The sequence below is a fragment of the Saccopteryx bilineata genome, chromosome 12 (assembly GCF_036850765.1).
Source record: "Saccopteryx bilineata isolate mSacBil1 chromosome 12, mSacBil1_pri_phased_curated, whole genome shotgun sequence".
Taxonomy (NCBI): Eukaryota; Metazoa; Chordata; class Mammalia; order Chiroptera; family Emballonuridae; genus Saccopteryx; species Saccopteryx bilineata.
Genome location: NC_089501.1, coordinates 27234446 through 27520968, shown reverse-complemented (window position 1 = coordinate 27520968; position 286523 = coordinate 27234446). Strand labels below are relative to the sequence as shown.

Below are 286523 nucleotides of genomic sequence, written 5' to 3'. Positions count from 1 at the left end.
TCCTTCCACACAGCAAATCTGAATCTGCATTACCCCAGTGAACTCCACTAACTCCACCCTGATAACACTTTGAGACCCCACACCACCATAGATGTTTGCAGGCCCCAGGCCAGTGGTGGTTGACCTTGATGTACCCCGAGACTTTTGCGGAGTGGCCTCAGACCCAGCACTGGTACCAAATCTGAATCTGTATAGCCTGATTAACACCACTCACCCCACCATAGAGACTTCCTGAGACCCTGCTTCACCCAACTCACATGGTGTTCACAGCTCTTCCAGAGGCTGAGCCTTATGGGTAGATGGCAGGCAGTGCCTGGTCTTGGTGTGCCTTACACCTTTTGTTGGCCTGCCCCTGTCCCAGTGTTGGTAGTGGCAGACCTTGGTTCACAGCGCGGTTCCTCTCACACATATCCAGGCCATAGACCACATGTGAGGATACACACAAAAAAAAATCTCAATAAATTTAAGAATATTAAAATTATATCAAGTCTTCCTTGACCACAGTATTATGAAACAAGAAATCAATTATAAAAAAAAAACACCTGAAAAACATAAATCACATGGAAGCTAAAAAACATGTTAATAAATAACAAATGAGTCAACAGTGAGATCAAGGAAGAAATCAAAAGATACCTTGAGACAAATACAAATAAAAACACAATGACCCGAAAATCTGTTAAACACAACAAAAGGGAAATTTATAGTAATTCAACCCTACCTCAGGAAACAAGACAAATATAAAAAGAAAAACAAAACCCTAATCTTACATCTAAAGGAATTTTTAAAAAAAATAACAAACAAAGCCCAAAGTAGGTAGAAGAAAGCAAATAATAAAGATCAGAGCAGAAATAAATAGGAGTTTAAAAAACAATACTAAAGATCAATAAAACCATGAGCTGGTTCTTTGAAAAGATAAATAAGATCAATAAACTTTTAACCAGACTCATTTAGGAAAGAGAGAGAGAGAGAGAGAGAAAGAGAAGCCATATAAATAAAATCATAAATAAAAGAGGAAAGTTGACAATTGACACCACAGGGATACAAAGGACTATAAGAAAATAATATAATTATATGCCAACAAATTGGACAATCTGGAATAAATAGATAAATTTTTAGAAATATACAATTTTCTAAGACTGGATCAAGAAGAAAAAGAAATTCTGAACAAACCAATTAATAATAATGAAATAAAAGTAGTATTTCATCCAGTCCCAACAAACAAAAGTCTTGGACTGGATGGCTTCACAAGTGACTTTTTACCAAACATTCTAAGAAGAATTAACTCTTATCTGTCTCAAATTATTTCAAAAAATTCAAGAGGAAAAAAGACTCTCAATTCTATTTTGCAAGGCTAGTGTTATTCAGATTCTAAATGCAGACAAAGAAGTTAGAAAAATAAATTATAGGCCAATATGCTTGATGAACTTAGATGCTAAAATTCTCAACAAAATATTAGCAAACAGAATTCAGCAATGCATTACAAAGATTATATCCTATGATCAAGTGGGATTTATTCCTGAGATGCAAATCAATTAATGTTTTACAGCACATAAACAAAATGAAGGATGAAAATATAGGATCATATCAATAGATGTAGAAAAAGCATTTGACAAAATCCAGGACCCATTTATAATAAAAACTATCAACAAAGTTGGAACAGAGGGACCATACCTTAACATAATAAAGGTCATATATGACAAACCCACAATTAACATCATACTCAATGTGGAAAAGCTAAAAGCATTTTTCTTAAGATCAAGAACAAGATAGGGTTGTCCACTTTCATCACTTTTACTCAACATAATATTGAGAGTCCTAGCCACAGAAATTACACAAGAAAAAGAAATAAAAGGCTTCCAAATTGCAAAGAAGTGAAACTGCCATTATTTGCAGTTGATATAATACTATATAGAGGAAACCCTGAAGATTCCACCAAAATACTACTAGACCTGATACATGAATCAAGTAAATAGCAGAATACAAAATAAATATACAGAACTTGGTTGCATCTTTTAAACACCAATAATGAATTATCACAGACTGAAATTTAAAAACCAATTCCAGTTACAATTGCCTCAGAAAGATAAAATACCCATGAATAAGATTAACAAGGAACTTGGAGTGGTGAACACACAGTGCAGTGTACACAGATGATGTGTTATGAAGCTGTACACCTGAAACTGTTTGCACTGGCCAGTTGGTTCAGCAGTAAAGCATTATCCTGGCATGTGGAAGTCCTGGATTCAATTTCCGGTCAGGGCACACAGGAGAAGTGACCATCTGCTTCTTTACCCTTTCCCATTCTCTCTCTCTCTCTCTCTCTCTTTCTCTCTCTCTCTCTTTCTCTCTGTCTCTCTCCTTCCTTCCTGCAGCTGTGGCTCAAATGGTTCTAGCAATTTGGCCCCAGGTGTTGAGGATGGCTCCATGGCCTCACTTCAGGCACTGAAATAGCTCTGTTGCAGAGCAACAGAGCGAGGCCCCAGATGGGCAGAACATCACCTGATAGGGGGCTTGCCAGGTGGATACTGGTCAGAGCACATGTGGGAATCTGTCTCTGCCTCCCTGCCTCCCCACCTCTCACTTAATTAAAAAAGAAAGAAAGAAAGAAAGAAAGAAAGAAAGAAAGAAAGAAAGAAAGAAAGAAACCTGTTTGATTTTATTAACCACTGTCATCTTAATAAATTCAATAAAAAGTTTTAAAAATTAGCCAGGTAGGTAAAAGACTTATATTCAGAAAATTAAAGACATTGAAAAATAAATTGGGCCTGACTTGTGGTGGCGCAGTGGATAAAGTGTCAACCTGGAAACACTGAGGTTGCCGGTTCGAAACCCTGGGCTAGCCTGGTCAAGGCGCATATGGGAGTTGATGCTTCCTGCTCCTCCCCCCTTCTCTCTCTCTCTCTCTCTCCTCTCTATAATGAATAAATAAAATCTAAATAAATAAATAAATAAATAAATAAATAAATAAATAAATTGAAGAAGATACAAATAAATGAAAGTATATGCCATGCTCATGGATAGGAAGAATTAACATTATTAAAATGTCCATAGTACCTAAAGCAATCTATAGATTAAATATAATTTTCATCAAAATACCAAAGGCATGTTTTACAAAATTAAAACAAATAATCCAAAATTTTATATGGAACCACAAAAGGCCCCAAATAGCCTCAGCAATCTTGAGAAAGAAGAATGAAGTTGGAGGTATTGCACTATCTGAAATCAAACTATACTACACGTCTATAGTAATCAGAAGAACATGGCATTGGCTTAAGGACAGACATATAAATCAATGGAACAGAATAGAGAGCCCAGAAATAAATTCATGTCTATATGATCAATTAATATATGACAAAGTAGGCAAGAACATACAATAGAGTAAAGACAGTCTGTTCAATAAATGATCCTGAGAAAATTGATCAGATACATGCAAAACAAAAATGAAACTAGGCCACCTTCTTACCCCATATACAATAATAAACTCAAACTGGATTAGAGACTTAAATATAAGACCTAAAACCATAAAACTTTTAGAAGAAAATATAGGTAGTAAAATATTAGACATTCCTCTTAGAAATATTTTTTTTCTGATATAACACCTTGTGCAAATGAAATAAAAAATAAACAAATGGGATTATATCTAACTTAAAAATTTTTTGCACAGCAAGGGAAACTACCATTAAATGAAAAGACAACTTACAGAATGGAAAAGGATATTCACTATGATACATCTAATGAGGGGCTAATATTCAAAATTTATAAAGAACTCACACAACTCAACACCAGAAAAATCAAACAACCCAATTAAAATGTGGGCAGAAGACCTGAATAGATACTACTGCAAAGAAGACATACAGATGGCCAACAAATATATGAGTAGTTGTTCAAAATCATTAATTATCAGAGAAATGCAAATCAAAACTACAATGATATACTGCCTTACACCTGTCAAAATAGCCATCATTAATGAATCAACAAACAAGAAGTGTTGGAGAAGATGTAGAGAAAAGGAAACCCTAGTGTACTGTTAGTGGGACTGAAAATTGGTGCAGCCTCTATTGTAAACATTATGAAGGTTCCTCAATAAGTTAAAAATAGAACTACCTATGACCCAGCAATTCCACTTCCGAATACACAGAGTGGGCAAAAGTAGGTTTACAGTTGTGAGTACACAAAAAAGTTTGTTTTCATATTATGATTTATTAATTAATGTATTATTTATCTGTATTATAAACCTACCTTTGTCCACCCCTGTATATCAAAGAAATTCAAGCACTAATTAGTAAAGATATCCATGCCTATGTTCATTTCAGCTTAATTTATAATAGCCAAACTATGGAAGCAACCCAAGCTCGCATCAATAGATGAATGGATAAGGAAGGTGTGGTACATCTAAAACAATGGAATATTACTCAGCTATACTAAGGGAATGAAATCTTACCATTTGTGACAGTATGAATGGACCTAGAGGGTATTGTGCTAAGTAAAACAAGTCAGAAAGAGCCCTGGCAGGTTGGCTCAGTGGTAGAGCATCAGCCTGGCATGCAGAAGTCCCAGGTTCGATTCCCGGCCAGGGCACACAGGAGAAGCGCCCATCTGCTTCTCCACCCCTCCCCCTCTCCTTCCTCTCTCTCTCTCTCTTCCCCTCCCGCAGCGAGGCTCCATTGGAGCAAAGATGGCCCCGGCGCTGGGGATGGCTCCATGGCCTCTGCCTCAGGCGCTAGAGTGGCTCTGGATGCAACAGAGCGAGGCCCTGGATGGGCAGAGCATCCCCCCTGGTGGGCGTGCCAGGCGGATCCCGGTCGGGCACATGCGGGAGTCTGTCTGACTGCCTCCCCGTTTCCAGCTTCAGAAAAATACAAAAAAAATAAATAAAAATAAAAAAACAAGTCAGAAAGAGAAAGACAAATACCATATATAATTTCACTTATATCTGTAATCTAAAGAACAAAGTAAATGACAAAATAAAATTGAAACAGGCTCATAGATACAGAGAACAAACTGAGCATTGCCAGATGGAAGGGCATGGTGGGGGGGGGTAAAAATGGTGAAAAGATTAAGAAATATAAATTGGTACAGAATAGCCACAGGATGTACAGTACAGCATAGGGAACACAGTCTGTGATATTGTAATAACTATGTAGGGTCCCAGGTAGCTACTATAATTATCAGAGAATCATTTCGCAAATTATATAACTTTCTAACCACTCTGTTATACACGTGAAACTAAAATAAAATAATATTAAGTGTCAACTATAATGGAAAAATAAAATTTTTTTAAATGAAACAAAAGAAAATGGTGATTTCCCCTGTACAAGAGTTCCTCCTCATCCATAGTTTCATTTTCCACAGTTTCAGTTATTTGTGGTCGACCATGGCCCAAAAAATATTAAATGAAAAATCCCATAAAAATTTATAAATTTTAAATGTTGTGATGTCTGAGTAGGGTGATAAAGTCTCATGCCTTCTCACTCCCTCCTGCTGGGGCATGAATCATCCTTTGTACAGCTCCTCCCCCTTAGTCACTGAGCTGTCAGATTATCGGGATCAGCTGTTTCAGTACTGAAGTTCATGTAACCCTTATTTACTTAATAATGGTCCCAAAGCCATTCACAAAACTTTTATTAAAGTATATTGTTATGACTATTCTATTTTACTATTATTGTCGTTAATCTCTTATTATGCCTAACTTAAAAATTAAATTTTATTCTAGGTACATAGATGGGAAGAAAAAAAAAACATGGTATGTATATATATGTCAGAATGGCTATCATCAAAAATTCAACAAACAAGGCCCTGGCCTATTGGCTCAGCGGTAGAGCGTCGGCCTGGCCTGCGGGGGACCCGGGTTCGATTCCCAGCCAGGGCACATAGGAGAAGCGCCCATTTGCTTCTCCACCCCCACCCCCTCCTTCCTCTCTGTCTCTCTCTTCCCCTCCCGCAGCCAAGGCTCCATTGGAGCAAAGATGGCCCGGGCGCTGGCCCGGGCGCTGGCTCCTTGGCCTTTGCCCCAGGCGCTAGAGTGGCTCTGGTCGCGGCAGAGTGACCCCCCGGAGGGGCAGAGCATCGCCCCCTGGTGGGCGTGCCGGGTGGATCCCGGTCGGGCGCATGCGGAGTCTGTCTCTTTCCGTTTCCAGCTTCAGAAAAAGAAAAAAAAAATTCAACAAACAAGAAGTATTGGCTGGAATGTAGAGAAAAGGGAACCCTAGTGTATTTTTGATGGGATTACAAATTTGTGCAGCCACTATGGTAAACACTATGAAGAATTCGCAATAAGTCAAAGCTAGAACTACCTTTGATCCAGCAATTTCACTTTTGGATATACAGATTGGGCAAAAGTAGGCTTACAGTTGTGGGTACACAAGAGTTTATGCTTGTATCATTATTTATTAATTATTGTATTACTTATTTGTATTATAACTATAAACAGATATTTAGATAGATGGTGATGATAGATGATAGATAGATAGATAGATAGATAGATGATAGATGATTCATAGATTCACACATATATACATATATGCTCTATCTGTGGTTTTAGGCATCCATGGGGAGTCTGGAATGCATTCCCATGAAGAAGGAGACTACTGTAAATGTTAAGTATCCCTTACAAAAGGGCAGCTCTACTTGGTTTTTAGAGCTTCTCCTGAATCTGCTGTTTCTTAAAAATAGCCAACTCAAGATAATCCTTACATCAAAGAGATATATTTTGGAGTAGCATACTCTGAACCCATTCAGAGGAAATTAGAAAACACATTTTTCACTGAGTTATTTTCTTGATAGAATACTTAATTGCATTATATTACAATGTTGCTATATCTCTGTATTTTTAATTGGTCAGTCTAAACCTTAAGTCTCTGTTGGCTGTGTGACTTCAAGCAGCAGTTATAACCACTGTGCCACTGATGGCAAATGTGGGGTTATTAGCTTGCTTGGGGGCTTAAATAACAAAAATGTACTCTTTCACAGTTCTGGAGGCCAGAAGCCCAAGATGAGTCACCCAGACTGGTTCTTTCTGAGAACTGTGGGAAATCAGTTCCAGGCCGGTCCCCTGGCTTCTGATGCTTTATCAGCAACCTTTGGTGTGCCTTAGCCTATGGAAGCATCACTCCAACCTCTGCCTTTATCTTTACAGATTTCCTCTTTTTATAAGGACACCAGTCATGTTGGATGAAAGCCTACCCTGATTACCTTATTTTTGCCTGATTATCTCTGTAAAGATCCTTTCTCCATTCTGAGGCACTGGTGGATTAGGACTATGACATATGAATTTGAGGATGGGAGGAGAGAGGACACAATTCAACCCTCAACAGTGGAGGAAGAGCAAAGTCTATAGATAGTGTTAACCCATGGTCTTAAGAAGCCTAAGGGTTCACAGGCAACAGGTTACAAGCCTAAATGTCTGCCCAGAGGAAGGACCAGTGAACAAGGTACCTCTTTTCCTACCTTTGTGCTACTTCTGATTTTTCACAAGAGGTTTTCTAAAAAAGGAAAAAAAATGTCAGGAAGGAGGAAGGGAGAGTTGTTTGGTGGGTATAGGGTTTCAGTTTTTCAAGATAAGAAAGTTCTAGAGATCTGTTGCACATATGTGCACATAGTTAACACTCTGTACACTTAAAGATGGCTATGAATGCAAATTTTACATTATGTGCTTTTTAGCACATTAAAAAAATTATCGGAAAATGATACTTTGTATGAAGCACTAACAGTGCCTTTAGTCTGTGCCAGCCCCACGTGGAGACTCCAGCACCGATACAGGAGAAAGAAGTGCCAACCACATTCCGCTCACATAAGCTAGCCATATCTTCTTCATGCCATAGAATTTCAAGAATCTGTGAGAATTAATTGTTCTGTTTTACAAAGTTGTTTTTTTTCCTTTTCTTCCTGAGAATAAATTTGATTTTCTTAAGAAATGTTGGCCTGACCTGTGGTAGCGCAGTGGATAAAGCGTCGACCTGGAAATGCTGAGGTCGCCTGTTCGAAACCCTGGGCTTGCCTGGTCAAGGCACATATGGGAGTTGATGCTTCCTGCTCCTCCCTCCTTCTCTCTCTCTCTTTCCTTTCTAAAATGAATAAAAAATAAAAAAACAAAAAAACAAATAACTCTATTATTAAAAAAAAGGAAATGTCCTATATCTTCATTTTTATAGTTTTTATTACATATGCTTTTGTAAATGGCATAAAAGCCCCACAAAAAGATAAAATAATGTCACTATCCACTGACTATATTCCTTTAGAATTAGAAACCAAACCATAGTATACATGTACAGACTTCTGAACTTTGGTATTAAAAACTATTACACAAGGGGGCGCTAGATTAACATGTGATAGGTCCTCCACCAAAGCTAAACATTTAGGATAGCATTTGCACATAATTTAACCAAAGATAAATTTTAGCCATTGTTTGTTTCAGAGCTGACATGGCAACTCACTAAAAAATCTTTTCCCATTACACATGGAATCTAAGATCTCTTTATAGTTAAAATTTCTTTGAATAAATCCCAACACACACACACACACACACACACACACACACACGGAGACACACAAATGCCTGCCAAATACATAAACACGCCTCTCACTTGATCTGAAATAGCAATGGGGTCTTATATTATTAAGCATTTTTCTTACCCACGTAATGTGTTATGTTTGGTAATTAGAAGCAGTTGTCAAAATATACAGTTAACTCTATTGATGATGCCACACATCCTTACAAAGCTTACTCATTTGCATGGTTGTTTGCCTCCGACCTCCAAAGGAATCACATGTCGTCACAAATGCACAGTTCATTCTGGTAGGCTTGTTCCTCCTGGCTTTGTGCTCCCCCATCCCACAGAGTTATTTATAGGAACTACCAAGCCAAATCAGCACAATTTTCAGGAGTGAGAAGGAAACATCTGGAAACATTCATGTCCTCATTTCAACTATATCCAGTGAGTGTCCAAAGTATATAATTTTAAATTTATATAGCAGGGAAAAAAATAAAAAACCTCTAATTAAAGTCCATGGTTGGAAAAATATTCACAACTCTAAATCTCATTCTATAGATTGGGGTATTCAACTCATAACTTTGCAAAGATAATGATAAATTTCACTAAATCTCTCCCCACTCTCATCACACTAGACTGAGTTAAAAAGAACTGTGTAGGGTTTAAGGATAGATGCATGTGGTGTTAAATAGCAGACACTAATCTTTGATTTTCTCACCTCTAAAATGGATCAATATTCTCAACATATTTGGTATATTGTAATGACTTTTTATTTATTTTTGTAAGATTTTATTTATTGATTTTAGAGAGAGGAGAGAAAATGGGGGAAACATCAACTCAATGCTTCTCATGTGTGCCCTGACCGGCAAGCCTAGGGTTTTAAACCTGCGACCTCAGCATTTCAAGACAATGCTTAATCTACTGTGCCCCTATAGGTCAGGCAGTAATGACTTTTAAAATAAGATAATGTTTGTACACCATGCAGGTCAAATATTATAATGAAGTATCAGATATTCCTCCTCTTATTTTTTCCTTCTTTCCTGTCTCCTTTCCTCTCTCTTCCTATATTATCTGATTTCAAATAGTGTGAGGCTTCCAAGAATGGCAAATTTTACATGTTGTTCTTGCACTGTGTTTAACATTGGGCTGTCAACCTCTCTTTGCCCCTGGCCTGGTCATCATGTTCCCTATACTCTTGTTAACAAAATCACACAGGGAATTTCTTGGGGGCTGCACTCTAAGCCCTTTGCACACTATCCAGTGCAAACTAAGTAAATCAACCATACTTAAATGTGTGTTCCAAAGGTCATATTCTTTCCCTGTTATTGTACATTTTAGCTCTACTGAGAATGCAGTGATATACTATTATATTTAACTACTTTAGGTAGGGTTTTTCTGTAGACAACAGCACCCATTCCACTAATGCCAGACAGAGACATTTTAAAGGACAGAGGCAGCTCACGGAATTGTTGGGATGGTTACAGAAAAGGGGTTGAGTTTTCAGGAGCCGCTGCTTTTTCCACAATAGAAGCTGTCAAATCAGAAAGTCGGTATCTAAGTTGCTGAGACAAGAATGCCACCTCTGCCATGATCTCTACTGGCAAAGTAGGTATCCTAAATTCCACCTTTCCCTTCGCATAACTCGTTACAACTGAGAGGTTGGCTGAATGGTGGAACCTGAGTAACACCTGGAACTCCACCTTTAAGAGAGACTAGGGCAGGGGTCAGGAACCTTTTTTGGCTGAGAGAGCCATGAACGCCACATATTTTAAAACGTAATTCCATGAGAGCCATACAACGGCCCGTGTACATTACACATTATCCAATAAAAATTTGGTGTTGTCCCGGAGGACAGCTGTGATTGACTCCAGCCACGCACATCCATGAACATGAGCAGTAGGAAATGAATGGATTGTAGTACATGAGAATGTTTTATATTTTTAACATTATTATTTTTTTTATTAAAGATTTGTCTGCGAGCCAGATGCAGCCATCAAAAGAGCCACATCTGGCTCATGAGCCATAGGTTCCCGACCCCTGGACTAGGGAACGTAATAAATGTGATTCCTACTTTTATAGCATGGGAAGGCTATAATGGTATTGGGGAATAGTACATACAGCAGAATGGATTTGGGCAGGATTTTAAGTGAGCCAATCCAGGGAATCTTTACATTTTTCTTCTATTTGGTTTATTTTCATATAATAATTATTAAAGTTTCTATAAACTTTGTTAAACACAAGTCAGTGTCTTTAACATTACTGGTGAGGAGGACTATACAGAGATTCAATAATGTAAAACTATATTTAGGACTGTCTGTTTTGAAACTATGTATTTTGAATATTTTTTACAAGTAGCCAAGTTCAGTAATATCATATTACCTGTTCTTTAGACGGGACTTTATATTATACCTGTATGGATGAAATACAGGATGTTAAACACTGAGGAAGAGCTGGGTCAGTGTATTATTGTTGTCAATTATCCTTTTCCAGAGGTATTTGCTTAACCTCTGAAAAAGAGCTAGAAAATAATATAGCCTCTAACACCTTGGATTTTAAAATGCACCTGAAATTTCTTTTTATACTGGGATAATTCAAAATATATTACATGCAGGAACATCATCAAATGAAGAATGGCTACAGTTTTCTCACTGGGATGATTATTGAACAGTTTTTCAGTTTGTACTTAATCTCTGTTGGGCCCATTATGTTGGTCTATTATCTTTTACAAAACTATGGAAGACATTCTAAAGCAAGAAAGGCTGTCAGCACACCCAACAGGGAAATTAAAGTAAATGTCATTCCATTTGGTATGTGAAATAATTTCCCACATCTTTGCTTTTCAGATATGACTTAAGGTCTATAATTTTCATTAGAATATCATAAATTGGTGGTAATTTTGTGTTTTCAGAGCACAGTGAACTTGAAAATCATTAAAATAATTTAAAATTTTTACTCCTTAAACCCTTTCCTAACACCTCCCACCTTTTTTTCCTTTTAAATGAAGCAAATGTTACAGAATCTTTATAACACTCCAAAACTTTGTTCTAGGCTCTACTTGAAAGCTACAAGTAGTCCAAACCCATGGCAAAAGATAAAAACAGTTTTGATACCATCTGAGATCATAATCATTAATCTAATCATTTAGATTACTCAGGACAAGGAATACATGTTCCCCTGAACAGAAATACTTGATTTCCAAGCCATCCATGTCCATCTCTGAGCAGAATCTGGACCTGGCGATAGGAACTGAGCTCTTCAGTGGAAGGATGCAGACAGTCTGGCATGGCTCGCCAAGGAGATGGCTGGGAAAATCAACATTCCAACTTCATCCTGTCCATTTCTTCAGTAGCTTGCTGCTGCCTCCTATTGGCTGATCAGTAGGATTCAGGAGTACTAGGATACCTGACTATTCATACAAAAAAAATATGAAATTGAATCCCTACCTCATACTGTACACTAAAATTATCTCTATGTGCAATAAAGACCTATATTTAAAAATAAAAGTTTAAGCATATAGTAAGAAAATATCTCTGTGGTTTTTGGTAAAGGGGATTTCTTTAAATGAGATGTAAAATATATGCACCATAAAGGAAAGAATGATATATTTATCAGCATTAAAGTTGGCAACCTTTGCTTGACAGAAGACTATACAAACACAGGGAGAAGATAGGCTATGAACTGGGTACGTTTTTTGCACCATATCTCACTGACAAATCAGTAAGAAAAAGGGCAAACTAACAACAAAAGACATGAAGAAGGAAATAAAAGAAAACTGTTCTATATGTTCATTGTTTTTATTCAATGGTTCAAAGATGAAAACTATTTGTGTCAGCTTGTCTCTGACTGACCTAACCAAGTTGGTCTTATTCTATTAATTTATCTGTTGTTCCCTTCTTCTCCTATGCTCTCTCTTTGTGTCCCCGGGAAAACAAAACAAAACTCTACATCTTTTGTAGTTGTTATGGTGCAATTTGCCATCAGATAATTCAGATAATGGTAATTTCGTGTATATGTGATTTTCAAATATGTAAACATTAACCTCTGCTTTGTATAAATTTTTAAGTGGCAGACTGTCTATTTTACCCTTGCTTTGTAAGTATTTACATGGGACACTTGACAATGTTTGGAGACATTTTTTATTGCAATGATCGAGGGAAGGCACGTAGTGGGCAGATGTCAGGGATGTTGCCAAACATCCCACAATGCACCGAACAGTGCTCACAACACTTACCTGGTCCAAAATGTCATCAGTGCTGAGGTTTGAGAAACCCTGGTCTAGGCCATCTAATCATGTGTCTTGAAATTAGGACCATATTTTAATCAACCCTGGAAGACAGAATCTCACAGATCAACCTCCTTTTTTCTCCAGTTACCATGGGTTTGGATAATTAGACTACTCTCTAGTGAAGTGTCCGACTCGCGATGCTTAGCTAAGCTGCTCTCAAGTAGCCAGCACTTTGACGGTTTACCATTAAGTCTGAAATCCTCAGGCGCTCTGCTTTTTCGTTTTCTTCTTTATTTTAAACTCTAATTTTTCTTCTAAAAGCCATTTATAGGACTCTGGGTGAAACCTATTTTGTTCTATTAACTTTCAGGTTTTTGTTTCCATGTTTTTCTTTCTGTTTTCAACACTAAGAAATAATATCCGGGTTTTTCTTTCTGTTTTCAACACTAAGAAATAATACTTCTCAGTCATGGAAAGATGAGAATAAAATATTTTAATGAGCCTTTTACACTATGGGGTCTCTTAGGGAATAATAATCGTGCCTTTCACAGTTATATTCCCAGTTCTGTCTGTTGCTTTAGTGTACAGCGTGCATTTTGATTTTATCTCAAACAGAGTTGTTTCCTCTCCCACCAACAGCCCTGCCCACTGCTAATGGGCTTATTAACTAGGCTGGTTGCCTCACTGCCACCTGGAGTCATTAGCATGGGCTGTGAGTCAGGAATATAGAACAGGGCTCTGGAAGATGATGGTTGGAATAGAAACACCAACATCACAGTGACCTCAGGGGTAGTATTCTGGGTTCCAGAATCTGGCTGGAGAGATTTTGGTATTAAAGAGTGACAGGAAGTAACAAGGGAGAAGTTAGTAAGATAGATGGCAAAGTACTAGAAATGTCTTCACTTAATATAATATTCCCTCGTAGTAAAAATTCTGCTACTATAGTCTATGTGACAGTTACCTTGAAGACAAATGAAAATGGACCTTTTACTGACAAAGATGGGTACCAATGAGATCCAGAATGTTCCCCACTTTGCCTACACTATTCAGGAACTGACAAAGTTACTTAAGCTCTTTACATACCAGATTCCTCATCTTTAAAATGGGGCTAATGCCCTGGCCGGGTATCTCGGTTGGTTTCGTCCCCATGAGCTAAGGTTCTAAGTTCTATCACCTGTCAGGACATGGATAAGAATCTACCAATGAATGCGTAAACAAGTGAAACAAGGACTCAATCTCTCTCTTTCTTTAACTCTCTCTTAAATCTATAAATAAAAATTTTAAAAAAATAAAATGGGGCTGATATTAGTACATACCTTAGTAGATTATTGTCAAGGTCAAATGAGGTAACAAATGTAAATGGATGGGCCTATAACCACGCCTAACACATACTAAGTGCTCAATAATATTAATATCATCATCATTATTGTTAATCTTTGTCAGTTCTGTACACCCTTTCAATCCTCAGGAAAATCTGAAAGATGATCATTAAGACTAAATATAAAATATAATTAAATAAAGTAGTTTTTTTTTTTTTTAATTTTCTAAAAACTTTCCTGAAGGACATCTTATTGCCTGGGGTAAAGGAAAAAAATGCCTTCTTCCCAAATGTATTTTGAAATGTAACAGGAAGACAACCCATTGATTGGAATTAATGTGCTGTCTCATTTTTTCCTAATTTAGCTACCTTGTCATCTGACAAATTCTAAACCTTTTGGTGTTATGACAAGCTGAGACTCTCAGAGTAAAATCTAAAACTACGATATAAGAAGACATTGATAATTGGCTGTGCTTGTGTTAGAAGTGAAGGTAATACCACCTGATTATGTTATCTCTAATTTTAAGTTTACAGAGTTATGCGTCATACACTTGAACATATTAGGTATAGCATTGTTAGTGTCCCGAGGGGAAGAAAGGTGTTTTTGCTTTTTGGTGTGTTTCTGGCACCTAATTTTACACCTACCAGCTAGAAGGTTATCTGCTACTTGTTAAGGGAACTAAATAGTTTCTGAATGTTAAATACTCATGACAGGTCTCACATGATTGTATGAACTATTAAATAAAAACCTCATGAGCACACCATATTCCGAGTTAAAAAAAAATAAACAAAACTTAACGTTTACTATCTCTGATTTATTACCAAAAAGAATAGACAACATTAAATAACATACAACTGAATATTTAACATGTAGACATATTCAACAGTATGGTGATGTCCAGAGGAAAAGGAGGTGGGGGGGGGGTTTGGAGGCAGACAGAGGTGGGGAAAATGTGGACAGAAAGAGAGGTAGCTAGGAGCAGAGGGTGCACCATGTGGTGTGCAGATGGTGATTTGTTGAGTTGTGAACTTAAAATCTGTACGGTTTTGTGAACCAATGTCATCCCAATACACTCAAGAAAATTAAAAATTAAAAAATAAGATAACTGCATATTCTATTTGTAAAGAATCTTTTTAAAATCTAATTTTATTTTAATTTTTTATCACAACTGACATACAATACTATATTAAATTCAGGTGTACACCTCAGTGATTAGATATTATATAACTTACTAAGTGGCTGTACCGATAAATCTCATACCCATCTGACACCATACATAGCTGTTAGAATATTATTAACTATCTTCTCTATGCTGTACATTATATTACCTTGACTATTTTGTAATAATCAATTGTACATTTTTCTTTTTCTTTTCCTTTTCTTTTCTTTTCTTTTCTTTTTTTTTTTTTAGGTGAGAGAAGGGGAGATAATGAGACAGACTCCTGCATGCACCCTGACCAGGATTCACTTGGCAACCTGCTGCCTGTCTGGCACCGATGCTGGAATATGGAGCTATTTTTAGTACCTGAGGCTGATATGCTTGGACCAATTGAGATATCCTCAGCACCTGAGCCACAATTGAGCAAATCAAGGCACTGGCTGAAGGAGGGGAAGGGGAAGAGAAAGGGGAGGAAAAGGGGGAGAGAAGCAGATGGTTGCTTCTCTTGTGTGCCCTGGCCAAGAATCAAACTCAGGACATCTACACCCTGGGCCAATGCTCTATCCACTGAGCCACTGGCCAAGGCCAAATTGTACTTCTTAATCCTTTTACCTTTTTCAACCATCCCCTCAACCCCCCTGCCATCTGACAACTGTCAAAATGTTCTCTGTATCTACAAGTCTGTTTCTGTTCTGCTTGTTTATTTACATTTTATTGTTTATATTTTTTAATCTTCTTTTTAAAAAAGACTCTTTGACATTTCACACAGTACTGGTTTGGAGGTGTTGAACTCCTTTAGCTTTTTCTTGTTTGGGAAGCTCTTTATCTATTCTTGGTTCTAAATGATAGCTTTGCTGGGTAGAGTAATCTTGGTTGTCTTTGCTTTTCATCACTTTGAATATTTTTTGCCAATCCTTTCTGGCCTGCAAAGTTTCTGTTGAGAAATCAGCTGACAGTCTATGAGGGTTTCCTTATATGTAACTAATTGCATTTCTTCTGCTGCTTTTAAGATTCTCTCTGTCTTTAACCTTTTATGTTTTAATTATAATGTGTCTTGGTGTGGGCTTCTTTGGAATTATCTTGTTTGGGATTTTCTGTGTTTCCTGGACTTGTATGTCTATTTCCTTCACCAGGTTAGGGAAGTTTTCAGTCATTATCACATAAGTTTTCAATTCCTTACTCTCTCTCTTCTCCCTCTGGCACCCATATGATGGGAATGCTGGTACACTTGAAGTCCCAGAGGCAGCTTACATTATCTTCATTTATTTTTATTCTTTTTTCTTTTTGCTGTTCCAATTGGGTGTTTTTGTTTCCTTACATTTTAAACTGCTGATTTGATTTCAGCTTCATCTTCTTTACCGTTGATTCCCTGTAAATTATTCTTAATTTCAGTTAGTGTATCCTTCATTTCTGACTGGTTCTTTTTTATGGTTTCTATATCCTTTTTTATACTTTTCAAGTTCTCACTAAGTTCCTTGGGCATCCTTATAATTACTGTTCTGAACATTTCATTTAGTTCTTTTTCTTGTTCTTTCACCGGGAGCCTGTTTATTTTTCTCTTCATTTAGGCTGCTTCCCTGTGTTTGTTTCTATGTATCAGGTAAAGCTGCTATGTCTCCCAGGCTTGGTAGAGTGGCTTAATATAGTAGACATTTCATAGGGTTCAGTGGCACTGCCTCCCCATTCACCTGAGCTGAGCACTCTAGGTAAGTCTCCTCCCCTGTTCTCCCTTTATGCAGACTGTGTTCACCTTTCTGTTGCAGTTGAGCTTTGATTGCTATTTTCATGTCAATGGATGGGATTTACTCCCCCAGGCTGACCAGCTCCAAGGATTGGCTGGGACCACCATGGAGGATCAGCTGTGCAGGGGCCCATCTCACAGAGCAGGACTTACTTTATTGGGGCTCTGAGGCCCACGAAGTTCATCACTTCAGTGAGTCATTTGTGGAGGTGGTTGAGTGGTGCTTCAACATGGTCTGAAGCTGCTCACTGGATGTGGTGGCTCTAGGGTATCCCAAAAATTTCAAGCCAAGGTTAGCAACTGTCTATACTTTGCCCTGGGTCCTCCTGGCATGAGCTACAAGGTGATTTGCAAATTGCTGCTTCTTATGCTGGACTTGGAGTTGCCCAGTACAAGCCAAGCTGCTACCTAAGGTAAGCTGCCACTAATGCTAAGCCTGGGGCCATTTAGTGAGAGGGATTGGACACACAGAGACCACATTTTGCTTGTTTTAGAGATTTTAGGAGAGACTTATAAAGTATTTCTAATGCCCTGCGTGGGACTAATAAGGACAGTGTGTTGTCATGGTGACAGTATGTGGGGTTATTTTGCACAAAGACAGTATCAGTTATAAAAGGAGATTATTTGGAGAAATAGTTAATTGTTGTTTTCTTATTCAAAGCTCCTAACAACCATCATCTATGGATGATGGCATTGTAGTGAAGTGGCCTGGGATTTAAATTTGAGACTATGCACTATGCATTCCCAATATAACAAAGTAAACTGAGTCATTCCCTCCATAGGCATTTAATAAGTTCCTCTGTGTGCCAGGCACTATCTAGGTTTAAGACTAAATAGCTAGGATTTGCTATTAATACAAACTTACCAGTATTAGTAAGAAGGTATCTTAGTTCATCTGGGCTGCAGACCGAGTGGCTTATTATCAGCAGAAACGTGTTGCACACAGTTCTTGAGGCTGGAAGCCAGAGGTCAGGATTCCCACATGGTTGGGTGAGGGACCTCTTCCAATGGCAGACCTCTTGTTGTATCTTCCAATAGCAGAAGAATGAGCAAAGAAGGTCTCCAGAGCCTTTTTATAAGGTCATACATCCCATTTATGAGGCTCCACACTTATGATCCAATTACTTCCCAAAGTCCTCACCTAATACCATCACTTTAGGAGTTAGGATATGAACTTATGGATTTCGGGGATTCACAAACACTTAGATCTTAGTAAAGGGTCACATTGGGTAGTTACTAGGCTTCTTTGATCTGTTACCTCATTTATTATATCATTATCTTAGAGGAGAAGATATTATAAGAATTAAACAAGATATGTATTATAACTACTTCATGCAGCACTTGTTTCATGATTATGATACTGATTATTATAATATACAAGGCCACAGGTAACACGTGTCTAGTGAATGGCATGGATGGTAAAGACAATTGGTGTTCAGGGAGAGAGTGAGTCTGATAGTGCCTGTACTGATGAGACAATCATTTTCTTTTACTTTTTTCCACTCTTGAGTCTTTATTATCTATTTCATTTAGAAACATTTTCTCTCCACTTCTTATCCCTTGTTCATTATATTATAGTGTTAACGTATAAACATCTTTTATGGAGTTTTATTTCTCTTGAAATAAACCTAATCCAATGATATTTGAATTATAATCTGAAGTCAAACAGAAATCACCTATCTCTCAGGCTACCTTTTATGAATGATGCAATTATTCCAACTTTAGCTTGTAACATTCATGTGTAATCTTTAAAAAGCTAGAGACAATTCATTTTATAATACACACATAATGCATTCATTAGGATACCTTTGGTTGCAAGTAACAGGAAAAACAACTGAAATTAGCTTGAGAAATAAGGCTATCTATTAGCTCACATAATAGTAGAATAGATTTCTATGTCGCTTATTTCACAGCTCAATGATGTGAACAAGGCCTCAATATCTCCTGGGCCATCTACAGTGTCAGTGTGAATTTTTTTTTGTCACACTCAGTGGGAAAGACAGAAAACTTAGTTTCCCTTTCCATAGTTTTCTCTTAAGAGTCTAACTTCATTTTCAGATGATCCTGGTAAACCTCTCCTTGCTTGTCATTGACTGAAATTGTCCAGGCCCTGGCTACTATTGACACTTTATTAACAGGGGGATGGGACTATTCTGCTCAGTTTTGGTTAATTGTTAGTAGTAGATTGGATATTGGTGAGTACGCAACAATGTCCAATATATAGAAAGGATTTGGGATTTTATTTTCATCTTTAAGTTATTCTTCACTCATTTCTATTTTATTTCATTTTATGATTTGACTAGGTCTTCGACTATTTTCAACATTAAATAAAGATCTTTTTTTTTTTTTTTACAGAGACAGAGAGAGAGTCAGAGAGAGGGATAGACAGGGACAGACAGACAGGAACGGAGAGATGAGAAGCATCAATCATTAGTTTTTCGTTGTGCATTGCGACACCTTAGTTGTTCATTGATTGCTTTCTCATATGTGCCTTGACTGCGGGCCTTCAGCAGACTGAATAACCCTTTGCTGGAGCCAGCGACCTTGGATCCAAGCTGGTGAGCTTTTTGCTCAAGCCAGATGAGCCTGCACTCAAACTGGCAAACTCGGGGTCTCGAACCTGGGTCTTCTGCATCCCAGTCTGACGCTCTATCCACTGTGCCACCGCCTGGTCAGGCTAAATAAAGATCTTAACAAACTATACCTGTGAGACAATAAGAGCCTTAAATAAGTTCTAATATAGTGACCTCAACATTTTTTCACCCCAGACACATCTTAAATAATAATAATTCAACAATATAAGAGATCATGAGGCCTCTCTTCTATCTATACTCTTTGATGATCTCATCCAACCTCATGACAGATACAGCAACTAAATATTTACTGATGATGCCTAAATTTTTATCTAAAGCTTATATCTTTTCTGACACCAGAATCTTATCAAAGATCTTAATAACATCTTCACTTAAGTGACTGATATTGCAAATTTTTAACATTCATAACTGAATTCCTGTTTATCTCCTCAAGTTCCCATCCAAAATCTTTCCTATCACATCAACTGTCAACTCTATTCTTCTAGGACAAATTCAGAGGATCTGCTCTTATCTCAGACCTCATCAGAATACTGCCTTGGGACAGTAAGCACCTGTGCAGGCATTAATTAAGAGGGGCCCTAGCTCACAAGTTATTATTGACCTTTGATTGTTTAATCCCTTGGGAATTCTGGGAGAGTAAGAATTCCTGGCAAAACAAGATTTATGCTTTGTAGGCATGTTATAAAAACAACAAAATTCAACTTCACCTAATTCTCCCTAAATTCTGAAAATTGCAAGATTATAGTTTACTTTCAATATTATAAAAATCTGTCCTTGTTTTAAAAAAAGAGATTTCACATCATAATGTGGGAAGTTTATAGCATTGATGGAAAAAAAATGTACCACTGAATAACAAGATATTTCATAAATTTGAATTTAGCAATATAACCTTCTGGATGTCATGAAGCTCTTAATCGCTTTAGAACAATTTGACAGCAGCCATAGCAGGGTAGATCTACCTCAGACCATTAAATGTGCTCTTCTAATTTTCTTTCTATCACTTATGCTCTACTTACTCTAGACATCTTTAAATTATTCATTATACTACACGGAAACCACTCAAAAGTACTATCTTTGCATATTTACTCATAAAAAGCAAAAGTAGTCCCACCACTCCCAACTTTCTCCATTGACCCTTCAGAAACTCCCATCACATCTAACAACAGCCTTCCTCTCTACCATGTGCCACCTACTAATTTAGGTAATTCTTAAATCCATGTTGAAAATTTACTATGCAGACATCTCAATTCCTGAAACTTATCTATAAATTGAGAGTCCTCACCAAGTCAAATGAATTAATAAAGTTAACGAATTAGAAAGCGAACAGAAAAAGAAAATTAATAAATAAAAAGTAAATGAAAGAAAAAATAGCGAAGATTAATAAAGGAAAAGAAATAAAACAAAAATGTAGAACTTTATGAAAGTTGGCAATGAAAAGGCAGTAAAATCACAAATAAGCATACATTCAGAAGATCATAATAAAGTACCGTGTATAGCTTTTTGCAAAAAAAAAAGTGAAGATCTAGATAAAAATGTTGATTTTATACAAATATAAATTTTAAAAATTGACTCAAGGATAAATAGAAAAACTGAATCGATCAATTATCACTGAAAATTTTGAAAAACTTATCAAAGATCTACTTCTAAAATGTGTGCTCTGCCCAATGAACAGGTGACTCCTGTGTTATTTAAATTATTGCTGAGCATACAAAGATAGAGACCTTTCTGGTTTATTTTTTAAAAAAACTCGTATGCCCTTATAAATCTAGTATAGCTAACACAAAACTAAAACATAGATCAATTTCATTTATGAAGATGATGTTCCTGTAAACAATAAAATTTTTGGTAGGATTTTTATGCTAAAATAATTCCAGGTTTCTTCCTCTGCTCCCATGCTAGGCTATGAAGGAAGGTTAAAGAAGCAGCAAGTAGGATTTGGAACTTCAGAAAAGGGGGTCAAACAACCTTAAAAATATAGGAGTAGCCTGACCTGCGGTGGCGCAGTGGATAAAACGTTGACCTGGAATGCTGAGGTCACTGGTTCAGAACACTGGGCTTGCCTGGTCAAGGCACTTATAGGAATTGATGCTTCCTGCTCCTCCCCCCTTATCTCTCTCTCTCTCGTTCTCTCTCTCTCTTCCTCCCTCTCTCTAAAAAATGAATAAATAAAATCTAAAAAAAAATGTAGGTGTAAATAAACTCTGAGGGGTTTATAAATGACTTAGAAATTATTTTAAAATAAGGGTGTTTTGCGACTTATTAGTTCACAAAGGAAATACTATGATTAGCAGTTCATCTAGATTCTAGAGAGTGCGACCTAGGGACCCAGGCCTTTGAGGAAAACACTCTTTATTTTAACTTTACAGTTTGCACATGATGGATTTAAATATCTGATTCGCAGTCTCAGGGTCAGCCCATCATAGTAGTTGTGTCAGTGACTGTCTCTTAGTTTTATTTAGGACGATTTATTTTTTCTAGATCATGCTCAAAAAATTTGATCCAAAGGGTAATGGAGAGCAATATAAACACAAGTACTTCCTAACAGCTGATTCACAAGTGAAAGGGGAAGATTGTTAAAGTCAAGTGGGAAAGCATTAGCAATCAGACACCCTTACCCCAACACATACACTTCAAATCATACCACTGCCAAGATGTCCTGAACAGATTTTACAATAGAAGCCCACTAGGGCATTGCAAACCTCTCCCATCCTACGTGCTCTCTTGCAACACAACTTTATCACTCCTCCACCAACAGGTGGAATTTATTTTCTCTCCCCTTAAATCTGGGCAGACCCTCTGGCTTATTATTTCATGATTTTTTTATTTTAAAATATTAAGCTATAGAAGAGTTGCAAACATAATACAATGGGTTCCTATATACCCATCACCTAGTTTTTCATAATGTTAATATAACCAGGGTACATTTCTCTGATCGGTTTTGATCAACAGAATTCAATGGTGGGACGCAATTTCTTAGACCACATTTGAAATGCTCTTCCTTAGAGTCCAACATCTACAGAGTAAAAGGCTCAGACAACCACATAAGAGATGCAGTAGAGAAAAACCAAGGCCCCCAGGTGACAGTCTCAGCTGAGCTCCCCACAGCAGCTAGCACCAATGACCAGCAATGCCAGCGAGGTCATGCTGGCCCTTTTAGCCCTCCCAGTACCCCAGCTGACACCCCATAATGCAGAACCACCACCTGGTCAACCCAAAAAATTGTGAGAAATAACAAATTGTTATTGCTTCAAGCCACTAAGTTTTGAGGTGGTTTGCTATGCACCAAAACATAACCAGAACACCAACTCTAACTAGTTTGACACTTGTACTGTGTACTAAACTAAGTTAACCCAAAACAACAAAGAAAAGGAAAGGATTTTTTAATAAGTTCAGGTAAGCAGCATTCTATCCCTCTCATTTAAGCATGCCAATCTCTTTTGCTATCAGACTAAATACGAAGCAAATGTGTTTTTATGTGATAAACTTCAGCTTTTGCAAAAGGGACTTCAAAGATCTACCTGACTAGTCGAAAAAGGCTGATAAGGAGCCTTTGAAATTCCGATTTGAATTAAATAAAATGTACATGATTGCCTATTCAAAAATATTTTAAAAGGAATCTGCAGATACCTGAACTACTTCAGTTAGTATAAGCTCTGAAAGAGTTTATTTTTTTCCTTTTTCTTTTGTAATTCAAGTGCCTGACATAAGCTTTGACTGCCCAGGCACCCGCTTCAAGGACGGCTAGCTCAAACTCACTGCCAGCAGCAGAACCAGAGAGAGAGCCAGGTCAGCTCCCACCTGGGGCTCCTTTGTTTTAGAGATTGTGGTTGATTTTAATAACTGACCGTTTGGGCCACTTGTTTTTCTTTTCCTGTGCTTTAAATTCCCACTCCTACGGTTTTATATTCACAAATAAAGAGTGAGCCTTCGAAACCTTAGGCTTCTACACTCTATTCCAATAAAGACAGAACCCCAAGCCCATTACTTCTTCCTTGCACCCCCATGGCCTCCCTGTGTGGCCCCAAAGTGTGCTATGCAATTTCCAGGGCCTATAAGTAATAATAGACCTGTATCTTGCCTAAGTTTCCTGATGGTTATTGCTAAAGGACATCTTGCACTCATAATAAGAACCACATGGGCCAGGCCAGCCACAATACTGGTTATTGATAGACCGAAATCAGCACAAAACAGTAACACATTTCCTCTAAGTTTAGCTCTGAAATCAAATGGCAAATAAACAGGACCCTTTGTGAACTTACTCTAAATTACTTAGCATAGGAGCCAGCAAACATTTTTCTGTCAAGAGTCAAATAGTTTCAAGGGTTTGCAGGCCAAGAGGTAAAATCAAGGCTATTATAAAAGAACTAATATAACAAGAGAGATGTGTTTTTTAACTGATAAAATTCAAAGTTTTTAAATAATAATTGAGTACACAGTTTTTGTAATGTAGGTCTACTAATGAGAAGAATAAAATTCTCCTTTGTCGGGCATAATAATTTTCTTAACTGTGGTTCAAATGCAAAAAGCATTCTTAGCTCATGAGTCATACAAAAACAGCTGGCAATCTATGGTTTCCAATCTCTGACTTATTGGGAGAAGTAACTTTGCCATGGGCCCTGAGCATTCCTGCACATCCTTGGGTAGAATGCCCAGAAGGCAAGGCCTTGACTGCTGTTTCCCAGGCCATTCTCAGGATTGTATTTGCAAGAAACAACCTAAAAGGATGAAGTATATCTTCACCAGACCAAGAGTGTACTTCTGTGAAAGTGTAGACTCCCCATGACCAGTGTTCCTTTTCTGCAATGGAACTCAATGTGTCTGCCAGCATCCATCATGGGCTTTTTGCATTGCGCCAGTGGAACTTGGGATGCATGGGAAACTGACACAAATGAACAATAAGATCTGCCTACTGCTTTGCTGTGTGTGATAATATTCTTCATCGCTGCTTCAGGAGTTTTATGTCTTCTGCCATCATCCATAATGACTTGTTAGTTTGCAAGTAGGATAAGATCTCAGAGCCTTTGCAGTTCTTGCCATGAATCTATAAAGTAAGAGTTAAAGTTATTAGAAGACAATCAGCTCTACATTGTATGCAGTTAGAATACAGGGAAGAGACTGGCAATATGCCATGTTCTGGTTAGAAAGGAGAGCCATGGAAGTGACATTTGGTGAATGGGGAGGACATAGGTTGATGCATTATCACTGAGCTAATATTGCCTATACTTCAGGCAACGGAAGTAGTGGAGCTCTAATGGTCAAAAGTTTGCCAGTCTTGTTTGAGAGTTTATTGCTTTTAACTGTGTTCTAGTAAAAGTTATAAAGCATCCCTACCAGTAACCCTTGAGCAAGAGAATCCTAGAATAAAGACTTTGAAGTCAAATTTTATTTATGTATCTATTTAGCGATAGTTCACAAAAAGCTGAGCAAACACATGTATTGCAAAAATATATTTATGTAAACCTAATTGCATAGAAATACCAACACACAATTTTCTCCCTTTTATCTAATGGTTGCACATTATATACACTACTCTGTACCTAGTTTTTTCAGTAAACTGTATACTTTGGATCTCATTTTAAGTCTCTTTATAGTTCCACCATTTTTACATGACTTTCATAGTATTCCCTTGTATAGATACACCATAATTTTATTTAACTAGTTCCTGATACATTGACATTTAGGTTGTTTTCAATCATTAATTTATGGTCAGCTCTCATTGATTTACTGGTGAGGTGAGCTTTTTAATCTTAGACTTACCTTGAAAATTAAAAATTAATTTTTCTATTTAGATATCTCTTCTTGGCTTTTCAATAGACACAGTACCATACTTTCCCCAATGTTTCACAAAAGAACTAACTAGCATGTACTGAAGGAGAGCAGAAGGTTGAATAACGACAAGAGGAAGAGGAAGCCCAGATCTGCATCACTTACAAAGCATTTCCCCTACTGTGATGGATAGGCAGGTCTTTATGAATGTTTTCTCTTCCAGGCTAAGCTTTGTTTGACGTTCTAATGTATTTGTACTACTGTCCCTCAATCACACACATACACACACACACACACACACACACATACACACACATATATATATATAGAGAGAGAGAGACAAGTCAGTTCTAATTATAATAACCAAAAACAGAGAGGAGAAAAAAAATAGCACCACATGAGACATATGTGACAATATTAAATGATCTAAAAAACAAATAAATAAAGTTCCAGACAGAGAGGTGGATATGGCAGAACAAATATTTTTTATGTATAATGACTGAGAATTTTTTTAAAACGAGAGACATAGACTTACATATTGAAGACGTTTAACTAATCTCAAGCAGTAAAAGTACAAAGAAACACATTTAAACATATCATCATCAAACCACTGAAAACCAAGGACAAAAGCTGAGAAAATTTGAAGCCAGCAGAAGTAGACAATATGAGATATGAACAGCAGTTCTTCCGGGTGAAGGGAAATGAGCACAGATGGAGGCATGGACCTATACGAAAGAATTAAAAGCACAGGAAAGAAAAATATGTGCATAAATTTAAAAATATTATTTATATTAAAAATTAAAAGAGACTACTTATGACCTAAAGCCAAAATAAGGGATATACTGTGGGATTTATATACAAATAAAATATGTGACAATAATAATACAAAGGGCTAGGTAAATGGAAATAAATTGTTTTACTTCTTACGCTAGTATAGTAAGTATAATCTATTTTATATAAGCAAGCCATTCTGTGAAGGCAGGGGCAAAACTGGAAAGATGACCAAGGTGTCATAGACTATGAACTTAAGGTAGACAGAAATAATTTAGAGATATATATTTTAATCTATAGAGCAGAGCCATGCAATAGAATTTTCTGAAATGATGAAAATTTTCTCTCATATGTCAAATATGGTAGTCACTAGCCACATGTGGCTACTAAGTACTTGAAATGTGATTAGTACAATTGAGAAACTGAATTTTTAATTTTATTTCATTTTAATTAACTTAAATTCAAATAGTCACATATATCTAGTGGCTACAATACTGACTAGAACTCAAGAGTAACCTCTAAGAAAATAGAAAAGGGTGTAGCTGAACAGTCAATAGAGGAGATAAAAAGAATAATAAACTATATGGTTCTTGTCCTTTTCTATCTGACTTATCTTGCTTAGCATAATAGTCTCAAGATCTATTCATGTTGTCACAAATGGCAGTATTTCATCTTTCTTTATGGCTATGTAGTATTTTGTTATATATATGCACATCTTTTTTATCCAATCATTTATCAAAAGACAGTTGGTTTGTTTGCATGTCTTGGCTACCATGAATAATGTTGCAATGAACAAAAGTGGTACATACATCTTTATAAATAATGTTTTCAAAAATTTCAGGCAGATACTCAGAAGAGGGATTGCCTGGTCATATGGTAGCTCATATGATTTCACTCATCTGTGAGATATAAAACAGAAAGCAACAAATGAGCAAACAAACAAAAACTCCTTGACATATATAATAGTATGGTGGTTAGCAGAAGAGACATGGGATGGGGGGAGTTGAAGAGTGTAAAGGGGGTCAACTATATGGTGAAAGAAGGAGACTAAACTTTAGGTGATGAGAAATATAATATATAAATGATGTATTATAGAATTGTACACTTAAAACATATCATCTTATTAACCAAGGTCACCCCAATAAATTTAATTACAAAGAGAATAATAAAAATAACTGGTTAATGGAACAAAGAATACATGGAATAAATAGAAAAAATAGAAAATAAATGTCAAAATGGTACACTAACATTCTAAGTATTAGTATTTACTTTAAATATAAATAGACAAAAATCTTCAATTAAAAGACAGATTATTATTTGTTGAATAAAATTTTAAAAAACAAAACCAACTATATTCTGTTTACAAGAGACACACTTTTTCTTTTTAAAAATTTCAAACTTATAGAAAAGTTGCAAAACTACATAAAGAACCTCTTTTATCCAGAATCATAAATGTTACATTTTAGCACATTTGTTATCTCTCTGATTTTTCTGAACCATTTGAGAGTAAGCTCCATATATCATGACCTTTTCCCGTTAATACTTTAGTGGATGTTTTCTAAGAACAAGGTTATTTTCTTATATATTCTCAGTATAGTTATCAACATTAATACAATATTTGCATTTAATATGTAACTCATATTTTTAGCAGTTATCTCAATTAAGTCCTTTACAGAAATTTTCCCAGTACAGAATCTAGTCCAAGATTATATATTGTATCTAGTTGTTATGTTTCTTCAGACTTATAATTTGAAACAGTTCCTAAACCTTTCTTTGTCTTCAGTGGCATTTTCAAAGAAAGCAGGCCTATTTATTATTTTATGGCATTTCCTTAAATTGGTATTTTTCTAATGTGTCCTTATGATTAGATTCAGGTTATGCATTTTTGGTGAAATATTACATAAACTGTGTGATCTTCTCAAAGTAACATACTTGGAAGTATATAATGTCTGTTTTCCCTTATTGATAATGTTAATTTTGAGAGTTTGAAGACTGTTGTTTCTTTTCTCTACTGCAAAGTTATTATTTTTGCCTGTTATAGTTAATAAATAACTTCTGAGGAAATTCTTTCAATAATAGAATATCATTTTCCCACCAAATTGTCCTCCTATTATGCTCAGTGCTACCATTGATGATTTTAATTACTATTATATATTATATAATGTTTCAAATGATGATTATTTAAAACTCCATCATTTGTTCTAAATTGATCAATTAATATTCTACTACAAAGAAGAGCCCCCAGACACACCTACAACCTTTCTCTCTCCCTCTTTCTTTCTTCCTTCTCTCCTTTTCCCCTTCCTTCCTTCCTTCCTTCCTTCCTTCCTTCCTTCCTTCCTTCCTTCCTCCCTCCCTCCCTCCCTCCCTCCCTCTCTCCTTCTCTTTCTTTCTTTCTTTCTTTCTTTCTTTCTTTCTTTCTTTCTTTCTTTCTTGGCATTATGGACTCATGGATTCTTATTTTACTCACTGAATTATAACTCATTGTCCCTTCCCTAGTCTGATGTTCAAACAGTCCCAGATGTGGCTGGTGGGAGACCCTAAGAGCGGGCTCCTGCATCATTTTGACATTTCTCAATTTTATTTTTAGGTGTTTTCTTAATTTATGGCACAAAAATAGTCCAGTCTCTTTTTTCTTTTTCTTTTTTGGTTCAATTATGAATTCAACCATTCTCTAAGGATATATGCTTCCTTTTAGTGAGGAAAAAATTTAGAAACCAATATCTGGGCAAAGAGTCATGCATCAAATATACAGACACAGGTAGGATGAAAGCAAAAGGTTGAAAAGTTTATAATTCAAACAGTAATAATTAAAAAGCTGGTATGGTTAGAAAAAGATCAGATAAAGTAGACTTCTAAGATAAAAGATATTACCAGAGATAAAGTGAGATACCTCATCATAATAGGTGGGCCAAATCATTAGAAATACATACCAATCTTAATTATGTATGCATCCAATAATGTTGCTTCAAAATAAATAAAACAAGAAAAAATAGACAAGAATAAAAATAAATAAAGAATTATCAGTTTCTAGCATTCATCTCTCAATAATTGATAGAACAGGTAAACAAAAATCAGTGAGAATATAGAAATATTGAACAATATTAAACTAATTAACTTAATTGATGTTGTAGAACACTACAACAAATAGCTACAGAATACACATTGTTTTCAACTTCAAGATACATATACCAATACAGAACATGTATAGGGACATAAAGAAAGGTAATAATTGAAAAAGTATATTTTCTGACCTCAATAAACCTGTGAATCAATAAGAAAAACAAAAAATCTTTAAATAATCTTTTGTCTGGTCAGTAAGCAAATATTTTTAAATAATCAAGGGTCAGAAAATAATAATAAAATTTAGAAAATGTTTTTGGCTAAATAATAATGAAAATATATCATATCATAGTTTTTTAGATGTAGCTAAAATAATGCTTAAAGGGAATATTTTTTAGATTGTATTTATTCATTTTTAGAGAGAGAAGAGAGAGAGAGGAAAGAGAGAGAGAGAGAACAGGGGGAGGAGCAGGAGGCATCAACTCTCATATGTGCCTTGACCAGGCAAGCCTGGGTTTTCAAACCAGTGACCTTAGCATTCCAGGTTGACACTTTATCCACTGCACCACCACAGGTTAGGCAAAGAAAATTTTTATAGAAAAGTTCATATCAATCATGTGGACTTCTATCTTCAGAATCTAGAAAAGAAAAAAAATTAAACCTAAAGAGAGTAGAAAATTAGAGAAATCAATAGAAGAAATCTGTAAAATAAACAATAGAGAAAACAAAGTAAAAAATTGGTTCTTTAAAGACAGATCAAAATGTAAAAGAAAAAGGGAAATTACCAATATGAAGATAAAGAGAGGGAACACTTTTACATACCTACAGATATTAATATGATAAAAATTAGATATTTTATAACAATATACTTTACAGCTTAAAAGAAATGGAACAATTTCTTGAAGAAAATAACTTGCCAAAGCTGACACAAGATGATATAAAAAATCTGAAGAGCTATATATTGTTTTTAAAAAGTGAATGTGCAACTGCAAACCTTCACACAATGAAAAATCTAGGTGCAGATGTTCCTTTGGAGAACTCTACCAAACATTTAAGGAAGGAATACTCCCAGTCCTATACAAACTCTTACAGAAAATCAAGAAAGAGAATACTTCATAAAGTATTGACTTGTGAGATTAGCATAACCTTATGACTAAAACCTGAAGAGTGTGTTATTAGGAAAAAACATTAGATGCTTATCTGTCATAAACAAAGATAAAGAATAAATCCTAAACTAAATAACTGCAAATGAAATTCAGTGATATGTAAAAAGAATATTATATCTTGACCAACTGGCAGCATTTACCCCAGGAATTCAAAGTTGGTTTAACTTTAGAAGATCAATTGGTAGAACTCACCATATTAACAAAATTAAGGGGTGAAATATATGATTATTTCAGTAGAAGTAAAAAAAAAATTGATAAAAATTTAACAACTGTAAAAGTAAAAAAATAAAACTCTCATCAAATTAGAAAGAGAACTTCCCCAAGGTGATAAAAGATATTTACACCTCACTCCTCCAAAAATCTTTGCAGCTAATATTTCACTGTAAAATATTGGATTGTTTTCCCCTAAGATCAAGAGGGACAAGATGTCTACTCTTACTAATTTCATTCAACACTACAATAAAAGTCTGAGCTTGTGTAATAAAAATAAATAAGTCATAAATATTGAAAAAGTATAAACATTATTATATCTTTATACTATAAACTGATTTTAACATATATAGGGAGAAAAGGACCTGAAATAATCAAGATAATCTTGACAATGAAAGACAAAGTTGGAGGAGATATACTAAAAGATTTCAAGACATCAAAAAACTACACTAATTAAACAAAATTTTCTATTTGGCATAAGGATAAGCTCACAGATTAATGGATCAGAATCCATATACTTGCATTCAACAGAAACATCACTAAAATTTAATATGAGAAAGAAAGGTTTCTTCAATAAATGGTGCTAAAGCATCTAGATTTTTACAGAGGAAAATATAATTGAACTTAACTCCTTCCTCACACCATAGACAAAAATTAATTCAAAAAGAATCATTGACCTTAATGTCAAAGCTAAAACTACAAAGTTTTAGAAGAAAATACAGGAATATCATTTTGACTCTGGAAGAAGCAAAAAAATTTTTAGATAAGTCACAAGAAGAACCAGCTATTAAAGGATCCAATTACAAACTGGATTTCAGCAAAATACCTTTCTATAAAAATTTCTAACAATACTTTAATTTTTTTCAGGTCTTAACAAGAGATGTTACAGATCCCATTTTTTATGTGTCTTTGTTCTGCCTTCATAGATTCAGTGAGAAACAGTGTCATTTTCCCATCTGCATTGTTTGAACTCAATTCTTTCAATTCTACTTAAACATTGGCCAGTATTTTTCCCCTGAGGTCATATTTTTTCTTACAACAACTTGCTTGTGCTAACAACATTCTGCCTTGAAATATCTTTCTGCATTACAGCATTACCAGAGTACAAAATATGTAGCAAAATTAGCTGAATCAGACAAATTCATATTCCACAGAAAAGAGGCCAGATCAGCATTAAAATCTTTGTACATAAGAACTTATTTTTTAAACAATCTTAGGTACATTAGCTCAGCAAGCTTCCTTTCTCAAACTTAATTTTTCAAGGGGAAAAAAAAGTCTCCTTTTCCCTCCCCAAAACTACTTAAAATTTTATGAATCAATTTGGAAAAAACCCCTAAGGTTCATAATTAGGCATTCGTACAAAATACAATGCAAAATGATGAAATATTAGGAAATAGAAGACAGCAGAGACCTTGGTGTTTCTTAAATTGTCATGCCTAGTTTGCCTTAGTGCTGAAAATAATGCTATTTATTCATATGAATGAATCATCATTGTGGAACTCCTGCTATTATCTGCCTATTTTTATTTCTTTTTCTTGTTTGTAACTTCTAATGTCTCAAAACTAGGTAATAAATCAAAAATAGCTAGAGGCCCTCCTGCCAGGAACCCTTTTTTTTGTTTTTAAATGATAGTGAAACATTGACACTCCAGTTGCTTAGCTGCAATTGCATATAACGCATCCACCGGCCCATGGGCCTCCCCCTGAATTGCTTCCCACCACGAGACAACTCAGCCTGCCAAGGTACTGAGCTATGAAACTCACTTCACATTTCATTCCTCCCCGCTGTTCAGAACTCCCTTCGGATTCTTAAAAGCAAAAAACCTGCCACAACCAATCCTGTTCGAACACATATTTTTAAAGCAACTAGACTCTATATTTAGAAAGCATTTGAGATTTTAAACTGTCGCCTTAAATCATGGGTATAGCTTTTCCTCTTGGGCCCCCTTAACTAGAGTAGGTCATTTTCAAAAGCTGCACAAGCCATGTAAGACAAAGCACAGAGAACATGGTATTTGGAGAGCAAAGAGGAGATTAATATGAAGTAGAACCAGCCAACGAAATAAGCAAGTGGGACAATCCTGCAACTTTACAGAAATCAGTGTTAGATCGAGCAAATCTCTCTCCAGACCCACATTTAGGACACACTTTAGCGAGAACAAAACCAACTGAATTCACAGGATGGCAATTTTGCAATCTAAGCTTGCCTTTAGCACACATCAAACCTTGCGCTCTCCACAGTGTATTTCATGTGGACCAGACTTGGCTTTATTCTTGATGATGTTTTATTTCTACTTGACGACAGTAGCCTCTGAGAAGAACTGGTGATGATCTGTGTATTAGTGAGCTGACTCTGAATTCTTGAAATCCTGATTTCCTATCGTCTTATTTACATAGGAATCCCAATTGGAGAGAAATACAGTACATACTTCTTTATGTGGAATCAAAATACTCAGAAAAGCAGAATAAGTTGACTGGGAAAAACAATGATGATATTATTTAGGATGATGACCATGGAGTACTACTACAGGGCCTAAAATTCCTTTGCCCTGGAGAAATAATTTACAAGCACTTTAATTTTAATGTGAAGAACTGATTTAAATGTTCAAATTATTTAAAAATTGGTTATTTGTTTATTTTGGCAACAAATATTTATTCTTGCTTCAATAAGGGGCAATGGGAAAAAGTACCTAAAAAGTAGAATCAAGATCAAGATCCTAATAGGAGTTAAGCAGGTAGAATAAGACACAAAAGGAACCTGGACCATGACCTGACTGAAGTAGGTTGCAGACTTGCTCGCATCTTCTCTCAGCATAGTCATGCCATTTCCTACTTCAGTTGCTCATCTGATTCCATTCATCTTGAATGACTTCCTAACCATCAACCCCTAATAAAATCCAAACCTTCCTTTAATACACACTTCATTATAGAAGATACCCACTTTGTATTTGTTGAATTGAGTATATGAGAACATGAAGTAGTTTTCATAGCACATATTTCAGTTCAGAAAATTCAAAAAATCATCAATGTAAAACCAGGATTTTCAGACTCTCACATTTCAAGAGATAGCACCTGTGGCTCAGTGTATAAAGTACAGAGGTTTTCTTATAAATAATTTCATCAGCTAGAACAGGGTTTGGGAACCTATGGCTCGTGAGCCAGATGTGGCTCTTTTGATGGCTGCATCTGGCTCACAGACAAATCTTTAATAAAAATAATAATAATAATGTTAAAAATACAAAACATTCTCATGTATTAAAATCCATTCATTTCCTACCGCTCATGTTCATGGTTGTGGGTGGCAGGAGCCAATCACAGCCGTCCTCTGGGACAAAACCAAATTTTTATTGGATAATGCATAAGTGCACGGGTTGTTGTGAGGGTCAGGAAGTAAACTTCCCTCCTTTTAATCAAGTAGTCAGCTAGCTAATTGCAGAAACCCTTTTGACAAAGAAGATGGCTAAAAGAAAAAAAAGGATGAGGAGTATCGTACTTTTCAGCAGGAATGGACAGAGGAATTCGCCTTTGTGGAGAGAGCAGGTTCTGCAGTGTGTCTAAAATGCAATGATAAAATTGCATCAATGAAACGGTCAAATATAAAGCGGCACTTTGACACACACCATACTACATTTTCCTCAAAATATCCAGTGGGGGACAGCAGGAAGAAAGCATGTCAAGAGCTACTGTGCAGAGTACAAGTTAGTCAGCAGCAACTCCGTGTTTGGACCCAACAAGCTGACTGGAATTCAGCTGGCTTTGCTGGTGCTTAAGCAATTGTGAGAAATGAAAAGCCATTCACAGATGGGGAGTATGCCAAAACATTCATGCTTGATGTTGCCAATGAACTTTATGATGACTTTTTGGATAAAGACAAGATAATCAAATGAATAAAAGACATGCCTCTGTCGGCAAGAACTGTTCACAATCATACCATCATGATGGCAAATCAAATTGAAGCAACACAAGTGAAGGACATAAATGCAGCACCATCCTTGTCTCTCGCTTTGGATGAGTCAACAGACATAAGCCACTTATCCCAGTTCAGCGTGATTGCAAGGTATGCTGCCGGTGACACACTATGTGAGGAAAGTCTTGCTGTTTTGCCTATGAAAGAGACAACAAGAGGGGAGGATTTATTCAAGCCTTTCACTGAGTTCACTAAAAAAAAAAATCTACTGATAAATAAACTTATTTTGGTGTGTACTGATGGTGCTCTGTGCATGGCGGGGGAAAACAGAGGATTCGTAGCGTTTCTTCATGAACATGAAAAGAGACCCATCCTAAGTTTTCACTGCATCTTACATCAGGAGGCACTTTGTGCTCAGATGTGTGGCGAGCAGTTTAGTGAGGTAATGTCGCTGGTCATTTGGGTGGTCAACTTTATTATTGCCCGAGCTTTCAATGATCGCCAGTTTAAAACACTGCTGGATGAAGTTGGGAATAATTATCCTGGTCTGCTTCTGCACAGCAATGTGCATTGGTTGTCAAGAGGAAAGGTGCTCAGCCATTTAGCGGCTTTTCTGAGCAAAATCTGGACTTTTCTTGAAATGAAAAACATCGAGCATCCTGAGTTAGCATCCTGAGTGGCTCCTGAAGTTCTACTTTGTCGTGGACGGGACTGAACATCTGAACCAGCTAAATGTGAAAATGCAAGGCGCAGGAAATACAGTCTTATCCCTTCAACAAGCAGTGTTTGCATTTGAAAACAAGCTGGAACTCTTCATCACCGGCATTGAAACAGGTCATTTACCACACTTTGGAAAACTGGGAGAGTTTAAAGATGCATGCACAGCAAGTGACCCTGCTCAACATCTTGATCTCCAGCAGCTAGCAGGTTTCACATCTAATCTCCTGCAGTCATTCAAAGCACGCTTTAGAGAATTTCATCAGCACACTCATCTTTTTAAGTTCATTACCCATCCACATGAGTGTGCAGTGGACAGTGCTGACCTGAGTTACATCCCCCGTGTCTCCATCAGAGATTTTGAGCTACAAGCTGCTGACCTGAAGACCTCAGACATGTGGATGAATAAGTTCAAGTCACTGAATGAAGATTTGGAAAGACTTGCACGACAGCAAGCAGAGTTGGCGAGCAAACACAAGTGGGGAGAAATGAAAAAACTTCAACCCGGGGACCAGCTGATTGTCAAAACTTGGAATGTGCTTCCCATCACATACCACACACTGCAGCATGTGAGTATTGCTGTACTGACAATGTTTGGCTCTACGTATGCATATGAGCAGTTTTTCTCACATCTAAAAAACATTAAGACCAACCTACGATCACGTTTAACAGATGGAAGTCTCAACACCTGCATGAAGCTTAACCTCACCATGTATCAACCAGACTACAAAGCCATCAGCAAAACCATGCAGCACCAGAATCACATTAATGGTAAGAAGTACTTTATTCATCATTGGTTAGCAACAGCATAACAATGTTATTAAAAAGAATTCAGAGACTTATTGTACTTTAAAAGTGTTGGTCTTACATAAAATGCACACATTTACTTGTATTTAGTGTTAAACATATTATATGGCTCTCACAGAATTACATTAAAAATATGTGGCGTTCATGGCTCTCTCAGTCAAAAATGTTCCCGACCCCTGAGCTAGAATGACCTTTAAAGCTCATTTTATCAAGTAAAATGACATTTCTTTTTTTTATTTATTTTTTTTTTTTCAGAGACAGAGCAAAAGTCAGAGAGAGGGATAGATAGGGACAGACAGACCGGAACCCAGATAGATGAGAAGCATCAATCATCAGTTTTTCTTTGTGGCACTTAGTTGTTTATTGATTGCTTTCTCATATGTTCCTTGACCTTGGGACTACAGCAGACTGAGTAACCCCTTGCTCTACCTTGGGTCCAAGCTGGTGAGCCTTGCTCAAACCAGATGAGCCTCATGAGCTCAAGCTGGTGACCTCAGGGTCTCAAACCTGGGTCCTCCACATCCCAGTCCAATGCTCTATCCACTGCGCCAGTGATTGGTCAGGATAGAATGACATTTCAAAGTCATGACCAGGTTATCAGACAATGCCCTGTATTATATCTAGAATCTAATCAGATGTTTAATGTCTCTAAGAGTTATGTATTTATAAAATACAGCAAGTATATGATAAGAATACACATAAAAGTCAAATACATCTTGAATTAAATGGAAACAATGTTTAAATATCTTAAGAACTTATGGCAGTTTTAAAACAAAGTCACCTATTTGTTGATAGTCCTGCCATAGAAAGGAGGGGTCTCCATTCCCTCCTCCTGAATATAGATGGGGCTGGAGACTCTTCAACCAGTTAAACAGCAGTGAACCCTTGTGACTTCCAAGCTTAGATCACAAAAGGCCACACAGCTTCCACCTTGCTTCCAGAAACACTTGGCTGTTAGTGCTCTGTGAGGCTGTGTAAATCTGATGACCCTAAAGTCACATTGCCAGAGAGGCAACATGTAGGCATGCCCGTTGATGGTCCCTGCTCTAAGTTCAGGCGTCCAGCCATTCCCCTAAAATATGAAACATGGGAGGGAAACCACCTTGACCATTTTATTCTGTTTCACAGTTTTGTGGGTGAGGAATGCTACAGGGTTCGGTCCCTGTTCCACGTTGTATCAGTGCTGGCCACTTGGTAGAACAGAAGAATGGACCAGCTAATTCTTAATTCCTGCTCAAATTCATAACCCACAAAATTGTGATATATATATATATATATTTTTTTTTTTTTAATTTAAGACACTGAGTTTTGGAGTACTTCATTATGTAGTGATGTATAACTGGAAAAGACTCTTCTACCAACACCCCTGAAAGAAGAAAAGAAAACATAAGAGAATAATTTGTAGAGCTGCTGAACCAAGGTCTCATACTTTGTGAATAGGTATAAGAATTGGGTAATATGTAACCTAAACACAGAAATATAGGCCATATATGCCATAATATAGGTTAAAACATTCCTCATCTGTCATCAGCAAGAACCCAATCCATGTTCCAGCCTAAATCCTCCACTCTTAAAAATTTCAAATAACAGAGATTTCTTTTTGTTCACAAAATGATTATTTCCATGATAGGTAAGCATCTTTCAATTTTGTAATAATTTAGAATTAAATATGGGAACATATAAGTAATCAAAACCACAGTACTAACATATTTTTACTTTTTATTTTTTTTAAGTGAGAGAAGGGGAGGCAGTAAGACAGACTCCCATATGTGCCCTGCCCAGGATCCACTCAGTAACCCTCATCTGGGGCTGATACTTGAGTACAGAGCTATTTTTAACACCTGAGGCTGATACACTAAGACCAACCAAGCTATCCTCAGTGCCAGGAGGCTGACACTCAGACCAATGGAGCCACTGGCTGAAGGAGAGAAAGAAGAAGTGAAGGGGTAGGAGTTAGGGGGGAGAAATAGATGGTCACTTCTGTATGTCCTGACTGAGAATGGAACTTGGTATGTCCATACGCCAGGCCAACGCTCTATCCACTGAGCCACTGGCCATGGCATTACTAATATTTCTTAATGAATCTTTACATTTTTTATATATTATGTACTTGTAATGTTCATAAAAACTTGACTAATTAAAGTGACAGATCAGCCTTGTAATTCTAAATTAAAATGTATACTTAACATCGAGAGCAGGCTGACAGCTATTGAGGCAGAGGTTAGATGAGGCAGATGGAGGGATTGAGCAAAAAAGAACAACAATGAAAAAGAATAACTCACAGTCACAGACAGACAGCAGTGTGGTGACTGTGGGGTGGGGTCGATGGAGGAGGGTCTAGGGAGGATAAATGAAGATGCACAAAGACTTGACTTGAAGGGTGAACACATAATACCGTGTACAGAGACGTGCTGTAGAACTGGCCTGAAACCTGTACAACTGTTAACCAGCGTCACCCCAATAAATTCAATTTTTAAAAAAGAAGAAAAAAACTTAAATGTTCTTAACAGTCACAAAAAAAAAAGTATAAATGCACTATAAAAAATCATGATTTTGTTTTCTGGGAAAAAAAGAAAATGTATAATTGACTAATTAGTTTGTGCTTGTGAGTTCAAAATAAAATTCTATTAAGTTTATGTACAGTATGAACACATTTAAGAGAATTCAGATCTCTCCAATATTGTAAGTTTTATATTTTCATATATTTTTGAGTACTCAGGAAGACTTCTTTTAGTTAAGTCACATAATTCATGTGCCAGATGAATTTAAATGAATGTATAATGTTTGAAGACATTTCACTAAGTTTTCAAAAGGGGACAAACATTGTTTAAAGACAATGTATTTTCTAATTTAAACTTCTTTCAAGAGAATTTCCTCTTGCCATAAATTGGCTAACAGCTATTCTTATTCTTTCTCCCTGGGGATTTAACTGAGCTGTCTAAGAGGTATGACCCGTCACCGCCAACGGCAAGGAAAAAAGGAGATTCTCCCCAAACAAGGGTGAAGAAGAGCCCGCTAATTATCAGCAACAGAGACGAGCTCAGCAGTTCCTGCACAAAAGACAAGTCTGCCTTGAAAACCGCCCATCAGCTGTCAGTGCCGAGCTGTTCACAGTGCTTTCTCTGCCGCTGCATCCCAGTCAGTGGCTGAGCACCATTAAATGAGGGACCCTGAAAACAACATTCAGGAAGGTTACCTGTTATCTATTGCCAGGCCTTCCCCTTTAAGTGACAATAACAATATAAACCCTTGATCCTAGAATACAAAGGTCCTTTCCATTTCACCTCCATAGATAAAAAAGGAAGGAAATGAAATATATATAGAAGAACAAGAATAAGGAAATAAAGAGATTCTTTTTTTTTTCTTTTTTTTTTTTTTTTTCTGAAGCTGGAAACGGGGAGAGACAGTCAGACAGTCTCCCGCGTGCGCCCGACCGGGATCCACCTAACATGCCCACCAGGGGCGATGCTCTGCCCACCAGGGGGCGTCGCTCTGTTGAGACCAGAGCCACTCTAGCGCCTGGGGCAGAGGCCAAGGAGCCATCCCCAGCGCCCGGGCCATCTTTGCTCCAATGGAGCCTCGGCTGCGGGAGGGGAAGAAAGAGACAGAGAGGAAGGAGAGGGGGAGGGGTGGAGAAGCAGATGAGCGCTTCTCCTGAGTGCCCTGGCCGGGAATCGAACCCGGGACTTCTGCACGCCAGGCCGATGCTCTACCACTGAGCCAACCGGCCAGGGTAATAAAGACATTCTTAAAATCACCAGGTCTTGCTATTGAACCTAGCCTACCCTTTCCATGTGGTTCTAGAAATGTGTGCATATACTCTTGTGGGCAACAACCCAATCCCTGGTATTTATATTAAGGTGTGCCTCTTTCCATCTCTTATCTTTTGTAAGTTCTTCGACCATTTTCCTCTGTACTGTGGTTCTCAATGTTTAGTTTAGGAGACACTGTTCTAATGATACCTTTGGATACGCTTCTATTCTCTTTGCTTAGAAAGGCAGAGACATGCACTTTCAGTTGTATTTCTAGATGCAGAGATTCACGTTGCCTGGACAGCCAAGCTCCAAGCTTCCCTCACTCAGCAGGGCAACAGTTGACCCTATCTCACATGTGTATTGTAAATATTAATTTTCTTAGAATTCCTTTGACCTTATATGAACACTGTCAGTGTGGTGATCTGTATATTGTCTGTATATTCTTGCTCTTAGGGAATCACCTGGATCCCACTGTGTGCCTACAGCAGGATTAGTCATTTTGTTACCCCAATTCATTACGTTGGCCTTAGTTCACTGGCCCAAAGCAGTAGCTAATTACCACTTGGGCTCATGAAGTCATTCTTCAGATTACTTTCTACTGGAATTGAGAAAAAAATAATAGTTCTTCTTGTTATGAGTTGAATTGTGTTAACAATATGTTTTCTAATTTCCTCAAATTTGTGTAATATTTTAGTTCTCTTCTGTTAGTGATTTCCAGTTTTATTACATTACAGTGAGAAAAGATACTTTGTATGATTTCAAACTTCAGAGAAATTGTTGAGACTTGTTTTGTATTCTCCCATATTGTCTATTCTGAATAATGTTTCATTTGCATTTAAAAAATATGTATTCTGCTGGTCTATGGTGGAATGTTTTGTATATGTTTATTAAGTCTAGTTTGTTGATACTATTATTTAACTTCTAAGTTCCCTTCTTGATCTTCTGTTTAGTTCTCTGTCCATTATAGAAAGTAGAGAATGGAACTATCTATTATTGTAGAGTGGTCTACCTGTCCCTTTAATTTTTTCAGTTTTTTTCTTCATTTATTTTGGGGCTCTGCTGTCAGGTGTATATATGTTTATAATTGCTATATCTGCTTAATAATGAAGGCCCTCTATATCCATTCAGAAACTTAAAGGAACCACAACTTTTCCCAAGATGCCCAGGTAATCTAATAATAGAGTGGGTAGCCTTATGTTTTATAGTTTAAGCTAGCGTAATATTTGGGATATATGCAGAAGTTGGTATAATACAGGATCTAGAAGTTTTTGCATAGTTAATTTATGTAAAGAAATATGAAATTTTTTTTTTATTCATTTTTAGAGAGGAGAGAGAGAGACCGAGAGAGAGGAAAGACAGAGAGAGAGAGAAGGGGGGGAGGAGCCAGAAGCACCAACTCCCATATGTGCCTTGACCAGGCAAGCCCAGGGTTTTGAACCAGCGACCTCAGCATTTCCAGGTCGATGCTTTATCCACTGCGCCACCACAGGTCAGGCAAATATGAAATTTTTAAAAACAAGAAAAAAGAATGATTGAGACAATGAAACAGACTTCTAATCAAATTTGAAATGAAAATCAATTCTAGAAACTACTCAGAACCTCTTCCTTAGTGAAAATGTTGCAATATAACACACACACACACATACACACACACATACACACACACGCGATTCTTTATAAGAGACACCACTTGCAGTAAATGAATTTTATTTGTGTAAATGCTTGTCATGGTGTTCTTAGTAATTTTGTAATCCAAAAGGTGAATGTTCCATGAAGCATTTAAAGTACATTTTCTACTTCTCCATCATGAAAAAGTAATTTGATCTAGTTCCAGGCAGCAAATGAAAAACAGCTGTGCTTTCTTCCTTTGCTGCCTCTTTATAGTGTCCTCTGGGTAACTGATTTCCAGACCAGAGAGCTGCTATTTCTTCAGAACTTTAAGGAATATGGAAGATTACATCCCAGTGCTTCTAATGCCTGTCAGAAAATGTCAACAGACAAGTAAAGAAGCCTGAATAGGTCGGAGAATTTTTAAGTAATAAGACAAACAAAGTTCAAAGGTGTAAAACAGCTTTAAAAAAGCAAATATAAAAATAAAAAGTCCTATTTAATATTAAAGTATGGATAATCTTCTGGTGCTGCAAAGAGGTGGAAATAATCTTCAGGTTCACAAAGGGAATAGATGATCCATAAATATGCATTGGTTTGACTTGCTTTTACTTACTACACCTGCTTAGTTCATAATCCCTCCCTTTGGAAATGCACACTCTCTCCTTGGAATAGTGAGGGAATGAGGCCAGATATAGTGAGTAGCTTAATTCTTCCCTTATTTATTACCATCTCTCCCAACACACGCACACACACAAACACACACCATTTGTAATTAGCCCTTTGGCAGTGATTAATTGCTCAAGAGTCAGGGTGGAGGAGCGTGGTTGGGACTTTCATTACCAGACCTGGGGCTGGGCAGGGCAGTGTGAGTGGGCCACATTGGCAGTGGAACAAGTGGGTTGATCTGAGGAGGACGCAGGTGGCCTGAATCCTCCAGGGTTCTGCTGAGCTGTGGCTGACCTGCACTGCCAAAAGATAGAATGATGTAGAGAGCTCCGCTGAGACAGACTGAGGGGGGATGGGAGGATTGGGGAGGCCAAACATGTGTAGGCAATGTGGACATCCATATAACACTTTACAGTTCATGAATGGTTTTCATCTTCACTACACCGTTTATGTTTAAGAAAGAAATTATCCAGTGGGCAGATATTATTCTTCCCAGCTAACATAATTATCCCATTTATTTTCATAAATGAAGAAATTGAGGCTTGCCTAAGATCACAGTTTTCGTAAGCCTGGAGCTATAACTCTAAACCTACATCACTTTGTGCCTCTTACGCTTGAATAATTTAGAATATCGGCACCAAACAGCTCTACCTAGTCAGCGGTGGGTGAGAATACATTGCAGTAATGTGAGTCCTTCAAAAGACTAGAGCTGAGTTTGTGACAGAAGTGGCTGGTGAGAGGTTTGGCTGGGCTTGTACGACTGTTCTCAAGAATTTTTAATTTATCCTAAAGGAAATAGGAAGAACACGTTCAAGTTTATGTTTTAAAACAGAGGTCAGCAAACCATGGCTCACAGGCCAAATCTGGCTCACTGCTATTCTCTAATTAGTTTCACTGAATTATACTGCACCCAGTAATTCCCATATTGGCCGGGGCTGAATTTAGGCTATAACATTAGATCTGAATAGTTGCAACAGAAACCACAGGGCTCGCAAAGCCTCAGATAATTATTACCTGGCCCTTTACAGAAAAGTTGGCTAACCTCTCTTTTGAAAACATCTCTCTGGCTGTGCTGTTGCTTAGAGGCTACCATGATGAGAGGCATGAGGCCTGACCAGAAGGCTCCCTCCAAAGCCGTAGTGAGAGACTACGAGAGTCTAAAGGTAGTTTGGGCAATGGCAGTGAGGGGAATTGCACGGGTCTACAATGCCGAGGTAAAGACTTGGAAAGATGTGGAGACTGGATATGTGAGTTGAGGAGGTGGAAAAAAAAGAATGCTTCTAATTACTGTATTAGATTTATTTCAGTGGTAATTGAAAGCAGAGGGTTAGATGCATCACTTAGGGAGAGAGTGAAGAGTGAGAGAAGGGGCCCCAGGGAAGACCCTTTTAAAGTGTTGAAGGATAAAGGCTGGGCAAACAGGGAGAAGAAGCTCCCAGATAGGTGAGAAGACCACCAAAGGGCAGCCGTGTCAAAGGCACCACTGGATGGAGGTGAGGACTCTAAATTTGCCATTGCTGGATAGCTCAGCTGGTTAGAGCATCTGCTAGAAGCACAGAGGTTGCTGGTTCAATCCCCTGTCAGGGCACATACAGGAGCAGATTGATGTTTCTGTCTCTCTCTCTTTTCCTTTCTGCTAAAATCAATTTTTTAAAAAAGTTATTTAAAGATGTAAAAAAAAAAAAAAAACTTAGCACTGGATTTGTGAAGAGGGAGCAGTTCCTGCCAAAGGCAGCAAGCACACACCAGACTCTGGTGGGCTGAGCGTGACAGCAGCGAGGAAGTGCGCAGAGAAATAGGCACAACACTTTCAAAATGCTGGATTCTGAAGGGAAAGGTCAAGAAGGAAGACCAGGGACTGAGTGACAGTTTCATCTTTTTATTCTTTGTTGTTGTTTTTGTTTTTCTCCTTTTTTTAATAAAGGAAGTCTATGATCAAGCTTAAACCATGAGGAGTTGAAACCTAAAGGGAGAAGCTGAAAATACAGGTGTCTGTGAGACTAACCAGTGGAGGACAGCTGCCACGGAGGCGGGGGAAGACTCTAGAGCAAGGAGAGAAAGGTCATCTCCTCAGAGCCGTAGCACGGGATAACGGGAAAGAGTTGGGGAAAGTCACAATTAGCGGGCAGAATGTCCAGCTGAAGATCTGTGAGTTGTGTGATTTTCTGTACCCATGAGAAGGTTTTGAATAGAAATAAAACACAAAATTTCAAGAGTAGGAGTTACAACAACTAAGAAGTCCAACCAAGGGAAAGGCTATGTAAAGATTTTAGTATACATAAGGGACACGTATTCTGCCACCTCTCTGAGTATTCAACCTTTTGGCTTTGAACCAAATTAGAGTCCCTAAAGCCCACACGTGTGGACCACAGAGACTGAGGTGCTCATAGAAGCATCTTCACTAAGTTTCAATTGCTATTTCTGGCCTTTGCAAGCTACCCACCAGAGAGAGGTTCACAGGGTGTTGTTCCAGATTCCCATTGCAACGTACCGGGCACCTTTCAGTGTCCAGAGTCCTCAGTGTCTCACAGAAAAAGGAGGAGCATGGCCTCGGATTCCTTGCAGCAAGAACTCACTTAAGTGGCACCAACTTTTTCTTCCAAGTGGAATAGTACGTCTACAAAAGGAAAAATGATGGCGTCTACATTATAAATCCAAAGAGCACCTGGGAGAAACTTCTGCAGGTAGCTCCTGCCATTATTGCCCGTTAAAATCCAGGCTGATGTAAAGAGCACTGGCCAGCGGGTTGTGGTGGAGTCAGCTACTGGCATTGGAGTCACTCCTACCGCTGACTGCTTACATCCTGGAAACTTCACTCACTAGATCCAGACAGCCTCCCAGGAACCAAGGCTTCTGGATGTTACTGACCCTGGGCTGACCACCGTCACTCTGCATATCAGAGTTTCCTCTGCACTGCGCGGATGTTGTCATCTTGCACAACAACAAGGGAGCTTGCTCAGTCCACCCGATGTGGTAGACGCTGGCCTGGGATGTTCCAGGTGCACATGGCACCGTCTCCCATGAGAACCCATGCAGGTCATGCCTGATCTTCACTTCTACAGACATCCTGAAGAAACTGCAATGAAGAGTAGGCCACTGCTGAAAAGGCTGTGACCAAAGAAGAATGTCAGGGTCAAGGGACTGCTCTACCACTCCCTTCAATTTTTCCGCTACTCAACCTGAGATCACAGCCTCGTCGGAAGGCATGCGGGGGCCCTCCGTGCCTCTTCGGCAGTGTCTCACTGAAGGCTGGAGCACCCAGCCTACCACTGAAAACGCCTGCAGCCCCCGCTGCTCTGGCCACTGAATGTTAGGAACAACCATAAATGGTCTTAGTTGTTCTTCCACAAACTTCTAAATAGCAAATGGATTATAAGGTTGATGGAAAATAAAGTTTCTTAAAAAAAATTTTTTTCTGGTTCTGGTCTACATATTTAAGTAAGTCTTTATATGTGATTGAAAGGGAAACACATCTTAAGGGACAAGATAATCAACGCATTCACATCTTCAATATAGACACAATGAAAGTTCACCAGCTGACCAGCTATCTTTTCATCAGTGAAGAAATGAGCACAAGGTGTTAGGATGATTGATGCCAAAAATTATAATTTGACTGCTTACTTATTAGGAATCAAGCGTTGTTCCAGGTCCTTGAACTATATTTTCTCATTTAATACAGTCATATCCTTCTGAGGGGATGTTACTATTGTTCCTCTTGAATGGATATAGAAACCGAGACTTGAAATGCTGGGTGATTTTCCTGAGATCACACAGCTGGTTATTAGTAACACCGAGATTCACACTGGTGAAGTCAAAACTATCCCAAACACCTTTCTGATGGTAAGAATATCATCAGCTCACAAAGGCAGATATACATGAAAATTTCAAGAACTCAGCTTAATCTCTATTTTAATTTTTATCCTGAAATTTCTATGAGTAGTTAATGTGGGTCATTTCAAGGTTTTACCCTTCCTATTTATCTCTGAGTTAACAGCAATGTTTGGGGACTTAGGTGGCTCCAAGGTACTGGATGCACCCTGGACCTTATTAATCAGCCCAACAGTAGTTCCTACGGAGATCATCATTGTCCCACTCAATGTGTTCTTTGGACCATGGCCCAACACTTGTCAAGTTCAACAGATCGGCTTCTTTTGCCATCACAGTAGTTTTAAATGTCGACATAGATGGCCTTCGGGCAGGGTGCATGCTAGGGTTTGCACCAGCTCCACCAGTTCCCCTGTCAGACCACTCCAAGCTTCACATTCATGTTATCTACTAGGAAACTGGACACACTGGGTATATGATCCTGGTTAGAGAACCTAGGAAGTTGTCGTCTCCATGGTCTCGGTGGGCTCAGTTCCTTCTACTTTTGGGACCCAGGGTCCTCATAGGTCTTGCTGCCTCCTGGTGGCACCACCAGCAAGCAAAGCACGAGTTCTCCCATCTTTTTCTCCACAGCTTTGGACCCTAGGCAACATTTCTCATCTTGTGAAATCCTTTACCCATCATGCTTATTAAGGTCACTTTCCCTGGGCCCACACATTTCTCTCCTTTCTCCAGGGCTTATGACTTGGAAAATATAAGCCAGGATTTCCAAATTTATTCTGTCTCTTCCTTTTGGAAGCTAAGAGGGCCAGATGTATGAAGTGTTTCAACAAAGCAAATACAGGAAGGGAAAAATAGGATGATACAAGATAACACCAAAATAGCATCTTGCCACTTTGGTTTCTGTAGAATAAAAATGCCAGTGAACTATAAAAAACAAAGTATAGAATAAAGGGCCTTGGATGAGTTGGGTGAGAGCTGCACCAACTTCTGGCACCAACCCAATAGCATGCAGAAGGGTAAAGTATGCAAAATACAGCACAGTGCAACTAATATCCAAGAAAGAAGCAGAAAAATCTGTGCATTTACAGCATCCTCACACGAGAGCAATTACACCCCCCCCCATTTTCAGCACACATTTGGTAGCATTCTGAGAGCCTGCCCATTTGCCCGGTGAAGCACTTTCGGTGGCTTGAGGTCACAGAGCGCTGACTCTATTTTATTCATTTTTCCAATTCTGATATGTACTGTGTCAACCCATCATGGCTCTCATAAATAGTCATTTTCTTTTAAATTATAGGTCAATTTTCTACATCCTCTCTGATTTTCTCTTTCTCTCAATATGGCAGCTGAGAAAAAAAAAAGGATATTAAAAATGATGAAGGACCAAATAGATGGAGAGGGTAATATGGCATTTGTGAGTTTCGTCTATTTTTATCAAAGTGTGGCTCTGTAAGGTGGAATCTCATGAGTCCATCTATTATCAACTGCTTTATATAAGATGTTTTCTCTTGAAAAACAGTAAGAATTGCTATTTCTCCTGCAATCTGGCACTCTCTAAAAACCCAGATTAGCTTTCACCCTAAGACCATGCTGCTTGTACTAAGTTTTACATGGAAACATATTTCAGGCTTGTAGACTAGGTTCAGAAGTGTGGAATGTGGAAATCAAAGAGGTCCCCTAAGCAGGCTGAGTGTGAAGGACGGAGCCCTCAGAAGGCATGGTGGGTAAAAGGTGAGGCATTGAGACAGTGAGGGTCTAGGTGGGCAGGTAGAGTTCAGCATCCTGGACGTACAGTGTCAGGGGCCTGAGAGGATACGGAAGAATTGAACATGGATAACTGAGGCCATGGGCAACAAATGGTAGATGATGCTGGAGTCAGGAGCCTCACCCTGCATAATGGAAGGCCTAGCCCTAGACATTAGTTATGAGGTTGAGGTGCCTGAGCAATGGTGAGAGCTACTGGGCAATCAGATCTCACAAATGTTCTATTTAACCTTGCACAACCACTCTAGGTAAATCTTTTCCCTGTGTGCCAAGAGGAGAGAAGTAAATGTCAGGGAAGTTCAGTGAATTGCCTGGTCATGAATTTAAGAAAGTGACTTAGCCCTGGCCAGTTGGCTCAGTGGTAGAGCGTCGGCCTGGCGTTCAGGAGTACCAGGTTTGATTCCTGACCAGGGCACACAGGAGAAGCACCCATCTGCTTCTCCACCCCTCCCCCTCTCCGTCCTCTCTGTCTCTCTCTTCCCCTCCTGCAACCAAGGCTCCATTGGAGCAAAAAGATGGCCCAGGCACTGGGGATGGCTCCATGGCCTCTGCCCCAGGCGCTAGAGTGGCTCTGGTTGCAACAGAGCTATGCCCCGGATGGGCAGAGCATCGCCCCCTGGTGGGCATGCCGGGTGGATCCTGGTTGGGCGCATGTGGGAGTCTGTGTGACTGCCTCCCCGTTTCCAGCTTCAGAAAAAAAAAAAAAAAAAAAAGAAAGTGACTTAGACCAGACATCATCCAAGTCCATTCAAAGATACTCAACAGCCTGACTGTTTTTCCAGCTTCATCAAGACTGACAGGGTATAGCATTGAGGTCTTCTTGGGCAGCATCTGGTCCAAGCCAGATCTACAGCCTGCAGGGTTCATCAAAATGTGATCTGTGAACCTTCTTCAATAAGAACCACTCTAGCAGCTTATAAAAGAAATATTAACTTCTAGAACTTTTTTTGAATATTATCTAATTTAGAAAGTCTGGAGTGAATTTCGAGAATTTTAGTTTTTCTTAGAACTCTTGATCCAGATTGACCAAAGAGAGTGCTCCATTAGTTTGGCCACCGCAACTGAATTATGGTTGAACATAAGATGTAGGCAAAGCTAATAGATATCTTCTCTGGGTTGATATATGTACACTTTGAAGAACACAATATTCTTTCCATGGATAGTGCTAAGCTTTGAAGTTGTGAGCTGTGTTGGCTGGGGTTCATCTTGTCCACCATATAGAAGGAGTTTCCCTAAAGAAAGCTGCAAGTAAGAAATAAGTTTTTCAGCCCTTGGATAAACTTACAGCTAAAATCTTCCTTGAATCTTCTCATTCTTTGTACCTGTGCTCCATTTTTACTTCTTTTCTTAAACTAGTTTTAGTTGGGTAGCTGCCACTTGCAACTAGGTGACCTAGCTAGAGTTTAGAGGTTTACATTAATGCAGTCAGATTTAAAGTGTGTGGGGCATCTAACTTCCCTAAGCTCATTCTTGGGCTTCAGAGCAGAGGGTCTAAATTGCATGTTGTTTTCTTGTACTTCTTGATCCTTAAACTTTCCTCAGCTAATTTTGTCCACTTGCATGATTTCTTCCTTCACATCTCTCTTTCCCCAGTAAACTCCTGTTCATTTTATAAGACTCAAACGAGCCGTTGATTTCGGAAAGACTTGCTTGTAATCCTGAGTATGGCTGAGGTTCCAGTATTACAAGTTCTCACAGTACCCCAACAATTCCCAGTAGTAATATTTTGTATATTTAGCTTACGATTCAATTTATTATTCTTTTAATTTTTTTTAATTTTATTTTTTAAGTGAGAAGAGGGGAGATAGAGAGACAGACTCCCGCATGTGCCCCAACCAGGATCTACCTGGCAACCTCTATGGGGCTGATGCTCAAATCAACCAAGCTATACTCAGTGCCCCGGGCTGACGCTCAAACTGATCAAGCCACTGGCTGCAAGAGGGAAGGAGAGAGAGAAGGGGGAGAAAGAGAGGAAGAAAAGCAGACGGTCGCTTCTCATGTATGCCTTGACGGGGGATCGAACCGGAATGTCCCTACATGGGGCCGACACTCTATCCACTGAGCAAACCAGCCAGGGCCCTATTCAATTTATTGAGAGAGAGAAAATAAATATAGGTGAAGAAAATATGTCAAGGATAGAAATTTAAGTCACTTCTTGAATTAATTTTTAGGCTTAACTCAACGCAATGCATCTTCTAAGTGATAAAATTATTCTAAAATTCATTTAGAAGAATAATTGAGCAAAAAGTAGCTTAAAATTTTCAACAATAAAAAGAAATAAGGGAAGATTAACTTCATAAAATATGTAAAAATATTAAAGCTATAAATGTTAGAATACTGCTAAAAAAATTTTAGTGCCTTTTCAGTACGTTTATTATACAATTCTTCAACAAGGACTCACCTGAGTTGTATTTATTTGGTGCAACCTAATTCTCATGCAGAATCCTATCTGAAAGGCAGTCTGAAAAGGGTTGTGTTGGCTTTCCAGGCTATGCAGAAAAGAAAGGCAAACTGGAAGGAAAGAAGAATAATGCTGAGCACCAACCAACCATACCTTCTACCACAACACATATCTAGACTTAGAATTATTTTTATTGACTTTGTAATTATTTTTATTATTTTATTAACTTTCTCTTGGGCCTGACCTGTGGTGGCGCAGTGGATAAAGCGTCGACCTGGAAATGCTGAGGTCGCTGGTTCGAAACCCTGGGCTTGCCTGGTCAAGGCACATATGGGAGTTAATGCTTCCAGATCCTCCTCCCGTCTCTCTCTCCTCTCTCTGTCTCTCTCTCTCTCTCTCTATCCTCTCTAAAATGAATAAATAAAGTAAAATTTAAAAAAAAATTTCTCTTGTGAAGGGCAACTCCTCTCTGCACCACTACCATTTCCAAACATAGTAAAAATGAGAATCATATCTCTTGTTCATTATTATATACATAGTGCCAAACTCAATAAACGTCTCTTAGATGAAAATTCAAGGGTACCCATTGTGCTTTAAATTATTACTTCTTATAGTAGTGACCCAACATTTTAAGAGAAACAAGAACAAGCTAGACTGGATTACAAGAAGATGGCCTTGATGATGAGTAACTATCAGTACCATGTCACGTAACAAATCAAATGGCAAGTATTTTAGCTGAAAATAAGAACTCAAGAAAAATAAGAGTTCTGACTTCAAAAATTTGACAGTCTGTCACATGGAAGAATAGACTGGTTTTGTTGCTTCAGAGAGTAGAGCTAGAGCCGATATACAGATGTGATTGGGAGTCGGAATTCAAATCAGTCTCAGGAAGAATTGCTGCCTCACACAGCCATGGGCAGTGGTGAGTGTCTTCCCGTGGGGAAATGGCCCTTTCCAGAGATGTGGTTCCTAGACCACTGGGGCGGGGGAATGATGCACTGAATGACTTCTTAGGGCTCTAGGACCTTAGACTAAACTAGAAGTAGACACATTTCTTCCAAATTCTTGTTGAAATGCCCAATTATGCAAATGTTAGTGTTTCATTTGTTTAGGACTAAAACGAGTTATTCATGCCCTTATGACCATGACCAAATCTTCAAACAATTTCCCAGCTATAGCGTAGCTGAACTGTAGACATAAAAATACAGCAGGCAACCTGACCAGGTGGTGGCACAGTGGATAGAGCCTCGGACTGGGATGCGGAGGACCCAGGTTCGAGACCCCCGAGGTAGCCAGCCTGAGCGCGAGCTCATCTGGTTTGAGCAAAGCTCACCAGCTTGAGCCCAAGGTCACTGGCTCCAACAAGAGGTCACTCCATCTGCTGTAGCCCCCCAGTCAAGGCACATATGAGAAAGCAACCAATGAACAACTAAGGTGTCATAATGAAGAATTGATGCTTCTCATCTCTCTCCCTTCCTGTCTGTCTGTCCCTCTCTCTGACTCTCTCTGTCTCTGTCTCACACACACACACACACAAAAGAAATACAGCAGCCTATTCATCATCACACCTTCCAGTCACCCTGACTAAGTAGGGTTGTCATTTGAGGCTCCACTGCGGCTCTCCACATAGTATTAGCAACGCATTTGCAATTATGTCACCCCCACACTTCCCTAGTAGGAGGCTAATATTCTCCTGACCTTAAAAGCAAGCAGAAACACAGACACATAAAGTAATTTTCACAAGGTCACTGCAAAATAGATAAAGCCTCTGGGACTGAGCACATGCTGAATTCCCCAGCCACAAGCCCCCACCATGGCCCTGCCCGAGCCTGGGCTAAGAGTATTGATGCTTTTAAACGGGTAAAGCAGTAAGTGTAATTTTCTCAAAAATTCTTTTTTAAGTAAAGAAACTCAGAAGCACAATTCTTTGACAGGATGTTTATTTTGTAGTACAATGCCTGGGTTCTAATGACTCTGTCCTTGTTTTATAAGCTATCAGAAGCGAAGTGCTTTGCGAGGAAGTTCCTAATAAATCCGCGTAAGTGTGGTATTTTAGTGGAGAAGCTGATCGTGCCGATTCCTCCCATGGAGTGCTTCACCCGTGATGGGACCGAATAGGGAACGTTTCACAGAAGGATGCTTATACGAAGGGACACTCAGTTTGTAGCTATATGTGCACTTCCATCTGCCGGTTCATGAATTATTCAACCAACATGAAACAGCACTGCTTGAGGGTGGGTTTCTTTTTAAAAATAATAAAATTTAAATGAGCTCAATTCCCTGAAATAACTAAAAAAAGGAAATACATCAGTGCCTCCAACACAGGCAAAGCTGGCCAAAGGCTGCATTTATCATCACCAGCTTTGCAGGGTTAAAAAAAAAACAAAACTGAAGGGAGATGGTTTTCAAAGGAAAAAAAAGTATTTTGCTTTAAGAAGGAGAGGTCAGGGGCCCTGTCATCAGGTGTTGACCAGAGAAAATAGTAAATTACCCTGGCAGCACGGAGCTTTCTAACGTGGTGGGGGGCTAGGGCCATCCTAGGACCTAGCCTTCTGCGCTGGAGGTCATGCTGAAGTTGGGTTGAATGTCTTAGCGCAGGGGTTTGGAGGGGTGGTGATGGGCCAGCTGCTTCTCCCTTCACACTGCCTGTAATCCCATCTGCCTCGCACAACTTCAAACCACCAGTGCTCCTGCCCTGATTTCCGCTGCCCCCTCTGTCCGTGTTCTGCCTTCTCCCTGCTTCCGCCTCTCTCCGATGTCATCCCTCACTGCCTCTGTTCCTGGGGCCAGGCTTTCCTAAAGAAGGGACTTCACACTGGACTCTGTTTAACCCCCTTTGCCACTCCCTCCCCACTTCTCCAGCTTTCCCTCTGTGTCCATCTCCTCCCCATTCTCCTTTCTTATTTTTCCTCACTTTTATTTTATTCTCAGAAAAACATTCACCAGATTTACCCTCTGAACAAATTTGTGAGTGTGTAATACAGTACTGTTAGCCGCAGATACAATGTTGTACAGCTGATCTTTACAACTTAGTGTATGTGGTGATTAACTGAAACTTTATGCCCACTGATTAGTAACCCCCACGCCCCACCCTCACCCTCCAGCTCCTGACAACCAACATCACAGTCTTTGATTCTGTGAATTTGACCATGTAAGATGCCTCACGGTAAGTAAAAACATGCCTTATTTGTCTTTCTATGACTGGCTTTTTTCACTTAGCATAATGTCCTCAAGGCTCATCCACGTTGTTGCGTAATACGGAATCCCTCCCTGCAGCCCGTGACTCTTAGCCTTCCCCCTACCCACACATATCATTATGCCCTCCCCCTTGCTTATATTCACCCTGGTCCTCCATCTGCCTATTTTTGGCCTTTATCCAACCATACCTTGACTTTTATCTCTGCACCCAGCTTTCTTTCCTATTGGCTCTGCTCCTGTTGTAAGTCAATCACCTCGTCTCTCTCAACCCAATAGGATCTTTCCTCTATCTAGTGTTCTGTCTGCTCGGATTCCCTACTAACTCCACATCTGCTGCCATTGCCCCTTTGCTCTCTGTCCCTAGCCTATGTCCACATAAACTACCAACTCCCAGTTGTCTGCTCTATCTGAACTCCATTCCTATCTCCTCTACTGAACTCCAGCCCAAAACCTGTCTCCTTTAATGCACTGACTCCTCACCGACTTCTCTTTCCTCTCCCTTTATCATTTCAAGTCTGTCTGCTTTACCAGCTGCACTTCCCTCACCCCACCCACCATACAGAAATTTTGGATCGGTGTTAAAATTCCTGAGAATTAGAATCTCTGTTGTCAGCACACTGACTGAAGCTGACCACCACCACCATGGAATACACTTATATAAGAGAACAAATAGTAAAGTCTACCAGGTAACTTAGTGTAAATACATTATAATTATGATGATGATGATTAGTGAGTCATTTTTAAAGTTTGAATTCACTGGGCAGATCAGTAGTTCTTCTAGACAGCTGCCCAGGGACCCCTTTCCTTGGGTCACCACATTGCTTAGGAAATGGATCCTCTCAATAGATTCATTGAATGAGATTACTGATTGCATTTCCAGGGCAGTAAAATCCAGAACATAGTTTTTGGTAACATATTCTCAAGAAGGAATTTTACCCAAGATTTACTAATGATGGGTAGATTTCAAATATACATATCATATCTTAAGTGAGAGGAAGGAAGACAGAGAGACAGACTCTCGCATCTTCCCCAACCAGTATCCACCTGGCAAACCCCCTACTGGGTATGCTCTGCTCATCTAAAGCCATTGCTTGGCAACCAAGCTGTTTTTAGCACCTGAGGCAGAGGTTCCATAGCACCCTGGGCCAACATGTTCAAATCAATTGAGCCATAGCTGAGGAGGGGGAGAGAGAGAAGAGAGAGAGAGAAAAGGAGGGGGAGGGTGGAGAAGCAGATGGTCGCTTCTCCTGTGTGCCCTGACCAGGAATCGAACCCTGGACATCCACAGGCTGGGCCAACACTCTACCACTGAACCAAACAGCCAAGTCCTCAAATATATTTTGGTTTCAGTAACTGAAGTACTTGCATCAATAGCAACAATTGCAGCATAATTGTTGCTTGTATAGCATTGTAGCCTGAAGACATCATGACTTACTGGAAAAATGCACCTACAGCTCTCTCATGATGTGCATTGTTCTGTTTTCTAGGTGACCTAGGACAAAGTACATTACAGGTTCCTCATTTTTTTAACTTTTTCCATCATGTTCTGAATATACCCTGATTCATTTTTTCTCAAATGACTCAGGGTCCAAGTAGAAATTGAAAAACTGAAAAAAATAAGTTCTTAAAGGTTATATTCTTCATTATGAATTTTATTATTTGTTATCAAAGCTAGGAAAATGAGAGAAAGGCATTTGGTTTTTAGAACTTAACAAAGGCCTTTGAATGCTTTTGTATCTGTGTGAATGGATGACACAGAGTTTCTTAAAATAATTCCTATGCTTACTACACCAGATGGACACAGTATAGCTCTGTCTCTTCTCTGTTCTACTTTAGTTATTTTTAAACAATGCTGAGACTCACATAACCTTGCTCATTGGTCCACACGCTCATTCCTACTCCCACTAATGTTTTGGGTCCCAGTGTGTCACACTCTTTAGGTGCCTCTTCAGTCCCCAGAGGCTGTGGAGGAGCCATGGACTTTGTGCAGCTCCACGGAATGGCTCAAGTGTGGGTCCCGGACAAGATGGTGAATGAGTGAAGGGCCCTGGGCTTCCACCTCCTCCTTTGTCCCATGTGATTAGCTCTGACCACTCAGAGCTGCTCTGAGGGTTAAGGAGGGTTAAGGTAATCCTTGTGAAGAGATGGGGTGCTTCAGGTGCAGGGTCACCTCATCCCCACACTTGTTCAGACCCACACTCACTCACTGCTCCACCAGCTGCAACTGGTAAAATGTCTGATATTCCGTTTAAAAAAGAAAAGAAAAGGAAAAAGGCATTGTAAACATTTATTCAAATCTGAAATATATTATTTAACATTGGTAGCTTTATCCTGAAATGATTTTCCTTGGAGGAGAATAAATAATAGATTTTTTTTCTCATGGATATTTAAATCTCTCTGATATGTTAATGACCTCAGAAAGCAGCACCCCATGGAGAGGAGAGCAAGGAAGAGTTAGTCCTGGGTCTGTCCCTTTCCTGTCCCTTTCTGTGGGGGGCAGCACACTGCCACTGGGCCGGTGAACGTTGTCTCTTACCTCAAAAATTATTTCCAAACATTTTGAAGTTGATTGTGCATATTACACAAAGGTGAAGTCTTTCAGGAATAATTACAATTTGAAAAATCAGAATGATATATATCTTTAAAGTCACAAAATACAATCTACACAGTATCAACTATCAGCCTTTGAAAGACACAAGCTCAGAGTATGCAAAACACCTTACAAGAATAAGAAACTTAGACTGGAATCACAAATACACATCTATCAAGGGGCAGTTCATTAAAATATTAATTCTGTGCGTTTTTTTGTCTGTTTTCTTTGCTATGTTTGCTTTCGCTTGTTTTCTATTTTTTTTTTTTTTTTGCCTAAGTAAGAATCAGAGAGAATGAGAAGTATCTACCTTTCTCCTACAATCCTGACCTTGGTGAGAAACAAGGATATAAGTCCAGAAGATCTGTGACTTCCTTTATGCCTAGCAACGAATTAAAATATTTTTGAATGTCTGCTTTCTAGAGGTGGTGGGTGAGGAATGGAGGTCTATGTGGTTTGGGGTGGGGGTGAAGAATGACCCAAACTGAGCTTCCTCTGACCAGAAAGGCAGATAAGGTCTGCTGGAGGAGCAGGGACCCTTCCTACCTGGGCAGGTGGCCTTGAGTGGAGGGAGAACAGGAAGAGGACCATTCCCTCAGCATTCTGGGGAGAGGGCAGGACTCCTGGAAAGGGAATATTCATCTGGTAAACCTAGGCAGGCTAGGCCCTGGGCAGGGACCCTCAAACTTTGGCAGAAACCTCTCTGCCCCTCTGTTGATAAGACCAGCAGAACCATCTGGCTTCTATCTGCTGCCATTAGAATCAGCAGTGACCAGGATGACCAAGGACAAGGGCACTCATCATTTAAGACCAGGCCTGAATTACCCTGCATGGACCTCTGAATGTCGCTGGTGAAACTGGGGACAGGGGAAGGAATCTAGAAATGAGTGAGATTGAATTTCCCACCATTACAGCAAGATGGAAATTTGGAAAATACTACATTTTATTTAAAGGCTGAAAGAAAATATCACATTTTGTATCCTAATATTGAAATAAAATACTTATCTGTGTGTGTGTGTGTCTGTGTGTGTTCCATTACAAATTAGCAGGAGATTACAAACCAAAAGTCCAATTCTAATAACTCAATAGTTTGAAGCTATGAACACATTCCCTTATAGAATATTGTGCATAGAAAGTAGATATTCAGAATGGTCTTCAAAGATTTAATTTAATCTAACATTAAAATTATCATAAACCTATAATATTATATATTGGCAATGGAAAATATTATAACAATATGATAAGTAAAAGAGAAAAAAGTTGGAGTGAACCTTACTTTTTTTTTCTATTGTGAATGCTGGCACTTGACGAGAAGCAGATAATTAGGAGTTGGGTTTGTTACATCTAATTTGCTCAAGAAGGTAGTGAACAACTTTCAGGTTAGATGTTCTGCAGCTAAGTCATCATTGGCCTGATGCTGTTTGGCTGCTACATCATGAAAGTCACAGCAGCGACGTCTGTGATAGGTATGACGGAGCGCTTGTCTCGGGGGCGAGAAGCAGTGCCCATCCTGTGTCCTGCACAGGATTTGTCATGCCCTCCTCTTGGGAACTTTGTATGACCTATTTTAGTCACAGGAGCTGAGATGCCACGTACTGTTTCACCACTGGAGACTGTACCCAGCGCTGAACTTCCACCTGGTTGAGCTTTCAGGGTAAGTTTTATGCAAAGACAGAGTGGGCAACCAGCTGGCTAAGAGACACTTTAGGTAAGTCCCCTGCCAAAAACAAAAAAACCCACCCTCACCAGTTATACAGAGTATAAGAGATACAAGTATTAATGTCTTAGGATCAAGGTCCGTGGCAGAATGCATATATTTTTAGGGACGGGTAATTCCTTTTTAAGGATATGAATTATTATCTTATTTTCACATAGAATGAAAATCAGAAAATATGCATAAGTTTTATGACCAAATACCAACGTGTTACAGAGGGAGAATTTTCTTCCTGTAGTTAAAAATACTATAAAACTGCCAATTACATTCCATACGGAAAACATCTCTTTCCCATCTAAACAATACTAAAACGGTGAGGAGATCTCATGGCAGTACCACCCACTAAAAGACACTATTCTCAGCTAGAGACACAGGAAGCCTCCCAACCTCTAAGATGGGGCGCAGTTTACCACAGCAATGGGGATTACAATGGTTCCTCTGTCTCTGTCCCTGGAGATGAAACGTAACACGCCTGCAGGAGCAAAGTAAAGGAGCCATTTTGGGAAACTGGGTGCACACGAATGGAGAGGGAAGAAGATAAAGAAGATGGGCAAAGTTACATGAGGCTCTTACTTCAGACTTCGCCCCATGTCCAATTATTCTCCAGTCAGGACTCCTGTCTTCATAAATCATCTTAAATCTTAATGTTTACATAAATAACCGTACAGCTTCTTGATGCGGATTAACATATTGCCTTGCCAAATTTGAGATTCTACAAATAAGCCCTTATCTTGAGCTATATTATTCATGCCTTCACTCAAATTTTGGAGCGATTCTCCTAAAGGTTTCTTTGGAGCTTCAAACAAATATGAGCCTCTTGTCGCATTATTCTAAGACTCACCAAAGTCCTGATGCTGGAGTCCAGATAACAAGGAGGGCAGAGGCACGATGAGAGTGAAGTCTGTGGGCTAACGGAAAGGAGATGGTTTAGTTTAGGGCTTGTATTTGTTTGCTAAGTTTGTATAACTACAAACTGAGGGCTTAAAACAACAGATATGTGTTGTCTCACAGTTCTGGGGGCTAGAAGTCTGAGATCAAGGCGTCAGCAGGGCCATGCTTCCCCTGAAACCTGCAGGGTAGGATCCTCCCTTGCCTCGTCCCAGTTTATGGTGGTTGTCAGAAATCCTGGTTTGCTTTGGAAGGATTGTTTAGCATGCATAGTGGAAAGTCAGTTTAAGTTTATCCCCAGCTGGTCAAATACCAAATTATATTTGTGCCATGTCTTTTAGATTAAGGCACTTTATGTTTCCTTTTGAAAGTAAATTTTTGAAATGTTGACATCTAAATGGAAGTCACAGACTTAGTACGTTTAACTAGAAATCAGAAACACAGCACTCAAATTTTAGCTTTATTATTGGTAGTGGGCCTCTAAAAAGATATGCCCGGGTCTTACTCCCCTGAACCTGTGAATGTTACCTTATTGGAAAAAGACTCTTTGCAGTTGTCATTAAATTTGGGGTTTTGAGATGAGGTGATCATCCTAGGGCTTGGATTTCTTGGCTCCAAAACTGTGTGGGAATAAATTTCTGTTACATAACCCACGTAGTTTATGGTGATTTATTGTGACAGCCACAGGAAACTAATACACAGTCATTTCCTTGTGTGGTTTTGAAAGAAGCAGAGGTTCAAATTTTGTAGTGTCAGTTCTGATGGCCCAAGATTAGGTTTAAAGACTTTCCCACAATTCAGCTTTTTTAAATCGCATAATCAGACTCCTGTGCATATGAGATATGTTACCTGTTGCAAACAAACACAAATTAAAGGCTAATACAATAAGACTCATTCATTCTAGAAATATTTATGGAACACCTACTAACTGTTCAAGGTGCTGGGGACAGCCACGAATACAGTCTCTGTCTTCATGAAGCTTAGTCTCAAGTTGGGGGACCCAGAAAATAAGCAAATAGACATGCAAAAACATATACATCGGCAGAGATAGATGCATTGGAAGAGCGGGATAAGGGAATAGAGTGATGGGGGTAGGATGCTATGAGCTACTTTAAGTTGGATGGTCACAGAAGGCCATGAACAATGCTAGAGGAAGTCGTTGCCAGGTAAAGAGAACAGCAAGTGAGAAGGCAGAGGCAGATATGAATGATCTCATGTGAGTAACACCAAGGCTCCTGTGGCTAGAGTGGCCCAAGCCAAGGAGAGGGGTCAGAGGTGACAGTGATAGGATTTTAAGCACAATAAGGGCTTTGGATCTATTCTCAGTGTGGTGGGGTGGGGAGTCAGTCTCTGTCTCTGCAGCACGAGTCATTCACAGATAATTATTCCTTCTTGCCCAGAAGCTCGCCTCCCTCCACCTAACTGTGGAGACAGCGGTGAGTTACCAGTTCCCAAGTCTGTGCGTCTGCCGCACCTGGACGTGACGTGGTGCCCTTGGGTCCCATGTCTCAGAAACCTTTCAAGAGGCTCATTTATTTTCAGCAGGGGTTTGAAGAAGCCCGATTGTTAAGTGCAATTCCTTTTTACCTACTGATTGGAGGGTTATTTAGCAGCTGGGAGCCAGAACAAAACTGACGAGTCAGGCTTTGAATCCATTTTCTTAGAACCTAAAATGCCCTAAATGAATGCCTTATGGAACTCAAGAGAGAGTAAGATAAAACAGATTACATCTGGAACATGAAGCTTTGATGTTTTTCACAAGTTCAGCACTGTTAGTTCTAGAGGTATAAGAGTGGAAAGGCTGCAGCAGGCAATGCTAGTCTCCACTACTGGTCTCACGGCGGGTAGTCCAAACCCCTTCTGACATGGCAACTTAACCCAATCCGAAAGGTCTCAGAGGAAAAACTTCCCATCTTTCCTCTAACCCTTTAATCAAATTATGTCTACAAATAGAAAACTTGCATTAGCGCATTTATTCAGCATTCAGTCAATGTTTAGTAAGCACTTAACACACTCAGACACAAATCAATCAATTAGGTAGGCTCCTGTTGCAATTCCAGTTGTACAAAAACTTCCTGGAGGGGAAAAAATTATTTATGTTGTCTCATTTGGGTTAAAAGATAAATTAATTTTTTAAAGATACATTACTTTTGATTGTTCAGTTTATGGTTAAATCAGTGGTCAACTTTCGAACAATCTTCTAATTTTCTATGACTATTTCTATTCAGAGCAGAAAATGAGTTTAAATATTGTTAATCTGTTTAATCTAAATACATTTCCAATTATTTCTACGAATCCCTTTAATTTCAGGATGGCCAGAGTAGGGCCATTTTGGGGAGAGGCCAAGTTTTCACCTAAGTCAGCAAATTATTGAGCAGTAGAATTTAAAGAAAGAATCCTCATGAAATGCAGCTATTTCTGTTTAAGGGCTTGAATCTGAAGTCTGGCTCTTTTTTTGTATTAATGATTAATAATAATAGCTACTATTTAGTCTGTTTCTGAAGCCATTTAGATATATCACTGAATTTGTTTCTTTTCCTACTTTGGTTCTCAGAACAACTCCATGGCGATCCAATCATCAGACTGGTTCTATCATGCACATATCTGTGTGTGGGTGATACACCCTTCTCAATGTGTGCACACAGAAAGGTGTTCCTCAACGACCTCCTTATTCATGTGCAGTCTAGTTTTCTTCTCTACTTACTCACCCTTACTGAGGAAGCATTCAACTTTTCTCTCTCTTAATATGGAGTGCTTCATGAATTTGCATGTCATCCTCGCGCAGGGATCATGCAAATCTTCTCCGTATCCTTCCAATTTTAGTATATGTGCTGCCGGAGCGAGCACAGGAAGCAGTCAACTTTTCATAGAAACAGTTGCTTTTTGCACTCAAATATCATCAGTTTAACATATTTATCTAAATCTTTTTATAGAGACAAGTACAATAATTTTAGTTTCAGGCTTAGTGGCAAGCACAATAGACTCTTACGATCAGACACACAGCCTAACAAATGGAGTGACTATGCGAACTTCCTGGTTGGGTGTCGGGCACTCTGTGGATATCTATCAGAAGGCTGACTGGGGCGGCATGGGGGGGGAGGTTACTGTCAGTTAATCCAGCAAGCCAGTTCAGAGAAGTCATTTATGAGTCTCACATAAATGTTACCTATTTTTTTCTTTGTTTGCTCCACCTGCAGGGGTTTGGCTTCTTGAAACACCACATCCCTCCCAGAATTTCAGAGTCTCTATGGGGTATTTCATGTTTTAATGAAGAAGTTTCATCAGTTAACACACATACACAACAAAAACACAAATCATGTATCTATAGCTTGAGAGTTTATTATGGAGTAAACACATCCATGTAACCAGATAAAAGGAACGAAATATCACTGACACCCTAGAAGTTTCCCTGTACCTTACATCAACACCCCCTCCCTAGTTCCCGGAGGTAGGCACTATCCCTTTTAGTTTACCTATTATTCATCTATATATGGAGTTCTTAATTTGTTACTAAAATTTTCAGTTTATCAAATTTCCTCTTTTTTTTTTTTTTTTTTTTTGTATTTTTCTGAAGTTAGAAGCCAGGAGGCAGTCAGACAGACTACCGCATATGCCTGACTAGAGGGGATCCACTCGGTATGCCCACTAGGGGGCGATGCTCTTCCCATCGGGGGCGTTGCTCCATTTCCACAGGAGCCATTCTGGTGCCTGAGGCAGAGGCCATAGAGCCATCCTCAGTGCCCGGGCCATCTTTGCTCCAATGGAGCCTCGGCTGCAGGAGGGGAAGAGAGAGGCAGAGAGGAAGGAGTGGAGAAGCAGATGGGCACCTCTCCTGTGTGCCCTGGCTGGGAATCAAATCTGGGATTTGCACACGTCTGGCTGACACTCTACCGCTAAGCCAACCAGCCAGGGCCTCTTTCTATTTTTTAAATATAGTCTTCTACGCCTCTACTGAAATCTTTGAACTCATTAATCATAGATATTTTAAATTCTGTATGGGAAGGACTCCAAAACCTAGATCTTCTAGGAGTCAGTTTGTATTTTTTGTTTTTTTTCTCTTGATGTTTAGCCATTTCATCTTTCTTGTTACTGAATGTCAGATATTGGGCTTTAAAAAAAAAAAATCTGAATAAAATGCAAGATTCTCCATGGTGCTTTTCCTTTCGGCAACCAATTAAGGTGAGGACAAATCGCCTTCATCTCTCCGCAGATGGAACTAGTTCAAAGCTGAGTTCCATTGTCAGGGCGTCGCCACCTCCAGTTTCTCCTGCTCCTTGAGTCTGTGTTTCTTAGCTCCCTGCTGGTCATTTGGGTCTGTCTTCCCTTGTAGATTCTGAATCCATTGTTTTTTAAAACATCAGTGTCCTAAGACTAGTAGAAGTTCTGTCCCACAGCTCACCAGCGCTGCCTTGAATTGACCAACACTGTGAGCGGCAGAGCTGGCTCAATGTTGGGCTCACATTATCTCTGTTGGCTCAACGTTGGGCTCACATATTTTCTCTGTCTGGGATTTTGGCTCCCAAGCCATACCTACCTTGGTAAGTCTCGGCTGCTTTCAAGTAGATATCTTGTAATCTTTTATCTAATATTTCTAATTGCTCTTGGCAGGAGCGTACATCAACAAAAAGATGACAAAGGGCCCTGGCCGGTTGGCTCAGTGGTAGAGCGTCGGCCTAGCGTGCGGAGGACCCGGGTTCGATTCCCGGCCAGGGCACACAGGAGAAGCGCCCATTTGCTTCTCCACCCCTCCGCCGCGCTTTCCTCTCTGTCTCTCTCGTCCCCTCCCGCAGCCAAGGCTCCATTGGAGCAAAGATGGCCCGGGCGCTGGGGATGGCTCTGTGGCCTCTGCCCCAGGCGCTAGAGTGGCTCTGGTCGCAACATGGCGACGCCCAGGATGGGCAGAGCATCGCCCCCTGGTGGGCAGAGCATCGCCCCTAGTGGGCGTGCCGGGTGGATCCCGGTCGGGCGCATGTGGGAGTCTGTCTGACTGTCTCTCCCTGTTTCCAGCTTCAGAAAAATGAAAGAAAAAAAAAAAAAAAAAGATGACAAAGGTATGTTGTTTAAATGCTTGTGGCTGTTTGTGGAATCTCAAGATTTTCCTAAAATTAAAGGTGTCTACTGTTTGAAACAGTTTTTCCACATTAAATGTACTTAAATTGAACCTGACCCATCATGTCAAGGCTCTGTCCTCAGTGGAGATGGAAAAATAAAAAGGAAAATTATGTAACCGAGAGAAGAAACACTTATTTGGGAATTTCTTTTTATTTCTCATCAGAGAGTTCATTTCCAACTTACTTGCTTCAGTGCAATGACTGCAAATGATTAGGCTTCCGTGTTCAAGGCACGTCGGGGCTAAGGAGCTAGTCAGTCTCGCAACAGGCAGGCGAGATGTCCTTCCTTGTGCTGCTTGTGCCACTGTCATTACTGAAGCAAGTCGCTGCTTGTTCCATTCTTGATCGGTGGCTTGACTAGCATCCTCTCTGGTGTGCGCCTTCAGGCACTCTCCTAGCTACGCACTAGAAATGGCCTTGTATTTATCAAGTTCAAAGCAAAAACAGGACTTCATTCGAAACAAAAGTGCCAAGAAAGCACCTCACTGATATTTTTTTCTGTGCTTTGCTTTCTTCTTTTTCTGTACTTTTTTATCTCTGTCAACCAACTTTCTTTTAATTATTTGTTCTCACCAATGTGACAGAATTGGGTCATTCCAAATTCTATGCAGCAGATAAAACAGCTCTTGTACAAGCCAGAGAAGGGAAAGCCTTTGAATTCCAGGTGCTCTCAAATAGAACAAAATTAACATTCAAGGCTGCACTTGGCTAGATAGTGTGCCTCTTTCAGTGAGCAGGAAAATTAGGGTGCTTATTTATAGCTCTTTGAAAAGGGCAGTGTCCATTTTTGACCAACAAAAGGGGGTTCTCTTTCCAACTTCACATATTTTTCTTGGACACCAGTTCTTTCCTAAGTTAATATTGATTGCCAATTAAGGCACGTGCGTAAATTCAAATGTCAAGTGACATGACAAAATTGTTTAACATGGCAATAAAGTACAAGGATAATCAGGGTTATTGAATTTACATACTTTTATTGAGTACTTATAATGTTCAAATCATTTTTCTAGAGGGTATGAAGATACAAAGATAAAATAATTCTTAATCACAAGGGATTTATAATAACCTGAGGCCTAATGTAATTGAAATAATATGAGGAAACAAAAGGTTACAACACAGAATGGAAACAGATTATTTTTGTTCAATAACAGAAAGGAAAGATGTAGAAAGTGGAACTTGAACAGAATATTAAAAGGTGGGTAGGATTTTACCAAACTCATCTTCAGAGTCACTTTCCTATGAAACAGTTCTTGATTCTTTCCCAAGGTACAACTGACCTCTCCACACACACACACAAACACAAACACACACATACACACACACACACACACATCCTTTATGCCCTGCTCTTCTCTGAACATATCTACTCTATTAATGATAGCTTTTTTTTAATTTATTTTTTTACAAAGACAGAGAGTCATAGAGAAGGATAGACAGGGACAGACAGGAATGGAGAGAGAGGAGAAGCATCAATCATCAGTTTTTCGTGTGACACCTTAGTTGTTCATTGATTGCATTCTCATATGTGCCTTGACCGTGGGCCTTCAGCAAACTGAGTAACACCTTGCTCGAGCCAGCGACCTTGGGTCCAAGCTGGTGAACTTTTGCTCAAACCAGATGAGCCCACGCTCAAGCTGGCAACCTCGGGATCTCGAACCTGGGTCTTCCGCATCCCAGTCCAACACTCTATTCACTGTACCACCACCTGGTCAGGCTTAATGATAGTTTATTTGTTTATAATTATGTCTCATCTAATTATACTTAAGCCTCTTAAGGAGTCTCCAGAACCTGACATGGGCTTGAACTATTCCAGCCCAGAATAACATTTGTAAACATTTGTTTAATGAATTACATAGCTAATTAATTAATTAATGGAAAGAATAAAAAGAAGGCAGAGTAAAGATTCTAGTTTTAGAATGCCTACTATTATGAGGTTGGGAACCCTAGGGAGCAGATTCTGATTATATATTTACCTGGGAAGCTTTTGTGAAAATACATTTTGTTATGGAAAATTTCAAACATTTACAAAGTACATGGCAGAACTAGCCAGGCCTCATCGATACCTTCATATAATCCCTCCTTCTCCTCCACATTATGTTAGAATTTGAAAGTAAATTGGAGAGCTCTTTAGAAAATCCTGGTGCCTAGAGAGGTGGTTGGGGGTGGGAATTAGGCACCTTCGGTGTTTCTAAAGTGTACCAAGGATTGAGGCTATTTGGTCTAGACCTGCATGAACACCTGAGGTTCGAGTAGCAGAGTTAGCAAAATTCAGGGTGAACTCAAGAATTGGTGCATTTCCTTGCCTGGGCAAAGCCTATCTATGTCTGAGATCATGTAAGGGTGGAGGGACCAAGGCCAGGTGAGGTGGGAGGTGAGGGGGGGGAGGAAGGGCAATGTTACCTGCTGTGCAGAGCTGGATTTAATTCTGAAGTTTATCATCATCACCACCATCATCATCATCACTTTGGACTGAGCTGTGGTCTATTATTAACTTTGGAAATGAGAAAGCAGGATTTTGAGCAATTAAATGACTTAGCTAAGCATCCATATTAAATTCACATTGAAAGTCAAAGACTTAAACTAAGGGTCCCCAATTCCAAGAAATCGTGCTAATTTTTCACGGTTTTCACAATTATTTCTAGTAAAGAAACTATTTCACTAAGGAAGTAAAAGGGTGTGAGGTAAGTATATATAAGTGTAAACGTGCCACTGACTGAAAATCCAGAGGCTCAAGAGAGACCAAAGGGAAAATCACAAAGGCTCTAAAGACAGTGCCTCATTCTGAAAAACAAAAGAAAACAATCACATTTCTTTTCAGTTCTCATTTAACCTCTTTGACTAGCCAAGTTCCTTTAAATTATGGAACATTTTGCTTTCTTCCCCATTCAGAGTTCTTAGTCAAAATTTTTAAATATTTTAATACCATTTTATTCATGTCATACTTTAGTATGGGCTATCATATATCGATTCAATGTTTGTTTGAAAAAAATGGTAAATTAGAGTTAATGATGGGTTGATAATCTTAAAACTTTTAACTTTAAGAGATTTCAACCTGATAATGGGGATCAAATGAATAAATTTTCATAGCACTAAATATTGCTAAATCAAGATAACTTTTGAGATATTGTTAATTCCAAAGTAGCCAAAAAAGAATGTTTCCTTCCTACTTGCTTCTATATATAACCTCACTTCAAAAATACTGGAAAAGCATTTAGAATACAAATCAACAAATATTTATTGAGCATGTATTATGTGCAAATTTAAATTAAGGTGTCTGTTTTCTTTTCAATATTTTTCAACGTCGTTAAAATTTCTTGTGAGTTTTGCATGACTGATTGCGTGAGCAACAGTATGGTTTTGGGTTCTTGTCAGATTCAAGGATGAAAGCATTCAGTTTTCATACTGCCATTTCACGCATGCTTCACACAGCAAAAAGGAAAATGCAGTGCAAGACGATGAGCAAAGCAAAAAGATAGATCGCTGAACCGCCACAGCTGCATCTTAGACTTGCAGAAAGCTTTTCTCTCTTTAGTTTTAATCAGTAGGATGTTCTCAGAAATGTAAAATGTCCTTTAAAATGACATATTTTCAGCCTACACATCATTTCATAATTCATGTTCCAAGTGTTTCGAAACTTTTAGATGAAAATAGTGTGATGACAGGTATTTCATTAGTATGTGAAGCATTTTGGTGCATATGCTTCCATTTGGAAATGCTTCCAATAATACTATTATCTACTTCACATGAGGGTGGTTTTTAGATCCAAGAAAACAATTTGGAGGGTGGCAGTGGAGGGTGCAGAGTAATAGATGCACTACCTTTATCTCCTTTTTCCAAATGTGAATCAGATGAAAATATCACTTAAAAGTCTTACTCCTTTAGAGTCTACTGATAATGAGGGCAAATGATGGCTTGAAATGAGAATCAGCAATCCTTATGTCACCATCAACTACAGAGTGCAATTCTGTATGAAGAAGTCTGCCTTAGATTGCATTGTAGAAGCTTGGTCAGTCAAGTATCGGTTCTTTGCATTAGAAGAAATGATACTGCCTTGGTGCAGAGATGGAGTCACTGGGAAGCTATGACGCTTGAAGAGCTACAGCATCCCTCACTTACACCCACTCTTCCCAAGTTCCTGGGGGAAGCCATCCCAATGTATTCGATGCATATGTTTCATAACATTGACAAAATTAAGCCATTTAAACTGTAATTGCTTAAGATCACTCTCTCTTTCCAGGCTGACATCCCCTCCCTTCTTGTCACATGGCATTGGAGTGACCACTGGAATTTTGAAGATCCAGCTGATTGGAAATTGACCTGGAATGACATTTGGTTTAGAACAGGTAAGATATGCTTATGTGGTTCACAGTCCCTTCCAGTTATGGTGACATTGTTGCTAGTTGTCCTGGGCATAAATAGCTCCTTGGAATATCTTTTCTGTCCACCGTGTTGACTCATTGACAACAGACACATGAAAATTCAGGGCCCGAGACTGTAATCCCATTATGAGTGTGACCTACAACACAGCCCGGAAAGTTGTAGGAAGTGAAGGAACAATAAAGTTTGAAATGTTTCAAACCAGAAACTAGTCTGTGGAAACTTTTCTAAACTATCAATAATGAAAAATAAATTTCAATTATCTACCATGCTAGAGAAGAGTCTGAAATATTTTTCTACTTTCTCTACTAAAACGATATTACAAAATCATTGTCTTATGAAGACACATTGTATTATGGTCAAAGGCAACACAGCCAAGGAAACGTAGAAAACTGCATTTTGAAGTTTGTCAGACAATGAAGATATATTATTTTTCTTAATCTTGTTATGTCTGTGCTGTTTATTAGCTTTCAAATTTTGTATTTTGTGGTAGTTTCTTTTCTAAAAAATGTTGAAAGAAATTCTAAAATTCTTTTAAATACTCACTTTTGCACATATTTTTAAATTGGTAATTTTGCGTTCCTTTTCTTAAAGAGAGATTCCCAAATTGCTGTATACAGATGTCAGGCTCCACAGACCTGGGCCCACACCTCCGTGGGCCATCTTGAGAACACTGCATATTCCAGTGTAGACTTCAGGCCCCTACAGGAGACTGGCCTACATGTACCCTCATGATTGTTGCCCTTGTCTGCCAATGACTGTGTTGGGCAGTAAGATCTGAACTTCTTTTGTGCCCTTCATCTATTCACAGGCCTTAGGGTGCCCGACTTGGGTGAGACTCCCCAGTGAATGTGCTCCCAGGAACAGGTCCCATGTGTTACGCTCTGGCTCTAACACCAACAAGACTAACCCCTCTCCCTTAGCTCCTTTCCCCACAGGTGAGATGAGAACAACGCAACTTCTACAGGAATTTACTGAAGGTTTAGAACCTTAGGATGCACAACCCCGAGAGGGGAATACAGAGAGAAGAGACGGGCTGCTCTTGGAGCTCACAAACCTCTTGGAGCTCACAGACCTCTTGGAGCTCACAAACCTCTTGGAGCTCACAAACTCAGATCCAGCTCATTTCCGAGTTTCCTGACTGGCCTTCTTTAAGATTTACTCTTAGCAACTTTCCAATATGCAATACAGTATTTTTAACTCTAGCCACCATGCTGCACATTACATCTCCATGACTTATTTATTTTGTAACTAGAACTTGGTATCTTTGACCCCCTTCGCCTATCTCGCCCACCCCCAGCCCCCACCTCTGGCAGTCACCAATCTGTTCTCTGTTTCTATGTGCTTGGTTTCCAGGGGGTGCCTGCTAATTTCATTGATAGAAGTGAATCCCTTCATTTAATTTGTACTTATTGAGAGCCTTCCACAAAATATATATATATATATATATATATTTCCTGAGTTATATACTATATGCCACGATCTATGATTCACTGGTTTACCTCTGTAATGAATTTAATTCTCACAGTCATGTTATAATATTGCTATTATTATGATTACTTTCTTCATTTTGTAAATGGGTTTTGAGAGTTATAAAGTTGCCCAAAGTTTAGCCAGAAAGCATCTCAGAGTTAAATGTAATCAAGCCTTAGATCTTGCATTCTTAACCACAGAACTATGTGTCCAACACTGTGCTGGTTGCAGATGGGGGTGGGAACAATGGAGAACAAAAACTTAACACCTCAGTTCCCCTTTGGCATAAATATAAGTAAAAATAATGAGTGATCATGATCCTGTAGCCACTCGGGGGTGCTAGACAATGTCATGAACAGTCTACTGTCATTCCCACCCTAAAATCTGCATCATCTGTTTATTCTACCTAGAATGCTCTCTCCCTTAATCCTCTTATGACTGGACCTTTTTTACTCCTTAGATCTCGGTTCAAATTTAACATTCTCAGCAGGCTATTCAAGATTATTCAATAGTTTCAATTTCTAATGAAAATTATTCCAGAAGTCCTCAACACTATGTAACATTTTTCTGTGGTTTTAAAAAATTTATTGTTTGGTTTTTTTCACATAGTTTATGCTCAAATGTGTGTGTGGTGTGTACAAAAAAACAGGATGATGGCAAGGAAGAGGATAAAAATAAAAGAATGCAAAAAGAGGAGCAAGAGACAAAATGGGGGAAGGAGAGAGGTGTGAAAGTAGGTAGTCAAGAAGGAAAGGGGGAAAGGCAGTCAATCGCTGATAATGGCACATTTTTTAAAGCATTTGACCTTCCCATATACATTAGTTTACTATGTCTTCTGCAACAAATTTGCCCACACTTGGTGACTTCAAACAACAATTCTATTCTTTCACAGTTCTGGAGGCCAGAAGGTCAACATCAAAGTGTCAGTAGAGCTATACTCCCTCCAGACACATTAGCAAAAATTCCGTTCCTTGCATCTTCCAGGTTCCAGTTGTGTCTCCGTCTTCATATGCCCTTCTCTCTCCTCTGTGTGTATCCCTTGGTCTCTTCCTGTAAGGACATTCATAAAAGCTCGTTTATAAGAACACTTATAAAGGCAACACATGACTCTAAATCATGTGAGGCAGGGAGGAATATTGAGTACCTGTGAGGTATGTCCTGTTCCTACAAGGTGACTGACTCATTCAGAGACCCTACTTTGTCTCTGGTCTCTGGCCTCCATTTTGTGACTCTAGAAACTCTTTGCCTAATGTGAAGTTCCAACTCATCTCAAGAAAAAGCTCTCTAATTGCTGTGGCACTATATTTGCTATAACACCTGTCAAGAGAATGAGGATTCCAAGCCATGCACTGTCCTTTCTAGTGATAATCATGGGATTTAATTACCAGAATCAAATGTAAAACAGACAAGCATGTATACATATGTTTTATTTGTTTGTATGTTTGTGATGGTGCATTTGTTTATAAAACTTTTGTTCAGTTTTCACTGAATGAAGGATGCAATTTACAAAACCTTTCAATAGCCAAAATGGTTGGCTGTGTATTTATGATGGGTTAAAAAATCATATCGACAGATGGCTAATATAATATTACAGCTACGTTTAAGTCTATCCTAGAAAAATGTTAGGCATTGCCCATATTTATACAAAGTTATTACAGTTCAAATTTGTATACACTTCAAAAGTGTCCTTTAAGTATCTGTGTACAACCACTATTGAATATTTACTGTACTTTGTATAGTTCCTGGGGAGATTTTTTTTTAATCCAGCCCATTTCCTTTGGCATAAGATGTCACCAAATCATCTCCACCAAGATAAAAATGCTAAAGATAATTTTGATATTAGTCTAAGAAAGCATACTTTAGATGTAAATCATTTAGATGAAAATAGACTATAAAACAGTCTTTCAGTGCTTTAGAGTTTAACATAAATCAGTTGAAAGCAATAATGATATATTCATGCAAAATATCCCAAAGAGTGTTTCTTAAAAGACAAGTTTTATGGTTGGTAATAAGTAGATCGTGAACACAGAGTCCCATAATCAAGTACAAATGGGAAACATTAAATTAAACAACTTTCTTAGTGAGGGTTTCATCCTCAGTCTTAACATAAAAATGTATGTTTTGAGTCTCTAAGAAGGTCATGAATGCACACTGCACTGAACTAAGGTGTCACAGAACACACTGGGAAATGCTAGCAAAGGGGACAGCACTTTTACCCCTCAACAGATCAAGAGTCACCCACTGAGGCTGGACCCCATTCCTGGGGCCTACTTCCCTGTGATCCTGCAGCAAGGAGGAAGGGGAAGTGAACTGCTCCTTCGCCACCAACACAGATGAGGAACTGAGGTTTCACACAAGTCTACCCAGCTCACAAGTGGCAAGTCCATTTCACAGGGCAGTCTGGCTTTGGAACTCTCATTTATACTACATTCTACACTCTTTGATGTGGTAAAATGGCACCATTATTGTTCCCTGTGCTGAAAGACTTCTGGGAGTCTTTAGGGGAGATGTGAAGTGAGCTCTTCAAACTGAAGACCCAAGAAAGGAGGTTTTGCCATACTAACGGTCTTCGATTGCTTGAATAGGGAACAGCTTTTTTTGGATGCTTCAGCTTTCCTTAGTTGTATTAAAACTCAGAAGTAGATATTTTTGGAAATCAATTTTATTTTCTTTCCTTCCCCTTCTTTAAGTTACATTATGTCAGTCATTCTCAGTGACCAAACCAAATGCCACTGGACAAGTGGCAAAGAGTAGGATACTTTAGTGGAAATAAAAGCCCACTTGTTTAAAACAAGAAGAATGAGGAAAACAAAACTACAGCATTATACACACAATCATAACTTTCTAAGGAGCTGAGAACACCCAGTTCCTTAGAAAATCCATCTCCTCAAAGCTAATTATTAATGTTTACTAGCATAGTGGGAATTGATATCATAGGCTACAAACTGAAGTGTTAAAAAATGCAACTGTCTGTAATTCTCCATCATTGGACTTAACCTCTTCTTGCTGTTCACTTCTGCTAGATAGTGAAAAACTTAATATGGTTTGTTGCACATCAGTCAGTTTCAGAGATTTCATAGAGGGGTGGTGTTTTCCTTATTCCTTTCTTTTACAGCTGATGGACATGATCCCATCTAAAAACATTCAAAATTAACATTTAAAAAAGCTCTAAGCTGGCCAATCAGACACACCTCAAGTGGCATTCAGCCTCCCAGGAAGCACTTTGCCACCCTGGTCATCATGTTAGAGGCTTTGAAACAGAATCACACCTTACCCCACAGGACCACAAAACCAGAAATCCAGGAGAGGTGTGTCCGCCTCCAGATTCTAAGCTCTTTTCTGCTACTCTTATCAACCAGATCTCTCTACCTCTCCTTCTCCCATTAAAATGTATCTGCCCTATGCTTCATTCTTTCCCCAGAGCTCCATGCATTGTCAGTGGCATGTATGAGCATGCTCTTTGTCACAAGCAAAACATCTGGATCCATAAGAAATGAGCTTATTTTGAGTCCCTCCATGAAAAGTTCTGTAAGAATTAGTATATGACATGGTTTCTGCTTTTAAATAAAACAGCAATTGTGAAAAGTCTTGGCAAATTATAAAGCAGAAAAAAATTACTTTTTGTCTTGTTTCCACTGATACTTGGCTATGTTTTTAAGGAACGAGTAGTCTATTCGAATGTGTGTCAGAATTAAGTTACATGCAGCCAGCTTCTTCCAACTACGCCTCTCATCCCTCAGCCAGGGAGAGGCAAGCCCAGCCTCCCTCACCACTCGTCCTCTTAATCCCGCTGCCTCCTCTAGCTCAGGGTTTCTTCTGCTAGATTTTTTATCTGATAAACTCTCTTTCCTCCTTTTGGGAGGGAATAGAATTTTCACTCTCTGCACTTCCCTGCCTCAAGTAAACCCTCATCACCACCATCCATCAATTTTTCATTTGTCATAAGTCATTTACCTTGTCTACTTCCTGTAATATATTTTTTAAAGATCTTCACCACTTTTTTTAGTTCCTTGTTCTTACTCTCAGCATATGACAATTGAGGCCACTAGGCACGAACTGTTTTAAGTTCTTGTTCTCTTTACCTACAAGCTTATCTACACCCATCCCTATCCTATATTATTTTCTCTAGTCTCAGAGAATATCCTTTTCTCAAGATCACTCCCTCTGTTAAGTATTTAATTGTGTCCCACAAAAAAAAAAAGTTAATGTTCTAACTTCTGGTACCTGTGAATGTGACCTTATTTGAAACTAGGGTCTTGGCAGTTGGAATCAAGTTAAGGTGAGATCATTAGAGTGAGTCCTTAATCCAATATGGCTGGTATTCTTATAAAAAGAAGGAAATCTAGACACACACACACACACAAGAATACCATATGAAGACACAAACATACAGCCAGTAAATAGTAAGGACTAACAGCGAGAGGGTTCTTACTCAGAGCCTGAGATACCATGGCACCTCCTGACACCTTGATTTCAAATTTCTAGCCTCCAGAAGAGTGAGAGAATAGATTTCTGTTGTTTGATGGCTCCCATTTTGTGGTTCGTTGTTACAGTAGCCTTAGGAAATTTATACACTCTCCCTCTCTGCTTTTATTCCCGTCACTTCCTGCCACTCCTCTCTGTCTACTGGTTCCTTCCCCTCAGCCTATGAATATACCAAGCATTGCCCATCATAAAAGTATCCTGTTCTGACCCAGTGTGCTTCTGGAGGTACCATCAGTTTTCACTTTCTGCTTACTTCAACTTCTCAAAAGAGTAGCAAAAACTCTAGCTTAGTCAAGCATCTTTCATTAGCAGTCTGCTGAAACTACTTTAGTCACAGTCATAAATAATCTCCTAATTATCAAATCCTCTGGGTATTTTCCAGTTATTTTGTATTGAATTAGCACACTATTTTGGCAATATTGATGGTCCGCCCCCCTCCCCTTTTGAAGGTCTCTACCTTTTTGGCTCACTTACGTTGGTCTTTTCTCTCTCCTATATTTAGTTTCTTGCCTGCTTACTCTTTGGGCTTATTATCCTCTGCCTACCCTTCAACCTGTGCCTTTCCTAGGCTTCCATTCTTTTTGTTGTTATTGTTTTGTGACAGACACAAGGAGAGACAGAGAGAGGGACAGATAAGGACAGACAGACAGGAAGGGAGAGATGAGAAGTATCAATTCTTTGTTGCGGCACCTTAATTGTTCATGGATTGCCTTCCCATACGTGCCCTGACTGGGGGGGGGGGGGCTACCACAGACCCAGTGACTCCTTCCTCAAGGCTGAGACCTTGGACTCAAGCTGGTGAGCCTTGCTTAAACCAGATGAGCCCGCGCTCAAGCTGGCGTCCTCGGGGTTTCAAACATGGGTCCTCCACGTCCCAATCCAACACTCCATCCACTGCGCCACCTCCCGGTCAGGCAGGATTCCATTCTTGTTCACTGCTTTTATTCTACCTAGCAATTTTAAGAGGGTAATCTCATCTACTTTCATGATTCCGAAGCACCAGTGGGTTAACAACTTCTGAATCATTACCTGTAGTGAGGAAAGATTCTTCTCTTGTACTTTTCCTGGCTATACATCTATCTACTTATCATTGTCACAGTCTTACCATACAAACCCATTCAGTCCCAAACTATATGATCAACTTTGTCCCCAAACCTTCCTATATTCCCTATCTCTTAGTACCACTTTAGCTCATAAAGTCATCAAAGCTGACATTTGGAGACCCGATGTCTCTTTGGCCCTTCCAGCATCTTAACGTCACTCACAAGTCCTATCAATTCTACAGATCTGCTCTTTCCTGTCTGTCCCCACTGCTACCCTCTTAGTTCAGATTCTCATCATTGCTCCTAAATAATCATTCTGTTTTACATGCTTTATTCTTCAAGTCCACCTTTCAAACGGCAGCCAGATCAATACATCTAAAAGAAATATGGCATCATCTCTTTTAACATAAAATACAAATTTTTTTCTTCCCACCTTTCTAACCACATCTTTTTTTCTTTCTCTCTTTCTTTTTTTTTTTTTTTGCCTTAGGAACATGATCATAATTATACACCCTGAAATGATTAGTGCCCCTGTGACCTTTTTATGTAGCTCCATCTCCTTGAGACATTATTACTGACTTGTAACCTAATTAACTTTCAATTTTCTTTTATGTTTAAGCACAGAATCACTCCTGGGAAGAATTCTATGAACCTCCAAACTGCGTTGGGTACCCCTTCTGGTTCTATCCTCCCCTGTGTATATAGGCCTCTGTTATTGCTTCTCCCTGTTATGTTAAAGTTACTAATTTACTACCTGATTTACTCACTAAAGAAGTAACACCACAGGATAGGAACCGTATCTCTTTCATTTTTGTTTCCATCGATTACCCAGCAAGCTGCTGGAGAATGAATAGAGAAGTAATTGGAATGTTGGAAATCTTTTATCTATAATAGGCTGGTGACTAAACTCTCCTGGGGTAGAAAGGCTTTTTGGTAATTTTTTAATAATACTATATAACCTAGTCTTTGATCCTAAGAGCAGATAATGCAAAATCCAATTACATTTTAGGTTATCTCGGTGGCAGCGTGTGCAGATGAACACACCATAATAAACTTCTTTGTGCTGAACATTCCTTTTCTTCGGTGAGCACAGCAACATGAAACACCTCTCCTCTTCTAAATTATAATATGCTTCTCCTTTCAGAAATGCTGTTCTCTTTTAATGGAACAGCTTTATTACCAGAGCCACCAGTTTCACAAGGTCATCCACAACCCAATGGGCAGATTTAAAGCATAAATTTACAGGAGGGCAGTCTTTGTCATGCCTGCAGATTTGGTGAATGGGGTTTATACAGGCACTCGAATTTGTATTAAACACACACACACACACACACACACAGAGTTTTAATATTCAGAAGATGCCAAAAATAAGCTCAGGTAAAGTATCCTAAAATATTCTGTATTGTAACATTCTTAAGAAGAAAAAATAGTGCTAAGATGAATTGCCTTGCCTCCTATATGCCTTATCCTTTATGCTCTTCTGAGAAATGAATGTTATTAGCCTGTGTGAAGAGTCTGAAAGGCTGGCTCAGAATTGTACTTTTGGCTAGCATGATATGCTGATTTGTTTAACCTTTAAAAGTTGTGAAATGCAACATAAAAATTATAAAATTGTTTAATACATAAGTATATAATTTAATAAATAATTGTAAATGAAATACCTGTGCAACCATCTTCCAGTTGAAGAAACAGAACATCAACCCCTGTTATGAGCTGCACTGTGTTCCCCCCAAATTCCTATGGTGAAACCCTAACCTTCTGTACCCTCAGTTCATGACTGTTTTGGGATTTAGAGCTTTCAAAGGGGTGATTAAGGTTAAAATATATCATTAGGGTGAAACCTAATTCAGTATGACCCGGTGTCCTTACAGGAAGAGAACATTTGGATGTGCAGAGGAAGATATCAGACATGTGCAAGCATGGAGGAATGACCATGTGAGGACATAGTGAGAAACTGCCATCTGCAGCCAAGGAGAGAGGACTAGAAGAAGTCAAACTTGCCAACACCTTGATCTTGAACCTCTAGCCTTCAGAACTGTAAGAAAATTAATTCCTGTTGTTTATACCACCCAATCTGTGAGATTATGTTATGGCAGCCCTAGCAAAGTAATTTAGCACCCTAGAAGGACCCTTGTGTCCTGTCTTGATGACAACGCCCTCCCTCTCTTTACTTCAGACATACTCACTTACTAAACTTAACAATCATTGGTCAACGTGCCATCACTGCAATTGTGCTTGCATCCAAAAAATATTACACCAGCACTTGCATCCAAAAAATTACAGCTTAGTTTTTCTATTTATTAATTTGAATTTGACTGCCTTTAGGCAAAGCATACACTCTGTAATTCACAATTTCCAATATTTCCTACTTTTTCCCCCTGTCTCATCCTTGGACATATGTGTTTGACACTCTTGGCCTTATGCCCAGCTTCCTGGAATGGACCTCTTTTAATGGCCAATTATCAACTCAAGACTGACTGAGCCAATGATTCCAACAATCGAACTCCTTCGCTCACACCTGTTACAAGGACTAAATGTCAAGTTTTAGGTTTAAATTACAGTTGAAACCATTTTGAGAATTTCATGACACCTATTGAAATAAATAGTGTCACCCAGAACTGTCACAACCCAAGAGAGAAAATTGTTAGTTTAGCCATGTTGAATTTTATTTAAAGAGGCAGTAATACCAAAATCTTCTTCTTGCCTCTATCCTCCAAGGTCCCAACAAAAAACTGATAGACAGTCACATTAAATGAATTGAAGAATTTATTTACAAAGAAACTCATTACAAAAGTAAAAGAACCACAAAGAATTGTGAAGGAACCTAGGTCTAGTAGCAGAGAGAGAGAGAGAGAAAGAGAGAGAGAGAGAGAGAGAAAGAGAGAGAAACTAGAAGACAGAAAGAAAGAGGAAAGAGAATTGTCTGGAATAGAATTCCTTGAGAGTGACTTTTCGATGACGTTTCCAGCCAGCCTGAGGCAAGTGCTCAACAAGAGAGCAAGAGAAATAAATCACTCTTCTGATTTCCTTGTTGTGTCTCCACTGACCTAACCTATCCAGTAGCTGGAGGATTTGGGGCCCTGTTTATAGGGCAGAGAGAAGAGGAGGAGGGGAAATCTGAAGGGGAAATGGAAGATTTTTGGCACTCTGCTTTTGAAATGGTAGTGTGAGAAAATGTGAATGTTGATTTTTCCTGGCAAATTCACGTTTGAAATGTGACAATTCTCCATGAGGCCAGCTCATGAGCAACAGGCAGCTTTCCTAGTATCTCCTGGAAGTTCATAAAAACAGGATGACTAGAGAGTAGTAACCAAGAAAATCAAGAGCAGATATCTTCAGTACTTAAAGATAGCTTCCTTCTTAGACATCTTGTTACCAATTCGATTGTATGACACTTGTGTTTTGTAATTTTAAAACTTGAGACACTCCACTGCCACATACCAAGGACAATTAGGAGCAAAATAAAAAGTTACCACTTGGGGCCCTGGCCAGTTTGCTCAGTGGTAGAGCATCGGCCCAACGTGTGGATGTCCCAGGTTCAATTCCCAGTCAGGGCCCACAAGAGAGGCTCCCATCTGTTTCTCCACCCTTCATCCTCTTGCTTCTCTCTCTCTCTCTCTTTCTGTCCCCCTTCTACAGCCATGGCTCAAAGGAGTGAAGTGACTCTGGGTGCTGAGGATGGCTCCATGGCCTCCATCTCAGGAGCCAGGAAGAGCTGGTTTGCTGAGCAATGGAGCCACACCCCAGATGGGCAGAGTATCACTCCCTAGTGAGCTTGCTGGGTGGATCCCAGTTGGGGCACATGTGAGAGTCTGTTTCTACCTCCTCTCCTCTCACTGGATTAAAAAAAAAAAAAGAAAGTTGCCGACTGGAAGGATTTAATGTGCTTTTTAAGAACATGGGTGTGACCTCTACTCCTATTTGGAATCAAAGTAAGTCTTAAAGCATAATCTCTCCTTTAAAAAATATATATATGATATATATATGATAAAAGTAAAAATTTCTTTTCTAGGTTATTTCTCCCCAAAATGTTATAACTATCTCATTATATATAATATAAAAGTCACCTTTATTTCTAGGTGATTTTTATTATAATGGAATGTAATAAAAGAATAATTATATTGCATTTAATATAATCATATAATATATACTATATTTAACATATCATTATATAATAAATAATTTAGCTTATTGTATAATATGTAATTTATCATAATACACAATGAAATTATTTATATTATGTACTTATCATAAAATATTATATATGTCATACCTTTATATTCATCTTTATAAATTTGGAACTGGACATTGAAAAGGTCCATCTTGAAATCCAGCCAAGAGATTTTAGCTATTGAAACACTAGATTAAGCCTGACTTGTGGTGGCGCAGTGGGATAAAGTGTCTACCTGGAACATTGAGGTTGCCGATTCGAAACCTTGGGCTTGCCTGGTCAAGGCACATATGGGAGTTGATGCTTCCTGCTCCTCCCTCTTCTCTCTCTCTCTCTCTAAAAATCAATAAATAAAGTATTTAAAAAAAGAAATACTAGATTAATTATTCAAGGGTAATCTACAAGCATAGATGCCAAGGCAAGTGATTAATTAATCTCATTTGTCCTCAGAGACAGTTGACATTTATAATTTAATAGGAAAAAAAGAAAAAACAATAAATTAAAGAATGAGATATGCCACAAAGAATTACATTTATTTTGGCCCTGGCCGGTTGGCTCAGTGGTAGAGCATCGGCTTGGCGTGCAGGAGTCCCGGGTTTGATTCCCGGCCAGGGAACACAGGAGAAATGCCCATCTGCTTCTCCACCCCTCCCCCTCTCCTTCCTCTCTGTCTCTCTCTTCCCCTCCCGCAGCCAAGGCTCCATTGGAGCAAAGTTGGCCCGGATGCTGAGGATGGCTCCATGGTCTCTGCCTCAGGTGCTAGAATGGCTCTGGTTGCAACAGAGCAACACCCCTGATGGGCAGAGCATTGCCCCCTGGTGGGGATGCCAGCTGGATCCCGGTTGGGCGCATGCAGGAGTCTGTCTAACTGCCTCCCCATTTCCAACTTCAGAAAAATAAAAAAATAAAAAATAAATGAAAAAAAAAAAGAATTACATTTATTAAACAATATACCAAATCCTTAGAAGAATTGAGATTAGAAATTAGGTCCCGGCATTGACTGGTCTGCTCAGTGGTAGTGCATCGGCCCAGAGTGTGGATGTCCTAAGTTCAATTCCTGGTCAGGGCACACAAGAGAGGTGCCCATCTGCTTCTCTGCCCCTGCCCCTCTCGTTCCTCTTTCTCTTTCTTCCCCTCCTGCAGCTATTGCTCAATTGGAGCAAGTTGGCCCAGGCACTGAGGATGGCTCCATGGTCTCCACCTCAGGCACTAAGAAGAGCTTGGTTGCTGAGTAACAGAGCAATGTCCTAGATAGACAGAGCATTGCCCCCTACAGGGCTTGCCAGTAGACCCCAGTTGGGGCACATGTGGTAGTCTGTCTCTCTGCCTGCCTCCCCTCTTCCCATTGAATAAAAAAAAAGAAATCAGGTCCCAAATTTACCTTAATTCCTTAATTGGAACCCTTATAAACTGGTGATAGGATGTAAAATGGTGCATCCACTGTGAAAAACAGTAGGGCAGTTCCTCAAAAAGGTAAATGTAGAATTATCATATAACTCCAGAATTCTACTCTTAGAAATACTTCCAAAAGAACTGAATGCAAAGATTCAAACAGAGATTTGTATGCTAATGTTCACAGCAGCATTTTTAGCAATAGCCAAAAAGCGGAAAGAACCTCAAGTATCTACCAACAGGAATAGATAAACAAAATGAAGTATTTATACAGAATGAAATATTATTCGTTGATGAAAAGGAATGAAGCAGTGATACATGTTGCAACATGAATAAGCCAGACATTAAAAAGACAAAGATGAATACTGCCCTTACATGAAATATCTAGAATAGGCAAATTCACAGAAACAGCAGGTAGATTATAATTTACCAAATTTTAGGAAGAAGGAAATGGGGAGATATTTTTCAATAAGTACAAAGTTTGGGATGCTCAACAGGTGTTGTAAATACATAATCACAATGGTTGTACAATAATGTAAATGTAATAAATGCCACCAAATTGTACATTTAAATGATTAAAATGGAAAATTTTATGTGCTGTATATTTTACCACAATTTTTTTTCCTTTATCTCCTTCCCCTGTGTACAATTTCATTTTAACTGAGGATGTCAAGTGAGCCTCAGAAACACTGCACAGTGCTCAAGCTCATCTTGAAGGAAGCCACGTCATGAATGAGACAGTAAAACTTCTGTAATGTTCATTTCTGGTGTGAGTTCAAAGCACCAGAATGACCTCTCTTAGGCCTCAGTTATCAAACTGGGGATGTTCTTAAGTCATTAGAACACCACGGACAGTAGAAGGAAGAGCAAATTATATTTCATTATTCCTAAATCAAAGGCTTCCAGCCCGTTCTTGCTAAGGCCCTAAAATAAACTGTGCTTCCAGAAGGCAGAAACATAATCATAGCTTCTGGGTCACAGAGCCCACAGGCAAATGAGGACAAGGCCAAACTCCCTTGTCAGAGGGGACAGAGACTCCTCCCACCATCTGATTGGGAGAAGCGCCACTCCTTTCTCCCTCCCCTGGCCAGACCCTGAATTTGTTTGTCTCCTCACACTGCAATATAATCATCAAGAAACACAGATTTCATCTTTTTAATAAGCCGAATTTTTGTCAAAGGTATTTAAATAGTAACTACGAGCATTTCTGATTTTAAAAAGTAACATATTTTTAGTATAATGATTCTAGGGAGGAAAAAAGCAGAAAAGCTCAAGGAAAGAAGAATACATCACCCATAATTTTACCGTCCAGATATAATTATGGGTACTATTGTGCTGTGTTGGTGTAATGTGAGGCTTATATGATGAATTTCAGTCAAAAATTATAGTGCCTAACCTTTCTACTTTATGAAAAGAACAGTTTTTCACTGAGAAACATTAGGAAAAGTACAATATACATAGGACAATTCTATCACATGAAGATAGTACCCATTACCATTTCGATGTGTTCTATCCCAATCAGCCATGAGCAAGAAAAGCTGTCATCTGAAAAATCACGTTTATTGACATTTTTACAATAAAGGGGACCACAAACCAGAGCCACCATGGGGTTTCTCACAGAAAAAAGAAAGAAATAGGGTTATAGGAATTAAAAGAAGCATTGCTTTGATGGGCTCAGAGCAAAAGCAGGGCTGTGGATGAAAGAGCCAACATGAAGTCGGGACTACAAAGTCAAACCAGAGTTCTTTTCCCTTGGAAACCACAGAGTTAAGATAGAGGTGAAATGATGCATCTAGAAATCCCTTATCTGAAGCCTTGCACATGGGTCGGAAATCAAGGCTGTTTCTCTGCGTCAAAGGACTGAAATCCTCCCGGCAGGAAGAGTGATATGCTGTATTCTTAACCTTATGATTTCAAAGAGCAAACTTTTTGACAGTCTAGATAATAGAAAAGATTTTTCAGTGAGTAAGGGAGCAAGAGCCCCTCAAGGAAGGGGACCATGATGGAACTTTATAGCTGCAATTTGGCCTTGGGAGAAATGATGTTTCCTGTTAACTCAGCGGCTGGCTTCATCTTGATCTATGCCCGTTATCCTCACCTGGCAAACGGCAGGGCAGAGATGTTACCTTTTCATTGAGATCATACCTTTTTCCTGATGTTTCCTTCTATTGTTATTTCTATGCCTAAGGTTTTTAGGTCTTTATTTATTTCTTTTTCTCTAAGTTGTTGCAATTTTGTATATCCAAGTGTGGATCTGATTTGTGTACTTAATATTATTTTATTATGATTTTTATTTCATTACCTAGTCTTCAATACATATCATCTTAGTGGCTAACTAGTAGGCCATCTTATAAGTGTAGCAAAGATCACTTAACAAATCTAAATTGATTATTACCAATGTCTATTTGTTATAAATTCCTAATTTTATCATAACATGTTACGATAAACATCTGCATGAATCAAGCTCTATGCAAACTAATTACTGGGCCTAAAGTTACGAGTATTTTTGATGCTCTTAATATTTATTTGCCAAATTGCTATCCAAAAGTTTCAAGTAGTCTATGAAAATGGTCATTTTGTGTCATTCGCCTAAGCACAGGGAATTATCGTTTAACCTTTTTAAATTGTTAATTCCAAGGCTGCAAATCGGTAGCTCCTTGTTATTTTAATCTGCATTTTTGTACTATCAGCAAGGTTAAAGTTTTCCTATATTGTTTACTAATTATAATACAACTATGTCTTCTCAAAAATTTTTCCTCAACTGTGCATCAAGAAGCTTAGGGTATTTCTCATCAAACCATCTCAGCTCTTTGTGCTGTAAAAGTATTATGTAATAAAAGCCTGATTCTTTGTCATTTTGGCAGCAGTATTTTCTTTCTAGGATGTAGTTTAGAACAAGTCTTTGTAAGGTTCTTTTTTGGCTCTTAAAATTATTTTAATTATTTCAAAACCTGAAATTGGTATCCAGAAATCTAAATCCTCAGGTTTCATTCATCTCCTATGGATGAAAACTTATTTGCCATGATCAGTTTTGATGCATCACACCAATAATGTATTACAAATTATAAAATATCAGCTTTGGGTAGTATTGTTACACACATTCCAGTGTTCATTCTTAAGAGCAATGAGCATAGTGACAGCTAGCTTCCTAGGGATGCAGCCAGGAAAATCCAAGCCATCAATACCAATGGGTGAGGCAACTGCAAAATACTGTAGTGTTTTTCATATGAGATTCATGTTTTGCATGTATCCCCAACAGGTAATGGGGGAAATGATGAATTAAATCATAATGTATCCCAAGACTGGGCCAATGAGTAACTCACGGAAGGAAGGCTCAAACGCAGAAAACATGACTACATTAAATATCTGAATCACAAACATCCGACTTACGTACAACTCATATTTACAAATGGAGTGCCACAAGGGCTACTGATAATCAACTGCAGTTGGACATCAGTGAAAATGATATCATAGAGTTAGTCAACTCCCATGGCAAAGAACTAACAAGCAAAGACCTTCTGGAACTAAAGCATTTCGGGATGAAAACAGGGACCCAAAATCTCTAGAACCAAAGTTTTCTACAAAAGAATTAGCTGGTGCTTTCTTTCTCATTGAAGCAGGAACAGCAGGGTTAGAGGAACAAGATCCTGATACAGAGAGGTTCACCAAAGTTTACTGTACAGTTACTGAAGGCCTGAGATGCTACAGGGCCATTTATGATGAGAAAAAGAGAAGCCCTGTATAAACCTACCTTCCTTGATACCTACCTATTTCAACGAACAGACTCCAGCAGCAGAATCAAACCTGACTCTCTAACACCAGTCCCATCCTTTCCAGCAAGTCCATCATCTTCTGTATCACCCAAGATTGTTTAAGGTTGTATTTGAAAAAGTTTAAGTATTTATGTGCAGAGAAAAGTAACAATAAATACTATGTTAAGACAAACATCTAAGTTGCATTTAATAGATAAATGTATCTGTTCTAACTTACATACAAATTCAACTTAAGAACAAACCTACACCCTATCTCATTCATACCCCAGGGACTGACTATACAATTGTAAATATTCATTATGGTCCTTTTTCATCTGCTTTCTTCTAAGTCTGGGATAATTGCCTTTGGCCCAGGTTAATTTGAATTGTTACTGCACTGATTTCTGTGAAGTCTAGGAGCCTGTGTCATTGTAGTTGTCACATTGATTTTAGTTTGTTCTTTCCCCAAATTCTTATCACTGCTAACTGAAGGTAGAATGTTCAAAAACTGGAAATGTCTTAAAACATTTATCTTTCTCTCTTAATGCTCTTTCCTTGATTCACTTAATAATTGATTAGGTAAAAGACAACTTTGGTTTAAAATTGATTTTGGGAAACCACATGAACTTCTAAGTATGATGACTGACCTGGTAAAAGCTTAGCCTCAATATTTTAATTTTAATGTCAAATTTCAGAGTTACACTGTTCAAACACTGCTGACATTGTTTGTAGAATGCATGACAACCTTGCAAACTAGGGATCACACAACAGGACCAGACAATAACTAGAAGGCTTGTTTAACTGGGGCAGGCAGAGTGGGTGGTGGTGCTTCCCAGTCTATATCCAGGGATGTGTGAAATGACAAGCAAGGCCAATCCTGGGCCATTCCTTCCAACTTCAACGTTTTTATACAATTGGGATTGGCTTAGCAAGAACATCCAAAGTGGTCTTGGGAGAGAAAGAGTAAGGAGAGACATCAAAAAGAAAAACAAAGTAAGCTGTTGTAACTAAAAGATGTATGGGGAAGGGATGACCCTCTTCAGTGTCGACACGTGGGACAGACCAGTACTCCCACCTTCGTCTACGCCTTTCCTCTTGTACTTCCTTCCTGACAATCAAAGAGTAGGAAACCTTCAAAATTAATTTTGAAAATTGCTTTTACAGATTAATTGCGTAAATGCTGGGTTCAATTTCATTGTTTTTCTTTAATTTCCTAAATCTGTTTGAAGTCACAGCAATGATGACTGTTAAGTATGAGTCAAGAATAATGATAATCTTTAATAAAGTTAAAAATACAGCCAAGTACAGATAGAAGAACTGTTAACATTTGCTCATATTTGCTTGTCTTTCTTTTCAAAGGAATGAAACATAACAATATAGTTGAAATCTCCTCGGTCCTCATTTTGAGTCTCAGTCTCCTTTCCCCCTTCTTCCCAGAGACGATCATTTATGTTATTGCTTCATGTGTATGTATATTAACAGGCCGTTTTGGATATACATATATAGTACATATGTATTTGTGTGTGTGTGTGTGTGTATATATATGCACATATATTATTGTTTTGTGTGAAAGAGTATTTCTAATTTACATAAATAATGATGGATTTATATAACTAGACAATAAGAGCCTTTAAAATTTATTTGTATCAGAATGTATTATTTTAAAGTTATGATATATATAAAATTTCATTCATTCCTTCTAATTGCTATGATAGATTCAGTATATAAATATTTATCTTTTCTCTTTGACATATTTTTAGTTTCACATTTTTATTATGAGAATTACTTAAGTAAATATCCTTGTGCATGTCTCCTTCTGCTCATACGTAAAAGATAGTTCTAGAATACACATAAAGTAGAATTATTAGATTATAAAGTAAATACATATTTAAATTTACTCAATGCATGTAGACAAATTTACCTTCTCAAGAATTACATTAATGAAACTCTCTTTAACAGTGATTGTAAATTGCTATCTATCTGACCAATATTTAATATTGTCACACTTCAAAATCTTTGCTACTCTGAACAAATCTTATTGATTAATGTACATTTTTCTATTTATTAGTGCAATCGGTTATTGTTTCACATGATTACTTACCATGCAGGTGATGTTTTGTTTTGTTTTCCTGAAAACTGTATATTCACTTCCAGTGATCCTGCCAGAAAGAGGAGGGTTAGTGTTTGCACTTAGGACACTGAAGCACAGAGAGGCCAATTGAGTGACCTGCCAAAACTCATTGAATTAATGAGAATCCAACCTCAGCATCTCAATTTAAGCCATGTCTTTTTTTCCCAACACTTCCGTTTCTCAAGACACTGACCAATCCACTTTAACCCTTTCTCTCTCGTTGTACTTGACCTCCTGGTCTGGGCAGCTTATCTAAAACACTCACGAAGAAAGAAGGGAAGTGGAGAGCTCCTACAAGCTCCAGTTCGAAGTGCCAGCAAGAAGCCCTGCCTTGGAACACTTACCTAGTGGTACCAAAGTCCTTCGGGGTTTTGAAGGTTTTTCTATTTCTGGCCTAACCTTCACTACAACCCTTTGAAGAATGCACTGTTATAATCATCATCTTACATATGAGGGGCCTCGTGTGACAGGACCAGGAAAAGAAATCAAGAAAAGCATTTAAAGTTCTTCTGAGTTAAAGGAAGTTTGATCAGATTTGTTCAGGAAAAACTTTGTGGAGAAGATGAAAGCACATGTCAAGAGACAATTTCCTCTTTCCTCCAATTTCCCCCCAGATTTAGCCTTTGTACAATCCCAGGGCAACGGAACTGTAAAAAGTCTTTTGGAACATCTCTCTGAATCTTTTGTCTCTCTTCAGTGAAAATGCTGAGGTCACTATCTAATTTACAGGGGCCAAGTAATTGCAAAACACCAGCAGAAACCCTAGCCAGGACTAATGTGTAAGGGAGAATAAATGCACATTTCAAAACATACAGAAGCTTCACCATATGGTCTTTTTAGTTGAACTTTCTATAGCAAAAACTTTCAATTAACAAGGAGCACATAGCCACACTTTAATTCTAAATAAGGCAGAGATAATGGGCTAACGAGCCTTTGAGTATGTGTGTGTGTATGCATGTATGTGTATGTGTGTGTGCATGTATGTGTATGTGTGTATGCATGTATGTGTGTATGCATGTATGTGTGTGTGCATTTATGTGTATGTGTGTATGCATGTATGTGTATGTGTGTGTATTTGCAAACCTAGATTAATCTTTTGCATACAGTTGTGTATCCTCATGTCTTTTGTCTTTTGGTTTGGTTACCAGACAGGGACTGGGCCCAGAGCAAGTCTGCCTCAGCCTGGCCTGTAGTGTGTGGGTTCTTGACTTCATGTAAGAAATATTTCACAACATGAGTCCAGGTGATTTTGAGAGTATATTTATTAAAGCTAAAGGCAGTGAATCAAGAAAGGGCTTAAAGGTAATAAATAAATAAATAAATAAATAAATAAATAAATAAATAAATAAAAACAGGCGAGGCTGCTCTGGCTCTCTAGAAATGTTCTAGGAAAGATACAAGCCTAGGATGGGCTGCTGGTAACTCAATGAAAAGTCAGAGCAAGAGGGGGTCTTGGAGACAATTTCAGGGCATAAGCAAGTCCAGAGCGATCAGCCACTGCCCACTGCTCCTCTGGTTACAAGTCTCACAGGGACCATTAGAGTTTAGGAGGAAGTAAAAAGTTCATGCCCAAGAAGGGACAGGGGTGCACTCTAGAGTGAGCTGACCCCAGCTCTTTGTTTTGAAGGTTTTTATCTCTCTTTTGCAGGTGAGAGTCTAGGGAAGGCTTGTAGCGAATACTCAGACTACTAGGCAGCTTTCCAGGTGCATTTTTAATATGCTGATGCATCAAAATGAACACATAGGGGAGTTTGGGATTATTCCTTGGTCGGCTTTACTGTTTTATCTTGTATCTGCCTGGCTCTAATCAGGATGTTTGTTTGTTTGTTTGTTTGTTCCCTTGACTTCAACCATCCTTGTGTTTGGCTGGCACAAATGGTATTAGTTGGGTCTCTGTCTTCTATCTCCCTTAAATGACCAGGCTGATTTATGTTACTTATTCTGTGGTCAGAGTGGAGAAGTATAAACCTCTTGTCCTCAAGTGTCCTTGGTTGGGGAAGGTAAGTCTTGAGATTCATTAGCTGCCCTTAAATTGGTCAGATTGTTTGGTTTTGTTTATCTTTTCTCAGTTTCCCCATTCCACTTGGCCAGGAATTTTCACAACTCCTTATTATCTTGCCTCAGTTTCATAGCAAAAAGAATTCATTTTGTTCATTTTGATATATAGCTTTCAATCTTAAAGCCTCCTTTTTCAGGAGTCTGATTTCCACTCCACCCCTCATCACCCCCACTTCATCAGCTGCCATAACCCCAGGGAAAGGAACAGGTTGAATACGAGCACTAGAAAGTGGAGTATATGATGTCGGAGGATGTTAAGGAGGACGAAGAGGACAAAGCCCACCATTTCTGGTGCTGATGGCTCAGAAGAAGGGAAAGGAAGGAAAAGAGAAGCAAGTCCATGAGGAGGCACAATGCTGTGGCTCCTCTCTGCCTGAGTCTAGGGAGAAGCAGGGAAGGGGACATGAAGGGCAGAGGCCATGGCTCACTTTCCATTTGGAAGTGTAAGAGAGGTCACCTCTCCTACGGGTGGTCCGTATCACCTACTGAAAGGGACACACAGTGGGCCTGAACTGAGCTCTCCCAAGCCACCCTCAGTTTCTGTGTGGCATGGATGGGATCTCAGAATCTCCTGAATGTCCCTAAAGGTATTCAGAAATGAGTCAGCATTTGACTAGATGTTTGTTGGAGAAGATCACCATCTTTAGGACAAACAGACACTGAAACTGAGGACTGTACCACCAGAATAGAATATACGGCCAAATTCAGGGAGCCACAGCAAGAGCAAGGTTGGGGAATGAATGGGTCAGTAGGCAGGGGTCATCAGGCTAGCTCTGCCTCCAGATGTGCTGGCGGCATGTTTCATCAATGAACGCCAGAAGAACAGGGAATTAATGTAAGCCCTCTAAATTCCCAGACACCCTTTCGGAGAAAAGCAGTTAGAAGGGAAGCTAATAAAAAAATATATAAAATACTAAGTCATCCATAGTACATGAGTGATCTGCCGAGACTCATGAAATCATTTGGATTATACTGCATTTGAGGGATATATCTAAAACAAAGTTTTCCCACTATCCAGGGAACTCATAAGAAAGATTAGATCTATTTTTAAGATAAAAAGCATTTATATTTTATTTGTTTATCTAATTGTGAGTAATTTTTTAATGCCATGACGGCAGTGTATGCAGAAAGGGAAATAATTGATGTGGTACTACCAAGGACCGGGATACAGCCCTTGGAGCTATTGGGAATTCAGACATCTATTATCCACACACCCCCCCCCCAATCTATCTCTATATCCTTCTCCATGTGCACATGGCTCTACGTGCAGCCAGCAAAGAGTATCTTTCAATCTCAATCCTAATCCTAAATTTATTGGGCAGGAGTCACAGTCACAGAAAAGAAATACGGCTTATGGATGGCGTCCCCTGTGGGTGGGAGCATAATTATGACACAGTTGAGATCATGATCATAATTGTCTGTTAGTCTTTATCTTTTCCTTTAACTTAACATTATCATTAACTATTTCATGAGAACATTTTGTATGTCTGCATAATAGTCCATTTTCCTCTTGACTATTTCATTTTATCCCAATTTTTTTTCTTATTATATAAATAATACTATGTTGAAAAAGCTTATACTTAAATTTATGTGTCTCTGTTTGAGCATTTCTTCAGGACAGTTTTGTAGATATTGAAATGCTGACTCCTAAAAAACTGGAATTTCTGATTAATAGTGAAAATTCTTCAATTCATCTTATTTCTCAAATATCACATAAATAAGTTTATAGTCATTCTTGAGACAAAAATGTACAAAATAGCCACTATCTCACAAATTCAGCAAAATTATTAGATTGGCTGGGATTTGTAAAATATAGTGTAAATTGATGTTGTTTTCTGTTTTAAATGTAGTATTTTAGATCTGTGCTTGTCTTTCGGTAACATAGTGTTCTTTTAAGTATTGCAGTGTCAACAGCTGATACTTTTTTAAACCTTGAGGTAACTTCTTTTCATTTCTAGGCTTTGCTATAAATATCCACAAATAAAATGCCACATTAGTCAGGCTTGTGAAAAGCTTAGCTTTGAAGAAGCATCTCCCGGAGTAAAGCCTCACTTTGTTCACAGCATCTGAGACACTACAAGATGCACACACTTGAAAACATACACACTTCAAGAGCTATCCCAAGGCGTATATGAGCCCCAAATGAGCACTAAGCATGTGCAGAGGAAGAAAACACTGTACCATCAGTAGCTTACACTTGAATGCATCAGTTACCTGGCATCTTCTTTGCCAACTAGACAGGCATTCTGCCTTGTTTATCTAATTATCCCTCATTTGAGTGGGAATTCAGGGTGTGTTTGTTGAATCATTTGGTAAACCAATGGCAAGAATGACAAAGGGATGGGAACATGAGTGACTGATGAGAACATGAGTAGTCCACCATAGGGAACTGGGTGGCAAGTGGCTGCTCATGGTGAGAGGGGGAGAGGAAACCTTGAAGAGAAAAAGAAGAGTGCCAGTTCTTCCAATCCATTTCTTGATCTTTGATCTCCTTGCAAGGAGTCAACTATGCTACTGATAGGACTGATGGAAGATAGACATTTTGTATTTGTTTGCTTATAGAAGTTGTGGAGGGACCAAGCTCTGACTAAGCAGTGTAAACTTTAACTTCCAAGGCTCCAAATTTCATCTGTCAAATGGGGATGCTAATAGCGTGGACCTCATAGTGCTTGCTCTGTGATTGATCGAGAGGAGCACTCGAGGGGCTCAGCCCAGCGCCAGGTCCTCAGAGAGTGACCAGTCACCAGGGAGCGGCAGCCTTCACGAGGCTGGGAATGAGGCTGGTTCTTGCTCTGCCTCTGTTCACACATTCAAGTGTGTAAAATATTTTCAGCTTCTCTAAAGGTCAAAACCCCATGCTGACTAACCGAGGGAGGTTGGTTTAAAATGGAAATGGCATTTGATAAATGTATTTATTGTCTTAAATTTATGAAATGTTAAAAAGTATTTTTTAGAAATCTAAGATTTCCTTCTGACTAGACTCAGAAATTTCCCCCAAGCTGAATGAAGACCTCTAGAAAACTAAAGCACCCAGGAAGTGTTTCCTGCCTCCATACATTTTCAAGAACAAGAATCTACTCTAACAGTGTTATTTTGCTTGAACACATAGTATAATCTATCCTTTTATAAAATGTATAAAAGGTGAACCTTTACCGTCTCTGTATTTTAACCAATAACATATTGGACAGTCCAGGTAAAGTCTACACCAATTTTCTTCTTAATAAGCTATAAATTTGGGTTTCTTGTTTCTTAAACTAATAGCTGTGGCTATTCTCCTTTTAGTAGCACATCATGGGGAAAATCCACTAAGGGAGGAAGATTGTTTAGTTTTCTTCATCTTTACTCAGCCTTTGATGCTGTGGGCTGGTATCAGTATGAACTAAGCTCTTTGAATTCAACATAGAAGCTACCCATTAATTTTAATAGAGAGCTAGCTTCTTATCGGTACAAGTGTCAGAGCCTATGGCAGTGGTTCTCAAACTTTTTGAAGTCCGGGTGCATTTAAAAATCCTACAAATAATTGTAGGCGCACTATAAACAAATTTCTGAGAAATATCTTATATAATATTATTAAGTCAAATGTTAAAGAAAAAAGATATAAAGTCCAAGCATGTTTTATGGTAATTAAATGAAATAAATACAACAAAATTAAATTTATTCTGACATTAAAAAACATTTTTATGTTACATTTTTTGAGTTATGCTTTTTAAAATTCATAAAAAAGGGTTAAAACATAAAAAAACTACAAAAATTTATCTTTTTATATATAGAGATACATTCTTAATAAGATTTAGTAAATTCGGCAGATCCAGGCATGAATGGTTTAAGTTTTTTCATTCTTGTGTTTATGAAACATGAGCTTGATGTGTCCTAGCAATTTCTTCAATGTTTGGGCATATATTTGAAAGGCAAATTCTCATTTCCTTATCAATACATTGAAGAATTCCTCTCTTTTTACTCTTAATTGTGTTGAGGGTAGAAAATACTAATTCACATAAATAGGATGTTGAAAACTGTAGTAAAATGTTCAAAGCTTTTTTAGATATTGCCACATATTCTTCTTTTATAGAAATCCAAAAGGCTTCAAGAGACAATTCCTTATGTTTAATCACCAATCCAAAAACCCCACCATACATATCATCTTAGCTTTACACCAAACAAAGGATAGAAGACACTTGCCTCTACTCTTTCTAGGGAACATGGGGAGGGGGTAGTGTAAACAATCCAGCACCACAGCTTAACAGCCTTTTGCAACCTAATCAGGCAAGTGAGGTGGGGGTTTGGACAGACTGTCATCTTACAGCCAATTCCCCATACCTCTGAAACCCAAAAATCTAAACTCCAAAAACCCTGTAGTTTTTTGGTCCCTAACAGGCATATATTTCTCTGGAATACTATAGGGTATACCTGGAAATCTTCTAAGGTGCACACTTTGAGAACCACTGGCCTATGGGAACATTCTTCACATGGGTCTGATAACAATGTTTACCGGGATTATGAGGGGTGTGCCCTGGTCCCCTGGACTCAGACGATTTGAGATCACTTTCCAATGAGCTGAGTGCATAAAGAGTAAAACAATAAGCGTTCTTCCATGTACAGGCAACATTATTCATTGTCATACAACAGTAATTCTCTTAAGCAGCACCTGATCCTGCTATTTATAGTACTGTTAGAAGTAACAGCTAAAGCTCAATGTTTCCAAAGTAAAAGCTATAATTTTTGGAAAAATGACTTTTAACATTAACTAAGGTTGTATTCACTTAACAAAGCACCAAAAGTATCTACTAAGAAATTATCCTAATTTTTAGCCTTCTGAGAGTACTTTTTCTTATGGCATGAGAGAAATTGCTTTGAACTTTTTTAAAGATAAAAATCATAGTTGTTCTCTGGGACAATGTTTCACAAATTTAGATTATGTGTGGACCTCTTTTTTAATGTAAGTTACGTTATATTTGATATTTACAAGATAATGTATGCAATTTATAAGAACTAAAGTATAATTTTGAATAAATAAAATCACCACCTCACTAAGAACTAGAACGCGGCCACACACTAATGATGCTCTCCTTCACGCTCCTCCCCCTTCTACCCCAGGTCCTCAAACAATCCACTGGCCAGTTTTTAATTCAGTTTTTCCTTGGTTTCCAAAAGATTTTTTTAATCACATATGAATCCATGCCTGAACAACATATTGTTCACATCTGCTTTATAGAAATTGTCTCACGAACTATGTACTTGTCTACAGCTTGTTTTTATGACTCAACGTTTTTTTCCATGAGTCATCCCTGTTGTTTCTTATAACAATAACTCATTTGTTTAAACTGCTCTATGAGATTACATTGTGTGAATACACTTAATATATTGAGCTATTCTGCAGATGGACATTTTGGTTATTTCCAGGTTTTTGTTTTATTTTTGCTATTACAATGTTGCAATGAGCATTCTTTAACAATGCAAGTTGTTTTTTCTGGGACACTATCATTAGTATTTCTGGATTTTTACCCATTCTAATAGATACATAGTATTATTTCATTTTTTTTCTTTCTTTTAAAAAAATTTTCTATATTTTTACTGGGTTTACATAAAACATACATTTAGGAAAATGGTATTTTATGTTGTTTCTTTTTTTTTTTTAGTTGTTATTCCATTTTTTATAATTGAACTTTATTGGAGTGACACTGGTTAATATAATTATGCAGTTTTCAGGTGCGCAATTCTACAACATATCTCTGTACATCGCATTTTGTGTTCATCCTCTCCTCCAATCGAGTCTTCATCTTCTCACTATTTATCCCCCTATACACTCCTCCACTTCCCATCACTCCGCCAATCACCACACTGTTGTCTACATCTAGGAGTTTGTTGTTGTTTTTGTTGTTGTTTGGCTCTATCTTTTCACATCCTTCACCCATTTAACTCTCCCCACCCCTCGACAGCTGTTAGCCTGCTCTCCATGTGTGAGTCTCTTTCTGTTTTGATAGTTCATTTTGTTCATCAGATTCCACAAAGAGTGAAATCATATAATACTTTTGTTTCTCTGACAGGCTTGTTTCACTTAGCATAATAATCCCAGGTCCCTCCATACTGTTGCAAAGGGTAAGATTTTCTTCTTCTTCTTTAGGACTGTGCAGTATTCCATTGTGTAAATGTACCATAGCTTCATAGCTTTTTATCCACTCATCTTGGATAAAGTGCCAATTGATGGGCACTTGGGCTGTTTTCCAGATCTTGGCTAATGTAAATAATGCTGCAATGAATATAGGGATACACACATTCTTTCAAATTAATGTTTTAGGATTCCTAGGACATATTCTCAGAAGTGTAGCCTATATACCAGTCAGGATAGTTTGCAGTATGCTGAAGTAACAAACAACCCTGAAAGCTTAATAGCTTAATGCAACAAAGGTTTATTTTTCACTCAAGCTACAGGTTCAACACAGATCAATAGAGCAGCTCAGCTTATGTGGTCACTCAGGGATTTAACTTAATGGAGGTCTTCACCTAAACATGTTCTTTATTGAGCACAAAAGAGAGAAAAAACTTGGCAAATTGTTCTGTCTCTTAAAGTTACCAGCTTGAAGTCAGCTACATTAATCCAGTCACAGTATAAATCATACAGTATTGCTTAATTCAAAGAGAATTAAGAATGGGCAAACCTCTTGTGTTCCCAGAAGAAATAGAAAATCGGAATATTTGTGTCTAGTCCTGATGACTATCTCAGTATTTGTCTTAATATTTCTTTTTTTAATTTTTTTTTAGATTTTATTTATTCACTTTAGAGAGAGGAGACAGAGACAGAGACAGAGAGATGGGGGGAGGAAAGGAGGGAGGAGCAGGAAGCATCCACTCCCATATGTGCCTTGACCAGGTAAGCTCAGGGTTTTGAACTGAAGACCTCAGCGTTCCAGGTCGATACCTTACCCACTGCGCCACCATGGATCAGCCCTGTCTTAATATTTCTTAACTTATATACACCCAAAGAGGTAACCTCTGTTTTTCTTGCTCAAATGGTCATAAGATTTTTCTTTATTTAAAAATTTATATTTCAGGCCCTGGCCGGTTGGCTCAGCGGTAGAGCATCGGCCTAGCGTGCGGAGGACCCGGGTTCGATTCCCAGCCAGGGCACACAGGAGAAGCGCCCATTTGCTTCTCCACCCCTCTGCCGCGCTTTCCCTCTCTGTCTCTCTCTTCCCCTCCCGCAGCCAAGGCTCCATTGGAGCAAAAATGGCCCGGGCGCTGGGGATGGCTCTGTGGCCTCTGCCCCAGGCGCTAGAGTGGCTCTGGTCGCAACATGGCAACGCCCAGGATGGGCAGAGCATCGCCCCCTGATGGGCAGAGCATCGCCCCTGGTGGGCGTGCCGGGTGGATCCCGGTCGGGCGCATGCGGGAGTCTGTCTGACTGTCTCTCCCTGTTTCCAGCTTCAGAAAAATGAAAAAAAAAAATAAAAATAAAAATAAAAAAATATATATATATAAAAATTTATATTTCAAAAATCACATGAGACTATACCATACCTTATCATTAATTCTTCCTACAATCCTTACCTTTTGGAATTCTAAAGTAACTATTTCCTTTGCATGATTCCAAATAATACATCTAAATATCTGAACTCATCAAAGTTCCAGTGCTGGATCTCCAACTGCTCGCTCTCTGTCAAACTTGACAAGCTAAAAATAATGGAATGCATTGTTTTATTCACCCTTAAATTTGATTCTTTTACTAAATTAACATTCTTTTTTGTTTGCTTGTTTCCTTTGTTTATCTTAGAATAGTGTCTGGCATGAGAAAGGGCACCGTATATACTCAATGAATGAATGAATGAATGAATGAAAATTATTAGGATTTGACAATGGCTTCCAAACCTGGAATCTTTTCTGACCCCAATCCCCTCCTTACTAGTCTGAATCATGGCCCTTCTACCTGCCACGTCGAGCTATTCAGGTGCCCACAACCTATCAACTAGATTCTGACAATAGCTTTATTACAGGTATCTCTAACACTAATTTTTCAATTCTTTCATCCATTTTATGGGCACTCTCATGTTAATTTACTTGAGTACATGGCTCTGTCACTTATTTTGCAATCTTATAAGGAGCATGTATCATATGCAAGCACTGCATAATGTTTTGAAGTTAAACACAAATAAAGCATGATCTCAACATTTAAGCATCATGATCCAGTAAGAGAGACAGAGATGTGTCTAGACGTACGTACCCAGTAGGGAGAGCAGCACCAAAATAGAGGAACAAGAAGGTGACAGACATGACCGATGCTGAATCAGTCAAAGAGTCACAGAAAGAGGAATATGTACCCCGTGTTTAAGAGACAATTAGACATTTTCCAAGATCTACATGAGATGGAAATTATTCATCTTTTAAGTCAGAAGAAAAACTGGGGGGGGGGGGGATGGGTGCTGACTGAGATTAGTTTAGAGGTGGTAGTGGGGAAAAATTGATGGCAACCTGAGGACCTCTGTTTTCTCTCTGACACGTGGGAAGGACAAAGGAGGAGTGACTGTGCTGTGTAGTGTCCCAGAGCAGGCTGGAGGGGCTGCTGCCTGTGAGGGTGACTTCTGCTTTCCTGCACCTGCTGGAAACCTTTAGCTGTGTCCGTGGCATTCCACTTAATTCAACAAACAGGTACTAATGTGGTAGGGGTAGTGTTTGGCTACTGAGGAAGCTGCTGTGCCCTCTTCTTCCTTGCACATTTTCACCATTAAAGCTACAGTTTGGGCCCTGGCCAGTTGGCTCAGTGGTAGAGCGTCGGCCTGGCGTGCAGAAGTCCCGGGTTCGATTCCCGGCCAGGGCACACAGGAGAAGCGCCCATCTGCTTCTCCACCCCTCCCCCTCTCCTTCCTCTCTGTCTCTCTCTTCCCCTCCCGCAGTGAGGCTCCATTGGAGCAGAGATGGCCGGGCGCTGGGGATGGCTCCTTGGCCTCTGCCCCAGGCGCTAGAGTGGCTCTGGTCAAGGCAGAGCGACGCCCGGAGGGGCAGAGCATCGCCCCCTGGTGGGTGTGCCGGGTGGATCCCGGTCGGGCGCATGCGGGAGTCTGTCTGACTTCTCTCCCCGTTTCCAGCTTCAGAAAAATACAAAAAAAAAAAAAAAAAACAAGCTGCAGTTTGGTTTTCATGCAAACACTTAGATATATACTGCTTTCTAGGGCAGGGAGGCTGAAGCCATATGAACTGCTGCATGGATTTTGTAAATTTACAGCCAACCCAATTGCTTGGAAGCCAAAACACTTGTTTTTTACATAAACCTGGTATTTTTTGAGAGAAAAAATAAGAATTTTTTTTATTCTTTAAGGGGATATTATTCTTGGAGCTCTAAGGGCTTAAATTTGAATATAAAGTCAAAGCCTGGAAAATTTGTAAATCAGCCCCAGAGAAGGGAAACATGACAGAATAGCAGGTTTTCCACATGCCATCATTCCTGACCTCCCTCTTGCATACACACTCCATCCAAAGTAATACAGTCTGACTGGCGGGCAGGAGGATGTGGACTTGTATCATTTACTTGAAGTGCCTCTTGGTACAAAGCTCATGACGAATAAAAGAAAATTTTATTTAAAAAAAAAAGAATTGTATAATCTGATGAGGGTGAAGGGCAAACTCTCTCAACAGAACCATGTGAGGGGTGTCGTCTGTCTTCATACTGACCTAGACTCCGCTATGATTCCTGGCTCTGTACTGGGCTTCCACACAGCATACAGCCTCAGACAAGTTCTTCTAGAAATGTTCACAGCACTTTCCTTGATGAATTTCCAGGACTGGAAATGTAACTATAAAATATACAGGATGCAGAGATTGCCTAAATAAGCTTGCCAAATACCAGGAGAAATAGAGGAATAGATTAAGCAGAATTCACTTTCATTGTTTGATACTTAAAAACAGGAACTGAAGGCTTTTGAAAGAAAGCTTAAGCCCTAACAGTTTCCAAAGCACACTTTTTAAAATTCTACAGAGTAAAATAATAATTAGGCAAATTAATTAAGTTACCTTTACAATAAAAAACACACTACTCTTCCTTTACACTAGGAACTGCAAAAGACAACCTCAAAATCTCCTTGAAATAAGTCTATAATTGCTTTAGGTAAAGAATATCTGAAAGGCAGAGGCTTTCTTTCTTTCTTTCTTTCCTTTTTTGTTGGCAGATTTGTGAGAAAAATGAATGCCATCAAATCAGCTTTTTCAAAATATAAATGCTCCCTCCCCTTTTTTGTCAAGATGGAACTTCAGTATCACTCAAGAGGACATGAGAATACCAAGTGACCTTTTAAAAGTCCTTTTGATAGAAAAATAATCTAGACAGATGGAAAAACATCAACATTCCTTTAGAGCTTAGAATATTGTTAAAGTTCCCCAAGGAAATGTCAGATTCGCACCAGAGAAGGCTTTTAATCAACATCTAGGATTCCAAGAGAAGGAAGAGCATGAGAAATTTCTCAAGATACTACTTCAAATTTTGTTAGGGAAAACCAAGCCAATTCTGCGTATATGCACTGCGGGTGCAGAACTGCTGTCCCAGCAGAATCCCTGTCATCTGGCTGCAGCGACCATGTCCCAGCTGCTGTGAGCACTGTCCCCTGATAGTTCACACCTGCTTCCTTCCCTAGCACAGAGTCCTCAGCTAAATGAGGTTTCCCCCCACCGCGGAATGGAGGATGGGACAGCTAGCAACCAATGACTGCCTGACACAGAGGTACAAATGGCCAGCCTCTGCCTCAGGGTGAGACAAACTGTGGGATAGCTGTGACCCACAGCTCCGCGGTAGGGCCCAGCTAAGGCCACGTTGCAGCCAAGCTCACCCTTGCTGAGTTCTCCTCGCCTGTCCCATCTTGCTGTCCCAACCCCCTTTCCTGCAGAGAATTCCTTTCCACAGACTTCTCCCACAGAATCCCTGCCTCAGGTTTTGCTTCCAAGGAAGCCAAACTAAAACAACACAGCCCAATCAAATCTGAGACTCCAGTGCCATTTCTACAACTCCCTTCCCTCTCTGCTGACGGATATTCACATCGATTACATTTCTGCTCTTGTTTTTCTTAATCAAAGACATCTCTCAGAGGATCTTACATCTTCAGCTTCATACACATTTAAACATATTAGGTTTAAAGGCCTCTCTCTCCTGGGGTATTTGCATTTTAACATAACACAAAGAACATGACTGGAATGAAGAGATTTACTGTTAGTGGCTAAAGAATTTTGGGGAGGGGAAATTAACTTTCCAGAACCTAAACCAACACATTCAGGTCAGTACGTATTCTGCCTAAACAAAAGCTTCACCTTAATTCAAGTACTGATGTTGTTTCTTTTGCAAAATGATAACCCCTAAGTTTGTCACGAATAGTCCAAGGGGCCTTTCCAGCTTCCTCTGTTTTCGGGAAAAGGGTTCTAGAAGCAAGAGCCAAATATGTCTCTGGTGCTCCATTCCTGTACCTCATGGCTCCATTCTCTTCCTGGAATCATGGCGAAGGAGGCCTTCAGCACTTCCCACAGGTTCCAGGAGTGTCCAAGCACCTTTGGAATCATCATTTACCTCATTTTTATTTGGGGTCAGGGGAGTCATAATATCATTAATATATATATTAAACCTAAGAAACATCGAAGGAAAGAATCCTATTTGCTTATTAAACTCGGATTTTTCTAAACTTACCCACAGAATCCTATATTTTGTAGTTTAGGAACCGCCCAGCTGGTCTAACGCCCTCATTTTCCACAGGGGGACTTGAAGCCTTCGGAATTTAGGTCTGGCTTGCTAACTCCGCGGGGGAAAGGCAACCTGGCTCCATGACGACTCTCTGCCTCGCAGAGGCGGTGCCGCCCTGCACCCACGCGGACGAGCGGGGCGCCATCGCTGGATTGTATTGCTTTGGCAGCTGGCATAGGCGGGCTGCCCATTCCAACCTCGTGGGTGCCTTGACATGGTTAAGGAGTCAGTGTTTGAAATGTGAGCCTCAGACCTCCTGTTATATCAGTATAAACAGACAAAACTGTCCCAGACCCAAGTTGACTAAACAAGCGACTGTTTGTTTGTATTGAGGGCAGGGCTGCACCCTCGGAGGTCCTGGCTTGTGGAATTTCACCTGTTCTGAGTCATGGTAATCCTCCGTGCCAGCAAACCTCAATGACTTGGATGATTCCAGGTCTCTGTTTCTATTCGTGATTTTTTTTGGAAAAGAGATTCACTTTTTTTTTTTTAAATATAGATACTTTTTCCCTGTAAAAAATAGTTTGGCTTTTATTTTATTTTATTTTTTTTACAGAGACAGAGAGAGTCAGAGAGAGGGATAGACAGGAACGGAGAGAGATGAGAAGCATCAATCATCAGTTTTTCATTGCGCGTTGCAACACCTTAGTTGTTCATTGATTGCTTTCTCATATGTGCCTTGACCGTGGGCCTACAGCAGACTGAGTAACCCCTTGCTCGAGCCAGTGACCTTGGGTTCAAGCTGGTGAGCTTTTGCTCAAACCAGGTGAGCCCGCGCTCAAGCTGGTGACCTTGGGGTCTCGAACCTGGGTCCTCTGCATCCCAATTGGACGCTCTATCCACTGCGCCACCACCTGGTCAGGCTAGTTTGGCTTTTTGATCAATGCAGTCAAATTGAAAGCGTATTATTCTATGAAAAACCAAAGTGTTTACATTAAAAACAACAGGCTTGTCTTTCAGTTCTAAGCACGAGAAAAAGACTCAGGTTTCTTCAGAGATGTCATGATGTCTATATGTTTATAAATAAATTAGATCTGTGTGTGTGTTGGGGGGGGTGTTATTTAGAAATAAACCCTCCGGTCTCATGCTTCCTTTCTGCTCAACTGAGGAAACCGTAGCAGAAACTTTCTGGGGCTGGAAAGAAAATCAACAGTTTTACACCTGGTTTAGTACTCAGCATTTTATCTGGGTCTAAATATGTTATAGAGAAACCATTAGGGCTGCTTCCTTTTTCAGCACTCAGATTGCCCCAGCAGCCCGAGTGGACAGAAGCAGAGAATCCTAACAAAGCCAGTCTGTTGCAGCCTCCCTCCCACCCCATTCACGAAGAAAAGCCTCTTCCACCAGTCCTCAAGTTCAAGAAGAGCAGCCAAGTTTGCATTTCCGCATGGGCAGGCTTTATCCTCAGTGTATGGCCTGTAAATCCCTTCGGGGAAATTAGTAACCCCTTCCCCTTCCAACAACACAAACCAGAAGGTCTCCAGTTCCCTAACCTGACATCCTCCTAACTCATTCTCCCTGCAGACCGGAAGAGGATAGAAACAGAGCAGAGTGAATCTTTCCACAATTATTTGCAGAAACATAATATTTTAAAGTTAAAGAGGGTCTTAAACATGCTCTCACTTCTGTGCTTTATATTTCAGCCAGAAAGACCCTGCAGTTCCGGGAAGTACACCATTTCCCTCCCCGTGCTCCTGGAGCAGGCGTGTTCTGAACCCGTAAGTATGCAGCCTCTCTCCTTGCTCAATGTCAGGAGTGAAATAAGCACACACACACACACACACAAGCACTGGCTTGGAGGGTGTGAGTGGGAGACAGCATGAACTAGATGGGAAAATAAAGAATGGTGATGAATCAAGCCCACAGTCGGCTGCATAACACTTTAGGTCCCTTGGAGCAGTGGTCCCCAACCCCCGGGCCGTGGACCGGTACCGGTCCGTGGGCCATTTGGTACCAGTCCGCAGAGAAAGAATAAATAACTTACATTATTTCCGTTTTATTTATCTTTAAGTCTGAACGATGTTTTATTTTTAAACAATGACCAGATTCCCTCTGTTACATCCGTCTAAGACTCACTCTTGACGCTTGTCTCAATCACGTGATACATTTATCTGTCCCACCCTAAAGGCCGGTCCGTGAAAATATTTTCTGACATTAAACTGGTCCGTGGCCCAAAAAAAGGTTGGGGACCACTGCCTTGGAGGATTCCAGAAACACTGTGTCTATGGGCTTGAGAGGCCACTGCCCAGGCCCGGGCCCCACAGGCCGGAAGTGCAGGTAGGAGCCCCTCCTCCCTCGGTGTGCTGCAGTTTCCTTCCGGTTCCAACACACACTCCACCCCTTCAGTTACACAGACTTCAAGCAAGTGCACATGGGTCTTTAAGAAAATTGTTAAACAACCAGAAGAACAGATGTTGTAGCCTGGAAGGAAGTATTTGTTTGCTAAAGTAAATCTGTGTATGTGTGGCCAGAGCTAATTCTCAGCAGATTTTGGTTTGCGCTTCTCCAGGAAAATATTTGTTTTCTTTTAGTGGAATTGTTGTTCATTCCTGGGGAGATTCAAATGTTTGCTAGGGCTGTCATAACATAATATCACAGACTGGGCGGTTTAAACAAGAGAAACTGGTTTTCTTACAATTCTGGAGGCTAAAGACCTGAAATCAAGGTCAACACGGGCTTGGACTCTTCCGAGGCTTCTTGCCTTGGCCTACAGGTGGCCGTTTCCTTTCTGTTTTCGTATGGTCGTCCTTCCGTGTGTGTCTGTCTCCTACTTTCCTCTTCTTATGAGGACACCAGTCATATTGGAATTGGGGCCCACCCTCATGACTTCATTTTAAATTACTTCTTTTAAAACTCACCTCAAATACAGTCACATGCTAAGGTACTGGGGGTTAGGACTTCAAAACATGAATTTTAGGAGGATACAATTCAGTCCATAATATCACCTGATATAAGTAAGAAGAAACAAAATGAATTGGAGCAGGCTCATGGCAACTCAAGCTAAATGGCCAGGAAGAGAATTGATAGTCCCATCCTATGAATGATGGTGTTATTCATGACCAAAATGTACTGACATTAGAGTGTTGTATTCTGCAGTAATTTTTCTGTTGAGCAGGAAGATCTTGCTATGTGTAAAGGATGGGGACTCACCTGAAGGGACTGGACATTTTTTTTTTACTGTCATTCATCTTAGGCAGTGATTTCTTATAGAACAGGGAATAAAATCCAGGGAAGCAAATCATAGTACAGGAGACCCTCAGGAGACCTGGATTCTAAGACATGGACACAGATTTGCCACCCTCCCAGGAGTGAGATGAGTTGGACCTTGTCATAACGATCAAGTCCTGTGCACTTTTGCTAGGTTAGCTACCAATAAAGAGAGTTTAGCTGCTGTTTCAGTTTAACCAGTGAGATAAATAGTCACTCCAGTTGCTAGTGTGGGGTGGGCAGGGATAAGGGATGGAGGTAGGGCACTGGACCCCAGCAATGCCAACTCCTTACACTTCATCATTGGTTTTCTTTTGGCCTGACCTTCGTTTCAATCTGCTCCTTAGCAGAGTATATCTACACTTTCAATTGAAAGATGATGTTAGGGACACAATTCAGTCAGGGGTAGCTGTTAAGCTAATTATCCTCTCTACACTGCTCAACACACCCAAGCTTTCTGGCAGAGAACACTGCTTGCAACTTTAACTCTTAAATTTCTTTATGTTTTGTTTTATATTGTTTTATTACTCAGAATGAGTCCCTTAAAAAGCCATAGCAAAGCAAATTGAGAAATCTATGTGTGATACACTTGGTAAGTATTATTGACTCTCCCTACCTCTGCAGAGGCAGAGGTACCTGAGCTAGTGAAGCCTCTTTCCACAGCCCTGTAGGGAAAGGAAAGTTTCCCTTTTCCTTTCTCTGGTTCTTTTGATTGATTGAATAGTCAAATCAACAGAAGACAGATTTATGAGAGAAAATCAAATTTAACTTAATGCACACAGGAACCCCACGTACATGAGAGAGACAGAGATCCCACATACATGAGGGTTCCCAAGACAAAAAGGGAAACTGAGGTATATATGGCATTCTGAGCTAAGGCTCCTCTTGGGGCTTCAGAGGGAAGGATAATAAGAACAGGATGATTTTGCTCTACAGTATTGGATATGTACAAATCACATTTCTTTTTCAACTAAACTAAATTGAGCACTGAATCTAGAGGATGAGGCCTGATATGCATCATTGTTACAAGACGCCTCTTCACTGAATGCTTAAGAATGCTTGAAAAAGACCTTCTGGTCTCCAGGCTGCCTTGGCCATATGGCATGTTTTCTGCGCTCACCCATTGGTTCATTTACAAGAATCAGCCCTGCTCCCCAGGGCCATAGCCATAGAGATCTTGTTCAAGTACACGGACTGGCTCAGACTTAGTGGTCAGGACCCACACCACCCTCACCCGTGCTTCTCCCTGAACAGGGAACCTGAGTCTCCTCACTTATATAAATAATTTTATAATATTTTAGTGCAAGAAAATTTAATGAAAAAATAATTTAATAATTACAATGTAACCTTGGGGTTGGGAACCTTGTTTGTACCCATGTTTTAGTTTCATAAGGCTGTCATAACCCACAAACTTAATGACTTAAGACAACAGCCTGACCTGTGGTGGTGCAGTGGATAAAGCGTCGACCTGGAAATGCTGAGGTCGCCGGTTCGAAACCCTGGGCTTGCCTGGTCAAGGCACATATGGGAGTTGATGCTTCCAGCTCCTCCTCCCCCCTTCTCTCTCTCTGTATCTCCTCTCTCTCTCTCCCTCTGTCTCTCCCTTTCCTCTCTAAAATGAATAATAAAAGAAAATAAAAAAAAAAAAAGACAACAGAAATTTATTACCTCACAGTTCTGGAAGCCTGAAATCAAGCCTGAATCATAAGTTTGAAATCAAGGTGTTCAAAGGTGTAGGGGAAATTTTTGCTTGCTTCTTCCAGTTTCCGGTTCCTTCTTGCATTCCTTGGCTTGCGGCAGCATAACTCTGCCTGTGTCTTCACACTGTCTTTTGCTCTGTCTCTCAGTGTCCAAGTCTCCCTCTTCTTTTCTCTTAAAAGACAGCCATCTTTGAATCTACAAACTACCCTAAATCTAGGATAATTTCATCTGGAGATCCTGAACTATTATATTTGCAAAGATCCTATTTCCAATAAAGTCACTTTCTGAGTTTCTGGGTGAACATGAATTTTGGGAGGTCACTGGCATGAGAGTATAAATTACATAAACCAAGACCTAAATAATTACTTGAATCTGAGTTAATTTGATTTTATCTGCTGAGGTCAACAAGAGAATTCACCACATTAGCTGCCAGTATTGCTAATGTTTATTTTTGTCATTTAGAAATTAAATGTAATGGGGTGACACTGATCAATAAGAGTACATAGGCTTCAGGTGAACATCTCTATAACATCTCTATAGCATTTGATCTGTTGATTGCGTTGTGTGCCCATCACCCAAAGTCATTCATTTTCTATCTTCATATATTTGTCTCACTTTATTCCCTCCCCCAAACACCTTTCCCCAACCCCCCTTCCCCTGTTAACCATTTCACTTTTATCTATATGTCCATGAATCTCTCTTATTTATTTATTTATTTATTTATTTTGGTCTTTTTTTATTGATTTTAATTTATTATGTTTACATAGATTCTAGTGTTGCCCCGAATGTATCCCCCCTCCCCCATATTCCCCTCAACGTCTCCCTTGCCCTCTCCCCATAGTGCCCTCCCCCCTTCCCTTCAGGTTTACCCCATCCTGTCATCCCCTTTCCCTCTGTCTGCTTTTCCTCTGGTCCCTTTGATCTCTCCTCTGTCTCAATTCCGTTTCTCAGTTCACATTGTTCACTGGATTCCTCAAATGAGTGAGGGCATATAATATTTTTCTTTCTCTGCCTGGCTTATTTCACTTAACATAATAGTTTCCAGGTCCATCCATGTTGTCGCAAAAGGTAAGATATCCTTCTTTTTCATGGCCCCATAGTATTCCATTGTATATATGTACCACTACTTTTTAATCCACTCGTCCATTGACTGACACTTGGGCTGTTTCCAGATCTTTGCTATTGTGAACAATGCTGCCATAAACATGGAGGTGAATTACTCCTTTTGAAACAGTGCTATGGTGTTCTTGAGGTATATTCCTAAAACTGGGATAGCTGGGTCAAAAGGCAGTTCGATTTTTAATTTTTTGAGGAATCTCCATACTGTTTTCCACAGAGGCTGCACCAGTGCATTCCCACCAGCAGTGCAAGAGGGTTTCCTTTTCTCCACATCCTCGTCAGCACTTATTCTGTGTTGTTTTGTTGATGAGTGCCATTCTGACTGGTGTGAAGTGATATCTCATTGTGGCTTTAATTTGCATTTCTCTAATAATTAGTGATATTGACCATTTTTTCATATGCATATTGGCCATCTGTATGTCCTCTTTGGAGAAGTGCCTATTCATTTCTTTCGCCCATTTCTTGATTGGATTGTTTATCTTTCTGGTGTTGAGTTTTACAAGTTCTTTGTAAATTTTGGTTATTAACCCCTTATCAGACATATTGTCAAATATGTTCTCCCATTGTGTAGTTTGTCTTTTTATTCTGTTCTTATTGTCCTTAACTGTGCAAAAGCTTTTTAGTTTGATATAGTCCCATTTGTTTATCCTGTCTTTTATTTCCCTTGCCTGTGGAGATAAATCAGCAAATACATTGCTGCGAGAGATGTCGGAGAACTTACTGCCTATGTTTTGTTCTAAGATGCTTATAGTTTCACAGCTTACATTTAAGTCTTTTATCCATTTTGAGTTTATTTTTGTGAATGGTGTAAGTTGGTGGTCTAGTTTCATTATTTTGCAGGTAGCAGTCCAATTTTCCCAACACCATTTGTTAAAGAGGCTATCTTTGTTCCATTGTATGCTCTTACCTCCTTTGTCAAATATCAGTTGTCCATAAAGGTGTGGGTTTATTTCTGGGTTCTCTGTTTTGTTCCATTAATCTATATGCCTGTTCTTATGCTAGTACCAAGCTGTTTTGAGTACAATGGCCTTTAATATAACTTGATATCAGGAAGAGTGATATCTCCCACTTTATTCTTCCTTTTCAAGATTGCTTAGACTATTCATGTTCTTTTTTGGTTCCATATAAATTTTTGGAATATGTGTTCTATATTTTGAAGTATGTCATTGGTATTTTAATTGTTATTGCATTGAATTTATAAATTGCTTTGGGTAATATAGAGATTTTAATGATGTTTATTCTTTCTAACCATAAGCATGGTATACGCTTCCACTTGTTTGCATCTTCCTTGATTTCTATTATCAACGTTTTATAATTTTCCAAGTACAAGTCTTTAATCTCCTTGGTTAAATTTATTCCTAGGTACTTTATTTTTTTGGTTGCAATAGTGAAAGGAATTGTCTCCTTAATTTCTCTTTCTGACAGTTCATTGTTGGTGTATAAAAATGCCTCTGATTTCTGAGTATTAATTTTATATCCTGCCACCTTGCTGAATTCATTTATCAGGTCCAGTAGTTTTTTGACTGAGACTTTAGGGTTTTCTATATACAATATCATATCATCTGCAAATAATGATAGTTTTACTTCTTCTTTTCCAATTTGGATGCCTTTTATTTCTTCTTCTTGTCTGATTACTGTGGCTAGGACTTCCAGAACTATGTTGAATAAGAGTGGTGAAAGGGGGCACCCCTGCCTTGTTCCTGATCTTAAGGGGATTGCTTTTAATTTTTGTGTATTGAGTATGATGTTGGCTGTGGGTTTGTCATAGATGGCTTTTATCATGCTGGGGTATGTTCCCTGTATTCCCACTTTGCTGAGAGTTTTGATCATGAATGGGTGCTGGATTTTATCAAATGCTTTTTCTGCATCTATTAAAATTATCATGTGGTTTTTCTCCTTCCTTTTGTCTATGTGATGAATCACACTGATTGATTTACAAATATTGTACCAGCCTTGCCTCCCCAGAATAAATCCCACTTGATCATGGTGTATGATTTTTTTCATATATTGCTGAATCCAGTTTGCTAATATTTTGTTGAGGCTTTTAGCATCTAAATTCATCAGGGATATTGGCCTATAATTTTCTTTCTTTATGTTGTCTTTGCCTGGTTTTGGAATCAGAATTATGCTCGCCTCATAAAAGGAGCTTGGAAGTCTTCCTTCCTCTTGAATTTTTTGAAATAGCTTCAGAAGGATAGGAGTTAGTTCTTTTTTGAATATTTGGTAGAATTCACTTGTGAAGCAATCGGACCCAGGGCTTTTGTTTGTTTGGAGTTTTTTGATAACTGTTTTGATCTCATTTGTTGTAATCGGTCTGTTTAGGTTTTCTGATACTTCCAGATTGAGTTTTTTAAATATTATATGTTTCAAGGAATTTGTCCATTTTATCTAGGTTGTCTAATTTTTGGCATACAGTTAGTTCTTCATAGTTTTTTCTTACAATCCTTTGTATTTCTGTTGTGTCAGTTGTTGTTTTTCCACTCTCATTTCTAATTTTATTTATTTGAGTCCTCTCTCTTTTTTTCTTGGTGAGTCTGGTTAAAAGTTCATCGATCTTATTTACCTTTTTAAATAACTAGTTCCTGGTTTCATTGATCTTCTGTATTGTTTTTTTAGCCTCTATGTCATTTATTTCCACTCTGATCTTTATTATTTCCTTTCCTCTTCTACCTCTGGGCTTTAATTGCTATTATTTTTCTATATAGTATTTCTGTTGATCTCGCCCTTTATATCCATCAAAGTTTGCTTTATATATTTAGGTGCTCCTATATTAGGTGCATAGATATTTATAATGGTTATATTTATATCTTACTGTTGGATTGCTCCCTTTATCATTATGTAGTGACCTTCTTTATCTCTTACTCTAGCTTTTGTTTTAAAGTACATTTTGTCTGATATAAGTATTGCTACCCCAGGGGTTTTTTTCATTTGCATTTGCATGAAATTTTTTTTCATGTTTTTACCTTCAGTCTATGTGCATCTTTTGTTTTAAGGTGTGTCTCTTGTAGACAGCATATGTATGGGTCCTGTTTTCTTATCCACGCAGCTACCCTATGTCTTTTGATTGAATCATTTAATCAATTTACATTTAAGGTTATTATTGATATGCAGTTGTTTCTTGCCATTTTATTCTTTAAAGCTGTATTCCTCTTTTGCTATATTCTTTTCCCTCTTTGATCTGTTTACAACAGGCCCCTTAAAATTTCTTGCAGCATTGATTTGGTTGTAATAAATTCCTTGAGTTTTCTTTTTGTCTGGGAAGCTTTTTATTTCTCCTTCAATTTTAAATGATAGCCTTGCTGGATAAAGTAGTCTTGGTTGTAGGCTCTTGTTCTGCATTACTTTGAATATTTCTTGCCATTCCCTTCTGGCCTCAAGTGTTTCTGTTGAGAAGTCAGATGTCATCCTTATGGGGGCTCCTTTGTAGGTGATAGCTTTATTTTCTCTAGCAGCTTTTAATATTTTCTCTTTATCACTTAGCTTTGGTATTTTAATTATGATGTGTCTTGGTGTAGTTTTTTTGGGGTTTCTCTTTAATTGAATTCTCTGTGCCTCTTGAATTTGTGTGACTTTTTCCTGCATCAATTTAGGGAAGTTTTTAGCTATGATTTTATTGAACAAAGTTTCTATTCCTTGTTCTCTCTCTTCATTAAGAACCCCTATGATGCAAATGTTATTTCTCTTCATGTTGTCACAGAGCTCTCTTAGAGTTTCCTCAGACTTTTTGAGTCTCTTCTTTTTTCTGCTCTGCTTCCATGCCTTTATTTATCTTGTCCTCTAGAACTCGCTGTTTCAATCCTCTGCTTCATCCATCCTGCTTTTAATTCTTTCTCTTGTGGTCTTCATTTCTGATATTGTATTTGTCATTTCTGACTGATTTTTTTTTATTATTTCAATATCCTTTTTTATATAATACTTGCTATCTCTTTATTTAGGTGTTCGTAATGACCATCTATTGTTTTTCTAAGATCTTTGAGCATCCTAACAATCATTATTTTAAACTTTGCATCTGGTAATTTGGTTATATCTGACTCATTCAAGTCCTTTTCTGGAAATTTCTCTTGAGTCATTTGGGTTGCATTTCTTTGCCTTCCTATTTTGTCTGTATATAAGAAGTATGTGGCCACTGGAGTCCAATGGGTGTGGCCTCTGTGTTCCCTAGGTGTGGTCTGCCCATAGACCCACCACCTCCTCTATTTTGGTATTTTTCTGAAGTGAGAAACAGGAAGGCAGAGAGACAGACTCCTGCATGCACCTGACTGGGATCCACCTGGCATGCCCACTAGGGAGCAATGCTCTGCCCATCTGGGGCATTGCTCTGTTGCAACTGGAGCCATCCTCAGCACCACAGCCAACTTTGCTCCAATGGAGCCTTGGCTGTGGGAAGGGAAGAGAGAGAGAGAAAGGAGAGGGTAAAGGGTGGAGAAGCAGATGGGCACCTCTCCTGTGTGCCCTGGCTGAGAATTACACTCAGGACATCCACACACCAGGCCAACACTCTACAACTGAGCCAACCTGCTAGGGCCCATAAGTCTCATTTTTATATCCCACCTATGTTGTAAAATCATACAGTTTTTAGTTTTTTATTATTTACTAGTTACACTTAGTATAATGTTCTCAAGCTCCATCTATGTTGTCATAGTGGCAATATGTCATCATTTCTTATGGCTGAGTAGTATTCCATTGTATATATGTACTACATCTTTTTTAATATATTTATTTTTAAAAGGACATTTTTATCCCAGTTTCTCCAAGTCTAGCCCACCAATAAATTATAGCACTAACAAGTATATCTTCTGCATTCAAGCATGTGTCAAATAGCATGCCATGGATTCTACCTGGGTTTTCAGTTCATAAGCACAGAATGAATTTAAACAATTTGTTTATATCACACCCCTGGTGAACTCATCAACAATATGCTCATTGCTCATAGGCGAAGGCCTAACACTAAATATGAGCTTTTGTGATCTGGGTTCTGGTTCTAGCCAAATCTTCAACAAGGTCTCCCACAGATCCACGCACCCCTCTTTCATGGCCCTTCTCACATTTGTGCTTTGTCATCTATTTGAATGTTTATCTGAATAATGTCAATGAGACCAATGAAAATGGAGACCCAGTCTGTTTTCCATTGTGTTTACAACATCCCAGGCAGAATATGGCACATAATCAATTCTCAACAAGTATATCTGTTGAGTAAGTTAAATGAAATGATCATCTGGCCTATCTGTACTTTCTCATCTGACTCTGTTGGGTGGTATCCATAGATACAATACCTGGCATACCTGGATTGGATTCAGGGTAAAAATATTTTGCTAGTCTAGACAGCCTTGTTCCCACTGAGAAAATGATAAAAATGGACAGAAAGCCAAAGCCTCAGAAATGAAGACAAATACTGCTTTTACACAATCAACAGAGATTTTCACAGCATGCCTTCACTTTTATACCACTTCAGAAAATTAGCAATCTGTTATTGCCCAAGTGGGAGGTATACAATGGAGAGAGAGAACACAGGGCTGGGCAAGGGGCCATGGTAAGAAATAGGAAATTATCACAGTTGACAACTTGTGAACCCTTCCTCAGAGCCCCCCTGCCAGGTAATATTTGAATTGGTCACATGTTCCCAGAGAACAGGTGTTGCCACTCTGTCCATGATGCTAATAGAGTCAGGGCTTCACAGCTGCCTGCCAAATCCCGATGACGCCCTTTGTTGGCTCGAGTACCAGGAAGTCTTGGTTTCCTAAAGACAAGAAACCCACTATTTAAATTTACATGGGCCTTCAACTACCACAAAGGCAAACTGCTGAAAAGTTTATTTCAAATTGAAATGAAAAGGAAACATCTTAAATGACACCAGCTGTTTATTTCAGTTCTTATTTTTTAACCAGTTGAGCCAAGCACATTAATTTTCAGAAGAAAAAAGCTGCAGATGTATAGAGCTCAGGATATTAACTTGGGGTGGGGGTATTTGGCCAAATAAAAAAAATGCCATTTCTGGATTAAAAATCCTCATCTTTTTGGATTTTAACTGAGCAATAATGAAGTCTTCCAGCTGACTGAGGAGGGAATAGGAAACAGTTTTTCTTCTTATGAGCATATGGCCCATTAGAAACTGGATGGAGAAACTCCCCCACCCCCCACCCCAGGGAACCTCTGTGTCTCTAAGGCCATTCTTCTAAAGAGCTATCACAACACTTCCCAAAACTGCTGTCACATCACACATTAAAATTCAATCTTTGGCCCTGGCAGGTTGGCTCAGTGGTAGAGCGTCGGCCTGGCGTGCAGGAGTCCTGGGTTTGATTCCCGGCCAGGACACACAGGAGAAGCGCCCATCTGCTTCTCCACCCCTCCCCCTCTCCTTCCTCTCTGTCTCTCCCTTCCCCTCCCTCAGCCAAGGCTCCATTGGAGCAAAGTTGGCCCTGGTATTGAGGATGGCTCCATGGCCTCTGCCTCAGGCGCTAGAATGGCTCTGGTCGCAACAGAGCAATGCCCCAGATGGGCAGAGCATCGCCCCCTGGTGGGCATGCCGGGTGGATCCGGTCGGGCGCATGCAGGAGTCTGTCTGACTGCCTCCCCATTTCCAACTTCAGAAAAATACAAAAAATAATAATAATAATAATAATAATTCAATCTTTGTACAGCACACTGGAATAAACGGATGGGGTTGTTTTTTAAGGGTTTACTAGATAAACTGAAAAATACAGTCTCTGATTATCATGGTAATTGTGCTGATAATTAACTGAGTTTGGCAGAGAAAGAAGCAAATATGGACTTTGCCAGAGGTTAGGACTCTAGCCTCTTCCCCGCCGACCTCTTTGTAGGCATTTACACCCACAACCACCCATCAGTAGGCTCTCCTGAATTACCAGCTGAATCTGCACAAGGGCCCAGGCTGGGCCAAGGGTGGGCTGGGGCTGGGGCTGGGGCTGGGGCTGCCCCCACCCCAGCACAGATAGAGCCAATGAACCGAATGTAGACCAAGAGCACCTAGGTGTCACTTACAGTGATTCTCAGCAGGGAGTGATTTTGTCCCCCTACCCTTCAAGCCAAGGGACATTTGGCAATGTCTGAAGACATTCTGATTGGTACCAGTAGGTATTTAGTGGGTAAAGACCAGAGAGACTACTAAACATCCTACAACATATAGACCAGCTCCCCATAAGGAAGAATTATTCAGTCCAAGTAGCCATCGTGAAAGGTTGAGAAACTCTACCCTCCTTGAATATATAGTGAGGGGAAAGAGTATTTTCAAAAGAAGGAGAATATTTTATTTCCGTGAATGATATTATCTGGCCAAAGAGGCCATTCTCTGTTAAGGTCCAGTCTGGAAACAAATACAGATTTAATATATTTTCTGTGAGCCCACGTTTACATAGATGTTTACATAGTATTATATATTGAGTTAGCGTTGCTGGTAATCAAACCTCTGAATCAGTGACCCTGACTGTCTAATTGCAGTGACCCTGATTGTGCCCCACAAGGACCTGGGCACATCAGCACTGAGAGGAAAGCACAGAGCCATAGTATGATATATAGCAGTCCAGAAGGACTTTCACTGGAAATAAGCACTAAAGCTGGTTGTAAAAAGCATATATTCTTTTTTCCCAGTTTTAATGAGATATACTTGGCATATAACATTGTATTAAAGATGTAGAACATAATCATTTGATATATGCATATGTATATCAAAAATATATATAAATATATTAAAACGCTTACCACAATATATTTATTTAACATCAATCATACACAGGTGCATATTTTTTTCTTGTGATGAAAACTTTTAGGATCTACTCTTTCAGCAACCTTTCAAATATTTAATACAAAATTTTTAACTATAATCACCATGTTGTACATTATATCTCCAGAACTTATTTATCTTATCACTGGAAGTTCGTAAACCTTTACTTGTTTCCCCCGCCATTCTCCACCCTCCCAGCTCTGGACACCACCAATCTTTGCTCTGTTTCTGTGATTTGACTTTTTAGATTCCGTGTATAAGTATAATCATATAGTACTTATTTAAGAACATGTATTCTTTACCCTGGCTTATAGCTAGTATTAATATTTATTCCTGCTAGTTAATGCTTCTGAAGGACACTTACGGAATGCCTCACTTTCAGAGTAGAAAGGGTGGCTACAGAATGAATTTGTCAAAGAAACCCTAGTTGTTAAATATATTAATAAAAACAGAAATGGATTTTCAGAGGAAAAGCAAAAGCATTCAAGTAGATTTATAATTTCCAAATCTAATTCTCCGACTCTGACCCCTGCGTGTCTTCTGGGCACTTCTGTCCGTCTGGAGTCCTCAGTTCTAGGAACCTTAGCAAGTTCGCAGGCAGGCCTCACCCCGCAATGGGCAACCAGGCACTCGGGATTGCTGGATTGGCTCTCTTCCTCTGCCCAGATCACATGCACACCAAGCTTTTTTGATAGAACTACTCAAGACAGGTGGAACCAGAATGGAGGAGGTGGGTTCTTCTGTCTGAACACAAATGGAGGCAGAAGACCTTCTTTCTGTTGTTGGGCTCACCCCCATTCCTTGTCTTTGAATTCATGCGGTGGGGGGAGGTGAAAGGAAAAAACTAAAACTTTGCTTCTGCCCTTTTCCTCCACTTCCATTTCCTGTTTTTACCCCTCCAGCCAGAAGGTACAGGCTCTGCTTTCACTTCTCTTTCCTATCAGTGGATCTGCCTCTACTAGGCTCGCACCAGGAGGACAGGATGTGGCCCTTCCTTCTCCACTTCAGCCTCCAGGCTAAATTTAATGACATGGAGGTCATGAGAGAGAACTCGTAAGAAGACTTAAAATGAGAGACAGTTTTTAGTATTATACACATTACATGATGCATGTTTATCACTTTTTACCTTTGAGAAGGAGGATCAAAAGGCCATAGTGACCCAGTTAGTAGGTGATGAAGACAGGATTCAAAGTCAGTTCTCTCTCACCAAACTTGTGTCTTGTTACATGTATAAAAAACCACCAGCGGGAGAATTCAAGTCGACCTCTTGAAGTCACTTTAGCTGTGTGGCCTCTCTATGTTTGCGTTCTTATCTATAACATGTAGATGATTATAATAATGTCTGCTTCCTGGGAATGCTATAAAGATTAAGAAAGTTAATAAATGACAGTGTAAACCAGGAGACAAATGTCAGGAGGAATTATTGTGATACTCTGTACCTTACCATATTGGTGATAAGAGAACACGCTCCCAGAAACTGGTGACACTGGCGTTCTTCTATTGTTTTCAGAAGTTACACTGCCTAATTGAAATCTCCATATCTGTAGTTTTTGAAAAGGTTTGTACAGCAAATGCAGAAATAGTTTCTAGACTAATTTTTTGTAAAGCCACTAAAGTCAAATGTGCAGTTTAGTTAAGTCAGTTTTGAGAGAAGCACCAATGAAGTATTTTTTGTCATGTACCTGCAGAATCTGCTGGAAATATCTTAAGGGTTAGCTCTCAAAATGCTATGGATGCTCAAGAGTGTGCTGTCTGCTCAATATTTACTCACACAACAGTTTCACCATCTGAGTTTACTATCGTGTGACGTTAGTAAATGCTTCATATCTCCATTTTGCTGTATAATTTACCCGGCACGGTCATATGCACTATTTGATTCCAACAACAAATGTCATAGCAGGAACATTTTATCTTATTTCTAGGTGAAGCAACTGAGATTCAGCATTATCTTTCAGAAAAATAAATCTGTTAAATCCTGTCCTCTCTGTTTGAACGTTCTCTGTGGTGGAACATCATATTACATGTATTTTTATTTTCATGGTTAAGCCCTCCATGGTAAAGCACTGCTCAGCATGTGGCCTATGATGCTTCCCAAGTGGGCCCCAAGCTCCTGTCCACCTATCAGCTTCTTCTTGTCTCCTGACCCACCATGCTCTGCACGCCTCCAGGTGGTTCCTCCCATGCCTTGAGTCCTCTTCATCCCTTGCCTGGTAAACTACTCCCGCCCTCTTTGATTATTTCAAAGTGTACTTTTGCAAAAGGCACTCTAGAAAGCGCAAGTTTTTCATTTAGAGTCTAAGGTCCTCTAGTCGTTGTTCTACCATTATAGTGTTTACTATCTCTGCAGTATATCTGATTACACGTGATTTTTTATCCAACTAAACAGCACATTTGGGGTAAAATCATTTCTTATTTATCTGTTATCCTAGTAGCTGTTATCCATGCTGCCTGGCGCACAGCGGCTGCTTTGTTGAATGGATGAGTTTGGGGACAGGGCCTCAGATCCCCAGTGTCTGCTGATGTCATCTAGGGGTGCAAGGGAAGCTCCAGAATTGTTGCAGAATAAACATGTTTGGAGAAGAGCAGTGACGTGCAAACACAGCCAGCCAGTTCTGTTTGTGTTCCTGCCCTCCGCCAAAGGTTTAGTTAAGTCAGTTTTGAGAGAAGCACCAATGAAGTATTCGTTGTCATGTACCCACAGAATCTGCTGAAAATATCTTAAGGGTTAGCTCTCAAAATGCTATGGATGCCCAAGAGTGTGCTCAATATTTATTCACACAACGGTTTCACCATCTGAGTTTATTATCGTGTGACGTTAGTAAATGCTTCATATCTCTATTTTGCTGTATAATAGTCTGAAGCAAATCTGCATTTTTATCAAGGTATTTCTTAAAGTAGTAAAGAAAAAAGCTAAAAATATTGAAGGATAACTTCACATGGAATGTGGTAGAAAGAGTACTGGTCTGGAAGCCAAAATGCTCAGTTTTGTCTTGGTTTGGCAATTATTAAGTTTGCTAGCTAATTAATGTCTAGCAATTAATGAATTAACTGGCAAATACAACACTTTTCTAGGCTTGGCTTCATTATCTAAGAACAAAGGAACTGGGCTAGGTGACTCTAACCCCCTTCCAACTTTATTAATTTACTATGAAAATACTCTGATGTGTCCCACATAAAACTGATCACTATATAGTACTATTTTGTGATTTGATTTCTTAATAATTTTTATCACTATAAATTTTCACTAAAATTATGCACTTCATATTTATTAAAAGTTTTTCTATATCTTGGGGGGGGGTGTGGATAAAGTGTTGTTTTTCTCAGAGTCTCCTTCTAAATTGTCTAAAGCATTTCCCCCTGCCCATGCTAGGAGCCTAAGGTCCTCAGCTTAGACGGGTGTGAAGTGGATCAGGTATGATTCCACTTCAGAAAAAGAACACACCAACCTTCAGGCAGCAGTCACTTTCTCTGTGTTTTATTAGGTTATTTGGCTAGAGAGAGCAGGCTTTTGTCAGGGCTTGGGGGGGGGGGTCTACACTCATGGGTGTTTCTGGGGTGATGTCATCTTCAGCTTCTAATTTGGGATATATGAAGCTAAAAGAAAACTCAAAGAACTCACCAATGTATCTATATCATTCCTTGTGTCCTGAGGTCCGTAAGCAGTTTGCTTTCATCTCTCCACCTTTCAGAGTCTGCTTGTGCGTGTTTTATACATTAATGTCCAGGCTTTTAGTTGTACTTAGCAGAAGGAACAGGGGAAATATGTTTACTCCATTATCCTGGAAGCAAAAAGTTTTACCTATTTTTGAGCATCTAAAAAGTCAATTTGTAAAACCGTTTTATAGATAGCTTTAGGTGGAAAAGTACTCACTATAAGTCTCAAAAATGTTTTCCAACCCTTTGGTGGGCATTTTCCCCTAATCAAATTCAACAAATTATCTTGACCACTCTTCTCCAGAACGCTAGAGAAGTTTGCCGAGTGTCTGCCAGGTGCCCGGTCCTGCAGAATGTGCCCAGCTGAAGTCTTCCTTCACTCTGGGCAGAGAGGAATCTGCTGATTTTTACCCTGCTGTGTATTACATGAGCCTGACTAGTTTCCCAACTAAGTCACAGATAATGATTGTTTCAAATTCAATTCACATTATCTTCTAAAATATTTCCATTTTAGAAGAAGCCACTGAGTGTTCTAAGAGATCAGCCACTCAAAAACATCTTTAGAAAAGTAGCAACAGAATGAGATAAAGGGCTCCAGATTAGTGCTCAGCGCCTTCTTTGCTTAAGTGATATAATTGAGCTAATGGAGTAAACTGAAAATAATGGCCATTGGTACTTTTTAATTTCTTTGGATATATTTTTTTTTCTTCTAAAATAAGTAGAAATCTAGCATGAGAGTGAATATATCTATAAACTAATCTTCTAAATACTCTCTATGAATTACATAATAATTAATTACATAATAATTCTGAGTCATTCCCTATGTACCATGAAGGTTAGATTATTTTAAGAGTAACAAATCTAGAAAAATGTGCTTGGTGAAATTCAAAAATCTATACACAAGTCTTCATATTTAGGCATTTAATAAGAAAGACATTTCAGATGTTTACATAAAAGAAACGTGAGGGCCTGACCAGGCGGTGGCGCAGTGGATAGAGCATCGGACTGGGACACAGAGGACCCAAGTTTGAAACCCCGAAGTTGCCAGCTTGAGCGTGGGCTCATCTGGTTTGAGCAAAGCTCACCAGCTTAAACCCAAGGTCACTGGCTTGAGCAAGAGGTTACTCAGTCTGCTGTAGTCCCCCAGTCAAGGCACATATAAGAAAGCAATGAACAACTAAGGTGCCGCAACAAAGAATTGATGCTTCTCATCTCTCTCTCTTCCTATCTGTCCCTCTCTCTGTCTCTGTCACAAAAAAAAGAAACGTGAGAATTATAAAAAAAAATAGATTATGAAATATTCTTAAACAGTTGAGGTGAAAATATTTTAAAATCCCAATTAAATTTTCCATAAAGATAGGTTAATTTTGAAAGAGAGGGACATGCAATAAGAATTGGGATATACGTTCAGAAATTGCAAATGGTATATAATATGTTTACAAATCTCATTCCAAGGTATACACACAAACATCCCTGACTGTCTACTCAGTGCCAGCACCGTGTTACCACTGGGAGCAACTAGTGACAAGACGACAGCTCCTATTTTGTATTTTAGTGGGAGAGGCTGGGGATATGTTTATAAACAAATAGGCAAAGTCATTTCAGGGGGTGCTAAGAGCAGCGAGGAAAATAAAAGAGATGTTATTCTGGAGTATGATGGTAAAAAGGGGCTCCCTTCGTAGAGCGTGGCCCAAAAGATCTCTTGGAGGAGGAAACGTCTAAGCTGAATCCTGAAGGTTGTGACAACAATGCAAGCACAGGGCTTTTGAAGCAAACAAGCCCGACATGTTTGGGAATCTGAAAGACACCCAGTTAGAGGCCAGAGAGCAAAGTGATAGTGAAGGAGAAGCTCAGAGAGATGAGCAAGTGAGGTCACTGTGACTCTTCACACCGTAGTGCCCTCTTTGGATTTCATACTCGGCACCATGGGAATTCACTGGGAAGAACGTGGAGAGAAACAGGGCACAGAGATTGCAAGCATTCTGTTACCCCCGTTAAGCTGTAACTGTTTGTAAGCACTTGGATGGAAATTCAACCCGGATGTTAGAGTCTGAATCAGAGGAGTAGTCTGGTCTGGAGACATCTATTAGAGACGTGGATATATAGTCGCTATTTGTATTAGTGTAGGTGCTCCCAGAAACAGGCCCTGAGACAAGCATTTGGATACAAATAGAGTATTTGGGAAGTGCAGGAAGCACCAGCAGGGAAAGTAGAAAGTGGTTCAAGAAAGAGAAGGTAGTCCCTTAAAGAGGGAGTATCAAGCCAATTACCAACGTGGGCGGTGACAAGGAAACTCTGGGAAAAAGTACAAAACATAATGTACTTTTCCCCAGAGTTCCCTTGTCACCATTTAAAGTATACTAAAGACTAATGTTCAAAAGTCAATGGTCTCGGTTATCATCCAGGCCTGCCACAGGCAAGAGCAGGGCTGCAGACTCTGACAGATGGGATTTGTCCAAAGGAATTGGGGGATTGAGTAAAATGATCTAGATAATTCATTTGACCGGTCAAGATTTAAAACTACGACTGTAGCTCTAGCATCTGCACTCTTACCCATCATCCTGTGCTTCTTCATCATACAATATGTTTATTTAAAAATATTTAGAAAATATAAAAACACATAAGGTAGAAATATCAAGAGAGTTTCCAAGTTTGAGGGTGACCTTGATAAACTGGGAAGTAAACCTCCTCCCTTCTGCCACTTGAATCTTTGACCAATCAGAAGTAACTTTTTTTTATTAATTTTAATGGGGTAACATTGATAAATCAGAGTACATATGTTCAGAGAAAACATCTCCAGGTTATTTTGACATTTGATTATATTGTATACCCATCACCGAAGTAACTATTGTTAATAACATTTTCCCTGATAAATATCAATGACACTTTTTTTTTTAACCAAAAAGTGGTTAATTTGGCCCTGGCCGGTTGGCTCAGTGGTAGAGCATCGGCCTGGCGTGCAGAAGTCCCGGGTTCGATTTCCGGCCAGGGCACACAGGAGAAGCGCCCATCTGCTTCTCCACCCCTCCCCCTCTCCTTCCTCTCTGTCTCTCTCTTCCCCTCTCGCAGCTGAGGCTCCATTGGAGCCAAGATGACCCGGGCACTGGGGATGGCTCCTTGGCCTCTGCCCCAGGCGCTGGAGTGGCTCTGGTCGCAACAGAGCGATGCCCCGGAGGGACAGAGCATCACCCCCTGGTGGGCAGAGCGTCGCCCCCTGGTGGGCATGCCGGGTGGATCCCGGTCGGGGTGGGGCGCATGCGGGAGTCTGTCTGACTGTCTCTCCCCGTTTCCAGCTTCAGAAAAAAAAAAAAAAGTGGTTAATTTGATTGTTCCTTTAAGAATAGTCGACAGAAAAGAAAATCATTATTTGCTGAACTTCAATGATCCTCCCATGTAACCCAATTCCTTTGTCATCTTTTCATCAATATTATAAACCTCGTTATTAATTTGAATATATTAGCATTTCAATAATATAGTTACATAAAGACCCTATTTTTTTCCAGCATATTCCCATCCAAGTTTTCAGTATTTTGTAGTGTTGATGCTGAGGGTCAGGGTTTGCAAGCTGCTGTGGGCCCCCCACCGGCTTTATTTACAACTTCTCACAGTTTCCACATAGCTACAGATGGGTTCTAAGGCCTTGTCTAGCTCAGATTTCTTTCTGTTATGCATGAGAAGTGACCCAGATTTTTTCAATGCCCGTGATCTCTGGAATAGCAGATTGCTTCAAAAGAAGAGTTTATATAGAGAAATCAAACAATTTCAGTGAGGAGTTACCCAGAGATTTCATAATTTGCCATTAAATAGAATTCTTTGCATTGGCAACAAGAAGGCATTCTGCCATAGTGAGCCATTTCAATCGATCGAAGTCTACTATCACGTGGCTCAGAAGGCAGAAATAATCTAATCATCCACCTAGCTAGAAGATAAGGCAGAATGCTTTATAAAGACAATGAAAGCCGGCTAAGCAGGCTGTGATCGACACTAAGACCTCTGTACCAAATAAAACACTTTATTTTTCTTAGCCCTTGGTCAAATAATTTCTTTCCTACTTCTAAATTTCTCTGTAAGTATAATATAAAGAAGTACCCAACTTATTTACTGAAAATTTTGTTAGTCTTTTTCTAGAGAGTTCTGATTATATAATATACCCTTAACACTATCAAATAGACAATGACTTTTTTTATCTTCATCTATACAACTGTCTTGAAAGCAGTACCTTGAATTCATTATGGTTTCAAATTAAATTTAAATCCACAATGCTCTCACACATGCTGTTCAAAACAATCTACTCCACAGTATTTAGTTGTGAAGAAGTATTTGCAGTTTGTTTGAAATCACAAAAGTCAACCTTGTTGTTCTTGACTAGCACAAATACATTTTTTAAGTGAAAAAACATTAAGATTTAAAGATAACAAATAGAGGGAAATATAATTATTCCCCATTTGGAACTTAAGCCCACTGTTTGTACACAGACCATATTAAAATCAAATTATAAACTGTTTTTAGTAAGCACCTTTAAATTGCACTTAGTATTTTATATAAATATTAACACTTCTAAGAGTTGCTTTAGAGAGGAATGCAAAGGGAAAAGTCTTTCCCATTGTCTGTCAGTGACAAATAAAAACTTATAAAGTTGCATTTTAGGTGTCTCGCATCTAACTGCCCTAGAACTCCATACATCTTGCCCTCTGACCTGGCCTGCCAGGGCCTGGTCCTCCTTCCTGACTCTCTCCTTGGCTTGGCATTACCCCATCTGTCCTCTAGCTTGCTTTAGGCTTAACCTGGCTCTCCCTCTAGCCCTCGGGATGTGTTGGCAACCACTGCCCCTTAACTTGACCTTAGTCCCTGTGAGAATTCCCGCCCCTTCCACGCAGAGCAGGCCTCCACTGCCCTCTCCCTGCAGTCCTTGTCCTCGAGCGGTGACTGGTGACTTACCACTGCCAACAGAAACGTCTGGGAAACAAGCAATCTAGCATTTTAAGTTAGAGAAATAGATCAGAAATAACTGGTGTGTACTTACTTTTGAATTCACATACAGGTTGTTGAATTACTTGTATTCGGTTCATAAGCACATCATCAACTTACACAAGGTTTTCTTTTTTGTGTTAACAAATTAATGAGATAACTTATTTAGTTGTTTATTTATTGTCTTATTCTCATAGCCAGTTCCCTTTCCACTGCTCCCTATAGAAAGCTATTCTGATGTATATGTGTATATCTTTTTGTGTTCAATGTGTGCTACAAAATGTTCATCAGGGTATGTGGTATGTGTGTATGTGTGTGTGGGGGTGTATGTGTGTGCCTCTGTGTGTGTGTGTGTGTGTGTGTTGTCGATCTCAGTTGGGTTTCTGGTTATTTGAAAGGGTACGGAAAAGGTAAAAATGTGCATACAGTTGCTTACATAACTAATTTATTTTTTTTAAGACCCAGTTAGTCAATAATCTCTGCTCTGGCATGGGTTTGGCAGTCGATAATCCCACATATAACATACACGCTGTGATGTTGTTGTAGAGCCCTTGTGCCCTTTCCTTGGTATCCCTAGAAACACAGATTTCCTGGCAAGAGACCATTCATTATCCTGGAAGTTGAAGAGCAAATATAGACTTTTTCCTACACTTGATGGCACCTTTTAATCTCCATATTTCCATTCTCTTTCAACAGTCCCTTTGCTGTACCCAGGATAGGAGTAATAAACAGAGAGACAATTTGTCATAATAAACACTTGGGTACTTTCCAAATTCAAAGTGCTTTCGTCAACTAAAGAACAGCATGATAGAGAGGATCTGTATCTTGACTGCTATTTCCCGGCTATCACATTTTGGAAAATTTCCACATCCTTGATGCAAAATGAGATTAGTAATAACTGCCTTCAGGCACTGTTAGAATGATGACCAATCTAATTGAAGTACCTAGCAGTGCCTGGCACATAAAAGGAACTCGACAAATGGCTGCTGTTATCACATATTGTTTCTAGGACAGCAGGTAAATTTGAATTTCAGATAAGTAACAATTTTTTAGCATTAGTATTTTCCAAACATAGCATGGCTATACTTGTATTAACATTATTTTTATTTGCTAAATCTGGCAACTGTAATTATTTCATTTGATCCTTAGGACAAGCATCAAAATAAATATTATTCTCATTTTAAAGATGAAGGAACTGAGATTCAAGAAAGTAAGCATTCCTGGCCGGTGGCTCAATGGATAGAGTGTCAGCCCAGTGTATGGACGTTCCAAGTTTGATTCCTGGTCAGGGCACACAAAAGAAGGAACCATCTGCTTCTCTGTCACTCCTTTTTCCCCTTCTCTTCCTCTTCCCCTCCCATAACCAGTGGCTCAATTGCTTAAAGTGTGGCTCCGGGCATTGAAGATACCTCATTTGTTCTGAGCATTGGCCTCAGGTGCTAAAAATAGCTCAGTTGATTCGAGCATTGGCCCAAGATGGGGGCTGCTGGGTGGATCCTGGTTGAAGGGCACATGTGAAAGTCTGCCTCACTATCTCCCCTCCTCTCACCTAAAAAAAAAAAGAAAGAAAAAAGAAAGTAAGTGATGTAAAATGATCAAAATGCATTAAGTGGTAGAAACTGTTTTAACACAGGATTTTCCCCTCTCAAATAGAATGCTTTTTAGTCTCTATTTCTTTCCTTTCTCTTTACCCTCATCTCACTGCCAAAGTGCTTTCCACAGTCACCTAAACATAGATGCTTCATGCATGGACTCTTGACATGAACTAAGTTAAGTAAGTATAAGGGGAATTGACACTAAACACATGGATTGAGATGAGATGAATTAAAAAGAAAGATGGGTAGTGTGAGGAAAACAGCTGTGTTAGGTTTGCTCGCTGGTTAACTGGCAGCAAGCACTTTGCCTGATTGGTGAGTGGGCATGTGGGAGCGCCACGTGTGTGGGGTCTATGTAAAGCTGTGGGTGCTTCTCCTGGGTGGTGATTCTCTCAGATCACTCTCCTGCCACCGTGAGGTGCGGTTTTCCCTGCTCCCTTGCCCTTCAATTTGCTCACCTGTCTTTGTGAGCCTCCAATAAATGGGTACGGCCCGATGCTTTCCGGCTCCACAGTTCTTCTATCATCTGCCCGAAGTCAATGGGAACCTGCCTGACCTTGCCCACCAGCATTACAGGTAGTAATATTATTATTACTTAATACTTATAGAGTACATGTTGGCTTCAGAGTCTACTGTGTGTCCCCAGCAATGAGCTAGCTCAGTGTATGTCTGAGGCAGTGGGACAGGGAGGTCTCATCAACAGGTCATTGAGATCCTTAAGGTCAGGAACCGGGATATTTTTCTGGAGTTTTGTATCTTTTCCACCTACCCTCGATCTACAGTGTTTTAGCTATGTCTTGTTCCTTATCAACATCTTCATCAAAGAGTGACTAGAGGAAATAAATTCAGATAAGTATTGACTATTAAGTCATTACACCTGAGGTTTAAGGCTGTCTGTGAGATTTCACTAAGCCAAGTCAGTTATAATAATCATCAAGAGTTGGCCTTGCCATTAATGATATTAGAAGGAGGTGGGAGAAAGAACTTGAAAACCAGCTTTGAATAACCTTCTTTTGGGGACACCCCTACTTAAAAACAACCATCATAGACCTAGAGGTCAAGAAGAGGAAATCTTTTTGTGTGTGTGTGAGAGTAGTGGAGATGCAGAGACAGACTCTTGCATGCACCCCAGCTGGGATCCACCTAGCAACCCCCTCTCTGGGGCTGATGCTCTGCCCATCTGGGGCTGATGCCCTGTCCATCTGAGGCCATGCTCGCAACCAAGCTATTTTAAGCACCTGAGGTGGAAGCTCTATAAAGCCATCCTCAGCACCCAGGGATGATGTGCTTGATTCAGTTGAGCCCTGGTTGCAGGAGAGGAAGAGCGACAGAGAGAGAAGGGAGAGGGAGAGGGATGGAGAAGCAGATGGTCATTTCTCCTGTGTGCCCTGACCAGGAATCAAACCTGGAACTTCCACACATTGAGTCATCACTCTACCACTGAGCTAACCAGCCAGGGCTAGAAGGAGAAATCTTGATTCTCAGCGTAGTGAAACTCCCAGAGAAGTGTGATGTCCAGAAAGTATCCTGCTTCGGGTCCTTTAATGGTTGTTTCAGAAGAACTTCGATTTCTTATTTCTACAAGCACAGCAAACAATTTTTTTTTCTATTGTTTAAGTATAGACTCAGAAAAACAAATTAATACTGGGACTTATCTATGGTGTTAACCCAAGTGGCTAAAATAAGAACTCGACACACAGAGCACAGAGTCCCATGGGCCCTCAGATGACTGCTGCATCTTGAAGATTACCACTCTTTTCTACGGTGCATGTTGCTGACTTTTTCACTATTTCCATTGCCTCTTTTTACTGTACAGCGGTACCTTTTTCTGCCTATTGTAGCTTTTATTTTTATTGATTTACTTAATTTGCTGGAGAAGCGGAACTTAGGGTATTATTTTTAATCTGCATGAGAAAGTCTCCTTTTCCCCCTTTCCATATTTATAGCAGTCTGATCTGTCATCTCCAACATGGAAATTGCTGTAAGTTATAGAAAATGCTTACGGCAGCCGGAAGACTGGCAGGCCTACTGGGCCGGAAAACCTGCTTTTGACATCACCGGTATCTCAGCTCATTTTGACACAGTCTGGAAATGCCTGCCTGACATTTCAATGGCTTTCTCTCTAATACATCTGTGAATCCCTAAGCTCAGGAATCAGAGGTTCCTTTAAGCAGTGTTTCTCAAATTGTGGGCCGTGGACCATCTGCCTCAGATTTACCTGAGGCTTTTATATAAAAGGCCTATATCTGGGTCCCGATGCAGACCGACTCACGAATCAGAATCTGTGATTAATAACAAGTGTCTTAAATTTTGCTTTAGAGAACATATAAATGCTATTTGAATTCAGAGGTCCCCAAACTTTTTACACAGGGGGCCAGTTCACTGTCCCTCAGACCATTGGAGGGCCGCCACATACAGTGCTCCTCTCACTGACCACCAATGAAAGAGGTGCCCCTTCCGGGAGTACGGCGGGGGGGTTGGATAAATGGCCTCAGGGGGCCACATGCGGCCCGCGGGCCGTAGTTTGGGGACGCCTGCGAACCAGTTGTGACTTCAGCACATCCCTTCTTTGGCCCAAGCACCTGGGTGGAGAATGGCCAGGGGAGCCCTGTCGTGACCACATCAGGGAGGATCACGGGCGGGCAGAGGAGCCATGCTGGGTGCGGCCAGCGTTCTGCCACAGCACCCACGCGAGTGTAAGCCTGCGATTTCTCTAAGATGGGTTCAGTCCCTGCAGGACCCTCGTTACTGAGAGCCTCCATTAGAGCTATGCCTGAGGAGAGAGATACAAATGCATAATCCCCCACACACAAAAAACGAGAATGACATAAAGCTTATTTAAAAAGGAACTGGAGCGTGAATATATTACTATATTGAAACTGCAAATTAAATATCCTGTGGTTTTTCTATTAACTTTCAATCCCTCCTCATTAGGCATTAGCCAACTTTGGTTAAAGGAATTGTCTATTACCTGATCAGGTCTGCTTTTGTTTTTCCCCTCTCTCTGTCACCTGCCTTGCGCCCTGTGCCGCTCCCATTTTAGGCTGGTCTCACTGGAATGGTCATTTTCTCCTTGTGTGACAGTGAATGCCACACCCCAGCATTTCTAGGCTCCTTGTCGTTATCCAAAGTCCGGATCCTATACACGGAATCTGCATCAGCTGGATTTCTGTGTCCCTAATTACACAGAATTGAAGTAGTTCCCTTTGAGTCCCGCTCTTTCGGAGAAATGTCTGTTCACAAAAAGAAACGTGCAGTTTGCGTCTGTCCCTCCCTCAGCTCAGAGCCGCGAACAGGCTGCCCGTCACTGTCACAGGAGCCCTGTGTGTATCCTCGTTCTGGCAGAGGACAAGACTTTCTGAATTGTGCCCCTGTCCCCTGAGAACTTTTCCTATCTCCACAAAACCTTCTCATTTTATCATGTTTCTTGTTACCAAACACTCTCAGAGCCACGGAGATGTTCCTGCTTCTATTGTGTAGACTCGCCTACCTTGCCTGCAAACCCTCCCAACCTGTCTGCAGGTGCAGATGGACGGTAAGATGAACGCTGTCTTCCTAAAGGGTGTGGCCTTCCTGCGTGGTATCCAGACTAGGGCAGGTACCTAGGAGTTGTGAAAGCTGATGTCGTGGAACTTTTGTCTATGGGTGTGCTGCCTTCACAGAGCAGCCTGGGAGGTGAAGCCCGAGTTCATACCTTGTCCACAGAGAAGACCTGTTCCTGTGTGCTGTGTGAGTGATAATCTGGAGGTATTAGTAATAGCTTTGGATGCATAATGGAGAGGCTACAATGCTGAAGAAATTGTCGCTCCCCCTCTCCCTTGAGAATGCATGTAATTAGCTACCACTCAGGTTCAAATAGAGATAATCACATGAATTTTAGTTCATCAAAAATAAAGCTATTGTTGTACCAGGTAGTAAAAATAATATATAGAATCTTGTTCGGTACATTGTAGGCCTTATCATGAAGTCCTCCAAAGCAGGAAATTGAATTTTAGACTGTTGCTAGATTTTGTTCAAATTCAATTTTCAAAAGGTTGAGGTGCTATATAAGTTTTTTAATTACTTCAGAGAAGTAGTCTTTTCTCAAAAAAAGAGTTCTATTAAGGAAAACATTCTATAATGAAAAACAATAAACATCCATAATTGCACAAAATGAGAACTTTCTAGTTAATTTGGGCAGAGAACTGAATTCAGTTAGGAAATCTGAGCCGCAAATCTTTGATTCTCTCTCTAAATGAAGTAGTGCAAGAGACATTTATATTCGTTTGGTGGGCTTTTCTCCTGGAACGATTTTGATGATACTATGTAGGCCTGAATGATCAAAATAGAAACTTGATTTGCTGGAATAGCCTCCCTTATGGGCAGAACAAAGAGTGTTATCCCTCTGGCTGTAAAAAAAAAAGGATTTAACTATAGCAATCCCAGGACCGCTGTAAGCAGCAAACAGACTTGGAGAGGTGGAATGATGAATGCAAGACATATATTTATTCACTCAACAGATATTTATTTATACCAGGAGCTCGGCCAGCCAACATAGTAATGGACTTTCCTTTTTATTTAGTCTTCTGGATCAAACAGCAGTATGGGCTAACAATATTTCCAAAGATAAAGTAATACAATATTGTTTTGCTTCCCACCATGCCTCATATGGGCATTAATGACCCTTTGTTAATATTACTAACAATTTCAAATGATTCCCCACTTCCTTTATTTAAAAAGCATATGTCATATATTTATCATTTTCTCTATACCTTATAACATCAATTATAGTATTTATAAACATTATTTTCTCTATATACATATTATTCCTTGTTATGTACTGATACATGTCCATGATAATCTGTAGAAATAAACCTCATTATTTTACTTGATTAGATAGTATTCTATAGACTAAAATTTCAAAACCTAAAAAATTCAATCACTACCTTATTGACAGACCTTTAATTTTTTCCTAAAAAATGCCATAATAAACATTCTTTAATATATACTTTTATAAGAAAATATATACATTTAATATACAGTCATATATAATTTTTCCTTTGAATATATTTTCAAAGGTATACACTGCTATAATAAAGATATATGCATTTTCAGTTTTAATAAAAATGCTATTTTACTTTTGCATAAATTATGGCAATTTACAGCCACACCAACAATGCATGTGATTTTCTTATACTCTACCCAGCACTTGACATTATTATTATTATTATTTTTCGTTTTGGAATCCAATGGTTAAAAATGATAGCTCTTTTTTTGTTTTAGTTTATATTTCCCAGATGACGAAGGTTAATATTTATTGAACATTTTTCCTTCCTTTTCTGTAGACTGTTTGTTGACATTCTTGGGCAATTTTCTATTGGATTATTTATAATTTGCTGGCACATTTGCTAGAAGCTCTTTGAAATGCAATCCTTTGTAATGTGTATTGCAAACATTTACCCCCCCCCCATTTGATTGTTTTGTCTTCTGACATTTTAAAAATGTTTTCTTTAGACAAACTGAGGCTTTTAATTTTTTTAAAAACATTTTGCCAAATTTATTATTTGTTTTGTTTTTCATCTAAGGAGTTTACCTCTACTACAATCTCCACCCAAAAAAAAATATACAAGTATCTATGACATCTTTCAGAGCCAGCCTTTGACTATATTTTTCCAAACACTTTTCCACATACTCCTTCTATATTCCATTCTCTACATCACCCTGGATTTTTTTGAGGAGGGGGTGTTTGTTTCATTTTGTGTTTTCTTGCAGACTTTATCTGTTCTGTCAAAGAAGAAAACAATGTGATTATTATTAGCAGTAGTATTTGCATTTTATAAAAGGGTTGGTAAAAAAGTATATAATGTAGGAAGAGCAAATATATGACACAGGGCTCCATCACGCGTTTCCTCCCACCACGCACATCTACAGCATGCCCACACACCACGTGCGTCTTTAAATCTTTTGCAGTAACACACCTGTAGCAGATGGCATTTCTCAAAGATGGTCACATCGACATTTTCCATCTCAGATGCTTTCTAGAACCTATTGCTCTTGCACTAAGAAGTGGCGTCTAACTCCCCTCCTCTTGAGTCTGGATAGATTTGTAGCTCACTTATAACCAATAGGATGTAGCAGAAGCAACTCTGCTGGACCACCCAGGTTGGGTTATAAAAGAAGATGCAGCTTCTGCCTTCTTAGCTGAAACGATCACTTTTGATGGTACACTGGTACATGCATATACACATACATTTATCATATACATATATACACCTTCAAGAGTGATCATTTATATATGTTGAGTGATATGTATGTCTGTATACTTCTATATAATGATATAGAATGTGTGTAAACATGAACACGAACATGCATACACACACATGTGTATGTATATATATATATATATATATAGAGAGAGAGAGAGAGAGAGAGAGAGAGAGAGAGAAATGCTCTGTCAGGCCCCAGCTGCTCCAGACCCCCACCATCCCAGTCACTATCTGACTGTTCCACATAGGAGACACCGAGCCAGAATCACCAAGCTGAGCCCTTCCTGAATTCCTGACTTACAGAAACCAAGGATCATATAAAATGTTTATTGTTGTCTTAAGTCACTAAGTTCTGTGATGCTTTAATAGACAGCAGTAAACAATTGGAACAGCACACTAGATAGTGACAACCAGTGGAAAGGAGTTGTCATGGTTTGAAACCTATTCATCATTCCTTGCCAAACCATGTAAATAAGCTAGTGCTTCTAAACTTGTTAATCCCACAGGTGGGTGAAGCGCCCAGCTGATAGAAGCTGCACCCGCAGCCATCTTCCCTTCCTCCCATTCCCACCTTGATGCAGTCCCCACCCTCCTCCTCTACCCTCTCACAGCGCTTACCTTAATTCAGATTGTTTGAAGTCATAACAGTGCCCCTTACGGTTTCATCTCTCCATCCTTCTTCTTTTCCTTCCACCACGTTCTTCCTAGCAATGTTTGTTGCTATTCTTTGGATTTCTCCTCAAGGAATTCAGGCACCGAAGCAAGGGAAAGGCCTGACACTTGATGAGGAACTCAAGAGGAATGGCGGGCCGCGGCCCTTGTCCCTCTGGATTGGGACAGTGCTTCCCGGATAGGCTCGCCCACCTCTCCCAGCAGTATCGCTGCGCTGCCCCTGCCACATTTGCTTCACTTTCCAGGAGGCGAGTCAGAAACCCCTATTAGCTTTCCCAGCTACCATTGTCCTATTGTCACCATAGCGACCTGATGTTATGTGAAATCAGCTTTATTATGAAAACAATAAAGGTTGAAATCGAGCCTTGGGGAAGTTAACAAACGCGAGATTCAATTCTGATAGACTTCCCCACGGATTTTCCTTTCTATATTAGCTTTTTCTTTAAAATACACTTTATTGCAAGACAATAATATAAAACAAAAAGTCAAGGGGTCATCTTTTGAATTTCCTCAATGGCTACCGGATTCAGTATTATGAGAACAGGTCTTAGTGGGAGACGTGAATGTAACATCAAACCCACAGAATTTTCAAGCAGCCTAAGAAACCCTAATGGTGACTGTTCTGTGCTGAACACTGGCTGAGGCAACTTTATTCTTCTGAACATTAGCTTCTATCTCTGGACCAAAATTAGGAATAAACATTTATACATTTGGAATATGATATCATCCCATTAACCAATTAGAGCCCTGATTCATTGCAAATGGGACTATTCAAATCCACATGACTGCTGATAAGTCGAACTAAATAATGACACAGTCAACCTTTTAACCCCAAAGACTCTGGATAGATAGATGTCCAAGATGAAATAATACAATGGGATTTAAAAAAAAAAAAACAGGAAGAGGCCCTGGTCGGTTGGCTCAGCGGTAGAGCGTCCGCCTGGAGTGCAGAAGTCATGGGTTCAATTCCCGGCCAGGGCACATAGGAGAAGCGCCCATTTGCTTCTCCACCCCCGCCCTCCTTCCTCTCTGTCTCTTCCTTCCCCTCCCACAGCCAAGGCTCCATTGGAGCAAAGATGGCCCGAGCGCTGGGGATGGCTCCTTGGCCTCTGCTCCAGGCGCTAGAGTGGCTCTGGTTGCAGCAGTGCGATGCCCGGGAGGGGCAGAGCATCACCCCCTGGTGGGCAGAGCTTCGCCCCTGGTGGGCGTGCCAGGTGGATCCTGGTGGGGCGCATGCGGGAGTCTGTCTGACTGTCTCTCCCCGTTTCCAGCTTCAGGAAAATACAAAAAAATAATAATAAAAATAAATAAAATAAAATAAACAGGAAGAAATGATCATCACAGAGTTGTGTTGCTAATGAATTCAGGAGGCCTGCTACCTAGAGAGTATGTTCCTGCAAGTCGTTGGGTGTGGCATTCATAGAACAAGCCATCAAGGCCAAGGAGACTCTGAACTAGATTTTATTTCAAAGACATGTCAAAAATGCCTGATAATTTGCATGTCATTACCCAGGAAGGACTTAGGCATAAGACAAAGACATTGACACCATCTGGAAAGCCTAGGAATTAGATGAAAAAAATTAAGTGGTAAGTAGACAGAAGTAGAGTTTCAGTTTCTGACCATGTTGTTACAACCACAAATTAGAATTTAGGTATATTGCAAAAACTTTTTAAAAAGTTGTAAATATCAAAGAAAAAATAGTTACTGATATCAAGTCAAGTACTTGCACCATTTATCAGCCCACTTTCCTGATCCTAAACATCATATATGACCATTCATGTAGACAAATCTTTTTATATGAAAGTGGGGAGGCAGAGACAGACTCCCGCATACACCCCGACCAGGATCCACCCAGCAAGCCTCCTACCAGGTGATGCTCTGCCCATTTGGGCTGCTGCTCTGTTGCTCAGCAACTAAGCCATCTTAGTGCCTGAGGAGAGGCCAGGGAGCCGTCCTCAGCCCCCGCCCAGGGCCAACATTGCTTGAACCAATTGAGCCATGGCTGCAGTAGGGGAAGATAGAGTGAGATGGGAGGAGTGGTGAAGAAGAAGATGGTCACTTCTCCTGTGTGCCCTGATCAGAAATCAAACCCAGGACTTTTACACGCCAGACTTATGCTCTACCACTGAGCCAAGGCCCATACAGATGAAATTTTTATTTAGGAAATCAGGATATTCTGAAAATCAAAAATTCAAATCAAATGAAGCTTAAGAAAAGTTATGACTACATTTATATGTTTATTATTCTAAAGCTGGCTGAAGAGACTTCTTGGGGATGTAAGGCATTGGTATCAGAAACCTAGTTTTAAACTTGGAAGCTGCTCCTTCCTAACTGTGTGATTTAGATAAATCTCTGGCACTCTAAACTTCAGTTCCTTTATCTGTGATCTCCACCTCACAATGTGAGAATTGAATGAAAAAGAAATGCACACAGAGCTTATTTCAACTCCTGGAGCACAGAACTATTATTGTTATTGTTAATATTCAGCTGTGCAATCCACCAAACAATTTTAACAGCTTTTTTTAAGACCGAAGGAATTTATACCTAATAATATACCTTTTAAAGCTAACTTTATTTGTATTTGTTTTGAACTGATATGAAAGATATATCCGTTGGTTTTCACATTCATATGGATGCCAAACAAGGCTTGAAATCTATGGATTACATAATCTGGCATTTCTGATCAAGATTTTAAATTAATATTAAAAACATAAATCTTAAAAGAGTTTCCTTAGAGAGTACGCAATAATTTGAGAGCTATCAGAATAAAATAGCCTAAGAAGTAATGAGAACAAAGAAAATTGGAAATAAACCCATGTGCTTAAAATACTTCTTTCTGTGATAAATATTAGCCTTACATTGCAGTACCACATTAAAAGAATATAAATGGTAGTTTACTTGGACACTGATTTGCCTAGGATTAGATCAGCAAGTTGATGTCGTGGGTAAATGTGCTCCTTCAGCCATCTAAGGCGTAAGAAGAGTGATTGGGAAATAGTGAAGAATTATACAAGTATATTACATTTGTTCCTCGTGAAGTTGACAGATAACTGCTTACCTCTAAAATTGGTTTCTGAGAAATGACAAGAAACTAGAGAACATGTAGAAAAATCAAATTAGGTTTGGTGAAGGGCTTATCAAAAGGCAGGGTACATCTATTCAGAAAACCACTCCTACCCTGAGTCATTATTTCAGAACCACAACTTGCAGTATCTAAAGGAACATGATTTGTAAACAACGCGTCTTTTTATAATTACAGTTTTCTAAAGAGCTCCCTGAATGTCCTGTGGATCCAACCCATCACTCACAAAACATCTTTAGCATTTCTTGCTGATTGTCACATGAGATCATAAAAGGTTGAAGAGAAGACATTTGGAGGAGGGCCTAGAAATGATGGTCTGATTTTCAGTCATGTTACCCAAGATGCTTTGCTGCCTCCACAGATCTTCATCTGGGGACACTCCTCCCCTGCTGTCACTGATATGGAACACTTTTCTGTGACTCCCAAGGACTCTTAACCACACCCTCTCAGCCACTTCTTCACCATTGCAATCTGAAAAGTGCCATATAACTTCCACTTTCCATCTCTCCCACCCGTTTATTACCAGAAAGGCAGTAGAGTCTGAGGCAGCCATGAAATTAAGTAGTGGTCCAATTATCTAGGGGTCAAGTTAAATCTGATGTCTGACCTAAGAGAAAACATACTCAGAATCTTGTTTTGAGACAAACTGTCTCAACTTTTATCACCTGTCTCACAGAGACAAATTCCACTCTGACCTAATCCTAGGATGAATAATTGTATTTAAAAAGCCCCAAGGGTACACACTTGGTATATGTATATAATCCCATTTGGAGACAGACTTCGGAGTCTGGGTTGGTCTCTTGTCTCCTCCAGAGTCTCTCTTCCTGTGGCTATCCACAGTTCTGCTTCAGCCCGGTGCTACAAGAGCACATTCCAGAGACCCCGAACCGTGGCAGCTCCAGGATTCCTCTGGGTTCCCCAGGACCTGTCCTGACTGATATATTGTCATTACCCGAGCGCTGGAACAACCAGCTGGTCTCTGGGAGCAGAGAAGTGGGACAGGCCACAGCAGGCGGATTCCTGTGAACACTGAGCTTCTCAAGGAAAGTTCATTTCCTGGAGGAAATTAGACAGAGAACCTTGAGAAATCATTATACCTTGCCCTCCTTTGTTTAGCTAAAATGTTTTTCATCGGAGTTTAGGTATGCAGGGTACTTGTAATTATAGTAGTTGGGGAAGTATGAGTTCTAAAGATCAATCCATGTATAACCACTTACCTAATTGGTTAGTTGCATTTAAGCTACACTCATGTGTCCTAAAACTGGAGAGCTAACCCTTCAAACTCTCGTTACTGTATAAGGCTTGCTCTGAATTCAATTTAAATTTTTGACCAGTCTTGTCTTTTTTGTCTTGAAAATATCTCAATTAGAAATAAATTTTTAATATCTTGGACCTGAGGTCTGGTCATTTGGCCAAAGAGGATATTATTGAACTAATTTCCAAGAAAGCTTTTCTAACACCCATAACCTGTGCCAAAGTAGCCTGGCTCATTAGGGAGATTTTCTGGTAAACAGCCCCTGACATCTGGATACTTGAGCATTGAGGTCAACGCCTTTGGGAACTTTTTTGTTGTTCACCTTAATGGCTATGAAAACCTGGAACATGTTTAAGGACTAGAAAAACCTAAGTGCTTTAAACAGAAAGTCAGTAAACACAGAAAAGAAGAATAACATGCAGTTCCCAGAATAGCATAACAAGAGTGTTTTTTTCTTTCCAACCCAGGCCTGATTATCAGAGATTATAGGTTAGAGATTTGGTGAGATGGATTCTAGGATTTTTCAGCCGTGGGTCATCTGCCCCTCTTCTCTCTCTCTGCCTGCTTCTCACTTACACGGGGAATCCCAGAGACTGGGGTAAAAGCTCATTTACCAGCAGACTCTTGGGTTTAAAACCTCTTAGTTCCCTGAGCCTTAAATAGATTTCCAGCAACCCACTCTTTGTCTGGACTTAGTGATATCTCTTTAAACATTATAATAAGTACTCATAAAGCACTGAAAGTTTGTGAAACTATTAGTGGTCACAGCAATGTCATGAAATTTACCCTCACAAGTTTTAAATAATTTACTTTTTGATGCTTTGAAAAGTTCTTGGTGGACACGATGAAGGAATTGTCACATATATACTTCAAAACATGTATTTATTAAAATCTTTTAAAATCTTTCATTTAGCTCTTTTTTATTTAACTTCAGAAAATAAGCTGCAGCTTTCATTATAAAAAATAGATATGGTTAATAGAAATAAACAATATTACTTAAAATTAGATGTTCTTGGCCCTAGCCAGTTGGCTCAGTGGTAGAGCATCAGCCCAGTGTGTGGAAGTCCCGGCTTTGATTCCTGGCCAGGGCACACAGGAGAAGCGCCCATCTGCTTCTCCACCCTTCCCCTTCTCCTTCCTATCTCTCTCTTCCCCTCTGGCAGTGAGGGCTCTATTGGAACAAAGTTGGCCCAGGCACTGAGGTCGGCTCTATGGCCTCTGCTTCAGGAGCTGGAATGGCTCCGGCTGCAATGGAGCAGCGCCCCAGATGGGCAGAGCATCTCCCTCTGGTGGGCATGCCAGGTAGATCCCAGTTGGGCACATGTGGGAGTCTGTCTGACTGCCTCCCCACTTTTAGATTCGGAAAAATACAAAAAAAAAAGATTAGGTGTTCTCTTGGTTATTTTTTGTGGTGGCCATAGGTAGGTGTTGTAATAAATATGAATATTTTTCACACTGAAACTGGTATTGTCACATTTTATGACATAAAATGTGTAGTTTTAATTAGCCATTTATGTTTTATAGAGCATTCAGATATGTTTTCTGGAAAACCAGGAAGGAAAGAAGGGAGGAAGGGAGGGAGGGAGGGAGGGAGGGAGGGAGGGAGGGAGGGAGGGAGGGAGGGAGGGAGGAAGAGTGGGAGAAAGGGAAGGAAGAGATAGGTTCTATTTGCAAATTATCCATTATCCTATCTTTACACAAAGCAGAACTAGGCAGCAAGCAATCCAGGCATATTTGTTAGATTAGTTAAGAAATAACTTAAATATTGTCAACCCTTTTCAGTTGATTCACAAATCATATAATCTGCTATTAATATGCAAATGCAGTGAATTATTCCCAACTCTAAATTCCCTTTCCTCAAAATTTTGTTCTGTATCTTCATCAATTCCTCTTTTTCTGTTAGATGTGTGAGTCACTCCTGCTGGCAATCATTAGGGATAAAAGGGATCTGAAGAATGAAAGTGAGTATTTTTATATTATGTTGAAGTATAATCTGAATAAACTTTCTGAAGGGCAAGTGAGCAACATCCACAAAATGTCTTTAAAATGTGAATAGTTTTGACCCAGAAATTTTATTTTTACAGTTATAATTGAAGACAATACAAATGTTTAGCCACAAAATATTTAATATAGCATTTTTTTCCTAAAAAAGAAAAATGTTGGAAGCAACCTCAATATCCTACAACAGGAGAGTCAGTTGAATAAATTGATTTTAGTTCACACAATAGAATAAAATACAACCATTGAAAGTTATGAAGCAATACATCTAGTGTTAGAGTGTGATTTTCAAAGGGTTAAAATAAGAATGTGTCAAAGGTATTTTTATTAATCAATTTATTATTAGTTAATGAGAAAACTATAAGACATTAAAACTGGTCCAAAGAGCATTTGAGAAGGTAGGCATGTATGGTAAATTTAATAAGTGAATGTCTAGATAAGATTTCTGGATTAGAAACAAAACTGCTTAATGTCCAAGACAACAATGAATCATAACCTTTGGGATTATCACTACCTCTCCCTCTGCTCACCAAACCAATAGAAATTATTTGTATCTCAACATAAATCTACAAGTTAACTTCTGCCTCTACTGAGGCAATAAAGTAGGCCTGATTTTCTATCAGGCAATAGAAAATCAATTAAAGTGGCAAACCCAGAAATGTTCTGGAAAGATACCCACTTACCTCTTTTACCTATTCCTAAGTTTCAGATAATTTTCTGATACTACCTCCTAGGATTGATGTGAGAATTGCATGTGTTAATACATGCAAAGCACACAGAAAAGAGCTTGATACAGAACAATCATTACCTAGCAGCAGCAGCGTCATCATAAAGCTGTGCTTTTGGATTTTTGTTTATTAATTAAAAACCATTTACTTATAAAAGGAAAGGAGACAAAGCATATGACAGAGTAGAAGTTTTCTAATGAAACCATATGTGTTATATGGGCAGTTCAGAAAGAAAAAATTGTCACAAGACAAGTCTTTTCTAAGAGAGGTATTGAAACATTCTTAAGACGTGTTATTTCACTCTATTTGTCTCTGAAACATTGTGGGTTTGGGAGGTAAGAATCAACAACTTCCAGTGACAAAATGTAAAAAGTCCTGAACATTTAGACCAAGAATGAGACAAACTAGGCAGTAGGAGGCAGAGAGGGGGAGAGCTTTTAAGAATGCTGTTTATCAGCTGCAAAGCAAATGAATTTGAAAGCATCTCAATGGGGGATCAGGAATTAGGTTCTCCAGTTAGAAACAGGAAATGGAAATAAATTTTATAATACCCATACTTACTCTTTAAAGATTTATAAAATGTCACTTTCCCTTGCTTTATTTAATGTTGTTTTAATATGTGTACAGCATATTATAACAGCTTTCAATGTCTAATTTGCATCTTCAATTCTCCCAATGATGTTTTCCCATAAAACTTCACGACTTTTTCAATCACAATGATTTCAAGAACCCTGGTGGTTTGGCGAGTCTCATTTGTACTTCAGGGTCTGTGCGACAGAGCGTAATCTTAAAATCTCTATTTCCCAATTTCTATTATAAACATCAGTTGCAAGAAATAATCCTCATTAAGGATTGGCTAAAAGTTAGGAAAGCTATTTAATTGCTCTTACCTTAGCAAAATTGACTCCTAAGCATCTGATCAGAGTTTTGGACCTCCCCCACAGAAAAAGAAATAAACATATGCTCATACATATAACATTTTGTACATAATTTCAGGAGAGTATTTGAACCACCGAAATCTCTCTATGGGTCAGTTTTTGAACCTATATATTAAGAACATGTCTACTATTGGCCAGCATTATTCATGGTGGTCAAGACATAGAGACAACCAAAGTGTCCTTTAATAGAGGGTTGGATAAAGAAGATGTGGTACATATATACAGTGGAATACTACTCAGCCATAAGAAAAGATGAAATACTGCCTTTTGCAACAACATGGTTAAACCTTGCAAATATTATGCTAAGCAAAATAACTCATGAGAAAAGGAAAGAATTATATGATTTCACTCATGTGGAATATAAAACTGAAACTCACAGACACAGACAACAGTAAGAAGGTTAAGAAAGGGAAAGAGATGGGGAACTGTTCGGCTAAAAGAGGCCAAATATATAGTGACAGAAGATGGTTTGAATTAGGGTGATGGGCATACAATATAATACACAGATAATGTATCATAGAAATGTATAATTAAAATCCATGTAATCTTATTAACCAATGTCACCTTAATAATTTTAATAAAACACTGCTGCTTTAAGTTTATTTGTTTAATATTTTGTTATAGAGGATTTCAGAGACCCAAGAGGAGACAAGAATAAACATAGTATAATGAACCCCCTTGTAACATCACTCCTCCCCAACAGCCATTCGTCCCAGGCCAGTTCTATGCAGTTACTATGTTCACCTGTCCTTACAGCAAGCTGGATCATCAGACAACCATACAGCTAAAATATATTACTGGCCCTTGGAAGGCTTTCGCCGAATTACTCTTATGCATGATTATAACTTAGGAATGCTTTGATGAATACCTGAAGTGACCCCTAGAAAAACTTTACTTTTATATCCCCTGTAAATTCTTATTGAAAGTTATCCCCTTCACACCACTTTGCCCCCTCCCTAAAGCTCATTACTGGGACATCTGCACTTCTCTTAAACTCCTTCTTTGGGATTATTTTATAAATACTATGAATACTATAGTTAATCATTTTTCATTAAACTTTTTTATTGGTAGTTTAAATATTGGTTGCAATTGTGAGTACCACTTTTGTTTAATTATAGTAAAACTCATTTCTGGCATAAAGGTTTATTTTGGTAAGATTATCATGTGTTTTGCCATTTCATTGAACTTTCAAATTAATTCCTAGACTTTTCCTGTTGCATCTTTTGAGTTGTCTACATATGATAATGTATGATGTGTGTGATAATGTCATCCCAAAATAATAACATTGACCCTTCCTTTCTAATATATCTTTCTATTAATCTAGTTTCATATCTCATAGCACTGACTTGAAATTCCAGAGTGTTATTAAATAATAATATTGATAAAAGATCATCCAGATGATTTTTTATTTTAACAGGAAAGTTTTTGAGTTTCACTATTAAATGGACTCTAGGTTTCAATTTCAAGTTAATATGCTTTGTCACATTAAGGAATGTTCCTTCCATTTGTATCTCACAAAGACATTTGTTTTACTTTATTTAAATAAAAAATGAGCTAGCCCTGACCGGTGGCTCAGTGAATAGAGTGTCAGCCCGAAGTGTGGACATTCTGGGTTCAGTTCTCTCCCCCTCACTTTCCCCCTCCTCTCTCTTTTCCCCTCCTGCAGCCAGTGGCTTGATTAGCTGAGTGTGGCCCCAGGTGCTGAAGATGGCTCAGTTTGTCAGAGTGCATCAGCTTGAGATGCTAAAAATAGCTCAGTACTCCAGCATCAGCCCCAGATGGGGATTGCCAGTGCATGTGGGAGTCTGCCTCACTATCTCCCTTCCTCTCACCAAAAAGATATAATAAATAAATAAATAAATAATGAGGGAATTCTCTCACTTTATTTGCCTTACTTTGAGATGAACATAGTCTACTCTTAAATTATTCATTAATGTTATGTTATTTCAGTAAGTTTCCTAATATTAGATTTAACCATTGTTATGTCCCTAGAACAAACCTCATTGCACATGGTAGGTTATTATTGTATTATTGCACATACTGCTAAATTTTATTTGATCTTTTGTTTATAATTTTTCACAAATATATCGATAAGTGAGATTGATCCATGGCATCTTATTTGTGCCTGTTTGACATTGGGGTTTATTTTATAAAGTGAAATGAAAATTATTTAATCTTTTTCTCTATCCAAATTCCTTTCTACAGTGTGAGAATGATCTAATCCTTGAAAGTAGGAAGCAGTACATTTAAAAATTAATCCAAGTTTAGAGTCTTTGGAGAAATATGGATAGCTTTCTCAATTTATTCCACACTCATATTTGCATTTTGTGAAAATATTTTTAAAAGTCTTAATAAATGGTTTTACTTTCTAAGTTAGTTTTATTTTGTTAAATTGATCATTTAAATTGTAAAGATCTAAACTATGCCTTTAAGTGGGTGAATTTTATAGTGTATAAATTATGTTTCAATTTAAGAAGTCAAATAAAAGGGAGGAGGAGCATAGAAGGAAACATCAGAACCTATGGATTTCCTAATGTTTAAAAATATTTTAAGCTTTTATATTTAAATGTAGTTTGATGGGTTTACAGACATTTTAGTTTTCTTGTATAATTATAAAAAGAAACAACTGGGAAGGATGGATGACAGTTATTTAAACTAGTTGTAATGAATTCTGCTATAAATATCCAAAGCCATGTTGTGCTGTGATAATGAGAACAATGTGGAGATCAGGATATATGGGTGGCCCAAACTGTCACCTGTTAATTACTGTAGCATGGAAGAAATCCTCAATTTGATGCCACGTCCTAGTGCTAATGCTTTTGAGTCTATGCTAGCATATATTATATTAAAATCTATGGTAGATAGTATGTGCTCAGCAATTGTGGATTTCATTCAATTATTCTCATAATTGTAGTGTCTGATGGAGGAACCTACTGTCAAAATATTCAGAAGTTGTCAAAGGAAAAAGAAAAACTAATTGCTTTCCTTGCTAAACACTGAATTACTCAGAGAAAAGGGACATCCTAACTTATTCTTTCCAGTGTTAGTGCCAAATCTAAAAAAAAAAATAAAAAAAAAATTGATAAGCAGATTGGATAGTAGAATTCTGAATAAAAGAAATTATATTAACTGTGTCCTGGTGCAGTATTTTATATCTAGTCTCTGCTCAATATAATAGAATCCAGACCTCAGACATGAATTAAGGTGTCAGTGGAGAAACTTAAGAAAACATTTAGATCTTTGAAGCCTTCTGAGAACTGGTTAGAGATCATCTTAAACTTTGTCCAGTCACTGAGGAAATCTTGCTGCCAATTCAACCTTGGTAACTGAATCATTATAAAAAACATATACTCTATAACAGATGTCGAGTTTGCAAAAGCCTTGTGATATATTTTGGCAGGTTCTCTCTTAACAAAGAAAATCCTGGCCCTGGCCGGTTGGCTCAGTGGTAGAGCGTCGGCCTGGTGTGCGGGGGGGACCCGGGTTCGATTCCCAGCCAGGGCACATAGGAGGAGCGCCCATTTGCTTCTCCACCCCCCCCCCCTTCCTCTCTGTCTCTCTCTTCCCCTCCTGCAGCCAAGGCTCCATTGGAGCAAAGATGGCCCGGGCGCTGGGGATGGCTCCTTGGCCTCTGCCCCAGGCGCTAGAGTGGCTCTGGTCGTGGCAGAGCGACGCCCGGGAGGGGCAGAGCACCGACCCCTGGTGGGCAGAGCTTCGCCCCTGGTGGGCATGCCGGGTGGATCCCGGTCGGGCGCATGCGGGAGTCTGTCTGACTGTCTCTCCCCATTTCCAGCTTCAGAAAAATACAAAAGAAAAAAAAGAAAATCCTACCTCCCTAAAATGTAATAACTAATAGTAATAGAAAACAAGAGTACCTAGTTCACTGAAGGGCCTTTTTATGCCAAGCACAGACTTGGCTAGGTCTGATGTTCAGATGAATTAAGATCAAACTTACTGGCCGTAGAATAAAGCAAGCAGGGCCCACCAGGTACATGTACCCAAAGGTAGCAGGAAAGACCATTTCTGAAAAAGGAAAAATAGGGTGTTGTTCAGAAAGGGATGCCTGACCTGTGGTGGCGCAGTGGATAAAGCGTCGACCTGGAAATGCTGAGGTCGCCGGTTTGAAACCCTGGGCTTGCCTGGTCAAGGCACATATGGGAGTTGATGCTTCCAGCTCCTCCCCCCTTCTCTCTCTCTGTCTCTCTTCTCTCTCTCTCTCTCTCTCTCTCTTTCTCCGCTCTAAAATGAATAAATAAATAAAAAAAATTTAAAAAAAAAAAAAAAAAAAAAAAAAAAAAAAAAAAAAGAAAGGGAGCATGTGTTAGAAATAGTGAAAATTGTTGAAAATCTCAGTACAACTTCTTCAACTCATCACAAGATATAAATCTGTAATATCTGAGATAGAGTCCTGTTACAAATTATCTGAATTTTGACAGTCCTGTTGGCCTGAGACTATATAATCAACATCTGCGTCTTACTATACAGGCTACTGCAAACTCTGCCTGAAGTGTAGTAGTCTCCAAACTAGTGAAGACTAATAACTAACGAAACATTACATGTTCTTCAGAAGACACATCATGTTAACAAAGATTCTAGCTTCTCTGAGTATCACATGGATATTTCCCAACATTCCTTGCAGGACCGCAGACTCAGAGGGCCTCGGGCATAATCTCACAGCTCTCAGTCGGTTTGGCGAGTCATGCAGTTCATTACTTAGACAACTGGGGAACCCATTTCTTCAGGGATCTGCTAGGAAAACCTAGGAATCCTCCTGCCTGTGATCTGGTGGCCAGGGTTTGCAACAGAAGAGCGTGCCCCCGCCCCCGGAGGAGCTCCATCCATATCCCGTACCTCAACTAGTACCTCAACCAGTGAGAATGCCAACCCTTCTCTCTCTGATGTCTTCAACTGCTGCTTCTTCATTCTGGTTTTTTCTTGTTAAAAAAACAAGCAATTTCCTCCTCACCTATTTCCCTCTCTTTTTTTGTTTTCATCAGCAAATTTCTTAAAATGGTGCCCGTTTTCACCACCTCTGTGGCCACATCTCTGGATGGTCCTCCATCTACTCTGCTGTATCTGCCACCACACTACCCCTTCTAAAAGGCCTCACTCAAGTTCAACAATGTTGCTACACCCAGGGGACAGTTTCAGACTGCACCCTACCTGACCAGCAGTGATCAGCCTCATCCTACATGACACTCACTCTCCACATTTTAATCACACTGGCCTTTCTGTTTCTCAAGGTCTAGATTTCATACTTGCTGTCTTTCCTTGAATGAAGCCCCAAAGTGAAGGGAATTATTACTAACTTATGGTAAATGTTCATGCATAACTGCTTTGTTCATCCCAACCCCCAGGAGCTAGCACACAAAAGGCATTCACTATTTTATGAACAAGTATTTCAAGTTATAGCCCTTTTAACAGGAGTCATTATTCTAGCAGTATTTCTTTAAGCGCCCTCTTTGTTCACAACTCTTTATTTTCGGCAAACCCACCACCTTAATTGCACATGAAACCTGAAAATAAAATGGCCTTTGAGCAATTGAAAAGAGAATGGTGATTATACATGGCAGAATAAAGTAAAAAAACCCTAGAGCTAAAAAACAAATCCCTGAAGGTCATCTAATACCACCCACACTCCAAACACTGTCTATCGGTCTGCTATTGAGAATACCGAAGTCTGGAAATGATTACTTAGGGTCTAATAGATATTGAGGGCCGCGTTAAAGCTAGGATCCAGCTGCCCATCCAGGGTTGGTTTGAATGTGCTGATGACACTTTGATAACGAATCGCTGGGGCTGGACACTGGCATAAGCACTGCATCTGCAGTCACTGTGCATTTTCCCCTTGACTGCTTTGATTTAAAACACAATCAAACTTCAATTCTGTATGGAAATGGAATTCCAAATATGGAATCATTGAGGTGTCATCCACAAAACAAGATCTAGACAAGAGGTCTAAATTTGGTTCTTTGTTACCATTCTTTGGAAGTTTCCACCTCAAGATTTTGGGAATTAAGCTGAGTAGCATTGGTTTGGCTTCACTCTGGTCTCTCTGTGTAACCTTCCACATATCACTAAGATGTTCATTCTCCCAGTCATTCTTTCACTCATTTGCTCACTTAGCCCTTTTTTGAGCACTTTGTATTTGCAGGACATCGTGTCGGGTGATATGGCGGATCTGATGATGTGTGAGATGTGTCTAGTCCTCAACAAACTTAGAAAATAAACGGAAGAGGAAAAGGCAATCGTATACTTCCAGATCTAAATAGGCATGGAATCCAAAGATCTGCAGGAAAAGAGGGAGGGAGACATGGAAGAGGGGAAATCCTAAGAAAGAAGGAAAAACTACTCACTGGAATGTATTCGTCCTGGATGACGGGTGACTCCTAAGGACTGGGTCATGTTGGTGTTGTGACCTGAGAGTGACCCAGGAGATATTTCTAACTATGGTGTAACAGAAAGAGCAAGAGAAGACTAAGTAAGATTGAGCTCAGTAAAACTATAATTCTCAATATGTAAACATTTATTCAAAAACATTTGTTGGGATCCCACAAGCACAAAGAAAATGTTCCTGTCATTGAAGACCTCCAAGACACCTGAGGGAGAGACACTTACAGGAAACCAATGATTATAAGAGTGCTCTCAGGGTGTAATGGAGGCACAAGGGGAAACATTCACCCTGCTTGGGTGACAGCCAATTCTAAACAGGTCCTCATTATAAACTTCCTGAATTCAAAGGAGGGTAGCCCAGCCAGAAGAAATACGGTCAATTTAATTTTCCTGATGAGGTATAGGCCATGGTCTACTCGGTTTTTCATCCTAAATCCAGTACTCTCTCTTTCTCCAGTGTGAAACACAAACCAGTGAAGGGGTTCCCAGTCTGCTCAGCACAGCAAGGGTGAGATAATTGGGAATCATATTTCAATGCTCTGCTTGGTTATTGAATTACTCAGCTTCTTGAACACAAACTATCTGTAATTTCAAACGTGAAGTTTTTAATAAGCCAATAGAGAACACGGTCAGCCTCAAAGGAAATGCAACAGAAAATTAAAACTGCAGCAAATTCATTTGCAATTGTAGCAGATTTTAAAGAAAACCTTAGGCAGTATACAGAATTGAGCCCTTGTCAAACTTGATCAATTCAAATGGCCTGATCTTTTTTTTTTTTTTTTTCATTTTTTCTGAAGCTGGAAACAGGGAGAGATAGTCAGACAGACTCCCGCATGCGCCCGACCGGGATCCACCCGGCACGCCCACCAGGGGCGACGCTCTTCCCACCAGGGGGCAATGCTCTGCCCATCCTGGGCATCGCCATGTTGCGACCAGAGCCACTCTAGCGCCTGGGGCAGAGGCCACAGAGCCATCCCCAGCGCCCGGGCCATCTTTGCTCCAATGGAGCCTTGGCTGCGGGAGGGGAAGAGAGAGACAGAGAGGAAAGCGCGGCGGAGGGGTGGAGAAGCAAATGGGCGCTTCTCCTGTGTGCCCTGGCCGGGAATCGAACCTGGGTCCTCCGCACGCTAGGCCGATGCTCTACCGCTGAGCCAACCGGCCAGGGCAAATGGCCTGATCTTAACAATCTGAATAAGTCAAGCAAGTTTTCACATAGCCATTGTCTCGGCTCTAGAACATATTATAAATTCTACACTAAATCTGCTTCTTTATGGAAACATACCACTCGAAATGTAGCAGCAAACCAGTTTACAATGTAGACTGTTCCCTGAAAGCCGCCCCTCCCCACCCCTGCAACACTTATAATGGGAAGGGGTGTGTGTGTGCGCGTGTGTGTGTGTCACAGAGAGAGAAATGGAGGTTGCTGCTTCTCTTTACTCAGCAGGTATTAAACTCTCTATCTGCTAAATATGTTCATCTCAGTGGGAATTCCAGAGCACAATATTAATTCCCTCTCCAAATAATGGTTTCTATCATATGAAAGAGTAAAACTCAGCAGCAAAGAGAATGTACTGCTTATAATGGAAGTGGGAGCACAGTGATGGAAGCTGGAAATTCCCCTCAGGCAGTAAAATACCAGTCATGGCTCTTCTCACCTCTTAAAGATCCAACTCAGTGCTATGGTGCACATAATTGTGTGCACACCGCCCGTGCTGAATAAATCCGTGACGGCTTGAAAGGTCAGCAGTTTTCCAGGGAACAAGGGAATATGCTGCTAAGGATTATCTCACCAGCCACAGAATAAACTGAAGTGCCCAACTAACTAATAAAATTAATTAAGAACAGAATCATTATGTCCCCAGATGTAGAGACTGAGGGAAGTCTGTAGCGAGGTGAGCTTTCTTCCATCGTGCCTCTAGAGAACACATATTTGAATATTCCAAAATAGAAAACGCAAATCAGAATACAAATGCTTTAAATAGATGAGGTTCTTGTATATGAAGGCAAACAGTGTTTGAGCAATGTCTCAGTGACTTTTCCGTTTCTTTAGCACGTCAAGATGCTATCCACGTAAGTTCTGCAGTAACAGTGTTTTCTGTCTTCTTTCTTCATCTGGTATTCAGCAAAGATAAACATTCTTTAAAAAAAAAACAACTATGTATTATAAGTGAAAGAACTCAGTCTTGAATGGGTACATACTGTAAGATTCCGTGTATGTGATATTTTGGAAAAGGTCAGAACATAGGCACAGAGGACAGATAACTGGTTGCCAGGTTTCGGGGTAGAGGGAGGGTCTGAATGCAAAAGGGCAGCTTGAAGGTATTCTTCAGGATATTAAAATCATTCTGCAACTTGTCTATGGTGGTTACCAGAAACCATGCATGGTAATAAATTTACAAAACTGTATATCAAAAAAGTAACAATTGCTGAATAGAAATGTTTTCACCAGTTTAGAAGTCAAGTGCCTATTCTGTAGCAATACGACAATGAGATTCTCCTGGCCATCACGAGGCTGGCCTTGCAGCTGCTCGCCTAATCTTAATCAGCATCATTACAGCATTCGGACCTCAGCCCCTCTAGAACTTGTTGCAGTGTCGTTGTTTCTAGCATCATTACAACATCATGACTTCAGGGTCGTCTATGTCCTAAGCCTGTTAGTAATACTGTATAACTCAAACTAAAGTAATTGATGGTTAGTGTGAAGAATCCACTTTTCCCATTTCCCTGACTTTCAATTTGTCACTTTAGCTTTTTGGGCCACTGTTTTTAAATACACAACTAGCAAGATATATAGCCAGAAAAACACTATAAATAACAAGATTTTTTGTTATATAAGGATTTTTGGTTATATACCAAAAAGGTATGTCTCACCACAAATTCACTTAATTGTTCCTCCATTCTTCCTTCTTTAAAACAATAAACATCCTGACCAGGCGGTGGCGCAGTAGATAGAGTGTCAGACTGGGATGCAGAAGACCCAGGTTCGAGACCCTGAGGTCACCAGCTTGAGCGCGGGCTCATCTGGTTTGAGCAAAGCTCACCAGCTTGGACCCAAGGTCGCTGGCTTGAGCAAGGGGTTGCTTAGTCTGCTGTAGCCCCACAGTCAAGGCACATATGAGAAAGCAATCAATGAACAACTAAGGTGTCACAACAAAAAACTAATGATTTATGCTTCTCATATTTCTCCGTTCCTGTCTGTCTGTCCCTATCTATCCCTCTCTCTGACTCTCACTCTCTCTGTAAAAAAAAAACAAAACACAAAAAACCAGAAAGTTCATAGATTATCAAACTTAAATTTTAAGTTAAATCTTTATTCTGGGGTAGGTAAAAATAAAAGTATCTTAAAATTGTTTTAACTTGTTTAATTATTAGTGAGGTTTGTATCTTTGTGTAAATTATATTATTTTGGCCAATTTCTATCTTTTCCTGTAAACTATGTCTTTTTTGCCCATTCTGGGATTCAGATCTTTCTGACGTTACTCTGAGTGTTCAGAAACCCCTCAGGCAGTGGGACCAGACTCCCTCCTGCCTCCTCAAGCCCGAACAAGCCCCACCACCATTTCTACTCCTGCAGATGATGACCAGGACAGCAGCGAAGGGTTACTTCTAACTGAGACTGGCCACCTCTCTGGCACTTCCCCCAGAAATTGGCAAAGGATTGCTCTGCGCTCAAATCCCCCAGACTTCAAGGGGGGAGAGTCCTAGCATCACTCCATCCAGAGCAAGGCCACAGAGGCATGGAGGACATGGTCCTGCCCACCCGCCTCCTGGGTACCCAGCTTCTTTCTTCCCTGCCCCATGCCCAGCTTTGAGGCTCTTGTCTGGCCTGGGCAGAAGCAAGGGAGTCTAATTCATTCGGTCACCTTGCTGCGACCAGTTTATTGGACAAACAGGACTGGTGACATTCCCTAAATACAGCTTTGTTTTTGGTTCCCATCTGTTTAAACACTATCCTATGAGGGGAATCTTCTCCTTCACCAGGACAATCTCAGGGTCTCTCACTAAGGCTCTCTCCACATTTTTCACTACTGGCTCTTAGAGTTTAATATTACATCTCTACCCTTGACAAGAGTATTCCTCCCTCTTTCCAGTTTGACCTCCATCCCCTGCTCTCTTGTCCTTGTCCATCACAGCAACTCCATTTAGCCCTACACCAGATTCTGAACTATTCTTGAGTAAATTCTCCACAACCTATAATTAACATGATGTACTCATTTTCCTTTATTCATTACAACCCTTTGATTTGAATGATCCCTTGAACTTTTCTCTGTGTTTTCCTGTGTCACTTCATTCAGGCAGCCACCTTTCTCCAGGTTGCAGTAGGGTCCTAGGGAACAGCTCTTTCCCATTCCTATAGCTGAGATCTTCCTACCATGCCTCTTAGGGAAAATTAATACTGTTTGTATATTAAGACATTTCCATGTTTCTAATAGATCTCTAATATTTCTTATATTAAAATACCCTTATATCTATTTATTTTAAACCGTATCTCTTAAGCATATGATGTAAAATATTTAACTTAGGTTTTTATAAAATGAACAAGAAACAGCTCTGTTATTATATTACCTAATAATCATATGTCAATGTGTCACATTGTTTTAGCATTTGGAGGCCATCTTTTTTTCAATCTCTAAGTCTGCCCAAAGAATCCTATAAGCAAAGAAAATTTTTTCAACAGTAACATCACGACCAACACAATGGCTCTTTTCAGCCATTTTCCACATGCACTAACGAGGTGCTTTGAGCCATATCACATACATATGCAGGTGGTTCCATTTTTCTGTTTCTATCTTGGTACCTGCTAGTGTACCCATGAGCATGTCCTCTTTTAAGACTTCAATATATCTTGACACAATGGGCATGAGAAGGAGAATTTTTGGTGCTTTTATGTGCTAGGAGAGCACTATTTAAAAGGCGAAAGATTTATACGATCTGAAGAGAAACCAGAGCATGGGAGGAGAGCACTATTTAATAGTGTGTTTCTCCTTTGGGGGTTATGTTGCCCCATCTGGAGGAGATGTGGGAAATGGGCGAGAGCATATGTAGTTCTCACAGTACCTGGAGTCTGTCTGCCACTGGAATTTGGTGCCTGGAGATGAGGAATGGTCACCTCCCCAATGCACAGGACCATCCTGCACTACAGAGAAGTGTCCAATTCAAAATGCCAAACGCACCCTTTGTTGAAACAGTGATTGAGTGCAGTAGAGCTTGTATTAGGCTATATATACTGCACTAAAGAACAGAACCAACTTTAGCTAGTTTAAGTGAAAAGGGAACTTTACAGTAAAGGGTAGTCAGTAGCTCACAGCATCCCTAGCTGTCCAGAGAATCAGCCCGGGTGAGCAGGCAGCAAGTACAATGCCCTGCTACTCTGCCAGCTGCTCCCAGGGAACCTTGCGGGCACTACCTTCCGACAGTGTGCTCTACCGACAGAGGGGGCTGGGCTGCCGGAGAGCACCTTCCCCGCAGCGAAGGGATTCCATGCAGGGTCTCCCTCTTGGTTGGTGGAGCCCAGGTCACATGTCTGAACCCCAGTGACAAAGGATGAGAAGGTGAGTTCCTGTCCTCTATCTCAGGACCTCTACCCTGGGGAAGCAGGGCTTACGGGGTAGGAAGTTCCTCAAACACAGGAAGGCTGTTCCAAAGACGCTGGGAGGTCACTAAGTGTGACAGATGTCCAGGAAATCATTAAAAGCCTCATCATATCCCCCTCCATAAAGACACTTTCCAAATGCAGACCTGATATAAATAGCTTCCAAAACTGCCTTCCAGAGTCTGAAAAAAATATATTTAGTCTCTCCCCACTTTGCATATTCATTCTATTTTCTCTACCTCCATTACCATATTTTTTTGGACCAGTGCATACATACTGCTTCTGTTTCTTTCCTCGGCCTTATAATGCCTGTTCAGGTATAAGGCTCATTTCTTTGTCCTCTCAGCATCTACAATTTTATATATCCCACATTAGCATATTAAAAAGTTATTTTTAAAAATTATGGTTAGTCCTAGTCAGTGGTTCAGTGGATAGCATATCTGCCAGCTTATAGATTTCTGGTCAGGGCACACAGGAGAAGCAGCCATCTGCTATCTGCTTTTTTTCCCTTCCTCTCCCTCTTCTCGCCCTCTTCCCCACTTGTAGCCACTGGCTGGGTTGTTCTGAGCACATCAGCCTCAGGTGCTAAAAGTAACTCAGTTGATTCAAGCACTGGCCCCAAACCAGGTTGCCAGGTAGATCCCAGTTGGGGTGCATGTGGGAGTCTGCCTCACTGTCTCCCCTCCTCTTACCTAAAAAAAAAATTATAGTTAAGGTAACATCTATGTGTTTTAAAAACATGAGAAACTACAGTGCACTTTGGTCCAAAGACATAAGCATGACAACATTGTGCCCACATATGTTTTGGCAGGAAGTATGGGGAGTAATCTGAAGTGTTGTGCCGATTTGCTCTACAGTTACTTAAGAACTAGAGCTCCATATAACATACAGACACTTAAGCTGAAAGAACTACAGCAGATGGGTCAAACAATATAAAACATAAATATACAGGACAATGTCACAGGATAATGGCTTCCCAAACATAATTTGAACCACTGAAGGGAAAGAAACATTAGTTGACTGGAAACAATGAATGGGCTTCTCAGTTTTATTGCTCCTGTCTTTAATGCTGTAATAGAGTTTCAAGGCCTTCCAACGAGTGACTAATGATGGGATATGTAAAGGAATAAATATCGCAGTTTACATCTTAAAATGATCCTAAATTGCCTGAATTTATCAGTTATATTCAGTGATGCAAATTAGTTTTGAGCATATTACACTAGAAAAGATATTAGCACCTTCAACTCTCAGATTACATTATCCCCAAAACAGTGATCCAGAACAGAAGTACTATAGACAGCGTCAGAATTTTTAATTCACTGGCTCAGAATGAATTGCTCTAATATTCATTTTTATTATGAATAAAATAATCCAAGGATTTGTCTTATTAACATGTGCACTGCTACCAAATTCACATAGGGACTTAGAAACTTTTTTAAGTACACTGGGTTTATTTCTTTTTTTATATGAATTCTCTCTATATAAAAAGATTAGAATTCAGTAATGCATGCATGATTTGTTCAAGATAAAATTATTAGAGATGAGATTTGAAAAGGATGAAAACAATTTAATATAATAATTGGATGATGATAGATTATCCACTCACCAATTTATGTTTCGAAGATACTATAGGTTTATTGTATTTAATTATAAAATAAAATATTAATTTGTTACATAATGTGGTACCTAGTTCATACATTCGTGATCAAGTGCAGAGTTGCAAACATTGGTCATATATCTGATTATAACATCTAGAATATGGAGTCAAACTGCTTTAATTATCTCCTTATGGAAACATCTGGCTCCTGGACTGACTGGCACATTTGTGGGTTTGAATAGTTTGAATGCTAAGTATGTTCTAGATATCAATCTAGTATATCTCCAAGGCCTATAGTAGCTTATACTGAGAAGTAGATCAATGCAATAATTGTCTAAGATTCAACAAGTAGAGCCATGTTCAACGCTGACAGAATCTTGTTATCCAAAATAGTTTTTGATATCCCTTAAAATATTCATATAGGTTCTACCACTTTTCCAGTGACTAAAAATGTTGGAATCTGGTTGTAAATGTGGATATGTGCCACTGGGATTTCCCTACATGAAGGTGACCACCAACCCAAGTGTAACTATGTAAAGTCTTCTAAAATTCCTTCCCTGTTGTTGACAATAGATGCACTTAAGAGTGGCCCAGTCAACGCCTCACTCGACACCAAGATGGCCTCACACCGGAGTAGCTAGCTGAGACGGTGGCATCAGCACTAGAAGCAGCCTGGAATAGTCACAAAGAGTCTAGGATCCCTGGATCTCACCTGGCCAAACAGTTTCAAGTAACAGATTGGGAACTGAGGCTCAAAAAAGTAAATTGGTTTACTTAAGATCACTTGTCAGAGGTAGACCCAGGTCTAGAAGCTGCAGTCTGTCTTCTGGACCAAACCAGTGCTCCAACCCCAACCGTGCAGCCTCTCTATCAGAAGACAAAGCTTCACAACATATAGTTCAATTCAGGACATGTCCTGACTACGTGACTCACCCAGCAGTTATTCTATGACTCTGATTAACGGGGAAAAGGTCATTTTGACTAGTTCAGATCCTAAACTTAGATTTTTGGAAGTTAATGTTTTTATTAGTATTTTTTTTAATGGAACCATGAGCAAAATTTGTTTTATTGTGTACTTTTCATTGTCTTTGTAAGCCTGCTTAGTGAAGATTTCATTGGTAAGGATTAGAATCTTTAATCTCTAAATTAGATAATTGGGGGGGTTTTTTCCGCCAATTCTATTGTATCAACTGACTGCTCTCAAATATGTTCATAGAAATTTAGGGCTACGGGGGAGCTAGCCTAGTCAAAAGAGTCTTTCCCTTTGCTACACACCTTAAAGTTGTGAATATCCTGTCCCTGAGAAAGAGAGGAAGTGCATTGTAGAAAGAGGATGACTTTGGAGTAGAACAGATCCAAGTTTAAATTACGTCTACCTTTCACTGGCTTTATAAATAGCCATTTGTCATTATAGTCATTTCACCCATAAGGGGCCCAGTTTCTTAGTTTCCCATCTGTAAAACAGTAACTTCCTAGCACGGTCATTTAAAGGGAAGAAATGTAGTAATATGCCTAAATCACCTGGCACACAGCCAGATGTTTAACTAATGAAAGCTATAATTCTTAAGTAAAGGAAGACATGTAACCCTAGATTGAAACAACAACAACAACCCTCTCTTGGCCTTTCAGATTGTTTGAAAGGACTGGAATAGCTTGTTGAGGATAAAGGTATTTATAGATTTATGCTGAGAAATGCTCTTTCTGAAGTTAACTTGGGTACGGGACAGTGAAAATAGCTCTGGAAATTTGAGAGGGAGCGCTGGGGTGTAGTTCAGGTTCAGTTCCCTAATAGCAGTGTTAGTTGGATAAGGCATCGACCTCCTTGAGTTTGTTTCCTCATTTGAAAAACAAGGCAAGTCCCAAAATATCTCTGCTTATAAACGGGAAAGCCTCTACCACTGAAAGAGGTCTCATGGAAAGCAGCTCCCAGGCCTTGGCTTCTGGATGGACTTGCTCCTTTCATCTTCGTTACTCGTGCAATGTCAGTGACACATCATTAGCAGCTTATGAGATGCTGTTTAGATTTTCCCTGCATTTAATGTTGTGTTGTTAATTCTTTGCGAAGCTGACTGGTTCGAAGTGACTGACAGTCCGTGGTTGAAGGTGCTCTGACCGTGGTGCTACCTGAGCATGAAGGAGAAGCCCACCCAGGAAGAGGCACCCTGGAGCTGTCAGAGCTCCTGCGCATGATTCCAGGGCACCGGCGCGGACCCCGCAACTTCCCAGAGGGAGAGAAAATGAGGAAAGGCAACAAGGGAAAATGATATGTTTATTAAGAAGCATGAAAATGCAAAAACTCATTTGTAAATAAATGTAGTATAATTACCCAGTGAAAAAATAGTTAAAATCCAAGAGAAAACTGGATTTTATATTTGAAATGATTACATAAGTTGATCTCCAAAAATTTCCCCTCCATCATGATCTTTTAGTAGCAGCAATTTCACAATGACCAGTGGAAAAGCTGTTACCAATGATTATCATACAAGGAGAAATTTTTCAAGAATTCTTTTAAAAAATAAACCAGTGCAAATAAATTCAGATTATAAGGGATACAGTAAGACCTGGGCTTATCTTCAGAAAAGTAGAAAATAAAAATCCCAAACATTTCTTCATTAATAAACAAAAAGGCAAACTACATTTTGATTGCTGAAAAAGAATACATCTGGATATTATAAAACATTTTTAAGCAGTGATTGCAATAATTACATTTATAAATGTTCATTCAAGTACTAGTGTTCAATAAACATTCAATTTCCCATTAAAAGTAACACTAGATATAGTCACATGTGGACAATACTTCTTTTGATTTACTTCAACAACAAAAATCATGTCAACAGGAAGCAAGCGAAAAATACTGTGGGGGTTTTTTTCTAGAAATGATTTTACACAGTCTGCATATTTTATCTGCAAGGACACTGGAACATTTTACAACAGCTAATTAAGAAGTCCTTTTATAAAATAATTCTCAATATTATAGAAACAAACATTCCCAAACACAAGTTTGGCTTTAAAAATAAAAATAACAGGGCAGAATCAGTTTTCTTTGGCAAGAGGTTAATTCCTTACCAAATGTTGGTTTGCTATAGTAAAGACACTATCATAACACTTCACTGGTACTTACTGAAGACCTATGTAATCAACTGAAAAGGTTTCATAAACTATGGTACCATGATAGTAATATGGAGCTCATGTCAAAGTTGTGCTGAAATCAACATCGTTTTCTTGATTATTGTTGTTAATGGATCTTCCTTCAAAAAGCTCCTTCCTAATTTTGGCCTGAGTCTCAGGCTTTAATAAAAGTTCTTTTATCTGTTTCACTTTGGACTTCAGACCCATCCTTTCTCGATGCAAAGCTTCATTAATTAAGTCCTGGATTCCAACAGGTCTCTTGCCTACAGAAAAAGAATTTATAATACATTTTACATACAAATGCCAATGAAAAACATGAAATATGGCACACTGACTTATCAAAAGAGGATTAAAAAGAAACCTTTAAAATGTTGCCCACATTTTATAGAAAAGGTTGCATTTTGACAAAAATATATTATTTACCTGAAACAAATTTACCATAAATAAAGATCACAGCATAGCGACAGCATACGCAGGACGAACATATATCATTATGGACTGTATGGATAATCATTTCAACAGTGATTATTTTAATCTGAGCACTTGTTAGCAGTGTGTGTGTTTTGGCCTCAGATACAGTAGTCAAATGCCCTGCTGAGCAATACAAATGGCAGTATTCATGGCCTTTGAATCCATGAGGCATAACCCAAAGTCCCCTCTCCCTTGGCCACGGCTGAGGGCAAATGAAAGTTAGGCCATTCTTTCATAAACTAATTTTCTCTGCTAGTTCCAGCACTCCATTTTTCTTCTGTTGTATTTCAGAAATGCAAACACATTGATCATGAGAGTACTAGGCAACCTCCATAGGCTGGACAAGAGACTTAGACAGCACATTGCAAATCAGTCCATTGACTCAGCAGAGGGGAGCAGGGATGCTTCTCACTGAGCAGCGGGGCCTGCCTGCATCTGGGTCTCATTTCCTGTTGTTGTCATTGTCAGTGCCATTCCTATCAGCCTCTTCAGTTTTCACAGAGCTCCCATCCCCTGGCTTGTTTTTGTTCTGTGTTTCTTCCAGATACTGCTGGACAGCCTTGAGCACTGCGTTCTCCACCAGCCTCTTACTGAGCTTTACCAGTTCAGCATCATCAGGCTCACCTCCATTCTTATCACCTACATTCCACAATAGAGAAGAGAGGTCACTGAGATCACATTGCCACAGAAACTCAGCATGCAGGGGCCAGCTAGTTCAGTTAGTTAAAATTAACAAGTATTCTTCAATCTGGTAAGCTAAATCTACGAACCCAAGAATACTGGCTTGGCTTTTCATTCGGTATCTGTAGAAACAGTAGACTGTCTATTCCTGAAGATTTCAGGTTACAAAGTAGTTCATAAGCCCCCATCTAAAAATATCCTACCTATAATGCTGGAATTTCCCCATTTCTACATGGAATTTTTGTTTTTTTCCTAACCGAGTCTGATTGCTACTATAGAAATTCACGTGCCTACCACCTGGAGCCTCAGATGTGAATTTACCAATTAGATCTATGCCTGCTTCTTCTCCACTACCTAATGCCAGGTAATCAAGACTTATTTATCAGATAACTACTTAGGATCACTAATTTAAAATCTTTATCCTGGAGGTTGGTGGTTAATAAACTCTTAACACTCTCATGAAGACAAAGGCAGTTACTGTTGCTAGGAACTGGTATAAAATAAGCTTGTAAAACTAATATTCTTTTTTATCGCAGTGCTATCGCTGAATTTAAAAAATAAGAAACTCTTCAAGGAAGATTTAGGCTTATGGTAATAACTACTAGATATTAACATTTTATGGCCACTTTGCTTCCCTACTAGTGATCATAAAGGTTTAACTAGTCTGTCTTTCATTTTACTGTAAAAGGGCTGTTTCTCATCTATTTTCATGCTACCCATTTCCCACTCACTCTCTTCCTTGTCTCCCTTAACTGGGAAAAAGCACATGGGAGCTCATCACTTGTCCATTGTGTCCCTCATCTCCTTCCACTGACTCAGGAAGGCAGATAATTGGAAGCAAAGATATTTGAGCACCTAAATATACTGAGCAAATACGAACAGATCTCAGGGGAGTTATAGACAGCAATACAATAATAGTAGAGGACATTAATACTCCACTTTCAACAATGGATAGATCATCCAGACAGAAAACCAATAAAGAAACACTGGACTTAAACTATACTTTAGACCAAATGGACTAAACAGACATATTCAGAACATTCCATCCAACAGCACCAGAATACATAATCTTCTCAAGTGCATATGAAATATTCTCCAGGACAAAAACAAGTCTCAGCAAATTTTAAAAGATTGAAATCTATACCAAGTGTCTTTTCTGACCACAGTAGTATGAAACTTGACATCAATAAGATGAAAACTGCAACATCAACAAATACATAAGAATTAAAAAACACACTTCTAAACAATAAGTGAGTCAAAATTGAAATTAAAGGTGAAATAAAAAAGTCTTGAAATAATAATGGAAACACAACATACCAAAACTTATAGGATACAGCAAAAGCAGTGGTTAAAGGAAAGTTTAGAGCAAAAAAAAGCTATATTAAGAAAAAAGAGGACCATAGTTGATAATATTGTAATAACTTTGCATTACAGATATAATTAGATTTACTATGGTGATCACATCATAAGGTATATAAATGTTAAATTACTATATTGTACACCTGAAAATAACATAATATTATATGTCAATTATACTTTAGTAAACAAATTAAAGAAAAATATCTCAAGTTAACCTAATTTTACATGTCAGTGAACTAGAAAAACAAGAACTAGGGCCAAAGTTATCCCTAGTTCTCGAAGGAAGAAAATAACAAAGATAACCAAGATCATAGCAGAAATAAATAGTGGTAGAAAAGCAATAGAAGAAAATCAATTAAACTAAGACTTGTGGGGTTTTTTGAAAAGATACAAAAAATAGATACACTTTTACCTAGACTTACCAAGGAAAAAGATCAAAGACTAACATAATAAAATTATAAAGAAAAGAGGAGACATTACAACTGATACCACCAAAATACAAGGGATCATTAGAAACCAGTATGAACAATTATATGCCAACAAATCAAACAACTTAGAAGAAATAAATAAATTCCTAGAACATACACATTCCAAGTCTGAATCATGGAGAAACAGAAAATATGAACAAACCAATAACAAGCAAGATTGAATCAGTAATCAAAAACCTCCCAACAAAGAAAAGTCCAGGACAAGATGGTTTCACAGATGAATTTTGCCAAATATTTAGAGAATTAATGCCAATTCTTTTCAAACTCTTCCAAAAAAACTGAAGAGGAGAGAATACTCCTAAACTCATTTTATGAGGTCAGCATTACCCTGATGCCAAAGTCAGATAAGGATACCATAAGAAAAAAAAATTCCAGGCTAATGCCCTCATGAATTTAGATTCAAAAATTTTCAACAAAATACTAGCAAACCAAATTCAACAGCAGAGTAAAAGGGTCATTCAACACAAAGATCAAAGAAAATTATTCCTGGTATGCAAGGATGGTTCAACATATATAAATCAATGTGATATACTACATTAACTCCAGCAAAATAGGAGGATTGTATTTGAGACTAATCCTATTCAATATCCAAAATGCCTTTCTAGTCAAATAATCAGTGCTTCTGTGATTTCTCTTAGTCTGCAATGAGGTGTCTTTATTACTTCAAACATTAAAAGATTTGAAAGACAAAAATCTTTCCACACGTTAATTTTTCCTTCTGACTTTTCTTATTTATTTTTATGCTTTTACTATTATCCAAGTCAACCAAGCTCAAAACAAGATTGTAGCCACCTTTGACTCCTTCCTTTCCCTCATCAACCCAGTCAGCAATTCCTTTCTTTTTTTTAGATTTATTGATTTTGAGAAAGAGGGAGGAGGAAGAAAGTGAGAGAGAGAAGGGAGAAACAGGAAGCATCAATGCATAGTAGTTACTTTCCATATGTGCCTTGACCAGGCAAGCTCAGGGATTTGAACTGGTAACTTCAGCATTTCAGGTGGACGCTTTATCCACTCCACCACCACAGGTCAGGCAGTCATCAATTCTTATTGATGTGCCCTTCACAGTTTCTCCCTTCTTTGATGCATCTAGTATAACCCTTTAGATTAATAGCTCTAAAATATTCCTTTTACTCTCCATTGTCGCCACTGGAAAATTTAAATTTGTCTTCCAATGCTTCCCCAAATTTACCTCTGGTTATCACCCACCATTGCCACATTTAAATTGTCAGCTTCCAGCATCTCTTCAGGAGCCTCTACACCATTCCCTATTTCTAGACAATCCTCCTTCTCACACCAATTAAAATCCCACCTACTTTATGAAGCCTTCCCTGACTAACCAGCTAAAAGTGATGAGCTTTCACTTAATTCCAATAGCTCTGACTGCATGTACAGTACATGGTCATTTGATAATTCATTCAAGTATGCACTTAGGACCTAATATTTGTGGTTATTCTAGCCTTTAGGGATACCACAGAGAATGACAACAAAAATCCAACTGGTTTTCCTTAATTTCTTTACAAATTATAAGCATTATTTTTTTCTTCTTTTCTAAGTGAGAGGAAAGAAGATAGAGAGACAGGCTTCTGCATACACCCCAACAAGGATTTACCCAGCAACCTTCATCTGGAGCCGATGCTCTGCCCATCTGGGCCATACTTGCAATCGATCTATTTTTAGCACCTGAGGCAGAGGCTCCATGGAGCTATCCTCAGCATCCAGGCCAATACGCTCAAACCAATCCAGCCAGGGCTGCAGAAGGAGAAGAGAAACAGAGACAGAAGAGGAGGGGAGGGGGGGTGAAGCAGACAGTCACTTTTCCTGTGTGCCTGACTGGTAATTGAGCCTGGGATATCCACACGCCAGGCCAACACTCTACCACTGAGCCAACCGGCCAGAGCCATAAGCATTATTTCTTAATGCATTTATTCAACAACTAGTTCAGTATCTGCTCTTATAAAGACAAGTCTTCAGTACAAAAATCATGTCCTAGGGTTCTAAATTATCTCCCATTCTGCTAATGCATGGTACAGTTTACAGAACACAGTAAGGGCTCAACATTAGTCAGTCAAGTGAACTGTTGATTAAAGTCCTTATAGGTAGTACAACATTTGAAAGTATTCCTATCTTCCTCTAAGGATAGCACACCATGGTCAGCAATTTAAATTCAATATTAAACTTAAATCAAGAGCAAAGAATTCCAGAATAATCCAAATATACATGTGAAAAATCTTCATCTACTTTGCTTGATGAACCTGGTCAGTATGCCAAAATATCCAGCCAATGGGACAAATATTAACTATATGAGATAGCAAAATAACTAATCAACAAAATAAAGAAACTTAATGAATCTTCCAGATCTGTACTAAACTCCCACCTCACCTTACGATTTCCGTAAAACATTCTCAGACTATCAATGGTAGCCTAGGGAAGCACCTGTCAGAAGGCTCATCACAGAGCCCTGCAAGAATGCAATTCAAGAAACATGCATCTCCATTCCAGGGTGTTAGCAAACTTAATTCAACTTAATTAAAAAGAGGCATCTTAAGTTAAAGTTACACTGTATTTTTCTCCTGCTCACTACTTGAACAAAAGTACCTATCTCCCACAGTAAACTCTAAGATAAATGATTACTTACTTTCATAACTGAAACCTACTTAACAATAGTAGTTCAATATTCCACTGCAAGGTACATAAACTACTTTTTATTGTTCCAGCAAAAGTATACATGAAAATATTCCCAATGTATACAACAAACTCTTGATAAAAACATTTTATTTTGGTCTACTTGGCTTATTTAACATCAAACCTACTTAAAATGACAAATTAACCTTTGTCTTTGACATTGTTATTTTAGAAATCTCCCCAGAATACCCAGAATATCTTCAATCAATTTCTTAGGAGAATGCTAAAAATATTTTTTAAAAGGTAATGTAAAAATTCTGTTAAACTTGCTTAACACAGCATTGTCTCTAAAAAAATAAGAGAGAGACAAACTTTTCAACAAATTTAATTGAATTCCTCCCTCTTAAGAGTTAAAATATCATTAATCCACAGTATTATACATAATTCTGTTTTTGTTTCTATTACCAGAAATCTCTGATACCAATCCAGTATAAGAATAAAATTTATTTTTGTAATAAAATAAACAAAAAACTGAGTAAACTCCTTTGTGGTAGAAAAAAATACTTTCTACCTACTCATATATTAAGGTCAACATTAATGTGGGTCAGCTGCTCTTATGTGTGAACTAACCAAATAATTGAAGGGCTCCAGAAATCATTGCTTCCTCCAACTAACACCAATATCTAGGTGCCTAATAGTCCTGACAAGAGTAAATCATGCTAATACTTTTTAAAAGAGAACAACAATAACAACAACAACAAAAATCAAGGCCATTATAATACTGTGTCAGACCAAGAAGGAAAGTGATACCACAATAAGTTTGCACTTGTCCCAATCAAAATCCCAGCAAATTATTTTGTGAATATCAGCACACTGATTCTAAAGTTTATATGGCATCTCCAAAACACAAACAAAGAAGAACAAACAAACATAATAGCCAAGATAATATTGAAGAACAACAAAGGTGGGAGACTGACACAAGCTGACTTCAAAATTAACTGTATAAAAAAAAATAATAATAAAAAAAATAAAAAAAATAAAAAAAAAAATTAACTGTATAGTTACAGCTACAGTAATTAGGACAGATTGGCATTAGAGAAATAATAGGCAAATATATCTCTGAAACAAAATAGAAGGCCAAGAAATAGACCCACACAAATATAGTCAACATACCATTGAAAAAAGAGCAAAAGCAATACAATGGAGTAAAGATAGTCACTTCAACAAATGGTATTGAAACAACTGGACAGCCTCTTGTGAAAAATCAACCTGGACACAGTCCTTACACACTTCACAAAAATTAACTCAAAGTGGACAACATATCTAAATACACAGTGTAAAACTATAAAACTCGTAGGAGATAACAGGAGAAAACCTAGATGACCTTGGGTATGGCAATGACTTTTTAGATGCAACACAAAAGACATGATTTATGAAACAAAAAATTGAGTAGCTGGACTTTGCTAAAATTAAAACCTTCTGCTCTGTTCAAGACAATGATAAGAATATAAGAATACAAGCCACAGACTGCAAAAAGATAAATATGATAAAGAACTGTTATCAAAATAGGCAGACAACTATTTCTGTTTTCAACAATCCAAAAACAAAAATTCCCGATCAAAATATAAGCCAAAGATCTTCAAAGGAACAGAATAGACAGCCCAGAAATAAACCTACTATTATATGGTCAACTAAGTTATGACAAAGGAGGCAAGAACATAAGATGGGCTAAAGACAGTCTATTCAATAAATGGTGTTGGGAAAATTGGACAGATACATGCAAAAAATGAAACAAGACCACCTTATTTCACCATATACAAGAATAAACTCAAAATGGTTTAAAGACTTAAATGTAAGACCCAAAACCATAAAACTCCTAGAAGAAAACATAGGCAATAAAATCTCAGACATTTCTCTTAGAAATATTTTTCCTGACATATCACCTTGGGCAAATGAAACAAAATTAAAATAAACAAACAAAATTATACCAAACTAAAAAGTTTTTGCACAGCAAGGGAAACAATTAACCAAATGCAAAGACAGCCTACTCAAAGGAAGAAGATATTCATCAATGATACATCTGATAAGGGGTTAATATTCAAAATTCATAAACGCAGACAACCAACACTATAAAATCAGACAACCCAATCAAAAGGTGGGCAAAAGACCTAAATAGATACTTCTCCAAAGAGGAAAGACAGATGGCCATTAAACATATGAAAAGTTGCTCAACATTATTAATTATCAGAGAAATGCAAATCAAAACTACAATGAAACACCACCTCATACCTGTCAGAATGGCTATCATCAATAAATCAACAAACAAGAAGTGTTGGGGAGGATTTAGAGAAAAGGGATCCCTGGCATAGGTTGGCACATTGGTGCAGCCACTATGGAAAACAGTGTGAAGTTTCCTCAATAGATTAAAAATAGAACTACCTTATGACTCTGCAATTCCACTTCTGAGTATATATCCAAAGAAACCCAAAACACGAATTCAAAAGAATATATACGTCCATATGTTCATTGCAGCATTATTTACAATACTGAAGATATGGAAGCAACCCAAGCGCCCATCAACAGAGAAATAGATAAAAAAATCTGTGAACATTTACACAATGGACTATTACTCAGCTGTAAAAAAAGAATGAAATCTTATTTTTTGCACCAGCATGGACAGAACAGAGAATAATATACTGTGAGAGAAACCAATCTGAGAAGGCTATATCCTGTATGATTCCAACTATATGAAATTCTAGAAAAGGCAAACCGACGAAGACAGTAGAAGATCAGTGATTGCCAGGGGCTTTGGGGAAGCGGGATAGAAATAAGTAAACAGAGCACAGAGAATTTTTAGAGCAGTGAAAATATTCTGTATGCTGCCATAATGATGGATATATGTCACTATACATTTGCTCAAACCCATAGAAGACACGACATCAGGAGTGAACTAGCATGTCATCTATGGACTTTGAGTCATTAAAATGTGTTGATGTAGGTTCATCAATTAACTTGAGGACTTCTCTTTTTTAGTCTGTAATATCAATTCTTAGTCCAAACTGTGATCCACATTGTTCCTTATAAAATTTTTACCATTTTTTATTGAAAATCTTACCTTGGTGATGTAATAGAACTATTGATGGTGATATGTGTATAAGAAAGTAAATGAATGAAATATATATATATATGATATATATGCTCTAAATCCAACTCTTCTATTTTCTACCTGTACAACCCTGTTCACAAGCTCTCTAAACCTAAGTATACCTTCAATGGACCACTAATGAGGATAATATACCCTATATTGCTGCTATTAACACTAGAAGCAAGTTATAAAAAGTACCTAACATTGTGCCTGGAACACAGTAGGCTTTCAAAACATGGTAGTCATTTTATTAGTAGATTTTTTACATGTGTAAAGATTAAGAAGATGTGCTCAATACCTATTAAATGTCTATCATTAATATATTCACTTTAATAAATGTCTCTCTGCAGTTGAAATCTATTCCATGGGGCATTGTGCTCCTGATGGTTGGTTTTGTTCACTTGTTTTGCCTTGTACTGTTATAGAGTACCTACTGTTCCACATCATAAATTATCTATATAAACCATAGTAGTTGCCTCTCTGACTTTTGATTCCCACCATTGTTCAGGCTGGAATGTAAGGAGTTCTCAATATCGCTGGCTGTTTGCTCAGGACCACTAAGTGTCGTTTTGTGCAAAACTGATTGAGAGGTACAATTTGAACAGGGATACAAGAAGCAGACATTGCAAACACAAGTCCTAGCGCAGAGGAGTATCAACAGAAGTAGAGCTCTCATTGGGAAGTTATTCTTATGACAAAAAAGAAAGTTTCAAACATGTCAAAAGCATCAATTTTGAAACAACCACGCTTTTTGGCAGAAAAGGCTGGAAAATGAGCACTGCTTTGAGTCTTAAAATTATTTATTCATGTAATTTATTATCATCTATGAAGAGAATGAAGATTATTTTACATAAAACTTGAAAGCATTACTAGCTGGAATTATTTTCACTTGTTTGGACAACACTCCTACTTATGATAATATATACTTTTCTGTCTAGGCTGATATTCCAGGGTAGGAGTTGGTTCAAGTAGAAATAAAGGTCATGTTCCTGTTCTGAAGGCAATGTTCACCAAGGCAGAACAGCAGCCTAAATGTTGCCAGCAATCTAATATCTGGTTAAATAAATCGTAATTGTAGATATCACTCTACCACAGGGGTCGGGAACCTTTTTGGCTGAGAGAGCCATGAATGCCACATATTTTAAAATGTAATTCCATGAGAGCCATACAACGACCCGTGTACATTACGCATTATCCAATAAAAATTTGGTGTTGTCCCAGAGGACAGCTGTGATTGGCTGCAGCCACCCGCAACCATGAACATGAGCGGTAGGAAATGAATGGATTGTAATACATGAGAATGTTTTATATTTTTAACGTTATTATTTTTTTTTATTAAAGACTTGTCTGTGAGCCAGATGCAGCCATCAAAAGAGCCACATCTGGCTTGTGAGCCATAGGTTCCCGACCCCTGCTCTACCACTTATATAAGCAATAGGAGACACACACACACACACACACACCCAGATCAGAAGGTTCCACGGGCTCAGAAAATCTCCATGAACCAGGTCAGGTCACTAACAACAATAACAGAAATCCTTCCATTTACTTAGATAACCCTTCACGCTTTCCAATGTGCTTTCAGAAACATTATCTCATTTGCTCCTCAATGAAACCTTATGAGGTAAAATAAGTGTTATTCCTCCCCCCTATTACAAGTGAGAACAATGAAACACACAGAGTTACATACACTGTCAAAGACACAAAAGCAATGGGGATCAATAGCTCTCACTCAAAATCAGGAAAATTAGTTCATCTAGGACACCCACCCCCAAGCAGATAGTCACAGCTGTCCAGTGCGCCCTTATCCTGGGGAAATGAGGTATGCATGTGAGAAACACCACATGATTTAATGACACCACATGGTGTTTAAATAATTTAATACCACATGGTTACCTGGAAACAAAAAAATCTAGAAGGCTTCATTCTCAGATTGAAATATTTATACTAAAGGGATATTGATTAATGCAGTACAATCCCTTTCTTCCATCTTTCTTCTTTCCTTCCATCTCTCCCTCCACACACATCCATTGAGTACCCTCTATGTGTGATAAGCATTGTTGCACTGAATACAGAAATGAAGTCCACGTGGGCCCAGCCTTCAGGACACCTGCAATTGAGCAGTGGCTTGTCTAGATAACTGCAGAATTCAGGTACTCTAAAGGGACGGATGAGGTGAGAGGGAAGGAAAATGAGGAGGCTGAAAATGGACTCGGGAGAGACAATAAAAGTTCCTATAAGCCATACAGAGGATCCTGCACATCATTTGTTTCTCTAGAGCACCTACTACGATCAAATTACACTTCTGAGTTCTGGGATATACACAGATTTTAAGGTTTGTCCTCAAGGAACTATTTATTTCAACCCATGAGGTATAATGTTAAAGAAAATTAGATTTTCAGAACACAGCTAATATTTTAAAATGTAAGCTTGGGTCTCAGAACATTGCTATTATTTTTTTAGGAAAACATCAGCCGTGCTACTAACCAGTGATTTTGCTTCACTTTGCTTTAGGTTTGATGCAAATAACCAGTCATTAGGCTAAGTGAGGGACTCCAAAATATATGCATAACTACAGTGTAATCAAGAGCATCATAAATGCTTTAAATATCACAAGATGAAAGAAATTGTATTTTCAAAAATTATTCAAAACATAGCTCTCTTTAACTCAGCTGCCTAGTTCTAAACCAAACCCTTTTTGGATAAGCACACAGAATGTATTTTATACCACATAGATGTCACTCTATTTCTTCAACTAGCCAACATATAAAATTGGTTAAACTGCCACTGTTCATTTTCTTTGATGACTTTCAAAACCTAATATTTAAAGCCTGACCATAAAAATTAGGATGCACAGAACTATTTGGTCAGTGTATTTTCATTGTGAATGATGAACAATCTGTGGACCAAGTCTACAGAGTTTTATAAAAGCCATAAAAATGGGTCAAATAAAGTGTGTGTAGTGTGATCACTTCTTGGCCTTTTGATCAAGATCGAGTGTAAAGTATGTATAATGTTAGAGAAAACTTGATGATTAATAATTAAAATGAAGGCAATAGAAAACAAAATTTAAAGTCATCCATATCCATGAATATAAATTGTGATTGAAAGCAAAATTTAAATAAATAAATAAATAATGAAGTCATCCATAGCCATTCTACCAGGCACATAATAAAAATGAATAAAGAGGCCGTGACCGGTTGGCTCAGTGATAGAGCATCAGCCTGGTGTGCAGGAGTCCTTGGTTTGATTCCAGGCCAGAGCACACAGGAGAAGCGCCCATCTGCTTCTCCACCCCTCCCCCTCTCCTTCCTCTCTGTCTCTCTCTTCCCCTCCTGCAGCCAAGGCTCCACTGGAGCAAAGTTTGCCCAGGCGCTGAGGATGGCTCCATGTCCTCTGCCTCAGGCGCTAGAATGGCTCTGGTTGCAACAGAGCGACGCCCCAGATGGCAGAGCATCGCCCCCTGGTGGGCGTGCCAGGTGGATCCCGGGCGGGTGCATGTGGGAGTCTGTCTGATTGCCTCCCCGTTTCCAACTTCAGAAAAATACAAAAAAAAAAAAAAAAAAGAAAGAAAGAAAGAAACTGGCCCTGGCCAGTAGGATCAGTAGTAGAGCATTGCCCCAGCATGTGAATGTTCCAAGTTTGAGTCCTTGTCAGGGCACATAGGAGAAGCACCCATCTGCTTCCCTCTCCCTCCCCCTCTCACTTCTCTCTTTCTCTTTCTCTCCCCCTACCCTCCTGCAGCCATGGCCTGATTAGAGCCAGTTGGCCTCCACCTCAGGCACAAAGAGAGCTCTGTTGCTGAGCAGTGGAGCAACGCCCCCTAGTGGGCTTGCTGGGTGGATCCTGGTCCGGGCGCATGCAGGAGTCTTTCTGCCTCCCCTCCTCTTAAAAAGGAAAGAAAGAAACTGAGCACACTTTCAAGAAACTGAAGCTTGGTGAACTCATAAATTCATAAATGTACTGCTTTAGCTTTAGGAGGAATGCTGAACAAAAGAATTTAGTATAAACTTTTCTTTTCTCAATGGCCTAACACTATCAATTTACTAGAGACTTCCAGAAAGTGTTCATACGAAAATAAAATGGTTTTAAAATTCTCTTTGGTGAGAGCTACTGTTCATTAAAATTCTTTGAATATGTGAATTCTTACTATAGGAAATTAAACCAACACTTAAACTTGTTGAATGATATGCTGATATATGTAAATGTAAATTCATTTGCTTCTCCAGCCTTGAGCTCTAAGTGTGGAAGAACCTCCCACTCAAAGGCATTTCAGGAATCACTAAGAAACATGCACATTTGGTACCAGGGGAGCCAACAGCAATCACAGTCACACTGGGCTTCCCCTCCAGACCAAACCATCCGAAGGACAAGTTTGATGTCCTTGGGAAAAACAGGACACAGAAAAGATGGTTAGAAAAGAAGAATAAGAGGCCCTGGCCAGTTGGCTCAGTGGTGGAGCATCAGCCTGGCATGCGGAAGTCCCAGGTTCGATTCCCGGCCAGGGCACACAGGAGAAGCGCCCATCTGCTTCTCCACCCCTCCCCGTCTCCCTCCTCTCTGTCTCTCTTCCCTTCCTGCAGCCAAGGCTCCATTGGAGCAAAGATAGCCCAGACGCTGGGGATGGCTCCATGGCCTCTGCCTCAGGTGCTAGAGTGGCTCTGGTCGCAACAGAGCGACGCCCCAGATGGGCAGAGCATCGCCCCCTGGTGGGCATGCCGGGTGGATCCTGGTCAGGTGCATGCAGGAGTCTGGACTGCCTCCCTGTTTCCAGCTTTAGAAAAATACAAAAAAAAAAAAAAAAAAAAAGAGATGAGCCCAGTCTTGTCCCCCATCATGTCCACTGTTTCGCTCTGGACAACAAACCTGAACCTGCATCTGCTCAGGGCCCTCCCCCAGGAGCTCTGAAGTTGGGGAGCCATGTTCCTTTACCCCCTAACCTAGTTAGAGCCCCAAGACTCTGCATACTTACATTCTCATAACACATATCATATAGTATTACTTAACTTAGTTGAAATAATTAATTTATGGCTCCTTTTAATGAAAAACCTACCTAAATATTAACCACATATTATGTACCTGGATTTTTCCCACACATTTAAATCAAAAGCTTACCATTATTATCACTGTTTTATTTTACTTATGAGAAAATCAACAGTCAGAAAAGCCAGGAGAGTTACCCAATGTTGGGCAAATAAGTTTGTAAAATGTAATATTTACATTTGCTCACTTTTACTGTTAAAAATGGCTGCCCAGGTATGTGATCTGTAATTACCTTCCTGCTTGGGAAGGGCCATTGTTATGCCAATGTTGCTGGAGGAGGGTTTTTCGGACCAAAAAGTTTTAAGAGAAGAGAAGAAGGAGGAGGAAGGAGACCATATTTTTGCAGAGCGGGAGCAGAGAGGAAGAGTGCTGGAGAGAAAGAAGCCATGTTGGCAGATGGGAACCAGAGGGGCGAGGGACTTTGTGAGCTCCACTGAGCTGGTGGGGGCCTTTGATTCTAGGGAAACTCAGAGAAGATTCTCCTGGTTGTGGAACCGGAGAATGTGTGAGTGGGTTTTGGAGCCCTGTGTGTTTGTGTTTACTCGCCTGCCGGTGAGAGGCTAGAATAAAGGAATGGCCCACCAGTTTTTGGCTCCACAGTTTCTTTACCGTCTGAATGAATATGATGGAAACCTGCACGTGCCTGGCTGTGATGGTGCAACTACTGGCCATACACCCAGGTCTACACAACTAAAAAAATGGAAAAGTTGGGACTCAAATGTAGATCAATCTGGATCTAAAACATTGCATGTTTGCCATGATACCATGATGCTACTCTAGATCTGATACAAATATTTTGGGCTCTAAAATTAGGCTTCCAACCAAAAATATTTATAATGCTTCCTGTTAAGTTATAGAGTCAGAACAGTCAGACTAGAATTGTAGCTCCCCATTCACAAGCTGTGTATATTCCTGTGAAATATGCTAAACCCCTCTACGGCTCCCCATCTTTACTTGTAAACCAGACAGTGCTGCTGTAAAGTTAAATAAGATAAGATAATAATACCAAGCATTTAGCATAGTGCTCTGCTTACAGTAAGTATTCAATAAAATAAGCTACTATTATTACTGTTTTCATTTAAATGAAAGGGATACTGTGACTATTTCAACTTATAAGGTTGTAAGACTATTTGTTTATTATGATTTGCCTACTGTAAGTCACTGTAAGAAAACAGTGACTTATGATTTTCCTGCTATAAGTCACTGTAAGAAACTGAAACAATGTTGGCATAACTACAAATAAGAATTTTATGCATTGGTCTATATAGTTTGCATTTACATTTATTTGCAACTAAATAATGTTCCTTCATAGGTAAAGAGAAGCACTACCCATAATTAGTCTTGCAAAGGCTTGCCAGCACACACATGAAGAGATCCCAGCTGAGACAGTGAGATTCAGATGCTTTCAGTTTCTAGATACAGCAAACTAAAAACTGAGCATCGAAAACATTGATTTTCTGTATTTGAATGTATAAAAATAATCACATCAGGTTTCGTTTACACACAACTTTTGAAGAAAATAACTCTTCAGAACATATTATGCACATGTGGTATATGTCACAGTCCTTCATGGCCCCAGCTCTGCTCCTGTTTTCCTAGTGGAGCCATTACATAACTTCAGTCATAGTGCTGGCTTGAAGCCCACAGCCACTGGCTTGAGCCCAAGGTCACTGGCTCAGCTGAAGCCCCTGGGTCAAGGCACATATGAGAAACCAATCAATGAACAATAAAGGTGACGCAACAAGAAGTTGATGCTTCCCATCTCTCCCCCCTTCCTGCCTGTATCTCTCTCTCTCTCTCTCTCTCTCTCTTTCTCTCTCTCTCAAAAAAGAAAAGAAAAAGAAAAAACTATTTCTTTAGAAATAGTCATATTCCTACATAATTTATAAAAATTTGTGGAAATTTATACATTTTTTAATATGGTCATTATTTTTGTCCCAAAAGAAATAAGGGACACAAATTGATATAAACTAAATATATATCTTGGAACACTGGAAAAAGAAAGTTATTGTTAAAACATAGCCAACACTGTGTACTGGCATTAAACTATTACCTGGGAGCTCTGAACCCACCCTTCCTCGCTCAGCCTTACTGCTGTAGCTGGGGTTCAGCAAGTATACCTCTTTGCCTACTAGACATCTGTGAGGTTCTTCCAAGAAAGGGCTCCAGAGGAAAGCTGGACAGCTGCATGAAGGGAACAGCCCTTTGCTGCTTGCCCATTATTCCCATCGGTATTGCCCCAGCTACAGCTAATCTCCCCGACAGTGGCCACTGGCTCCAGGCTCCAGGAGCAGCTGGTTCCAGTGTCCACTGTTTTCCTCACTCCCGGAATCAGCCTTACTGCAATTCCAGGGAGACAACAGCAAAGCTGTCATAACTCCCACACAGAGGCCAGATCCGGCTTCGGCAGGTCCCTCTGCTCTGTCTTTGGGCTCCTCCTGGGAGACAGTAACCCCTCCTGAAGGTCTGGGTCTCAGCTCCACGGGGCCTTCCACACATGCCGCAGGCCGAAAGTCACTACCTTTGTGTCTCCTTAGTATTGCTTCTCCACCAAAACGTGTTGAACTAATTCCCTGTGTTAAATTCCCTATGTTAAAATAACTGCTGTAATTCCTATTTTCTTGACTGGCTCCTAACTGACACAAACTATTTCTGTATTTCTCCCTCACCTTGTTGTTTTTACAGTGGACTGAGACATGAATGACAAAAGCAAAGGGTATAAAGTTAGGTTCTATGAGGCTTATTTTTCTTAGAAAACCTGCGTATTTCATGAACTTGCTTCCCCACAGAACAATTTATTTTGCCTTTTAATTTAATGTTCAAATTTCATGGTTTTACATATAGTTTTAGTTCCTATAAAACCTAAAAACCTGTAAATCTAATTTTACAATGAAAATTAAGTATAGTGCACAGTATAGAGTAGTAGGTAGGTACACAGTAGCATCACAATAAATTTTTATCTTAAATATAATAAATTGCAGAAAATTAATTGTTTTAAAAATCTAAGTTTGGAAAAAGTATTTTCATAAAAATTTCATTAATAAAGATAATTACTTTATAGGCAATATACCTGAGCTGCTTATTGCTAGAACTTATTGATACCAACTGCCAACCGTTACTACCAAGTTCAAGAATCAGTTGTATGTGGTGTATAGATAATACAACTGTGTTCCTAGATAAGAGCCCAAAGTTCTATGTTACATTTTTCTATTTTAAGGCAAGTTTATTGATCCTGAAGTTACTAATTTAAAATAGTCACTTACAGTGATGGAAGATGGTTTGACTTTAACTGATGGGCACACAGTGCAGTAAACCGATCATGTACCACAGAAATGTACACTTGAAACCTAGCTGACCCTATTAACCAGTGTCACCCCAATAAAATTAAAAAATAAAATAAAATAGTCATTTAATAGTTATTATAAAATAAATAAATGTGTATTGTTTTTCATAAAAATTGTGGTCTTTATTTAAAGAAAGAATTCAGTGCTTTAACACAGCTTGAAAACTGTCTTAAAGTATCCTGTTAGCCAATGTATTGAAACTTACCAACGCAAAATTTGGCTGTGATTCTTCTCTGTGTTTTTGGACTCCATTTCAGTATTTTCATTATTTAAAATGAGTTATTGCAAACATGATTAGAACACTACTGGGTTTAACGCAGCCTTACCATTTTGCTTCTAAAATCACCAAAAGAAAATGTGTTAAATCGAACACTCACTCTCCTAATTCTGCCCTTCGGAGCCATAGGGAGTAACTCTTTTTTCCCTTCCACATTAAAGAAGCCTCCAAATATTTTAAGACAACTAACCCATTTGTCTTTTCTTCTCCTAATTAAGCAGCCAGTCTTTCAGCCTTTCTCTTACGATCGGGTGTCCGGGTCCCTCACCATCCTGACCTCTCTCCTCAGGCACACCCCCTCTTGTCAGAATTCTCAATAGGACTGACCTCTATAGATCTAGATAGAAAGTCTAGATTAACATGATCTGCTTGCTGGTTTATTAGCTATCATCTATCACTCAAAACTCTGAAGAAAAAAAAAGCAGAGCTTCACGGCTGATGTTAGCTGAGTATTTTAAATGCTTAGAAAGTGTGAATTTTACTTTTGCTCTAACAGTCAGGTGTAAGACATAAAATTGAAATGTGATGTAGTTTACATGGAAAATACCAACACCAACTATCTAAGCACAAAGTTAGAGGAAATGGGGCGGAGGGGCTGATGAGACATGTAAAAAAGAAAAAATGACCCCCCCCCCTTCTTATCAGATCCCTCTTCCCTCTCCACCAGCACTAAACTGGTGAGCTCCGTCTCTCTTGGGACTGTGAAACTCCCTCTCCGTCTACTCCAAGCATCCTGTTTTTATATCATTTTCTCCCTGGCACTATAGTTCTTCTGTATAGATATCTTAGGTTTACCAATGTTCTTAACTATATGTATTAGTTTTAGGGGCAGTTTGTAGAAATAAAAAATCGTGTTTTTCAAATATCTTTGACTCAGTCTTTAAAATTAACATCATTTATATCCTAGTTAGGATAGACTTTGAGTTAAAACTATACTTACTTTTTATACTTTCACCATATAGCTCCATGCCTGTCTATGACTATTTGCTAAAGGCAAAGAAGTTTACTATATGACCAAAAGATTAGTTTTAATAGTTTTAATAGTTCCAAAGTCTGTCCACTTGTACTTTGACATTGTAAATGTTTGCTTTAGGAAACTCCATTTGTTAAGACATATGTTGTAGAAACTGCATTTGTTCATATAAACTGTAACTGCTGCTATGATAGGAGCTGGAGGTAAGCGCCACTTTTGGTGGTAATGAACTCCTTCTCACTGGGCGTGGCTGACTCAGCTATCGCTTGACTGGGATGGAACAGATGTGTCTTCACTTGTTATACCGAGAGCATCAAGATCTTTTATCTTGGCTTTTTCAGTTGAGGGCAGTTTAAACACTGGGACATAATACATATCTTTTAAGAAAGAGATGTACATTTGAAAAGTAACCCTCCAACAACAGGAACCACGTATCATCGTTGTATTTTCCGTAACACCTGGCTCAGATTTCTCAAAATGTGATGTGAACAGTATTAGTTGAAGTGAACTGAATTATTCTTCATAACGGCTCTCACAAGGGCAAAATTTCATTGCCACTGAAAATGGCACATGGAAATTCAGAAGAAATCAGAGTTTTCACTTCTTCACTACGTTTGTAGATACTTGTTCCAGAATGGGTCTACTCTTATATACACTGAGTATTATCTAAAATGGTATCTGAAGTCTTCTGGTTACAGGTGACAAGAAATTTAACTCAAGTTTAAGCATAAAAAGTGCTTCTTGTAATAGAGAAGGTCTTGGTCATGGCTGAAATCAGAGGCTCATAAATATCATCAGGACTGTCTGTTTCCTCTAGCCTCTTTATTCTCTGCTGGCTTCATACTCGCTCCCTACCAAGTACCAATCTGATGTTTGCATCCTTTCCACTCACAGTACAAAAGGAAGACCGACCCTCTCTCAAATCTCAGGGAAGAATCTGGTTACTCTGTGTCTGGCCATGTGTCTCTCCTAGCGCAGGGAAGCAAGGCATCGTGATAGACAGAACTTCAAGGAGAAGAAAAACAATATTCTCCAAAGGAAAGAATGCTATACAAATAATTTTTGGAAGTTTACTCAACAATTCAAGGTCTGACATTCTAAGTCCCCTTTGTCCCTTCCTGGTCATAATGAAAATAAAACTATAGTTCAGCTGACTTCTAAGTAACTACAGTTAATACAATATACTGTTCATTCCAGAGAAATTATATATATTTACTAGATCTATCATATGCCAAACACGGTGTCAGGCATTTTATAGACATTAGCTTATTTAATTCTCAAAATAAATAGACACCTAAGATGAGGGTACAGAGGCTTCAAGAAGTTAAACAGTAAATATCAGAACCAAAAATGGAAGCTGGGTCCATTTATATCAAAACCCCCTTTCAGCACTGAGAATTTAGGGCTCTTTTTACATAGTTTCTTTACAGTAAGTATCAGAAATTTATGGATAAAAGCTCAAAGACCTACTATATTAGGCAGGACCAACTTAATTAAACAGAATCCATAGGAAGTGATTTATCAGATGCCCTGAAAGAGTTTTACTAGTTGCCTGAAATTCCTCCCTCAGAGATTATTTTGAACTAAATCATTACCTATGCTTAATCTCTTTTGTTATTTTACTACAAATATTTATACTTTCGAAAAGCACAAGGGATAATTTAGTTTTGTTAAAATGCAAATGTTCCTGGAAGCAGTAGTATACAAAGCTTTTTTTTTTTAATATTAACCAAAATCTTTATATACATGATTTCCCACACCTTTTTTTCAGGGGTCCCAAAACTTTTTACACAGGGGGCCAGGTCACTATCCCTCAGACCACTGGGGGGCTGCCACATATAGTGCTCCTCTCACTGACCACCAATAAAAGAGGTGCCCCTTCCGGAAATGCGGCGGGGGCCGTAGTTGGGGATGCCTGTTGCATTGTCCCCAGAAATAAGACACAAGGACAGGTCACATCACATTGCTTGACAGAGCTTCCTGGTAGAGCTCACAGCAGCCAGTGACTACACTAGAGGCTGGGAAAAATTCTACAACTTTCATGCTCCCAGTGGAAATTACTCAGCATTTGATTACAGGGCCCAGACAACTTGAAGAAGGTCTGAAATATTTTCAAATGCGTTTTTAACATTTTAATACAGATCAACAAAAGGAAATACAGTTACCATACAGCCTATGAGTAAATCAAAGGAATCAGGGAGGTAAGATAGAATAGTAATTATGAGCATTTGCTCTAATGTTCCTAGACTTAATATTAGAAACATAAGCCTCTGGGTGTACATTAGTTAATAAAGGAAAAATCTAACCTTTAGTGACAATGGTTAAATATTTTATATCGTACATCACTGCTGCTGCTACTGCACAACGTTACCCACAAAAAATCAGATGCAAAATGCAGTCAGGTTGCACAGCAGCGCTGGCCTCGCTGTGCTCACTGCTTCTGAAAGGGGGCAGCACATCACCAGTGGCCTGGGTCCTGGCCGCCTCCCTGCTCCTGGGCCCACAGCACCCCTGGAGGGCTGTAACTGACAACTGACTCAAACTATGAGCTTTCAGCCCCTTCTCCTTCTAAATGGGACATGGGTATGCATCTATTTTCTAATAGTTTCACTTCAGAAACAGTTTTCCAAATGATCTTGGCATTGTACCTGGCACACAGTCAGCATTCAATAAATTAAAAGGAAGAGGAGGAGGTCTTTAGACCATCCTGGAAGAGGCGGAGGAGGAAGAGAAGCAGTAGTAGAAAGAAGAAATGACCACATCATATCTATAAATTCATTTCCTAGACTCCTAACTCTGAGGGAAAATGGGGAAAAATGAATAAACTTACAAGGTGATGGTAATTAACCCCCACTTCTTAAATATGAAAAACTGAGGCTCAGAGTTGTTAGCAGCTGGCACAGTGTCAGCTAGGATATAGCAGACCTGAGTTTATCACCCAGGTCTCCTAACTCCCAGGCCTGTCTCCCTACAGTTAAAACTGCAGGCTAAGGGATAGATCCAATTTATTTTTTTAAGTTAGAGAAGGGGGAGGTGGCAGAGAGACAGATAGATAGTAGACAGACAGGAAGGGAGAGAGATGAGAAGAATCAACTCATAGTTGCAGCACCTTAGTTGTTCATTGATTGCTTTCTTATATGTGCCTTGACCAGGGGACTCCAGCAGAGTGAGTGACCTTTTGCTCAAGCCAGTGACCTTGGGCTCAAGCCAGCAACCACGGAGTCTTATCTATGATCCCACACTCAAGCCAGAGACCCCATGCTCAAACTGGCGAGCCTGCACTCAAGCTGGCAAGCTCGGGGTTTTGAACCTGGGTCCTTAGCATCCCAGGCCTACAGTCTATCCACTGTTCCACCGCCTGGCCAGGCTGGACCACCTCTCTTGACAGGCAGCAGCAGAGCCAGAGTCGTGCTGCACCCCCTGTGTGCAAACACATTTCTATAGACAGGAAGGGAAGCGAATGACGTCGTCCATTGATGGGAGGTTCCCTATCACACATTTCCTGAGGCCCATGCTGTGGCGTCTCAGTGAGAACCTGTTAAAATGTTTGTCTGGTACGTTCAGTAACCAAAACTGTCTATAGATTACAATATTAAATAGCATCATTCCAAATTCCGTCCTCTGGTATGCTGATTTATACTGAAAGTTCTCTTATACTCAACATATAGGAAAGGGTATCATTCTCTTCGTTAACAAACATTTAGAACATGCCTCCTCTGGGTAAGACACTGTGTTAGGGTCTGGTGCTATGAAAGAGATATATACAACAGAGGTCATTCACGTGGTGTGCTTGAAATCTATATCATGAGACAGAGCACACATATAAAAAATAACCTCAAAGTCAGCAAATGAGAAGAGCAAAGTATAAGGCTATAGGATTTCTAGGAAGCTTTCTGGAGAATTGGAAAATCTAACTACAGAGTTTCTTGAATAAAACCGAACAATAACTACCATGGTAATTAAGGTTCAACGGTTTTAGTATTCACCAGACATGAAATCAACACTCCTTACTCCCATTTATATATTAGTGTTATATCAACAGATTCCAAATCATCAGAAACAAACTCTCTTGAGATTTTATTCAAATTTATGAAATGAATGCTATAAATGGTCATGGTAACATCTTGCACAAAAAGATTATATTGGAACATATTTCACATATGAGAGTAAAATATGTAAGCTTGTTAAAACACAAGCATAAAATAAAAATATAACATTAAAATACATACTGTCATTTTATTTTCAACATCACTGAGTTGTCAGGGTGTCCATTCATTAGCTGTCCATTCTTCCTTACAACATCCCTGGCAGGGACTTCTCACCCAATGCTTAAATACTCCCAGTGGCTAGACGTTGACTGCCTCATGAGGCTGTATGGGCCATGCTTGGACATTTACCTATTTTATCCTACGTAAAAGCAAGGTACACCAAAACAGGGAGATTTATAACAGGATAAAAAGTAAAAATGTTTTCTAATTAGTTACAGAGGTGTCTGTCTAGTTATTAAGTTTTCTTCAGAGGTTTACTTGATAGGGTTGATCAGCTACAATGGTCACTAAGCCTAATCTGACTGTCCCTAAATAGTGATGTAACAACATCCCTATTCGAAGAGTTTCCACCAGGAAGTACACCGTGAGAAATTAGGTAATTTTAAAAAAAAACAAGGGCTATAAAAGAATTCAGCAAAAACTACATTGGAGAAGATCTACAACATTTGTGAATCCTACAATATATACAGTAATATTTAATGTTAAAGATGTTCCTATGTATCAATAAAGAACTTAATCTTCCAAGAAACACACATGTATTATCAGTATATTCAACTTATTATGGCCAAAACACATAGTTTGAAAAAATGTTTGACTGTGGATTTAAATGAAAATGGTCTAGCTGCTTGGTGCTGCATCAACTGAAAACTAAGGCCTAATGTGTTCTTCTGTATTTGACTATTCACCCCACTATCAAGATTTCTGGCTATGCACCTAGTTAACTTTCCACATAAATATAGGCCCCTGCACAACTAGTTGATTTTTTTAAAAATCATTTTGTTTGTAATCAAAAGATGAAAACAGTAGCACTAATTATTAAATGAGAATACTTTCTATCTACCACCACCAAGGGCAAAAGCAGACCAAACCAGCAGCGGGAAGGGGAGGGGTCACTAGGTCCTTACCACTCGGCCAGCTGGGTCTATCCTTTCTGTAGCTCTGCAGGACTGTAGAGGACTCGCCTGTGTTTTGAGAATGACATCCACAAATTTAAACTTTCATCACAGACTCATTTAATTCTGTACAATTTGAGGGCCCATCACTGTCTACTGCAGATTAGAAGGGCATAGCCCTTGGCATTTTTGTGCTCTGTCTCTAGTAGATCCAAACTGAGCGTGTGGCTCAGAGCAGGCTGAAGAGGCTACTAGATAGAGACACAAAGACAAATAAGACCCAGGAGGTTAATGGACATCCATTTGACATACTCAGAAAATTGTGGGGCACTCCCAAATGTCTACTATGGATTGTTGTACATGTTATCAATCTAATTTGACAGATGATGAGGACAGAACAGGATCGGGGGCCAGTGGGGTGAATGAGAGGAAAGGGGAGCAAATGCATTGATTTCTAACCAGAATTTGCACTTCTGGACTAGAACTTCACTTCAGACCCAGTGTACTGTCTTCATTTTCTTTTTAAAATTTTGGAACTTGAGAAAGCAAACCCAAAAAGCAGTATTATACCACTTCCTGTCATCCAATATTAAGGATCACTTGTAAAACACTAGACTCTGCACTCCAGTGATCCCAAGTAAGACAAAAAAGAGTAAATTCTTCACTGAGGTGAAACTAGACTTCAGTTAGAGCCAAGAAGATGCTCACAGACAGGAGAACTGGAACAATAGCAGGAAAGCAGATGTTCCGAGTGAAAACCTGGAGCAGGGAACAGGAAGTGGAGAAGGACAGGAAAGAGTTCACTTTCCCTACATCTGTCCATGCCAAGGTTCTTAAGATAGACCTATTCCTTAAGGAAGGAATCAATCAGCCAAAACTCTCAGGAACTATCAATAAATCATTCTGACAAATACCTAAAAAGTTACAGGCTGCCAAATGAATGCCGATGCTCATTGTTAGAAAATGAAAATTTTTCTCTTAAAGTCATCTCAGGTTGTAAGACCAGTATCATCACATACTGCACAGTGTCATTTTCACAAGTAAAATTTAGAGCCCAGCTATTGGCTCCTGTTGATAATCAGATGCTCCAAAGTCTCCCAAAATTTATTCCAAGCATTACCAGATTTCTTGCAAAAACTGGCTTATTTCCCAAATGAATAGGTACAGGATATATATTAAATTTTTAAAACCTATCCCTGGTTAGTTTTCTGAGGTACAAGCAGCAGAAATATAAGCCTATGAGTGATGTGAACCTATGAGTATCTGAACCAGAGAGATATCATGAGATTCTGCAGACCTATTTGAATGTATTTAAATAAAGCACTGACAGGACAGAATGTGGCTGCAGATTTAGTGTATGACTATAAACATTTTATTTAAAAAGAAGTAAAAAATTAATTCAATACTCTTTGGGGCAACCAGTGTAAGGCAAATTCTAGTTGGCACAGTAATTAAAAGGCCAATACTATATTTAACAAACCTAATATGTAAGTGAATACACGTAAGCCAGCGAGGAAAAACATTTCAATGCAAATGTTATCACTTTAAGTTCTGTTTTCTGGGCCATAAGCTAATGTGGAATCTGCCTGACATTCATTTAAAAATATTTGGTGAGGTCTTGAAAGAAGCCAAGTGGCATCACTTGTTTGGAGTGGCCATACAGTTATACATGAACAAAGCAGAGGCCACATGACAGTATCTGCAAATGTATAATGCGTGTCACTTAAGAGCCAGCTTTACTTCCTTATATGTTACCATTGAACACTGCTTTGAAAATAACCCAATTTTAGATAAGCAAAATGAAGCCTGGCTTGTACAATATGTCAAATGGTAGGCAGTGATTGAAACAAACTCCAAACTAAACTCTAGTCTAGACAGTGAGATAAAAATGAGCTGTAAGATTATCAAAAGACGAATATAAAAAATGAGTTTTCCATATTTTACATTTCACCTAGCCTATTTATTTGAGTTTGTGTACTTTTACAGTTAATTATTAATTATACACCCTCCAATCCTTTTAAGAAAAGTGCATGAAAAAGCACAGATGATTATTCTGCTATCTCTCCTCTAAGAAAAATCCAAAACTACTCCTAGAAGACAGCTACACAAAATAGTCAAGCACTTAGGATTCTGCACAGCACAGATCACACTTACTGGTTTTTTCCTCATCTCTGGAGAAGGGAAAGCAGCAGAGCTGGCCCATGGCACTGGTGCCGTGCTTCCTTCCTGGTGTCTTCCCCCCGGGAGCCCCAGACAGATAATGCAGTTCACACCCGGGTCTGTGAGCACACCCTGCCTATTCCACTCTGAGGAACAGTGCTCGGACGTGTACCGCCAGTGCACAGCCGGGAGAGAGAGGAGAGGGGAACTAGCTGCAGTGAGGAGAAAGGCTCCACCTCCCAGTCCTCCAGCCCAATGTAACTGCTCCGCTGCTCCAGGATTGGCATTCAGTGAAAAAAGTGGCCATATGCTTGACTAATCCTCACAAAACTGTGAGCTCCCGGCCTCAGGCAAGTTCCACGTGTGCTGTGTGGCCCTCTGTAAGCCTCTGTAGGAAAGGGAACGCAGAACAGACCACCACGAGCCCTTCCCCTACAGACAAATACAGTAACCACACAGGGAAATTTAAACAGAAAAAATAAAACATTTTCTGTCTGCTATTTAAAGAGGAAGGGCTTTCTTTTTCCCCAGAAGATTTTAGTTTCTTTGTTTGTTTTATAATAGGGAAACTGACATTGCAGAACACTGAAAACACAACTTGTATGAAGCACCACTAATTACTTAACAAACAGCTCCAACAGTAGAAACGACAGGGAAACTGCGGGGGAGGGGAATACGGAATGCTATCTGTACTTTAAGGCACCTTTCCAAGTTAAATATCTGCTTTCTGAACCACTGCCTTGTTCCCCAATGATAGCATTAATCAATACTATGAATTTTGAAATTGTAGCATCAACTATGTCAATAGCCCAGAAAATTCCCTAAATTGAGACCCATCACTGAGAAAAAGATCAGGAATAGGAGAATCTTTCTCATTTAAATTACAAGGTGGTTAAGCAAATTCAAGGGCAGCAAAACAATTAGTTTCAAGACACGACATATTCTGTACTCCATGACATGAGATCATTGATTTCATGGAATTGTTCAAAATCTGTTGTCTTGTATAGGGAACAGCCTTAGTTTATGACACTATAGTAATGAAATACTGTCCTTAGTGCCAGAAGCAGCATCCAGATTCCTGCTTTAGTCCTCTCCTTCCTAGCTAGGCACACACACCTATCTACCAGGAGTAGGAAGAAGAAGACAATCGGCGATAATGAAAACTTCCAAAGTTCTGAATTCAATATGTCTATTTTCATACTCATCTGAACAAAGGAAGTGCACGGTCTGAAAGAATAAAAATTGTCAATTTTATCCTAACCAACTACTTTTTTGTGTTAAAGAAAGAAATATTGGCAGTAAATACTCTTCATCAAGGAAAATGAGTAATTCCTGGCATTCCCAATTAGAAAGCCAGAGATATAAATCCCAAATTTGTCAGTTGTGAAACTTGGAGCTTTTTGTTTGTAAATCAGGTAAATTCATTATAAAGTTTGTAAATCAGGTAAATTCATTGCAAAGTAGGTAGTGCTCGGGAGGAGGGGAAGAGCCTAGAACAAACTGTTTGAATGCTACATCCATATGCATCTCAGTGTTTTCAGCATCAGCTAGCAATCCTGTCTTCTCCTCTTCCAACTTCCTGCCTTGCTGGCGGCCATCTTGAGTTACTTCTTATATGATGCATGTGGCCTCCAAGCAAGAGAGCTTCTCACCCAAAGGCAGTGCCCAGGAACTGTGATAAACCTTACCAACTTTATCAATTAGCCCCTGTTGGTACTACTTCTGAAAATGTGCACTTCAGAATAAAATACAAAAGTTGTGTCATTAAGTAACAGTATCTACGTACCTGAAGATATTCTGCAACCTAAGGGGGCTATCTCGTGTTAAAGAGTTTTTTCACAAGCATTAAAAATGAATTAAACATAATAGAAGATTAGAAAACAATTGAGAAATTCAAAACAGAATTTTAAAACTGGCTTTTAACTGTAAGAGAAAGGAATCTGATTTTATGATCACCGTTTCTCTCAGTTCTGAAAGGTTATAATTTAATACTGTAGCTTTATGGCTACTCCTAGCCCAGGATTTCCAAAAATGGTCTTCATATGGGATAATTCTGAATTTATTTTAAAAAGATTATTTATTAAATATATAATTTAAAAGATGATTTATTAAATATATAATTGTGATTTTATTTCAATAGATTTCATATAAATAAATTCTCAACTCAAAATAACTGAGACAATCATGTGTCTGTATTTTTAAAATTCAATTTAAAAACAGACTATATATATACTATTAGGAATACTGGTGAAAAAGTTGATTTTCTTTTCCCCTGCCAGTCCACACTCCCCCTCAAATCTGAATGGCTGCATTCAGAAGGACTTAGAAAGTAGCCATCACTTACCCAATAATTTGGGAACACAATATGTAATTTACTTAAATAGTAAAATATATAAGCCCCTCTTCACTTTTCCCCATCTCACAAAAATCAAGAAGTGAGCTGAATAAGAGTAAACACTAAAACCTTCTGGACGCTTATTATATTATATGCTAGGCACTGGCTAAGTGCTGCTACATTAACCCATTCATTTCATCACTACTTTCCGTTATGAGGTAGGTACTACTGCTGTCTCCATTTTACAGTTGAATGAGTCTGAGCTCAGACAAGCAGCCTGGCCAAAATCTCTCAGTGAGACTATGACAGTGGTAGAATTTGAACTCAGTTTGTCTGGCCGCATAAACCCTGAGTGCCTGATCCCAGAGTGCTGTATTATTAAACAGAATGCATGTATGTTATCAGCTACATGCTGTATGAAACAGCTTACTACAGTTGCAGAATAATGTGTCAAAAAAAATAGTTATTTAACCAAGCTCAAGGGTAATATGTTTTAACTGTGTTGATTTCTCAAGTTTGATGTGCTTGAGAATGCTCCTAGAGTAATATGCTCCAATTTTAAAACAAAAGCCACAAAGACACTATCCTTCCTGGAGCAGGACTGGCCGTGCTGCCGGATGCCAGGGAGGGACCCGATCCAGAGCACACAGGCACCAGCACGGCCGCTGAGGCATTCGCCTTCCAGGAAAATAGCAACGTGCACCGTCACAAGTAATCCCCAAGGATGCTGATGGGATCTCACTAGAGAATTAACAGGCTCCTTTCAATAATATATCAGATCTACCATGACTTAAAGAAGATTTTAAAAAGGTTAACCTAAATGAGAAAAATATGTGATATGACAGCATGTTTATAAACTTAAAAGCATAACTTTGCATGTTTCTTTTCACATAGGCCTGGCTATGGACAAATCATGGTTAGGACAGTTGCCTATATCTACTATGGCAGTTCGAATTTTTATTATAATGGTTAATATGGCAGGAATAAAAAGCACGCAGGCGTGGCAGCTGCCTCTTCTCCACATACTTTGAAATAACAGCTCTGACTATTGTCTCTAGTGGCAAAAAGAATTCTTTACTATGACCAAAACCTAGCCTGTGTCATTGGTTGGCATTATTTTCTACCTATAATTAAATACATAAACATACTTGCATTTCTGTGTAAATTTGCCATAAAAGTCTGATTCAAGATTAAAAAACAAGTCCCACTGCAAGATTTTGATTTTACAAAACTGTACAGATTACCAACTCTACTGAGGCCCCCTAATTCATTATTTAAAGGAAATCTGAGTTTGACAACTATGGAAACACATGAGAAAGAAAAAAAAATAATGTTCTTTTATTTAAAAGAGTAGGAAAAAAAGGACTTGAAATCATGAAGTGTGAAAAAGAGAGAAAAAGATTGCTTTATCCCTCTAAATTCTGGAACCAAGCCTCAGGGGATATGCATTTAAGCACAAAAGAGATACTTCAGGAAGATTTCATTCTACGGTGAGATACACACTTAATCGAAGTTGTTAGGCCAGGAAACGTCACAGTTTCAGTGAAAATGTATATAAGTTCAAGAAGTGCTTAACAATTTATGGAAATATATGAAAATTGAGATGCTTTAGAATATATCCAAATTTTTTATGTTGACATTGGGTTACCAAAAGACAATTATTTTGTCCTGAATAAGGCCAGATAGACATACCCAATCATGTATTCTGTTTAAGTACGTTCTTTTAAAACCAAATGTCAAGTCTCGATAATCAGTCCCAATAAGCATGTACCTACCTATCACCCAGACCCACTAGATGTCCCTCCAGTGTTTAGCCCTACTGCGCCTTCATGGCCATTTGATAACCAAACGGCAAGGCTCTGAAACTACACCATGAAACATTGATTTTTGAAAGCTGTTCTTATGAGTGTCTGTAAGAAAAGAGGCTGAAAAGAAATCATAACTGAAAACTTTAAGAATTCTCTGGGCCCTGGCCGGTTGGCTCAGTGGCGTCGGCCTGGCGTGCAAGGGGTCCCAGGTTCAATTCCCGGCCAGGGCACACAGGAGAGGCGCCCATTGCTTCTCCACCCCTCCCCCTCTCCTTCCTCTCTGTCTCTCTCTTCCCCTCCCGCAGCGAGGCTCCATTGGAGCAGAGATGGCCCGGCACTGGGGATGGCTCCTCGGCCTCTGCCCCAGGCGCTGGAGTGGCTCTGGTCGCGACAGAGCGGCCCCCTGGAGGGGCAGAGCATCGACCCCTGGTGGACAGAGCGTCGCCCCCTGGTGGGCGTGCCGGGTGGATCCTGGTCGGGCACATGCGGGAGTCTGTCTGACTGTCTCTCCCCGTTTCCAGCTTCAGAAAAATACAAAAAAAAAAAAAAAAGAATTCTCTGTAAATCTTACCATTACAGTCCCATTTTTAATTACCAGGGGGAAGAATCTTAGTCTGTGAAATTAGGGAGCCAAGAATCTATTCTATTTTTTTTTTTTACCATTATTCCCACTTAGTCATATTTTCAACAAAGACTTTTTACTTCTCTTTGCAGTACTTTAGGTTTTTTTTTCTAAAACTGAAAATTATATGTATTTGTGTTTGAAATTGCCATATGCTATATAATTTCAGTAAGTAATTGGAAAGAGACTTGTGTTTTTTCCTATGAAACACATGTAGAAAAACCTAACTTACCACGTACAGCATATGTACATTTAGAATAGGGGATGAAACAGGCAGATAACCAGAGCTCAAAAGGAAGTCCTTTACCAATCCATAATGGTTACCCCTCAATCTCAATGCAGTCCTGCTTAGCGTCAATTTCCAATGCCTCCTCCATACTTATCATTTCGTGAGTTATTTTCTGTGTGTGGACCAATTTTAACCAGTGTTGGAGTTGAAGACATTTGCAAAATTGGTGCGAAATAAATTAGAGAAGAGAATTTACATTCCTACTTGGAGAACAGAAAGCATTGGGGCTCTTGAGACTGAAAGCTAGAAAAAGGGCCCATAAGTTATATTGTATCTTTGGACAACCCAAACTTATATCATACCAGTGTATCAATTCAATTTGATTCAAGGAACAATTTATTAAACATTTAGTATGTGCGTATGTGATAATTACATTGGCTCCTGGGGTGAAGTTAACTCTTGAGTCGAAATGTGCAGACAGAGGAGGGGAGGAAGGCAGAGCCAAAGGAGGGGAGGGAGGGGTAGTTGTAGGCATGTCCCTGCAGGAGCAAGAGCGTTTGCTTAACCATCACTCAGCACTCACACTGTGGTAACTCCCACTGGGCAGACTTATTAAGGAAATGCAGCCTGACCAGGAGGTGGCACAGTGGAGAGAGCATCGGACTAGGACGCGAGGATCCAGGTTTGAAACTCTGAGGTTGCCGGCTTGAGTGCAGGTTCATCTGGCTTGCACACAGGCTCAACAGTTTGAGCATGGGGTCACTGGCTTGAGCATGGGATCACAGATATGACCCCATGGTCACTGGCTTGAGCAAGGGGTCACTCACTCTGCTGTTGCCCCCCGGTCAAGGCACATATGAGAAAGCAATCAATGAACAACTAAGGTGCCACAATGAAGACTTGATGTTTCTCATCTCTCTCCCTTCCTGTCTATCTGTCCCTCTCTCTCTCTCTATTGCAAAAAAGAAAAAAAGAAAGAGAGTGAGTGAGTGAGTGAGTGAGTGAGAAAGAAAGATGAAAAGGAATGCAGACATAGGAGAACAAAGGCCAGTGACAGTCACCTTCCAGACAGATACTGTTCAGTCCTGCTTTTTACAGTGTGTCTTTCTTTTCAAGCATTAACAAGAAAATCACAAAAACTGACATGAGTTACTGAAGGACAAGTTCAACATCTGGATGTTAAAAACTATTAAAAAAAAAAAGCAAAGAATACATTAATCTGCTGGCCAGTGTTTGTTCTACCTGACATGGCGGCTTTCTTATTCAAGTGCCTTTAATCCCTTAATTCCCTCCAGAGCCTTTCGGAGAGAAAGCAACATCCTTCACAGAAAGAAAACTATAAACAAATACTGATCGATTTACGACTTATGCAACTTATGACCATTCGACTTTACGACCACAAATCGCTAGGCACGACTGCTCCGTGTCTGGCAGCGCAAGCATTGCCCAGCTGGGCGTATGACAGTGTGGACCAGCTTCCGGCAGCACTATCATCTCCGCGTGCACCATTTCAACTGTTATCCCAGACTCGGTACAGCAATTTGTGTTTTGTGTCTTGGATATTTTTCATCAAACCCCTCCCAAGATGTCTACCAAAGAGGAAATTGTCTTTGCAAATATTAAACCAGTTGTACTGGTAATGCAGTTTTAAACCTGACAAATGTAAAAATAAGAAACAAAATGGTGTAGAGATGATACAAATGGCATAAAATGAACAAAGAAAATTGATATATAACAATAATGAAAGAAAATTATGATAAAATATGACTTAAAGATTTTTATAACATCATTTCACAGTACTGTACATATAGCCTACTCAACTTACAACCAAATCGTGTTACGACCGGTCTGTTGGAACCAATCGTGGTCGTAAATCAAGCACTAGCTGTACTTCAGAAAAACCAATAGGACGCAATTAGATTTTATTTAAAGTTTCACAATATAAACAACATAAAATGTGGTTCTACAGTTCTTGATTTATTGGCTTTTTCACAGGTCCTAATTATTCATTATGTGGAATATCCTCAACATACATTTAGCCCTGAAAGTGGTCCACTATTTGCCCTTGAGCAAGACAAAAGTCAGTCACATTTCCTGTTAGGTAAAGGATTTGAAGACTTCAAATAAAAGGTGCTTTAATAACTAATTGCATTATTGTTAAAGCTTTTCACTGTAATAACACTTAAAGGGCTAAGAAGGAGTGAGAGTGAATCCCCAAGATAATAAAAATAAAATTCACTTATACTAAATGAAATGCAATTAAATCAGATTGGTTTTGACAGGTCTCAGGAACTGTCATGATACACCGTGACCCAGGCTGACATTCATCTGATACACTGTCAGTGCCCATTCTGTTTATGGATACTTCTAACAGCATTTGGTAACTGTCAGAACTGTTGTTTCAATATCCATAGAACCAAAGTACTGAGTCTATTTTCTGTTAATATATTTATTACTTCATGTCTGAAATGTGTATCTGTTTAGGATGCATTCAGCTGCAGGTAACAAAAAAATCTTGAGTCAAATGGTTAAAAAAGTCATGTCTATAATCTGAGGTAGAGTGGCTCTAGAGTTGGTTAATTCAGTGGTTTAACAATCTCATCAAGATTCACCTTTTTAGTCCCCCACACTCAGCAACTATGCCCTCCTATTGTCCCCACGGTGGTTACTAGGTCCAGGGACATATGTATACCCAGAAATTTTCAAGCAAAATATGAGATTCTCTTCTACAAATCCCTATTTATCAGCAAAACACTGTATTCTGAGATCCCAAGCAGACCTCCCTTCAAGATCAGAATAGGGTCATATGCCACTTCCTGAACTAATCACTGGCACGAAGAATGGACCCGATCACCTGCAGGCTACAGCAGGGCCCACATGCCCGGAAGCCCACCAGCTCTCAGGCAGGAGAGGAGGCTCTGCCAACAGGAAAGAAAGGGAGGAGAATGGACTCAGAACAGGCAAAATATTGTACTAGTGTCAACTGGAATTTTGTATTTACCTTTCCTTTAATAAAAACATGGTATCCACTGTTTGGTCAATTAAAATTACAAAAGTGATTGGAAGGGTATATAAATAATATAGCAAAAAAAAAAAAAAAAAAAAAAAAAGCCCTAAAGAGTAAATCATTGAAAAAGAGTATGATGCTAATTTAAAAACCTATTGTATATAGATAAATGAATGCCACACTTAACAAACTACTTTGTTGCTAAATGCATAGCTAGAGAACCAGCAGCAACACTGGGAACTGCCTCTTTCTGCACCTCAGTATGTTAAGACTGACTTCTTAAGCAAAAGCTTTGCTTTGATAAGGGCTGTTAGCACTGAAAATATAATTTAGCAGCTGTGGTTCCCTGGTGTGAAAGATAAAATTTAGAAAGGTATAATGCAGTTTCCTTTACTCTTAGCCAGTCAGAATCATGACAAAATATTCACCTGAGTACCTTAGTCCACAGATCAAATAAAACCACAATTCGTGACTTGACAAAGTGTTATTTTCTTAGGTAACTACAATTAGTGCCTTAGGAATTTTATATAAAACATATTAAAGCCTAACCAGGCAGCAGCACAGTGGATAGAGCATCAGGGTGGGACTCTGAGGACCCAGGTTCAAAACCCCAAGGTTGCCAGCTTGAGCGTGGGCTTGTCCTGATTGAGCGCAGGCTCACCAGCTAGAGTGTGGGGTTGCCAGTTTGAGCATGGTATCATAGACATGATCCCATGGTCACTGGCTTGAGCCCAAGGTCACTGGCTTGACCAGGAGTAATTGGCTTGACTGGAGCCCCAGGGTCAAGGCACATATGAGAAGCAATCAATGAAGAACTAAGGTGCTGCAACTATGAGTTGATGCTTCTCATCTGTCTCCCTCCCTGCCTGTCCCTTTCTGTCCCCCTCTCTTTCACGTACAGTAATACACACACACACACACACACACACACACACACACACACAAACACATGTATACATTAAAGTCAGATAAAATATCAAAGGATCTTTACAGGTTGATGAAAAAAGACCAATAGTTTAAACTTCATAAAGGGAAATAATGTATACTCTGTGTTTCTTTAACTCGTCATCCCTTGTTTCCACCAGAATCAGTTTCTCCATAGAGGAAGTCAACCTGAAAAGTGAAGAGCGATTTTTATGTCACTGCTGTCCAGATCCCATATACCAACAAGAAACAACGAGTGGATGTCACATTTACTTGAATAATTTCCACACCTTTTGTCTCTATCCAGCCCCTATGTTGAAGGTCTCCTTCCCTCCTCTACAAGAGTTATCTTAGGTAACTAGCTACAAAACTAGTCTGAAGCCCAGGTTGCCCGGGTACCCCTCAGCTACTTCACTCATACACACAGCTTTAACCTGATGTCACTGAATCCCACATCTATCTCTTGGACACATCATCTATGTCCGAGACCTCCCACCTGGGCCCATCACTTGATGGGGCTACAGGTGTTTTACTATGTCTAAAATTGAACTCATCTTCTTGTCACCAAAATCCATTTTCTCTTTAATCCTCTGCGCTGGCATAGGAAATCACCACCCACTAGCTGTCTAAACTCCACACCTGCACACTATCCTAGACTCCTCCCCGCCCTTTCATAATCCACCCTACACCTGCGAACAGGGACTCTCCTGCCCACCTAGATCTGCAGTGCAGCCCTTCTCATCTCCACTGCAAATGCAAACTGAAGGCAATTATCAGAACCTGCCAAGACTAGCACACAGCCTTCTTACTCCCCTTGCTGATTCAGTGTCCTGTTCCCGCCTCTCGACCACCATGTGTTTATGCTACTGGTAGAGTGATTTTTCTAAAGCACAAATCTGACTGCGGCATTTCAAGCTCCAAAAGTGTTGATGGTTCCCATTCCCCACAAATCAGATCTGAATTAAGATCAGACCTGACTGACAAGTAATGCATGTGTAGAGTGAGTTACTTACACTCCTCTGAGTAGCAACTCAATCTGGAAAAGACCTCCCTTTCCCCGGTCTCTCTCCCCTCAGTCTCACTTTCAGCTCAAACCTTACCTTTCCTGTGCAGCCTTCCCTGACATCCCAGGCCAAATTAGAAGTTCTTCATTACAGTCGTTATCAGCTTAGATTGCAATTGTTTGAATGATTTCCCACTAGAAATTAAATGCTTCGAGAGTATGGGCTATGCTGGCCCATCTTTGATCTTCAATATACAGACAGCATAATGCATGGCACTTGGTGGGTTCAATAAATATCTGTTCAATAAATTGCACAAATAAATTATAACAACCATAAAGAGACTAGAGAAGTCTGACAGTGAAAGAGGGGTCTTTATGTGTACAGCTAGCAGCTCTTCAAATGCCCCAAGGGAGCTAGGAATGAACTGATAGCTCAGGAAACATTGATCCATGAAGCCCAAGTTCACTCTGCTGAGTGTGACAACCACGAACCATTTACTCACTACAATCATACTCTCACTTCAATTCCTATTTTAAGAGTAAATATATAACAAAAGAAGAATACAGTGGAATGGATTTTCAGACAGAACAGGACAATGGGAATTTTATTACTTCTCTTCCAATTAATCAGAAAGTCTATCTCTGACAAAAACTAATATATAACAAAATAGAGAACTTGTGAATTACAATGATGGAAGAAACTCCATGAGGCCACTCAGGCCTCCAGGTTAGATGGTCTCATAAATGGTACTACCTTTGCCCCTTTAAAAGTAAAGACATTTAGCAAATCCCTTAACATCGTATCCCAGTGTTTAACCATCTTTCAGGGTCCAAAGTTTTTCCCAGTTCCTACAATAAAGTACTACTAGTAAAGATTAAGAAGAAATTGACCTTTTAAAAATACTAACCCTTGTATAAGTCATTCTCTGGCCTGGTCTGGCCTGGTGTTAAGAATTCTACATACAATTTGAAATAAAAACAGCAAAAATAATGGGTAATAGTGAGTGAACACAGAGTATGTGTCAGGCATGATGCTAAATGCTTTTTGTACATTATCTCATTCAGTTCTCATATTCTTACAAGGTAACTATTATTATTAGCCTTATCTTATGGGTTTAGGGTCATTAAGTAATGTGCACACAGTTGCGTAGTTGGGAATTGGCAGTGACCGTTAAAACAAGGTCTGTCTGACTCTGGGAACTTCTGGCTCACTCTGCTTTTCTCTCTCTCATACATTCTCTCTCCACTATTCCACACCCTCTCCAAGTCCTCCACGCTTCACTCAAATGAAGAATTCAATGACTGTCAGGTGCTAGCCTCTCATGGTTTCACCACGTTATCAAATTAACCCATTAGCTAACACTACATTGAACAGACAAGATTTGCCAAATTTATTCTCCCCCCCAGAATTCAAAATTTTATCTTCACCATTATATTTATATACATAAATTATATACAAGGCAGGAAAAAAGTAGGTTTATAGTTATTCATATGGAAAACAATGCAATAATAAATAATAATTCAAGAGTACACTGGTTTGCATTCTCACAACTGTAAACCTACTTTTGCCTTATCCTGTATAAATATGTATACACAATATAAAATATTGCTGAAATACATGAATATAGTACCTAATATATACAGGGGTGGGAAAAATTAGGTTTAAAATTTCAATTCAAATAAATAATACAAAAATTAATAAACAATAATACAAGAATAAGCTGTTTTGTGTACTCACAACTGTAACCCTACTTTTGTCCACCGTGAAATGTACCAATGTTAATCACATGCCAGTTTAAGGAACACATTAAGAATAATACAAACCTACATATCATGAAATGGGCATTCTGACATTGGTAAAGTAAGAATACTCTTGCAACAAGTATTCTAATACAAATAGTACTGCTATTAATACAGTGTGTCTGTAAAGTCATGGTGCACTTTTGACCGGTCACAGGAAAGCAACAAAAAATGATAGAAATGTGAAATCTGCACCAAATAAAAGGAAAACCCTCCCAGTTTCTGTAGGATGATGTGGCAGCATGTGCGCATGCGCAGATGATGACATAACACTGTATACAGCGGAGCAGCCCATGGCCATGCCAGTCGAGATGTGGATGGTACAGAGGAAAGTTCAGTGTGTTCTGTGGCTCGCTAAATTCGAATCCGTGACCAAAGTGCAATGTGAATATCAATATCAGTGCATTTATAACAAAGCACCACCGCATAGGAATAACATTACACAGTGGGATAAGCAGTTGAAGGAAACCAGCAGTTTGGTGGAGAAACCCCGTTCTAGTAGGCCGTCAGTCAGTGACAAGTCTGTAGAGGCTATACGGGATAGCTACCTAAGGAGCCCTAAAAAATCTGTGCGTGAGCCCACATTGAACTGCACTGAATAAATATGAAACTGGGAGAGTTTTCCTTTTATTTGGTGCAGATTTCACGTTTCTATCATCTTTTTTGCTTTCCTGTGACCGGTCAAAAGTGCACCATGACTTTACGGACACACTGTATTAAGAACTAACAGTCTTATAATGTCATTTGTCAAGACACTATGTTTAGCACTTTTAAAAAATTAATAGGCATTTTTAGTGTAGTGAAAAAATGTATACAGAGGCAATAAGGCAGTATGATGGACTAGGTATCCATATCTATGGCAAATGAAAGGATCTCCTAACACTAATCAGCTATATCTCAATGGGTTTGTTTGACCACAGACACTGCATCCAATCACTTCATTCATGTAGTTCATTTTTCTTTCTATCTGGAGTTCAATATTGCCTACATAGTCAATAATATTGTAATAACTATATAAGGTGTCAGGTGAGTACTAGGCTTATGGGGTGATCACGCTGTAAGGTATATAAATGTCTAATCACTATGTTGTTCACCTGAAGCTAATACATACTGTATGTCAACTGTAATTGAAAAATAAATTTAAAAATTAAAATAAGGCCCTGGCTGGATAGCTCATCTAGTTAGAGCATCATCTCGAAGCACAATGGTTGCTGGTTCGATCCTGGTCAGAGCAATAAAAAAAATTGTTTTTAATTAAAATAAGTATGCACAAGAAAAAATTTTACTTTTATGTTTTCCAAAATATACTTAAAATTGAAGGCTGTACACATAAGTCATAAAATAACAAATTACTACTGAATCAGTCTAACAGTGGCGCTTAATTTGTCAGAAAACTAAATTTACGACACAGCACTGCCCCTTTAATACACAGAATTTCTAAGGCATCTAACACAAATCATAAGGTTTGAAACCAGGCCAACAGATGGTTGAATTTTCAAAATAGCACAAACCACAGCTGCCACTTTGTATTAGCATCCAGATTAATAGCTGATAAACCAGTTAAAACACTGTGAGCCATCACTAAGATTAATTTTCTCAATTAATTAACCTGAAGCTTCCAGCTCCCTCTAATTCAAGTAGATATAAGAAATAAGCTGAGAGTTCCGATGATGAATTACTTTTCATTTTTTAAGGGCCATATAATGATGAAATTTCAAACATTTTCTTCTTAGAAAACGTTTCATCAAAAAAAGAAAACAAGAAGACAATGAGATTACAGAAAAGAACCAGACTGGAATTTGAAATACCATATTTTAACATGTCAAAGGTTCTGCTTTTTAAAGAGCATTATGCTTTCTAGTAGGATGACATAAGTCCCACTTAAACCACGACAGACTTGCTTTTCTTCTTTTATCTCGGCATACTACAAGTGTACCATTTGAATGATAAATTATGTGGTCACTCAATTTCTGTGTCATAAAGGAAATAATAAAACACCCTCTACTGAGTTCTTCTTAAACTACCTGATGATTTTGAACAGAGAAAATTTCCAAATACTAAAGATTTCAAGTAAAAAAAAAAGTGTATAGTTTCCTCAGATAATAAACTATTTCCCTCTTCTAACATGCTTGAAATAGATTCACCTTCATCGGTCTAAGTCAGGGGTTGGGAACCTATGGCTCATGAGCCAGATGTGGCTCTTTTGATGGCTGCATCTGGCTCATAGACAAATCTTTAATAAAAATAATAATAACGTTAAAAATATAAAACATTCTCATGTATTACAATCCATTGATTTCCTACCGCTCATATTCATGGTTGCAGGTGGCTGGAGCCAATCACAGCTGTCCTCTGGGACAACACCAAATTTTTATTGGATAATGCATAATGTACACGGATCGTTGTATGGCTCTCACGAAATTACATTTTAAAATATGTGGAGTTCATGGCTCTGTCAGCCAAAAAGGTTCCCGACCCCTGGTCTAAGTAGTCTAAATAGAGATGAAATTTTCTTAATCATCTCCCTATAGCCTGTGTAAAAAAAAAAAAAAAAAAGACAAAATTGTGATCCTGCTCACCACAAAAAAAAAGGTGTTTGTATATAATATCAATTTCACATAATAATTTTTAAGCCATTTCATATAGATATGCTACTGTCATTCTGGGATATTTTTGCACTTGTTACATTTATACCACAGAATCAATGCTTGAATAGTAGTAATTCAAGAGGGATACAGAAAAATATTAAGGAAAAAACACACCAGTTTATAGTTTATAGAGAAATAGCAGAGTTGACTTCAAAATTAATCTGTTGGAAGAAAAGGGCTGGAAATACAGATCAAAATTAATTTTGGAGAACTGTCTGAGGATTATATTGTTTCATAGTTTCCCTGAACCATGAACTAAAGCAGCAATTCTTTTATTTTTTGTTGAATTTATTGGGGTGACATTGGTTCATAGAATTATACAGGTTACAGGTGCACAATTCTACATCATCTGTGCATTGCATTGTATACTCACCCCAAGTCAAGTCTCCATCCATCACCATCTACCCCCTCTACCATCCTCCACCCCACCTCCCTTTCCCTCCTGCCATTGCACTCTGTTTTCTGTGTCTATAGTTTTTCACCCCTTTTCTTAATTAAAGCAGGAATTCTTAAGTATTTTGGCCTCAGGATCTCTTTATACTCTTAAAACTTACTGACAATCTCCTCCAATAAGAACTTTCGGGCCCTGGCCGGTTGGCTCAGCAGTAGAGCGTCGGCCTGACGTGCGGAGGACCCCGGTTCGATTCCCGGCAAGGGCACATAGGAGAAGCGCCCATTTGCTTCTCCCCCCCCCCTTCCTCTCTGTCTCTCTCTTCCCCTCCAGCAGCCAAGGCTCCATTGGAGCAGAGATGGCCCGGGCGCTGGGGATGGCTCCTTGGCCTCTGCCCCAGGCACTAGAGTGGCTCTGGTCGGGGCAGAGCGACACCCCGGAGGGGCAGAGCATCGCCCCCTGGTGGGCAGAGCTTCGCCCCTGGTGGGCGTGCTGGGTGGATCCCGGTTGGGCGCATGCAGGAGTCTGTCTGACTGTCTCTCCCCATTTCCAGCTTCAGAAAAATAAATAAATAAATAAATAAATAAAATAATGAGGCACTGAGCTATGCAGATCTTCCATTTCATTATACAACATAAAAAAAAAAAAGCACATTCATTAATATCACCCCATTTCGCCGCTAGCAGAGTGGCACAGCAGAAGCGTGCTGGGCCCATAAAACACCCCATTTCACTAGGACAGTCTTTAAGTATGAACTGTAAAAAACAAAGGCACGAATACACTTCCAGGGGTGATGAAAATGTTCAGCATCTAGATCAGGGTTCCCCAAACTACGGCCCGCGGGTCGCATGCGGCCCCCTGAGGCCATTTATCTGGCCCCCGCCGCACTTCTGAAAGGGGCACCTCTTTCATTGGTGGTCAGTGAGAGGAGCATAGTTCCCATTGAAATACTGGTCAGTTTGTTGATTTAAATTTACTTGTTCTTTATTTTAAATATTGTATTTGTTCCCGTTTTGTTTTTTTACTTTAAAATAAGATATGTGCAGTGTGCATAGGGATTTGTTCATAGTTTTTTTTATAGTCCGGCCCTCAAACGGTCTGAGGGACAGTGAACTGGCCCTCTGTGTAAAAAGTTTGGGGACCCCTGATCTAGATAGTGATAATGGCTTCACAGGTGTATACATATATTAAAAACTCATCAAGTTGTACACTTTAAATATGTACAGGTTTTTTTATATGTTATACCTCAATGGAGTAAAAATAATAGATTAAAAAAAATGGAAAATTGAGTTCATTTTTCAACGCTATGGCGCTCTACTTTTGTGTATAAAATTTTCTATAATAAAAAGAAAAAGTTGTTAGGTTTTTGGAAACTGTCAAACTCATGATAATAAAGTTTTCCAAAATTCTTACTTTGGGCTGAAAGCTTGGATTTTATCATTAATAGCAAATAATGTCAGTTGTCCTGATGTGACAGGTTTGTTTTTTCAAGAAATTCTGTCAGACCCAAGTGTGAAAAATGATAGTTTGTCATTCATTCTTCAAGAAAAAAAAAACAGGGTCTTCCATGAAAGAAAGTGGCTACTTTACCTTGCATTTTAACCAATCACACAAATGCTCTTCCTTGAGTCAACCTTCTACTTCGATATGCAGTGGAAATGTTTATGCTCATTTCCCATTTTTATTACAAGGGATACTAAAAAGACAGATTCTCAAAGGTTAAGATTAAACACAAATAATTTTTACTACTCAGCAAGGACATTCTTATATAAAATTCACTTAAAAAGTTGTTTAACTACAACTGCCTCGATTCGCACTGGCCACCAAAGTTTTCCCCACCCAGGCTTCTGCATCACCAGTGTAAACGTTAACCCAGTGGAAAAGGCAAATAATGTCTCAATATTATAAAAATTGTTTGCCCTTACAGATCCCTAAAAGTATCTTAGGGACTAGCAGGAATACATGGACTAATCTTTGAGAATTAATGAACAAAAGATACTTTAAAAGAATTTAAAACCCAACAAAAGTGTATCCTTATAAATTCTTAGAATATTAAATTATTCAGTGAATTACATTTTTCTATAGCCAAAAGTAAATGACTCACATGAAAAAATTTGACATTCAAGAACATATTTATTGCCAATACTGCTATCCATTAAGTAGACCTTTACGTGAGCATATGGCATTCAAGTAATACAAACATTTTCAAATTAAACATTTTAAAATTTTACTTTTTTTTTTTTATGTGTGCCTCTCTATTTTTTTTTTTAATAATTTTATTTTTTTAATGGGGTGACATCAATAAATCAGGATACATATATTCAAAGATAACAAGTCCAGGGTATCTTGTCATTCAAATATGTTGCATACCCATCACCCAAAGTCAGATTGTCCTCTGTCACCTTCTATCTTGTTTTCTTTGTGCCCCTCCCCCTCCCCCTTTCCCTCTCCCATTCCCCCCTCCCCCCCGTAACCACCACACTCTTATCAATGTCTCTTAGTTTCACTTTTATGTCCCACCTACGTATGGAATAATGCAGTTCCTGGTTTTTTCTGATTTACTTATTTCGCTTTGTATCATGTTATCAAGATCCCATCATTTTGCTGTAAATGTTCCGATGTCATCATTTCTTATGGCTGAGTAGTATTCCATAGTGTATATGTGCCACATCTTCTTTATCCAGTCATCTATTGACAGGCTTTTTGGTTGTTTCCATGTCCTGGCCACTGTGAACAATGCTGCAATAAACATGGGGCTGCATGTGTCTTTACGTATCAATGTTTCTGAGTTTTTGGGGTATATACCCAGTAGAGGTATTGCTGGGTCATAAGGTAGTTCTATTTTCAGTTTTTTGAGGAACCACCATACTTTCTTCCATAATGGTTGTACTACTTTACATTCCCACCAACAGTGTATGAGGGTTCCTTTTTCTCCACAACCTCTCCAACATTTGCTATTACCTGTCTTGCTAATAATAGCTAATCGAACAGGTGTGAGGTGGTATCTCATTGCCGTTTTGATTTGCATTTCTCTAATAGCTAAAGAAGATGAGCATCTTTTCATATATCTGTTGGCCATTTGTATTTCTTCCTGGGAGAAGTGTCTGTTCATATCCTCTTCCCATTTTTTTATGGGATTGTTTGTTTGTTTGTTGTTGAGTTTTATGAGTTCTTTGTATATTTTGGATATTAGGCCCTTATCTGAGCTGTTGTTTGAAAATATCATTTCCCATTTAGTTGGCTTTCTGTTTATTTTGTTATCAGTTTCTCTTGCTGAGCAAAAACTTCTTAGTCTGATGTAGTCCCATTCATTAATTTTTGCCTTCACTTCTCTTGCCTGTGGAGTCAAATTCATAAAATGCTCTTTAAAACCCAGGTCCATGAGTTGAGTACCTATGTCTTCTTCTATGTACTTAATTGTTTCAGGTCTTATGTTTAGATCTTTGATCCATTTTGAGTTAATTTTTGTACAGGGGGAGAGACTGTAGTCCAGTTTCATTCTTTTGCATGTGGCTTTCCAGTTTTCCCAGCACCATTTGTTGAAGAGGCTTTCTTTTCTCCATTGTGTGTTGTTGGCCCCTTTATCAAAAATTATTTGACTATATATATGTGGTTTTATTTCTGGACTTTCTATTCTGTTCCATTGGTCTGAGTGTCTATTTTTCTGCCAATACCATGCTGTTTTGATTGTCGTGGCCCTATAATATAGTTTGAAGTCAGGTATTGTAATGCCCCCAGCTTCATTCTTTTTCTTTAGGATTGCTTTGGCTATTCGGGGTTTTTTATAGTTCCATATAAATCTGATGATTTTTTGCTCTATTTCTTTAAAAAACGTCATTGGAAGTTTGATGGGAATTGCATTAAATTTGTATATTGCTTTGGGTAATATAGCCATCTTGATTATATTTATTCTTCCTAGCCAAGAACAAGGTATATTCTTCCATCTCATTATATCTTTTTCGATTTCCCTTAACAATGGTTGATAGTTTTCATTATATAAGTCCTTTACATTCTTTGTTATGTTTATTCCTAAGTATTTTATTTTTTTTGTTGCAATCGTGAAGGGGATTATTCTTTTGAGTTCGTTCTCAATTGTTTCATTGTTGGCATATAGAAAGGCTATTGACTTCTGTATGTTAATTTTGTATCCTGCGACCTTACTGTATTGGCTTATTGTTTCTAGTAGTCTTTTTGTGGATTCTTTCGGGTTTTCGATGTATAGGATCATATCGTCTGCAAAAAGTGATACCTTTACTTCTTCTTTTCCGATATGGATGCCTTTTATTTCTTTGTCTTGTCTGATTGCTCTGGCTAGAACCTCTAGTACTACATTAAATAAGAGTGGAGAGAGTGGACAACCCTGTCTTGTTCCTGATTTAAGGGGGAAAGCCTTCAGTTTAGTGCCATTTAATATGATGTTAGCTGATGGTTTATCATATATGGCCTTTATCATGTTGAGATATTTTCCTTCTATACCCATTTTGTTGAGAGTCTTAAACATAAAATTGTGTTGTATTTTATCGAAAGCCTTTTCTGCGTCTATTGATAAGATCATGTGGTTTTTGTTCTTTGTTTTGTTGATATGGTGTATTACGTTAACCGTTTTACGTATGTTGAACCATCCTTGAGATTCTGGGATGAATCCCACTTAATCATGATGTATTATTTTTTTAATATGTTGTTGTATTCAATTTGCTAGTATTTTGTTTAGTATTTTAGCATCTGTATTCATTAGAGATATTGGTCTGTAGTTTTCTTTTTTTGTGCCATCCTTGCCTGGTTTTGGTATGAGGGTTATGTTAGCCTCATAAAATGTGTTTGCAAGTATTGCTTCTTCTTCAATTTTTTGGAAGACTTTGAGTAGAATAGGAACCAAGTCTTCTTTGAATGTTTGATAAAATTCGCTGGTATAGCCATCAGGGCCTGGACTTTTATTTTTGGGGAGGTTTTTAATGGTTTTTTCTATTTCTTCTCTACTGATAGGTCTGTTTAGGCTTTCTGCTTCTTCTTGACTCAGTCTAGGAAGGTTGTATTGTTCTAGGAATTTATCCATTTCTTCTAGGTTGTTGAATTTAGTGGCATAAAGTTTTTCATAGTATTCTACAATAATTCTTTGTATATCTACGGTGTCCGTGGTGATTTCTCCTCTTTCATTTTGGATTTTGTTTATATGAGTTCTTTCTCTTTTTTCCTTGGTAAGTCTTGCCAAGGGTTTGTCAATTTTGTTGATCTTTTCAAAGAACCAGCTCCTTGTTCTATTAATTTTTTCTATAGTTTTTCTGTTCTCTAATTCATTTATTTCTGCTCTGATTTTTATTATCTCCTTTCTTCAGCTAGTTTTGGGTTGTCTTTGTTCTTCTTTTTCTAGTTCCTTAAGGTGGAAAGTTAAGTGGTTCACTTGGGCTCTCTCTTGTTTGTTCATATATGCCTGAAGTGATATGAACTTCCCTTTTATCACTGCTTTTGCTGCATCCCATAGATTCTGATATGTCGTATTATCATTTTCATTAGTCTGTATATATCTTTTGATCTCTGCACTTATTTCTTCTTTGACCCATTCATTTTTTAAAAGTATGTTGTTTAGTTTCCACATTTTTGTGGGATTTTTTCCCTCTTTTTTGCAGTTGAATTCTAGTTTCAAGGCTTTATGATCAGAAAATATGCTTGGTACAACTTCAATTTTTCTGAATTTGCTGATGTTGTTTTTGTGGCCCAACATATGGTCAATTCTTGAGAATGATCCATGTACACTGGAGAAAAATGTATACTCAGTCACTTTGGGATGAAATGTCCTGTAGATGTCTATCATATCCAGGTGCTCTAGTGTTTTGTTTAAGGCCACTATGTCTTTGTTGATTCTCTGTTTGGATGACCGATCTAGAGCTGTCAGCAGTGTATTGAGGTCTCCAAGTATGATTGTATTTTTGTCAGTTTTTGTTTTAAGATCAGTAAGTAGCTGTCTTATATATTTTGGTGCTCCTTGGTTTGGTGCATATATATTAAGAATTGTTATGTCTTCTTGATTCAGTGTCCCCTTAGCCATTATGAAATGGCCATTTTTATCTCTGAGTACTTTTCCTGTCTTGTAGTCAGCATTATCCGATATGAGTATTGCTACACCTGCTTTTTTTTGGATGTTATTTGCTTGGAGTATTGTTTTCCAGCCTTTCACTTTGAATTTGTTTTTATCCTTGTTACTTAGATGAGTTTCCTGTAGGCAGCATACAGTTGGATTTTCTTTTTTAATCCATTCTGCTACTCTGTGCCTTTTTATTGGTGAGTTTAATCTGTTTACATTTAGTGTAATTATTGATACTTGTGAGTTCCCTATTGCCATTTTTTATCTTGCTTTCTGTTAGTTTTGTGTCTTGTTTGATCTTTCTCTTTCGTTTTTCTATCTTTTGTTTTTATTTGGTTGTATTCCATACATCTTTCCTCTGTTGCTACCTTTTTTATCTCATGTGCTTCTGTGGTGGTTTTTTCAATGGTGGTTACCTTTGAGTAATGAAAAGGGTCCCTACCCTGTTCCTTGTAGCGAACTATTTTGTGAGTACTTTTGCACTCCATCGTCCTTTGCTACTGTTAATCTCCATCTTCTCCCCCTCTTTCTTTTTGTTGTTGTCACAGTTTAAATTTGGTTTTATTGTGTTCTTCTTGGAGCTTTTACTTGTGGCTCTGTTTTTTTTTTTTGTTCTTTGTATCTGATTGGAGAACCCCCTTTAGTAATTCCTGGAGTGGGGGTTTTCTGATGATAAATTCCCTCATCTTTTCTGTATCTGTGAATGTTTTATTTCTCCTTCATATTTGAAGGATAGCTTTGATGGGTATAGTATTCGTGGCTGAAAGTTCCTCTCTTTCAGGACTTTAAATATTGGGGTCCACTCTCTTCTAGCTTGTAGAGTTTCTGCTGAGAAATCTGATGATAATCTAATGGGCCTTCCTTTATATGTTGTATTCTTCTTTTCCCTGGCTGCCTTGAGAATTTTTTCTTTGCTGTTGGTTTGTGTCAATTTCATTATGATATGCCTTGGAGTAGGTTTGTTGGGGTTAAGAAAACTCGGTGTTCTGTTTGCTTCTTGAATTTGAGGCTTTAGTTCTTTCCACAGGCTTGGGAAGTTCTCATCTATTATTTGTTTGAGTATGTTCTCCATTCCATTTTCTCTCTCTTCTCCCTCTGATATTCCTATTATTCTTATGTTATTCTTTTTGATGGAGTCAGATAATTCTTGTAGGGCTATTTCATTTTTTTTAATTTTTGAGTCTCTTTCTTCTTCTCTCTGTTGTGCCTCAAGTTGCTTGTCTTCTATTTCACTAATCCTCTCTTCTATCTGACCTGTTCTATTAGCTAAGCTTGTTACTTCGTTTTTCAGCTCGTGAATTGAGTTTTTCATCTCTGTTTGATTTGTTTTTATAGTTTCAATTTCTTTGGACATATATTCTTTGTGTTCATTGAGTTGTTTTCTGAGCTCCCTAAATTGCCTTTCTGTGTTTTCTTGTATATCTCGGAGGATTTTTAGGATTTCTATCTTGAATTCTCTGTCATTTAGCTCCAAGGTTTCCAATATATTAAATTTTTTCTCCATAGATTTTTCCTCATCTAGCTGTGTTACCTCTCTTTCTTTTGTATCCATGATATTCGATTTTCTCTTCCTTAATGGCATCTGAGGGTGGTTTTGTTGATAGTATTAATGAGATTTAATAAAGAATAAAAAGTTAAAAAAAAATAAAAAATCAAAGAGTTGTTTTTTTTAAAAAAAATTAATAATGAAATAAAGAAAAATAAAATAAAAATTTTTTAAAAAAGGAAATTATTCCCCCCCTCCTTTTTTCCTCTCCTCTCCCCTTTTTCTTGAGAAAGTCTTGTGGTGAACTGTGAATTATAACAAACAATACCTGTGATGGAGGGCCTGAATTGGGTAAAAGTAATAAAGGGGCAAAAAAAAAAAAAAAAAAGAAAAAACAAAAAAAAGGGGGGGGGGGTATGGACCCACAAAAAGCAAATAAGGAAAAAATTTGGGTCAAGAATAAAATTATTTGCTTTTAGGTGTTGGTTGTCTAAGAGTTATGATGTGAGGAATAAGAGGAAAACAGAAAAATGGGGGGACAAATTTAAAAAAATACTATTGTATTTAGTGGAACAAGAACTAGATAAAATGGAGAGCCAGGGATGGGAGCACTGCTAGTGAGTTAAAAAGGTGAAGTAAAAACCCCCAAAATGCCACAAACATAAGTTTGAATCCCAGATAAGAGAATTTGTTTGTTACTGAGGTTTGAATGAGAGGAGATGTAAAGGAGAAAGGAAGAAACTAATATAGAGGGAGAAAAGAAAGAGAGAGAGAGAAAAAAAGAGGGAACCACTAAAAGAAGAAAAAAGAAAGGAGAGAGAGAGAGTTAAGGGTTTTGGAGTGCAACCCTCATAGAGAGAAAGGAAGAGGAGAAAAAAGATAATGGGAGATGTAACACTTATGGGTAGTGTAGTTCAAGGAGAGGAGAGAGTAAGACCGGCAGAGAGTTAATCGGCCAAATTGGAGGAGGAAAAAAAGTATCAAGAATGAAGATAAGAGAAACAAACGAACAAATATAATAAAATGGGATAGGTTATAAAGTCTGCAGATTATTCGTGATTTTGAGAGGTTATCTTCTTGCTTTTTCTTTTCTCTCCCTCTTCCTGGTCGGTGACTCTGTACCCCAGGTTCTGCCCCTTTGGCACACTCATGTAGAGGTTTGCAGTTGATAAGTCTCTATGGCAATGTCATGTATTGTGCTTTAGTCTCGTTGGCAGTCGAGGCTCATTAGCATTTATAGGCTCCGACAGTGAGAGAGTCCATGTTCCTGGAGCCTTTCTCCTAGTCTTTCCTTCCTCAATTAGTAGCCTGATAATCCAGCTATGGGGTTGCTGCTGCCTCTGCCTGGATAGTAAGAGGCTCAAAGAGCTAGCAACTCCCCACTCTATTCCCACTCAGCACAGGGCTCTGGGTAAGGCTCAGTCAGTCAGAGCTGCTAGCATAATCAGGCGGGCTTTCCACTCAAAGACCTCTGGCTCTGCCGCTCTGTCCGGTAACACAGGCGGGCGCCCACTTCCGGGGCGCTTGGAGGAAACTCTCATTCACTATCTGCGTGCGCAGACCAGGATATCCAGCCAGCAGTCTCACGCTCTGAGTGAAACCCCCAACCGCATGGAAAAGTTGCAGCATTGGAATTCGCTCTCGCTCCGTCCCCGTGCGCGGCTTTTGCAAGGCGCTGGGGCGGCCCGAGATTCCGCTTTTGCTCACACAAAGGCCCCTGACTCTGCCCCTCTCTGCGATAACACGGGCGCGCACTGCCGAGGCACTCGGAGGAATCGCTCACTTCCTATCTGCGCGCGCACACCAGGATATGAGGCCGGCCGCGTTTCCCTTTGAGTGAAACCCTCACCAGCACGGAAAATTTCCACCGTTGGAATTAGTTCTTGCTCCCTCCCGTGCGCGGCTTTCCCAGGGCGCTGGGGCTGCCCAGAGATTCTGCTTTCGGCCCACAGAAAGGCCTCTGACCCTGCCTCTCTGTGGGGTAACACGGACACCCACTTCCAGGGCTTAGGAAGAAATCTCTCGCCCACTAACTGCGCACCAACCAGGAGAACGGGTAAAATGGCTGCCCCGCTTGTCTTTCTTTGTTTGGGTTTGGCGCGAGTGTTAGCTTGTATTGCCCGGCTTGCCACAGGATCAGTTTTTCCTCGGCTAGGATCTCCATGCCACAGCCTGGTTCGGCCGTTTGTGCCGCGGCCTGGATCTATTCACCCCCTTTGCCCGCCTCAGTTTCTATATTCACAGTTACCAGAGAAAGCCGCCCTGTTTAGGTTAGTGAGGAAGGCGGAGCATTTCTTACTCCCTATTTCCTTCAGGGTTTGGTTATATATTTAGCCAATTTTTCACTCGACCATACCTTTGGGTGTATTGCGAAGCATCTGGAGGCTCCAAGTATAGGTTTTTCTGTTTCTGGTTGAAGATCTTGTTGAGTTTTGGGGGAGATTTATTGGTATCGCTTCCTACTCCGCCATTACTCTGATGTCATCTCTACTTTTTATCATTGATTGGACACAGGTTAAGATTTAAAGATTCTAGAAAATTCAAAGGTTTTTGTCCTAGCTATGCCTTTTATCCAATGAAGAAAAACTGTTGACTTCTTTCTCCATCCAACACATCTTGTCATATCAACCACTGGGTCAATTACTCTGACAGTATTCTCTTCTACAAAGGAGACCCTCATGACTATACACTAAAATTAGGCAAGATCTAGACTCTTGGAGCTCTGCCCTCGCTGCTAAGGGTTAGTGGAACACCGAAGATTAGGACACCAAATCAGAGCTGAGAGTCTCCCTAGATGCAACCTCAAATGTCCTTTTCTTTTGGCTGAAACACTACCTAGATACAACTACTGGAAATCACTGGAGGAACCACGAAAAAGCATCTAACACTGACAGCATTGGTCTAAGCTGCCCAGGTCTCTTAAGGTAGATTCCCAAAAAGTAGAAACATCTGGATAGAATAAATTCATTGACTCAACTCACTCAGAATTCTCCATAGAGTTGCAGCCTATAAAGTCTGGTATCTTGGTTTGACTTTGGATAAAGACCAAACAAACCATAGCTATGATGACTCTAACTTACCTGACTATGCATGAAACTTCCTCTCTTCTGTCACATCTGTGCAGGCCTGTTTGCTTCTATTTAAGTCTATGATGGACACAACCCTACACCCTCATTGCCTCTGTCCTACAGTCTTGAAGGTCTAATCTCTAGGGTTCAATCCTGTATTATTATGTTGAATATTAAACTTCACTCCCCTTTTATCCCACATTTAGCTACTCAGTCTCCTTTATTACATATTCACTGTCTCATGTGTGATCATGCCCATCTCCTTTTCTACCTCCGTCACCAACTCTTTAAACATACAAACTAAGCAACCTCCTCTTGTGTAGCTTCCTCAGCTAACTAGACAGTTGACTCCATTACTATAATCTTTGTAGAGTGTGCTTCCTACCACTAATACTGCCTTTGCCTCCTGGTCCATTGTTCTCTACCCCTGTAAATCATACTTACTGCTCCTAAAAAAGTGTCCTTTCTCTATATCCACCTGTCTGCTCCTCAGTCTCATCCTATTTATCCAAAATCTGGCACACACCATCCCCACAATCCCTCAGAAGGTAAAACATAAGCTTCTTCCACTGTCTCCTATATGAAAGCCCATTATTGTTACGGACAAAGCCCTATTCATCTACTTTTCTTCCCTCTCCATTTCTCAGATGTAACCTTAGCAGCCCAATGACTCTATATCACTCTTAAGGACTATGTCTTATACTTCTCTGTATTTCATGATACCCTAGAGAGTAACACTGCACATGCTCAATGACATTAATAATGAATTATTATTAAACAAAAAAGGATGGTGTTCCCAGAAAATCATTGTTCCCATGTCTGCTTGCAGAAATTATAAATAAATACACTGGCCTGCAAAAGAAATACCTTCCTGACCTTTCCAAATTCCCCAATGCCCCCTAAAGGATATGTCTGACAGCTGAAAGTAAACTAGTCTTTGTAAGCACTAAATTGCTCATCAATCTTACAAAAGATGTCATTTAGTCAATTACCTTCCCTAAGGAAATATAGATGGAGCATAGCTGCCTGAGAAAAATTAATTCACCCAACTCCAGTGAGCAGCTCAGAGAACAGCTTTCCCCACCCTAGGAGATCTGAACCATATTTCATTCCTGGTTTTCTTCCCTTTTGGGGGCGGCGAGTGGAGGAGTGCTGATTTGAATTACAGCTGGTTAGTACAGTTAGGTTCGTAAAGAGTTGTAGGCTGATATTAAGAGGGCGTAATATCACCCACAGTTTTGATTATGGGAGCATCATAACGTAGTAGTACCATTCCTTGTATTTGAAACGATGAACATTACCTCCACATGCTAGCAGACCCCCCAGCATCCCACATAAAGGTACAAATGGCAGAAGATGAGGGGAACGCTCGGCATGGACATGTAAAGCAGGCAGAGGGAACAACAACAGCAGGCAGGGGTCCAAACTCTGGTGCCTGCAGGAGCCACGCACGGTATGTGAACAGTGAAGCAAATGTTGTGAGAGCAACCACAGAGGAAAGGGGAACCATAAAAGGCAACTACTTTCAAGGTCACTGTGCCTACTACCCCATCCAGGAAGTCACTGCCAGACAAGAATGTGGGCCCAGACTGTCCAGAAGGTAGCAGAAACTCGGATTTTTTACATAAAATCACCCCAATATTAGCAAGTTATTCAAATTAGTAAGAAAAAAAAACCTGTTCTAAACAAGTACAATGTGAAAGGCTGCTAATTTGTGATGTCTGGAACAGAGTAGGATTGGCAAGGTATGAAAAATACTATAAAAATATATTCCTAAAACGAAATCCCTACTACACAGCCACTTTTAGTAACTGGATTTCTGTGTTAATCCTTTGTATCTGAGCACTTATATCAATGATCATAACAGGTCAATAAAAAGCTCAAATTAAAAATATTATTAGAAGAAAGTATAAATAAATACATATCACTTATCTATCGACAGAGATTCTAACCTGACACTCTCGGGGAGGCCTGCATGGCTGGCCATACAAACTCAGAGACCCAGGTAACCACACAGGATGGTCTGCACATAGAAAGTGCAAACTAAAAGCGAGTCATGGTGGGTAGCGATGTCTTAGGCCTGCAGCTTCCTTGACAAAAGGCAACCTTTACCTTAAGTGAGCCTCTCTTGTGTTTTTGCATCTAAGATAACATACCTTTCAAATGTCAGAGTAATCTCCTCTTCTAGAACCCTCATGGCACAACCACAGCTAAGTAGAGACCACAGACCCCTCACTATTTCCCACATACCATCTCTAAGTGCTATAAATGTTAATTAGTAACTATCCTCCCCCCCACCCAATGTGGAAGAAGTATGTATTTCTCCAGGTGCTTTTTATCCAATCACAGATTTCCCTGCTTTGCTTTCTCCTGCATTCTTAATCTACCACCATTGGATTTCATGCAACCTTCCTCTGACTCCAATATATAAAAAAAGCTGTAAAACTGCCTCTCTCTGGAGCATTTTCTCAATACTTTAAGATTTTGTTTCCCATCATCCATCATCAGTTCGGCTCTAGTAAATTCATAAAAATGTCTACAGATATAGACGATTCTTATGATGCCACATCAAAACTTTGATTTGGAGATGACTCCAGTCCTAATAATTAAATCACAAGAGAATTTTTGAATCTATAATTTAACAAAAATTTACAACTAATATGAAAAATAATATGACCAAAATTAAATGCAAAATGAAATCTGGAAAAATATCTGCAGCCAATATAGCAAAGGGCTAAATATCTTTACTCTTTTAAAAACCTTACAAATTGGTGAGACACAAGAATGAATTCCAACTCCATGGACAAGGATGTGCTGTTGCGAGCTCCTAACCCAGCTCAGAGCAGTGTACCCTGCAGGACTCAGGTGACAGCTCCAAACCACACATGGGGCTATGGGAGATAAACATGCCATGAGCCCTCGAAAAACCTTAAAAAGCACCAGCGCACATAAAGTACCACAAAGACCCAACAAATAGAAGAATTTATAGCCAAGGAACTAGAGATTTTAAAAATATGAAAAGAACATTAAAAATAAGCTATCCTGAAATCTTCCAAGGGAAAAAATTAAGGAATAACATCCATGAAACAAAGAACAGAACAAGAAAACATGAAAAGAATTAATTGGGAGTGAAGCATATAGTCATTGATATTACAAAAAAGAAAGAAAAAAAATTCCCAATGATATAGAGACAGTTGAAAAGAAAATTGAGGTGATTTGGAATCTATCACTCTCCAAGAATGCACCATTAACAAATTAAGAGGTAGGAAATATGCAAATCTAATAAATTCTTTCCCCAGAAAAGTCACATATATACCCATATACACAGTTTTACAAACAATTTCAGGAGGTTCCCAGAATCCTTGAAACCCAACTTCTACCCTAGAATTCTGAATATAAAATATCTTAAGATTAGAAATCTGTTCCACTTTATTAACATATACAACAAAATACTAGTTCAAGGTTCTGGAAACAGATATGTAGATTTGTGTTAAGATCAAGTCAAAGAGCAGCCAAACCAGTTAAACTGAATCAAGAATAAAAATTCACAAAGAAAGTGTCCCAAATCCTGGTAAATACTGTTTCAAAGCTCAAGAAATATTGAGAAAATCAATAATTATTTATAGCAAAGAAAAGAACTGTAGTGTGTATTAAACTTAATTTTAACATAATAATTATCATTTTAGATGCAGATATTTTCAAGTTCATACTAGCATCACAAAATGTGGCTTAAAAAAAGAGTGTTTGCAATGGGCAAAAAAAACATTTTTAAAAATGTTAGATGATCTGTATGGGGATACAAGATTGGTGGGGTTTGAAAGAAGCTAAATTGCTCTGAATCAGAAAAGGGTCAGATGTAAAGAAGGTTAAGGGAGGGGACTAGAGAATGGCTTGTATTGGGAGAATTTTAGAAACTAAGATGGAAAGAGCAATAAAGGAAAAAATTCAGTGCCCAAAACATAGCGATTTAGGGAGAGCTGAACAGAGCTGTCTGTTGGAAATACAGGTGAAGCATGCTATAAACTGTATAATGCAATATCTTCAATAAAATCTACACATTGCTTTTTTTGTTGATTTTTTTTTTTCTAAAGGAGAATGGGACTAGAAAAGGCAGTGAAGTACATAGTTCTCCTTAAAGGCTGGCCTAAAGTAACTACAGACAAGACAAGGAAAGCTAGTCAAAATCTATATTACACAAAAGGACTTAAATTTGCCTTTAACAGTGAAATGAAACAGAAACGTTTGGTTCTCATCAAACTGTCCTTAGCCCTGGCCAGTGGGGCAGTGGATAGAACATTGTCCAGGAGGGCCGAGATTGCCGGCTGAATCCCGAGGGCACCAGCTCCAAGGCAAGTCACTGGCTGGAGTCCCAGTCAGGGAAGTATGGGAAGCAATCAATGGGTGTACAGCTAGGTGGCGCAATGAGTTAATAATTCTCTCTCTCTCTCTCCCTCCCTCCCTCCCTCCCTCAAAATAAAAACAAGAAACACTGTCTTCAGTGGAAGCAGCTCTGAAAACACGAGATTCTGAAACCAAAATAATATTCCTTAAAATGGATTTGAAATATTTTAGAAGATAAAACTCAAATGACATACTGTGTATCTTCTATTTAAGGAAGCTAAAATCTTGGGAAGGTAAAATGATAACTTCTCTGAAGCTCTCTAGTGAAAATTCAGAAATAAAATTGTGTCTCTTGAACATTTTTAAAGGTGTTTTAATAAACTTCAGTATTAAGCCTGACCTGTGGTGGCGCAGTGGATAAAGCATCGACCTGGAATGCTGAGGTTGCCGGTTCGAAACCCTGGGCTTGTCTGGTCAAGACACATATGGGAGTTGATGCTTCCTGCTCCTCCCCCCCCCCCGTTTCTCTCTCTCTCTCTCTCTCTCTCTCTCTCTCTCTCTCTCTCTCTCCCTCTCCTCTCTAAAGTAAGTAAATAAATTTACAAAAAAAAATATATAAGCTAATATCCAGAAAATATATAAAAATAATAAACTTCAATATTACAATTCTTTTATGGCATATATTTCCATAGGCTTTCTTCAAGCTGAAGTGTAGAGAAATTAGATTGGTTGAAGATCTTGAAATATTTAAAATCAAGTATTTATCTTCTTTGAGTGATTTCATGTCAGGTTGTCTTGAGTTCAGTTTTACAAAAACAGGGCCCGTTTCACATAGTAAATTTGAATCACAACAGATCAGACTCCTTTAAAATACATTCGTGTTATAAACAATGAGAAAAGGCCTTTTTAATTTTATTTTCATGTTCAGTTGGTGTACACATGTTCCACTTGAAAACATGAGTCTGTCATCACATGCCATGGCCCTGATAAGATGCAAGAGCATTTGGGTATGAATCTTTGTTGCCCCTCAAAACATATCTCCTTTAGGAAAGAAACTGGAGGATGAGATTTCAATCTTTACAGGCCACCTATAAAGGCTTTCCCAGAGAGAAACTTCATGTGCTGGAACACTCCATTCCTAACTAAAGGCAGCAAACATGAAATGCCTGACGTAGAATGATGTGGTCGTGTAGGCCTTCCCTGGAGAAAATGCTTTCTTCATATTCGTGAAATAAAATTCAACTGAAATGCATTTTGAATCAACATTTCAAGACTTCATTAAAATTTTATCTAAAGCACACGGGTAAAAAAAAAAAAAAAAAAAAAAGTCCTAAAATCCTGACTGACAAATATGAAGACTAAATATGTTCTAAAGTTTTTCAGTGTAGCATGCCCAAAACATCTTTACAAAAACATATGATTGAGGAAAATGTACACAATTAGTCCTAAATAATTTTTATTTGCCTTATTTTGTTTCCCAAAATAAAGTGAAAGAAATCAAAAGTAAAACAGCTAAAAAAAATCAAAAGTAATACGGCCAGTAATTTTGAAAAGGCACTCACCAATCACAATGGAAGACTCACAGTGATAATAACCATTACTTTGCTTTTTCTTCAGCATGGAGCAAAGATCAATGCGGTATACCGTTTCTTCTCCAAATCTGTGACTGATAAATTTTTCATAGAATTGGGGGTTTATGTTTTTCACTCCCTTGAAATAACAAAATAAAATCACATCAATCATTTCACCGAGGCAGCCAGTTCATATTTATATCACTTTCTTAGAATCTGACATTACATTTTGGTACACAATACTTCCTACGGGCATTTGAAAATGGAGCCCACAAAACTGTTATAAAGCTGTTTTTAAATTCTCTTTGTCTAGGATGATTGTATTTAAAAAATCATGAAAAGTGTTGTGTTTAAATTTGGCAACATTCAAAACCTCACATACTTTGAACTTCAGAAATGAAGTATATCAAGTTAAAATTTGAAATATAAAGGAAAGAGTAATGTCTCTAACAGTGGAGAAATGAATTTTGAAAAGCAATACAGATAACATTTTATAGTACACAAAAGTTTTAATAAGATCAATGGGATTTTTAAACTTCTATATAAGAATCACATGAAAGACCCTTAGAGATTATTTGAGTTGGGGTAGTATATCAGTTTTAAGCACCTCCACGTTCTCCCATACCCGCCCCTCCTTATTTTCAGTATCGATCATAGCAGAAAGAGGGCTGGTTGAAAAATTACAGTGAGATGCTCTTGATACCTCTGTAGTTTCCCCAAACAGGAAAGAATATATTCCCTCCCCTTACTATACCAATGGTCCTGCACCCGGTCTCATAGTCCCAAAACACAATCCATAAGATGAAATCACAATACTTTACAGCAGTGGTCCCCAACCTCTGGGCTGCGGACTGGTACCGGTCCGTGGGCCATTTGGTACCAGTCTGCAGAGAAAGAATAAATAACTTACATTATTTCCATTTTATTTATACTTAAGTCTGAATGATGTTTTATTTTTAAAAAATGACCAGATTCCCTCTGTTACATCCGCCTAAGACTCACCCTTGACGCTTGTCTCGGTCACGTGATACATTTATCCATCCCACCCTAAAGGCCGGTCTGTGAAAATGTTTTCTGACATTAAACCAGTCCGTGGCCCAGAAAAAGTTGGGGACCACTGCTTTACAGGGTAAGTTTACTGGCTGGCCATGTGTGAACTCTTCCTTTTAATTCATAATTTTAAAATATTATCTTGGCAATACTTGTCATGTGTTAAAAAGTAGAAACTATGAAGAATCAAGAAAATAAATCATTCATGCCTCTATTTATATAAAATACATTGTTTACCCTAGAGTATATATCTTTCAAGTTATTTTTAAGCATAGATATTGTTTTTCAGATTATATTTATACAAATCTTATTAAAAAGTGTAATTAGAATACACATTTGCCCTTTTAGTCACAAAAATTTATTGCAAAAAATTTTAGATAGATATAAAAACAAAATTAAATCACCCAAACTGCTACTATAATTTTATTATGTATTTTATGTTCCTATGCAAAACAAAGTATGTATTATTTTTTATAGGAATGTGATTGTGCCGTGAGAACTATTTAATAACCAGCTATTTTGATAATTCTCCAAAGGGTCCCCATTTCTCTCAGTCAATTCCCAGAACAGCCTATGACGTCCTGGTCTGCCCCATCCGAACCTCCCTGGCTGGTCTCCTCCGCTCTTTCCTGTGCCACTCCAGCCGGCTGGCCTCCTTGCTCTTGAACATGCCACACATAGCCCCCTCAAAGCCCTGTCCTGCCTGTCCCCTCTCCCTGGAATGTTCCCCAGATAACCTCACAGCCTATCTCTCAACTCCTTTAATTCCTTGCCTAAAAGAGCCTCACCTAACCATCCATTTAATTGTGCTCCCACCCCAAGATGCACTCCCAAATCCGCTCTATCCTTCTTTCTTTATACATTTTATGTATATTTTTCTATAGCACTTACCACTACATAACATATTGTATAGTTTACTTTATTATGCTTATTTTTCATTGTCATTATCTATCCCTTCCCATTAGAATGTAAGCTTCACAAAGAAAAGGATTTTTGTCTGATTTTTAGTCACTGAAATATCCCCAGTGCCTAGAAGAGTGCTCAACAGTACTTTTCACAAATGAAAGGCAGATCAAGTTTCAAGAAGAGAACTGTTGACGATATCAAAGACTAACCGTTCAGGTTCAGTGAAAATGAAAGTGAGTGGATTTCTCTGGGTTTGGTGAGTAGAATGCCAGGGCAGAGCATGATGCTGAGTGATGCTGAGTGATGCTGAGTAATGCTGAGTAATGCTAGGGAGCATCAGAACACAAGTTCAACTCCAGGCTCTGCCATTTTTTCAGCCATGGGGCTTCACTTCAGTTGCCTCCACTGCAAAATGAGCTTAACAGCAGTAGTACCCACCTCAAAGTGTTATATGGACTAAATAGGTGAATTTATGAAAGTTCTTACAGCAGTGAAATACAGTAAATGCCACTGTGTGGGTGTGGGTGTGGGTGTGTGTGTGTATGTGTTTATCACTAATGAACTTTAGGAAATAACATCAGCAGAGGTAAGATTTGAGAAATAAAAATTCTGAGTAAATAGAAACTACCGTTCTTCTTTCTCTTTTAAGTGTGTATATATGTGTGTGTGTGTATGTGTGTGTGTGTGTGTGTGTGTGTGTTGGTTGTGAGGTGGGGGTGAGACCCTTAGACCAGCAGCACTGGCTGACCACTACAATCTCCATTTCAGTTTCATGAGATAGCACTATTTTTTTAAGGTCAGAGATAAGAGCAACATAAGACCGACTCTAATCTGTTAGGCGAATTAATTTAATTTTAGTAAAATGTAGGTACCAACTATTTTGCAAGAATTGTTCACAGATGAACCTTAAAGGTGTAAATTTTTACTAGAGAGTAAAATTGAATTATTTCTTTAACTCGATTTAGAGAGAGAGCTGTGGTTCAGAGATGTGCGTCCTCAGAGGCAATGAAGTTGTAAGTGCTTATCAGAAGACACCTTCAATAATGAAGGCCACACAAACAGAGTCTGCTTTAGCTGATATATAATATTAGCACGCTCCTTAGTCTCCAGGAAATTTTTTGGATGGCAATATATTTCTTTTTTTTTTTTCAGGCTCTTTGTCCCATGTCAATATATTTCTTTTCTAGTAAAATCTATCTGAATTAGTCTCTTCATCCAGCTGTAGCAGGTGGCATTTCTCTTTCATAATAAAAGAAAGGACTAGCATTCTAAGAAAATAAATGAGCACATCAAAATTGGCTATAACTCAGAGTAAGGGTAAAAGTCTTCTGTTTCCTGAATATATCATTGGGCTGCTTAAAGAGTCCCAAACACATCACCCTGCAAGGTTATATTTTAAAGCTCAAAAGGAAGGGTGGTGGCATTATTTTCAGGTTTCAAACCCCCAATTTACTCTATGCTTCCCCTTTTCATAGTAGGCAAGAGTACCTTGTCACTTAAGATTGATAGAGGTACAACATGTTAGGAAGGCTCAAAGAAAATCACAAAAATGGTTAAAGGCAGGAAAATTTGACCTAGGCAAAGGCAGAGAGTTGGGGTTATTCCAAATGTAGAAAAACAGTATGTACAGTATCATCAATCAAACCAAGATAAGGGTGCTTCAACCCGGGAATTCTGAATATGCCTGTCTAGTACTCTGAAAATTGTTTAGCCTTGGACCTAACATCGATAAGGTATAGTTCTCACATTTATAATTATACCCAATATAACATAACAATTATACAACATAACACTGGAAGAGAAATAAGGAGTTAAATATAGGATATCAGACTTTGAAACAAAAAATTAGTGACAAAAAACATTAAACAGAAAAGCTTTTCAAGACTACCTTAATTAATCATTAGAAATGACTCAAGTTTTACACCCTTTTAGCCTAGTATCAGTCAACAGTTTAGGGAAAATTCTCAGTGATATTCAAAGCATTTGATAACCTTTGCTACAATGTACCATGAAACCCCAAGGAACTTCCCTCTTAATTGTAACTTGGTACCCAAACAGCCAGTAGAGAAAAAATGCCATTGAGAGCATGGTGAATATTTTTAGAATCATCTAATGGCTGCATCTGACAAGTAATGAAAATTATTTATCCAGGAAGCACTCACTGTATCATTTATATTTAGCTAAATGATGTGTATAATTTAATATGTACAAAAGAGGGCTCAGACTTATATAACTCTGCAGCCAACTATATTTTCAATATAGAAAGTAAAGCACCATGAAATATAAAAATTCACATTAGTTAACAATTTAAATGTGAAAATCATTCATTTTAGATTCTGAAAGATAAACTACTTATTCGTTTTCAATTTCTATGAAAAAGTTCTTTTGATCAAAAGAACGATGAAATGTCAGTTTTATTAAGAAGATTAAGGTTTTTTATATAATAGAAGATGATTTCTTATAGTGACTCATAGTAATCACAGCTTCCTGATGAAAATACAAACAGGCTGTATATCAGACAAAGAAATTACGGGTCCTACTGATGGTAAGCTTGACATTCCTAGAGCTCTACTCTGTGTTCTAATAGTTTGTCTCAGTCATGCGATGGCTATAAAAGAAATGAGTATATTTCTTATATTAAGGACTGGAAACCAAAATTCAGAAGGTAAATTAAGAGCCACATCAAACTGGCTTGTCATTTTGAGCATCAACTAGTTAAAGGGGAATGGTAATTTTTTACACTCATTTTCATGAGTAGAAAAAGGTTACATATCTGTAGTGGTATGATGTTGGTTACAAAACTAAAATTCTTTGTAATGATCACTGCTTCTAATGAAAAGTTACATATTAGTGATTTAAAATTATGAAATGACTATATATTGACATGGGGCTTCTCTAAAGCAAATCTTAGTTTACAATTCATTTTATTTTAAACAACTGGAATTTTTTCTCACGGATCTGGAGGCGGGAAGTCTAAGACCCAAGTGCCAGCACGCTTGCCTTCTCCAGAGGCTCTCCCTCGGCGTACAGCTGGCCACCTCCTACCTGTGCACTTACATGGCCTCTCCTCTGCATGCAAACCCCTTGGGTCTCTTACACTTCTTATAAAGATTTCAGTCATACTGAATTCGGGCACCACCTTTATGACCTCATTTAACCTCAAATGACTCTTTCAAGCCGGGGTCGGGAACCTATGGCTCTCGAGCTAGATGTGGCTCTTTTGATGGCTGCATCTGGCTCACAGACAAATCTTTAATAAAAAAATAATAACGTTAAAAATATAAAACATTCTGGCCCTGGCTGGTTGGCTCAGCGGTAGAGCGTCGGCCTAGCGTGCAGAGGACCCGGGTTCGATTCCCGGCCAGGGCACACAGGAGAAGCGCCCATTTGCTTCTCCACCCCTCCGCCGCACTTTCCTCTCTGCCTCTCTCTTCCCCTCCCGCAGCTAAGGCTCCATTGGAGCAAAGGTGGCCCGGGCGCTGGGGATGGCTCTGTGGCCTCTGCCCCAGGCGCTAGAGTGGCTATGGTCGCAACATGGCGACGCCCAGGATGGGCAGAGCATCGCCCCCTGGTGGGCAGAGCGTCGCCCCATGGTGGGCGTGCCGGGTGATCCCGGTCGGGCGCATGCGGGAGTCTGTCTGACTGTCCCTCCCTGTTTCCAGCTTCAGAAAAATGAAAAAAAATATATATATATATAAAACATTCTCATGTATTACAATCCATTCATTTCCTATCACTCATGTTCATGGTTGCAGGTGGCTGGAGCCAATCACAGCTGTCCTCTGGGACAACACCAAATTTTTATTGGATAATGCATAACGTACATGGGTCATTGTATGGCTCTCACGGAATTACATTTTAAAATATGTGGCATTCATGGCTCTCTCATCCAAAATGGTTCCCGACCCCTACTTTAAAGGCTCTGACTCCAAATAAGTAACATAGGAAGTTAAGGTTTTAACCAGTTAATTTGATTGGGGGAGGCACACAATTCAGTCCATGTGGGTAATTATAACACATTCAGAATGCTCTATTCATTTTATCTATCATTCTATCTATCGATCTATCTCCTCTGCCTGAAGAAACAGATCTGATTTCTCTCCCTAGTCCACTGTCATTTAAGGGGCTCTCGCAGGCTTTTGATTTACTTGCTACAGATTTGTCCAGAGAGAGTGATTTGTTTCTCTGGGTGCAGATTCCAGCTTCCTGGGAGAGAGAACCTAACAGTTGAGCTCCACTCTGATGTCGGGCCATGCTTTAATCCAACACAGGAAAGGGATCGAGACTAGGGTGATAGTGACACTTTAACAACTTTGTGCAAGGGCTCAGCAACCAGTTGCCATGGCAGGGACCCTACGGACCCTGTAGTGCCCGGAGTTAAGCTCCTTTAGCGGCTGGGCATGGAGAGGCCTAGGACAGGGGCCCTTAGGGGCTCAGTGCAGTGCCTAGTAATCATCCAGTACAGATGTGCAAGTATTCTAACCACTGATGCAGCTGTCCTGGTAGCAGCTGAATATATATCCTGAATGGCCATGAACTCCAATAGCTTCTACTGGAATAACCTTGTTAGGGAGAGGAGTGGTTAAAAGGGTTACCGTGACCTCAGCAGCCCTTCTCAATGTGCCTACCACCAGAGTGTTTCCATAACATCCCTCTAAGTCAGTGGTCCCCAACTTTTTTTGGGCCACAGACCAGTTTAATGTCAGAAAATATTTTCATGGACCGGCCTTTAGGATGGGATGGATAAATGCACAAAATAAAATTATGCAACCAGCGTAAAAACTGTGGTATTTTTAAATATAATTGTCGAACTTACGAGACAAGCGTCAAGAGTGAGTCTTAGACGGATGTAACAGAGGGAATCTGGTCACTTTTTAAAAATAAAACATCGTTCAGACTTAAATATAAATAAAACAGAAATAATGTAAGTTATTTATTATTTCTCTGTGGACCGGTACCAAATGGCCTACAGACCGGTACCGGTCCGCGGCCCAGGGTTGGGGACCACTGCTCTAAGTCATTCCCTCTGTCTTGTGAAAGAGCTGCCTATACAGCTAGTGCTCAACTTACAACCATGATTGGTTCTGACAGACCAGTCGTAACATGATTTGGTTGTAAGTTGAGTAGGCTATATGTACAGTACTGTGAAATGATGTTATAAAAATCTTTAAGTCAAAGACAAAGACAATTTCCTCTTGGTAGATATATTGGGAGGGGTTTGATGAAAAATATCCAAGACACAAAACACAAATTGCTGTACTGAGTCTGGGATAACAGTTGAAATGGTGCACGTGGAGATGGTAGTGCTGCTGGAAGCTGGTCCACACTGTCCTACGCCCAGCAGGGCAAAGCTTGCGCTGCCAGACTCGGAGCAGTCGTGGCTAGCGATTGTGGTCATAAAGTCAAATGGTCGTAAGTTGCATAGGTCATAAGTCAATCAATACCTGTACTTTGTCTCAGAGTAATATAAGAGAGCATTTCCTTCCCTTCACCTCCAGGTGTCTGCCAATTCCCTCCAGGCTCTGGGGACCAAAGCAAGTGCTAGATCACTGGTTATTATAAAGGATATTGAGGAACAGCTCGATAAAAGAGCTGCAAAGGCTAGGTATGTGGAAAGGGCTCCAAGCTTCTGTTTTCTCTCCAGGTGCACTGCTCTTCCCGATGTGTTCACCAACCAAGAAGCTCCCACTTTACAGTTCTTAATGAGCCCTTCATCTCTCGCTCTAACTCTATTTTTGCTATTACTTGTACTGTTTCATTTCGTCTTCCTCCTGATACAGATCCCTGAGTGCCCCCTGTCAGCTGCAGTCTTCACGCAGACTCTCTGAGTCAGGGTAACAGAGGCCCTCCCCACGCAGACTCCGTTCCACTCACACTTGTTCTCGACAGGGATGGAGAGAGGAGTCTCTACCACACCAGCAGTGGGCTCTGGAATAGCACAGCAGTTTCAGATCCATTGTCCAGTACCCCCGGTGAGAACTGCCTTGCAATCTTCCCATCCCTTTCAAGCCATTCTGGGCCAGCTCACAGGGCTGGGCCCAGCCTCATCCCTGTTCAGCTTGCCCGTTTCAGCCTGGCTAAGGCCCTGACACCCTACCTAGTGCCTGTCAGTAGGTTTAAAGATAAAAAACAGTCCCTGGCCAGTTGGCTCAACGGTAGAGCATCGGCCTGGCGTGTGGAAGTCCCAGGTTCGATTCCCAGCCAGGGCACACAGGAGAGGCGCCCATCTGCTTCTCCACCCCTCCCCCTCTCCTTCCTCTCTGTCTCTCTCTTCTCCTCCCGCAGCCAAGGCTCCATTGGAGCAAAGTTGGCCCGGGTACTGAGGATGGCTCCATGACCTCTGCCTCAGGCACTAGAATGGCTCCAATTTCAGTGGAGCAATGCCCCAGATGGGCAGACCACTGTCCCCTAGTGGGAATGCCGGGGGGGGGGTGGCAGTATCCTGGTCAGGAGCATGTGGGAGTCTGTCTGTCTGCCTCCTCCCTGCTTCTCACTTCAAGAAGAAAAAAACCCCAAAAACAATAGGCAATGATGAAAACTGACAAGACAATGGTACTTTGCTCATGTGCTCCTGTTTTAAACCAATCTAGAAAAAAATGATGCTTTCTATCATTTGTATCACAATAATAGGAAATAGATCATTTTTACTGTGTACAGATAGTGATCTAAACTTTTATTAACTAATTTAATAATCACAATAATTCTATGAGATGGTGCCATTATTTTCCCAGATAAGGAAACTGACTCACAGAGAAATTAGGTCACTTACCAAAGGACACACAATCTAGTAAGAGGCAGAGTATGGATTCGGATTCAGAATAAGTGGAGAACACAGATAAATTGAAAAGAAAATGATTGTATTCAAGCTCTTCACTATTTACTTTAAAATATTAAAATTCTAATAAAATTAATCATGCTTAATATATAATCATACATATTATCATATTTCTAAAACCAATGTGAAAGTTACTTTAGGAATCTCTAGTATTCTAAAATACCTGTCAAAAATATTAATAAGTCAAGTGATAATTACATGTCCATGGTAAATGAATTTCATAGAGGGAAAAAAGAATTCAGAGATGCTACTTATACATAACAATTATCCAAAGAATATATCATGTAAACAGATCTCTTCATATACTTCTAATACAGAAATAACAGTAAAATACTGGCAGAGACTGTCTGCACTTTCTAAACCAGCTGTTTCCTTAAGTATACAGTATTTCTCAATTCTTCATTTTACTTTATGCTGGAGCACGTATGCAGAGCACCACGGGGGTTTTTAGGTATGCCACCTCCTTAGTCCCTTTACTATAAATTTGCTTTCGGCCCTACTGCCTTATAAAATATGAGGCTTTATGGAAATAAAGAGTAGAGACTCTTTATCCTAGCATCGTATCTAGCATTTATAATATTACATCTCTCAGCAAATAATAGGTAGAAACCTAAGTGCTAGAGTTATATGTTTTTAATCTATTATTGACACCTCCTTCAACCCATACTAACACTTTGAGAGGAGCTGGATGCTCCTTGGCATCAAGTGGAAAAGAAAGCAGTCACAGAGGGCAGGTGATCTACAAGCCACTTCACAAAAGCCACCAACAGAATAAGCTGTATTGCTTCTGGATCTGGAGTTTCTTTCCATGAGATGCTGGTATCAAACAGGATAGAGAAAGAACATGGGTTTGGTTCAGAAACAGTTAGTTTATTTATACTGACTGATGACATGTGAACCAGACAGATAACAGGTCGATGGTACCCAAGAAGTTCTCAAGGTTGCAGGCTCACTGGAACACCACACCTTCATTTACAGCACAGGCAGTTCCCAATGAAGCTCATTCTGTGTCTACTTAGTAGCTAAATTCTCCTCAAATCCCCCTGCAAGCCTTCTCAGGTATAGCATGACAGATCGCATGCTGCTGGGCCACAGAAGTTATTATTATGTTTGCATGTGGCTTCCCTCATCACAATAAAACAATGGAAGAGGCTCATAACTAAGGCATCCGAGAATGCGTACAGCTCAATCTCAGCAGCTCTCAACTCCCCCTGTTCAAACTCCAGCTGTGGTCTTCCCTCTCCAGTCTTGTGGTTACTCAGATGTAAACAAGCTACAGCTTACTCCTCCCTATCACATCTGCTTTCCTAACAGTTTGCTCTTTGGAGCAAAAAATGACATACTCTCCCGAATTCACCAACTTAACCATTTATTTATGTAAACTAAGAATTTATGTTCTATAAATACAAAATATCCCCACCTCAAAATTTCTCACCAAATATGATCTTACAGCTCAGTCTAAGATGTCTTCCTCCTTCAATGCTGTATCTTCCCTTCTAAATCAATATAGCTAGTGCTCGACTTACAACCACGATTGGATCCAACAGACCGGTCATAACATGATTTGGTCATAAGTTGAGTAGGCTATATGTACAGTACTGTGAAATGATGTTATAAAAATCTTTAAGTCATTATTTTATCATAATTTTCTTTCATTATTGTTATATATCATAATTTTTCTTTGTTCATTTTATGCCATTTGTATCATCTCTACACCATTTTGTTTCTTATTTTTACATTTGTCAGGTTTAAGTAAAACTGCATTACCAGTACAACTGGTTTAATATTTGCAAAGACAATTTCCTCTTGGTAGACATCTTGGGAGGGGTTTGATAAAAAATATCCAAGACACAAAACACAAATTGCTGTACCAAATCTGGGATAACAGTTGAAATTGTGCACGCAGAGATGGTAGTGCTGCCGGAAGCTGGTCCGCACTGTCGTACGCCCAGCTGGGCAAAGCTTGCGCTGCCAGATGCGGAGCAGTCGTAGCTAATGATTGTGGTCATAAAGTCAAATGGTCATAAGTTGCATAGGTCGTAAGTTGATCAATATTTGTACTTGCTAACTTTAAATAATGCCAGCAAGCCATTGGTGTAAAAAAAATTCTTGGGATCTCAACAATGAAACAGGACAATGAAGCTGTTCTATAGAAGATCCATCAGAAATAAGTTCATAGAGAAATCTTAAGAAATAATTTTAACTCGTTCTGTAACACTAACCTATATACTGCAAAATACTCATACTGTGGTTGAATGTGTTGTGCTTTTATAGCCTAACGGTAAAAAGTATAAAACCATTTACCTAAATTGGTCAGTTATCCATAGGGAAAACTTCAGACCTAACTGCACCTAGGCAGTATAGAGGGAACTGGCAAAATATGTTAAATTCCTTCATAAACACCACTAATTGTAGTCTTATCCTGTTAAGCAAGGACGACCTAGGGAGTTCTTGTGGCTCATCTGCTCCTGTGCATCCAGTGCTTGTTTCATTTCCCACTCTCTTAGGAACAATGAAGTTCCTTGATTCTCCTCCCTCCTCACTCCCCCAACCCCCATCTCCCACCCCAATAGAACACCTTACCTTACCTAACTCGACCTCTTTCAACTGCCCAGGCATATTCCCTGCACACCACTTAGGACGGAAGACCCCACCTAACAAGAAATGTGTCTAAAGATTTTCTTTTTTAATGTGATACACACGGCTATATAAAGTAACTTTATATATAATGCAACTGGAATCTTCTGTCCACATTTCAAATTTTATTTTATAAAATTTTATTAATTTTAATGGGATGACATTAATAAATCAGGGTACATATGTTCAAAGAAAACATCTCCAGGTTATCTTGTCATTCAATTATGTTGCATATCCATCACCCAAAGTCAAATTGTCCTCTGTCACCTTCTATCTGGTTTTCTTTATGCCCCTCCCCTCCCCCCCACATTTCAAAGTTAAAACATTTAATTGTGAAATGTCTTCTGGTATATCTTCTTTTTAAAATTGATATTAGAGAGGAAAGGAGAGAGAGAGAGACAGGAGCATCAATCTATTCTTGTTATGTACTGACCCACAATTGAACCAGCAACCTCTGCATTTCGGAGCAATGCTCTAACCAACTGAGCTATCTGGCCAGGGCTCCCTGGTATATTCCGAAAATACAGAATTATAAAGATTACATGCTTTTTCTAATATATTGAAAATCTATATACTATATGAATATTAGATTACATATTGCTTCAAACATGTACAGGTAAACAAGATATCAGACCAACCAGTAACTTTCACACAGCCCTCTCTTTCAGAGATTTTAAAAATCCTTTAGTTTATAAGAGTAACCAATAGAAAGAGACCTGAGCAATTAAGTAATTCAAAGAATTAATATTATGATGTTTTAAGGTATTTCTCTTTGGAAGAATTTTAAGGTATATTCTCTTTGGGAGAATAAAATTCTCAACTCATAGTTAGGAATAGAACTATAATTCCAATGTAAACTAGTTTTTGTTTTGGACTGCAATCTTAGTTTCCCCTCCGATCTAAGTGCGTCTCTCAAGAAAACTATAGTTTTACTCTCCTTTATTATGCAGTTAGCTACAATTAACAAGAGGTTGTTGGCCAGTGAGCATGGCCACGCTTTCCAGTGGCAGAGAAAACTTACTGTTGTCCATATAATTTTAGCTGGTTTACTTCTGTTTCTTTTTCTTTCTTTTTTCCTTTCTTTTTTTTTTGCAAAAGAGACAGAGAAAGGGGGACAGATAAGGATAGACAGAGAGGAAGGGAGAGATGAGAAGCACCAATTCTTCATTGTGGCACTTTAGTTGTTCTTTGATTGCTGTCTCATATGTGCCTTGACAGGGGGCTACAGCAGAGCAAGTGACCCCGTACTCAAGCCAGCGACCTTGGGCTTCAAGCCAGTGACCTTTGGGCTCAAGCCAGCCACCATGGGGTCATGCCTATGATCCCATGCTCAAGACAGCGACACCACACTCAAGCTGGTGAGTTCGTGCTCAAGCCAGATAAGCCTGTGCTCAAGCAGGAACTGCAGGTTTCAAACCTGGGTCCTCTTGTGTCCCAGGCAGACACTCTATCCCAGGGGTCGGGAACCTATGGCTCATGAGCCAGATGTGGCTTTTTTGATGGCTGCATCTGGTTCGCAGAAAAATCTTTAATACAAAAAAATAATAACATTAAAATATAATACATTCTCATTTATTACAATCCATTCATTTCCTACCACTCATGTTCATGGTTACAGGTGGCTAGAGCCAATCACAGCTGTCCTCCAGGACAACACCAAATTTTTATTGAATAATGTATAATGTACACGGGTCATTGTATGGCTCTCACAGAATTACATTTTAAAATATGTGGTGTTCATGGCTCTCTCAGCCAAAAAGTTTCCTGACCCCTGCGCTATCCACTGCTCTACCACCTGATCAGGCTGATTTACTTCTATATGACTATTCAGTTGGGTCAGAAATTAGCCACTATCACCTAGGAGAGAAGTTAATTCTGTATAAACACAATTTTGGAACAAAATTTAAGTTTGCTTGACCATATGTTCTATTTTGCCTTTAGCTGTAATCAGTCCACTGTGAGCTTGCCAATTTCTTAGATCATTATGCTCCACTCTGTCCTTGACTAGGAAAATGAAATTAATGAGGTTCCTAAATATCTAAAACTGACTTGTTGAGAAAAAACTTCCCATCACTAATAGTAACAGTTGAGATAAATAGAACATTTATATTTTAATATAGTTAAGGCAAAACTATGCAATTCTAATTACCCTGAATATTTTGTTAATCTAATACCAGTTCTAAAACTATTTCTTACATTATGCTTAAATCAAAATTTTGTCTCTGTATATGAATGCTAGAAAATAAGTAAAAAAGCCCATTGAATCTGAATGTTTAAAAGCAAAAAAAAACCATTTAAGCCTGAATTATAAAGATCAACTTTTCCTAAACCATGTTCTGCCAGACACTAGTGCTCCAAGACAGTCAATGTAAAAAGGACTTGCTGGTCAAGTATATTTGAAAAACAATGCTTAGACAATATAACTATTCAAAATATTTACTGCCCCTCCTCGTGGTGTCCCTTTCTGCAGGTGGATTACATATCCCACTCTGTTGAACTCAGAAAGAACCATGTGACCTGCTTTGGCCAATAGGATGTGAGCAGAAATGATGTGTGTCACTGCCCAGCAGAAGCTTTAAGAATCAGCTTGTGGATTATTGTCTCTCTGGAAGTTTCTCAGCAAAGGTCCTGAGTAAAGGCAATGTGGAGCAGAGGTACAGGTGACCCATGTACATGAGTGAAAATATAAACCTTTGTTGCTGTAAGTTGTTTTGTTTTTTTTTTAACAGAGAGAGAGAGTCAGAGAGTCAGAGAGAGGGATAGACAAGGACAGACAGACAGGAATGAAAAAAGATGAGAAGCATCAATCATTAGTTTTTTGTTGTGACACCTTAATTGTTCATTGATTGCTTTTTCATATGTACCTTGACCGTGGGGCTACAGCAGATCGAGTAACCCCTTGCTCGAGCCAGCGACCTTGGGTCAAAGATGGTGAGCTTTGCTCAAACCAAATGAGCCCTCGCTCAAGCTGGCGACCTCGAGGTCTTGACCTGGGTCCTCCGCATCCCAGGCATCCCAGTCCGATGCTCTATCCACTGCGCCACCTCCTGGTCAGGCTAAGCTATTGAGATTCATAGTAACCATTAGCATTTCATAAATCCTAAGAAGTCCTGAAAGAATCATATTAACTTTATTTAACTCATCATTGTTAACATTCATTTGATCACAAGAGTCCTTGCCTCACATATAAACCTGAGAGATGCTCTGAGAGTAAAATTTCAGGGAATGCCAATGAAAATACCTGCTTCAGGTCTCCAGTCCATTCTGCCCATATTTAATATTAAGCTGGCTGTGCCTTTTCTTCCAGGGTTAAGGTTTTCAAAATCTCTAATAGAATCAGGGTTAACTGGGGATCATTTGTCATTCTGACATTAGTCAATTCCTAGAATTCCCTGCTAAAATAATTCAGCTTTCTGTTTATTTATTTACCATGTTTCAATTTTTAAAGATGTACAGTACTGAAAGGTTTCAAATGAACAGTTTGTCTTCGCAGATATCATTTCCAATTTTTAGGTTATAGTAAACTTATTTAGTCTTTTTTAACATATAGAAATAAATAACACAAAAGTATGAAGTTGAAATATGCATTAAAAACATAAGTGAAGTCACTATAAATAGAACTCTTTGACACAATAGGTGACAGTTGACTACAGCACCTAAAAATATCTCAGAAGAAATTATAATTCCATCTTCCAGCAGATTTCTCTGAATTTTTATATTTAAAAAACCATTAAAACAAAACAAAATATATTTTAATTTATTTACTGATTTTTAAATAAGAAAAATCCAAAGAGAGTTCCATACTATATCCTCAGATCTAAGGGCACTGGTAATATAGAAAGACTCGAACCAACTTGTAAGTCATTTGCTATTGAGAGATTCAGGAGTAGGTTGCTAAAATAATCTGCTTTATCTTGTGTCACGGATACACTCAAGACAAGCTTTTGTCAGTAATAATGAAAGCCCACTGATCCAAGGGCACCTAAAGTGCCTTCTTTCAGGGACAGGCTTACAGAAGTGGCAGGGCAGTCTTAAAAGCTTCTCTGCTCAAGGCTTCCTCCCCTTTTGTTACCTGGATAGACTCTTACCAATGCGGGGCCCTGCGAAGGCCAGCCTGCTCCGCCTCTCCACAGCAGCCCTCAGCTCCTTCACTGCACCCGGCGTGTGCCCCTCCCCTTCTGAGGGTGGTGCTCCCAATTCATCTCTCCTGGGCCCCCTTCCGCTTTCTGTGCCTTCTGACAGTGCAGTCCTCACCTTCTGGGAGTAAAGCCTTGCTGACGATTTCTGAGATCTGTCACCAACAGTCTTCTCCACCTTTAACCCTTTGAGTAGTACGAACGTTCATATACGTCCTCATGCCTCCTGACCATCCAGACTATAATCGATTTATTTTAAAAAATGTGTAAAGCAACATTTAAAAAAGGCAAATGTATGTTCTTCTTGTTTCCATTAATTGGTTGAAATGCCATAGAATTTCTTACCATCTTGGTCCTGTATATTCAGTCACCAAACAATGCGGGGACAAGGTCTCCACCTTAATTGTAGCTTCAAAACAGAATTTTCATCCATACGATGTCCTGTTCCACTCCCCACTGCTATTCCTAATGATGACTGACCTATGATCTCTTCTTCCTCTCATCATATGGTCCAATAGCCACCCCTCCACCCTTACTTTGTGCATATCAAATTCTGCACTCAAAACAAACCACTCCAAGTGACAATAGCAGCTAATGGTGGTAGTCCCCCTCCCCCCAAAAAAATCATTTCTTTCATTCTGAAGTTCTCTAATTGTCTGGCTCTATGAAAAGATGCTACAAGGAGCCTGACCAGGTGGTGGCACAGTAGACAGAGCGTCAAACTGGGATGTGGAGGACCCAAGTTCAAGACCCAGAGGTCGCCAGCTTGAGTGCGGGCTCATCTGGTTTGAGCAAGGCTCTCCAGCTTGAGCCTAAGGTCACTGGCTTGAGCAAGGGGTCACTCGGTCAGCTGTAGCCCCCAGTCAAGGTACATATGAGAAATCAATCAATGAACAACTAAGGAACTGCAATGAAGAATTGATGTTTCTCTGTCCCTTCCTGTCTGTCTGTCCCTATCTGTCCCTCTCTCTGACTCTCTTGTCTCTGCCACACACACAAAAAAAAGATACTACAAGGAACTGCCAATTCATGAACTATCACTTTGATAGTTTAAGCACTACATTCATTATTTGAAAGAGTCATAAATCAGAAAAGATATCTAAGAAGCTCAGAAAATAATTTATGCTTTAAAACAACTGATTTATTCTTGAAAAGATCACATTTACTTCTTGAGGAATCTAGATCTGCATTAAGACGCTTGTTTCATTTGAAACTGTTCTTCTTCTGCCACCAAGTGTTAGCACAGAATTCTCTCCTGCCAGTGTCTGCAATGCTTAAGTCAGAGAAATACAAGGCCACTCACTGAGAAAAATAAGTACAATAGAATGCACTATAAAAAACCATGGGGCTGTACAAGTAGCAGACTAACTTCTGAGGAAACTATACCAATGACTTCAATTTTGATTACTATGTTAGAGACACAGTAATTTAATAATATTTTCTGAGTTGTCATTCATTAGATGAAAAAACTATAACTGAAAAATCAGTGGTAATCAAAATAGCTTTAAAATACACAACTACTTTAAATACTCTCTTATATGATATACTCATTAGCATTTTATGAAACTAAGAATATGCAAACCAACACATTGACTAAAATGCCTCCTGACATTCAAAAATTATTTAATTGCCAAGAAAAGTCTTATACTCATTGCTCTGGCTTGGGAATCAAAATATCATGTGTAACAGAGGAAGTAACCACTCAGGAAATCTAAAGTAGAGTTTCTATATTTTCAGAATTCTGAACACAATCTATAGGATTTTCGGTTAGCCCACTGGGCTTTTGATTACTTCTACTGAATGGTATTATTACCTGAAAACAGATTCCTACGAGCGGATGGTTCCCCAGAAGCCCAGGGGAATCTGCAGCCGATACTGAACACAACTGGGAAATTTTCATAATAATTTTTATGACCATCCCAATGGTGGCGAACACTCATCCTTTGTACCAAACATCTATCCACATCTTTTATGTCAATGAGATGTTTTACTGTCAGGAACAAACCAATTATAGCTCCCACTTTGAATCCTTTTTTTGTTATATCAGTATGGGTACCTGCTTTTAAGGTCATTAAAAATGACACATTATATGGTGAAAAAGACCAACTGAAGTACTATTACAGACTAATTGATTATACTTCCTATAGATAATAATGAATGGATCATCTATCTTACAATCTCAAAATTTGCTTCTAATGATCTAGAGCACTTCACTACCTAGAACACCCCTTTATACCATGTCTACGCTGACAGTAGTACCACCACCAGTGTCCTGGGAGTGTACCAAGACAACTTTCTACACAAAATGATTTTGAGATGACCTTCTAGCAGGGCAAATCAAATACAAAAAAGTATACCAACTGGCATCAACCTTCAAATCAGAGTGTCTTAGTGGGCAGATATCATTAGTGCTTTTCTAGACACTCTCACTATGTACCACCCTCATCTATACCAGAAACTGAAGGAACACAAGTCAAAGATAATGGAAAACTTTCAAGTTTTCTGCATCTAGTGGCTAACCCTCACCCTGAATTGTCATGGGACATTGAATTTGCCCATCACTACTTCCTTCTATGCTCAGCCCACTAAGGCTCCACTCTTCCTCAGGACCCTAGCAAACCCCAACCAACCAAGACAGGAATCCTGAATATGTAAAAAGGATATATTATATATACTCCAAGTGACATTAAGGTCAGCTCTATTCACTCATCAACCAGAAAATTCATGAACTTAAAGAGTAATTGTGGGACCCCACTTTTTATCTCCAAAATGCATGAAAGCACATCAAGATGTGCTCAAGGCAAACCCAAGGAAACTAGTTTATACAACTTTAAATATAGTATGAGCCTTGGCTGGTTGGCCCAGAGGTAGAACATCAGCCTGGCATGTAGAAGTCCCAGGTTCGATTTTGGTCAGGGCACATAGGAGAAGCAACCATCTGCTTCCCCTCCCCTCCCACTTCTCTCTCTCTCTCTTCTCCTGCTACAGCCATGGCTCAAATGAGCAAGTTGGCCCCAGGTGCTGAGGATGGCTCCATAGCCTCACCTCAGGCACTAGAATAGCTTGGTTGCCAAGCAACAGAGCAGCAACCCAAAATGAGCAAAACATCAGCCCCAGACAGGGGTTGCCAGGTGGATTCTGGTTCCGGTTGGGGCACATGTGGGAGTCTGTCTCTCCACCTCCCTGCTTCTCACTTGACAATAAATAAATAAATAAATAAATAAAGTATAATTCTACATTTTATTTACCTTTTTATACTATTATACAGTTTTTATAAGTAGATTAAAATATATTTTAATAGCTTCTTAATCGATGTGATTTACCATAATTGTCTTAAACATTCCCCTATTGTTATAAAAGTTATCTAATCTTTCTCTATTATAGATCATGTTTCACTAAACATCTTTATACATAAAAAATGTCTTCTTTTAAATTATATCTTAGTTATAAATAAGTCCTTGGGGTCTAATGTATAATATAATTACTATAGTCCAAAATACTGTATTATATATTTAAGAGTTTCAAAGAGAGTCAATCTTAAAAGTTCTCACTATAGCCCTGGCCAGTTGCCTCAGTGGTAGAGCTTCGGCCTGGTGTGTAGATGTCCCAGGTTCGATTCTGGGCCAGGGCACACAGGAGAAGCATCCTTCTGCTTCTCCACCCATCCCCCCTCTCCTTCTCTCTATTTCTCTCTTCCCCTCCCGCAGCCAACACTCTATTGGAGCAAAGCTGGCCGGGACACTGAGGATGGCTCCATAGCCTCTGCCTCAGGAGCTAGAATTGCTCCTATTGCAGCGGAGCAATGCCCCAGAGGGGCCGAACATCACCCCCTGGTGGGCATGTCAGGTGGATCCCCGGTCGGGCACATGCAGGAGTATGTCTGTCTGCCTCCCTGCTTCTCACTTCAGAAAAATAAAAAAAAAAGAAAAAACTCTCACTATAAAAAAAATGGAAGTTATGTGAGGATATGGATGTGTTAACTATACAGTGTGTCTGTAAAGTCATGGTGCACTTTTGACCGGTCATAGGAAAGCAACAAAAGACGATAGAAATGTGAAATCTGCACCAAATAAAAGGAAAACTCTCCCAGTTTCATACCTATTCAGTACAGTTCGATGTGGGCTCATGCACATATTTTTTAGGGCTCCTTAGGTAGCTATCCCATATAGCCTCTACAGACTCATCACTAACTGATGGCCTACCAGAACGGGGTTTCTCCACCAAACTGCCGGTTTCCTTCAACTGCTTATCCCACCGAGTAATGTTATTCCTATGTGGTGGTGCTTCGTTATAAATACGCCGATATTCACATTGCACTTTGGTCATGGATTCGAATTTAGTGAGCCACAGAACACACTGAACTTTCCGCTGTACCGTCCACATCTCGACTGGCATGGCCGTGGGCTGCTCCGGTGTATACATGGTGTTACGTCATCATCTGCGCATGTGCACATGCTGCCACATCATCCTACAGAAACTGGGAGGATTTTCCTTTTATTTGGTGCAGATTTCACTTTTCTTTCGTCTTTTGTTGCTTTCCTGTGACCGGTCAAAAGTGCACCATGACTTTACAGATACACTGTATTTATTGAGGCAATCATTTTACAATACACACATATATTAAATTATTACACTGCATGCCTTAAAATTATATAATGTTATATGTCAATTATACCTCATTTGAAAATTATTTCATGAGATAATTTCAGCAGCATGAACTTCTTAGTTAAAAAATAAGTATTTTCTAGAACTACCATATGACCCAGCAATCCCTCTACTGGGTATATACCCCCAAACCTCAAAAGCTTTGGTACGTAAAGACACATGCAGCCCCATGTTCATCGCAGCACTGTTGACAGTAGTCAAGACATGAAAACAACCAAAAAGCTCTTCAGTAAATGGTTGGATAAAGAAGACATGGTACATATATACTATGGAATACTACTCAGCCAAAGAAAACCAAATAGAAGGTGACGGAAGACAATTTGACTTTGGGTGATGGGTATATAACATAATCAAATGTCAAAATTATCTGGAGATGTTTTCTCTGAATCTATGTACTCTAATTGATCAATGTCACCCCATTAAAATTAATTGTCTAAATAAAACTAAAAAAAATTAAAATTAAAAAAATAAGTATTTTGTATTTTCATGTTTTTTTTATGGGAACTGTTTAATTACAGCTCAAAGGACCATACCAATTATAAGCCACCACCATAACCTTTTTTTTTTTTTACAGAGACAGACAGAGAGAGGGATAGATAAGGATAGACCGACAAGAAGGAGAGAGATGAGAAGCATCAATCATCAGTTTTTCGTTGTGACACCTTAGTTGCACATTGTTTGCTTTCTCATATGTGCCTTGACCGCAGGCCTTCAGCAGACCAAGTAACCCCTTGCTCAAGCCGGCGACCTTGGTCCAAGCTGGTGAGCTTTGCTCAAACCAGATGAGCCTGCGCTTAAGCTGGCGACCTTGGGGTCTCGAACCTGGGTCCTCTGCATCCCAGTCTAACGCTCTATCCACTGCACCACCACCTGGTCAGGCCACCATAACCTTTGATAGTTGTTCTACCTCAAGTTTATCCTCACAAATGTCCCTCCCATACACTGTGGTTCAAAGTATAACCTGCACCATTGATTTAAAAGGCAATTTGTAATGTTTTGAAAGTTAAAATATATACTGCCCTTTGATCCTGCAATGCCACTTGAAGAATTTGCTTCTCTGAAATACTGGCATAGCTACTCAAAGAAAAATTGACAAGAATATTCACTTCAGTATCCTTTATGGTAGCAAAGAAACAAAAATCAATATAAGTATTCATCAAATGGAAAATAAATTGATATACTGTATCAAAATAATATACAGTTGACCCTTGAACAACATAGGAGCTAGGAGTGCTGACCCATCACCACACAGTCAAAATCTTCATGTAACTTTGGAATCCCCAAAATTTAACAACGAATAATAATCTACTTTTGACAACCTTGCTGATAACAAAAACCGCTGATTAACATGTTTTGTATGTTATATGTATTATATACTGTATTTTTACAATGAAGTAAGCTAGAGAAAAGAAAATGTTATTAAGAAAATTGTAAGAAAGAAAAAATACATTTATAGTAATTATTGGGGGGGAAAATCTCTGTATAAATCTACCCACACAATTCACACCCATGTTGTTCAGGGGTCAACTATATATTAATTTCTGTTTTAAATAAATGATATGCATGTATATGCACCTATATATGCATATTTGCAGTATATAGGGGAAGGTCAGGAGGATATACCAGTAGTGGTAACCTAAAGAGAGAGATGCTATATTGGGAGAAAGGGGACGGCGATGGTGATGAGGAAAACATTGTACCTTTCACTCTGTTGGTTTGCATGTATTTGGATTGTTTACAGTGAGCATATATTCACCTAATCTTTTATAACTAAAATAACTTTTATAGTAACAAAGTACTTGAAATGAAACAAACTTCTTAACATTTGAGTGAAAAGATATCAATTACTTCACACACTTCTTTCTCTCTCCTCTTTTATTTCATGATAAATCTAAACAACACTGAATGCCAGCAATCCATTCTATAACTGACTTAATCAATGGCCACTCTCTTGTACATGAGTGGACCAGACTGAAAGCCAGAAGAGGTACAGTGCTGAGAGAGGAGAACAGACAGTGGGAAATGTAAACCGTTAAGGAGGAAGACCAAAGAGCCTCATATTTTCGCATACTTTGCATTCTAAATGACAACGCTTAATAAAAACCTACATTTATGTATGCCACCTTTTCATATTGCTTTTAACTTTTACAGGGAGCCAATGATCTGCCGCATAAAGGAAATGCTGGCTATTTATTTAAGCCGGCAGGTCTCAGAGTATGCAGCAGGCCCTCAATGACAACATTTTGCTAAAATGTTGATGAGATACCCCAGGAACTTAACTCTTGCTTTTACCAGTTAGGTTGCATTGGATTCATTATACCTCCTTTGGCTGAAGGTCCAGGAACCTGCTGACCACATGAAGTGGGGACTTACTCTGCAGACCATTTGGGTCAGAATCACCTATGGCACTTAATAAACATCAAAAGCCAAGATCTTTAGGTATATCTAACTCTAGATTTAGAGGGTGGAAATGTGTAGCTTCACCGAGCACTCCAGGTGACTCATGAATCCCAAAATATAATATATACTTTCTTAAGCATTCAGAAACACTGAACATCATAGAAGTAAACAGAAACAGAATCATTCCATAAGTTAATAGGAAAAAACTTTATTTGGCTTTCAGCAAATCAGTATGGTCATAATTTATTTTCTAAAGATGAAAGCATTCTAACCTAAACAAAATCCAAACTGATTTAGAGTTTATGTACCACACAGGCAGGGGCCACTTCTATTCTGATCATAACTCTAGGCCCAGCACCCAGGAACTGGCACATACTAGGTACTTGATAAAGATTTGTTAAGTTAATATGATTTGAACCAGATTGCTCCTCACAAATAGAAATTAATTTGGATAAACTGGGCAAAGCCAGTGGGAGGGGAGAATATGAGACTGAGAATGGGGTACGATGGATTCTACACAGGGCTCTGCAGCTGAGGAGAATGGGCTCTCGTTTCTGCCACATATCCTTTCTACGTCTCATATCCCTTTCTGTAAAGCAAGGGAGCAGGCTGTGAAATGAAGTGCCAACGAATCCGTTCACTTCAGTCTGAAACCCTGAAATTGAGATTCTAGAGGAGTCTGAATATTCCTTTGATAAATGTCCTTGGGTGCTATCATTTCAAAAAGTTAATGTTGTATGGCCCGGCCGGTTGGCTCACTGGTAGAGCATTGGCCCAGCGTGTGTAAGTCCTGGGTTTGATTCCCGGCCAGGGTACACAGAAGCGCCCATCTGTTTCTCCACCCCTCCCTCTCTCCTTCCTCTCTATCTCTCTCTTCCCTTCCTGCAGCCAAGGCTCCATTGGAGCAAAAGTTGGCCTGGATGCTGAGGATGGCTCCATGGCCTCCACCTCAGGTGCTAAAATGGCTCTGGTTGCAACAGAGCAATGCCCCAGATGGGCAGAGCATCACCTCCTGGTGGACACGCCAGGTGGATCCCGTTCGGGCACATGTGGGAGTCTTGTCTGTCTGCCTCCCCACTTCTAACTTTGGAAAAATATAAAAAAATAAAATAAAACAAAATAAAAAGTGAATATTGTAAAGATAAAGTGGATTATTACCTTCACCACTGATTTGTCATTCTCTGATTAAGTGAAACCATTTGCAAGAGGGCAATCCATTTGAAAGCAAAATAAGAAAGATAACGAGTCAAAAAATAAACTCTCAGTCTACAGATTGTATCAGTTGTTATCATTCCAAATTGCAAAATCTATTATTTACACAAATTATTTTTACCTAAATATTCTAGAATGGCATCTAATATACTTATTATCGAATGTGGGATGTAGTTAGCAAAAACAACAACAACAAAGAAAAAAGGGGTAATATCTTTTTTTGAGAAGAATTTTACAATAGTTCATAGATAATTCATAACCACAGGATGGTCAATCACTAAAACATGTTTTAAAGGACCAAAAAGACTTTCTGAGCACAGAGACAATAAATACAAAATATGCCTAATTTAGAAAAAATATCTACTTGCTAATAAACATGACCTTCATGTTTATTGCTGCAAATACGTCTTAACTGCAGCCCCGGCTCAGGGAGAGCAGGAGCGAGTACTTCTCTGCATGGCCACTTCCGAAAGCCGGGTGTATCAGAGCAGGTCAGCAGGGGGCCTACCTTGCCTGAGAACTCTCTAGGCTGAAAGGGGAAAACAATGGAGGGTGCTCTGAAGATTCCAGGAGAAATGCTCAGGAATCCAGGAGAAAGTCAAAGATTATCCCAGCCTCTGAGGAGAGGAATTACTCTTAAGGCAGTCACCCTGAGATATGGGAAGTCAGGAGACATGTCACTTGGCTTGTGTCACTGTTGACCATCCTCAGGGAAAAGTACTTTTAAGTGCAAGGGTTCCCTCACTCACCCAGTCCCAGGAACACTTGCTCCCAACCCACCATGGAGACAAGCTCTGGAGGAGCAAGCGGTCCTTTGGACACCTTGGAAGAGCTATGTAAAGAGGGGTGAGGCCCTGGCCGTTTGGCTCAGTGGTAGAGCGTCGGCCTGGCGTGCAGAAGTCCCAGGTTCGATTCCCAGCCAGGGTACACAGGAGAGGCGCCCATCTGCTTCTCCACCCCTCCCCCTCTCCTTCCTCTCTGTCTCTCTCTTCCCCTCCCACAGCCGAGGCTCCATTGGAGTAAAGATGGCCCGGGCGCTGGGGATGGCTCCATCGCCTCTGCCTCAGGTGCTAAAGTGACTCTGGTCACAAGAGAGCAACGCCCCAGATGGGCAGAGCATCACCTCCTGGTGGGCGTGCTGAGTGGATCCCGGTCAGGCGCATGCGGGAGTCTGTCTGACTGCCTCCCCGTTTCCAGCTTCAGAATTTAAAAAAAAAAAAGAGGGGTGAAAGCTCGTCCCACCGTGCATGACCCAGCTGCAGTGAGCAGCACCAATGTATGCAGGGCAGTGGAGGAAGCTCTGATAGCAGCAGGCTGCAAACCACCCTCACCAAAGAAAGCAGGAAAGAAAACCCTGGCGCCCCCTCAGGGCTCTTTGAGGAACAAAGCAGACTGACAATAGATAAAGCAGCAGTGAGTGCTGGTCGGAGTACACAGCTAACAGACACAGGGACAAAGGAGGGAACAGGTGGAACAACCTCCATGGACACTCGTGAGCCAACTCAGCATCCTTGGGAATTGGACCCAGAAGCAATAGTAAGTAGGGCGTTAAAACCCACTACATATGTCACTCATGCTCCCAACCATGCTTAAGGCTGGTGTGTAGCCAGTAAAGCAAGGCTTGCAATAAAAATATCCACTTACCATCTTCCGGAGCCATGGTACTTTGTGCAATTTCATGAAGGTCAAATGAGGCTGAAAACGTCTGCTTTCTCCTGCCAAAAGGCCTTTTTCTTGAAAAGTCCTTTTTGCAACCTCTGAAGTAAATAAAAAGAAACACAAAAATATTACTGCAACATGGTTGTTTTTATAAAAAGAGCAATTCAAAAAATAATGAGTTATCTTATAATGAAGATTATTTTATATACCTGTTTGAAACTTTTTTAAAAAAAGACAGAATAACAACCCTGGCTGGTTGGCTCAGCAGTAGAGCATCGGCCCCGGTATGTAGAAGTCCCAGGTTCGATTCCTGGTCAGGGCACACAGGAGAAGCACCCATCTGCTTCTCCACCCTTCCCCCTCTCCTTTCTCTCTGTCTCTCCCTTCCCCTCCCGCAGCCAAGGCTCCACTGCAGCAAAGTGGCCCGTGCACTGAGGATGGCTTCATATGGCCTCCACCTCAGGTGCCAGAATGGCTCCGGTTGCAATGGAGCAATACCCCAGAGGGGCAGAGCATCGCCCCCTAGTGGGCATGCCAGGTGGATCTCAGTCGGGCGCTTGTGGGAGTTTGTCTACCTCCCTACTTCTAACTTTGGAAAAAATACAAAAAAAAAAAAAAAAGGACAGAGAGAGAGCAACAATATGCATAATAAACATTTATGACAGTTAAATCTCAGTGATTTCAAATTTTGGGTAAGCACACAAAAGCAGCAATTTGAAAGAGAAACATTTAATAAAATAACTGTTTGACTGATAAGATGCTGACTTTCACTGATTATACCAGGGGTGTCCCTATGTATAAAAATAGACTAGCTAATCTATAACCTTTCATATCTAAAACTTCTGCTTCTGACCAAAATGGAAAAATAGGAATCAGATCTGCCCTCCTATTTGAAACAACCAATAAAAGGACAAAGTATATGAAACAATGGTTTTCAAGACACTGTACACACCAAGTAATGAAGGCCAGTGATCCCTACGAGATGAGATGCAAACAAGATAAGCCTTTTGATTGCCCAGCTTACATCCTTGAGTGTCTAGGCCCCTGTGCAAGGAGAAACCCAGATAGAGCCCAGACAGCTCACTGCATTCAGGAAGAAGAGTTGAGAGTAGGAAAGACCAAGACACCTGGAGCTTGCAGGACAGAGTACTGGAGAGGCGAGCCCTAAGCACAGCAAAAACTCCAGGGATCTACAAAGGGTCCCCCTTGAGCAGGGGTCCCCAAACTTTTTACACAAGGGGCCAGTTCACTGTCCCTCAGACCGTTGGAGGGCCACCACATACAGTGCTCCTCTCACTGACCACCAATGAAAGAGGTGCCCCTTCCAGAAGTGCGGCAGGGGCCAGAAAAATGGCCTCAGGGGGCCACATGCAGCCCGTGGGCCGTAGTTTGGGGATGGCTGCCCTTGAGTATTCATTTGAGCATAGAGCAGCCCATGGGACCTGTCTTAAAATACCCTTCACTGTAAGTCATTGCCTCCAAATGATTTTCTTCTCTCTTCTATGGCAATAAAGGTTAAGCAATAAGCCATTAAAATGTCAAGAAAAAACACTAGTCTCAGCTGCAGGCAACAGATGACAACTTCGGCTGAATTAAGCAGGAAAAGAATTTATAGAAGAACATGGGGCCCTGGCCAGCTGGCTCAGTGGTAGAGCATCGGCCTGGCGTGTGAAAGTCCTGGGTTCAATTCCTGGCCAGGGCATACAGAAGAAGCGCCCATCTGCTTCTCCACTTTTCCTCCTCTCCTTTCTCTTTATCTCTCTCTTCCTCTCCCACAGCCAAGGCTCCATTGGAGCAAAGTTAGCCTGGGTGTTGAGGATGGCTCCATGGCCTCCATCTCAGGCGCTAGAATGGCTTCAGCTGCAACAGAGCAATACCCCAGATAGGCAGAGCATTGCCCTCGGGTGGACATGCTGGGTGGATCCCAGTCAGGCACATGCAGGAGTTTGTCTGTCTGCCTCCCCATTTCTCATTTCAGAAAAATACAAAAAAAAAAAAAAAGAAAGAAAGAAAAAAGAACATGAGAGGACTTGAGTACTAGGCTGAAGGGCTATGAAACCCAGATGCCCAAAGTTCCGGAGGAGAACAGGTTCAATGACACCTGAAGGTCTTCAGCTGGCACCACTGAGCGTGCACAGCAGAGGGCTAGAATGCTGCCATGGCCTTAGACTGATGAGAGCTACCACTGATGATACAAACCATCCCAGGAATGGATTCTGCACAGTCTTTTTGTTCAAGTTACCAGCTTCTGATTCAAAATCTGGGCCAAAGCACCATCATGTTCCTAGCACCAAAGGGGTCTGAGAAAGAATGCACCTGACATGGGAGAGGATGGGGGAGAGTTTAGATGTTGGACAGCCAGTATGGAAAAGAAGTAAGTGTCTGTTACTTTTTATCCATTCCCAAAAGATATCCCCACTTTGCTTTCTCCCACCCATCTTATCTATATCCAGTGGTTTTCATGTGACCCACTTCTGTCTTCCCCTTTGATTCTGATGTATAAAATAAGTGGTGAAACTGCCTTTTCCATAGCATTTCTCAATCCATTGAGATTTTTCTTTCCAGCAATTGACATCCGTTTGGCTCAAATAAATTCATATTTTTTTAAATGTAATAGTCAAGCATGCACGTGTTTTAAAACAGGAAGAGTGTATTTGTAACAAGTACTATTATAATTAACATCACTTTTTGCTCATCTAAACTACAAATAGGTACATCTTTTCTCAACTACCCTATCATAAGCCAGCTTTGACCCTATTTTGGCATATTCTCAACTGTTTTAAATAAATCTAGAGTAAAAATATTAGGCTTATTCATACAAAACTGTCATTTTTATGAGTCAACAACACTCAAACATTGGCAATGCCTGATGGTATATTATTTACCGTGGTAAATTAACTTATTACATTTCTAATATCTGGTTATATATTCTGTTTTCAGGTATTTGTGGAATTATCACATAGGCAAGCTTCTGATATAAACTTACCAATATGTTTATACCAGCCCAGAAAACAGAAATAGCATGAAGGTACATAAGCAAAAATTTATTTGTTCAGTTAGGTACTGAGCTCTTCCCGTATGGGCCAGGCACACCACCTACTAAAAACAGCAAACATATCCCCACTTTCATGGAGCTTATAGTCTCATGGGACAGATTTTAACCCAATAAAGAGAAGGCCTAAAAAATGTTCAAAATTATCAAAACACGGTTGGCTCAGCGGTAGAGTGTCAGCCTGGTGTGTGGAAGTCCCGGGTTCAATTCCCAGCCAGGGCACACAGGAGAAGTGCCCATCTGCTTCTCCACTCCTCCCCCTCTCCTTCCTCTCTGTCTCTCTCTTCCCCTCCTGCAGCCAAGGCTCCATTGGAGCAAAGTTGGCCCAGGCACTGAGAACGGCTTCATGGCCTCAGCCTCAGGTGCTAGAATGGCTCCAATTGCAGCGGGAGCAACGCCCCAGATGGGCAGAGCATCGCCCCCTGGTGGGCATGCCAGGTGGATATCGGTTGGGCACATGCAGGAGTCTGTCTGCCTCTCCTCCTGCTTCTCACTTCATAAAAATACAAAAAAAAAAATAAGATTATCAAAACATATAAGAGATATAATGAAAAGAGTCTTGTTAACAGAAACTAAAATATCAGTATAGTAAGCATATATATATATTTATTACTCATTACTATCTATGTTAGTTTTTACATATTATTTGATTCTAAACAAACAACATTTTTCAATTTACTGGTCAAATTTAGACCCAAGAGTTCTCTCACTGATAACAGATACCACAATACTGTTTTAAATAATATTTGTCACAAAGTACATTTAATTTTTATTAATGTATGTTTCCAGTACAGTACATTCGCTAGGTACACAGGAATAGGAAAAATGAAAATGCTGCCTTCTTTTTTGAAAAGTACTTCTTAGCATTGATTTTATATTCCTGAAAACAATATCATCTATTGCTTAGGCAGAGTACTGGGTAACAGTTGTAAAAATATAATTCTTGAGATAAGAAGAGTTTTTGCTAATGTGAAAACCACAAGTCATTCTTCATCTATGTTAACTTATATTCTGAAAGAGAAGCTATGAATATTTAAGAGATTGTTCAATTCCTTCTAGTACCGCAGACATTCCTTCAAGCACTAAATAGAAAATCACACAGCAAATACATCATATATCCTTTGTAAGTCAGCTAAGATTGCTTCCTAAATAGTATAATTTACCTGATAGATAGCTAAAGACGAAAACTGTCTGAAGAACAATTTCTTAAAATATATTTTAACAGTAGTTGACTTTGCTATATAAAGAACACTGAAATGAATAATTTTGTAAAGAAACAATACTTTTGTTTTTTTGTGTGTTTTTTTTTTTGTATTTTTCTGAAGCTGGAAACGGGGAGAGACAGTCAGACAGACTCCCACATGCGCCCAACAGGGATCCACCCGGCACGCCCACCACTAGAGGGCGATGCTCTGCCCACCAAGGGGCGATGCTCTGCCCCTCCGGGGCGTCGCTCTGTCGCGACCAGAGCCACTCAAGCGCCTGGGGCAGAGGCCAAGGAGCCATCCCCAGTACCCGGGCCATCTTTGCTCCAATGGAGCCTCGCTGTGGGAGGGGAAGAGAGAGACAGAGAGGAAAGAGAGGGGGAGGGGTGGAGAAGCAGATGGGCGCTTCTCCTGTGTGCCCTGGCCGGGAATCGAACCCGGGACTTCTGCACGCCAGGCCGACGCTCTACCACTGAGCCAACCGGCCAGGGCCACTTTTGTTATCTTAACAAATACAGTTTTATCTGAGGAGTTTTTATGTTATTATTTTTTTCCATCTATTCAACAAATATTTATTGAACATGCCAAGTATTGGGAAGTTTCCTCTTTTTTTAAGATATTTTTATTTTATTATTTTTTTGTATGTGTATTTTTCTGAAGTGAGAAGTGAGGAGGCAGAAAGACTGACTCCCCCATGTGCCTGACTGGGATCCACCCCGCATGCTTACTAGGGGGCGATGCTCCGCCCATCTGGGGTGTTGCTTCGTTGCAACCAGAGCCATTCTAGCACTTGAGGCAGAGGCCATGGAGCCATCCTCAGCACCTGGGCCAATTTTGCTCCAATGGAGCCTTGGTTATGGGAGGAGAAAAAAGAGATAAGAGAGAAAACAAAGGGGGAAGGGTGGAAAAGCAGATGAGCACTTCTCCTGTGTGCCCTGGCCGGGAATCAAACCCGGGACATCCACACATCAGGCCAACACTCTACCACTGAGCCAACTGGCCAGGGCCAAGATATATATTTTTATATAGAAAACTTCTTCAGAGGAACTCTTTCAAATATGTAACAACAATAAATTTATACCTAAAATGTAAAGAAGTTGCTAAAAGTTGTCTCAAAGTAAACTATAACATACTAATTTTAAGGAAATCATATATTTTTAATTATATACTCCTTGCGTTCATCTGGCTTGATGGCTCACAAACATAAGCATGGGATCACAGAAGTGATTCTATGGTCTCTGGTTTGAGCCTAAAGGCCACTGGCTTGAAGCCCAAGGTCACTGGCTTGAGCGAGGGGTTGCTGGCTTGAGCAAAGTGTCACTGGCTCAGCTGAAGCCCCTGGTCAAGGCACATATAAGAAGTCAGTCAATGAACAACTAAAGTGCTGAAACACAAGTTGATGCTTCTCATCTCTCTCTCTTCCTGTCTGTCTGTCCCTGCCTATCCCTCTCTTTCTGTCTTTCTCTGTCTCTCTCTCTCGCTTAAAAAATAATTATCTATGCCTCACAAAGCAAATACTTTTTCTCCTTTTTCCCCCTTTTGCCATTTTCTTACCTTTTCTAAAATTGGTTTATATATGGCATGATCCATAATTTAAGAATAATCACAAAGACTTTTCTTTTTTATTGAGGTATACAAAGAGTTTTATTAATAAGAATAGTCTACAATACTAATGTAAATTAGGTGGTCCTAATACATTCTTTTTTTTTTTTTTCTGAAGCTGGAAACGGGGAGAGACAGTCAGACAGACTCCCGCATACGCCTGACCGGGATCCACCCGGCACGCCCACCAGGGGGCGACGCTCTGCCCCTCCGGGGGCGTCGCTCCGTTGCGACCAGAGCCACTCCAGCACCTGGGGCAGAGGCCAAGGAGTCATCCCCAGTGCCCGGGCCACCTTTGCTCCAATGGAGCCTCGCTGCTGGAGGGGAAGAGAGAGACAGAGAGGAAGGAGAGGGGGAGGGGTGGAGAAGCAGATGGGCGCTTCTCCTGTGTGCCCTGGCTGGGAATCGACCCGGGACCCCTGCATGCCAGGCCGACGCTCTACCACTGAGCCAACCGGCCAGGGCCTACATTCTTAACTATATATATATACAGGACTGTATTTCAGTACATGGAGCCAACAGATGTAACAAGTTAGATTTTCGTTTTAAAAAAAACTGATCTGTGCTTAAGCAAAACCCCATACAATGGAAGGTGGTAAGTCCTTTCCATCTTTTCCAACTGGGAGATACTTTCTAATATCATTGTAAGATATAGTAAAATTATGTCACGCGTAATGTTAAAAATCTCAATAAAATTTTAGAATCACATTTTAGCCTTCTAAAACTTTAAAGAAATTAGAATTCTACAACTATTCATGTCGTTTCTATTTTATTACTATTTAAAGGATTCTTATTTCCATATGCTGCTTAAACAGTTTCATTTTAAATGGTTTTAGTAACTCATTTGAACTATATGTTTCCACATAAAGGCTGACATAATGTTGAAATCAACTTCAATTTAAAATTTTTATACTCATCATTTTAAGTAGATATTTCCAATCAATTGCTATGTAAAACTATCAAATAGAACTTTAAAACATTCAAAGCAAGTCTTTAAAATTATACTTTGATGGCAGAGGAATCATCTTCATTCCACCACCGTTGACCAAAAAAAATAAAACCAGATTGAGCATTCTAATAACATTGGCCCAATTCTCCTATTATTCAACATGTGCTCTTGGACAGTTCATTTAAACTTGACAATAAAAATGATGAGGTCCCTTCTTACCCTAACAACCAGGGTTACCAGGACTGGATTTTATTCTCATGCCAAGATTTAGACATAACTGTCAATGAGGGAAAAGAGACTATCTAAAGCTAAATGTTCTTTCAATTACTTTTATGTTTATACCTATTTTTTTTCATTGGTTTATACATCTGTTAAAAAATACATATTGCCCAACCTGGCAGTGGCACAGTGGATAGAGCATCGGTATGGGACACAGAAGACACAAGTTTGAGACCTCGAAGTCACCAGCTTGAGCACAGGTTCATCTGGATTGAGCAGCGAGTCGCCAGCTTGCTTAAGCCAAAAGGTCGCTGGCTTGAAGCCCAAGGCCACTGTCTTGAGCAATGGGTCACTGGCTCAGTTGGAGACCCCCATCAAGGCACATGTGAGAAAGCAATCAATGAACTGAAAGTGACATAATTTCCTGTCTGTCTGTCCCTATCTGTCCCTCCCTCTGTCTCTCTCAGTCTCTGTCACAAATAAAATTTTAAAAAAAGAAATATGCTACATTGAAATAAGTAATACTGTAAATTCTGAATGTTTTCAAATGGACCATTTACTGTAAGACTCATAATTATTAAGCTAATAAAATGCATTCAAATATTTTTTATTTAATTACAGAGCAACCTAGAAAGGCTCTAAGATACCAGCAACCAAATCGATTTCCCACGAAGAGCAGAAAACATAGTACATATTCTTTCCATCTTCTTGAAGAAAATGACAGTCAACATAAAGAAAGTGTAATGTTCAAATGAATATCCTAAATTTTCCTTTTGTGAAATAAATGTACTTGTAATCTTTTGTCATGCTAACCACGCACACGTTTCTCATTTTTAAAAAAAAATTGCAAGGACTATTATAATTCCAGTAGGCGAAATTTTTGGCAATCTCTCAATCTAATATACATCTTAACAAAATTACTGTTCACTGAAAAAAGTGAATGAAATCACATATTCATTTCTATGCAAAAAGCTTTCTACTGCAATTTCACCATTGTAAAATGTGGAGAAATGCCATATAAATGTATAATTTTCAGTATCTTCTTAGCTCTATAAGCTACTATGTAATGCTAGCAAAGAAGAAGGTGCTGTTTTATTCTGGAAAAACATCAAAGGAGGAAGCTGAGACACAGAGCCTCTGACGCCATCGACCTTCCCAGCTCCCTCAAGCAGCTCCCACCATAAACCTACATGCATGTGGTATACAAAGACGAACTTGGTCTCTTCCTGCCAGCATCCCCCAAAATAAGTTATTTGCAGCCTATCTGGTTGCATAACCCAAGTATTGATGTAAAAGTTCATCAATTCAGACTCTATCAGTTCAAAATGCATAATAATTTTCTTCAATTTTACACATTAAAATTTCTAAATTCTCATTAACTTGCAAATTTTCAGTACTGAGTTCAAAGAGCGTCTAAAATTTAGTCCTTTTTTTAAAACAATATGTCATATTTTAAGAATTTGCTTTTTCTAACTTGTAAATTTTAAAACTAAAAATTAGGCAAATAAGATTATTCATGAATTATAATTTTCAACTACTTTTCAAGTTAGTTTTACTTCATAATAAAAGTATGTACTTAAACTTAAATTATCAATACTTTAATAATTAAATTTATTTTCTTTGGAACTTACTTTGCTTTCCATCAAGTCAAACTAGCTCTGCCTCAATTACTTTGAACAAATAAGATTTTAATATTCCTATAGGCATATGCATATATATAGTTTATTACAAAGTCTTGTACCATGGTCAATGGATATATTCTTCTAAAAGTTGGACTATATCATTTGAACAGTTTATAACATATGATGCAAAAACAAAACTCCACTATTTTACTGATACTTTTGAACTAAAGCAATACTAAACCTGAAGTATTCTTTTAAAAATAAACCTAATGAAGTAAAATATTGACAAAAAGTCCATGTACTGAACATTCTGGCTAGCTCAACACTGTATAAACAGAGGCTCCAACTAGACTTCAATGAAAACTTTGCATAATACATATTCAAATATTTATATTTCTTATAAAAGTTCATAAAGGCAACAGTACAATATACATATAAAAGATTACAATCAAGTATATAATAGTGATTACATGAGGGGGACAGAATGCTATTCTCCATTTTCCATTTTTTAGTAATATTTTGTTTAAATTTATGGAAAAGTATATATATCTTGAAGCAACAATCTCTAGCATCTAGAAAGAAATTATAGGAGCAGTAAGTAGCCTTTCCTAAAATGACAAGCCAACACTCTCGGGTTCATAGTCATACTAAAGCTGGAGAAATTTCACATTCCTCAGCACCCAATGGATCTTCTACCAATACTGCCTTTGTGAGAAAATTTGCTAAGAATGCATGGAATTCTCAATGTTGCAGTCATTTAATTATTTAAAAGTACAATAAATTAATGACTAAATAAAAATTTTTCTTGAGTTCAGAGATATTTAAATTTCTCCAGCACAGTCAGCAAGAGCAGACTGAGTTTGCTAACTGGGGACATGCATGCTCAAATGCTCTGCCATCAAATGTTAGACTTGCCTCCTCCTTGGCCAACTAACGATGTTAAGTCCTACCTGACTCCTAAATATCATTTAATTGGTTGCATGTTTGTTTGTTTATATATTTATAATACTTTGCTCCACAAAAGAAGAAATTAATCAATAATGAAATAAAATCTAATCTTCATGCTCACTTCACCCCAAAAAGAGGTGCACTTTTGAACAGACAATATATATACAACATAATAAAAATTAATAAATAAATAAAAATACAATATAATAGTAAGTAAAAAAAATACATTGCAAAAGATAACACATGATACCCTTTTAAAGATTAAAATCAGCCTACCCAGGCCCTGGCCGGTTGGCTCAGTGGTAGAGCATCGGCCTGGCGTGCAGGAGTCCTGGGTTTCGATTCCTGGCCAGGGTGCACAGGAGAATTACCCATCTGCTTCTCCATCCCTCCCCCTCTCCTTCCTCTCTGTCTCTCTCTTCCCCTCCCTCAGCCAAGGTTCCATTAGAGCAAAGTTGGCCTGGGCACTGAGGACAGCTCTATGGCCTCTGCCTCAGGCGCTAGAATGGCTCTGGTTGCAACAGAGCAATGCCCCAGATGGGCAGAGCATCGCCCCTTGGTGGGCATGCCGGGTGGATCTCGGTCGGGCGCATGCGGGAGTCTATCTGACTGCCTCCCCGTTTCCAACTTCAGAAAAATACAAAAAAAAAAAAAATCAGCCTAACCAGGTGGTGGCACAATGAATAGAGTGTTGAACTGGGATGTGGAGAACCCAGGTTCGAGACACTGAGGTCGCCAGCTTGAGCGTGGGCTCATCTGACTTGAGCACAAAACTCACCAGCTTGGACCCAAGGTCGCTGGCTCGAGCAAGGGGTTACTCAGTCTGCTGAAGGCCCGCGGTCAAGGCACATATGAGAAAGCAATCAATGAACAACTAAGGTGTCGTAACGAAAAACTGATGATTGATGTTTCTCATCTCTCTCCGTTCCTGTCTGTCTATCCCTATCTATCCCTCTCTCTGACTCTCTGTCTCTGGAAAAAAAAAAAAGGATTAAAATCAATTAAAAACATTTCTGGAGAATATTAGAAAATAAACACTGATTTTGGGATGACAGCTTACATGAAAGAAGGCTAAAAAATGGATTAATGAAAAGAACAAAGAGGTTAGATTACTATCAAGGACAATATCGTAGATTACACAGCTTTTGTTTTAGGTTGGGGGTTCCCAGGTGATTATGGTATTAAGATAGATAGATAGATAGATAGATAGATAGATAGATAGATAGATAAACAAACAGATAAAAGCAAACAAAGCATAGACCAATAATGAGAGGATTACTAAACCTGAAATAAGATAAAATGAAATGACTTGATAGGAAAGGAAAGGAAAATAAAAACGGCTTATAGTCTGTAAACTAACACCTAACCTACGATCTCTGGATCAACTCAAAAGTCACCCATCCAGGTTCTGTCATTTTCTGCTTCTACTTCCCTAACAATTTTCAACTGTGCTATACAAAGTAACACGTTCTCTAATGCAGGTGAGCAATCACCAATGGACCTGCTCAGGGGGTAGTATCTACACAGGTAGGGGGCGGGGGAGTAGCACAGAGGAAAAGGCTACTGATTCGTCTACTCACTCTGTGGATTAGGGATGGCAATCCCCAAAAGCCTCTGAGTGGGCAACTGGTGATTCTTACTTATTCATTCAATACTTATTAAATGCCAACTACATGTCAAGTGCCAATGTTATACCTGAGATCCTTCACATTTAGGATTAGGACACTCCTAATATTTGAATCCATCCCATTCCCTTCCAGACAGCCCCAGAACCAACATATTCCTCAGGACAAGAATCAAGATGACTTTTCAGGCCTTTTATTTAGCTTCTTACCCACGTAAGAAAATGGCTGAAGCAGCTCACTTAGCAGGTATGGTTGTACTGGCTTCCCAAAATTAAAGGATATCAAATCCCTATCTCCAGAATTGGGGGCAGGGAGTGAAATTGCTCTTCAACAGATGACACTTCTTATGAGTGTGTTGCTGTTTGTTTTACCTGCAATTTCCAAAAGTGTGTTTATGTGATCTCCTTCCGCCAGCTTCACAAATCCCACCTGATTTCCAAAAGTGTCAATCCCTTGGAAAGGCAGATTCAAACGTTTGCCTTGAAGGATTTCTTCTATGAACGGTTTTAATGCCAAAAGAGCATCAATACCACTGGCAAGAGAGAATATATTTTGCAGTAACATAGTAAGTGATGAGATATACAAAATCAAACCAGATACAAAATAATAGGTTTAAAAAAAAAGAATTAAAATTTGATATCTGTACCAATTATTTTAAAGCACAAAAATACCTTCAAAATCTAATCTATATAATTAAAATAAAACTGTTAATTTTTAAACAAAAACTATGGAAGAAGTAAATTAATCTTTACCTAATTATAATTTACATCATATTAAAGACATGAAATAAAATATTATTTTACAGTTCACTAAGAATTTTTTAACCAAGATACCACATGCATCTTTTAGAAAAAAATTGCTGATAATATATTGCAAGAATCCTAACACCTACAAGAGCTTACATTAGATTGTGGAGAAAGTTCTAGATTCCTGTTTAAAGTACTTCAATACACTATTTCCTATTTGCAAGGCACTCTACTAAACTTGGGTTAAAAAGAAAAACATGTTTATATTTGCCAAATACAACCAACCACATGAGTTTGTTGTATCTGTTTTGCCTATGTCATTGCAGGGCTATGCTATTTCAAGTCCTCAATTTTTCTTTATAAAAACAGCTATTTACAATTAATGTCATCCAATTAAATTTAATTTTCTAAATAAAATAAAAGAATATCTATTTACTACATGAATAAATTAGACATTATTAGGTTTATAATATTTTATAAATTAGGATCAATTATGTCCATCTTGAAGAAAATTTTGGTAGAAGCACTTTATTATGAGAAAAAAAATAAAATCTCACTAGAGGGCAGCAATTACTCAAAAAAGAAGTAAGTATATTCTATTATGAAGAGAGCCTTAAAACACCATTCTGGTGTTAACCATTAGCTTAAATTATCTTGACCAGTGATTTGTTTACATTAATTACATGTTAAATGTATACAAAGAAATGTAGGTATTTTTCCAGATCTTCCATATTTCCAAATTGGTTTTCATATAGTTTTTAACTGATCGTCATCTATAGCTTCCATACTAAGACTCGTTTCTGTCATAACATATGTACACTACTTAAAATAGCTCTGGAAATGTCAACATTCCTTATTATACCTCTAAATCCACATTCTACATCCAATCTTTCCTAACTATTTATGTTCATATAAAGAAAAAAAGGAAACAGTGCACACATTTCTACTGCAGTACTGTCCCCCATGTGCGCTATGAACTGAAGCATGTAAAAATAGAGCACCACTTTTGGTTTAGTAGAGTATCACTTCTGGTAGAGCGGTTATTCAGGATACTCATTTTAAATGCAACTATATACTAAAGCAAGCCATGCCAAAGGTTAGGGCTTTTCAGAGACAGTGAATTCTATACTCCGTTTTTCTTTAAAGAAATATAGATGATCTAAACTCAGTCCAATTTTTCAGTTCTCTAGTTGAACAAATCAATAAATCTGACATAATGAGATGTCATTAATTACAGAGTGAGAAGGCATTATAGTATCTATGGTAAGTATTACTAACTTTCAAATTCTCTTAAATAAAATATCTTTTAAAGAGCAGTTTATGAGAAAAACTTCTGTATGGTAACATTAGAAAAAAGTATACACATATAGGACACAGAATTCTGAAAGTGGAGTTCAGGACCCACAGATTGTATATGAAGTTAAAACTGAACAGCCATTGTCCAAGGAAAAAGGAATTCTGCCTCCAGCCTGCCTGCAAACTTGAGACCGCAACATCAACTCTTCCCTGGGTCTCCAGCCGGTCATACTGCCCTGCAGGTTTTGGACTTGCCAGCCGCCACAGTTACATGAGCTAATTCCTTAAAATAAATCTAGATATAGGCATCTAAATAGATGTAGCTATAGATACAGATAGACACCAATATATCTAGATCTCCATATAGATATCCATCCCATTGGCTCTGTTCCTCTGAAGAGCCCTGACTGATAAGCCATTCTAACACACACAGGGTGGTACTCTTTCTCATGGGCTTGCAGCTTGTGACACCATCTTCTTTGGCTTCTTTCCTTTTAAGCACGTCAGAGTATTTATTTTTATTTTTTTCTAACTGGCAAAGTAAACAGCTAAACTGAGTCAAGTGAAACCTTCTAGTCCTCTCTGTCATTGCAAGATACTCAAGAGCTGCTCTTGGGTAGATCAGGTTGGAGTAGATCAGAAGACTGATCTCTAAACACTTGCGATTGTACTGTTTAAAAGACATAACTGCAAGAATTAGAATATGGCTGTTTATTTTCAGTTATTAATTTGTTGTTTTCTCTGTTTTATTTGCTCTTTCCCCTACTTTCTTCCTAATTGAAGCTTTGTTCTTCATTCCCTCAGGAGACTACATGTCAGAGTAGAAAACAGAAGCAAACTTTAATCTATTCTGGCTTTGGTTTTCCACAGAGTTTAAGTCTGAGCTTATTCCTGAGGTAACAGGAAAGGGGTGATCATACGTATAGATAGAGTATCCCAGAGAATCACTGGGGGAAGAGAAAGGTTTCACCACCCCAGCTGGATAGCAAGAGTCAGTGAGTTATACTCAACCTTTATGATAGAACTCTGGACCTGGGGGTGGGGGAAGGACAGGTACTCTAAGAATGAGTGAGGTAAAACTGAAATTGTACACTGACCTAGTAGAACAACAGCTCTAATACATAATATCATCGAATGCCTACCACATGCCACGCCCTATACTAAACACTTGTACATGTATTGGTACTATTATTTTCTTCATTTCCTTAAAAAGTAAATAATTTTTTCCAAAAATTAGGCATCCAGGTGGTAGTGCCATGGTGTGTTCTAGAGTCTTCACCTAGATCCTAACTTAAATGGTCAAACTTCAGAGTGCTTACATAAATAACATGGGCAAAACAACTGCATAATCAAGGGCTACCTTTTATAACAAAAACAGCTTAACAGTCTAGACTAGAAAAAATATTTACACAGCTAATTTTGTACATTGACTATTCATTGGAATAAATTATAATAAATACTTCTTTAAAATTTAAATGACTTTTGAGTTCTGCTATGTTTATTCATATTAAAGTAATAATCTGAAAAACAATATTCAAGAAAGCTGTATTACTCACGTGTTTACTTCATCTTCATTTAGCAACTGCATCACTAGCAGGGTAATATGAAAGGAACCATCACTGGACATTGCTCTGGCCAGTCGTTTATCTTGTTCTATTATTGCATTTTGCACGATCTTAATTCCTCCTGTAATCTAATCCACACATACACACAAATGAGAGGTCAGGTAAAGAAAATTTCCTTATGGCAAAACGTAAATCAAGAAGAAAATCAAGCAAAACTAAAACTAGAAATGTCAAAATTCTTCAACCAAACAATATTTAATTGTCTACTTTAGCGGTTCTCAACCTGTGGGTCGTGACCCCGGCGGGGTCGCCTAAAGCCATCGGAAAATACATAATGCATATCAGGTATTTACATTCCAAATCATAACTGTAGAAAAATTACAGTTATGAAGTAGCCACCAAAATTATTTTTTGGTTTGGGGTCACCGCAACATGAGGAACTGTATTGCGGGGTCACGGCATTAGAAAGGTTGAGAACCACTGGTCTACTTGTTTTCAAATATCTTAATAGATGACTTAGAAAGCGTAACAAGATGTGTAAATTGAACAAAATCATATAATGCTTGTCCACATTAAGAACATCGAGCCCAACACACTAATTTTATAAATTGCATCACGAGTTGAGCAGAACTCTTTCAATGGCTGTGCATCTTCCTTGAATATACAGTATGACTTACTGTAAGGCTTACTATAATTATGATATCTTCTAAAAAAAAGTTTTATTCTTGCCACAATAAGGTCAAACCAGCAGACAACTGTCCATTTCTGTTGGAAGTCATATTTATTTGTCCCCTAGTGAATGTGTCTAAAAACCCATTCGTTACGGACTTGGTGACTTTTTTTTAAACAGCAATAATTTCAACAGGAACAACTACTGTCATTTTTCCAGACACGAGAAGGAAGAATGGCGAAGAAGTCCAAACGCACATGTCAGACAAACCGTTACAATCTGCACCCAGGGGAACTCCAGGTCCCTTTTCAGCCTTCCCCTCCCACTACCTACTCGGAAACAAGGAAAGGAATGAGGTCTCTTCCCTCATTTCCAGTTAGGTCCAATTCTAGTCAACTGCTGAGTGTGAATGTCCTGGAAAACAGTTTAGCTCTGAAACCGCACTCTGAGCCACACTGTGAGAAAGGAGAGCACTCAGAAGCCCGGAGGCAGCAGAGCCGGTCAGGGAGCCAGGAGGAGGGGAGAGGGGGGCAGGCAGTAGGGGCCAGTAAAAAGTCAGCAGAGATAAGGAAAAACTGAGTCATGAGCACAGCAGACTCTTCTGATACTAGAGTAGCGGTTTTATCCTGAACAATGCTCCCATTATCTGCGGAATGCAATTGGAAAAATCCTGGGACGCTGTCCTGGGATCTGACTGCCCGTGCATCTTCACAATAAGCCCACATCGCCCAAAAGAACCTCAGCGTTTCTCTACTCCCTGCAATCTGGAAGACAGTAACACGAGATACAGCTTTTTCCTGGTAGGAATTCACACAGTGACACCTCACATAATATCCTCCTAAGCAAGATGTCACTTCTGTGACACCTGATAAAAGAATATTGATGGCCCAATTAATAAAATGTACATAACGTAACAGTACACAGAGTTCTTATGAGCCAGTGTCCTCTACTCTATATGGATAAAACTAAATTATAAACTCCTCAAGGTCAATATCTCTGTCTTCTACCCTGACACCTTACCACAGTGCCTGGTAATAAGAAGAAGAACAATACTTAACCAACCACAGCAGGAACTAACCTGTATTGTGGGGCCACTGGGTTCTAGGCACTACACGGAGCTTTTTACACATATCAGTCCACTGAAGCCCTCTACGATCCTATGAGGCAGATACTGGTATTATCTCTATTAACATAAGTTGAAACACAGAAGATTAAAAAGTCCCTTTAAGATCATATACCCAAAGCAGCAAAGGAACTCTGGAAAAGAATAATTGCAGTGCCTGAGGAGGGAGGAGGGAGGAGGAGGAGGGAGGAGGGAGGAGAGAGGAGGGAGGAGGGACGAGGGAGAAGGGAGGAGGGAGGAGGAGGAGGGAGGAGGGAGGAGGGAGGAGGGAGGCACTGAGCGGAAAAGACCCAGCAGGGGTGAGGAGAGGGATAGACAGCAATGGAGTAAGAGTTAAGGGGACAAGACATTTAAAGGAGATTTTTAGGAAATCTTACTGGATGCTGTGTAATGGAACCCATTGTCCCTCTCAAAAAAATGAAAAGCCTATAGTGTAAGCCTATATTCAACTTTAAATTTGAGTTTTGAGAATTTTTTCCAGTGCAGTGAAGAACTGAAACTGGCTTTCAGGACTAACAAGCAGCTCAAGAAGGTCCAGGTCCATGTGGAAAGGGCCAGAATAGGTGCTCAAAGATGTCAGACCTCAGAACAATATATTCACGTCTTCTAAGCCTAGCTGCTATAAATGGTCGTTCTGGTTTGCCTGATAACGAAAAAGTGGCTTAGGATGAGAACTTTGTTATCTAATACAGTGATGCCAATGAAGGGTGCTGGAGCCGCCTCAGAAATCCTGGATTTTAATGCCAGTCTGCCACAGGTGTGATCCCATCCAATGCATCGAGTCTCCCTGAGTCTTGGTTTCTCCCATTGCAAAATAGGAATAATAAAATGTGCATTGCCAAACTTATAAAGTTATGTTCAAGATCACAGTAGGCACTCAACACAGTAGAAGACCTACTTTGTAAACTCTATCCCATTTGCCTAACATAAGATATGCAACATTGCCTTTTTTTTTTTTTCTGAAGTTGGAAACGGGGAGGCAGTCAGACAGACTCCAACATGCGCCCGACCGGGATCCACCCAGCATGCCCACCAGGGGGCGATGCTCTGCCCATCTGGGGAGTTGCTCTGTTGCAACCAGAGCCATTCTAGCACCTGAGGCAGAGACCATGGAGCCATCCTCAGCACCAGGGCCAACTTTGCTCCAATGGAGCCTTGGCTGCGGGAGGGGAAGAGAGAGACAGAGAGGAAGGAGAGGGGGAGGGGTGGAGAAGCAGATGGGCACTTCTCCTGTGTGCCCTGGCCAGGAATCAAACCCGGGACTCTTGCACGCCAGGCCAGCGCTCTACCACTGAGCTAACTGGCCAGGGCCTTGCCAATATTATTTAAATCAGTTGTTTTCTACTTTGGGCAATTTTGTCTGCCAGGGGACATTCAGTAATGTCTGGCCACAGTTTGGTTGTCACAAACTGTGACAAGGTTTGCTACTTGCATCTGGTAGGTACAGTATTTGCATTTTCTTAGGTTTTAAAAACTTTGTTTTCATTCTAAGCTCAAATACCAATTATAAATAAGTTCAGGACAACACTCAAAAAAACCCATTCATTTGCATATTCAACATTTTAGTGCAATGTCCTACATGATAAAATGGTTTTAGACCATTCATATCTTTGAATTAACCAGCAGCTTGTAAAACTGCTAATTAAAAACTGTAAAATACTTGGACTATTTCTCTGAAGCCACACAGTACTTATAACACAGGATCAACCTCAAACCTAGGAAAAGGTATAAAGTTAATCTAATCAAATAAGGTATGTCTAATCATGCATTAATGGGCCAGATAAACATATATTCCTTAATATCATTTTAACATTTTAAATGTATTTTATTCCTAATTACAGTCTTAAAAGATAAAAAGAAAAAAATACTTCAGTTTTGTTTGTATGCCATTTAAAAATATATATATCAATGTCATTAAAGGCCAAAGGAAACTAATTTTTATATCACTGTTTAAAATTCTATAAATACATTAATGTGCATCTTCCACCAGAGCCCTCAGCCACTGGCGGTATTGCACAACGCACACTTTAAAAATCTAATCCTATAGAGCCATATAAATTATGACATTGAAAGAAACTTCTTAAAAGTCTTGATTAAATTCTTAAATATTTCATTCACTAATTTCTGTTTAGAAAATAAAGCAGACATCCAACTGCTAAATCTCACCACTAAGCCATACTCTACATGTCTAAAAACAATGCAATAAGGTTCATTTTTATTATCTTTAAAGCTTTCTAATTGAGTCAAAGCATATATGAGTTTAAAGAAAATGCCTTAAAGTTAGTGTGCATGAGGGAGTATGGTGTGTTCTATTCTACCACACAACAGAATGTCTCTGATATCATCTTTCAACATTTTATAGCCTATCTGTTCTTCAAAGCTGAATACTCTCATTTTCTTGCTTGACTACAACCATGAAAAGATGTTAAAAATTTGATGAGACAGTAATAACTGAAGTAAAGTAAAAAATTATCCTCAAATAGAAGAATTTTCTGTATCTACAAAGTGCTTAACATACATGATGGTATCAAATACTTTCACAATTACATTTCCAATAAAGAAACTGAATGTATAAATCTACGTTCATATTTTCCTAGGACCAGCAATTTTCACATTACAAAATGAGGAAATATAGAACTACATGTAACAAATACCTTTTTTAAACTTCTAAAGAAAACCATATTTTTCATTAATATAAAAAATTATCTTACAAAAAATAATACACTCCTAATTTCAATCACCTTCTGATTGTTCCCTTACATTATTCAATGTTGACTTACCCTATACTATTACTTCTCATAAGAGAGCATATAAAAATCTAGTAAATAAGAAATATTGAAGATTTATTGTAACTCCATTAAATTTTTTGCTTATTTTTATATTTGAACTAATGTGAAACAGCAGGTAATGGAGAAACTCCTACATTCGTATATTTGAAATTAGGGTATTTTTATGCTGTCCTTCTAATTCATTTTCCAATTCATTTTTTGTGAAATCATAGTTTTCCATTAATAAAGAATTTGAAACGTCTCAGAACATGTTTAAAAATCAAAGATCCATGTAAGTCTGAACACTTTTTTCTTTAAAACTAGATGCCAACAAGTAGAGGCCAAAAGTAGAGCAACTCATTGTGAATGTGCTAGCTTCCAAAAGCTTGTTTGCAGGTCACTTCATTGGAATTTGGAATACAGTCTCCCATTGAAACAATGTTATAAATGCTGCTCCTTTTCCCAGGCCTTCCCACAAAAGCTCATAAGTAGTTTAAAAAGAAAATTAACATTAGATACTTGAAAACAACAAACAAAAAAGGTGCTCATGCAAAAGATATAAAATGTATTTCCTAAAGTCTCATTGTTACCTCTCAACTCCATATTTATATGTAAACTTTCTGTTGCCTACCAATAAGTCCCTTGAGAGAGAAACATTAAATTATTTGGTTTTGAGGTCACTTGAAACCTGTATTCCTCACTATGACAAGTTACCCTAGCCCTTCAAAGATAACTACTGTTGAGCCTATGTATCAAACCAGCATCTGTAACACTGTATTTATTATTTATAATGTTCTGTCCTAATTTAGTATGCCAAAAACTTATCTTTTTCCCTTGAAATGGCATTATTTTGTGTTTACTCTTGGCCAAACATTATTCTAGGTGCTGGGAATGAGCTGAAAAACTTTGTGAGGAAGACTAACAAGTGTCAAAATGCAAGGATGACAAATGACAAAAGGAAAGCTATGAAAGTCTTTTGGGGAAGGGGAAGATTGACCTAGTCAGGGTGGCCACAGCTGAGAGGCCTAAGGTAAGATTTTGGTATTAACAAAACCAAGAGAGGAAAGGCAAGTCCAGGCAGAGGAGGCTTCCTCTGGGGCCAAGTGACCTGGCAAGTTCAAGGAGAGCCGGAGGAAGCTCGAGCACGAGGAAGGAAGGCTGAAGTGGAGGTCAGAACCCTGTAGAATACGATCAAGACTTTGTCTTGATCCTAATGTCAATGGGAAAATACTGAACTGTAGAGGCAGGGAGGTGGCATGTCCAGATTTGGGTTCAGAACATAAAATCATTGTCACCTCCATTTTATAACGGAATAAACTGAAACTACAGAAATTTAGTAACCCGACCCGTATCCACAGTAGTTTATGACCAGCTGCTATTCCAACAAGGCCTGTCTGACTCCAACGCTTACACTCCTGCCACTTTCTATACAACTTCCCAGAAGTGGACAAGCAGAAACAAAGGCTGCTTGGGGAAAACTATGACTAGCAGACAGTTCTCCCATCCCCCTTCCTCCCTTCACTTTGTGGCCCAGACCCTGAACTAAGTGGGGGAAGGAAAGCATTTACCTACCCGCTTGCCTCCCAGTCCCCTTCCCCACCCGCCTTTCCCCACCACATCACCCCACCAGTTTTCACTGGAGGCCATGAGACACCAGAACTCAGCTGGCGGGGGCTGGGGCAGGCGTGAAGGGTCATGCAGCGCTGCTTGCTCAGACCCCCATGAAAGCCCAGAGCAGAGGGGTGCAGAGGGAAAGACAAAATGAAGGGCCTTAATGAAAGCAATTTATAGCAGTTGTAACAACTTCTATACTGATAATCTCTGTACTGGAACACTCTCTAAGCAACAAAGCAAATGAAGGAAGCTGGAGTCTCTTCCAGTCATAAGTCACGTGTCTTTGGGGAAGTCATCTTTCCCGTTTTCACATTCAGTTTCTTTCGGACCTGGCATCCGTCTGACTGCCCAGCCACACAGCACCACCTTTGACTTCCTGCTCTCTCCTAATCCTCATACGTACACATGATCCTTCATTTCAAAGAAAACCTGTCCAAATAACTCCCAAGTATTTTTAAATAATATATATAAATAATAGATATACATTAAACACTTTTAAGAACTATTTTACGCCCTGGCCGGTTGGCTCAGTGGTAGAGCGTCAGCCTGGTGTGCGGAAGTCCCGGGTTCAATTACCGGCCAGGGCACACAGGAGAAGTGCCCATCTGCTTCTCCACCTCTCCCCCTCTCCTTCCTCTCTGTCTCTCTCTCTTCCCCTCCCGCAGCGAGGCTCCATTGGAGCAAAAGATGGCCCAGATGCTGGGGATGGCTCCTTGGCCTCTGCCCAGGCACTAGAGTGGCTCTGGTCACGACAGAGCGACGCCCCAGAGGGGCAGAGCATCGCCCCCTGGTGGGCATGCCGGGTGGATCCTGGTCCGGCTCATGCGGGAGTCTGTCTGACTGCCTCCTCGTTTCCAGCTTCAGAAGAATACAAAAAAAAAAAAAAAAAAACTATTTTACTGTTAACCCACCAGTATGTACCAGTAAAATTAGAATGATTCTAAAATCCTGTACTGTTAGGAATACAATTTCTCTTTTTTTTTCCGTCTCTGCCTGGTTAAACCTTGTTCCATTGACTACATATTTGCTAACATGCCCCTACAGAATTTTTTTTTATTTATCTCTTTGATTTCAATTTTCTTTGATTCTTAAATTTTCGTTAAATAAGGAGAAGCAACCTGAAAATGTGCCTAGATTAGGACCCCCAATCACACAGAAATTCAGATCTGGCTCTGAACCTGGGCCAAGAGGTAGGCGCAGTCAGTCTCCACGTGAGGCGCTCTTCCGTAAGGCATTTCAATTCCTACCTCTTTAGATACTGTTGTTTTCTTTCTCAGACACACATGAGGGTTTTTTTACTGTGGGCTATTGGGATGATTTGATTTCCTATTATTCATACCACACTAATTTTTCAGATTTGTAATAGTTTCCTACCATGTCTATCATGTAATATCAAGTTGATATGACCATGAGTATTTTTAAAAGAAACTATGGTGCAATCATCATTACCATAAACAGGATTAAGCAGCAAGAAGTCCCAGTTTACTTTCCCAGCAAAGACATCAGAATCCTCTCTTCCTACCTGGGCCTGCTCTCAGCTTCTAAACGTTTCCGCTTATGACAAATGCTTAGGAGGGACCTTAACATGCCATCTGGCAATGCTTTTTCAAGTGGCTTTTGCAGCACTGTTTAAATACAATTATTTAAATAATATTTTTTAATTATTTAATTTTAATTGTTTTCTCTGAACATATGTACCCTGATTTATCAATGTCACCCCATTAAAATTAATAAATTTATTTTTATTGAAAAAATAAATAAATAAAATAAAATTATTTTAAAAATAAATTCCATTTAAATAGGAATATTCCTTGCACGGGCCAGCTAACATGCCACCAAGGACTCTTAAAAGCAAAGAGCAAAGGGGTTTACAAGTAAGTATTTAGTGTACTTTAAATATAGTTTAGAACTTTATAATAAAAATAGTTTTTTAAAAAATAGCACCTCTTTGTTGGTGATTGGAATGGAGAGGAAATAGTTGGGTTGATAGTCTTTGTGTTTTTTCTTCCTCTTCTTTATTTGATCTTTACTGATCCATTTATTTTCTTCACTTCTCTCCAAATTCATCTGAAGTACATCAGTGACTAGAAGAAAAAATGTCAAACAATAATATAGCTAATGCATTAAAACAAAGATAATATAGTCAGAAAAAAAGGAAACACTCACTATATCAGTCACAATCATTCACAACTGTCATTTTCAAATCTAAAGCAGGTATTGGCAAACTCTTTCGCAAAGGACCTCATACTAAATATATATTTTAGATGTTGCATATCTCCTATGGTCTCAGTCAAAACTACCCAAGTCTGTTGTAGACAAAACACAGATAACTAGGGATATCTGTGTCCTAGTAAAACTTGCACAAAGCAGAGAGCCAGTGGGCCATCGTTTACTAACCTCTGAGCTAGCCCATGACAGACAACCACTCTCAACTCCATGCCACTAAGCATTTTCATGACACTGAGAAATATTGTTTTTTCACCCATCCTGCAAATGTATATCTGTGACTCCTACAATATAACCACTTACAGCAGTGCCACTCAAAGTTTGGTTGGTGGCCAATGTCACGCTACAAACTATTTGTTGTAAAAATTAAGAGGCCGCTTCAGAAATTTTCATGGCAATTAGGCAAAGCAATTTTGAGTATTGAATTTTGGTTTCTATTCTCTTGGTCATTTTTAAAACATCTTTCTAATAATTCATTTTTTATTTTCTTTTACAAAAGTTTCAGTTGGTAACAAATAGAAAATTTTCCAAAAACAAAACTAGTTCTTGACCACAGATAATTTGAGAAGCACTGAGCATACTTCTTTTTAAAGTTGTAAAGACTCATTTACAACACCCAACAATTCTAATTATGAAGCTATGCTCCCAGAAATAACCACCAAATCCGTGTGAAATTGTCTGCTTTTTTACAGATTCTATCAGGGGCGTCCATATACATGCAAAACTATTGTTAATTGAGTTTTTAGGCTGTGTCTTCTTGAACAGTAGCTTACTGTTCAAAATGGGAATGCCTCATAAAGACTATGTAGAAATACAAATATATTTTCTAAGGTATGACTTTGGACAGCGGTGGGAGGGAGGGACCACCTACCTTACATTTAATTCCATAGGTTAGTTTCATCTTTGGATCAAGTCTAATCAACCACAGTGACCACCTGCCCCCAATGCCTTGAGACTGTGGCAAAAGTCTGAGCTGATGCCTATGTGCATATGCCACCCTGACCTTACTGAGCCTCTTATTTTACATGTGATGAAACAGAAGAGCAGAGAAACTTTTTTAAACTGTTTGGTATCACAGAGTTGAGTCTGGTACCTAGACCTCAATTCTCCTAATACAGTTTCTACTGGATCAAACTACTTTTCTATTACAGTTCTGTCTGTGTAATGTTACACACAAAATCAAAGAGAAATGATTGTCCTTATTATGCTGCTCTTTGAAATAGTAACAGTAAACAATTTTAAATGAATGTCACAAATAGTATTTTAATAGTAACTTCTAAGAAAAATAATAGAGTATGCTTAAAATTTTTAAACTAAGGTTTCGTGGAAATAGTTTTTCTTTCTAGTACTAACATATATGTAAGACCTAGAGATAGGGGAAAATAAGGCCCTGGCCGGTTGGCTCAGTGGTAGAGCATCGGCCTGGCGTGCAGGAGTCCCAGATTCGATTCCTGGCCAGGGCACACAGGAGAAGCGCCAATCTGCTTCTCCACCCCTCGCCCCCTCCTTCCTCTCTGTCTCTCTCTTCCCCTCCCGCAGCCAAGGCTCCATTGGAGCAAAGTTGGCCTAGGCAGTGAGGATGGCTCTGTGGCCTCTACCTCAGGTGCTAGAATGGCTCTGGTTGCAACAGAGTGACACCCCAGATGGGCAGAGCATCGCCCCTCGGTGGGTGTGTCGGGCGGATCCCAGTCGGGCGCATGTGGGAGTCTGTCTGACTGCCTCCCTGTTTCCAACTTCAGAAAAATACAAAAAAAAAAAAAAAAGAGAGAGAGAGAGAGATAGGGGTAAATAAGAGCAAGGTGACCTGAGTGATAGGTCTAACTGTATCATTTTGAATAAAGGCAAAATTACCTGGCATGTTTGCATATCCATTTCACAACTACATTTCTCAACAATATGCCTAGTGATTAATATGGTTAAAATGATATCAATTTGCCTAGTGATTAATATGGTTAAAATGATATATCTTCACAAAGATAATATAATATAAATTATTATTAGCTTCTTTTATACCTATAAGCTTGTCGGAACTTTAAAAATTCTATTGCTAAAAAATAGTTTGCAACATTCTCATCTGTATTATAAACATGATCTGCATTGCCTCATATGATGCCACTGGGTTTTAATTCCATGTAATTTTTTTTAATATGGAAAATCAATATGTTGAAGAGGTACTTATAATTTTAGATATCCAAGAAAAGGACCCACATCTGATTGGAGTAACATAAACTAAATACACTAATTTAAAACAGATGCCACAAAATATGCTAATGAAGCAATACATACAGTATTGATCCATTTCTAAATACATTTCTAGCCCAACTCCATCTGCTTTTAGTAAACTGGTACTCTGAAAATGGAAACCAATCTTAATATAGTCTACACCCAGAGTATCTGGGTGGGAATCCAGGACCCCCCACTTATTAGTGTGATCTTAAATCAGTCACACGAACTCTCTTTACCTCAGTTTCCTACCGTATAATTTGAGGATAATAATAACAGGATCATTTTGAGGATTAAGTGAGTTACTACATGAAAGCTTTGAGACTGCTTCCTGGTGCAAAATCAGCGTTATTATTCGTTATTATCATTATTAGATATTCCCCAGAACTAAACATAATTAGGGAGATAAATCTGTATCTGCTAAGATCATTTGAGAGACTCCAAAAAGAAACTGAGATGCTTTATAAACTAGCCAATGTTTTTCATCATCCAGACCACTTGGAAAATTAAAAGTGGTCTTGAACAGTTTTTTTGCAAATTAAATATAATATTGAAAAAAATTTAAAGCAAATTACCCATTTTTTAAAGTAAAATTATAAACAAATTCCAAATAAGTTCCCAGCATTCATCCCCTTATGTCTCATTGTCCAAATCAGGACACAAGGCTAGTGCAAAACAGCACAGGAAGCTGGGGCAGTGATATTTTGAACAATTTTGATATTTTAAAATACTTAAGAGTTGAAGTACTTGTTTTAAATATAACTTAATAGTATTACATAATAAATAAGTAATAAAATGATAATTTCCCACATCTCTGAAATCTCCAATAACTACAAGGTTAGAATTCTGTATGTGGTAAAGGAAGGATTATAATTTCAAAATGGGAAGAACTGAATTCCACACTTAGGAAAGACATGTTGCCAAATAAATAAATAAATAACTCACTCAAATATTTTATTTTGAATCTTGACTAAATATGGCTTGATAGTTAAAGGATGTGATTTTTTTTAAAGAAAATTTAGAGTCAAATAAATGAAAACTCTCCACAAACTTATACTTTATGGGAAGCACACTGAGCTATTCGTATCAGCAATAAAATGACTTTTCCTTGCACACTCCCATTCAACTTTCAGAGACAACTAACAGCAACCCCATTTTCTGGCTGGTTTACTGAGTTTCTACCCTATTGATCAATGACTCCACCCTATGTAAAGAAAGAGAACAGAGCCTGACCAGGTGGTGGCACAGTGGATAAAGCGTCGGACTAGGATGAGGAGGACCCAGGTTCAAGACCCCAAGGTCGCCAGCTTGAGCATGGGCTCATCTGGCTTGAGCGAAAAGCTTACCAGCCTGGACTCAAGGTTGCTGGCTCCAGCAAGGGGTTAGTCGGACTGCTGAAAGCCCACAGTCAAGGCACATATGAGAAAGCACTCTATGAACAACTAAGGTGTTGCAACGAAAAACTGATGATTGATGCTTCTCATCTCTCTCCGTTCCTGTCTGTCTGTCCCTGTCTATCCCTCTCTCTCTGACTCTCTCTCTGTCCCTGTATAAAAGGAAGGAAGGAAGGAAGGAAGGAAGGAAGGAAGGAAGGAAGGAAGGAAGGAAGGAAGGAAGGAAGGAAGGAAGGAAGGAAAAGGGGAAGGGGAAGGGGAAGGGGAAGGGGAAGGGGAAGGGGAAGGGGAAGGGGAAGGGGAAGGGGAAGGGGAAGGGGAAGGGGAAGAACAGACTCATCCAGTTCCAAACCAACAACTCAGTAATGCAGGATTTTCTATAAAGCCAGAGGTATGGCTCAAGGTATATGGCTTCTTCAATATTTCTAAAAGATTTTCTTTTGTATATACATTTGAATATTTTATTTCTAATATATATTTATATTCTAATATGTATAACTAATATATTTTACATTTCATTCTAACACACTGATACATTTTATATCCTAACATATAATTCTAGTAAAATAGTCTCTTCTCAAAAAAACAAACAAAAAGAAAATGTAAGGACTCATTTCAGCCAACTAGAGTGCATGATACCTAATGATCCTGCTCCCACACTGATGGTAACACAGTGGACAGCGCAGGCTCTCAGAAGCAAACATTCAGGGAGTTTTCCTACTGGCAAGGATTCCCCTTCCCACGGTGTTCTTGTTAGCACTACTTTCCCCATCGCTCTGCCAGGGTTTCAATCAGCAAGAATTTCTTGGCAGTTACCTCACAATTTCCACCCACCAAAGGAAACTGAAAGAACCAAAGGCAACCAGCCACTTGAGAACTTTAAGGTTGTTGTCTACCACGGAGCCATTCAACTGATTAAATTTCCATGTTACTAAATGTAAGAGAAAGCCCCAAATCTATTCAAGCTACCAACTAATTGTCCTGTGTTTTGGACACAAACACCATCACTATATTTATCTCAAGGTTTAAGGGTTGACAACAAAAATCCTTTTTTTTGTATATTTATTTTTTTCTTAAGTGAGAAGTGGGGAGGCAGAGAGATAGACTCCCACATGCATCAGGACCGGGATCTACCCTGCAACCCCCTATGGGGCAATGTTCTGCCCATATGAAGCCCTTGCTCTGTTGCTCAGCAACTGAGCCATTTTAGCACCTGGGGCAAGGCCATGGAACCATCCTCAGTGCCCATGGCCAACATGCTCCAACCAAGAGGAAGAGAGATAGAAAGAGAGCAGGGAGGGGGGGAGGGGTGGAAAAGCAGGTGGTCACTTCTCCTGTGTGCCCTGACAGGGAATCGAACCCAGGACATCAACACACTAGGCCCACACTCAACCACTGAACCAACTAGCCAGGGCCTGTATATTTCTATACAAATCTCTTCACAAAAACTAGTTAGCAGTTTCTGGCTCGCAAAAAATTTTACTATTTGTTCCTTAGCATTTTAGTAAACGCTATTATAAAAATGAGAGAACAAGTTGTTCCCAAATAATTAACACTTATGTTTCAAAGGTTTAATAAGTAGTACATTCTTTTAAACATCAGTTATTATTGCCTTTTCCACACTTTACCTCCTTTGATCTGTATAGCAGCACCATGTGAGGTAAACAGGAGGATATTATCCACATTTCACAGTTGAAGAAGCCCAGCTCACACAGTTTAAGTGTCCAAGGTCACAAAATAGAAATGAAATAACCAAAACTTAAAGTATGTTTTCTGTTTCATCATACCACACTGACTGTGTGAGTTGGAGCTTGGTATTTGAAATCGATCTTCCCACAAAGGAAATATCACACATGGTGGTTTGGAGTCTAGACTAAGCCACAAAGACCTCTAATTCAGAAAGTCTGAGCTATCAAAAAGTGGTCCAGTACTATATACATGCCTAAAAATGGATTTGTGTAGGTGAGCAAGCCCCTAACTTACATGGATAAGATCATTTCTTTGGTAAAAAATACACCATCTACTGCAGAGAAAAGATCCCTATTTGCGTGAAGGATTGGCCAGTCCTCACAATGTCCATCCTTGAAAAAAGCAGCTGTACCTTTCAGAGCAGAAATGGACTGCTTTCTGGTCCATTCCCTTTCCTTCTTTCTGGTCCCAATGGCCACTGTTTCTCACCAGTGGAGATATAAGAATAGAGTAGCTACACAAAAACAAACAAACAAAAGAATACAGTAGCTACAAAATACTAGTTGCTTTCTGGGATTCTGGAGGTTATCACTCTCAAACCCTAGTAGAAACAGTTTGTTTCAGATATATTAAATATGTGTAAGTCAGAAGTACCAATAGCTGGAACGGTGAACACGTTTCACTTCTCTATTCCAGTCTAACTTGAGAGCATTCTGGTGGGAGTGATTCGGGGACTGCAACGGGATGAGAGGGAAGAAGAATGGATGGGAGGTGCCCACCATGGGCTTGTAGACATGATTATTGAGGAGCTTTCTCCTTTATTTTATAACCAAATTAGAGAGAGTAATGAAATCTAAAGAAGTGATTTTATTTTTTAGAGAAATTCATTTTATTTGCTCAAAAAGTAGGAAAGTAGAGGAAACCATGATTAAAGCATTGCTATTTTTGCCTCTCGTTTCCAAAGAGTATCTTCTCCTACTTAACTGGCACACTAATTCTCCAATGAAGGTTTTGCTAGCAGTCGTGAAAAACATAAAAGCTATTCTCCATAGGCCGGCTGTAAATGAAAATACAGAAAACCCGTGCTCTGACTGAACAAACACCTCTTCATCCTTTTCTTCCATATTCCTTGGATTATGGAATAGGAAAAACTGACTAATAAGGTACCAGAAATTTCATACATTTTAAGCATCCCTCTCTCCTTACATGTCCCAAAAATGTAAACGAGATTCTTATATCAAAAGACAGTATGATAGAGAACAATGTGGTTTCTGAGACTGGCTGAGCATCAAAATCATATGGAATGTGTAAAAAAAAAATAAAACGGAATGGTTCCACCTGACATAATAGTGGAAAAGAGGAATATGTAATTTTATATCACTACACAGAAAATTCTGATGATCAGTTAAGGTCAAGGCCAGTTAGCATAAAGAACCTTGGATAGCTCGTACTTATCTTCCAAGCCTCCTCTTCTGTCTCCAAATCTCTGGGAAGCTTTCCATGACACCTTTTACCCAACATCCAGGTTATATGCTTCCCCACACATATCCTCACCCCATGTATTCCCGCTTTATGGCATTCATCTTACGGAATTAGAGCTGTTATTGTATTGGCTCCCCATGGAAGCTATGAGTTTCATGATGGTGATATGTCTCAATATTGTTATGTGCTTCCACATTCCCAATATCTGGTGCAAATATCTGGCATTTGTCAGGCATCCACTAAATGTTCATCAAAAAAATGACTAATGCATCAGAAGTCACAATTCCATACTAGTTCTTTTCAACTGTGTGATTTTAGTTAATTTACTTACCCTCTCTGGGTCTCATTTTCTCTTCTCAAAATTGAAGAGAATAAACTAGATAATTTCTTATGGAGTACCCCCTCCATTATAGACCCACCCAGTCAAGATAAAACTATACCAAATCATAGCAAGGTTCTAAGTAAGGCTACAAACAATGAGTGGTACAGAGTTTGCAGTCAAATATTTGTGGAATACATCGGTGGTTCTTCCTATTTTCCTACTCACAAGTAACCTGGATAATAGGTAAATCTGTCACATTTCTAGGGGGGTAGCCCCAAATACCATGTACAGTATTGTTTTTACAATGACAAGAGTTCAGATTTGGAAAGTTATGTAGTTCTAGCAGTATTTTAATCAAGTAAATATTGGTTCTCTAGAGTCTGTGGACAGAGCACTTAAGGACTAATCAATCTAATAAATGCATAACTGATTAAAAGTTTAAGTGTTTTCAACACTAGCCTGTTAAGCTCCGTGAAAGCAGGGATAATATCTGCCTTGTTCTGTGGTGACCCTCCAAATGCGTAGCAAAGTGCCTGGCTGGAATCAAAGGGCCAGTAAACATTTGTTAGATGAATGGGTACTGCTGAAATCAGCACTGGCTCCAGAATAACGGAAGGGAGCCTATAAACCATCTAACGTCCTGCCCCATTCTTTTCTAAAGTTCCTTGTAAACTACAGAATGATCTGGCCCAAAATTTCGTGAGACATGTCTTAATATTATCTGTGATAGTTTTGACAATAGAGGATCAACAGATAACCACTAATTAATCCAAACTCAAAAACATAACAAAATTTAAGATGAATTTATTAAGAAAAAGTATATCTGTCACTAAATTTGCTATTCATATTTATTTAATAAAGTACTTACTTTTACTTTCACAATCATCTTTAATATCTATAGTAGCAAATGGCACATCCACTGGAGAATCCATAGTATTGGCTTCAAATTCTTGGGAGAATGCCTTTTTTCTTAACATATTTTCACACTCATTGAAATTTATTCCTTAATATATCACAAAAAAGAAAAAAATTATTATTTAACTTAATTAACATATCCTATGCTAAAACAACTCAACGAACTGAATTCAATATAAATTAACATGTTAAGAAATAATACTATAATACTTGTATTCAAATATATTGTAAAGCTACTTATGTTAATATTATGTATATCATAGCTACATTTTTATAAGTGCATTTTATACTAAACAACTTTAATAGTTTTCTGAAACATTGTACTCAAATCAGGGCTATATGAAGACTTAGTTAATCAATAATCCTCAAGACCTTTTATAGCTATATTTTCTTAATTCAAAACCTATATTTTTTCACATACCTTTTAAAAACAAACCAACAAGTTTTTGTTGGTCTTTTTCATGTTTATTTTTGAACGCTATCACTATGTATTCTCATTTGTATAAGTTCTGACCTTTATTTTATTCTTCAATAAAGACCTTTAAATCTTTTCTCTCCATCATTACAGTAACATTGGAAATTCAGTCAAAAATACATGGCTCCAAATATGCTTGTCTGGAAAGTCAATGATTAAAAAGCAAAAGATCTGCCTGACCTGTGAGGGTGCACTGGATAGAGTGTCAACCTGGAACACTAAGGTCGCCAGTTCAAAACCCAGGCTTGCTGGGTCAAGGCACATAGGACAAGGAACCAATGAACAGCTAGAATGAAGCAACTACTACTCCTTTCCTGACCCCCCACCACCTATGCAAAAATCAATAGTCTTAAAAAAAAAAAAAAGCAAAAGATCTTACAGTTTACTGTGAATCTAATCGTAAACTCACAACTATTTGAAATATGTAAAAACAAGAAACGGTTTCCTTTCTCGTTTTATGCTTACATTGAAAACTGCAGTGCATAAACAAAATTTTTATTTATTTATTTTTATTTTTTTGTATTTTTCTGAAGTTGGAAACGGGGAGGCAGTCAGACAGACTCCCGCATGCGCCCGACTGGGATCCACCCGGCACTCCCACCAGGGGGCAATTCTCCGCCCATCCGGGGCATTGCTCTGTTGCAATCAGAGCCATTCTAGCGCCTGAGGCAGAGGCCATAGAGCCATCCTCAGCGCCCGGGCCATCTTTGCTCCAATGGAACCTTGGCTGCAGGAGGGGAAGAGAGAGACAAAGAGGAAGGAGAGGGGGAGGGGTGGAGAAGCAGATGGGCGCTTCTCCTGTGAGCCCTGGCCGGGAATCGAACCCGGGACTCCTGCACGCCAGGCCGACGCTCTACAACTGAGCCAACCGGCCAGGGCTCATAAACAAAAATTTTAATAGAGCAGTACAAAAGTTGTGATAAACTTTCTTTTACCTTTGGGCACATGCAGCCACACAGAAAGGATCGCCACTGACCGTGTAGCTTACAACTGAAAAGCTAGCAACAAAGAGTAGTATTTGTGCAACTAAATATGAACAAGGCTGAATGAAAACAAAACGAAATAAACCCAGCATTTGTTTTTCTCTATTTTATTCTTAATCTAAGTAATTAGTAATAAGTTTTAAGAATCTAATGTATAGCGTACTGACTAGAGTTAATACTGTATTCTCACGCACACAAGAAAAGCTCTGTGGGGTGATGGATGTTTTGATAACTTGATTGTGGCAATCATCTCACAGTGTATGCTTATATCAGATCATCAGGCTGTACACTTTAAATCGATACAATTTTATCTGTCAATTATACCTCAATAAACTAGGGAGGAAAAGAGCTTAGTAATATGAAATTGGCTCATTTAACAGAGACATCTTATACAATCTCCAAAGTGCCTGTGCCACTTGGAAATATACTGGCTCTGCTGTGACGGAAAGGGTTGGGACTGAAAACCAGGAGACATATAGTCTAGCACCGGCCCTGGCTTCCACTAGCTGTGTGATCCTGGGCAAGTCATGTGAACTCTTAGGTCCCAGTAGTTATCTCACCCCTTAGATGACAAGGTTGTCCTAGTTGAAAAATTCTAAATCCTGCCTGCCCATTAGAATCATCTAATGAGGTTTTTAAAATTACCAGCATCTGACCGGACCAGAAAGCTCGGTTGGTTAGAGCATCGCTCCAAAATACAGAAGTTACCAGTTCAATCCCCGGTCAGGGCACATACAGGAGATCAATGTTCCTGTCTCTCTCTCCCTCCCACTCAACAAAATAAATAAATAAATAAATAAATAAATAAATAAATAAATAAGAAAGCTGCATCTGGTCCCACCCCAGGCCAACTAAATCACAATCTCTGGGAATCAGGCAGGTCTCCAATATTTTTTTAAAGCCTCACAGCACACTGGCCAGGTAGCTCAGTTGGTTGGAGCATTGTCCCAATGTGTCAAGGTTATAAGTTCAGTATCTGGTTAGCGCATAAACAGGAATCAACCAATGAATGTATAAGTAAGTGGAATAACAGATCAATGTTTCTCTCCTCTCTCCCCCTATGTCTAAAAATCAATCAATAAATTTCTTTTTTTAAAGCCTCACCGGGTAGCCTAGCAGGCGGTGGCGCAGTGAGTGAAGCGTCGGACTGGGATGTGGAGAACCCGGGTTCAAGACTCGGAGGTCGCCAGCTTGAGCGCGGGCTCATCTGGTTTGAGCAAAGCTCACCAGCTTGGACCCAAGGTCACTGGCTCGAGCAAGGGGTTACTCGGTCTGCTGAAGGCCCGTGGTCAAGGCACATATGAGAAAGCAATCAATGAACAACTAAGGTGTCACAACAAAAAACTGATAATTGATGCTTCTCATCTCTCCGTTTCTGTCTGTCTGTCCCTATCTATCCCTCTCTCTGACTCTCTCTCTGTCTCTGTAAAAAAAATAAAATTAAATAAATAAAGCCTCACAGGGTGATTCTCTAATGTGCAATGAAAGTTTGAAAAACATCGCCCCAGAAAGTCCCCTTCCACCTCTTCCATACTTTGTTTCTACACCAGACTCAGAGATTGTGTTAACAGTTGAGAACAATCAATTTAAAGGTAAAAACTCAAATCAGACTTTAGCTATCAGAAAAAACCTTCCTGATCTCCAGCTCAGGTCTGAGTTAGTCTCACCTCCTTCCAGGCACCTAGTGTTTCCTCCCATCACAGCACAAATACATCAGGTTATATATGCCCCCAAGTCTGTCTTTCCCCTTAGACTCTTAAGCTAAAGAGACCACATAGTTTACCGATAAAACCGGAACACTTTTGAAAGTGGAAGAGGGTGCTTTTCATAATTACACCCCTCTCAGTAAGTATGCTCACCTGACTAAATTCTTAAAGTGCTGTGTCTTGTTCTCCTTTGATTCCTCAATGCTTAGAACAATGTTCTGTTCACAGTAGGTGATCATTTGTACTGAATGACTGAACAAAGGTAAGTAGACACTGGGAGTGATGAATAAATTACTCAAGCTACATTGCAGTATAGCTATCTCAATGCTCAAGAAAAAACAACCCCTGGTGTTTAAAGGCAACTTCAGCATATCACAGATTCTCATTTTCACAGGATGAATGAAGGAAAGGTAATATCATCCCATATGACATAAAAATAAATATTGAAGCATAGCATGACTTGCTCAACATCGTTCTCCATCTTCTTAAATAAAGCATATATAAATTCTTGAATGCAACGCTATTCTAAAATCAAGAGTCTAGAATGTGAAATATAAACTTTGTCCTATAAACCACAGAATACTTGAAATCATTTTTGTAGATACAAATTATTAACTCAGCAAAAAGAGAATACCACTTCCAAATAACTCTTGAAAGAACTGCTGGTCACTCCACAGAGCAATGTTGCTCAGCAGGGTTCAAATCTAAAGCCTTCCTCCAGTTCTCTAAGCTTCAGTGTTAGGCAAAGGCTAACAGACGTGAATTAACACATCCATCACAACTATACTTTCTTTGACAGACAGTATAAATATTTTGCTTTTGGAAAACTGTCTTATAATAACTGACCTTAAATAAAGCACTTCACCTATAAAGTGATTGTTTTGAGTACTTAAAATTTGGTCTAACCATAGTTAAAATTCTATCTGTTGTACAAATCCAAATAAGAGCAATGCTTCTAAGAGCACTAGTAACATAAAGGTGAAACTGGCAAACCACTACTACAAACAGCTAACATGAGACTGTACTATATGCCAAGCACAGCTAGTAAACTTTCACCACACAACCATGCTATCATGGAGGTATGATTATTTTATTGATTTTACAGACTAGCCAATTATGTAACTTACCCAAGGTTACAGGTAAGTGTTGGGCCTGGAATTTAAGTTCAGTCCCTCTGCTGCCAAACCTGCCCCTTCCAGCAACATGTCCCACTGCCTCTTAACATACACAGTTTATAGTACTGTAAATTGAGATAATCCTTTCAGAAAGCAGTCTGGCAAAAGATCAGGAGCCATGTAAACGTTCTTACTGATATATCTGGGTATCTACCATATACAGAGCCGGGCAAAAGTAGGTTTACAGTTGTGAGTATGCGAAACACACTTTATTCCTGGATTACTTATTAATTATTGTATTCTTTTCCATACAACCATAAATCTACTTTTGCCCACTCCTGTATGCTGACATAGACTCACCACAGCTTTGTTTAAATAAAAAAGAAAAAGTGGAACAGCTTAAATGCTTAACAGGGATATGGCTACACAAAGCATACTCACTCTAATGACAACGAAGAATAATACCTATGAAGACTGCAACAACCAAAAAAAGTTTATAACAAATATTGACTTTTTAAAAAAGATTTTATTTATTGATTTTACAGAGGGAGGAGGGGATAACAAGAAGTATCAACCCATAGTTGCTTCGCTTCAATTGTTCACTGATTGTTGAATGTGTCTTGACCAGGCAAGGACAGGGTTTGAAACCGGCGACCTCAGCATTCCAGGTTGACACTTTATCCACTGTGCCACCACAGCCCAGGCTGAAATACTGACTTTTTAAAAAGCAAATATAATACTATGATTACAATTAGGTAGGAAAAAGCTAAAGGATTTATATATATATATAAATGCTGACCTAGCTGTCTTTAATAATTTACATTTTCCCACTTCCTGCTATTCAATGTTTTAAACAGAATATTACTTTTGTAACAAAACAATGAATACATTTAAAATATATTCTAAATCCATACATTAAGTATACACTATTAGTCAAATGTATGTGCACTCTAGCAAATGAGTTCATCATAGATGGATGGGGGGGCATTTGCCCTTTGTCACACAAAATGCAAGCTTTCTATTTGAATAATAAAGTGTGACTTCACTAAGCAAGACTTTCTATTTACTGTACTAGGTATATATATTTGGTATATTGCCCAAAAACCAATAAAAAGGGTACATGCCATTCATTCATACTACTCCTGGCTTAGCTACTAAAAATGGTAGCATCTTACATCTGGATAAATGCTGAGAGTTGTAATAATCAAGTCACTTTACCTTCATACTTTGGTTTCCTCATGATAAAAAAACCAACGTCCTGGCCCAATAGCTCAGTTGGTTAAGAGCACAGTTCCAATATGCCAAAATTGCAGGTTCGATCCCCACCCCCTCTCCCCCTCAGGGCACTTACAAGAATCAACCAATGGGTGCATAAGTAAGTAGAACAATAAATGATGTTTCTCTCTCTCTCTCTCTCCCCCTCTTCTTAAAGTCAATAATTTTTAAATTGATAAAAAATTTTAAAGTGCAATCCAACTGCTAAAGAAAAATGGACAAATAAGATAATATCTGAAAAGGAATAAAGGAATGCAGGAAAGAGTAACCTCCAAAAACATCTTAAACTTGTTCATGTGAGTACAGAAAAGTCCCAGATATGCTATCTCAAAAAAATCAAATCCTCAAACACAGCCACAGGCCTTAATCATTTCCCTTCCATAACAAATGTAGTAAACACGTTTACACTAGTTAACAGCGATTTTATAATACAATTAACATTTTAATGCTGTGTCTTTAGAAGCGTTTACACGACAAAGAGATCGCAGAAGAACACCAGCAATTTATATCTAATTGGCTTTTGGTCCTTTTCACCCAAAGCCCACCCCTAACTCGCTCTAGGCACCAAGCTCAGTTTCACAGTAAACGCTAACTAAAGCTGGAAATAAATTCTCGACCCTACTCCAGATTTGGCGCCAGTTTAAAAAAGGTCCTTTTCAAACGCCTAGAATAAAATCTCAACGACACACTGTGATGGGTCAGGTCTTTCATGTTTGTGATACGGGATAAAAGTCGAGATTCTCCCGGTGTTGTTGACCTCATATTTCGAAGGGGTGGCATGGAGTCTGGCTAAGTCTGTGACAGTATCAGACAGGGGTAAACAAATCGGAAACGTGGGGAGGGTTCCCACGCCTCGCCCGCCGCACCACTGCGCGCACCAGGCCGTGATGGGTTTCGAGCAGCACCGATCACGCGCGGCTGACCGGGCTCCTCCGTGCTACGCACACCCCTGCTCGGCGGGAGGAGCAGAGCCTCCACGCGGCGTGGCCGAGGGTCGCGGGCCGGGGCCGGGGCCGAGGCCGGGCCCCTCCCGAGGCCGAGCGCAGCGCGGGGCCCCCGGTCCCAGGCTCCGGTCGCCCCCCTCGGCCCGCTGGGCAGCCCCGGCTCACCCGCTTCGGGGCGCTCCATGGTGGCGGCGCCAGCGGGCCCCGCGTCTCCGCAGGCAGCAGCGGCGGCCGGGCCCCACGGCCCCGGGCCCGGCGCGAGGCAGGAGCGGAGGCGGAGCGGGGCCCCAGTGGGCGGTGCGACGGGGCGGGGGCCGCGGGCCGCGGCGAGCGGGCCAGCGTAGGCGCCGAGCCCCGGGAGCCGCAGGCTCCGCAGGAGCTGCATGCCCAGGCCGGGCGCCCGGAAGAAGCGGAAGGGGCCGCCCGACGCGCCGGCGGTACCCGGATTCGGGCTGCGCGGTGTGGGAGGGGCGGAGAGCCGCGACCCGAGCGCAGGAGAGCGGGGCTCCTTCAGCCCCGCGAGGGCCAGTCCCCGCCTTCGCCCGGGGCGGCCCCGCCCCCTGCAGCTTTTGGCTGCCCTCTAACGCTTCCCCTGGCCCGTCCTGCCCCGTCCCACGCTTTGAGGGGTGACATTGGGACCCAGCTGAAAGCATTTCCTGCCCTGGGGTCTCCTGAGGATGCTTGTGTTTAGATTTGCAAAGAGCTTTCAAAACACAGAGGTCTGATTACAAAATATTGGAAAGAGCAAGTTGAACAGGAACGACTGCTTGGCTATCTGCATAGTTAGATATTTTATTTTGCTTTCTTTAAAAGCGAAATTGTGGCAAAGTCTCAAATTTTTAACAATGGCTTAAGCCTACAAAATAAATGGGAAATAGCTACAAGTTATGGAAGGTTAAAGCACTGGTGTGAGTAAAGTGGAATAAAAAGCAATTTAATTATTTAAAAAAAAATTTTTTTTGACCTTGGTACAGAATTCTACTGAATTTTTCTGGTAAGTAGAAAGAAACCATGCACTAAGAAAATTAGATGGATGCATCTCTCAATAAGTTAATCTAGCCTCTTTTTTGAGTAACACTTGTCTTGTATTTGAATGCATCCTAGAATGGAAAGGGAAGGGAAGACCTCAGCACAACAATAGGTCATACAAAATAAGTCATAAAGCTTTACTCTCATTAAAATAATTCTAGCAAGTTGAGTATTTGGTTCACATACCCACAGCAATTATAGGCTGGTTAGAAAGATACAATAGATTCCCCTAATGTTTAATACCTGAGCTCCCTCCTGAGGTTAAATAGGTGAATAAGACAGGTCTTTTTCTTAAGGATTTGATCACCTACCTATTAAAAAAAAAAAAAAAAAAAACATGAGTAACTGCAATAAGTAGTAAGTTAAGAGGTTAATTCATGTTAATATGAAAAGGGATCAGAATATTCCACCCCAAACATGCTACTTCTGGGATTCCAAACACTGCCTGACATCACTGCTTAACATTCCAGGTTGCCACCTAGCCCCAGCCCTTGCCCCACTGAGCTCCCCTGGTTGGTTTGTTGTTGTTTTTTCCCCAGAAAGTCCTCTGCCCTCTCCAGCCATCAGCTGACTGGTGATTTACCTTGCCATGGTGTATATTCTCAGTCCTCAGGGTGATGTTCTCTTGCAAATTAGAAGACCAATTCCTCCCTTATAGATCACACTCTGCTTAAGGGATAGAGCAGGATGGATGATGCCACAGATTATTTGGACTCTGAAGCTCACTGAGATAAATAGCATGCTCCTTTATACACTACAGCACTTTTTCTCACCAGAGGTCAATGTGCACTGCCCAGATCACTGGATTGGAAATTTTAAAAAACAAAATCCAACTGAGGAAATTTTAAAGATCTTATTGAAAGGAGCTCCAAGTAGGCCCTAATCAGTTCAGTGATAGAGCATCAGCCTGGCATGTCAAGTCCTGGGTTCAATTCCTGGTCAGGGCACACAGGAGAAGTGACCATCTGCTTCTCCACCGCCACCCCCCATCTCTCTCTTTTCCTTTGCCACAGCCATGGCTCAAATGTTTTGAGTTGGCCTTGGGTGCTGAGCATGGCTCCATGACTTTGCCTCAGGGGCTAAAATAGCTTGGTTGCCTAGCAACAGAGCAGCAGTCCAGATGGGCAGAGCATTGCCCTGTAGGGGGCTTGCCAGTTGGATCCCAGTAGGGGTACATGCGGAAGTCTGTCTTTCTGAATCCTCGCCTCTCAATTAAGAGAGAGAGAGAGAGAGAAAAGAAAAGAAAGAAAGGAAAGAAAGAGAAAGGAGCTCCAAGGAAATGATACAAAATAAAAGACCTTCATAGGCAGAAAGGAGCAGGAACAAAGAAGTTGTACTAGGGAGCAGAATGGTTATGGCAAGATCATTTTTCTTTAGGAGGTGGAAGGGGTCTATCGGGCAGATTACCTGATAGTGTTGGGGTAACCGATTCCTGATTGACTGGTTTAAGATTCCACATCAGGGAGAGCTGAAACTGCAATCAAGTCTCAGTTTGGTGACTTAGTACTTAGCATAAGCGACTTCACTTTGGGCCTGTTGTCTTCTTTTTAACAGAAGGAGTCAAGTTCAAGCTACCAAACTTCTTTAGTTCCATGAACCCTCTCGGACCTTCAGGGCCTATTGCTAATCTTGCCAGACTTCTTTCTTTATGGTGAGTTCTCTCAAGTCCCTCATTTCTAGCTTGTGATATGGTTCTGTCCCCATGCATTTCTACCAAACAGTTGAGGCTATTTTAATTTTTGGTCTAGGCAGTGTCAAACGACAAAGCTAAAACACTTTAGTAAAGAGTTTGATGTCCTTCATTCAAGGGAGAACAGTCTATGGATTGGAGAAGTACAGCACCTCAAAAGCAGAAGAGAATGCTTCCTGGGGAACTTTGGGCAAGAGCAAGTTTTATAGAACTTTAGAAGAGGCAACACAGAAACAGGACATGGTTTGCTGGACATCAGGGATTTCCTTATAAAGCTAGTAGGTCCTATTCTCTAAAATTAGGTAAACTGTCTAAAACCAAGTTGGGAGACTGTGATTGGTGTTACATTTCCTTGACAGTGAACCATTTCCCAGGAGTGATGGCTGACTTAGCTTTAGATTTATGACAGGCTGGGTTACTGGTATGTCCTCCATTTTAATATACAAATTAACTTTATCAGAGATTCTTTGATCCTCCCAATGAACTACAGCTATAAATGGTTATTAAGGGAAATGAAGTCATGCAGTTCTATAGGACATGGTCAAATATCAGTAGAAAGCCAAGAGGGACCCATAGTAACTCAAGGTGACTCAGGATGTTACAAATCTCACACAATTCTCTGACTGGTTTATCTGCTGCCATTTTACTAAACCTTTATAATTTACCTTGGATTTCAACTTGGCATCAGAAAACCTCCAGAAAGTTTGACCTGAACTTGTGGGTTTCATTTAATTCTCCTAGTAAATAGCTCTGATTCTGATTGTTTCCAAGGTAACAATAAAAGAAAAAGGTTGTTTGCCTGTCTAGATTTTCCTCTTGGTTCTAAGATTTTTACTTTTCCCACACACTTAGCCCCCTTACCTGATTTTTTTTTTTTAACTTGCCTTTGCTTTTCTTAATTCCTTGAGAAATAAAATAATAGGAAAATGTAGGTAATTGCAGAAATGTGCTCCTTTTACCTATGTGTTCATCGGAAGGTCTCAGCCCCAGGCCTGTCACTAGGTCCACCGTGTGTCCTCACTCACCTTTCTTTGCCCTCCATGGAGTTTTTGGTGAGCATCTGAAGTTGCACAACAGGAGACATCCACAAAAATTACCACCTTCCTTTCCTTCCCCAGAACCTTCAACGCATATATTACAGGTAAGGTGACCAGCTGTCCTAGTTAAATGGGATCATTCCGTTTTAGCACTGAAAGTCCTATGCTCCAGGAAACCCCTTCAGTCCCTGGCAAGTAGAGACAATTATCATCCTAATATGAATAAAGAGAAATGAGATACTGTGTCCAAAGGGTAAAGACTTCTGTGGGCTTAGAGAGCTAGGAAAGGCTTGAAAGACTGGGTAATAATATTTGAGATCAGATGTGAAAACGAGTGGATTATGAGAGCTGGAACATGGGGGATAACACATTCCAGAGGAGGGGAGGCAGGACCGTGCAAATAGATGCAAAAGAGAGTGGGTCTACAAGTCTGACTGGTTCTGATGTCAGAGGACTGGCAAATTAGGTTGGGACCAGATTATAGAAGGTCTTAAATGTCAGGCTAAGCAATTGGGACTTTATTCCATAGGAATTAAGATTTGTTAAAGAATTCTGACCTTGGAGTTGACACGGTCAAGACACATCTTTCCGGTCTCTGCAGGATTTATCGAAGAGGGCAGCGAGTCCAAGGCCTGCGTCTAGTTAGTCCACGGTACTGCAGTCATCCAAGTGCAAGGGGCGGATACTTAAACTAATGTGTTGGCCTAGAAATAAGATAAAAGTGGCAGATTTAAGTGATTTCAAGACAATAGTTGGTGAGACTTAACAATAGATAATATGTAGAAAAAGAAAATGGGTTGGCTGGCACCAAGACACTAGAAGTAAAGTGTATTAAGGCAGTGGTCCCCAACCTTTTTTGGGCTACGGACCGGTTTAATGTCAGAAAATATTTTCACGGACCGGCCTTTAGGGTGGGGTGGATAAATGTATCACGTGACTGAGACAAGAGTCAAGAGTGAGTCTTAGATGAATGTAACAGAGGGAATCTGGTCATTTTTTAAAAATAAAACATCGTTCAGACTTAAATATAAATAAAACAGAAATAATGTAAGTTATTTATTCTTTCTCTGTAGACCGGTACTGTATAACCAGGAGCCAGGGCTACCAACACAGCAGCCCGGCCCATGCAGGTTCGCATTGGATTCGGACAGTCAGTAAAGAAACAACGAAGACAAAAACTGATGGGCCATCTTCTTTAATCCTAGCTTGCACCCAGCAGGCAAGTAAAAAACACACACTAGGCTCCAAAGCCCACTCACATTCAGTGCTCACAAAGCTACTGACTTATCCGAGTTTCCTAGAATCAAAGGTTTCTAGCTCACCAGACTTATTCACCTCTGTTCCCCATCTCCTTCCTTCTCCCTGCACAAACTGCACAAACTGGCTTCTCACTCAACACTCCGCCATCTTGGCTGCTTCTCCTGGCCTCCTCCACATGGCCTTTCTCTGCTCCCTGCTCTCTAGTGCTAATCTCAGGAACCAAGAGAGCAAGCTCCTATTCTGCCCCTATTTTATAGTGTAGAAATCCAAACCTTTAATCCAATATACACAATAGGGAAGTCTCTAATACAAAGTCACCTATCTGAGTCAAGATGGGATTGTACCACCCCACACCAAAAAGGGTGGGAAAGGCTTAATCCCAAAACCAAGCTCCAGGCTACAATGATCCTGCCTGCCCCCAACACACATTAATATCACCTGGGCAACGGCCTCCACATGGGCAGCGTCATCTTTTACAAAGTGAGCATAATACATTTTATCTGCCCAACAGGTACTAAATGGCCCACGGACCAGTATCAGTCTGCAGCCCGGGGGTTGGGGACCACTGCATTAAGGGATCCTTGAACAATCCAGAATGAAGAGGATGAGAAATGAGAGGATGGAGAAACAGATTCGTGTTGAGAGAGCAAGGAACCAGAAATTGTGTGCTAGGTAATAGGACCCTTCCCTGATCTCTCAGACGCATCAATAATTCAATAGTCTGAAGTGTGAATGATTTTGTTGTGAAAACCAAAGACAGGAGAGCACACAAGGACTGGGAGGGACCTATGATTATAAACATGTAAGGATTTGCAGAAATACTAGGGAGAAGGCCTAGACTCTCACACAGAATTTGAGCCAGTTTTGCTAGATATTGAGGGACAGGAGCAGCAATCAACTGGATTCCACTTAAATGCCAATGGAAAGAAACTAGAAGAGAGAAAGAGACAGTAAAAGAGGAAAACTGATTGAGTAATATTGGAGGTCAGAACAAGATGAAGGCATGATCTTAGGAGAGATAGGAAAGAAACAAGTTAGAATAGATGGATCCTGATAAGTATTTGCATGGGGTCTTGGTTAAAGGAGCTATTTTCTAAAGGTGTCAGTTTTCTTGATGAAAATAGGTGGTCAAGTCATGATCTTGGTAATTTAGAAGTTTTATTGATGAACATATGGTCACTAAAATTATGCATTTGAATGAAGTCACCCAGGGATAATGTTGAAGGTAGAAAATTAGGTAACTCTGAATGGAAGGCTTCCACCATCTTTGTGATTAAAATCTGAATTTTTGTTGATACATTTTATCAGTTGCTCAAACTAATACATTCTTACTAACTTTCTTTCATTCTGGGTAAGAATAAGAAATAATCACTAAAAGAACATTTTCATCAACAACATGATTCATTTTCTTCAAAAAAAAAGGGGGGGTTATTAACTTCTTATGAGGTATATGCTAGTTTGTATTATTACTCAGAAGTTAATGATGTCCTTATATTGTTTCTGGATAATCTCTGTTCTTATACACTAAAGTAGTTAGTGCTCTTGACCACATTTTAGGCAAATGCCATATTGGAAGATTAGGCTTACCAGCTCTAATTAGGCTTCCTGAATTTGATTAGTGCGGGGATTCGTTTCTCATTTGAGAGTTTATCTTACAAGATTTCTAAGCTTAAACCGTATGTTTTCTTGGTTATTTTTTGTATCATATATCATGTATACCATCAATATACTTTGTAATAGACCATTCTACATTAATGATTTGTTGTTGTTGTTTTGTTGTTCCTCTCTGGTAAGATTTTCTGAGTACTGAAAGGAAAGTATAAGAGTGAGGTCAAATTCCACTTTCTGGGTCATTGGGGCTGTATATTATTTGTTAGTTTTGTTGTCTTTTTGATGTGCTAGAAAGTATTGATACAGGTAATCTTTAAGCTTCTTATTGTACATTTTAAATATGTTATAATTCTTTTTTGGGGGAGATATTAACATAGATTATATTAATCAGGTATTAATGTCTGGGTTAGTAGATTTCACATTTTCAAATTGAGTCATTTTATTGCATATCTGGGTTAAATTTTTTTAGTTGTGTAATTGATACTGCAAACAATACCATATAAGACTTTATTGGCAAGACTTACCTTATTTATATGCCAACAGGAGTATAACTGACGATTACTATATCATGAGCTTTTCTTTGACAGTAAAAGAAATGGGAAATAATTAGAACAAGTTTAGAAGTTCCAGAAAGGAATAGAATCAGAATTGAAGGAAACTTGAGTCTATTCTCCCTTACACAGCAAAGGATTTCCTTACTGATAGTCATCTATTTGAATACATTCACTACCTAAGAGCTCTTTGCCTAAATAATGTGTACTTTCAATTCAAAGAATATTTTTCATTGTCTATTGATTTAGCTATATAATGAAAAAAATGCAAAATAATTATAATATCCAAAACTGCAAAAATGTCATCACCATAAAGTATCAATTGTCTCAGATCCTTTGACTCTTTCAATCTTTATCACTTTATGGAAACCTAGTATATTTTATAGACATACTTTCTATATATAAACAGCTCATAATAGTTTATGCCACTTTTTTATTTAATATTTTCTAAATAACTATTTCAAATAGTTATTTTTATATAGTATAATTTACACTATATTATCATTTTTTATTGATTTTTAGAGAGAGAGGGAGGGAGAGAAACAGGCAGCTGCTATTGATTTAGAAAGACAGAGGAAGGGAGAAAGAGAAAGAGAAAAGCATTCATTTTTTTGTTCCACTTATTTATGCATTGACTGGTTGCTTTCTCTATGTGCCCTGACCAAGGATCAAACCTACAACCTTGGTGTTTCAGGATGATGCATGCCGTTCTAACTGACTGAGCTAACCAGCCAGGGCCTTCATGTTTTGTTTTATCATACCATCGTTGTCTAAGCAGTCTCTAAATTTGATCATTTTGGTTATGTTTGGCTTTTAGTGGAATATACTTTCAAATAGCCTTGGATTTTTTATACTATTTTTTATACAAATATCAAAAGTAAATTCACCAAGGTAAGAGAAACTTGTTTGATATTATGTCTTTTTTTTTATTAGTATATCAGATTGATCTACAGAAAAAAAAATACAGTATAAAAGGCTTCTGCTCCCCAAATACCCTCTCTACATTGGATTTGTTTTTCACCTGGTACTTCCTAATTGTTTATGGTTGTACTTATTTGTGGGAATTTTTTAGATATTTAAAATATAACAATTCTGATTCTAAATGAAAAGGAATGGGAATGACAGTAACAAATAAGGTTTTACCACTGAATATTGTGATTGACTGTAGCAGTCTTATATTTGAAACTCAGTAAGGAAACAACTGTGTTCCAAAACAACTGAATATGGAGTTCAAAAAATGAAGGTATAGCCTGACCAGGCAGTGGCGCAGTGGATAGAGCGTCGGACTGGAATGCAGAAGACCCAGGTTCGAGACCCCGAGGTCGCAAGCTTGAGCGCAGGCTCATCTGGTTTGAGCAAAAGCCCACCAGCTTGGACCCAAGGTCGCTAGCTCCAGCAAGGGGTTACTTGGTCTGCTGAAGGCCCACGGTCAAGGCACATATGAGAAAGCAATCAATGAACAACTAAGGTGTTGCAACGTACAATGGAAAACTAATGATTGATACTTCTCATCTCTCTCCATTCCTGTCTGTCTGTCCCTGTCTATCCCTCTCTCTGACTCACTCCCTGTCTCTGTAAAAAAAAAAAAAAAAAAGGTATATTTTTAACCGCCATATTTACCCCAAAGCCCATTCGTCTTCTTCAGCATCCCCAAAATCAAGCACATGTTCCGCTTAGCTTGATACCAGAATGGTGAACATGCTGCAGCCTGACGCTGGGCTCCAGCTTCCCTTGCTCACAGGTCACCATCCTCATCTGGGAGAGTGGTGGTCTGAGCATCCGCTAGATCAGGGGTAGTCAACCTTTTTATACCTACCGCCCACTTTTGTATCTCTGTAAGTAGTAAAATTTTCTAACCGCCCACCGGTTCCACAGTAATGGTGATTTATAAAGTAGGGAAGTAACTTTACTTTATAAAATTTACAAAGCAGAGTTACAGCAGATTAAAGCATATAATAATAATTACTTACCAAGTACTTTAGGTCGGATTTTCGTTGTTTGGCAGAATAAGTCTTTATAAAACAACTTACTATAGTTAAATTTATCTTTTTTTTTTTTTAATTTTTTTTTTCCATTTTTCTGAAGCTGGAAACAGGGAGAGACAGTCAGACAGACTCCTGCATGCGCCCGACCGGGATCCACCCGGCACGCCCACCAGGGGCGACGCTCTGCCCACCAGGGGGCGATGCTCTGCCCATCCTGGGCGTCGCCATGTTGCGACCAGAGCCACTCTAGCGCCTGAGGCAGAGGCCACAGAGCCATCCCCAGCGCCCGGGCTATCTTTGCTCCAATGGAGCCTTGGCTGCGGGAGGGGAAGAGAGAGACAGAGAGGAAAGCACGTCGGAGGGGTGGAGAAGCAAATGGGCGCTTCTCCTGTGTGCCCTGGCCGGGAATTGAACCCGGGTCCTCCGCACGCTAGGCCGACGCTCTACCGCTGAGCCAACCGGCCAGGGCAAATTTATCTTTTTATTTATACTCTGGTTGCTCCACTACTGTCCACCATGAAAGCTGGAACGCCCACTAGTGGGGGTAGGGACCAGGTTGACTACCACTGCGCTAGATCGTGTTCATACTGTGTTGCCAAAGCTGGATCTGTGACAACCTCAGGCGGGGCAAGAACCAGCATGGCAACAAACTCCAAGTTGGATCTTCAGTTAGTTTTCCAGCAAGCCATGGGAAGGGCTTTTCAAAGTTGTAGTTACTTGTGGCAGAAATACCGTAGTACTGAAGACTCTTCTTTCTGTGGAAGACAATGACTTTAACTTTCCTGTCCTTAATATCCGCTTTGTTGCCACACAACACGATGGGGAAGTTTTTTCACACTCATGCCAGATCTCTATGCCAGTTAAGCACATTCTTGTAAATAACTCTAGTAACATCAAACATTAAAATGCCACACTGGGCTTATAACCATCTCCCAGTCCACCAAATTTCTCCTGACCAGCTGTATTTCATACATCGAACTTAACAGGTCCTCTGTTGGTGTGGGACATGAGGGGGTGGACCTCAACGTCCAAGGTAACTGCATACTTCTCAAATTCATTAATCAGATGACATTTAATGAATGTTGTTTTTCCAGTCCCACCATCACCAACCAATACAAGTTTGAACTGAACTTGGGGTTCTCCTTGGGCAGCCATTGTCATATTACTTTCAGAAGTATCTCTGGGCCCATCTGACTGAGATGAGATCTCTATAGTTGTTCTTAAATCATCAGGAGTGCTGAAGTTTTTCTAATGGTCAAGTGTGTATCAAGTACTTAATATATTGGTGATAACTCACTGGGTCTTATAAATAAGCATCTTGTCCATAGGCAACATAGTGGAGAGCTGAAGAGCATGAACTCGGAAAGCCAGATTGCCATCTATAATAAGCGTTTGAGGCTGGCGATTACA

General features: G+C 39.2%; 1 protein-coding gene, 1 long non-coding RNA gene, 1 other non-coding gene and 1 pseudogene across 6 annotated transcripts; all 4 read right to left on the bottom strand.

The window, feature by feature from the left end:
- Positions 1-44551: 44551 nt before the first annotated feature.
- Positions 44552-115072, bottom strand: LOC136316427 (uncharacterized). The gene is made up of 3 exons (XR_010727707.1): positions 114940-115072; positions 86254-86311; positions 44552-44582 (listed from the first exon to the last, which is right to left on the bottom strand). It is a non-coding gene; the product is annotated as an uncharacterized lncRNA (long non-coding RNA).
- Positions 61089-61195, bottom strand: LOC136316505 (U6 spliceosomal RNA). Its single transcript, XR_010727737.1, has one exon. It is a non-coding gene; the product is annotated as a U6 spliceosomal RNA (small nuclear RNA).
- A 39712-nt stretch (positions 115073-154784) lies between the features above and the next one.
- On the bottom strand, positions 154785-276481 carry AKAP7 (A-kinase anchoring protein 7). 4 transcript variants are annotated; one of them, XR_010727674.1, is made up of 9 exons: positions 276116-276481; positions 269406-269540; positions 261146-261285; positions 253018-253154; positions 249791-249951; positions 238183-238295; positions 212689-212836; positions 156085-156771; positions 155775-155924 (listed from the first exon to the last, which is right to left on the bottom strand). XR_010727674.1 is itself a non-coding variant. In XM_066248147.1 (8 exons), the coding sequence occupies exons 1-8, from the start codon at positions 276333-276335 to the stop codon at positions 155719-155721; spliced, it is 1260 nt and encodes a 419-aa protein (XP_066104244.1). In that variant the 5' UTR covers positions 276336-276481; the 3' UTR covers positions 154785-155718. The 4 variants fall into 4 exon arrangements, 3 of the variants coding, with proteins under 3 accessions (XP_066104244.1, XP_066104246.1, XP_066104245.1); XM_066248147.1 differs by lacking the exon at positions 156085-156771 and having other exon boundaries at positions 154785-155924; XM_066248148.1 differs by having other exon boundaries at positions 155775-156771.
- Positions 276482-284863: 8382 nt separating this feature from the next.
- On the bottom strand, positions 284864-286268 carry LOC136316335 (GTP-binding nuclear protein Ran-like; annotated as a pseudogene).
- Positions 286269-286523: the final 255 nt, after the last annotated feature.

Excerpts from the sequence above, each read along its gene's own strand:
- AKAP7 (XM_066248147.1), bottom strand. The coding sequence starts at position 276,335 with ATGCAGCTCCTGCGGAGCCTGCGGCTCCCGGGGCTCGGCGCCTACGCT. Across the intron at positions 269,541-276,115 it reads CATGGAGCGCCCCGAAGCGG|GAATAAATTTCAATGAGTGT; the intron begins GTGAGCCGGGGC and ends TGATATATTAAG. Across the intron at positions 249,952-253,017 it reads AATGAAGATGAAGTAAACAC|TGGTATTGATGCTCTTTTGG; the intron begins GTGAGTAATACA and ends CTCTCTTGCCAG.